Below are 288358 nucleotides of genomic sequence, written 5' to 3' on the forward strand. Positions count from 1 at the left end.
AACATCATCCCAGGAGGCCGGACTGCAGGAAGGAGAGAGTGTTCTGGGTAAGTATGATTTAACTTTTTACGGAGTTGCGATTTTTGCGGCGCAATTGCTGCAAATCCGCTGCAAGTGTCGCAACTCTGGGCTTTGTTGCAGATTTTGCATCCCCATTAAATTCAAATGGGGAAAACCCGCAACAGAAAAGCAACGAAAACGCAGCATAGATTGACATTCTGAGGAATTAAATTCTGCACCGCAGGTCAATTCATTAACGTTTACGCTGCGTTTTTTTTCCCCGCAGCGCGGACAGGAGATTTTCGGAGTCTCATCCACTTTGCTACTACTGTAAATGCTGCGGAATTTCCGCACACAATTCCGTTGCAGAAATTCCACAGCGTTTACGCTGCTCGGGAACCCGGGCCTAAGAAAGCTCTTCCTGGCGCTGAGTCGTCGCAGTCTGACAAGAATCATGTGACAGCCGTGCCGTGTATTCTATAGGCTCCGTATACGGGACCTCGGCCCTCGTTCTCACAAGTCACAGGCTGAAGCTGCAGCCGTCTCCACGTCACGTGGGACCACAAGATAAAACGTCCGGATTTCTGCTGTGTCATTCGCTGACTCACTGGAAACAAAAAAGTGCGAGATCATTATAACGGGAAGATCTGCACCGCGATAGGGAACAGCGTACATTAACCCCTTAAAGGAGCATTCCAAGAATGGACAATTATCCCCCAACCACAGGAGAAGTGATAGTGGTCTGATGGCGGGGGGCCGCACCGCTGTAGTGTTCAGCCGTGTCCGTCAGTCCCAGAGACATTGACCGCCTCTCGATTTAAGCTCCTCCTCCATACAGTGGTAATCCCTGCGGCGGGGCACCCAGCAATCAGACACTTATCCCCTATCCGGTCATTATTTCCCATTTTCAATTTTTCTTTCTACGTAGCTGTATGAAGACTTTTTTTTTTTGCGGGGCGAGTTGTATGTTATAACGGCGCCATTTTGGAGAACAGATGACTCAGCAATTAAAAAATAAAATAGACAGCCATGTTTTTTTTTTACGTTGTTCGCAACGTGTGGTAAATAACAGGTAAACTTTATTCCAATTGTGACTATATCAAATGTGTCGAACCGCAGGAGGCCCGGGTGTTGTGTCTGTAATGGGGGGGGGGGGGGGGGGGGGGGGAGTAAAAAAATGCACCTGTATTAAAGAGGTTTTCTAGTCCCATAAAATTTGATGGCCTCTACTCAGGATAGGCCATCAATATGTGATCGGTCGGGGACCGGCTCCAGGCACCACCACCGATCAGCTGTTATGAAGGGGCTGTGAACCGTCGACACACTTGTAGCGTTCCCTCCGCTACGCCGCATGAAGACGAGACAGGCGGTGATCCCTCCGCTACACCGTATGAAGACGTGACAGGCGGTGATCCCTCCGCTACACTGTATGAAGACGTGACAGGCGGTGATCCCTCCGCTACACCGTATGAAGACGTGACAGGCGGTGATCCCTCCGCTACACCGTATGAAGACGTGACAGGCGGTGATCCCTCCGCTACACTGTATGAAGACGAGACAGGCGGTGATCCCTCCGCTACACCGTATGAAGACGTGACAGGCGGTGATCCCTCCGCTACACCGTATGAAGACGTGACAGGCGGTGATCCCTCCGCTACACCGTATGAAGACGTGACAGGCGGTGATCCCTCCGCTACACTGTATGAAGACGAGACAGGCGGTGATCCCTCCGCTACACCGCATGAAGACGTGACGCGCGGTGATCCCTCCGCTACGCCGCATGAAGACATGACAGGCGGTGATCCCTCCGCTACACTGTATGAAGACGTGACGCGCGGTGATCCCTCCGCTACGCCGTATGAAGACGTGACGACCGTCTGCAACGGTCAACAGCGCACACGTAACAAGAAGTCATGCAAAGAAAAGGCCGTAGGCCAATCAGAATGTTACACAACGTTGCGCAATTCTGTTTGTTTTATTAGCCACACGTTGGCCTTATTTGTATGTTTTGATAATGATCACTGCGGATTAGGTCACGTTCACACACGGGTATAAAGCCTGCTTTGCACATGGTGCTGGATTATCAGACAGTTCCGGAAACCGATAGAACAAATTACTTTACATATATATTTATAGGAAAATTATTTTAGTTCAGAAGATCGGTTAAGAAATCCCCAAAAATAAATACAATCTAAATACGGTGAACCCAATAAACCAGAAATTTTGGCAAATTGCTTCAATCTGCACCAATCATTCCAACAACCCGGCATTTTGCTTCCAACGTCCACGTAAATGACGACCCCGCGCACGTAGAAGTCGCGTACAGCCCGGGAACCATTATTAATGGTCACCTGACCTGTTATAACCATTATATAAGGAGTCTCCCCTCCCCCACTGTTCATTATATCATGTAACAAACTATTGCACAACTGATACTTTGTTCCTGTTGCTATGACAACACAGTAAGTGACAGCTCACCTGTAAGTCCTGTACGGAGATCTCCATGGTGGTCAGGTAGAAGTAGAGGACTCCGCTGCTCTGGCCCCGGGGCCCGTCACTAACTGAGAAAACATTGGAGAAGGGCTGTCCCTTGACCGGGTCATGGCTGGAGATGGTGGCCAGAGCGCCCCAATCACACATGTGAGCCACATACCGGGCGACCCGGGCCGTCTCATTACGAGGGGGGATATCGGCTGCTCCCAGCGACAGAACGAGAAGGAGAACTGCAGCAACCCCCCAACTCACGACCATACCACCACGCATCATCCTGACCGACTGGGAGGAGGAAGTGAAAGCACGAGAACCACACCGCCCTTGGGGAGGAGCCCGGGTATCGTCCGACCAATAGGATGGAAGAAAAGTGCAACGCAGTAAATACATAACGCATGGAGGGGGGCGCGTTGATATAAACAACTAACGTCCCGCCCTGTGGGAGGAGTAGGTTATATAAAAACCAATGGAATGGAGGGGCACTGCCAATCAGAAAAGAGGACGGAGTGAGTGGGTGTGAACCTCGGAGTGTAAAGCAACGTGTTGTGGGCGTGACCTTAGCGTATAGGGTTCTCTTATTGGTTTATAGCACAAGTTTGACAGCTTCCAATCAGGTTACAGCAATATCAGCTCGGAATTGGGTGATGACAGAACTGAAAACCTAAAGTTTTCTATTTTTATTTACTGACAAAAATCATCCAAAAACCAAAACAATAATAACTTTATTTATAAAATAGTGAGGCGTACATTTTAGGGGTGGAGACAGACAGCAGAGGGCCCCTGTGTAAGAACAGTACATAGCCCCTGGTACAGCGCAGCGCAGGGAGATCGGACTACTTTAACCCCTTGGATGCAGCGACCAATGGCCGCCTCGCCAGGCAGGATCGGGATGTCTATTCACAATCCCGACACTTTGTTAACGTTTCTGTGGTAGTTACAGCAGAGGAAGCGTAATCTCGTGAGGTCACGCTGTAAATGACAGGTTACAGCGAGATTAAGCTTGCTCTGCTGTACGTACCACAGAAACGTTAACAAAGTGTCGGGATTGTGAATAGACATCTGGTCCTGGCTGGAAGGAATGTCTATTCACTGTCTAAACACTCCAGTAACGTTAATGTGTCAGTATTAGGGTATGTTCACACGAGGTCATTACGTCCGTAATTGACGGACGTATTTCGGCTGCAAGTCCCGGACCGAACACAGTGCAGGGAGCCGGGCTCCTAGCATCATAGTTATGTACGACGCTAGGAGTCCCTGCCTCTCTGCAGGACAACTGTCCCGTACTGTAAACATGATTACAGTACGGGACAGTAGTTCCACGGAGAGGCAGGGACTCCTAGCGTCGTACATAACTATGATGCTAGGAGCCCGGCTCCCTGCACTGTGTTCGGTCCGGGACTTGCGGCCGAAATACGTTCCGTCCTTTACGGACGTAATGACCTCGTGTGAACATACCCTTGCACAGCACATGGTGATCTAGCAGGATCCCTATGCGCTGAGTAAATGAATGGAGAGGAGTGCATGATGCTGATTGGTCACTGATTGGTCAGCGTCATACACTCCTCTGTACAACGCCCACTTGGTCTAAAGTAAAACACGCCCAGTTGGCTATTAAGAAACTCATTAGCATAAATCTAAAATCGCTAATAAAGTGGGGAAAATAGATCGTTTTTCTAAATAAAAAGCATTACTGTCACCTACATTACAGCGCCGATCACATTATATAGGAGACAGGGCACTTCTAATGTGGTGACAGAGTCTCTTTAAGTTTCCCTGTCAGTCCTCCAGTGATTGTTTTGCATGAAATTCATGCGCTCAGATGGTGTTGGGCCCTTTATCTCCTGGGCTCCTCTGCAGCTGCACGTACGCAGACCTCCTAAGGCCTCGTTCACACAGAGTTTTTTGCAGGAGGAAAATTCTGCCTCAAAATTCCGTTTGGGATTTTGAGGCAGATTTTCCTCTGCATTCACTTTTCGCTCGCACCCATTGAGTGCCACGGCCAAAAATGCAGCAAAATCCGCTTTCTCTGCCTCCCATTGATGTCAATGGGAGGTCGGAGGCGTAAAAGTCCGAAGATAGGGCATGACGCTTCATGTTACCGCGAGACGGTTTTTCCGCTTGCGTTAAAAAAACGCGTCTGCCTCCCATTGAAATCAATGGGAGGCATTTTCGGCCGTTTTTTGGCGCGTTTTCCGACGCGGTTTCCACATCAAAAAAACGTTGTAAAAAAACTCAGTGTGATCTAGCACTAACTGTCCCGGGGGGCGCCGCATGTTTCACTGTCCAACTATATGTCCTCAGAAAGCAGATACAGCAGAGGGGCAGGAGCCGTCAGTTCAATGCTCCCCCATTCACCCTCTGACCCCTGCCGTCAGCGGCTTGGTGTAGGTCGGCGCGATGACATCATTGCGACTGCTGCGTCCAGCCGCCGACTACGCAGATCACAGGAGCCCTGCAGAATGTTCTATTCTGTTCATTGTGGGAACGGCGCTAAGTAAATATACATGTTATGATTTAAAGGGGAACTATTTCCGTCTGGGGAGGCACTGAGGGGGCATCCTTACTGTGAGGGGGCACCTAGGGGGCTACTTTTTTATGTGGGGGCACTATTACTTTGTGAAAGGGACTATTACCGTATAGGGGCAGTATCACAGTGTGGCAGCACTAATCACTTCTTGAGCCGTTTTTCATTGGGTCAATAGACCCAAAAACGGCCGTAAAATACCCAAAAATCAGAGGCTGTTTTCTCTTGAAAACAGCTCCACATTTTACAGCCGTTTTTTGTTTTGCGTGTGAACATAGCCTAATAAAGATGGCACTCCGATTTCAAATGCTGGTCATACACTTTAGATAGCGGTCGGTCAGCTATTCCGGCCGAGTTCGCACCATTTTAGACGAGCAAAATTTTGGGCAAACACAGATATACCCTTCATCAATCTATATATGGCAACACATGAACTCCGACTACAACTCTCACCATACAAACGTATCATTCCTGCCGCCGCTGCTCTGTACCGCTGATCTTGAGGTACAATGTTGTGCATTCTATGAAGTGGCCATGTGGTGGCAGCAGCGCTCTGTGTATGGATTTCTGCCTGTGGCGCATTGTATGGGTATGTTCACACGGCGGGGGTCCGTAACGGCTGAAATTACGGGGATGTTTCAGCCTGAAAACATCCCCGTAATTTCAGCCGTACCGGCATGTGCAGGCGCTTGAACGCCGCGTCAATTACGGCCGTAATTAGCGCTGCTATTCATTGGAGTCAATGAATAGCGGCTCCAATTACGGCCAAAGAAGTGACAGGTCACTTCTTCTACGCGGGCGTCTATTTACGCGCCGTCATTTGACAGCGGCGCGTAAATATACGCCTCGTGTGAACAGACAAACGTCTGCCCATTGCTTTCAATGGGCAGATGTTTGTCAGCACTATTGAGGCGCTATTTTCAGACGTAATTCGGGGCAAAAACGCCCGATTTACGTCCGTAAATAGGCCGTGTGAACATACCCTATAAGTTCTGCAACTTTCTAATATACTTTGGGTTTTAATTCCTCAACATTTCTGTTTGCTGTCAGTGAATGAGAATGTTATGTTATGAATGTACATACAGATCATGAAAACCTGCACAGGCCTAATGCTTCTCACAGCTGAGGGCTTGTATACAATTGGTTGTGTGATAAATACATCAGCACAAATCTCTCCTAGTTTGTTACAATGTGTCAGTGAAGATAAAATGTATCAGTCTGTTTGGATCACAGAGGATTGTCTAGACTGGATCTAAATAAATTAAAGTGAAACCCAGTGCAAGGTAGTTTAAGAAGTCTTACATCTGCATTATCTAGAGTGACCACTAAGGGGCAGCATTTTTCTAACTAGTCTCTGCTAACATTTTGGGCTTTGAATCTGCACCAAAAATAAGCAACAAATTCAAAACATCTGAACAGGACCTTATTATTCCAAATTACAGTCCATATATATTTATTTGAGGGTGAGATATAGGAAAGAATGGGCAGGAAAAAAGAAAAAAAAAATCGACTTTTTTTTGCATTCTGTTCAGTCAATGGTGTTTACCCCAGGAAATAAGCTCTTGCCGCCGCCGCAGCCATTTAATTTTTCGTGTTTTTTTTTTCATTTTCCCCTCTGTCTATCGGCTTAGATGCCGCGGTCACTATTCACAGCAGCATCTAAGCCGCTAAATGTCCGAGATTGGAGTTATTTTTGATCCCGGCCGTCAGTGCGAGATCGCCCAACCCCCCCCCCCCCCCCCCGCTCCAGACTATGACGTAAATGTACATCAAATGTTGGGAAAGGGGTTGAAAAGGTTTAAAAAATATAAAATAAAATTCCTGAAAGCTGCTCACATACACGCACATACTCCCCTTTTAAATTCCAGACCCTCCAGTGCTGACAGTCACAAGTTCCCCATCTGTCTCTGATTATATCGAGGTAGAAATTGGATGGCCGGGGAGCGGGGGGGGGGGGGGGAGTGGGGTAATTGAATCATCTGATATCGCTGTGGGAAGTTACGGCTGGCCAATCAGATTAATCGGAAGAAGCCCTTTGTTAGTGGAATGGCTTATACCCTTATAGAGGTGTGGGCTTTTTTATTTTTTCATGTATTTTTTATTTTTACATTTATTATTTATATTATTTTTTTTTCATGTTATGGGCTCAGGATGGCAGGAAACACGTGATCCGTGTGTTCCCTGCATGTCCCCATATGTGGGTCAGTGAGCAGTGGTAACAGCCCATAAGATCAATGACATTGATTGAGCCTTTTTTGTATGCCCTCTAGTCTCTTCTGCCACAGGGAAACCCCATGACATCATCAATGATGTCACGGATTTCCCAGGCAAATGCCCAAATGCAGGAACAGGGGCATCTACATTTTGGAATACGGTGCTCGATATGACACTGTGTTATGGGCTGTTACAGGTAGAGATTGTCTCAGTTCATGATACTGTCTGCTGAGCTGGTGTATCTAAGCCATTTAAGCTTTGACCATTGAGCAGAGCTGAGCTGAGTCGCTTCGTTTCTGTATGGCTTTTTCCGGAAAGCTGATGTAGCGGTGTACGGGCTCATAGACTTTCTATTGAGCCCGTACTCCGCTACATTGATTTCCGGAAACGTCAAATAGAAATGAAGCGGCTCAGCGCCCACACAAGCACTTCTGCCACGTCCTTTTAGAAATTGCTGGGGGTCTCAGTGCTCGGACCCCACCAATCAAAACTTCTGACATGTCACTATGACATGTTAGAAGTTTGTTGAACGTTTAGTTACCCTTTAAGGGTCAGGCCTCTGCATGGAGGGTGAGTGGGAGAGCAGGCAGAGGGACCAGGAAGGGACTGTGGGGACCCTATGTCTACTATCTGAGGAAGGGGGGAAGGCAGCTAAGAAAGCTGGATGTATTTTTCTTTTTTACTGAAAGCCCAAGTCGTGCTCTCTATCACCCTGTGTGCAAAAAAAGTGCAGAGGTGCCAACCAAAAAAGTGCACAAAGAATGCGGTATATCAAAGTCTTTCTCCTAAAGGAGAGAGGCCCCGCATAGCAATTCCACGATCCTCTGAATCATAGGCACAAAGGATTGAGGATCGATGGTCCCCCCTTGCCGAAACTCAGGGAGACCCAACAGCACTCCAAGGCTTCCACCTAGGAGCCTGCATTAAGTTTGCACCTCCTCAGAAAAAGGGAGGCTGGGGTTGCAGGGGAAGACGTAACCATATGGCCACACGAATTCCCCCTAGACCTTGGGAAGGTCCCAAAACGGTAACACATCCTAGAAGAAAGCTGGATGTTGCTGTAAGCCAGGTATGCCATGAAGCTGAGCTAGACATGTTCTTGCACAGCCAATATAGACTCTTGTAAGGTACCAATCCTCCTTGCGGAGATCCAGCTCGTAGAGAGTCTTAAGGGCAATGCTTCCTGGGAAAGGGTATGCAAAATAGCTTACCTCAAGGAGGACGAAAACTGTCACTCTAGTGCCACCTATAGGTGACTACCAGGAAGCATTGCCCTTAAGACTCCTCCCTACTAGCTGGAGAATCTGTACCTTCCAAGAGCTGCATCATAGCCATCTCACTCCCAACCAGAACCCTACTCTGTACTGATGAGGAGCAACAACTCTGAAACAGTGCTGTCTACAGATGGTGTCTCTTGTTTGGCTATTAACCCGAGTCATGTATCAAGGCTCTGTAAAGAGTTGGACGTTGACTTACAGGGTAGTCAATTCTAGGAGAGACGTTTTCTTTCTTCTGGAGGAGAACTTGTAAGAGGGTTAACCTCTTGCAAATGTTGTGGTATAGTCACGGCAATGGCTTGCTTTTTCCCTACTTGTGCCATCCGGAGTGCAGCAGCAGGTTTTATCCCGCGAGGGAGCCACGCTGAGTAGTGGAGACCGGGTGGTCATGAGAATGACGCCAGGAGGTGTTGTGCGCCATGACAAACAGCATCCTACACAGAGAAGTGGAGAGGCCCTCCTGGTGTTTTGGGGGCTGTCCTGGCACGGGGCGACGCTAGCCAGCGTTGTTGCATATGCAGGAGGGTGGGAAGTCTTGGAAAGGAGATAAATAGTAGAAGTTGGCAGGAACGGCAGTTCACGGGAGCGGGAATGCATCAGGGTAGAGAGAAATCCTGTTGTTCCAATGTAAAGAGACCTTGCGACCTAGTGTCATCCCTAGTGATCTGAGGATTGGACCTACTCCCCACTATTGTAGGAGAGAGATCTCACTCACTTGAGTCGCTTCTGTTTGTCCTAAGTCCCCCCCCCCCCCCCAACAAGCTATTTTCCATGCTGAGGAAAGAAGTAGGAAGACAGAAGAAAGACCATTCCTGTAAGTTCCTGCTAGAACCAGCAAGATGGTGAAAGCCGGAGAGATGTAGAGTAAGGAAAAGTCCTGGGCAACTAGGTGACATCATGAGTGTCTGACCACCACTGGCGCCTGGATAGCAAGGAACCTACATGAGTGTGAGGAGGTGACCAGCCCGATGGAAAAAGCTGCGCTAAGAGCTAAAGTGGCAAAAAAACCTCAGGTACCATCTGCAGAGCGCAATACAGTCCTCAATCCAAATGTGACAAAAAAGCCATTTTATAAAGATTAAGCACTGTCTTTTTGCAGGTCGTCAGGTGGTCTTTGGTGGTGACTTTAGAATGATAGTCAGACCACAAGACCAGATAGAGGTGCCAAAGACAAGTTGGCTTATAATAGCATCATGTTATATCTCATAGTTAAGGAGGCATGCCTGGGAGATACTCATGTAAAGCGTTCTCCAGGACACTCCGGGTTCACTTATTTTAGAGGACAGTGCTGGTCTAGGATGGGTACTCTTTTTCTTTAAGGAGACCAACAACTTTTCTGCCCCCTTTGGAGGAGAAGGTGGAGGTCTCCGACCAGTGTTTAATTATTTTTCCTTAAATATTGCAGAGGTTACCCGGAGGAACAGAGGTCTTTGGAGTTTGAATTGAACACCCCTGGATGATACGGAAGTAAGACGATCCTTTGAGGGTTTTTTAAGGCACATGTATCGCTCAAGGTTCCTTCGATAACTCTCCAATCTCAGAATGGTCCAATGGTCCTATCCAATCTTCTGAGTAGAAAGTAGTCGAGCGAAGATCTCCAGATTGAAATCCTTACTGAAGAGGGGTCAGTACGATAGGCACGCAATCTTGGTTCTTGAGAGGGACTATGGGAAATATCGCTTGCCCAATCCTTACAGTAACGATAGGATGTCAGTGGTGAGTAAAGTGGTCTAGGGTCTGAGAGACAGTTCGGGGTCCTAGATGAGGCCCCGACCAGGGAGCTCATGAGATCATATTACTCGGATATCTTGAGGAGGAAGGAGCTGAACTGGAACCAGATGAGAAAGTTTCTGGCTGAGGCCATTCCTGAGCATGTAGTAGATATCTCTCTTGGCGTTTTGACAGGAAGAGGAAGTAAAACTGGCAATTGATGGACTTTGCTTAAAGAAATCGCACAGTCCAGATGGCGTAACATCTGACCTTTAAGGACAATTTGGTTCCCCTCTTGACTGAGGTAATAAATAAGTCTGTTTCCTGAGGTACTCTGTCAAAGTCAATGAGGAGGTCTGCCATGATTATCGTGTCAAAGCGGAAAGATCCATCTCTGAAAATTGGCGTCCATCGCACTTCTCAATTTAGACAAAAAAATGCTGTTTAACAGTTTGGCGTAATTTGCTCCATAGCATCTTCATCCCCTAGAGCAATGCTCAGTTCTCGGCCGTAGGACCTTAAGGGCTGTCTTTGGGGTTCATGAGGCAGTGGAACAGATAAAACTGGGGAGATACCTGCAGAAGTGGGATCAAGCAAAGGACTTTGATTGGTTTGATTTTGAGTACCTCTGGTCGGTCCTTTTTAGATGTGGTGTGTCTGGGGGGGGGATAGTAGATTGGCTTTCGACTCTGTACCAAGGGGTTAAGAGAGCGTTCTTGTTGTGAATGGTTGGGTTTGTCGTGCTTTAGATGTTTCTTCTGGTGTCCATCTGGGTTGTCCTTTGAGCCCACTGCTGTACGTGTCCGCAATCAATTCTTTCCTTAGTAGGATTGAGCATGGTAGGAGTTAAGATGACTCAGGCATCAGGGGTGGCTCTAAAGGCGGTAGGGTATGTGGAAGATATCACCGTCCTGGTGCACTCGGGATAGAGGAGACTGGGTGGGTGATATCAGAAGTTCAGCGCTATTCAGAGGCATCTGGATCCAAGGTCAACTGGAGCTAGTGTGAAAGCCTCTTGATGGGAGGTGGAGATCCTGGTTTTCATTTCCCGAATCTCTTCCCAGAGGCTCGAGAGAAGGCAAAGATTTTAGTTATCGAATTTGCCCCAGTTGAGAAAATTGGGAGCGCAGACTAAAAGATACCGCCCAAAAGGTCAAGCAATGCAAGGGTCAGGATTTAAACCTGAGATAAAGTTTTAAATCCTGGATCAGAGTTTTCTTGGTCCCGCTCTTGTTGTATCTCAGCATTATCTGTCTTTCACCAGAACCCCTCCCGTGTGGATCCACAGCCTGTTCTTCTAGATGTTAGAGGGGAAAAGGTTGAACCTAGTCAAGAAGGATGTTACCTATCGGCAGAGGAGACTCACAGGTTTGGATATGATCAACCCTGTTATATTCATCTAAAAAGCACCTCAAACCTTTGGATGGAGAGGGCGTCTTTGTGAATATACTCATGTAACGAATGGTTTCTGCCCTTCTTCTAGGACTGGGAGAAAGGAGGGCGAGTGGAGGACCTTAGAACACCACACGGGCATCTGCCGACTCATGCTGCCTTGTTTTTTAAGGTAATCTGCAGATGGGGGTCTGGAAATGGGGGGGATTGGGACTCGGCCAATGACAATCCTTAATCCGAGGACCCAGTTGACCCATTTCCAGAACCTCTGGCCTTGATGTTCTTGATGGCCCAAGCAATGTTCTAAGGGTTCAGTAAGAATCCCACTGAATTTCTGGTATATTGCTGGTTTCATGGTAAACTGTATTTAAGGGGTATTCTGAAGAACAGGGGATCTGATGAGAGGGGTTGTCCTGGGGAGGATTGTAGCGACTTTCTGGAAGGCATGAAGTACTTCTTGCTTCATTGCCCATTGAATACAGTCTCCATTGGTTTTCCTAAGATTGGCTGTTTGGGCCTTCAAGAAATGGAGGAGGTTTGACTTTTGCAGGTTATTCCTAGTTAGGCTCGTGGTCATGTATTACCGGAACGCCAGGTGTTTAGTGATGACGCGGAACAAGATCCTTCCGTCCGTAGAGACGTGGGCAACATCTTGGGTGATTTGGTGAGGGTCTGGTCTCTGGGGTACACAAGAGTGGGTGCTGCTCACGCCTCTGTTATTGAGGGGTCTACCTTTAGAGAGCCTCCTATATATAGACATTAGGATCTTCTATGGACATTATGAATATTGGATGGATTTTTTTGTTTTGTTTTGACCTGGTTTTATCTTTTTTATATTCCTGTCTGTAAGGCCGCATTCACACGAGCGTGAAAAACGTGCGTGAATCTTGTCCGTTATGCATCAGTGCGCTTTGCGAGGGGCATGCGTTATTCACACACTCGCAAAGCACATCTTTTTTTTATTTTATTATTTTCAATTGAATTGATGTGTAAATCACGCACAGCACACGGACGAGTTTTATGCTAGTCTGAATGAGCCCAAAATCTTACTATTCTAATAAAAAAAAATTCTAAGCCTATCATGTGTGATACTGTCTGCTGAGCTGTGTATCTAAGCCTATCATGTGTGATACTGTCTGCTGAGCTGTGTATCTTAGCCTATCGTGTGTAATATAGTCTGCTAAGCTTGTGTATCTAATCCTATCCTGTGTGATACTGTCTGCTGAGCTAGTATATCAAATCCTATCATGTGTGATACTGTCTGCTGAGCCGCTGTATCTAATCCTATCCTGTGTGATACTGTCTGCTCAGCTGGTGTATCTAATCCTATCCTGTGTGATACTGTCTGCTGAACCGCTGTATCTAATCCTATTGTGTGTGATACCGTCTGCTGAGCCGGTGTATCTAATCCTATCATGTGTGATACTGTCTGCTGAGCCGCCGTATCTAAGCCTATCATGTGTGATACTGTCTGCTGAGCCACTGTATCTAATCCTATCATGTGTGATACTGTCTGATGAGCCACTGTATCTAATCCTATCATGTGTGATACTGTCTGCTGAGCCACTGTATCTAATCCTATCTTGTGTGATACTGTCTGCTGAGACACTGTATCTAATCCTATCATGTGTGATACTGTCTGCTGAGACACTGTATCTAATCCTATCATGTGTGATACTGTCTGCTGAGCCACTGTATCTAATCCTATCATGTGTGATACTGTCTGCTGAGCCACTGTATCTAATCCTATCATGTGTGATACTGTCTCCTGAGCTGGTGTATCTAATCCTATCATGTGTGATACTGTCTGCTGAAGTGTGTATCTAATCCAATCATGTGTGATATTGTCTGCTGAGCCGCTGTTTCTAATCCTATCATGTGTGATACTGTCTGCTGAGCCACTGCATCTAATCCTATCATGTGTGATACTGTCTGCTGATCTGTGTATCTAATCCTATCATGTGTGATACTGTCTCCTGAGCTGGTGTATCTAATCCTATCATGTGTGATACTGTCTGCTGAGCCGCTGTTTCTAATCCTATCATGTGTGATACTGTCTGCTGAGCCGCTGCATCTAATCCTATCATGTGTGATACTGTCTGCTGAGCTGCTGTATCTAATCCTATCATGTGTGATACTGTCTGCTGACCTGGTGTATCTAATCCTATCATGTGTGATAATGTCTGCTGAGACACTGTATCTAATCCTATCATGTGTGATAATGTCTGCTGAGACACTGTATCTAATCCTATCATGCGTGATACTGTCTGCTGAGCCGCTGTTTCTAATCCTATCATGTGTGATACTGGCTCCTGGGTTGGTGTATCTAAGCCTCTCTTCTGTGATATTTTCTCCTGTCATTGTATCTAAGCGTATTATGTGTGATACTTTCTGCTGAGCTGTGTATCTAAGCCTATCCTGTGTAATACATTCTGCTGAGGTGTGTATCTAAGCCTATTATGTGTGATACTGTTTTGAGCTTCTCTATCTAAGCATATCATGTGATATACTTTTTATTGAGCCTGTGTATCTAATCCTATCATATGTGATACTGTTTGCTGAGCTGGTGTATCCAAGCCTTTCATCTGTGGTACTGTCTGCTAAGCTGTGTATCTAATCCTATCATGTGTGATACTGTCTGCTGAGCTGTGTATCTAATCCTCTCTTGTGTGATACTGTCTGATGGGCTGTGTATCTAAGCCTCTCATGTGTGATACTGTCTGCTGAGCTCGTGTATCTAATACTATCCTGTGTGATACTCTCTGCTGAGCTGTGTATCTAATCCTATCATGTGTGATACTGTCTGCTGAGCTGTGTATCTAATCCTATCATGTGTGATACCGTCTGCTGAGCTGGTGTATCTAATACTATCCTGTGTGATACTGTCTGCTGAGCTGGTGTATCTAATCCTCTCATATGTGATACTGTCTGCTGAGCTGTGTATCTAAGCCTCTCATGTGTGATACTGTCTGCTGGGCTGGTGTATCTAATCCTATCATGTGTGATACTGTCTGCTGAGCCATGTATCTAATCCTATCATGTGTGATACTGTCTGATGAGCTGTGTATCTAAGCCTCGCATGCGTGATACTGTCTGATGAGCTGTGTATCTAAGCCTCTCATGTGTGATACTGTCTGCTGTGCTGGTGTATCTAATCCTATTATTTGTGATACTGTCTGCTGAGCTGGTGTATTTAAGCCTCGCATGTGTGATACTGTCTGATGAGCTGTGTATCTAAGCCTCTCATGTGTGATACTGTCTGCTGTGCTGGTGTATCTAATCCTATTTGTGATACTGTCTGCTGAGCTGGTGTATCTAAGCCTCGCATGTGTGATACTGTCTGCTGAGCTGTGTATCTAATCCTCTCATGTGTGATACTGTCTGCTGAGCTGGTGTATCTAATCCTCTCATGTGTGATACTGTCTGCTGAGCTGTGTATCTAATCCTATCATGTGTGATACTGTCTGCTGAGCTGTGTATCTAATCCTATCATGTGTGATACTGTCTGCTGAGCTGTGTATCTAAGACTCTCATGTGTGATACTGTCTGCTGAGCTGGTGTATCTAAGCCTCATGTGTGATGCTGTCTGCTGAGCTGGTGTATTTAATCCTATTATTTGTGATACTGTCTGCTGAGTCGGTGTAACTAAGCCTCTCATGTGTGATACTGTCTGCTGAGCTGGTGTATCTAAGCCTCTCATGTGTGATACTGTCTGCTGAGCTGGTGTATCTAATCCTATTATTTGTGATACTTGATCCCTCTGTTGGTGTGATGCAGCGTCCCCGCGGGTTTTGTGCTGTGGTTACTTCCTCACATCTGGTCATTTTTGGGTGAGGTTTACCGAACATTCAATACAATTACACAAAAACAGGATGTTACTAATCCCACAGAACAAGAAACGCGCTAATATTGTAATGCAGCCGATAAAATCCAGAGACCGACATCTGGGCGGGAAGTCAAACAAACAGGAAAAAAATGAAAAAATACAATTTGTCCTGAGATGTAAATATTGTGAAGATGTGAACCCTACGCCACGGGGATCGGCATCACAGGGTGCGAATATAAGCACCCGCCTGGGGCGACACGTATAGATCCATAGCGCCACTTCCAGTAGATGGATTGATGCAGCGCTCGGCACTGGTTAATAGAAGGGGATCCTGGGTGGCCATATTACTGTTTTTTAATATATTTTAATAGGCCATTTTCTCAGGGGGCATCATATATGAGAGAATCCCCATATTGTGTCTTATACTCACATCTCACTGCTGCCCCCTGCTGGTCCAGTGTCTTCTGCAATAGATCATGCTCTGCTGTAGTGCATTGCGGTAGATGTCGTTTTCTAGTTTCATAATCAATTCCTTTATTAATATGCAGCCCTTACGTCCTGATTTGTGGACTGTGGTTGCTAAAAAAGTCAGTTTATTAAAATATACTGCAAAGACATGTGATATATTCATCTATGTATCAGACATTTACACAAACCCTATTTATTACTTTTGCAGCTTCTTTAACTCCTTAACCCCTTCAGGACTGAGCCTGTTTTGGCCTTCAGGACCCAGCCAATTTTTTCAAATCTGACATGTGTCACTTTATGTGGTAATAACTTGGGAATGCTTTTACCTATCCAAGCGATTCTGAGATTGTTTTCTCGTGACATGTTGTACTTTATGTTATGGAAAAAAATGTTGCCGCTAATTTTGGTATTTATTTCTGAAAAACACCACAATTTAGCAAAAATTAGCATTTTTCTAAATTTAAACGTACCTGCTTGTAAAACAGATAGTAATACCACACAAAATAGTTACTGGTTAACATCCCCCATATGTCTACTTTAGATTTGCTTCGTTTTTTGAACATCCTTTTATTTTTCTAGGACGTTACAAGGCTTAGAACTTTAGCAGCAATTTCTCATATTTTAAAGAAAATTTCAAAAGGCTATTTTTTCAGGGACCAGTTCAGTTCTGAAGTGGCTTTGAGGGCCTTATATATTAGAAAATCCACATAAGTCACACCATTTTGAAAACTGCACCCCTCAAATTATTCAAAACAGCATTCACAAAGTGTATTAACCCATTAGGCGTTTCACAGGAATTAAAGCAACGTAGAGGTGAAATTTACAAATGTTATTTTTTTTGCCGAAATTCATTTCTAATACATTTTTTTTTGTACCACAGAAGGTTTTACCCAAGAAACACAACTCAATATTTATTGCCCAGATTCTGCAGATTTTAGAAATATCCCACATGTGGTCCTAGTGCGGTAATGGACTGAAACACCGGCCTCAGAAGCAAAGAAGCACCTGGAGGATTTTGGGCCTCCTTTTTTTTAGAATATATTTTAGGCTCCATGTCAGGTTTGAAGAGGTCTTGTGGTGTGGAAACCCCCCAAAAGTGACCCATTTTGGAAACTACACCCCTCAAGGAATTTATCTAGGTGTATAGTTAGCATTTTGACCGCACAGGTTTTTCGCTAAATTTATCAGAATTAGTCTGTAAAAATGAAAATCTACTTTTTTCTGAAAAAACATAGAATTTTTTATATTTACAAGAGATAATAAAGAAAATGCACCCCAACATTTGTAAAGCAATGTCTCCTGATTACGGCAATATCCCATGTGTGGTAATAAACTGCTGATTGGACCCCCAGCAAGGCTCAGAAGGGAAGGAGCGCCATTTGGATTTTGGAGCACGGAGTTTGCTGGATTGGTTTTCGGTGCCATGACGCGTTTGCAACGCCCTGGAGAGACCAAAACAGTGGAAACCCCCCAAAAGTGACCCCATTTTGGAACTATACCTCTCAAGGAATTTATCTAGGGGTATAGTTAGCATTTTGACCACACAGTTTTTTTGCAGAATTTAGTGGAATTAGGCAGTGAAAATTAAAATCAACTTTTTTTCTGAAAAAGCATAGAAATTTTACATTTTTACAAGGAATAAAGGAAAAAAAGAACCACAACATTTGTAAAGCATTTTCTCCTGATTACGGCAATACCCCATATGTGTAATAAACTGCTGATTGGACCCACGGCAGCGCTCAGAAGGGAAGGAGCGCCATTTGGATTTTGGAGCACGGATTTTGCTGGATTGTTTTTCGGTGCCATGCTGCCTTTGCAACGCCCCGGAGAGACCAAAACAGTGGAAGCCCCCCAAGTTACCCCATTTTGGAAACACCCCTCAAGGAATTTTTCTAGGGGTATAGTGAGCATTTAGACTCCACGGGTCTTTTGCAGAGTTTATTAGAATTAGGCGGAGAAAATTAATATCACAATTTTTTTCCACTAAAATGTTGAATTTTCTCATTTTCACAAGGGATAAAGGAGAAATAAACAACCAATTTTTCTAAAGCAATTTCTCCCGGGTACGGAAATACCCCACATGGGGTCATACATTTTTTTCATTAGAAATGAATTAACCCTTTCAGGACTGATCCATTTTTTGCTTTCTTATTTTCGTTTTTCACTCCCCGCCTTCCAAGAGCCATAACATTTTTCTTTTTCCGTCAGTAGAGTGATGTGACGGCTTATTTCTTGCGGGAGGAATTGTAGTTTCTATTGATACCATTTAAAGTGAAATAAAAAGTACTGGGAAACTGAAAAAAATAGGAAAATATAGGAATATAGGAAAAAAATCGGATTCAATTTTTTGGGGTTTCCGTTTTTACAGCTTTTGCCGTGCGGTAAAAACGAAAACTACAGCGATTTTGGCAGTTTAAATTATTTAAGTTTTTTACGGTGTTCACCGTGCGAGTTAAATAATGGTATATTGTAATAGTTCGGCCTTTTACGGACGTAGCGATATCAATTCTGTTTATTTTTTTACATTACTTTTGAAGAAAAATGGGAAAAGGTTTTTTTTTTTTAACTTTAAACTTTTTTCTTTCTCACTACTAATAACTTTAATTCTTCTACACATTTTATTAGTCCCCTTAGGGGACTTGAACCAGCGATCATTGGATCGCTGGTACAATATACTGCAACACTAATGTATTGCAGTATATTGTTGTTCTTACAGGCTTCTGTAACCACACGATCGCTGTTCCTGTTCATTAGTCCTGGGTGTCAGCTGTAATACACAGCTGACACCCACAGCGTATGGAGCGGGCTCAGCACGTGAGCCGGCTCCATACATCACCCCCGCACCATGACGTGCAATTAAGTCATAGTGCGCAAAGGGGTTAATGCACAGCGGATGGTGTGAATATTGCAATTTTGCACTGATGTGCCATTTTAGTGCATAATATGTTGTGCCCAGTTTGTGCCAATGAAGACAAATACCTCATAAAACGTTAAACGGGTTCTCCCGAGTATGGTGATGCCATATATGTGGGCGCAAACTGCTGTTTGGGCACGCTGCAGGGCTCAGAAGGGAGGGAGCGCCATTTTGCTTTTTGAGCGCAGATTTTTCTTGGTATTTTTTCTGTTTTGGGTTTTGCTGGTATTTCAGTTTATAATGTGGGGGCACATGTGGGCTGGGCAGAGTACATTAGGGCAAATAAGAGGGTATAATAATGCGGTAAATAAATAATAATTCACAGATGTGTGGCTGATGTCGCACTGATAAATGGCGCCCAATATTATCCGCTTTTAGAAAACACTGCACATTTTGCATCGCCATATTCCTGGGAGCCAGAACGTCTTTATTTTTTCACCACCGGAGCTGCGTGAGGGCTTATTTGTTGCGGGACAATCTGTACTTTTCATTGGTACCATTTTGGGTACATGCGATTTTTTGATCACTTTTTATTACATTTTTTTGCAAGCCGGGTGACCAAAAACCTGCAATTCTGACAATGTTTTTTCGTTTATTTTTTGCGGCGTTCACCGTGCACTATAAATGACCATTATATTTTATTCTGCGGGTCGGTACGATTACGGTGATACCAGAGGTATATAGGTTTTTTTTATGTTTTGCAGCGTTTGCGCAATAAAATCACTTTTTTAGAAAATAATTTATTTTCTGTCACCGTATTCTGAGAGCCGTAACTTTTTTATTTTTCAGTCAAAAAAGCTGTGTAAGAGCTTGTTTTTTGCGGGACGGGTTGTAGTTTTTATCGGTATTATTTTCGGGTACATGCGACTTTTTGATCACTTTTTATTCTCTATTTTGGGAGGGGTGGTGACCAAAAAATAGCGATTCTGGTGTAGTTTTTTATTGATTTTTTTTGGGGTGTTCATCGTGCGGGAAAAATAACATAATAGTTTTATAGTTGCGGTCGTTACGAACGCGGTGATACCAGATATGTCTACTTTTTTTAACGTGTTCATTTTTTTCCTATAATGAAAGACTTATTATAGGAAAAAAATGAAGTGTTTGTTTATAGAACTTATAACTTTTATTTTTACACTTTTTTTAAAACATTTTTATTATCTTTTTTTTACATTTTTTCACTTGTCCCACTAGGTGACATTTAGACTTGCAGCTCTGATCGCTGCTAGAGTACATTACACTACACACGTAGTGTAATGTGTTCTAACTGTCATTGTGACGTGACTGTCACACTGACAGGAAGCAGAGGAGGAACGGCCGGAGGCTGCTCCTCCGAGGTTTCCGTACATGGCAACCCGGAGGTCATTGTCTGACCTCCGATTGCCATGACAAGCATCGGTAGCCCCCACGATCACTTCGTGGGGGCTGCCTATGTGCTTCAAACCACTTAAATGCGGCGACGGTAATCCGTCGCCGCATTTATGGGGGTTAATTGCCAAAATCAGCGGCGATAGTCCGCTGACCGGCAAGGCTGGAGTGTCAGCTGTCCTCCCGGTTCCCGGACACTGTCCGTTAGGACAGTGTGCGCCGGGAACTACTCCGCAATAGTACGTCTGGATGCGGGAACTAACCCCTCTGCAGGACGTACTATTGCGGAGCAGTGCGTGCAGAGGTTAAGGACAAATCCAATATTGGCGTTGAGGACAGAACAATTTTTTATTTTCTTCCTCTTTGCGTCCCGGCGCGCATCCATTTTTTATTTTTCGTTCGACGTAGCTGTATGAGACTCTGTTTTTTGTGCGACGGGTTGTACTTTATGTAGGTGCCATTTTTTGGTACATTTATATTATCGTTTAATTTATATAAATTTATAGAAATTTTTATTTTGGCAAAATTTTTAAAAAAAATGCAGTTTTCATTTATTTATTTGTTAGAGCATACACCGATCATCATAAATGACACAATTAATATATTGCACAGGTTGGTATGATACCAAATATGTGTATAATATTTGATGTTTTGAATGTTATATTTAATAAAGTTTATTTATTGTAAAAAAAAAAGTGCATTGTGTGTATTTTTTACAGTTTTTTTTATACATTTTTTAAATAAATTTTACACTTTTTTTTTCCCCATAAGGGATTTAGATTTTTTTACTTTATTGTACTGGCATATATCTAAGCATACCTAAGCGAGCCCTAACAACAGGAAATATGGTCAGACAGCCCTGGGGTGTCTACCCATATAAGGCATGTCCCTCGATCACGTCAAAGGGATTCCCTGTAACACGATCAAAGTGGGTTCCCCCTTCTCATTTTCCCTTTCAATGCCGCGATCAGCTGTGATTCAAGGGGTTAACGGTGCAGATCAGAGGTTTCTCTGATCTTCACCATTAGAGCGGGGCCGCAACTGTGTAAACAGCAGTTTCCCCGCTCCCGATCACACATGCACACTTGCTGTGCCTGTGTGATCAGAACAAAGTGTATGAATGTCATGATGTGGCAAGCCGCTCATGAAGAGCATACACATTGTCGTCAACCAGTTAAAGAATAAAATTTTGGCTGTCTGCAGCCACCACTAGGGGGAGCTGTCTGCTATATGGATTTATACAGCTAATATTAAACTTATTGTGAGCTGTAAAAATCTGTAAGGAGACAGCTCCCTCTAGTGGTGGCTACAGGTAAACAGAACAGACCCCTTCCTGACCTAGGAGGAATGTATCTATGAATAAAAATTATACATACGAGGGGAAAGCTGGGTGACAACCTCCATGGGCAATGTAACGGCTGCCATTAGTGGTGTCACCCACAATCTGTTGCCCTATAGGAGATCACGATCATTCAGAAATTGTGGAACAGAATAGTAAAAGACTTCACACAAGAGATCGTCATGGGTCACCTCTTTTGTCACGTTCCACTTGGGTGCTGATATTGTTTATGTCATTTGCGGAATATAAACCAATATAATATGCCAAGTATCTCCTAATACTGGTGATGTCACAGCAAAACCCCAGCCTAGAAAAAAAAAAGTCACATAATCCAGCTTCCAGATGTTCCGATATAAAATATATATGTGGACGCACGTATCAGATGTATAAATGAAGCCGCATCCCATCCCTGGAAGAACTTGTAGGGAGAGGAGACAGCTTTGGTGGAGTATCCTACTGAGAGAGCCTGGAATGATGTGGATTACTCTGTATAAAAGGAATCTACCCCATGTTGAAAAAAATATAACTACTATAATACTGCCCCTATATACAAGAATATAACTACTATAATACTGCTCCTATATACAAGAATATAACTACTATAATACTGCCCCCTATATACAAGAATATAACTACTATAATACTGTTCCTATATACAAGAATATAACTACTATAATACTGTCCCCTATATACAAGAATGTAACTATTATAATACTGCCCCTATATACAAGAATATAACTACTATAATACTTCTCCTATATACAAGAATATAACGACTATAACACTGCTCTCTATATACAAGAATATAACTACTATAATACTGCCTCCTATATACAAGAATATAACTACTATAATACTGCCCCTATATACAAGAATATAACTAGTATAATACTGCACCCTATATACAAGAATATAACTACTATAATACTGCCCCTATATACAAGAATATAACTACTATAATACTACCCCCTATATACAAGAATATAACTACTATAATACTGCTCCTATATACAAGAATATAACTACTATAATACTGCCCCTATATACAAGAATATAACTACTATAATACTGCCCCTATATACAAGAATATAACTACTATAATACTGCCCCGTATATCCAAGAATATAACTACTATAATACTGCTCCTATATACAAGAATATAACTACTATAATACTGCTCCTATATACAAGAATATAACTACTATAATACTGCCCCTATATACAAGAATATAACTACTATAATACTGCTCCTACATACAAGAATATAACTACTATAATACTGCTCCTATATACAAGAATATAACTACTATAATACTGCCCCCTATATACAAGAATATAACTATTATAATACTGCCTCTACATACAAGAATATAACTACTATACTACTGCTCCTATATACAAGAATATAACTACTATAATACTGCCTCTATATACAAGAATATAACTACTATAATACTGCCCCCTATATACAAGAATATAACTATTATAATACTGCCTCTACATACAAGAATATAACTACTATATTACTGCCCTCTATATACAAGAATATAAGTACTATAATACTGCCTCTATATACAAGAATATAACTACTATAATACTGCCCCCTATATACAAGAATATAACTACTATAATACTGCCCCTATATACAAGAATATAACAACTATAATACTGTCCCCTATATACAAGAATATAACGACTATAACACTGCTCTCTATATACAATAATATAACTACTATAATACTGCCTCCTATATACAAGAATATAACTACTATAATACTGCCCCTATATACAAGAATATAACTACTATAATACTGCCTCCTATATACAAGAATATAACTACTATAATACTGCTCCTATATACAAGAATATAACTACTATAATACTGTCCCCTATATACAAGAATATAACTACTATAATACTGCCCCTATATACAAGAATATAACTACTATAATACTGCCTCCTATATACAAGAATATAACTACTATAATACTGCTCCTATATACAAGAATATAACTACTATAATACTGACCCTATATACAAGAATATAACTACTATAATACTGCCTCTATATACAAGAATATAACTACTATAATACTGTCCCCTATATACAAGAATATAACTACTATAATACTGCCCCTATATACAAGAATATAACTACTATAATACTGCTCCTATATACAAGAATATAACTATTATAATACTGCCCCCTATATACAAGAATATAACTACTATAATACTGCCCCCTATATACAAGAATATAACTACTATAACACTGCCACCTATACACAAGAATATAACTACTATAATACTGCCCCCTATATACAAGAATATAACTACTATAATACTGCACCTATATACAAGAATATAACAACTATAATACTGTCCCCTATATACAAGAATATAACGACTATAACACTGCTCTCTATATACAAGAATATAACTACTATAATACTGCCTCCTATATACAAGAATATAACACTATAATACTGCCCCTATATACAAGAATATAACTACTATAATACTGCCCCCTATATACAAGAATATAACTACTATAATACTGCCCCTATATACAGGAATATAACTACTATAATACTGCCCCCTATATACAAGAATATAACTAATATAATACCGCTCCTATATACAAGAATATAACTACTATAACACTGCCACCTATATACAAGAATATAACTACTATAATACTGCTCCTATATACAAGAATATAACTACTATAATACTGACCCTATATACAAGAATATAACTACTATAATACTGCCTCTATATACAAGAATATAACTACTATAATACTGCCCCTATATACAAGAATATAACTACTATAATACTGCCCCTATATACAAGAATATAACTACTATAATACTGCCCCCTATATACAAGAATATAACTACTATAATACTGCTCCTATATACAAGAATATAACTATTATAATACTGCCCCCTATATACAAGAATATAACTACTATAATACTGCCCCCTATATACAAGAATATAACTACTATAACACTGCCACCTATACACAAGAATATAACTACTATAATACTGCTCCTATATACAAGAATATAACTACTATAAGGCTGGATTCACACGAGCACATTACGTCCGAAATGGACGGACGTTTTTCGTCCGCAAGTCCCGGACCGAACACACTGCAGGGAGCCTGGCTCCTAGCATCATACTTATGTACGACGCTAGGAGTCCCTGCCTCGCTGCCGGACAACTGTCCCATACTGTAATCATGTTTTCAGTACGGGAAAGTAGTTCCACGGGGAGGCAGGGACTCCTAGCATCGTACATAGGTATGATGCTAGGAGCCCGGCTCCCTGCAGTGTGTTCGGTACGGGACTTGCGGCCGAAATACGTCCGTCCATTAAGGACGTAATGTGCTCGTGTGAATCCAGCCTAATACTGCCCCCTATATACAAGAATATAACTACTATAATACTGCTTCTATATACAAGAATATGACTACTATAATACTGCACCTATACACAAGAATATAACTACTATAATACTGCCCCCTATACACAAGAATATAACTACTATAATACTGCCCCTATGTACAAGAATATAACTACTATAATACTGCTCCTGTGTACAAGAATATAACTACTATAATACTGCCCCCTATGTACAAGAATATAACTACTATAATACTGCCTCCTATATACAAGAATATAACTACTATAATACTGCCCCCTATGTACAAGAATATAACTACTATAATACTGCCCCCTATATACAAGAATATAACTACTATAATACTGCTCCTATATACAGGAATATAACTACTATAATACTGCCCCTATATACAAGAATATAACTACTATAATACTGCTCCTATATACAAGAATATAACTACTATAATACTGCACCTATATACAAGAATATAACTACTATAATACTGCTCCTATATACAAGAATATAACTACTATAATACTGCCCCTATATGCAAGACTATAACTACTATAATACTGCCTCCTATATACAAGAATATAACTACTATAATACTGTCCCTATACACAAGAATATAACTGTAAAGGATCTGCCAGGCACAGCTTCTGTGTCAACGCCCATAGGTAATCAGTCTGCACCTGCTTCTATGTCTGTGAGACTGACTCCATCTTCCACCACTCAGCATGGCAGGCTTAGGAGTGGGAGAGCCTATCACAGCCTGGCCAGACGGAGCTAGCTCCCGCCCTCTGTCTATTTATACCTGCCTTTCCTGTTCCTCCTTGCTTGTGATTCTTCTCGTTTGGTTTCCTGGCCCTGCTGCAACTTCTGAACTATTTGACCCTGCTTCATATTGACCCTGGCTTACTGACTACTCTCCTCCTGCTCTGCGTTTGGTACCTCGTACACTCCTGGTTTGACTCGGCTTGTTCACTACTCTCCTGCTCTGCGTTTGGTACCTCGTACACTCCTGGTTTGACTCGGCTCGTTCACCACTCTTGTTGCTCACGGTGTTGCCGTGGGCAACTGCCCCATTTCCCTTCGCTTCTGTGTACCCTTGTCTGTTTGTCTGTCGTGCACTTACTGAGCGTAGGGACCGTCGCCCAGTTGTACCCCGTCGCCTAGGGCGGGTTGTTGCAAGTAGGCAGGGACTGAGTGGCGGGTAGATTAGGGCTCACTTGTCTGTTTCCCTACCCCCATCATTACATAATCACAAGCCCTATACCTAGTCTACCCTGGTCCCTCACACTACTATGGACCCCCTTGAGACCCTGGCTCAGCAAATGCAGGGTCTCTCCCTACAGGTCCAGGCCCTGGCTCAGAGGGTCAACCAGCCTGACGCTACCATAGTAGTGCCCCTCACCTCACCTCTTGAACCCCACCTCAAGTTGCCTGACCGGTTCTCAGGGGACCGGAAGACTTTTCTCTCCTTTCGGGAGAGTTGTAGGCTCTATTTTCGCTTAAAGCCCCACTCCTCAGGTTCTGAGAGCCAGCGGGTGGGTATAATTATGTCCCGGCTCCAGGAAGGGCCCCAAGAATGGGCCTTCTCCTTGGCTCCTGACGCCCCTGAACTTTCCTCCGTTGATCTTTTATTTTCTGCTCTCGAACTCATTTATGACGAGACTGACAGGACTGCCTTTGCCGAGAGTCAGCTGGTGACCTTACGTCAGGGTAAGAGACCTGTTGAGGAGTATTGTTCTGACTTTAGGAAGTGGTGCGTAGCTTCTCGGTGGAATGACCCTGCCTTAAGGTGCCAGTTTAGGTTGGGTCTGTCGAATTCCCTGAAAGACCTGCTAGTTAGCTATCCCTCTTCTGACTCCCTAGACCAGGTTATGGCTTTAGCGGTACGACTTGACCGACGTTTCAGGGAACGACAACTTGAACGTTTTTGTGTTTTCCCCTCTGACTCCCCCATGATGCCTCCCGAGGTCCCGTTGCTTTGCTCTTCCACGGAAGACTCGGAGATACCTATGCAACTCGGGGCCTCCTTGTCCCCCCAACAACGTAGAGAGTTCCGCAGGAAGAATGGTCTCTGCTTCTATTGTGGGGATTACAAGCATCAAGTGAACACCTGTCCTAGGCGTAAGAATAAGCAGCCGGAAAACTTCCGCGCCTAAGTGATCATCGGGGAGGTCATTTGGGCGCACAGGTATTTCCCATAAATATGAAAAGTAATAAAATCTTGCTTCCCTTTCAGGTCTCTTTTGGTGGTAGGTCTACTACCGGCAGTGCCTTCGTGGATTCAGGGTCTTCTGCTAATATCATGTCTGTGGAATTTGCTATGTCTCTAGCTATGTCTTTGATTGATTTGCCTAAATCTGTCCCGGTAGTGGGTATCGACTCCACTCCTCTTGCTAATGGTTATTTTACACAGCATACCCCTGTTTTTGAACTCCTTGTTGGCTCCATGCATTTGGAGCAGTGCTCTGTACTGTTGATGCAGGGATTATCGTCCGATTTGGTTTTAGGCCTTCCCTGGTTGCAGTTGCATAATCCCACGTTTGACTGGAATACTGGGGAGCTAACCAAATGGGGTAATGAATGTTGTACGTCATGTTTTTCTGTTAATTCTATTTCTCCCCCTGAGGAGGTGAACACGCTACCTGAGTTTGTTCAGGACTTCGCTGATGTTTACTCTAAGGAGGCCTCCGAAGTGTTACCTCCTCATAGAGAATACGATTGCGCTATCGATTTGGTACCAGGAGCTAAGCTCCCTAAGGGTAGGATATTTAATCTCTCTTGTCCCGAACGTGAAGCCATGAGAGAGTATATCCAGGAATGCCTGGCCAAGGGTTACATTCGCCCCTCTACTTCTCCGGTAGGTGCTGGCTTCTTCTTCGTAGGGAAGAAGGATGGTGGTCTTAGGCCATGCATATAACTACTATAATACTACCCCTTATGTGCAAGGATATAACTACTATAATACTGCCCCTATATACAAGAATATAACTACTATAATACTGCCCCTATATACAAGAATATCACTACTATAATACTGCCCCCTATATACAAGAATATAACTACTATAATACTGCCCCTATATACAAGAATATAACTACTATAATACTGCTCCTATATACAAGAATATAACTACTATAATACTGCCCTCTATATACAAGAATATAACTACTATAATACTGCCCCCTATATACAAGAATATAACTACTATATTACTGTGCCCTATATACAAGAATATAACTATTATAATACTGCCCCCTGTATACAAGAATATAACTACTATAATACTGCCCCTTATGTATAAGAATATAACTACTATAATACTGCTCCTATATACAAGAATATAACTACTATAATACTGCCCCTATGTACAGGAATATAACTACTATAATACTGCCCCTATATACAAGAATATAACTACTATAATACTGCCTCCTATATACAAGAATAAAACTACTATAACACTGCCCCATATATACAAGATTATAACTACTATAATACTGCCCCTATATACAAGAATATAACTACTATAATACTGCCTCCTATGTACAAGAATATAACTACTATAATACTGCCTCCTATATACAAGAATATAACTACTATAATACTGCCCCCTATATACAAGAATATAACTACTATAATACCGCTCCTATATACAAGAATATAACTACTATAAAACTGCCACCTATATACAAGAATATAACTACTATAATACTGCTCCTATATACAAGAATATAACTACTATTATACTGCCCCCTATATACAAGAATATAACTACTATAATACTGCCCCCTATATACAAGAATATAACTACTATAATACTGCCCCTATATACAAGAATATAACTACTATAATACTGCCTCCTATATACAAGAATATAACTACTATAATACTGCCCCTATATACAAGACTATAACTACTATAATACTGCTCCTATATACAAGAATATAACTACTATAATACTGCTCCTATATACAAGAATATAACTACTATAATACTGCCCCTATATACAAGAATATAACTACTATAATACTGCCCCTATATACAAGAATATAACTACTATAATACTACCCCTTATATGCAAGGATATAACTACTATAAGGGCATGCCCCCACGTGGCGGAATTCCTCCGCAACTGTCCGCATCAATGCCGCACCTAATCCGGGTTGCGGATTACGGCTGCGCATCTGCCCAAATGTGCAGTAAATTGATGCGGACTAGCTGCTGCGGACTGCGGGAAAAGTGCTTCCCTTCTCTCTATCAGTGCAGGATAGAGAGAAGGGACAGCACTTTCCCTAGTGAAAGTAAACGAATTTCATACTTACCGGCCGTTGTCTTGGTGACGCGTCCCTCTTTCGGCATCCAGCCCTACCTCCCTGGATGACGCGGCAGTCCATGTGACCACTGCAGCCTGTGATTGGCTGCAGCCGTCACTAAGACTGAAACGTCATCCTGGGAAGCCGGACTGGAGACAGAAGCAGGGAGTTCTCGGTAAGTATGAACTTCTATTTTTTTGACAGGTTGCTGTATATTGAGATCGTAGTCACTGTCCAGGGTGCAGAAACAGTTACTGCCGATCGCTTAACTCTTTCAGCACCCTGGACAGTGACTATTTACTGACGTCTCCTAGCAACGCTCCCGTAATTACGGGAGCCCCATTGACTTCCTCAGTCTGGCTGTAGACCTAGAAATACATGGGTCCAGCCAGAATGAAGAAATGTCATGGCAAAAAAGCAAGACGCATCCGCAGCACACATAACATGTGCATGACAGCTGCGGACTTCATTGCGGAATTTAGAATCTCCATTGAAGTCAATGGAGAAATTCCGCCATGAGTCCGCCACTGCTCCGCAACAGACAGAGCATGCTGCGGACACCAAATTCCGCTCCGCAGCCTATGCTCTGCAGCGGAATTTTACGCCTCGTCTAAACGAACACTTCTAAATAGAAGTGGAAGGCAATGGAGAAACGGCTCCGCTGCGGATTAACGCTGCGGAGTGTCCGCAGCGGAATTTAAGTGAAATTCCGCCACGTGTGAACCCAGCCTAATACTGCCCCTATATACAAGAATATAACTACTATAATACTGCCCCTATATACAAGAATATCACTACTATAATACTGCCCCCTATATACAAGAATATAACTACTATAATACTGCCCCCTATATACAAGAATATAACTACTATAATACTGCCCCCTATATACAAGAATATAACTACTATAATACTGCCCCCTATATACAAGAATATAACTACTATAATACTGCCCCTATATACAAGAATATATCTACTATAATACTGCTCCTATATACAAGAATATAACTACTATAATACTGCCCCTATATACAAGAATATAACTACTATAATACTGTCCCCTATCTACAAGAATATAACTACTATAATACTGCCCCCTATATACAAGAATATAACTACTATAATACTGCCCCCTATATACAAGAATATAACTACTATAATACTGCTCCTATATACAAGAATATAACTACTATAATACTACCCCCTATATACAAGAATATAACTACTATAATACTGCCTCCTATATACAAGACTATAACTACTATAATACTGCCCCCTATATACAAGAATATAACTACTATAATACTGCTCCTATATACAAGAATATAACTACTATAATACTGCCCCTATATACAAGAATATAACTACTATAATACTGCCCCTATATTCAAGAATAAAGCTACTATTATACTGCCCTCTATATACAAGAATATAACTACTATAATACTGCTCCTATATACAAGAATATAACTACTATAATACTGCCCCTATATACAAGAATATAACTACTATAATACTACCCCCTATATACAAGAATATAACTACTATAATACTGCTCCTATATACAAGAATATAACTACTATAATACAGCTCCCTATATACAAGAATATAACTACTATAATACTGCCCCCTATATACAAGAATATAACTACTATAATACTACCCCCTATATACAAGAATATAACTACTATAATACTACCCCTGTATACAAGAATATAACTACTATAATACTGCCCCCTATATACAAGAATATAACTACTATAATACTGGCCCTATATACAAGAATATAACTACTATAATACTACACCTATACACAAGAATATTACTACTATAATACTGCTCTATATACAAGAATATAACTACTAATACTACTGCCCCTATATACAAGAATATAACTACTATAATACTGCCCCTATATACAAGAATATAACTACTATAATACTGCCCCCTATATACAAGAATATAACTACTATAATACTGGCCCTATATACAAGAATATAACTACTATAATACTACACCTATACACAAGAATATTACTACTATAATACTGCTCTATATACAAGAATATAACTACTAATACTACTGCCCCTATATACAAGAATATAACTACTATAATACTGCCCCCTATATACAAGAATATAACTACTATAATACTGCCCCCTATATACAAGAATATAACTACTATAATACTGCCCCTATATACAAGAATATAACTACTATAATACTGCCCCTATATACAAGAATATAACTACTATAATAGAATGATGTATATTTATTGATTAGTAATTATTATATATATATTGATGTTATAGTCGGAATCACTCTTGAACATTGTGAGTTGCTCTTTGATACTTTTCTCCCGGTCTCCAGTATCTTGGTCTCGGTCTCTGGATGACTTGGTTGATGATTTTACGTCTTGCAGTCGATATCATCTGAGTGTTCAATATTGAAGGGGTCCAGGATAAATTTTCTGCAGACAATCAAATGATGGCCATGTTAAATCTATGACAGCAGCAGGAGAGGAGTGTGCTGATCTTGTGAAAGGTCATAGAGTGAGAATTACAACGTGGAAGGAACAGTGTCTTCTAGCGAGTATTTCAGGAAAGTAGTGTGCTTGTTTTGTGGGGGGCAGTGACCTGTCCACTCATGTGATGATGATAGTGAGGACAGGACTACTTGTGACAGGGGTAGTGTCATGATGTGGGGCGGGGGATGGAGAGAAGTGGGAGGTCACAGACAGTGGTAGGAGCATGGCCCCAGCAGTACAGAGTATTTCAGGAGAGGAATGTGCTGATCTTGTGGGTGGCAGTGACCTGTCCACTCATGATGTTGTTACTGAGGACAGAGCTGCATGTGACAGGGGCAATGTCACGATGTGAGGAGGGGAATGGAGACAAGTGATATACAAGATAGACATTAGGAGAGGCAGGGATCCCAGCAGCACAGAGTATTTTTCTTTCAGATGTTCATACACATTAGGTGAGTTTCTAATGAAAAGGATGGAATGGCTATGGATTTGGTTTTGGCTGAGCCTGGAGGTGCTGTCCTCAGGTGTCTGTCTCACATCCCTCCCTGTCACTTTAGTAAACTGATTAATAATTCTATATTACAGACGACTCCTTCTTCACAAGATAATTCTTCAGGCCTTCTGCAGCCGATGTGGTTTCACTTCCTGAGTACACGGTTTGGTGAGTGCACTGAAACCTTCACATCGGAAAACAGGCCTGATAACATCACACTATAGCTCTAAGCAATGTCTATTCAACAATAATGACACATATCATGCATATAATCAGATACAGTATATCATCACACATATCATCTCACGTATCATCACACATGTCATCCATATCATCACATACAGTATATCATCTCACATATCATCACACATTATCCACAGCATCTCACATATCCTCTCACATATTATCCATATCATCTCACATATCATCCATATAATTACATACAGTATATCATCTTACATATCACCCATATCACACATATCATCCATATCATCACACATATTCATATAATCTCACATATCATTCATATCATCTTACAAATCACCCATATTATTTCACATATCATCCATATAATCACATACAGTATATCATCTTACATATCACCCATATCATCTCACATATCATCCATATTATCTCACATATCACCCATATCATCTCACATATCATCCATATTATCTCACATATCACCCATATCATCTCACATATTATCCATATTATCATCACACATATCATCCATATCATCACATACAGTATATAATCTCACATATTATCCATATCATCACACATATTACCCATATCATCTCACATATCATCCATATCATCTCACATATCATCAATATCATCACACATTATCCACATCATCTCACATATCCATATAATTACATACAGTATATCATCTTACATATCACCCATATCATCACACATGTCATCCATATCATCACACATATCATCCATATCATCTTACATATCATCCGTGTCATCTCATATATCATCTGACATATTACCTATATCATCTCACATATCCATATAATCTCACATATCACCCATATCATCTCACATATAACCCATGTCATCACACATATCATCCATATCATCTTACATATCATCCATATCATCACACATATTCTGTCATCTCACATATTACCCATATCATCTCACATATCATCCATATCATCTCACATATTACCCATATCATCTCACATATCATCCATATTATCTCACATATTATCCATATCATCACACATATTACGCATATCATCTCACATATATCCCATGTCATCTCACATATCATCCATGTCATCTCACATATCATCCATGTCATCTCACATATTATCCATATCATCTCACATATTATCGATATAATTACATACAGTATATCATCTTACATATCACCCATATCATCACACATCATCCATGTCATCTCACATATCATCCATATCCTCACACATATCATCCATATCATCTCACATATCATCCATGTCATCTCACATATCATCCATATCACTCACATATCAACCCATATCACCTAACATATAACCCATGTCATCTCACATATAACCCATGTCATCTCACATATCATCCATGTCATCTCACATATTATCCATATCATCTCACATATCATCCATGTCATCTCACATATTACCCATGTCATCTCACATATTACCCATGTCATCTCACATATCATCCATATCCTCACACATATCATCCATATCATCTCACATATCATCCATGTCATCTCACATATCATCCATATCATCTCACATATCAACCCATATCACCTAACATATAACCCATGTCATCTCACATATTACCCATGTCATCTCACATATCATCCATGTAATCTCACATATTATCCATATCATCTCACATATCATCCATGTCATCTCACATATCATCCATATCATCACACATTATCCACATCATCTCACATATCATCGATATAATTACATACAGTATATCATCTTACATATCACCCATATCATCACACATATCATCCATGTCATCTCACATATCATCCATATCATCTCACATATCATCCATGTCATCTCACATATCATCCATATCATCTCACATATCATCCATATCTTCTCACATATCATCCATGTCATCTCACATATCATCCATATAATCTCACATATCACCCATATCCTCACACATATCATCCATGTCATCTCACATATCATCCATGTCATCTCACATATCATCTCACATATCATACATATCATCTCACATATTATCCATGTCATCTCACATATCATCCATATCATTACACATTATCCACATCATCTCACATATCATCGATATAATTACATACAGTATATCATCTTACATATCACCCATATCATCACACATATCATCCATGTCATCTCACATATCATCCATATCATCTCACATATCATCCATGTCATCTCACATATCATCCATATCCTCACACATATCATCCATATCATCTCACATATCATCCATGTCATCTCACATATCATCCATATCATCTCACATATCAACCCATATCACCTAACATATAACCCATGTCATCTCACATATTACCCATGTCATCTCACATATCATCCATGTCATCTCACATATTATCCATATCATCTCACATATCATCCATGTCATTTCACATATCATCCATATCATCTCACATATCAACCCATATCACCTAACATATAACCCATGTCATCTCACATATTATCCATATCATCTCACATATCATCCATGTCATCTCACATATCATCCATATCATCACACATTATCCACATCATCTCACATATCATCGATATAATTACATACAGTATATCATCTTACATATCACCCATATCATCACACATATCATCCATGTCATCTCACATATCATCCATATCATCTCACATATCATCCATGTCATCTCACATATCATCCATATCATCTCACATATCATCCATGTCATCTCACATATCATCCATATCATCTCACATATCAACCCATATCACCTAACATATAACCCATGTCATCTCACATATTACCCATGTCATCTCACATATCATCCATGTCATCTCACATATTATCCATATCATCTCACATATCATCCATGTCATCTCACATATCATCCATATCATCTCACATATCAACCCATATCACCTAACATATAACCCATGTCATCTCACATATTATCCATATCATCTCACATATCATCCATGTCATCTCACATATCATCCATATCATCACACATTATCCACATCATCTCACATATCATCGATATAATTACATACAGTATATCATCTTACATATCACCCATATCATCACACATATGATCCATGTCATCTCACATATCATCCATATCATCTCACATATCATCCATGTCATCTCACATATCATCCATATCATCTCACATATCATCCATATCTTCTCACATATCATCCATGTCATCTCACATATCATCCATATAATCTCACATATCACCCATATCCTCACACATATCATCCATGTCATCTCACATATCATCCATGTCATCTCACATATCATCTCACATATCATACATATCATCTCACATATTATCCATGTCATCTCACATATCATCCATATCATTACACATTATCCACATCATCTCACATATCATCGATATAATTACATACAGTATATCATCTTACATATCACCCATATCATCACACATATCATCCATATTATCTCACATATCACCCATATCATCTCACATATCATCCATATTATCTCACATATCATCCATATCATCTCACATATCATCCATGTCATCTCACATATCATCCATATCATCTCACATATCATCCATGTCATCTCACATATCATCTCACATATCATACATATCATCTCACATATTATCCATGTCATCTCACATATCATCCATATCATTACACATTATCCACATCATCTCACATATCATCGATATAATTACATACAGTATATCATCTTACATATCACCCATATCATCACACATATCATCCATGTCATCTCACATATCATCCATATCATCTCACATATCATCCATGTCATCTCACATATCATCCATATCCTCACACATATCATCCATATCATCTCACATATCATCCATGTCATCTCACATATCATCCATATCATCTCACATATCAACCCATATCACCTAACATATAACCCATGTCATCTCACATATTACCCATGTCATCTCACATATCATCCATGTCATCTCACATATTATCCATATCATCTCACATATCATCCATGTCATCTCACATATCATCCATATCATCTCACATATCAACCCATATCACCTAACATATAACCCATGTCATCTCACATATTATCCATATCATCTCACATATCATCCATGTCATCTCACATATCATCCATATCATCACACATTATCCACATCATCTCACATATCATCGATATAATTACATACAGTATATCATCTTACATATCACCCATATCATCACACATATGATCCATGTCATCTCACATATCATCCATATCATCTCACATATCATCCATGTCATCTCACATATCATCCATATCATCTCACATATCATCCATATCTTCTCACATATCATCCATGTCATCTCACATATCATCCATATAATCTCACATATCACCCATATCCTCACACATATCATCCATGTCATCTCACATATCATCCATGTCATCTCACATATCATCTCACATATCATACATATCATCTCACATATTATCCATGTCATCTCACATATCATCCATATCATTACACATTATCCACATCATCTCACATATCATCGATATAATTACATACAGTATATCATCTTGCATATCACCCATATCATCACACATATCATCCATATTATCTCACATATCACCCATATCATCTCACATATCATCCATATTATCTCACATATCATCCATATCATCTCACATATCATCCATGTCATCTCACATATCATCCATATCATCTCACATATCATCCATATTATCTCACATATCACCCATATCCTCACACATATCATCCATGTCATCTCACATATCATCCATGTCATCTCACATATCATCCATATCCTCAGACATATCATCCATGTCATCTCACATATCATCCATGTCATCTCACATATTATCCATATCATCTCACATATCATCCATGTCATCTAAAGTGGGATGAACTGGCCTGAGGGTCGCAGCGCTTTACTTTCTTACAAGGGTCGGGAACAGTGGAGGGGCAAAAAGGCATCATGGCGTCCTGTCCAGGGACATAGTGACGTGAGCCAGCACCACCGGTGGTCCCATTTTCGATATGGGGTCCCCCTTCTCCACTTTATTCACCTGTATATACTTATGTATAACTTTATAACGATTTGTTAATGTATTCATTTCGTTATTAATTAAATTTATTTTTTAATTATGTTTTTTTAATATGAAAGGTACAAATGAGACCACTGAAGACGTCTTACTTCTCGCTTCCAGTGAGGTCACCTGGCCCTGCGTACACGTAAGCGCTGCGAGGTGTCGCCCTGATGACGGTGCTCGGCCTGTGGGAATGCGACATATAATAATAACCTGCGAAGGCTGAAATCTGTCACAGTTGTCTGAACAGATGACTAAGATGGGACGTTACAATGAGCGATGCATTGTTCACTTTGCACGACCCCTATCCGTATTCCCTATAACAGCGGTAATGTGGTAATTTACGGAGAACACAAATAAAAGTTTTATTTTAGGTTCACACCTCATGAATAGTTTTTAAAAAATCACGAAAAATATCAAACACCAAAAACATTTTAATAACCTAACAATTAAAAAGTTATTACCGTTAAACCATCACGTCTATTAAAAATTTAAAAAAAGACAATTGAAGCAAAATATTCTCTGGTCATTAGGGGGTTAAACCGTCAGGGGAATTTTTTCAAAAATTTTTATGTACAGGATTAAAAAAAAAAAAATAATGTATTTATTTATAATTTTTTTAAATTGAATATAAAATGTTTACCACATTTTAACCTCACTTGCGCCATTTTTTTTTTATACGCCATTTTTTTTTTTTGAAAGCCTAAGTATATTCCGATACATAAAACGGTACTGTATTATATAAGAGCGCGGCGGAGGCGGCGGCGGCGTGTATCAGATCGCTATATACTCGCTGATGCTTCTCTTGTATCGTCATCCCATCCTGTGCTCTGCGACTTCTCACCGTCACGTGTCGTCCTCTATGACTTACGACTTCACCACTATTTTTCGTACATCCTGTGTAAGGAGAGGGGGGGGGGGGGGTATGTAAAAAAAAAATGAATTGAGAGGAAATAGATGATGACGCGGTGAAAATAAAGGTCAGTATTGTTGCCCATGACAACCAGCGGCGGTTGCTATGGGAGACGCCGCCTCCTCTCTTCTGTGGTGAGCCCCCGTGGTGTCCCCATGTATGGGCAGGTCAGCTTCGCCCTCGCCCCTCTCTGCTCCGCTTTGCACTCAGTATCTGTTTAGATTTGTGTCTAAATTTAACCACTGATTGCTTCCCCTCCCCTCCTTCCTCCTCTCTCTCCAGTTTTGCAGGACTAGTCACTGGGCAGGGTCCTCGCTCTGGTATCTCGCAGCCCTGGGACTCAGCGGTGAAGTGACAGGAGGCGAGAACGGAAATTGCAAGAACAAACTTCAAGACAGTTACTTCGTGACAACGCAGGACGGTTTTGGACGTTTCTCGGCGCAGCAGAGTCCGGTCCCCTCCTGTGATATAGGAAATGGAGGTAATTTCTCGCGCGCTTCGGGAGTTTGCACTTTGTTTCTTGCTGTCACTGGGTCTGCGGAACGCGTGGGACCCGGCGGCTATCACCATGCGGCGCATGCATCACCTTTAGAATGGTGGTTGAGGGCAGGAAGAACGATGTCAGGGTTTAACCGTTCACATTTTACTATATTGGCTGTCCTTCTCTGTAGATGTAGCAGAGCTGAACTTGTTCTTAATCTCGTTAGGGCTGTGTTACTTGTACGGTGACCTGCAGCCTTATATTAAATCACAGGTAACACATTGTGTTGTGTCAAATTAACTTTGTTCTGCTACATATGACAAACTTGACTCTGCTACATGTGTGTGCCACAGGGAATTTCATGTTAAACAATCTATCAGTCTCCAGATTACTAGTGGGGACGTTCTGTTACGGTCTGTCTTTTTTAGGGTCCTAGGACATACTAATTGTTGGGAACCTAGAAAAATGACACACTGACACTTGGGGTACAGGATAATGATACACTGACACTTGGGGTACAGGATAATGATACACTGACACTTGGGGTACAGGATAATGACACACTGACACTTGGGGTACAGGATAATGACACACTGACACTTGGGGTACAGGATAATGATACACTGACACTTGGGGTACAGGATAATGATACACTGACACTTGGGGTACAGGATAATGATACACTGACACTTGGGGTACAGGATAATGATACACTGACACTTGGGGTACAGGATAATGACACTGACACTTGGGATACAGGATAATGATACACTGACACTGGGGGTACAGGATAATGCCACTGACACTTGGGGTACAAGATAATGACACTGACACTTGGGATACAGGATAATGATACACTGACACTGGGGGGACAGGACGATGACACTGACACTTGGGGTACAGGATAGTGATACACTGACATTTGAGGTACAAGATAATGATACACTGACACTTGGGGTGCAGGATAATGATACTGACACTTGGGGTGCAGGATAATGATATACTGACACTTGGGGCACAAGATAATGACACTGACACTTGGGGTACAGGATAATGACACTGACACTTGGGGTACAGGATAATGACACTGACACTTGGGGTACAGGATAATGATACACTGACACTTGGGGTACAGGATAATGATACACTGACACTTGGGATACAGGATAATGATAAACTGACACTGGGGGGACAGGACAATGACACTGACACTTGGGGTACAGGGTAATGATACACTGACACTTGGGGTACAGGATGATGATACACTGACACTTGGGGTGCCGGATAATGATAGAATGACACTTGGGTTACATGATAATGATACACTGACACTTGGGGTACAGGATAATGATACACTGACTCTTAGGGTACAGGATAATGATACACTGACACTTGGGGTACAGGATAATGATACACTGACACTTGGTGTACAGGATAATGCCACTGACACTTGGGGTACAAGATAATGACACTGACACTTGGGGTACAGGATAACGATACACTGACACTTGGGGTACAGGATAATGATACACTGACTCTTAGGGTACAGGATAATGATACACTGACACTTGGGGTACAGGATAATGATACACTGACACTTGGGGTACAGGATAATGCCACTGACACTTGGGGTACAAGATAATGACACTGACACTTGGGGTACAGGATAACGATACACTGACACTTGGGGTACAGGATAATGACACTGACACTTGGGGTACAGGATAATGACACTGACACTTGGGGTACAGGATAATGACACTGACACTTGGGGTACAGGATAATGACACTGACACTTGGGGTACAGGATAATGACACTGACACTTGGGGTACAGGATAATGATACACTGACACTTGGGGTACAGGATAATGATACACTGACACTTGGGGTACAGGATAATGCCACTGACACTTGGGGTACAAGATAATGACACTGACACTTGGGGTACAGGATAACGATACACTGACACTTGGGGTACAGGATAATGACACTGACACTTGGGGTACAGGATAATGATACACTGACACTTGGGGTACAGGATAATGATACACTGACACTTGGGGTACAGGATAATGACACTGACACTTGGGATACAGGATAATGATACACTGACACTGGGGGTACAGGATAATGCCACTGACACTTGGGGTACAAGATAATGACACTGACACTTGGGATACAGGATAATGATACACTGACACTGGGGGGACAGGACGATGACACTGACACTTGGGGTACAGGATAGTGATACACTGACATTTGAGGTACAAGATAATGATACACTGACACTTGGGGTGCAGGATAATGATACTGACACTTGGGGTGCAGGATAATGATATACTGACACTTGGGGCACAAGATAATGACACTGACACTTGGGGTACAGGATAATGACACTGACACTTGGGGTACAGGATAATGACACTGACACTTGGGGTACAGGATAATGATACACTGACACTTGGGGTACAGGATAATGATACACTGACACTTGGGATACAGGATAATGATAAACTGACACTGGGGGGACAGGACAATGACACTGACACTTGGGGTACAGGGTAATGATACACTGACACTTGGGGTACAGGATGATGATACACTGACACTTGGGGTGCCGGATAATGATAGAATGACACTTGGGTTACATGATAATGATACACTGACACTTGGGGTACAGGATAATGATACACTGACTCTTAGGGTACAGGATAATGATACACTGACACTTGGGGTACAGGATAATGATACACTGACACTTGGTGTACAGGATAATGCCACTGACACTTGGGGTACAAGATAATGACACTGACACTTGGGGTACAGGATAACGATACACTGACACTTGGGGTACAGGATAATGATACACTGACTCTTAGGGTACAGGATAATGATACACTGACACTTGGGGTACAGGATAATGATACACTGACACTTGGGGTACAGGATAATGCCACTGACACTTGGGGTACAAGATAATGACACTGACACTTGGGGTACAGGATAACGATACACTGACACTTGGGGTACAGGATAATGACACTGACACTTGGGGTACAGGATAATGACACTGACACTTGGGGTACAGGATAATGACACTGACACTTGGGGTACAGGATAATGACACTGACACTTGGGGTACAGGATAATGACACTGACACTTGGGGTACAGGATAATGATACACTGACACTTGGGGTACAGGATAATGATACACTGACACTTGGGGTACAGGATAATGCCACTGACACTTGGGGTACAAGATAATGACACTGACACTTGGGGTACAGGATAACGATACACTGACACTTGGGGTACAGGATAATGACACTGACACTTGGGGTACAGGATAATGACACTGACACTTGGGGTACAGGATAATGACACTGACACTTGGGGTACAGGATAATGACACTGACACTTGGGGTACAGGATAATGACACTGACACCTGGGGTAGAGTTGTATATACACACACACACACACACACACACACACACACACACACACACACACGTGGTGGGACTGTTCTAATACTGGTCTCACTAATGAGGAGTTCAGGTGTAGACTTGCTGTGACTTGTGGTTCTACACGATATCAGTCACATGATCTCACATCTCGTCTCGCTGCCCTGAATCCCGGGTTCTGAATACTGCATATAGTGTTCCGCGTATGAGATGATGATGGTAAAGTGACAGCGCCCTGCAGTCTGATAGTCGTTATATCACAGGTACGGGGACTGACATATCTATTGTGGGACTAGTCAATTATTCTCCTTCCATTTCCTTTACAATATAGATTTTTTTGTTATTTGAATTTTTAAATGATTTTTTTTAAATGGCCTCGTTTCCGTCTCCACGTTCCACAACATTGAGTCTGACAGTCTGTGGAAATCATAAAAATCTCACAACGCGTTTCAGTAAAACAATAGTCCAATAGAGAAGAGCTCACCCTGTGTAAATAAATGGGGGGGGGGTGTCACATGACTGGTGTAGCGAGCGTCACATGACTATCTGTAGAATCAGACAGGTAAATCCCAAACATGTGATCGCCGCATGACTCATTTCTTTGTTGTCGGTGCGGCATGTGACGCATTCTGACATCTCAGGCCGAAAACCTAAAGGTTTGATATAATAAATATTGTAAAAACAATCTTTTCTATTTTCCACTATTTGAATGTATGAGGTTAAAAATATAAGTGCACGGAGCAGTTGCTATAATTGGAACTTGTGGATGGGATTGATAGTAAGTTGTCATTTTTTGCTAACGATACAAAACGTTGTAGGATACGTAAAACTAAGCTTGATTTTAAAATATTACAGAAAGACCTCGATAAGCTGCAGCGTGGGCAAAAACATGGCAGATGAAATATAATGTTGATAAATGTAAAGTAATGCACCTAGGACCCAATAATAGTATTAACTCATATACATTAAATGGGATAAAACTGGTGATAACGGAACAAGAGAAGGACCGGGGTATTCTGCTAACAAATAAGCTAAGCAGCAGCACTCAATGTCAGGCAGCAGCTGCAAAAGCAGATAGGATTTTAGGGTGTTTAGAAACAGAGATAAAAACCCGGAATTCAAATGTAATATCACCCCTCTATAAATGTAATATTACCCGTCTATAAATGTAATATTACCCCTCTATAAATGTAATATTACCCCTCTATAAATCCCTGGTAAGGCCACATCTTGAATATGGAATTCAGTTTTGGGCTCCACATTGTAAAAAGGACATAGGAGAACTGGAGAGGGTTCAAAGGCGGGCGACTAGATTATTAAATGGAATGGGAGGTGTCGCTTACAGTGAAAGACTAGAGACTTGGGTTTGTTCAGCTTGGAAAAAAAAGACGCCTTAGAGGTGATCTTACTAACATGTATAAATACATATGTGGTCATTACAGAGAACTAGCACATGATCTGTTCCTTCCAAGGACTCTACAAAGGTTCTACACATTCATTGCTTGGGGTAGAAAGACGTTTCAGACATCAATATAGGAAAGGGTTCTTTACAGTAAGGGTATGTTCACACGTAGTGTTTTGAGCCTGAAAAATCGGAAGCAAAACGCCTCCAAACATCTGCCTATTGATTTCAATGGGAAAAACAGGGTTCTGTTCCGAAAGGCAGTTTTTTCCGTGGCCATCTTTCAAAACGGCCGCGTAAAAAAGCGGCCACGAAAAAGAAGTGCATGTCACTTCTTCAGCCGTTTTTTGAGCTGTTTTTCATAGACTCTATAGAAAAATAGCTCTAAAAACGGCCGTAAAAACGTTGAACGATGAACGAAGCGTTTGCCTGATAATTGGCCCGTATAAAAGGGCCTTTAAAGTACTCAAAGTACAGAATGCCCGACGCCACGAGGTAGTGATGGCAGATACTATGTCAGCATTTAAAAAAGGGCCTTCCCAAAAATGTCTGTTATCATTTGTTGCTACCTGAAAACCGTCAGCAAGCTGATGTTTACAGATCACTCTGCAGTTTTGCAGCATCTGGGGTAATAAATCTTAAAACACAAACTCCAGCTGCTACAGAACCTCCTTGACAAGGGGGAGCTTTAGTGAACCAATCAGTGATTCCATCAATAGTGATCCTTCCAACAGAAGTTCTCCGGCAGTTGGAGTGTGTATGATTAAGTATTACCCTAGCAGCTGCAGAACCTCTTTAGGAAGGAGATGGGTAATGTTTGTTTAAATCCTCTTTGATTGATGGATTTAACTAAATAGAAACCAGTTCTGTGATGGAGAAGATGAGGAACCACCAGGGAAGAGAATGAGGCCTCCTGAGGAACCTGATCAGCAGAACACACATTGGAACGCTGGACACTTCAGACAAGAGCATCGCGCTGGTTCTATATAATCAGGATGTTCTAAATTCACTGATTATACTGGTATTATATTTGTCTATCAAATTTGTTTATTGATGCCCTGTGGCCTCCACCGTCCTACCTCCAGAAGAAAAGAGGTGGCCACAAATGCTTTTGGCTCTCTCTTTTGAAGTTTAAGGGGGGTCGCTGGCCTGGCTATCTTCAAAGTTCTTATAGACTTCAGTGGAAAGGGCCATGTGCATGTATATATGCAGGTGTGGATTTGATATTTCTGGGGCCCAAACTAAAGTTTTGTCTGGTGCCCTAATCAAAAAAACCTGTAGAGTCTCACACAGTGCCCCCTGTAGGGAGTGTCACAGACAGTGCCCCCTGTAGAGAGTGTCACACACAGTGACCCTTGTGGAGTGCCACACACAGTGACCCTTGTGGAGTGCCACACACAGTGACCCCTGTAGACTGCCACACACAGTGCCCATCTACAGATTGTTATACACAAACCCCCCTGTAGAATGTGCCACACACAGCGCCCCTGTAGAGATTGTCACACACAAAGCCCCGTGTAGAAAGCGCCACACACAGTGTCCCCTGTAGAGATTGCCACACACAGTGCCCCCTGTAGAGATTATCACACACTGTGGCCTCTGTAGAGCGCCACATACACAGTGGCTCCTGTAGAGTGCCACACACAAAGCCCCCTGTAGATATTGTCAAACACAAAGCCCCCTGTAGATAGTGCCATACACAGTGTCCCCTGTAGAGAGTGCCACACACAGAGCCCACTCTAGAGAGTGCCACAAACAATGCCCCCTGTAGATAGTGCCACACACCGTGACCCCTGTAGATAGTGCCACACACAGTGCCCATGTCCTCTAGGGCCCCACGCAATTGCATGGTGGGAAAGACTGCCACTGCATATATTTGGCTGCATTAGAGCGTCAGGTGGTTTCTGGGTGGAAGGGCCTTTACCAACCTTAAACTAGCTCAATTCATAACCAATACTCCCTAAATGAGTACTGAAGGATGATCACAAAAGTAGTGAAAGTAATGGCGCCTGCTTTGGCTTAGCGTTCGTAAACACAAGAGGATCCATGACATTGAGAACAAAGACTCTGCTGACCCACGGAGCTGGTGTTGCCCTCATGGCTGCCATAGATGCCAAGATAATTCAACTCTAATGATAACGGGTATTCATTGCGGTAAACAGTGTGTTTATGGCAACAGGACAACGAACAAAAATCTGCCCCATCCACAAACAATATCATAACAAAATTATTAGTAGGACAAATTCTCCCTGAAGATGTAAGTTGTCGTGACCTTGTGTTCTCCATTGGGCCATTGCAGTCATTGTAAGTGCCAGGAACATAAATCTTAAAGCTGCTTGGCCCCAATACAAAATCTATACCGGGGCCGACCAGCCATTTGTAGTACCAGTGACCTTCTAAAAAAAAAAAAATACACCAAGAGGCCATTGTTAGTAGTGCTTTTTCTATTTTACTATAGACTTTCAACTGACATGTGGTGGCAAAGTTTTTGCAAAAAAATAAAAATCTGAAAAAAAACCTCCAGTAAAACAACCACAAAACGCTATATATATGTACATATATATATATATATATATATATATATATATATATATATATACAACCACCCGGAGTCTGATCTTCCCATTAAACGTGCTTCTGAATTTAGTAGTCCTGAAGGCTGAAGTTTCTGCAAAAGGGGTATAGCTATAGGGGGTGCAGATATAGCAGTCCCACCTGGGCTCTGGCGCCTGATGAGGTCCAAAGGCCCCTCTGTCACATAAGAAGACAGCAGTATTATAGGTTTCACATGGTAGGTGATTTAGCATAAGGGCCCCGGAACCTTACATTACACCTGGTCGATGACAGGTGTTGTGGATGGGCGTCTGCTGACCACACATGATGATATGTCCGGAGGCCTCGAGGTGGTGTCTTGTATACACAGTCCATGGGTTTCATTGCTCGGTCTGACATCATGTTTTCCTTCCTCATCACGGGCCGGAGAGAATGACTGCAGTGTACTCATGAGATCATCCTCCTGGCGTTATGCGATCATCTGGGAGCAGGATGGATTCTGTCTTGTAGATGTTTATTTAAGTAAACTATAGGACTCCATCAAAACAGGTACATGACACTGGCCGGGAACAGGAGTCACTTAGAAAAACAGTGAAACTTTTTTTCCACTGACGTCTTGAGTCGTCCATTTCTGCCAAGTTCTTGAAACTTTTATTAAGCTATAACTTTGTTATTTCTGGTTCTGGGAAAGTTGGTTGACGAACAATATGGCTGCTATTACAGCTGCTTGTTGCGGAGTTTGTCTAGGGCCCTCAAGGGCAAATCTGCCTAGTTGTGCATCTTCTGCATGAACAATAATGGGGGTGATATTAACAGGAGTAACTTGAAGCTCCTGGACTCCAATGCAAAATCTGTAACAGTGCCCCCAACTTTAGTTATTTATATCACTAAAAGGGTTTAATAAAGTTTACCCCCCCCCCCCTTCTCTTGTCACAAAAATGAGCACTGCTATGTTCCTGTGCTATGAAAACACACTGACAGCTCCGGAACCAGGGCCGGATAGAATGCTATACTGTGTCATAATAAACATGCTATATGAATGCTATACAGTGCCCTAATAACCATATAGTACCCAAATTATACCCCCATACAGTGCCTAAATAATTGTGCCATACAGTGGACACATAAAATTACTGTACAGTGCTTACATGGTTGTGCCCTATAGTATCCAAATAATACCGCCTACATAATAATATGGTGCCTACATAATAATGTTATGATGAACACATAAAGTCTTAAAATAACAGTGCTAAATAGTGCTTAAAATGCCAACATACAGTACTTACATAATAGTGCCATAGAGTGAACACATAATATGACTATATTTTATCATATAGTACCCAAATAAGAATACTAGATAGTGCCTACATAATAGTGAGAGTGTCATGCAGTGGACACATAACGGTAATATACAGTGCACAAATAACAGTGCCATATAGTACCCAAATAATGCCACCATACAGTGCGACAAAAATGGTGCAGTACTATAAAGTGCCATAAAGTACTCAAATAATACTGCTATATAGTGCCTACCTAATAGTGCTATAGAGTGAACACATAATAGTACTATAAAGTGGCATAAAGTACTCAAATAATACGGCTATATGGTGCCTACCTAATAGTGCCATAGAGTGAACACATAACAATAATATACAGCGCCCAAATAATACCATATAGTACCCAAATAATGGCACAATACAGTGATAGAAAAATGGTGCAGTACTACAGTATAAATTCCCATAAAGTACCCAAATAATACTGCTATATAATGCTTACGTAATAGTGCTAGAGTGAACACATAATAGTACTATAAAGTGCCACAAACGACCCAAATAATACTGCTATATAGTGCCCAGAGTGTCATGCAGTGAACACAACAGTACTATACAGTGCCCAAATAACAATGCCATAGTACCCAAATAATACCACCATACAGTATTTGCAAAACAGTGCAGTACTATACAATGCCATAGAGTACCTAAATAATACTGCTGTATAGGCCTACATAATAGTGCCACACGGTGAACATACAATAATAATACACAGTGTGAAAATCAATGTGTCATATAGTACCCAAATAGCACATAAAACCACAGCATGTACAGTCCACGATGAGGCACCAGAAGGAAGTGTAGTGCAGGCAGCACAGGTACAGGTGTTGATTAACTCTTTATTATTAGGTTATTATGCTGCCCTGGGTGAGGTGCGGACCTCACCTTATAGATGGTGCCCCCCTACGCTTCTGGGTATGCAGGGTGATAATGAAGATGTATATATATTGCATCTACTCATCCAGCCCATTGACATGTGTATCAGACGCGACTCTACCGACTTAGCTGAATTCCACCACTACACAATGACAAATCCATGACTTGGCACCTTGTGGCTATAGGGCAGCCAGCCGCCAGCTATTAATAAACCCCGGAGACGTGATCCCCCGCTTATCTGCTGTAATATCTGCCTCGCTTATTACAACTTATAAAACATCTTCAACACCAGAACTTTTACTGCAGCTGATACCTATTTATTTCCAGAGCATTAAAAATGGATCCCAGTAAATCCCGGGGAGGTGTTTATGGCCTGATTAATGAGGTCGTTTTTATATTCAGTCAATTATTATCATATCCTGGGAGCATCAATGGGGTGAGGGGTCTGTAGGAAAACAAGAAACGGTTAGTAGAGCCGTAGTGAGTATGACCCTATATGGTGAGCGTCCATACAGTGTATTGGGGTCATTTGTCTATGTCGTTCTCATTTCCTGCATTACTGGGTAACCCCACAGCGTCTTATCTATGACAAGAGCCTGTATTCTAGAAGATATTTATGGCAGTGCGTATCATGTTGAGGATGTGAATTTGGCCACTTTTATATGACCCCAATAGGTTAGAGAAATCTGCTGAAATATATTTCCACCCATCGTGTAGACGCTGCCAGAGATTAGTCTTAGATGTCAGGGCATTTTCTGCTAATCACAATCCAAGTCATTCCAAAAACGTTTATTGGTGATGACTGAGGCCTGTGGGTATTACATGATTTACTAAAGGGGATGTCCCATCAGGAAAATCCCAGTCTATGTGCCCTATTAGATTTCATAGAGGGGCCCCTTAGATAAGACAACCCCCTTCAATGTGTTTATAATTCCTTCAATCTAAAACAAATAACCATCTCATGATTTTCTAGATTCCCAAACCTGCACTGAACCTCCACCTGGCCGGGATTGATGGTTGTAGATCTGATTCCAAGTCTTTCAATGCTCCGGTGGTGGCTTTCTGTTCTCCAAATATTTTGCCTTTAGGGCATGACCACACGTGGCGGATTTCCTCCGCAACTGTCCGCATCAATGCCGCACAGAATCTGCGTCACAGATTCTGCTGCGGATCTGCACAAAATGTGCAGTACATTGATGCGGACTAGCTGCTGCGGACTGCGGGAAAAGTGCTTCCCTTCTCCCTATCAGTGCAGGATAGAGAGAAGGGACAGCACTTTCCCTAGTGAAAGTAAACGAATTTCATACTTACCGGCCGTTGTCTTGGTGACGCGTCCCTCTTTCGGCATCCAGCCCGACCTCCCTGGATGACGCACCAGTCCATGTGACCGCTGCAGCCTGTGCTTGGCCTGTGATTGGCTGCAGCCGTCACTTAGACTGAAACGTCATCCTGGGAGGCCGGACTGGAGACAGACGCAGGGAGTTCTCGGTAAGTATGAACTTATATGTTTTTTTACAGATACATGTATATTGAGATCGGTAGTCACTGTCCCGGGTGCAGAAACAGTTACTGCCGATCGCTTAACTCTTTCAGCACCCTGGACAGTGACTATTTACAGACGTCTCCTAGCAACGCTCCCGTCATTACGGGAGCCCCATTGACTTCCTCAGTCTGGCTGTAGACCTAGAAATACATAGGTCCAGCCAGAATGAAGAAATGTCATGGTAGTAAAACCAATACGCTCCGCAGCACACATAAGATCTGCGGACTTCATTGCGGAATTTTGACTCTCCATTGAAGTCAATGGAGAAATTCCGCCATGAGTCCGCCACTGCTCCGCAACAGACAGAGCATGCTGCGGACACCAAATTCCGCTCCGCAACCTATGCTCCGCAGCGGAATTTTACGCCTCGTCTAAACGAACACTGCTAAATTAAAGTGTAAGTCAATGGACAAACGGCTCCGCTGCGGATTAACGCTGCGGAGTGTCCGCAGCGGAATTTAAGTGAAATTCCGCCACGTGTGAACCCAGCCTTAGACTAATCAGTATTATAGTAGTTATATTCTTGTATATAGGAGCAGTATTATAGTAGTTATATTCTTGTGTATAGGTGGCAGTATTATAGTAGTTATATTCTTGTATATAGGGAGCAGTATTATAGTAGTTATATTCCTGTATATAGGGGCAGTATTATAGTAGTTATATTCTTGTATATAGGGAGCAGTATTATAGTAGTTATATTCTTGTATATAGGGGCAGTATTATAGTAGATATATTCTTGTATATAGGAGCAGTATTATAGTAGTTATATTCTTGTATATAGGGGCAGTAATATAGTAGTTATATTCTTGTATATAGGGGCAGTATTATAGTAGTTATATTCTTGTATATAGGGGCAGTATTATAGTAGTTATATTCTTGTATATAGGGACAGTATTATAGTAGTTATATTCTTGTATATAGGGGCAGTATTATAGTAGTTATATTCTTGTATATAGGGGCAGTATTATAGTAGTTATATTCTTGTATATAGGGGGCAGTATTATAGTAGTTATATTCTTGTATATAGGGGGCAGTATTATAGTAGTTATATTCTTGTATATAGGGGCAGTATTATAGTAGTTATATTCTTGTATATAGGGGCAGTATTATAGTAGTTATATTCTTGTATATAGGGGCAGTATTATAGTAGTTATATTCTTGTATATAGGGGCAGTATTATAGTAGTTATATTCTTGTATATAGGAGCAGTATTATAGTAGTTATATTCTTGTATATAGGGGCAGTATTATAGTAGTTATAGTCTTGTATATAGGGGCAGTATTATAGTAGTTATATTCTTGTATATAGGGGCAGTATTATAGCAGTTATATTCTTGTATATAGGAGCAGTATTATAGTGGTTATATTATTGTATATAGGGGCAGTATTATAGTAGTTATATTCTTGTGTATAGGTGGCAGTATTATAGTAGTTATATTCTTGTATATAGGGAGCAGTATTATAGTAGTTATATTCCTGTATATAGGAGCAGTATTATAGTAGTTATATTCTTGTATATAGGGGCAGTAATATAGTAGTTATATTCTTGTATATAGGGGCAGTATTATAGTAGTTATATTCTTGTATATAGGGGGCAGTATTATAGTAGTTATATTCTTGTATATAGGGGCAGTATTATAGTAGTTATATTCTTGTATATAGGGGCAGTATTATAGTAGTTATATTCTTGTATATAGGGGCAGTATTATAGTAGTTATATTCTTGTATATAGGGGGCAGTATTATAGTAGTTATATTCTTGTATATAGGGGGCAGTATTATAGTAGTTATATTCTTGTATATAGGGGCAGTATTATAGTAGTTATATTCTTGTATATAGGGGCAGTATTATAGTAGTTATATTCTTGTATATAGGGGCAGTATTATAGTAGTTATATTCTTGTATATAGGGGCAGTATTATAGTAGTTATATTCTTGTATATAGGGGCAGTATTATAGTAGTTATAGTCTTGTATATAGGGGCAGTATTATAGTAGTTATATTCTTGTATATAGGAGGCAGTATTATAGTAGTTATATTCTTGTATATAGGGGCAGTATTATAGTAGTTATATTCTTGTATATAGGGGGCAGTATTATAGTAGTTATATTCTTGTATATAGGGGGCAGTATTATAGTAGTTATATTCTTGTATATAGGGGCAGTATTATAGTAGTTATATTCTTGTATATAGGAGCAGTATTATAGTAGTTATATTCTTGTATATAGGGGCAGTATTATAGTAGTTATAGTCTTGTATATAGGGGCAGTATTATAGTAGTTATATTCTTGTATATAGGAGGCAGTATTATAGTAGTTATATTCTTGTATATAGGGGCAGTATTATAGTAGTTATATTCTTGTATATAGGGGACAGTATTAGGGCATGGCCACACGTGGCGGATTTCGTCCGCAACTGTCCGCATAATGCCGCACCTAATCCGGGTTGCGGATTACGGCTGCGGATCTGCCCAAAATGTGCAGAAAATTGATGCGGACTAGCTGCTGCGGACTGCGGGAAAAGTGCTTCCCTTCTCCCTATCAGTTCAGGATAGAGAGAAGGGACAGCACTTTCCCTAGTGAAAGTAAACGAATTTCATACTTACCGGCCGTTGTCTTGGTGACGCGTCCCTCTTTCGGCATCCAGCCCGACCTCCCTGGATGACGCGCCAGTCCATGTGACCGCTGCAGCCTGTGCTTGGCCTGTGATTGGCTGCAGCCGTCACTTAGACTGAAACGTCATCCTGGGAGGCCGGACTGGAGACAGAAGCAGGGAGTTCTCGGTAAGTATGAACTTCTATTTTTTTTACAGGTTGCTGTATATTGTGATCGGTAGTCACTGTCCCGGGTGCAGAAACAGTTACTGCCGATCGCTTAACTCTTTCAGCACCCTGGACAGTGACTATTTACAGACGTCTCCTAGCAACGCTCCCGTCATTACGGGAGCCCCATTGACTTCCTCAGTCTGGCTGTAGACCTAGAAATACATAGGTCCAGCCAGAATGAAGAAATGTCCAGTTAAAAAAGCAAGACGCATCCGCAGCACACATAACATGTGCATGACAGCTGCGGACTTCATTGCGGAAATTAGAATCTCCATTGAAGTCAATGGAGAAATTCCGCCATGAGTCCGCCACTGCTCCGCAACAGACAGAGCATGCTGCGGACACCAAATTCCGCTCCGCAGCCTATGCTCCGCAGCGGAATTTTACGCATCGTCTAAACGAACACTTCTAAATAGAAGTGGAAGTCAATGCAAACGGCTCCGCTGCGGATTAACGCTGCGGAGTGTCCGCAGCGGAATTCTAGTGAAATTCCGCCACGTGTGAACCCAGCCTTATGGTAGTTATATTCTTGTATATAGGGGGCAGTATTATAGTAGTTATATTCTTGTATATAGGAGCAGTATTATAGTAGTTATATTCTTGTATATAAGGAGCAGTATTATAGTAGTTATATTCTTGTATATAGGGGGCAGTATTATAGTAGTTATGTTCTTGTATATAAGGAGCAGTATTATAGTAGTTATATTCTTGTATATAGGAGGCATTATTATAGTAGTGATATTCTTGCATATAGGAGCAGTATTATAGTAGTTATATTCTTGTATATAGGGGCAGTAATATAGTAGTTATATTCTTGTATATAGGGGCAGTATTATAGTAGTTATATTCTTGTATATAGGGGGCAGTATTATAGTAGTTATATTCTTGTATATAGGGGCAGTATTATAGTAGTTATATTCTTGTATATAGGGGCAGTATTATAGTAGTTATATTCTTGTATATAGGGTCAGTATTATAGTAGTTATATTCTTGTATATGGGGGCAGTATTATGGCATGTTCACACGTGGCAGAATTCTGCAGACACTCTCCGCATCAATGCCGCACATAATCTGCGTTGCAGATTCCGTTGCGCCTTTGCCTAAAATGTGCAGTAAATTGCTGCGGATTAGCCGTTGCGTAGTCAGGTGAAGAGTACTTCCTGCTCTCTTTTAAAACATTCCGTCTCAGTCTGGCTATAGACTTCGAAACACATAGGTCCAGCCAGAGTGAAGAAATATCCTGTTCGTAAAACCAATCCGCAACGCAACACACATAACAGCTGTGGATTTCATTGCGTAATTTTTCAACTCCATTGAAGTCAATGGAGAAATTCCGCCACAAGTACGCATCAAGTCCGCAACAGAAGCTGCATGCTGCGGACACCAAATTCCGCACTGCAGCCTATGGTCCGCAGCGGAGTTGTCCGCAACGTCTGCACGAAGACAAAAAGGTGTGGAAACCAATGGACAGACTGTCTGCTCCGGATTTCCAGTGCGGACTGTCCGCAGCGGAATTCCACAGCAATTCCGCCACATGTGAACGTGCCCTTAGTAGTCTATACTGGTTTTGGTAAGATGCTTACACTTAGTTTCCCGGTACATAGGCTGAATGGGCTTGAACGTGGCAACCACTGTTGTGAGCCACTTTTCTCTTCCCTTTCCTTTCTCCTCTTGGTACTGTAGTTCATAGAAAGCACATTGCTCACTCAGGAGGGGGAATCGTTTATGTAGTAAAAGTTTCTCAAAGTTTATACATGTCCGCATCAGTTGCGACTGAAATTGTTCTCAACGGGTTCTGTCTGCCGGTGTGTAATGTACAGTATATATGAGCTCATCCGTTCCATATATACAGTGATGTTTATTGGGAGAAATATCATGTTCCTGTTTGCACATTTCCTTTTCTGTATTGCAATAAATGGGTGATCTTGGTGTGTCAGGAACTTGAGAAACTCAAGTGCTGTTCTCGATTGTCACACATATAAGGCTGGGTTCACACGTGGCGGAATTTCACTTGAATTCCGCTGCGGACACTCCGCAGCGTTAATCCGCAGCGGAGCCGTTTCTCCATTGACTTCCACTTCTATTTAGAAGTGTTCGTTTAGACGATGCGTAAAAGTCGGCTGCGGGGCGTAGGCTGCGGAGCGGAATTTGGTGTCCGCAGCATGCTCTGTCTGTTGCGGACCAGTGGCGGACTGGTTACGGACTCATGGCGGAATTTCTCCATTGACTTCAATGGAGAGTCAAAATTCCGCAATGAAGTCCGCAGATGTCATGCACATGTTATGTGTGCTGCGGATGCGTCTTGCTTTTTTGACATGACATTTCTTCATTCTGGCTGGACCTATGTATTTCTAGGTCTACAGCCAGACTGAGGAAGTCAATGGGGCTCCCGGAATTACGGGAGCGTTGCTAGGCGACGTCAGTAAATAGTCACTGTCCAGGGTGCTGAAAGAGTTAAGCGATCGGCAGTAACTGTTTCTGCCCCCTGGACAGTGACTACCGATCCCAATATACAGCAACCTGTCAAAAAAATAGAAGTTCATACTTACCGAGAACTCCCTGCTTCTGTCTACAGTCCGGCTTCCCAGGATGACGTTTCAGTCTAAGTGACGGCTGCAGCCAATCACAGGCCAATCACAGGCTGCAGCCAATCACAGGCCAATCACAGGCTGCAGCCAATCACAGGCCAATCACAGGCTGCAGCCAATCACAGGCCAATCACAGGCTGCAGCGGTCACATGGACTGCCTCGTCATCCAGGGAGGTCGGGCTGGATGCCGAAAGAGGGACGCGTCACCAAGACAACGGCCGGTAAGTATGAAATTCGTTTACTTTCACTAGGGAAAGTGCTGTCCCTTCTCTCTATCCTGCACTGATAGAGAGAAGGGAAGCACTTTTCCCGCAATCCGCAGCAGCTAGTCCGCATCAATTTACTGCACATTTTGGGCAGATCCGCCGCAGAATCTGCAACGCAGATTCTGTGCGGCATTGATGCGGACAGCTGCGGAGGAAAACCGCCACGTGGGGCCATGCCCTTATGGTTAGAAACAGTAACGCATGACTGCAGGATCAGACTACACACAGGATTTGTTTGCAGTCTGTAGCCATGACGAAGCATAAATATGCATAGGAGCTGTATACACAAAACAGTAGGAGATTTTTATTCAGGATTATATGCAAAGTTGCTTCATTTATTATTTTAGATTGATTGGACCAATACAAAAAATGGTTGCGAAGGTCTAGATTCCCTAAAAATGGTCACGTCTTATATCCCATAGGGGTGATGATACATATATTTGTTAACATCGTAGAAACTCTAAAATAAGTCTTCACGTGTATGTACACCAAGTTCGTGAAACCAAGAGCTTCGAAATATGCCTGTGGACAGGGCCAGATTATAGCATTGGCAAATAGGGCAATTGCCCCAAAGCCTTCAAAAGCTAAGAGTCTCCTCTTCCCGGCACCCAACACAGCCTATATTTACGTCTTGGCGCCAATTCTGGGATTATTTATTAATATATAGCATTATATAGTAATGTTACTATGGCCCTATTGTGTATGCATTATATAGCAGTATTATATGGCCACTGTATGGTATTATTCACCTACTATTGGAGCAAAACTACTCTCTATCCGGCCCTGCCCTAGCGCTTTGTTCTCTGTCATCTTGGACAAAGTTCAGACTGACCAGCTCAGAAGCACAATGTCCTCGGAAGCTGTTGTAACTATTGGCAGGTGTATTTCCTTTGGGCACAAGATGAGATAACATTACAGTAATTTCATAGGAGGATGACATTTTTTTTTTAATATGATGTTCGAGTTACAGACTCTGCTGTCCTTTCTACTCCTGTCTTTGGATATACTTTTGCACAGATATATGGTGAATTATTTGGTTCACTCTGTGGTTGGGTGGCAAACTCACCCCCTGCTAAGTCATGGACTTTAGATTAACTGCGATAATACTGCCCCTGTATACAAGAATATAACTACTATAATACTGACCCCTACATACAAGAATATAACTACTATAATACTGCCCCCTATGTACAAGAATATAACTACTATAATACTGCCCCTATATACAAGAATAGAACTACTATAATACTGACCCCTACATACAAGAATATAACTACTATAATACTGCCCCCTATGTACAAGAATATAACTACTATAATACTGCCCCTGTATACAAGAATATAACTACTATAATACTGACCCCTACATACAAGAATATAACTACTATAATACTGCCCCCTATGTACAAGAATATAACTACTGTAATACTGCTCCTATATACAAGAATATAACTACTATAATACTGCCCCTATATACAAGAATATAACTACTATAATACTGCTCCTATATACAAGAATATAACTACTATAATACTGACCCCTACATACAAGAATATAACTGCTATAATACTGCTCCTATATACAAGAATATAACTACTATAATACTGCTCCGTATATACAAGAATATAACTACTATAATACTGCCCCCTATATACAAGAATATAACTACTATAATACTGCCCCTATATACAAGAATATAACTACTATAATACTGCCCCCTATATACAAGAATATAACTACTATAATACTGCCCCTAAATATAAGAATATAACTACTATAATACTGCTCCTATATACAAGAATATAACTACTATAATACTGCCCCTATATACAAGAATATAACTACTATAACACTGCTCCTATATACAAGAATATAACTACTATAATACTGCCCCTTATATACAAGAATATAACTACTATAACACTGCTCCTATATACAAGAATATAACTACTATAATACTGCCTCCTATATACAAGAATATAACTACTATAATACTGACCCCTGCATACAAGAATATAACTACTATAATACTGACCCCTACATACAAGAATATAACTACTACAATACTGCCCCCTATGTACAAGAATATAACTACTATAAGGGCGGGTTCACACGTGGCGGAATTTCACTTAAATTCCGCTGCGGACACTCCGCAGCGTTAATCCGCAGCGGTGCCGTTTGTCCATTGACTTACACTTTAATTTAGCAGTGTTCGTTTAGACGAGGCGTAAAATTCCGCTGCGGAGCATAGGTTGCGGAGCGGAATTTGGTGTCCGCAGCATGCTCTGTCTGTTGCGGAGCAGTGGCGGACTCATGGCGGAATTTCTCCATTGACTTCAATGGAGAGTCAAAATTCCGCAATGAAGTCCGCAGATCTTATGTGTGCTGCGGAGCGTATTGGTTTTACTACCATGACATTTCTTCATTCTGGCTGGACCTATGTATTTCTAGGTCTACAGCCAGACTGAGGAAGTCAATGGGGCTCCCGTAATGACGGGAGCGTTGCTAGGAGACGTCAGTAAATAGTCACTGTCCAGGGTGCTGAAAGAGTTAAGCGATCGGCAGTAACTGTTTCTGCACCCGGGACAGTGACTACCGATCTCAATATACATGTATCTGTAAAAAAACATATAAGTTCATACTTACCGAGAACTCCCTGCGTCTGTCTCCAGTCCGGCCTCCCAGGATGACGTTTCAGTGTAAGTGACGGCTGCAGCCAATCACAGGCCAAGCACAGGCTGCAGCGGTCACATGGACTGGCGCGTCATCCAGGGAGGTCGGGCTGGATGCCGAAAGAGGGACGCGTCACCAAGACAACGGCCGGTAAGTATGAAATTCTTTTACTTTCACTAGGGAAAGTGCTGTCCCTTCTCTCTATCCTGCACTGATAGGGAGAAGGGAAGCACTTTTCCCGCAGTCCGCAGCAGCTAGTCCGCATCAATTTTCTGCACATTTTGTGCAGATCCGCAGCAGAATCTGCGACGCAGATTCTGTGCGGCATTGATGCGGACAGTTGCGGAGGAAATCCGCCACGTGTGGTCATGCCCTAATACTGCCCCCTATATACAAGAATATAACTACTATAATACTGCCCCTATATACAAGAATATAACTACTATAATACTGCCCCCTATATACAAGAATATAACTACTATAATACTGCCCCTAAATATAAGAATATAACTACTATAATACTGCTCCTATATACAAGAATATAACTACTATAATACTGCCCTCTATATACAAGAATATAACTACTATAATACTGCCCCTATATACAAGAATATAACTACTATAACACTGCTCCTATATACAAGAATATAACTACTATAATACTGCCCCTTATATACAAGAATATAACTACTATAACACTGCTCCTATATACAAGAATATAACTACTATAATACTGCCTCCTATATACAAGAATATAACTACTATAATACTGACCCCTGCATACAAGAATATAACTACTATAATACTGACCCCTACATACAAGAATATAACTACTACAATACTGCCCCCTATGTACAAGAATATAACTACTATAATACTGCCCCTATATACAAGAATATAACTACTATAATACTTCCCCTATATACAAGAATATAACTACTATAATACTGCCCCTTATATACAAGAATATAACTACTATAATACTGCTCCCTATATATAAGAATATAACTGCTATAATACTGCTCCTATATGCAAGAATATAACTACTATAATACTGCTCCTATATACAAGAATATAACTACTATAATACTGCCCCTATATACAAGAATATAACTACTATAATACTGCCCCCTATATACAGGAATATAATACTGCCCCTATATACAAGAATATAACTACTATAATACTGCCCCTATATACAAGAATATAACTACTACAATACTACCCCCTATATACAAGAATATAACTACTATAATACTGCCCCTATATACAAGAATATAACTACTACAATACTACCCCCTATATACAAGAATATAACTACTATAATACTGCCCCAATATACAAGAATATAACTACTATAATACTGCCCTCTATATACAAGAATATAACTACTATAATACTGCCCCTATATACAAGAATATAACTACTATAATACTGCCCTCTATATACAAGAATATAACTACTATAATACTGCCCCCTATGTACAAGAATATAACTACTATAATACTGCTCCTATATACAAGAATATAACTACTATAATACTGCCCCCTATATACAAGAATATAACTACTATAATACTGCCCCTATGTACAAGAATATAACTACTATAATACTGCCCTCTATATACATAAATATAACTACTATAATACTGCCCCTATATACAAGAATATAACTACTATAATACTGCTCCTATATACAAGAATATAACTACTATAATACTGCCCCCTATATACAAGAATATAACTACTATAATAATGCCTTCTATATACAAGAATATAACTACTATAATACTGCTCCTTATATACAAGAATATAACTACGATAATACTGCCCCTATATATAAGAATATAACTACTATAATACTGCCCCTTATATACAAGAATATAACTACTATAATACTGCTCCCTATATATAAGAATATAACTGCTATAATACTGCTCCTATATGCAAGAATATAACTACTATAATACTGCTCCTATATACAAGAATATAACTACTATAATACTGCCCCTATATACAAGAATATAACTACTATAATACTGCCCCCTATATACAAGAATATAATACTGCCCCTATATACAAGAATATAACTACTATAATACTGCCCCTATATACAAGAATGTAACTACTACAATACTACCCCCTATATACAAGAATATAACTACTATAATACTGCCCCTATATACAAGAATATAACTACTATAATACTGCCCTCTATATACAAGAATATAACTACTATAATACTGCCCTCTATATACAAGAATATAACTACTATAATACTGCTCCTATATACAAGAATATAACTACTATAATACTGCCCCCTATATACAAGAATATAACTCCTAAAATACTGCCCCTATGTACAAGAATATAACTACTATAATACTGCCCTCTATATACATAAATATAACTTCTATAATACTGCCCCCTATATACAAGAGTATAACTACTATAATACTGCTCCAATATACAATAATATAACTACTATAATACTGCCCCTATATACAAGAATATAACTACTATAATACTGCTCCTATATACAAGAATATAACTACTATAATACTGCCCCTATATACAAGAATATAACTATTATAATAATGCCTTCTATATACAAGAATATAACTACTATAATACTGCTCCTTATATACAAGAATATAACTACGGTAATACTGCCCCCATATATAAGAATATAACTACTATAATACTGCCCCTATGTACAAGAATATAACTACTATAATACTGCCCCTATATACAAGAATATAACTACTACAATACTGCTCCTATATACAAGAATATAACTACTACAATACTGCTCCTATATACAAGAATATAACTACTACAATACTGCCCCCTATATACAAGAATATAACTACTATAATACTGCCCCCTATATACAAGAATATAACTACTATATTACTGCCCCCTATGTACAAGAATATAACTACTATAATACTGCTCCCTATATACAAGAATATAACTACTATAATACTGTCCCTGTATATAAAAATATAACTACTATAATACTGCCCCTATATACAAGAATATAACTACTATAATACTGCCCCTATATACAAGAATATAACTACTATAATGCTGCCCCTATATACAAGAACATAACTACTATAATACTGCCCCTATATACAAGAATATAACTACTATAATACTGCCCCTATATACAAGAACATAACTACTATTATACTGCCCCTATATACAAGAATATAACTACTATAATACTGCTCCCATATACAAGAATATAACTACTATAATACTGCACCTACATATAAGAATATAACTGCTATAATACTGCTCCTATATACAAGAATATAACTACTATAATACTGCCTCTATATACAAGAATATAACTACTATAATACTGCCCCCTATATACAAGAATATAATACTGCCCCTATATTCAAGAATATAACTACTATAATACTGCCCCTATATACAAGAATATAACTACTATAATACTGCCCCCTATATACAAGAATATATAACTACTATAATACTGCCCCTATATACAAGAATATAACTACTACAATACTACCCCCTATATACAAGAATATAACTACTATAATACTGCCCCAATATACAAGAATATAACTACTATAATACTGCCCTCTATATACAAGAATATAACTACTATAAATACTGCCCCTATATACAAGAATATAACTACTACAATACTGCCCTCTATATACAAGAATATAACTACTATAATACTGCCCCCTATGTACAAGAATATAACTACTATAATACTGCTCCTATATACAAGAATATAACTACTATAATACTGCCCCCTATATACAAGAATATAACTACTATAATACTGCCCCTATGTACAAGAATATAACTACTATAATACTGCCCCTATATACAAGAATATAACTACTATAATACTGCTCCTATATACAAGAATATAACTACTATAATACTGCCCCCTATATACAAGAATATAACTACTATAATAATGCCTTCTATATACAAGAATATAACTACTATAATACTGCTCCTTATATACAAGAATATAACTACGATAATACTGCCCCTATATATAAGAATATAACTACTATAATACTGCCCCTATGTACAAGAATATAACTACTATAATACTGCCCCTATATACAAGAATATAACTACTACAATACTGCTCCTATATACAAGAATATAACTACTACAATACTGCTCCTATATACAAGAATATAACTACTACAATACTGCCCCCTATATACAAGAATATAACTACTATAATACTGCCCCCTATATACAAGAATATAACTACTATATTACTGCCCCCTATGTACAAGAATGAAACTACTATAATACTGCTCCCTATATACAAGAATATAACTACTATAATACTGTCCCTGTGTATAAAAATATAACTACTATAATACTGCCCCTATATACAAGAATATAACTACTATAAGGGCATGACCACACGTGGCGGATTTCCTCCGCAACTGTCCGCATCAATGCCGCACAGAATCTGCGTTGCAGATTCTGCTGCGGATCTGCACAAAATGTGCAGAAAATTGATGCGGACTGGCCGCTGCGGACTGCAGGAAAAGTGCTTCCCTTCTCCCTATTCAGTGCAGGATAGAGAGAAGGGACAGCACTTTCCCTAGTGAAAGTAAACGAATTTCATACTTACCGGCCGTTGTCTTGGTGACGCGTCCCTCTTTCGGCATCCAGCCCAACCTCCCTGGATGACGCGCCAGTCCATGTGACCGCTGCAGCCTGTGCTTGGCCTGTGATTGGCTGCAGCCGTCACTTAGACTGAAACGTCATCCTGGGAGGCCGGACTGGAGACAGAAGCAGGGAGTTCTCGGTAAGTATGAACTTATATTTTTTTTACAGGTTGCTGTATATTGTGATCGGTAGTCACTGTCCAGGGTGCAGAAACAGTTACTGCCGATCGCTTAACTCTTTCAGCACCCTGGACAGTGACTATTTACAGACGTCTCCTAGCAACGCTCCCGTTATTACGGGAGCCCCATTGACTTCCTCAGTCTGGCTGTAGACCTAGAAATACATAGGTCCAGCCAGAATGAAGAAATGTCATGGCAAAAAAGCAAGACGCATCCGCAGCACACATAACATGTGCATGACAGCTGCGGACTTCATTGCGGAACTTAGAATCTCCATTGAAGTCAATGGAGAAATTCCGCCATGAGTCCGCCACTGCTCCGCAACAGACAGAGCATGCTGCGGACACCAAATTCCGCTCCGCAGCCTATGCTCCGCAGCGGAATGTTACGCATCGTCTAAACGAACACTTCTAAATAGAAGTGGAAGTCAATGCAGAAACGGCTCCGCTGCGGATTAACGCTGCGGAGTGTCCGCAGCGGAATTTAAGTGAAATTCCGCCACGTGTGAACCCAGCCTAATACTGCTCCTATATACAAGAATATAACTACTATAATACTGCTCCTATATACAAGAATATAACTACTATAATACTGCTCCCTATATACAAGAATATAACTACTATAATACTGCTCCCTATATACAAGAATATAACTACTATAATACTGCCCCTATATACAAGAATATAACTACTATAATACTGCTCCTATGTACAAGAATATAACCACTATAATACTGCCTCTATATACAAGAATATAACGACTATAATACTGCCCCCTATATACAAGAATATAACTACTATAATACTGCTCCTATATACAAGAATATAACTACTATAATACTGCCCCCTATGTACAAGAATATAACTACTATAATACGGCCCCCTATATACAAGAATATAACTACTATAATACTACACCTATACACAAGAATATAACTACTATAATACTGCCCCTTTGTACAAGAATATAACTACTATAATACTGCCCCTTTGTACAAGAATATAACTACTATAATACTGCTCCTATATACAAGAATATAACTACTATAATACTGCCCCCTATATGCAAGAATATAACTACTATAATACTACACCTATACACAAGAATATAACTACTATAATACTGCTCCTATATACAAGAATATAACTACTATAATACTGCCCCTATATACAAGAATATAACTACTATAATACTGCCCCTATTTACAAGAATATAACTACTATAATACTGACCCTATATACAAGAATATAACTACTATAATACTGCCCCCTATATACAAGAATATAACTACTATAATACTGCCCCTATATACAAGAATATAACTACTATAATACTGCCCCCTATATACAAGAATATAACTACTATAATACTGCCCCTATATACAAGAATATAACTACTATAATACTGCTCCTATATACAAGAATATAACTACTATAATACTGCCCCCTATATACAAGAATATAACTACTATAATACTGCCCCTATATACAAGAATATAACTACTATAATACTGCCCCTATATACAAGAATATAACTACTATAATACTGCTCCTATATATAAGAATATAACTACTATAATACTGCCCCTATATACAAGAATATAACTACTATAATACTGCCCCTATATACAAGAATATAACTACTATAATACTGCCCCTATATACAATTATATAATTACTATAATACTGCCCCTATATACAAGAATATAACTACTATAATACTGCTCCTATATACAAGAATATAACTACTATAATACTACACCTATACACAAGAATATAATTACTATAATACTGCCCTCTATATAGAAGAATATAACTACTATAAGGGCATGACCACACGTGGCGGATTTCCTCCGCAACTGTCCGCATCAATGCCGCACAGAATCTGCGTTGCAGATTCTGCTGCGGATCTGCACAAAATGTGCAGTAAATTGATGCGGACTAGCTGCTGCGGACTGCGGGAAAAGTGCTTCCCTTCTCCCTATCAGTGCAGGATAGAGAGAAGGGACAGCACTTTCCCTAGTGAAAGTAAACGAATTTCATACTTACCGGCCGTTGTCTTGGTGACGCGTCCCTCTTTCGGCATCCAGCCCAACCTCCCTGGATGACGCGCCAGTCCATGTGACCGCTGCAGCCTGTGCTTGGCCTGTGATTGGCTGCAGCCGTCACTTAGACTGAAACGTCATCCTGGGAGGCCGGACTGGAGACAGAAGCAGGGAGTTCTCGGTAAGTATGAACTTATATTTTTTTACAGGTTGCTGTATATTGTGATCGGTAGTCACTGTCCAGGGTGCAGAAACAGTTACTGCCGATCGCTTAACTCTTTCAGCACCCTGGACAGTGACTATTTACAGACGTCTCCTAGCAACGCTCCCGTTATTACGGGAGCCCCATTGACTTCCTCAGTCTGGCTGTAGACCTAGAAATACATAGGTCCAGCCAGAATGAAGAAATGTCATGGCAAAAAAGCAAGACGCATCCGCAGCACACATAACATGTGCATGACAGCTGCGGACTTCATTGCGGAACTTAGAATCTCCATTGAAGTCAATGGAGAAATTCCGCCATGAGTCCGCCACTGCTCCGCAACAGACAGAGCATGCTGCGGACACCAAATTCCGCTCCGCAGCCTATGCTCCGCAGCGGAATGTTACGCATCGTCTAAACGAACACTTCTAAATAGAAGTGGAAGTCAATGCAGAAACGGCTCCGCTGCGGATTAACGCTGCGGAGTGTCCGCAGCGGAATTTAAGTGAAATTCCGCCACGTGTGAACCCAGCCTAATACTGCTCCTATATACAAGAATATAACTACTATAATACTGCTCCTATATACAAGAATATAACTACTATAATACTGCTCCCTATATACAAGAATATAACTACTATAATACTGCTCCCTATATACAAGAATATAACTACTATAATACTGCCCCTATATACAAGAATATAACTACTATAATACTACCCCTTATATGCAAGAATATAACTACTATAATACTGCCCCTATATACAGGAATATAACTACTATAATACTGCTCCTATATACAAGAATATAACTACTATAATAATGCCCCTATATACAGGAATATAACTACTATAATACTGCCCCCTATGTACAAGAATATAACTACTATAATACTGCCCCCTATATACAAGAATATTACTACTATAATACTGCCTCCTATATACAAGAATATAACTACTATAATACTGCCCCTATATACAAGAATATAACTACTCTAATACTGTCCTCTATATACAAGAATATAACTACTATAATACTGCTCCTATATACAAGAATATAACTACTATAATACTGCCCCTATGAATAATAATATAAAGAAATGCTGTTCTACCTAAAGAAGACTATAGATTTGAGTTTTTAGGGGAATTTCAGTTTTAGTCTGAATGTCTTAGACAGATGGTGGATGTCACTCCTGTTCCTGGGCTTGTCACTCAGTGTAATTGGCGGTCAGTGCTCGGTATTGTAGGACATCAGTTTCTGCTCAGTGTTATGAAGCACTGGTTTATTATGTGGTGCTGGAGCTCGGCCCTGTCTGTTCTATGACATCTTGCAGCTGCAGACACACAACAGACGCCCTTTAAGCATTTTATTCTCTTCATTGGGAAGTTACAGACACATTCTTGCTTGGTGTTCAACATTTACTTCAGACACTACAAGGATAAGAAAAGTAACAGCGCCTTATTAAAACGCCTTCCCGCACCTTAATATAATAGGACATCAAGGTAATTACAAAAGCGCTGCCACTGTGCGCCTCCCACCTATTTACCATCTGGATCACAGCTGTAATGTTCAGCCGCAATCCCGTCGTAACATCCGACATTGCGCCAATCCCTATAGTTAACTCCTCCAGTGCCAGTCATAACTGACCCCCCTTTAACCAGTGATGGAGACATTCTTGTTCACATTCAGAATCCGAGAACCTGTCCCTGACCTTATACTTCTCACAGTTGAGGGTTTGTTACAATTGTATCCACTCTAAACAATCCTCTGTGGACTCCAGACTGATACATATTGCTTGCACTGATACATTGTAGCAAACTATCAAGACTAGAGAGAGATTTGCGCCAATGATTTGTTTACCTTACAGAGTTTTACTACTCACTTGGGATGAGGTAATGTTTGGGTCTTCTGCCATAACAATAGTCACTATGGACCATCACAGAAGCCCCCCCGCAGAGTTGGTTTACCCATTTCCTAGAAGGTTTTCTCGGGTTCCTGGACCATATGTGACAATATCATGGCCAAAAATTAACAACCCCTGTCGAATAAAAATTTGTCTGTCCACGTCAATGTCTAACGTTAGTTCCAATCATGGTGACCTGGAATCATCTACAAATTCAACATTATGGGGTCAAAGTCAACCAAAATATAATGTATACTCTTTGGGGAGGACCCCAAACCAAAGTTAAATTAGGATCCCACCTCCTGGTGCACCCTCAACTACAACCTACTGGTAATGTCAAGATGGCTATAGACATTTTTGGATCCACAACCAAATAATCTCTATGGGGACATCCCGAACGGTTGGGTATGAACCTGCCTGATTATTCGTTTCCCATGTGTTGACCTAGACGCCTGACAACATGCCCACTAAGCTCCCGTAACAGGAGATTTTAATGAGTCGAGGAAGACCCATCAACTCTCTTAGGTCTATTACCAACTTTTTGAAGCCCTCTACCATGACTGTACAACCAGGGATAAGCCGGAGCGGGGACTGGGGTCTAAATGCCCTTTTGATTTTGTGCTCTGTAATGTTCTCTTGGTTCAAGAGCAATTTGTTGACCCCCCACCATCCCCGCTGGCACCATAGAAGTAGCATTTGTTATTCTATAATAATCACCCCCTGTATTTTTCCATTCCCACCTCTGGCCCATACAAAAAATTCCTTAATTATCAAAAGTGAACGGTTGTGACCTTTTTCAGCAGTTTTTCCACCCTGGCGGCTGCACCTGCTTAGTACAGACTGTTCACAGTACGGAAGGTCTGGTCTGAGCCACTTTCTATTTTAAGACCTCTTTTGAACAAAATAAAAAGACACATAAACTGATCCCCGAGTGTCGATCTCTCTGCGGCTGCCGCCATGTCTTGTGTTTGATAATGCGCTCACTTCCCGCTTCTGCTCCAGATGTTTCCTGTTAAAGGTCCAGGCTACGGGGAGCTGACACAATTAATCCTGACACTGGGCCTAGACAGGTTCATTAAAGGGTTATTTTCATCTTTTATCACTAGGATATGCCATCACTTTATGAGTGGTAGGGGTCCAACCACTGAGACTCCTGCCGCTCCTAAAAATGAAGGGGCTGCATTGCTGATTCATCCCCTTCTAAGTTTTCCCTGCACACTGGCGCTCCTGCCCAAACGGCTGTACAAATACAAACAGTGAAGGGGACGCAGCGCTAAATCAGCATTGTGGCCGCTTTATTCTTTGGATCATTTGTGGCCCCAGATGTTCGACCCCCACCGATCATATGGTGATGCCAAATAATTGCGATATACTATTACTTTATAAGATTGTAATAATCCTTTAAATGGGTTGTTCCGGCACAGGGAGGTTTTTCATACTGATGACCTATCCACAGTATATGATCAGTGGGGGTCCGACAAATGGACCCTGCACCGATCAGCTTTTCCGGCTGCCTCCGGGGCCTCCAGGGCACCGGATGTTTTTCAGTGGCCGATGTCGGAAGCAGATGACTTCACCGTATAGCAGCCGTGCTGCAGTACTGAAGCTCTGCTCCTATTCAAGTAATACAGTGTATGGCGCCATCTGCCTGCGACACCGGCCACTGCATAACATCCAGTGAGTGGAGGTAGCCGGAACAGCTTATCGGTGCAGGGTCCATATGTCAGACCCCCACCGATCATATACTGATGACCTATCCTGTGGATAGGTCATCAGTATGAAAAACCATCCCGTGCCCGGACAACCCCTTTAACCCTGATTAAGGCACAAGACATACCAGGTCTGAGGTATGAAGGGTGCCCATTACCAATCAAGGCCCACGTCCCAATTCTCGAATGCAGGTTACAACATGAAAGCTGAACTCTGATTGGCTGCTATGAATGCAACTGAATGCAGCTCTGGAGGTGACTGGATCAGAGCAAAAGTTACCCAAAAGCAGAAAAGCAAAGCAAAGGATTTACAAAGTAACTCAACAAAGCAACAGGGTCCTGAATCCTGCACCATAAAAAAGGAATCTAGGGGCTATTTTTTATTTTTCGTCCGCAAATTGATGCATTGGCTTGGCATAGGCCACCTGTATTCCGTGATTGGAAATATCACTATGTGCTGCGGCCCTTGCTGGGAACCTTAGGAAGCAATTAAAGTAAAGAGGTGAAGCTCCTGGACCCCAATACAAAATCTGTAACCGGACCCCCAATTACCATGGTCATTAATAGTACTGGCCTCTTCATATTGGGGCGGAGACCTTTTGGGGTGCAACCGCCACCTCTGCACCCTCTATAGTTACCCCTTGTATACAAGACTATATATTAGGTGATTTCCTAACATCATCATTAAAGTGTCTCAATCATCTGTACGGTAAATATCACCGACTGTCATCCGCCATAGGAGTTCCTATAATGCACATTAATGGTGGGGCGCTGTCGGTGCCGCTGTACGTTCGCCTGTCCCCGGTCACCTATACAATCGCTGCATTCCCTTTCTAGCATGCCCCCCCCCCCCCCCATAGTACTGAATGCAGTCACTGTCTCTTTAAGCACGCCAGGCATTGCAAACAGCAGGGGGGGGGGGATTCAGTGAAGCACTCTGGGAATGTCATTCCCTATAAGACATCATGTGACATCTTATTAGACAGACCGTCTGTGCTGATACCACTCACGGCGGTTACCAGGGTCTCATTCATTCTTCTTAAAAGGGGCTCAGCTTGGCAGGGTCCATGTCTTCCATCCGCCGGCCTGTGACCCTGATTACCCGCGCTCTATCTACCCGTCTGGAGGAGCTCGGGGCGTTGTGCCATGCTCCGTGTGATTGTGACCCCTAGCCGGGATCCCCCTCCTTGGGTGTTCGCTCTCCCATTGTAGGGATCTGACATGACCGGTATTGACCAGCTGTTCGTCACATGACGTTCCTCCCAGTAATCTTCAGGGGACCCGCAGACATTTGTCCCTCGCGTCGCAGAACATCGGACTCCCCGGGCATCTTGACTATTCCGTGAGTTGCTGGAACTCGGGGTATGCATTGGTTCGGGGCAAAGATGGGTGGATCTGTGATCGGATGTGTAGATGATGTACGTGAGGCTGGAACAGGTGCAGTCTCCCTGGATCGGAGCAGGCTGGCTGTTGATTTGATATCGCAGATGTAGCAGAGCTGAATTTGTCAATGAACCGATTCTTTTTTATTTATTTTTTTATGCATCGGCATAACTCAGGTATATCTGCAGTCCTATGGAAATGTAGAGTGATATGACCAAGTGCTGTGCTAAATGACACACTCAGCTCTGCTACATCTGTTATGATGGTCGTATTTACTTGTAGGAGACCATGTGATCATGATTATTCTCTGCATATACCATCTTCACCAGTCACCAACAACTGCAACATACCGGTATAGCTCCATTTTATGTTTTTTATTATTATTATTTTTATGCATTTAAGATTTTTTTTGCAAATTATATATCAAAATATCGGTGTGATCATTTTTTATTTTTTTTTGTTATCGGATACATTAGTACGGCTAGCGCTAAAGCTGGACATAGATATTAGAAATCCGCCATTATATATATATGGTCATTCGTTGGCCAGCACCCTTAGGGTGTGTTCACATGTGATGTTTTTGCAGCATTTCCACTGCAGATTTTTGCAAAAATAGCCAAAAAAATTAAAACCTTAGACAAAAATGCATCAAAAACTGTGGCGGAAAAGGCCCAAAAACGACAGGTGTAATCATACCCATACAGATGTTTATGAGAATGTACACTGTAATATCGCCTGACCTGTGACACTTCATGTATAATTACAGGGGTTATCTCTAGACAACCCTTTTTGACTTTCATGACCCATCAATGAGGTCCAACCGGTTATATGGGGGTCCAACCTCTGTGATCCCCACCATTGCTAAGAATCCATTGGTTAATTGGTGTCTATTGGTTAATAAAGCCATATGCAGCTACATACAGATCTCCCCCTAGTGGTGAAAACAGGCAGTTGAGATTTTTACAATGACATGTCTTAGAAAATAGATGATCCGAGCTCTGTACTAAAGCAACGGTGCGTCCGAGCCTTATCAAGTATATTAGGAAAAGGCTCCAAATCATTTAAGCTGTTGATGTCCAACAAAATAAAATTGAAGGGTAAGCCCCCTTTAAGAGGTATAGCCAAACAAAACGGGAAGAGGCTCTGTCACCAGATTTTGCAACCCCTATCTGCTATTGCAGCAGATAGGCGCTGCAATGTAGATTACAGTAACGTTTTTATTTTTAAAAAACGAGCATTTTTGGCCAAGTTATGACCATTTTTGTAATTATGCAAATGAGGCTTGCAAAAGTCCAAGTGGGCGTGTTTAAAAGTAAAAGTCCAAGTGGGCGTGTATTAGGTGCGTACATCGGGGCGTTTTTAATACTTTTACTAGCTGGGCGCTCTGATGAGAAGTAACATCCTCTTCTCTTCAGAACGCCCAGCTTCTGACAGTGCAGATCTGTGACGTCACTCACAGGTCCTGCATCGTGACGGCCACATCGGCAGCAGAGGCTACAGTTGATTCTGCAGCAGCATCAGCGTTTGCAGGTAAGATCGACTTACCTGCAAACGCTGATGCTGCTGCAGAACTACCCGAAAGCACCAAGTTCGGTCGCTTGTAAACATTTTTCCTGCCATTCTGCTGCTTCCTTTTTCTAAGGGGTGGGGCTATTTTCCTCTTGCCCAAATGATTGGGGTCCTCTAGTTAAAGGGGTTGTCCAGGATTAGAAACACATGGCTGCTTTCTTCACACCTGTCCATGTGTTGTGACTGGTATTGCAGCTCAGCTCTATTGATGTGAATGAGGCAGAGATGTAATACCACACACAACCTGTGGAGAGGTGTGGCGCTGTTTTTAGAAAAAAGCCGCCATGTTATTTCCAATCCTGTACAACCTCTTTATTATCATACAAATGCCCTAAACTAAAAAAAAACCTTGTTCTCCTCTTTTTAGCAAGAGTAGATTTATATGGTTCTGGGTGGAGTTCGGGTGGATCTGGCTCATGGTCTATAAATTTTGTTTGCAGAATGAGAACTGTTTTTTTTTTTGTTTTTTTTGTGGCTCTTGAAGAGACCTGATGAGCTGTCAAATACAAAATGATATAATAACCACTTATTTTAGGCAATCTTGTGTCATCTTTGCAACATCCCAGGATGAATTGCAACACGGCCGCAATATTTCATAATAGCTTAACTGTTGTTGTATCCAAAAATCGCTCTCAGTATCTCATCCAGTAAAAGAAAAAAAAATAATGGGCCGATGGATGGTTTACTCTGAAAGGCTCGTGGCTGGGTGATGTCACTGGTAGGTGGCCCATCGCGGACCCGCACCCTGTAATGGAGTCAAGGGCCCCTACTGAGGTCTACATAATGTGGTGGGTTGATAATCACTGATCTAGACATAGACGTAAAAGTCGGAAAATCATTGACATGGGCCCAAGGGATGTAGAGCGATCTGGGTCCCCGACAATAATGGTCAGGGGCCCCTTTCCAATCACCATAGATGTAATGAATTTGAGTCGGGGTAACACATTGCATTTGATAAGCATTTATCAAAATGTTTCCGCTCAGGGGCAATGGGGGTCAATCTGGCCCTCACACTATCACTAGCTCACCTAATAGATACCCTAAACCCTAAATCTAGTCTGTTCCATGCTACCAGTCATGACCGGAGGGTCTTTTTTACGTTGTCCTCCAGCAGGTTCGCTGGAGGGTAAATTTTTTTTAAAAAATTGTAAGGTACAGCAGAACGGAAACGTGGGCATTTCCTCTGGTGAGACTTGGTCTTACACGTGCACCTTCTCACGAGGATCCTACGAAGCCGCCGCTCACTGACAGATGCGTAGCTGCTGCTACTGAGGCCTGGATTGTGTTACCGTTCTGGCGTTGTGGAGACCTCCAGCACATGGACGTCTGATCCTCAAAACTTCCTGATTATTTTGTTTTACAAGTCTTGCAAGGAAACACTTGGCAGCCTGCAAGACGTTCTCATCTGAGGCAATGACCACAAGGGCGATGATGCAACACTCTCCCACCACAAGACAGTCAGCGGATCGACGTCCCATCACCCTTCCCTATGAGCGCAGAGTCCATGACTAGAACCAGGAAATGTTTTTGGGACTTTTTCAGTATGAATTATGATATCTGGCAGAAACTGAATAGTAGCATAAAGATATCTCCAAGACAGATATCAAACACCCGTCTCCGCCAAAACTCCTTCTCTGAAGACACGCACGCAATGAACTTATAATGTTTCGTTTTTGGGTTGTTTTTTGTTCCTGCATATTTTTCCCCTTTTTTTTTTCTTTTTTTTTATCATCGTGAAGTTATATGGCTATTTACAACGATCAGAGTTCAGTGTATGCTCCTTTAATGACCCAACAGCAAAAAATAGTTGCCCACTGGTCAGATCTGGGGCAAATTGACCCATGTATGGGCAACTTAAAGGGAATGTGTCGCTAGAAAACGTTTTTTTTTTATTTTCGTTAAACAGTTAGTGTATAAATGATTAAACATTCTTCTAATTTTTTTAATTTTTTCACGAGTCAGGAAATATTATAAATTAGATTCTAATTTATAACATTTCCCAGTGCTGGTCACTAGATGGAGCAATTCCCAAAATTGCAGCATTGGCATGTGGTAAAGCAACCACATTGCTTTATGCTGCAAAATTTGAGAATACACACTCGCTCTAGTGAGCTCTCAGAACCCCCCCCCTCCTTTATCCTGGCTAGTGCCGGGAGAAACGAGGGGATTGAACGGTCTAACCTCCTACACTGTGTGTCGCCATTTTTTGAGCTAACACACAGTATAGTAGGCTTACATACAGTGTTAATCAAAAACGAAAACACGAACAAACACAGACATAACTTACCTGCTCCTGCCGCCGCCGCTCCCTCCGGTCCGTCCGCTCCGTCTGCTCCCTCCGCTCCAAGTGCTTGCATCAGAACACAAGTCCGGAAGCCGCGACCGGAAGTAGTAATCTTACTGTCCGGCCGCGGCTTCCGGTCCACAAGAAAATGGCGCCGGACGTCGCTCGGCCGAAGACCTTCAATTTTGACTGTGTGGGAGCGGCGCATGCGCCGTTCCCACACAGACGGCGCACAGCATAGTGGATGGAACGGGCCCCGTTCGCTTTCACTATGGGGCTGTATGTGCCGTATTCCATGTCTGTATGTGTCGTTAATCGACACATACAGAGATGGAAAAAAAATGGCAGCCCCCATAGGGAAGAAAAAGTTAAAAAATAAAAAAAAGTAAAACACAAACACACAAATAAAACATTTTTTAATAAAATACTAAAAGCAAATTGATATAAAAAAAAAATTATTCCGCGACACTCGTCCTTTAAAGGGGCTGTCTCATCAGGACAACCCTATTTCAGATTGAAACCGGTGCGGATTCAGTAACCCCAGTGACTACCCGAGGAGGGAAGCCTAGACATCTACTCTGGTTAATAAGGTTAGGAACCCACCTCTATTAACCCCTTCCCCTCGCTAATATGCCTATTTACGTCGGGAAAGCCAAGCGGGCGCCATAGCAGAGCACCGTATGGACCCAGTGGCAATGCTTGCGATCATTTAACCCCTCAGATGTGACCACCGGCATCAGAGGGGTTTTTACTGCACCTTTCATTTCGGGCCCGTTAGGGTATGTCCACGCGGGCTATTTTCTGCCATTTTTCAGGCCGTAAACGTCCTGAAAAACAGCTGAAAAATTGAAAGCAGAACGCCTACAAACCTCTGCCCATTGATTTCAATGGGAAATACGGAGTTCTGTTCCGACGGGGCGTTTTTTACATCTCATTTTCAAATAACGGCAAGTAAAAAGATGCCCCGTAAAAAGAAGTGCATGTCACTTCTTGAGCCGTCTTCCATTGACTCAATAGAAAAACAGCTCCAAAAAGCCGCAAAAAACGTGAGTTTGATTAAAAAACGGCTGAAAATCAGGAGTTGTTTTCCCTTGAAACCAGCTCAGTATTTTCAGTCATATTTTGTTAACCGTGTGAACATAGCCTTAGGGTTCAGTGCATATAGGGAAACATGCCAGTGTAGCATAGGAAGGCAGTCTGCTGTGCAGCAGATAGAACTTTCTGTGACTATATTTGTACACATCTCTACACGCACTCAAGTGGTAGTCACCCAAACAGGAAGTCAGGTGAAATTTCTAACATCGTACATAAAAGACCGACAGAAAACATTAACAGGAGGAGAGATAAGATAAAAATGGATTCTCTATGGAATGTGATACTGACTACAATCTGTGTATGCAGCTACTTTCATGGGGTTAGACTTTAATACGTCTGAGAATCTCCAGCTGGCGTCTCAGTTCCTCTTTCCACATAATCAGAGTCTAGTTAAAAAAAAATTCTGTCTGTCACCCACTAATCTTGAAATCCTAAAGTGCCAGCAGCATCCACAATTACATACTTATTATACTCATTTAATCTGATGGTTCAGAATTCAGAAATGGTTAAGATCCAGCGTAGGAGAAGGCATCTTATACAGTCTGCTAAGCAGAAGGATCATTTACAATTCACCTGTGAAAAACTTCCAAGGGAGGGCAATTGCCAGTATTACCTGTGATCTGTGTGGAGGAAGTGCAGGGGAGACACAAATGGTGTCTTCCCTGCACTTCAACTCTCCAGAATTGTCTACCGCTGTGTCAGGCCAGTCAGGGAAGAAACAGTAGAGACATCACTGGTATCCAGGGAAAACCCTAAGGGTATGTTCACACGGCAGCGTCCATTACGGCTGAAATTACGAAGCTGTTTTCAGGAGAAAACAGCTCCGGAATTTCAGACGTAATGGCATGTTGCAGCCGTTTTTCCCTGCGTCCATTACGGACGTCATTGGAGCTGTTTTTCCATGGTATCAATGGAAAACGGCTCCAATTACGTCTCAAGAAGTGACATGCACTTCTTTGACGCGGGCGTCTTTTTTACGCCCCGCCTTTTGACAGCGGGGCGTAAAAAAAATGACCGTCTGAACAGAACATCGTAAGACCCATTCAAATGAATGGGCAGATGTTTGCCGACGCTATTGAGGCGCATTTTCGGACGTAATTCGGGGCTAAAACGCCCGAATTACGTCCGTAAATAGTGTGTGTGAACATACCCTTAGGCAGAAGCATTGCTTTTACATGCTCAGCTCTCCAGTGGGTTTCGATGATCTAACAACACTGCAGTGTTAGGCTGTGTTCACACTGGTGTTTGGAGGTCACTTTTAACAGCAAGAATAATGCAACATGCAGTGCTATTCTAGCTGTCAAAATGACAGAAATCTTGACAAAACCCCATTATAAGTAAATGGGGTCAGTCGGGTGACGTCTGGATCCATCCTATCCACAGGATATATCATAAATGTCAGATAGATGCGAGTCCCGCCTCTGAGACCGACACCTATCTCTAAAACGAGGCCCCTTAAACCCTGTTCTACCTTATTCTGCTCTCGCTGCCTCCCAGCGAGGCGCGTAACTAGGAAACACTGAAACCCAAAGCAAACTTTTTACTGGGCCCCCCTTCCCTGGGTGCCACACAAAGCCTGCCATTGTAGAAAGTGCCATACAGCCCCCTTGGAGATAGTGCCATACAGCCCCCCCCTGTAGATAGTGCTATACAGCCCCCCTGTAGACAGTGCTATACGGCTCCCCTGTAGACAGTGCTATACAGCTCCCCTGTAGACAGTGCTATACAGCTCCCCTGTAGACAGTGCTATACAGCCCCCCTGTAGACAGTGCTATACAGCCCCCCTGTAGACAGTGCTATATAGCCCCCCTGTAGACAGTGCTATACAGCTCCCCTGTAGACACTGCAATACAGCCCCCCTTGTAGACACTGCTATACAGCCCCCCTTGTAGACACTGCTATACAGCCCCCCTGTAGACAGTGCTATACAGCCCCCCTGTAGACAGTGCTATACTGCCCCCCCTGCAGACAGTGCTATACTGCCCCCCCTGCAGACAGTGCTATACAGCCCCCCCTGCAGACAGTGCTATACTGCGCCCCCTGTAGACAGTGCCATACAGCCCCCCCTGTAGACACTGCTATACAGCCCCCCTGTAGACAGTGCTATACAGCCCCCCCCTGTAGACAGTGTTATACAGCGCCCCCTGTGGACAGGGCTACACTGTCTCCCCATACAGTGCTATACAGCCCTCCCTGTAGACCAGGGGTCTCAAGCACGCGGGCCGCATGCGGACCCTGGGGCTGTCATCTGCAGCCCGCGGAACACAGAGTCGCTAGTATCGGCTCTGCTCCGAGACTCTGGAATTCCCTGACATCGCTGTCCACATATGAACAGCGATGTCTGGGGCTTCCCCAGAGTCGGAGTCCCGGGCAGAGCGCTAGTACAGGCTCTGCTCCGGGACTCTGTGGAATTCCCTGACATTCCCTGACATCGCTGTCAACATATGGACAGTGTGTCAGGGTCTTCCCCACAGCGGAGTCCCGGGCAGAGCGATAGTGGCTCTGCTCTGGGACGCTGTGGAATTCCCTGACATCGCTGCCCATATATGGACAGTGTGTCAGGGTCTTCCCCAGAGCGGAGTCCCGGGCAGAGCGCTAGTATCGGCTCTGCTCCGGGACTCTGTGGAATTCCCTGACATCGCTGCCCATATATGGACAGTGTGTCAGGGTCTTACCCAGAGCGGAGTCCCGGGCAGAGCGCTATTATCGGCTCTGCTCTGGGACTCTGGGGAAGCCTCTGACATCGCTGTCCATACATCGACAATGATGTCAGGGGCTTCCCCAGAGCAGGAGTCCCAGTGATGTCCAGAGCACAGCTGGAGTCCCAGGAAGAGCCTACTAGCGCTCTGCCCGGGACGCCAGCTCTGGGGTTGCCCCTGACATCTCTGTCTATATATGGACAGTGTCAGGAGCAGAGCTGGAATCCCAGGCAGACTGCCAGAAGCGGCTCTGCTCCGGGACTCCAGCTCTCGGCAAGCCCCTGACATCACTGTGGTAGCATCTGCGGAGGGCACTGTGGCAGCATCTGCGAAGGGCACTGTGGCAGCATCTGCGGAGGGCACTGTGGCAGCATCTGCGGAGGGCACTGTGGCAGCATATACGGAGGGCACTGTGGCAGCATATACGGAGGGCACTGTGGCAGCATCTACAGAGAGCACTGTGGCAGCATCTACAGAGGGCACTGTGGCAGCATTTACAGAGAGCACTGTGGCAGCATCTACAGAGGGCACTGTGGCAGCATTTACAGAGGGCATTGCGGCAGCATCCACAGAGGGCAGTATGGTATTATCTACAGAGGGCAGTGTGGCATTATCTACAGAGAGCACAGCGGCAGCATCTACAGAGGGCACTGCGGCAGCATCCACCGAGGGCACCGTGGCACTATCTAAAAAGGGGCTGTCCAATCTTGACATGTGTGTCTGCTAACTGAGCTGCCGGACTGCATTTAGCGACACTAAGGGTATGTTCACACGGCAGCCTAATTTCAGACGTAATTCCATGTACTCGCGTTTTGCGAGGCGTCAATTACGGCCGTAATTTGGAGCTGTTCTTGATTGGATTCAATGAAAAACGGCTCCAATTACGTCCCAAGAAGTGTCCTGCACTTCTTTGACGAGGCAGTCATTTTACGCGCCGTCTTTTGACAGCGACGCGTAAAATTACAGGTCGTCGGCACAGTAAGTCGACGTATTGAAGCCGTATTTTCAGGCGTAATTCGAGGCGTAATACGCCTCGTTTACGCCTGAAAATAGGTCGTGTGAACCCAGCCTTAAACTGGAAAGCTGGATTGTTGAAATAAGCACGTGGAGAAATATCTCAAATTTTAAACCTAACGGTATTATTATAGTAATGTAGTATTATTATTCTAGTAATATAGTGTTATAGTAGTTCAAATAACTAATTGATTAACAATAATTTTGTATTGTATCACGTTTTAAAGTAATACGGCCTGTCAACTTCCCATTTTTTCTATATGCGGCCCACTTACCCGGCCGAGTTTGAGACTGCTGTTGACAGTGCTTTACAGCCCTCCCTGTAGACAGTGCTATACAGTCCCCCCTGTAGACAGTGCTATACAGCCCCCCCTGTAGACAGTGCTATACAGCCCTCCCTGTAGATAGTGCTATACTTTCAAGTATCACAAAGAGGGACAACCGATGCGGCGCACAGTGTGTCGCGGCAATCTTTTTTCTTTAAGCCACGCCTCTAATTCCAACCCAATCGTCGCCCATACACACCACAGTATCATGCTCCCATAGTGCCTCCCACACAATATAATACCAAATAGCTGCCCCCACACAGTATAATGCCCTCTTGCTGCCACCATACAGTATAATGCCCCCATAGCTGCCACTATACAGTATACTGACCCATAAATGCCCCATACAGAATAATGCCCAGACAGATGCCCCAAACAGTATAATGCCCACAGATGCCCCCATACAGTATAATGCCCACACAGATGCCCCAAACAGTATAATGCCCACAAATGCCCCGATACATTATAATGCCCACACAGATGCCCCCATGCAGTATAATGGCCAAACAAATTTCCCCATACAGCATAATGAGCCATAGCTGCCCCATGCAGCATTATGCCCCATATCTGCCCCATACAGTGCTATGCCCCATACAGTATAATGCCCCATAGCTGCCCCATACAGCTTAATGCCCCAAAGCAGCCCCCATACAGCATAATACCCCCTTAGCTGCCCCTAGTGCCACTGCCCTTGTAGATAGTGACACAGTGCCCATGTAGATATCGCCACCCCCCAGCTGTAGATTGCGCCATTGGGGCTTTCTCTAGGAGCGGAGTCCCGAGCCAGAGCATAGGTCCGGTATTCTGCTCCTAAAGTGAAGCCTTGTTGTCACTGTTTCTATGAGAGGAATCCCCAGCGAGGTCATCGGCAACGGGGATTCCGCTCTAGGAGTAGCCACTGACGTCACTGTCCATATATGGACAGTGACATCAGGGCTTCACCGAGCACAGCGCTTAAAGTAGCGCTGTGCCCGGGGAGTCCCCGGCGAGCGGAGGAGCTCCCTCTTCTCCTCCACTGTGAACTAATTCTGAAGCAGGGAGCTGATGGTTCCCTGCTTCAGAATTGAGTTAGACAGTGGAACATACCCCCTGCCGCCCGGGACAGCGGGACACCACCCAGATGGTTGGGAGGTATGTGTAGCCTATGGCAGAGCAGGGAGATACCTCCCTGCTCTGTTATAGTGTTCAATAAGATCTGCGTCCGAAGGATGTAACTATTGAATGTGACGTCGCTACCGCTGTAGCAGCCATAGCGGCTGCTAGCGCAGCCTCCGGACACAGGGGGCAGCACAGGCCCCCTCATGCCGCAGGCCCCGTAGCAGCCACTATGGCTGTTACAGCGGTAGTTATGCCCCTGCTCTCGGTCACTTCCTGACTTTATAGTCGGGAGTTATGAAAACAGCGAGGCTCGCTGAGCTACGCTGTTTCAGTAAGTCCCATAGTAGTGAATGGCAGTTACGGAAGCAGCGTTGCAATCGAGCTACACTGTTTATCTGTAACTACTATTCAGTTCTATGGGACTTACGGAAACAGGGTAGCTAAGCGAGCTACGCTGTTTCCTTCTTTATAGTCGGAATTCACCAGCTTCAGCCGAAACACAGAGTGGCAGAAAGGGGTTTAGGGGGCCCCGTTCTAAAGATAGGTGCAGGTCCCAGAGATGGGACTCGCATCTATCTGACATTTATGACATATCCTGTGGATATGTCATAAATGTCCCTGGTGGGATAACCCCTTTAATGAAAACCATGACGCAAATGTGAACAGAGCCTTACATTTATAGATTCACAGTTCTAACCAACCAGGGTAACTGTAAGGCAACTGGCTGCAGCAGGACCCCTTCCTCACTTCCTTTGTCTGCAATAGGAGACCAGGCACACTAAACTCCACCTCCAAGCAAAGCCCCATCCGCTCAGCCAGCCAAAAATGGAATGCAATGTTCCTTTAATAGGCGTCTCTTACTCCTGGGCGGTATAAACCTGGTTAATGGGGACATGTAATGAATTCTATTCCCAAACAGCTTATTCACACACTGTTGTCTTCTATGAGCCTGAGTCCCTGGCTGCTTTTAGACGATTACCGAGTGATCAGCCACTCGAGGGCTTAGTGAGTAAACCCTTAAATCTCCGATCACTGACATTATAGACTTATACTTGATAGGACATTGCCAGCCTTGATTTAAAACTGGAGACAAGAATTCTCTGAGTAAGCTTTATTGATACAATTATTTAAAGGGGTTGTCCCCAGACCATATTCAATATTAGGGGTTATGGACATTATAGAAGGTGGTCCCCACTAAGGAGCCCCCTCTATGAGCCAGAGCAGAGGAAAGCTCTCTCTCTGGCAGACGTGACCAGTCCATGGACAGCCATTCACTTGCAAGGTCAGCATGTAATACAACATTTCTCCTGTAGTGGCCACTGCAGAGCTGAATAAAACTCCAGCTATATCAGCAGTTCGGTGGGTGGTGTGGGGGGGGGGGGGGTTATGAAGCCGGACCCACTTCAATGGGGCAGGTTACTGTGACAAAGCTGTTGTCTTGATGAGACAGCCCCTTCAAAGGGTAGCTCCAACCTTAAAATGATTAGCTTTTTTATTTTCTAGTTAATTTTTGGCACCGCTGTCCATCCTTTGTAGATTTTAATTATTCAATTATGAGATCCATCTATCCAGATATGAACTGTACCAAATCAACTATTATAAGTGACACCAAAATAACTAGAAGGTTGTCATAGCCCTGCCTTTGTTACTAGTGTAACAACAGCCCTAGGATTGGGCTATAGTAGGGCCAGCAGGGGGCGGTGTGAACCCTCCTTGTCGCCAAGGGATTTGACTTGGGCTATTCCAGAAAGCGGAGTTACTAAGGGTAACCCCCGGTCTTCACTCCTTAACCCCTGTACAGGGATGATGAGGACTTTGCTGCGGGGTAACCCCAGGCCGCTACACCCGGAGTAGTATAGTGAATGTAGCAATAGGTCAGGGCAGGTGGCAGGCACGGATGGTCAAAAACAGGCAGATTGTCGGTAAACAGAATTGCATTGTCAGCGATGTTCTTATATACTTCTATTACCAGACTGGCTGTCAATACGAGCAAGAGTGATAGGGGGATGTAGACAAGCAGAAATCTCAAATAATGGGCGAACTAGGGGGTTTCCAAGGTCCTGCAAAACCCCCTCTGGGCCTGCCACCACTAGGGGGAGATCACTGCATATGAATGTATTATTGAGTTCATGCTGTGAGCTCCCCCTAGTGGTCGCTACAGGAAGACGGAATTGGATCAAGTTGGGCTATGGATATGTGAAGGGAACCAGGGGATTTGAACTCTTTATTAAAAAAAAAAAAACAACAGAGCCCTGACCTTTATAAGAATTCGGGGCCTATTTATTAACTAAATTAAAGGTACACTGCCCGAGACCACCACTAACCCTCGCACCATCCTAAACAAAATATAATATAATTACAATAAATGGTTAAGCACCATAGACCTCCAGGGATACTAGAAATTAACCCATAAGCACCATGTTTAATATATATCAATATTAACCCCTTCTTCACCAGGGGTATTAGGTATTAGCCACTCAACCACTCTAGACCACCAGGAGTATAACAGGTACGTCACCATGTAAAAGTGGATGATGTCATTAATGTGGAACGTTGGCAACGTTCTGTCTCCATTGTGGGCACCAAGGCTCTGGGAACCCGCCTTTAAAATAAGGGTTTCCCCTGAGGCTTATATTCTGTCAATGGCAGAAGTAGAGGGGCGGTCATGATTGTCAACACAAATGTACAGGCGCCATATTGTGCTGGCGGCACCAAGGAGAGCAGCCATTGGTATATTAATTGCCCTGCGCCTGCACTCGCCTCTCACCCTGAACAGTGTTGGAGATGGGTACGTTGGGCTAACCCTCAATCATCAATATGGTCTAAGAGGTTATTTGCAAGTCAACCCATAAAAATAGAGCCTGGCAGAATGTGATTGGCTCCAAAATTTGCTCCAAATAGGGTTTTCATCTGCAGGAACTTTGGGTTTTCTTATAATTGGCTGTGTTCACATAACATTTGGACTTTCTGTTTGGCGCATACATTGGGAAAAACTCTGAATGTGTGTGCCGAACATAAAGCCCCTGTCTGGCGCAGTCCATTGTACACCATACAGTGGCATACCTCATCCATAGGCTCCCAAGATAAAAAAAAGTCTATAGACCCGTTCAGCAAATAACCGCCAAACATATACACCAAACGTGTTGTGCACATAGCCTTAGGGGCTCTTTATTTTATTCGGACCTGGGCCTACTGGGTCTACTAGTTATTTTGCAGCCACCGCTAGGGAGAGCTCAATGCATACTGTAAATTCAGCTCAATAATAATAATACAGTTTGCAGTGAGCTCCCCCTACTGGTGGCTGAAGGCAGACAGATATTATAATTTATCTCTATTTCTATTACGGAGATTTGTCCGAAAAATGGAGCTCTGACTTCTATAATAAATAATTAAGAAAAATTCAACACAAAATGTTGGACCTAAAAATTACATGATGATAAAAGGTGGACATCCCTTTGAAATCACATCTATAAGAGACTCATAGACCAGTTTTTAGTATGCAATATGCAAATTATTCCACCAGAGACAGTTTTGGCCAATTGGATGTATAGCGAGGGGGTCACCTAATTGGCCAATGACACATTAATTTGCCTATTACGCCCTAAAGTTTGAAGATGTACCTTTGGAGGATTGAGGGCCGGTTAGTGGGTGCAGATGTGACCCTTATATTCTGTTATTTAGGGCATTTCGCTCCAACATTACAGGGTCTGCCTGGAGATAGAGCACTAAGCACTGTGTACAGATGAATCAAGGAGGATTGTGTAATTCCCGTTACGTAATGACTTTTGTCAAATCATCAAACGTCTGCGTGTTCCATAACCCAGAGATTATTCCTTTATCTGACGCAATGCGATAAGTTTCAAAGTGGAGGGAGGAAAGTGAATTTGGCACCGACTCAGCCTAAGAGGGTTGGGAGGCAGATGAGATGTCACACAGGGTGTGAATACTGCCCAGATCAAGCTGTGACCTAATACTGCAGATTATACTCCATGTTATTATACCCAGACCCATAAATATCCACCGTGTTTTATAACTATTATATCAAGTCCATCTATAATTAATAAAACTGATGACAGACACAGATTTATCCAATCACAAAGTACACTCTATTAGATATTAGATCAATTCTTGTGCATAGGGGGCAGTATTATAGTAGTTATATTCTTCTATATAGGGAGCAGTATTATAGTAGTTATATTCTTGTATATAGGGGGCAGTATTATAGTAGTTATATTCTTGTATACATGGGGCAGTATTATAGTAGTTATATTCTTGTATATAGGGGGCAATATTATAGTAGTTATATTCTTGTATATAGGAGCAGTATTATAGTAGTTATATTCTTGTATATAGGGGCAGTATTATAGTAGTTATATTCTTGTATATAGGGGCAGTATTATAGTAGTTATATTCTTCTATAGAGAAGGTAGTATTATAGTAGTTATATTCTTGTATATAGGGGCAGTATTATAATAGTTATATTCTTGTATATAGGGGGCAGTATTATAGTAGTTATGAACTTGTATATAGGGGGCAGTATTATAGTAGTTATATTCTTGTATATAGGGAGCAGTATTATAGTAGTTATATTCTTGTATATAGGAGGCAGTATTATAGTATTTATATTCTTCTATATAGGGGCAGTATTATAGTAGTTATATTCTTGTATATAGGAGGCAGTATTATAGTAGTTATATTATTGTATATAGGGAGCAGTATTATAGTAGTTATATTCTTGTATATAGGAGGCAGTATTATAGTAGTTATATTCTTGTATATAGGGAGCAGTATTATAGTAGTTATATTCTTGTATATAGGGGCAGTATTATAGTAGTTATATTCTTCTATATAGGGGCAGTATTATAGTAGTTATATTCTTGTATATAGGGAGCAGTATTATAGTAGTTATATTCTTGTATATAGGAGGCAGTATTATAGTAGTTATATTCTTGTATATAGGAGGCAGTATTATAGTAGTTATATTCTTGTATATAGGGGCAGTATTATAGTAGTTATATTCTTGTATATAGGGGGCAGTATCATAGTAGTTATATTCTTGTATATAGGAGGCAGTATTATAGTAGTTATATTCTTGTATATAGGAGCAGTATTATAGTAGTTATATTCTTGTATATAGGAGGCAGTATTATAGTAGTTATATTCTTGTACATAGGGGGCAGTATTATAGTAGTTATATTCTTGTATATAGGGGGCAGTATTATAGTAGTTATATTCTTGTATATAGGAGGCAGTATTATAGTAGTTATATTCTTGTATATAGGAGCAGTATTATAGTAGTTATATTCTTGTATATAGGGGCAGTATTATAGTAGTTATATTCTTCTATATAGGGGCAGTAATATAGTAGTTATATTCTTGTATATAGGGGCAGTATTATAGTAGATATATTCTTGTATATAGGGGGCAGTATTATAGTAGTTATATTCTTGTATATAAGGGGCAGTATTATAGTAGTTATATTCTTCTATATAGGGAGCAGTATTATAGTAGTTATATTCTTGTATATAGGGGCAGTATTATAGTAGTTATATTCTTGTATATAGGGGCAGTATTATAGTAGTTAGATTCTTCTATATAGGGGCAGTATTATAGTAGTTATATTCTTGTATATAGGAGGCAGTATTATAGTAGTTATATTCTTGTATATAGGGAGCAGTATTATAGTAGTTATATTCTTGTATATAGGAGGCAGTATTATAGTAGTTATATTCTTGTATATAGGGAGCAGTATTATAGTAGTTATATTCTTGTATATAGGGGCAGTATTATAGTAGTTATATTCTTGTATATAGGAGGCAGTATTATAGTAGTTATATTCTTGTATATAGGAGCAGTATTATAGTAGTTATATTCTTGTATATAGGGGCAGTATTATAGTAGTTATATTCTTGTATATAGGGGCAGTGTTATAGTTGTTATATTCCAGTACATAGGGGCAGTATTATAGTAGTTATATTCTTGTACGTAGGGGCACTATTATAGTAGTTATATTCTTGGCGATAGGGAGCAGTATTATAGTAATTATATTCTTGTATATAGGGAGCAGTATTATAGTAGTTATAGTCTTGTACATAGGGGCAGTATTATAGTAGTTATATTCTTGTATATAGGGGCAGTGTTATAGCAGTTATATTCTTGTATATAGGGGCAGTATTATAGTAGTTATATTCTTGTACGTAGGGGCACTATTATAGTAGTTATATTCTCTTATATAGGGGAAGTATTATATTCAGTACCGCTGGTACTGACAAACATAGTAGAGTAGAAGTCATCCTATGTGTCTTGCCTCCTTCTGTCTTACAAGGAATGTAAAAGGGGAGCCAGAAATGTATTCAGAGCAGTTGTTACTTCCCTTCCCCCACACTTCCTGGCAGTTCATACAAATGACTCAGCAGGGGGCAGTAATGAGCACAGGAGAAAGCTCTGCCCTGAGGCATGATGGGAGCGACATTCAGAATAACATTTGGTGTATTTAGCACTACCTATTTTGAATGTCTTTACAATAAAACTTTACTGCATCATCGATATGTTTATTATTTGTGACTGGAGATATTCATTCCATTTCGGGCCTTTTGTTCATACATATAATGACTCTGGGCAGTCTCATGGCCCCTACACGTCATGTGTTTAACGTATGAGAATCTGTTGTGTTGTAAAATTCACTGCACTAAAAATTAACCAGAAGTCGTCGCCGTCACAAGCAACAAGAATTTTGAGAGTTTCCCACGAGAAGTTTTTCTTACTACCATTAAAGAAAAAGTAGCAAGAGATAAGTTTTTCAGTGTCTGTTTCCTTGTTGGGATAAAGTCAGAATGGAATCTCCTGCGGGAAATAACAGACCCTTGATGACGCCTCTTGACATTTCTGCCGGACATAGGAGGCAGACGAGAACAGTGAAGGGTTAACAGACTTATCAGATGTAGACCAAGAGCTGCCTGGCTCGAGAGTAGAATAGATGATTAAAGGGGTTGTGCAGGATCTGTCGAGATTAAAGGGTTTGCTTCTTTTTCCAGAAACAGCGCCACTCTTATCCATGGGTTAGTTCTGGTATTGCAGCTCAACTCCATTCAAATGAGTAAGGCTTGACTGCAATGCCAGACACAACCCATGAATAAGATCGGCACTGCTTCTGGGGGGGAAAAAAACAGACCCGTTAAAACAAGATTAAAAATGGCGCAGGTCATACTGGTGTAGAGGATCCTCACAGGGGATTGTCTAGACTTGATTTAATTGTATCAAACCCTCAGCTGTGAGAAGTATTAGGTCTGTACAGGTTTTCAGCCTCTGGATTTAAACAAGAATTTCCCATTCCGTAAAAGCAAGCAGACCTCTTGAAAATGGTGGGGAACTGGTATTCAAACTTTATTAGAAAGTTGCAGAACTTTTCATGATATGATGATTTAGTTTTGCGCTAGTTTTTCATAACTACCGGCATTTAATGTTGTTTTTCTTTTTTTTTCTTCTTTTTTTTTAGGGGAAATCAGCAGAAAGTGGCGCAGTTGAGGAGTCCGCACCACCGTCTGTGGCCAAGCTCGCCGGCTTATTTGGTGACACCTTGAGCAGTGCTAGGAAAGAGGTGATTACCAGGCAGGACCTAGGTTCCCTGTGAGATACCACCATAATATGATGTGATATGAAGTTGGCCGGAGATAAAACATTTCTATAGGCAGGATCCAATTTTGGTGGCCTCCACCAAGAATCTAATGTCTATGGGGGCTGCCAGACTGTTCCCCAACAAGTATCTGATAGGTTGGACTTGTTTCGCCCCTTAGATATTTGACGCCAGAGATATCGGATGGCCATTTACCTCTACCTGGACCTTCAGCTGTGTCAGGGGTGATACTTGTCAGCCAAAAATTGTCCTACTGGGAGCTAGACCACAATGTTTTAGGTCATGTGCACATGGGTACATCACTATGGTGCCAATGGAACCTCAGTACCACGCCTTTGAGATTGCATAATTACCTGGCTGGAACGAATGTCTTATAGGTCAGAAATTAATGTTTTGTTTCGCTCCTTGGAAGTTCTTGAGTTTTGAAGGGATCTTGAAGGACATTTTCCTGTTTCTCTCCTCACAGCTGACCTCAGGAAGGAATTCAGTTGGCCATTTTTGTTCTTCATGGTCAAGATACGTGAATCTGAAGATGTCTACCAGCTTCTTACCCCTCCTCCTTTATTGGAGTTAATGGGAGTAGCAGGGGTGATGTCTTCTAGAAGTCATATCATGTGTATGGCCAACTTGAAGGTCTAAGATTGGCTTTCTCGGCGCATATGTCAAACGTAGTTTACAAGTGATATGTGAACAGAGCCCAAGGAATTTTACAGTTCTACACCATAGAAACCTCCCAAGGGGTTATGGTCCTTCCCGGTCGTATTCCCAGGTCACAGTCCCCAGAGTAGTCCCCGACTGGCACTGGATACGCAGCGGGAACGCCTGGAGCGGGAGCAGGTGCAAAGTCAGAACAAAGCCAAGGGTCGATAATGATGCAACAATCCAGAGGAGAAGACGGAGAGGAGCCAGGGGTCAATAACAAGAAGATCGACCTATAAGTGTCAGGCGACAAAACCAGAAGGAGTGAGAAGATGGTGTAATCTAGAGACAAGTCTAAGGTCAAGGTCGGGGTCGAAACTTAAGATAAGAAATTTACCTTTGATATACAGGCAGTGGTTTCATGCAGAATCTCTTTTTAAATCTGCCACCAGGTGTGACATCACCAGAGCAGGCTGGTTGTCATGGAGGCCCAACTTGGCTGGCGCTGGATCGGGACTGCCAACCATCAAAGAAAAGCGGGAGTAAGAGCAATCTTGGGTTTCAGAATGATTTCTTGCCCATTTTCAATTATTGGTAGTCACCTGCATCGGCCAATAAATGAGATGGCATTTCCAGCACCAGGATCCCACAACAATCAGATTGTCATAAAAGTAATTTATCGGGACAATCCTATAACATTTTTGACTTGCTATCACAAGAGCTTTACAAAGTTTCCATAACTTCTTCTCATTAGCCCCTTCTTGTAATTGTCTGGGGTCCCAACATCTGGACTTCCACCGATCAGACTGCGTATAACATCTCTAATCACGTTCCCATAAAGTAATTATTGGCAAAATATGTTAAGCTTTATTTTTGCTGGACATTATTCCATAATGTTGTGTCTTTTCTTTCTAAGGTTCCGCCACATAAGGTCACCAGAAGGAAACCACCATGTTCTCTGCCGCTGCCTAAGCCCGAGGTTACTAATAATGGGGATGAGGTGAGTTTCAGTGAAGTAGAAGAAGGTCCTATCTGGTACCCATCAAATCATCAGCCATGAAGTGAGGTTACCCATCACCTTAAGGCTATGTTCACACGGAGTATTTTGCCGAGTTTTTTGACGCGGAAACCGCGTCGCAAAATTCGGCAAAAACGGCCCGAGAACGCCTCCCATTGATTTCAATGGGAGGCGTCGGCGTCTTTTTCCCGCAAGCAGTAAAACTGCCTCGCGGGAAAAAGAAGCGACATGCCCTATCTTCGGGCGCTTCCGCCTCTGACCTCCCATTGACTTCAATGGGAGGCAGAGAAAGCGCATTTCGCGCTGTTTTATGCCCGCGGCGCTCAATGGCCGCGGCCGAAAAACGGCGCGAAAATCGGCGTGCAGGGAGAGGAAAATCTGCCTCAAAGTTCCAAACGGAATTTTGAGGCAGATATTCCTCCCCCAAAATACTCCGTGTGAACATAGCCTAAATAATCAGCGGGAAGCAGAGGGATCATTTATTCCTTTTTTTAACAGCTCCACACAGCTCTTATAGACATCAGTTTAGTGCAGTTCATGTAAGAGTTTCATACCCCCCAAAACCTTTACATTGTGGTCTATACTATCGATAAAGACCCCAAATGTCACACTCTGATCGGATTGGCTCAGAGTGTACAGCACTAATGCCATCATACAGAGACAGATCTAGATAGATAGAGCACACAAGAAAATGGTGACAGCACACTGCGAACACCAATGTCACCTAAGCCGCTAAATATAAATAAATATGCATTACTGCGAAATTTACTTACAATAAAGGGGTTCTTAGCGCACATTTTGATCAAATTGTGTGGTCCCACCTGCCGCGACAAGGCGACCTCTATAGGTGGGAACCTACTCCGCACATACACCCAGAACTGGGACTAAGCCTACATATATCTGTGGATGTCCCAGTTCTGGGTGTATGCACAGCGTAGGTTCCCACCTCAGAGGTCGCCTTGTCGTGGCAGGTGGGCTCACAAAATTTGATTAAAATGTCCGCTAAGAACCCCCCTATTGTAAGTAGATTTAGCAGTAATGCATATTTATTTATATTTAGTGGCTTAGGTGACATTGGTGTTCGCAGTGTGCTGTCGCCATTTTCTTGTATGCTGTATAAACCATTTGCACCGGATGCGTCACCATTAAAATCAATAGTGATGCAAACGGAAACCTATGGTTTCTGTTTGTTTCAGTTTGGATTCCATTCATGGGTTTCCCTGACGGAAAGCTCTGATGGAACCCATGAACGGAGTCCTGACACAGATGTGAAAGAAACTTTAGCTAAAATATATGTTAAAACTCACTCTTGTCCTACTAGTTAAATTCATTGGTTTGAAATAAGTAATTTAGTTCTTTCTGCTCCTGTTTTCTTATAGAAACTGTCTCCCCCACAGTCACAGATTCCTAAAGTCAAGGTGAAAAGCTCCCCTCTTATTGAGAAACTTCAGGTGAGTAACAGTGGAGAATATATAATGATGCATGCTTTCTATAAAGGAGCTGCACGGACCATGCTGGTATAACCTGGGTATCTTCTGTATATAATTATATATGTACAGCTGGTATAAGTTATACATCTTCCTGTATATAGTGATATGGAGCATGCTGGTATAATCTGGGCATCTTCTGTATATAATTATATATGTATAGCTGGTATAAGTTATACATCTTCTTGTATATAGTGATATGGAGCATGCTGGTATAACCTGGGTATCTTCTGTATATAATTATATATGTACAGCTGGTATAAGTTATATATCTCCCTGTATATAGTGATATGGAGCATGCTGGTATAACCTGGGTATCTTCTGTATATAATTATATATGTACAGCTGGTATAAGTTATACATCTTCTTGTATACAGTGATATGGAGCATGCTGGTATAACCTGGGTATCTTCTGTATATAATTATATATGTACAGCTGGTATAAGTTATACATCTTCCTGTATATAGTGATATGGAGCATGCTGGTATAATCTGGGCATCTTCTGTATATAATTATATATGTATAGCTGGTATAAGTTATACATCTTCTTGTATATAGTGATATGGAGCATGCTGGTATAACCTGGGTATCTTCTGTATATAATTATATATGTACAGCTGGTATAAGTTATATATCTCCCTGTATATAGTGATATGGAGCATGCTGGTATAACCTGGGTATCTTCTGTATATAATTATATATGTACAGCTGGTATAAGTTATACATCTTCCTGTATATAGTGATATGGGGCATGCTGGTATAACCTGGGTATCTTCTGTATATAATTATATATGTACAGCTGGTATAAGTTATACATCTTCTTGTATATAGTGATATGGAGCATGCTGGTATAACCTGGGTATCTTCTGTATATAATTATATATATATATATGTACAGCTGGTATAAGTTATACATCTTCTTGTATATAGTGATATGGAGCATGGTGGTATAACCTGGGTATCTTCTGTATATAATTATATATATAAAGCTTGTATAAGTTATACCTCTTCTTGTATATAGTGATATGGAGCATGCTGGTATAATCTGGGTATCTTCTGTATATAATTATATATCTACAGCTGGTATAAGTTATACATCTTCTTGTATATAATGACATGGAGCATGCTGGTATAACCTGGGTATATTCTGTATATAATTATATATGTACAGCTGGTATAAGTTATACATCTTCTTGTATATAGTGATATGGAGCATGCTGGTATAACCTGGGTATCTTCTGTATATAATTATATATGTACAGCTGGTATAAGTTATACATCTTCTTGTATATAGTGATATGGAGCATGCTGGTATAACCTGGGTATCATCTGTATATAATTATATATGTACAGCTGGTATAAGTTATACATCTTCTTGTATATAGTGATATGGAACATGCTGGTATAACCTGGGTATCTTCTGTATATAATTATATATGTACAGCTGGTATAAGTTATACATCTTCTTGTATATAGTGATATGGAGCATGCTGGTATAACCTGGGTATCTTCTGTATATAATTATATAGGTACAGCTGGTATAAGTTATACATCTTCTTGTATATAGTGATATGGAACATGCTGGTATAACATGGGTATCTTCTGTATATAATTATATATGTACAGCTGGTATAAGTTATACATCTTCTTGTATATAGTGATATGGAGCATGCTGGTATAACCTGGGTATCTTCTGTATATAATTATATATGTACAGCTGGTATAAGTTATACATCTTCTTGTATATAGTGATATGGAGCATGCTGGTATAACCTGGGTATCTTCTGTATATAATTATATATGTACAGCTGGTATAAGTTATACATCTTGTATATAGTAATATGGAGCATGCTGGTATAACCTGGGTATCTTCTGTATATAATTATATATGTATAGCTGGTATAAGTTATACATCTTCTTGTATATAGTGATATGGAGCATGCTGGTATAACCTGGGTATCTTCTGTATATAATTATATATGTATAGCTGGTATAAGTTATACATCTTCTTGTATATAGTGATATAGAGCATGCTGGTATAACCTGGATATCTTCTGTATATAATTCTATATGTACAGCTGGTATAAGTTATACATCTTCTTGTATATCGTGATATGGAGCATGCTGGTGTAACCTGGGTCTATCCTGTATATAATTATATATGTACAGCTGGTATAAGTTATACATCTTCTTGTATATAGTGATATGGAGCATGCTGGTATAACCTGGATATCTTCTGTATATAATTCTATATGTACAGCTGGTATAAGTTATACATCTTCTTGTATATAGTGATATGGAACATGCTGGTATAACCTGGGTATCTTCTGTGTATAATTATATATGTACAGCTGGTATAAGTTATACATCTTCTTGTATATAGTGATATGGAGCATGCTGGTATAACCTGGGTATCTTCTGTATATAATTATATATGTACAGCTGGTGTAAGTTATACATCTTCTTGTATATAGTTATATGGACCATGCCGGTATAATCTGGGTATCTTCTGTATATAATTATATATGTACAGCTGGTGTAAGTTATACATCTTCTTGTATATAGTTATATGGACCATGCCGGTATAACCTGGGTATCTTCTGTATATAATTATATATGTACAGCTGGTATAAGTTATACATCTTCTTGTGTATAGTGATATGGAGCATGCTGATATAACCCGGGTATCTTCTATATATAATTATATATGTACAGCTGGTATAAGTTATACATCTTCTTGTATATAGTGATATGGAGCATGCTGGTATAACCTGGGTATGTTCTGTATATAATTATATATGTACAGCTGGTATAAGTTATACATCTTCTTGTATATAGTGATATGGAGCATGCTGATATAACCTGTGCATCTTCTGTATATAATTATATATGTACAGCTGGTTACACATCTTCTTGTATATAGTGATATGGAGCATGCTGGTGTAACCTGGATATCTTCTGTATATAATTATATATGTACAGCTGGTATAAGTTATACATCTTCTTGTATATAGTGATATGGAGCATGCTGGTATAACCTGGGTATCTTCTGTATATAATTATATATGTACAGCTGGTATAAGTTATATATCTTGTATATAGTGATATGGAGCATGCTGGTATAACCTGGGTATCTTCTGTATATAATTATATATGTACAGCTGGTATAAGTTATACATCTTCTTGTATATAGTGATATGGAGCATGCTGGTATAACCTGGGTATCTTCTGTATATAATTATGTATGTACAGCTGGTATAAATTATACATCTTCTTGTATATAGTGATATGGAGCAGGCTGGTATAACCTGGGTATATTCTGTATATAATTATATATGTACACCTGGTATAAGTTATAAATTTTATTGTATATAGTGATATGGAGCATGCTGATATAACCTAGGTATCTTCTGTATATAGTTATATATGTACAGCTGGTTACACATCGTCTTGTATATAGTGATATGGAGCATGCTGGTGTAACCTGGATATCTTCAGTATATAATTATATATGTACAGCTGGTATAAGTTATACATCTTGTATATAGTGATGTGGAGCATGCTGGTGTAACCTGGGTATCTTCTGTATATAATTATATATGTACAGCTGGTATAAGTTAAACATCTTCTTGTATATAGTGATATGGAGCATGCTGGTATAACCTGGGTATCTTCTGTATATAATTATATATGTACAGCTGGTATAGGTTATACATCTTCCTGTATATAGTGATATGGAGCATGCTGGTATAACCTGGGTATCTTCTGTATATAATTATATATGTACAGCTGGTATAAGTTATACATCTTCTTGTATATAGTGATATGGAGCATGCTGGTATAACCTGGGTATCTTCTGTATATAATTATATATGTACAGCTGGTATAAGTTATATATCTTGTATATAGTGATATGGAGCATGCTGGTATAACCTGGGTATCTTCTGTATATAATTATATATGTACAGCTGGTATAAGTTATACATCTTCTTGTATATAGTGATATGGAGCATGCTGGTATAACTTGGGTATCTTCTGTATATAATTATGTATGTACAGCTGGTATAAATTATACATCTTCTTGTATATAGTGATATGGAGCAGGCTGGTATAACCTGGGTATATTCTGTATATAATTATATATGTACACCTGGTATAAGTTATAAATTTTATTGTATATAGTGATATGGAGCATGCTGATATAACCTAGGTATCTTCTGTATATAGTTATATATGTACAGCTGGTTACACATCGTCTTGTATATAGTGATATGGAGCATGCTGGTGTAACCTGGATATCTTCAGTATATAATTATATATGTACAGCTGGTATAAGTTATACATCTTGTATATAGTGATGTGGAGCATGCTGGTGTAACCTGGGTATCTTCTGTATATAATTATATATGTACAGCTGGTATAAGTTAAACATCTTCTTGTATATAGTGATATGGAGCATGCTGGTATAACCTGGGTATCTTCTGTATATAATTATATATGTACAGCTGGTATAGGTTATACATCTTCCTGTATATAGTGATATGGAGCATGCTGGTATAACCTGGGTATCTTCTGTATATAATTATATATGTACAGCTGGTATAAGTTATACATCTTCTTGTATATAGTGATATGGAGCATGCTGGTATAACCTGGGTATCTTCTGTATATAATTATATATGTACAGCTGGTATAAGTTATACATCTTCTTGTATATAGTGATATGGAGCATGCTGATATAACCTAGGTATCTTCTGTATATAGTTATATATGTACAGCTGGTTACACATCGTCTTGTATATAGTGATATGGAGCATGCTGGTGTAACCTGGATATCTTCAGTATATAATTATATATGTACAGCTGGTATAAGTTATACATCTTGTATATAGTGATATGGAGCATGCTGGTGTAACCTGGGTATCTTCTGTATATAATTATATATGTACAGCTGGTGTAAGTTATACATCTTCTTGTATATAGTTATATGGACCATGCCGGTATAACCTGGGTATCTTCTGTATATAATTATATATGTACAGCTGGTATAAGTTATACATCTTCTTGTGTATAGTGATATGGAGCATGCTGATATAACCCGGGTATCTTCTATATATAATTATATATGTACAGCTGGTATAAGTTATACATCTTCTTGTATATAGTGATATGGAGCATGCTGGTATAACCTGGGCATCTTCTGTATATAATTATATATGTACAGCTGGTATAAGTTAAACATCTTCTTGTATATAGTGATATGGAGCATGCTGGTATAACCTGGGTATCTTCTGTATATAATTATATATGTACAGCTGGTATAAGTTATACATCTTCTTGTATATAGTGATATGGAGCATGCTGGTATAACCTGGGTATCTTCTGTATATAATTATATATGTACAGCTGGTATAGGTTATACATCTTCCTGTATATAGTGATATGGAGCATGCTGGTATAACCTGGGTATCTTCTGTATATAATTATATATGTACAGCTGGTATAAGATATACATCTTCCTGTATATAGTGATATGGAGCATGCTGGTATAACCTGGGTATCTCCTGTATATAATTATATATGTACAGCTGGTATAAGTTATACATCTTCTTGTATATAGTGATATGGAGCATGCTGGTATAACCTGGGCATCTTCTGTATATAATTGTATATGTACAGCTGGTATAAGTTATACATCTTCTTGTATATAGTGATATGGAGCATGCTGGTATAACCTGGGTATCTTCTGTATATAATTATATATGTACAGCTGGTATAAGTTATACATCTTCTTGTATATAGTGATATGGAGCATGCTGGTATAACCTGGGTATCTTCTGTATATAATTATATATGTACAGCTGGTATAAGTTACACATCTTCTTGTATATAGTGATATGGAGCATGCTGGTATAACCTGGGTATATTCTGTATATAATTATATATGTACAGCTGGTATAAGTTATACATCTTCTTGTATATAGTGATATGGAGCATGCTGGTATAACCTGGGTATCTTCTGTATATAATTGTATATGTACAGCTGGTATAAGTTACACATCTTCTTGTATATAGTGATATGGAGCATGCTGGTATAACCTGGGCATATAGTGATATGGACCTCAATAGGCTTCATTAGTACAGGATGACACCCCGGTTGCTCTTTGGTTTACCTGTGTCTGTAATCTGCAGCACAAGCTTATCATGATTTTGTACTGTTTCCAGGCTAACCTGGCCTTTACTCCTGCATCACTTCTCCCAGGACCTCCAAAGAGTCCTGTAGTAAAAGCCATGGCCTCACCATGGGGCACCCCTCCATCGACACCCAGTAGCCCTGGTGTCCAGCCACATTCCAGCAACACAGAAGAAACACCAATCAGTTTCGAAGAACCACCAGAGGGCAGTCATCTCCAAAGCTTCACCAAGGTAACGTCTGCACATTGATTGTAAAATAAATCGTAATCGACATAAGGAATTATGTAAGGCTATGGCTACGACTACGCTATTCTATCCAGAGGAATCCTGTAAAATAACGTATACATTTTTCAACATGGTAGCCCATGGGTGACAGATGCCACTATATCGCATTTGTCACAGGCATACATCATGGGCTATGCAATAACTTAACATGACGTATACGTTAAACGGATGAATTATAGCCTGTGGGTGATGGATATGACTATTAGGCATCCGTTATAGCCTCCGTTTTACATATACGTCAAACGCAGTGTGAAAAGATCCGAAGCAGGTAAATAATATCGGTCCTTTATACTTTCTCCCCCTTTATGATTCACTCCTGGTTGTGGCTTTAAAAACTGCATTAAAAAAAAACTCCAACAAAACACATACCTCCCAGCTTTCAAGTATCCGAAAGAGAGACAACCGATGCGGCGCGCAGCAAATTTTTTTTCTTTTAAGCCTTGCCTCTATTTCCACCCAATCCCCCCCCCCCATACACGCCCGGTTCAGCCCACACCGTATCATGCTCCCATAGTGCCCCCATAGCTGCCCCATACTGCTTAATGCCCCATACAGCATAATGCCCACATAGCTGCCCCATACAGTATAATGCTCCCCTAGCTGACCTTATACAGTATAATGCTCCTAAAGCTGCCCCTAGTGCCAGTGCCCTTGTAGATAGTGTCACAGTGCCCATGTAGATAGTGCCCTTATATAGTGCCACAGTGTCCATGTTGATAGTGCCACACCCCCCTTGAAGATAGCGCTACCCGCTCTATACATAGCGCCATTGGGACTCCCTCTAGGAGTAGAATACCCAGCCAGAGCATAGGCCGGGGATTCGGCTCCTAGAGGGAAGCCCTGATGTTGCTGTCCATATATGGACAGTGACGTCAGTGGCTACTGATTGAGTGGAATAGCCGTTGCCGACTCTTGCTGGGGATTTTGCTCCAGGAGGAGCCCCTGATGTCATAATCCATATATGGACAGTGACCTCAGGGGTTTCCTCTAGGAGCGGAATCCGCGGCCAGATCATCGGCAACGGGGATTCCGCTCATCCAGTATCCACTGAGGTCAAGGGCTTTCCCGAGCACAGCGCTTAAAGTAGCGCTGTGCCCGGGGAGTCCTCGGCGAGCGGAGGAGCTCCCTCTGCTCCTTCGCTCTGAACTAATTCTGAAGCAGGGAGCTCACGGTTCCATGCTTCAGAATTGGATTCAACTGTATCTGCGTCCTGAGGATGTAGATACAGTTGACAGTGGGAATCTGCCCGGAATCCGGGACTGTCCCACTGAATCCGGGATGGTTGGGAGGTGTGCAAAACCTGCAACCCAAGCCTTAGCGAGCGATTTCCAAGCGATTTTCATGTTACTCTATGGATGATGGAGCAGCTATTACTTTTTAAAGGGTAACTAAAGTTTAAAAAAACTTCTGATGTGTCAGAGTGACATGTCATAAGTTTTTGATCTGTGGGGGTCCGAGCACTGAGACCCCCACCGATCGCTAAGATGAAGCGGAAGAAGCATTCGGGAGAGCGCTGAGCTGCTTAGTTTCTGATTGGCTTTCCTCGGAGCGGTGTACAGGGTCAATAGAAAGTCTATGAGTCTTCACACCAACTGCTCAGCATTCGAGTAAAGCAGATCAGAAACTAAGCAGCTCAGCGCTCACCCGAGCTCTTCTGCCACCTCGTTTTAGTAACCGGTGCCGGACCCCAACCAATCAAAACTTCTGACATGCCACTATAAAATGTCAGAAGTTTTTTGAAAGTTTTGTTACTCTTTAAAATAGCTTAAAAAAATCCCTGAAAGGAGCAATTTAAAAAAGTCATCGCTATCGACTTGCTTGACTGGAGTGAATTTGAAGAGATTTTTGAGCTACTCAATGCATTTCTGGGCAGAGCAATATTTTGTTGTGAAGGATAAAAAGTCTTGGAGTAGCCCCAACCCTACAAGTTTCAAGAGAAGCTGGTAGATATGCCGTCAGGAAGATGATGGCTCCTTGGGGGGGGGGGGGGGGGGAACGGAGGTTTATTGTGCAAGAGAGGAGGGAGATGGTGCTGTGAGGGGGAGAGCTGTAGGCAGGAAGGGGGAGATGTAGTGCTGCAGGAGTTATGAAGGTAAAGATGTGGTGTAGGGGGACACATTATGCCTTGAGGGGAGATAATGGGGAGCAGAAGGGAGGGAAATCATGGCACAAGGCACAATTCAATTAACCCCTTCCCTTTTTAGCCACTTTTGACCTTCCTGACAGAGCCTCATTTTTCAAATCTGACATGTGTCACTTTATGTGGTAATAACTTCGGAATGCTTTCACCTATCCAAGCGATTTTGAGAATGTTTTCTCGTGAGACATTGGACTTTATGTTACTAGCAAAATTTGTTCAGTACATTCAGTATTTAATTGTGAAAAACACCAAAATTTCGCGAAAAATTGCAAAAATTTGCATTTTTCTCAATTTAAATGTATCTGCTTGTAAGACAGGCAGTTATAACACACAAAATTGTCGCTCATTAACATCCCCCATATGTCTACTTTAGATTGGCATCGTTTTTTGAACATCCTTTTATTTTTCTAGGATGTTACAAGGCTTAGAACATAAACAGCAATTTCTCACATTTTCAAGAAAATTTCAAAAGGCTATTTTTTCCGGGACCAGTTCAGTTGTGCAGTGGCTTTGAGGGCCTTATATATTAGGAACCCCCAATAAGTCACCCCATTTTAAAAATGTCACCCCTCAAAGTATTCAAAACAGCATTTAGAAAGTTTCTTAACCCTTTAGACATTTCACAGGAATTAAAGCAAACTAGAGGTGAAATTTACAAATTTCATTATATTTTTTTTTGCAGAAATTCATTTTTTATCCATTGTTTTGTAACACAGACAGTTTTACAAGAGAAACGCAACTCAATATTTATTGCCCAGGTTCTGCAGATTTAGGAAATATCCCACATGTGGCCCTAGTGTGCTAATGGACTGAAGCACCAGCCTCAGAAGCAATGGAGAATATATTTTTGCCACCATGTCAGGTTTGAAGGGCTCTTGTGATGCCAAAACAGTGGAAACCCCAACAAGTGACCCCATTTTGGAAACTACACCCCTTGAGGAAATTGTCTAGGGATATAGTGAGCATTTTGACCCCACAGATATTTTGCAGAAATTATTGGAAGTAGGCCGAGAAAATGAAAATCTACATTTTTTTCAAAGAAAATGTAGGCTTAGCTAATTTTTTTCTAATTTCCATAAGGACTAAAGGACAAAAAGCAACATTTGTAGAGCAATTTCTCCCGAGTAAAACAATACCTCACATGCGTTCATAATTGGCTGTTTGGACACACGGCAGGGCTTAGAAGGGAAAGAGCGCCATTTGGCTTTTGGAGCTCAAATTTAGCAGGAATTGTTTGCGGAGGCCATGTCGCATTTACAAAGCCCCTGAGGGGACAAAACAGTGAAAATGCCCAAAAAACTACTCCATTTAGGAAACTACAAATAATGGAAAAAAAGAACCCAACATTTGTAAAGCAGTACCCCATATGTGGTCATAAACTGCTGTTCGGGCACACGGTAGGGCTTAGGACGGAAGGAGCGCCATTTGGCTTTTGGAGAGCAGATTTTGCTGGATTGGTTTCTTGGCACCATGTCACTTTTGCAAAGCCCCTAAGGTACTAGTACAGTGGAAACTACCCAAAAGTGACTCCATTCATCAAACCACACCCCTTGAGGAATGAATCTAGGTGTGTAGTGAGCATTTTGACCCCACAGGTGTTTCATAGACTTTATTAGAATTGGGCAGTGAAAATAAAAAAAATCCCTTTTCTTCAATAAGACGTATCTTTAGCTAATAAATTTTCATTTTCTCAACAAATAAAGGAAAAAAAGAACCCCAACATTTGTAAAGCAATTTCGCCAGAGTACGGCAATACCCCATTTGTGGTCATGAACTGCTGTCAGCTTGTGCCACCATAACTAGACAACTCTCTAATTATTATGCGGTGTTTCCCGGTTTTAGAAACACCCTACATGTGGCCCTAATCTTTTGTCTGGACATTCAACAGGGCTCAGGAGTGAAAGAGTACCATGCGAAGTAGAGGCCTAATTCGGCGACTTGCAAAGTATTGGTTCACAATGGCAGGGCTCTGATGTGAAATAATAAAAGAAACCCCCCAGAAGTGACCCCATTTTGGAAACTGCACCTCTCAAGGCATTTATTAAGGGGTGTAGTCAACATTTTCACACCACAGGTCTTTTCCATAAATGATTGCGCTGCGGATGGTGCAAAGTAAAAATTTAAATTTTTCCCCAGATATGCCATTTCAGTGGCAAATATGTTGTGCCCAGCTTGTGCCACTGGGGACACACACACCAAAAATTGTTAAAAGGGTTCTCCTGGGTATGGCGATGCCATATATGCGGAAGGAAACTGCTGTTTGGGCACGCTGTAGGGCTCAGAGGGGAGGGAGCAACATTTGGCTTTTGGAGCGTGGATTTTGCTTTGTAGTAGTTTTGTTTGAGTTTTACTGGTATTTCAGTTTATAATGTGGGGGGCAAATGTAAACTGGGCAGAGTACATCAGGGGCATAGTCATATAATAATGGGGTAAAATAATCCATAGATGTGTGTTACGCTGTGACACAATCCTTCATGCACAGGCCGGTGTCGCACTAATAAATGTCCTTCCTTATCCCCCTTTTGGTCCACACTCAGCACCTTTTGCAGTTTGGGGAATTTTGCTGGGACGTGTTGTCCTGGTATAATACGGGCACCGTCGCTTCCAGCAGATATGTTTGGGCCCTCCCTTTCCTGGTTCCCTAATTTTAGGGCCTTGATAATTCGCCTCTTGAAACAGAAGAAGTGTTCCCCTCGGGCTGCACAACTGCATATTTTTTATTTCCTGACTTATTGGAACCTTAACTAATTTATTTTTTCATAGACGTAGTGGTATGAGGGCTTTTTTTTGCGGTACGAGCTGTAGTTTTTATTGGTACCATTTTGGTGTACATGCGACTTTTTGATCACTTTTTATCCTATTTTTTGGGAGGCAAGGTGACCAAAAAACAGCAATTCTGACATAGTTTTGTAAGTTGTTTTTTTTACATGTTAACTTTATTCTGCGGTTCAGTCTGATTCTGGCGATACCTAATTTATAGAACTTTTTTATGTTTTACAACTTTTTGCAGAATAAAGTTACTTTTGCAAAAAGAATGTATTTTTACTGTCGCCATGTTGTGAGAGCCATAACTTTTTAATTTTTTCGTCGACGGAGCTGTATGAGGGCTTGTTTTTTGCGAGACGAGCTATAGTTTTTATAGGCACCATTTTTGGATACGTGCGACTTTTTGATCACTTTTTATTCCAATTGTTGTAGGGCACAGTGAACAAATAAAACTAAATTCTGGCATTGTTTTTTACGGGGTTTTTTTTTACACCGCTCACCACGTGGAATAAATAACATAATATTTTTATAGTTCAGGCCGTTAAGGATGTGGCGATACCAAATATATATGGTTTAATTTTTTTTTAAGTAATAAAGCACTTGATAAGGGAAAAAAGTGTGATTATGTTTTATGTTATTACTTGAAACTTTTATTATATGTTTTACAACCTTTTTTTTTCACTTTTTTTACACTTTTCTTTAGTCCCACTAGGGGACTTGAAGGTCCAACTGTCATGTTATTTTTCTAATACATTGCACTACCTATGTAGTGTAATGTATTAGATTTGTCAGTCATTCACTGACAGCAAGACGATTAGGCTTCGCCACCGGGCGGGGCATAATCTGCGTCCATACTGGCAGAGCAGGAGGCCATTGTTAGGCCTCCTGTTGCCATAGCAGCAGTCGGCAGCACTGCTATAGCATGCAGGGCTGCCGATCTGCTACCAACCAAAAAGATGCAGCTATCGCTGCATCTAAGGGGTTAATGGAAGGAATCGGAGCTGGCTCCGGTTCCTGCCGTTACAGGTGGATGTCAGCTATACCATACAGCTGACATTCACCGCTGATGACGCCGGCTCAGCTCCTGAGCCGGCGCCATCTTGCTGCCTCCGGACGGGGCCTGAAAGTCTTCCGTACTAGGCACACCTTTGCAGCCAATTTCATTGCTGGGGTGCCGATGAGCTGCAAACACCTTATCACTTTTGACCGCTGCATTTAAGGGATTAATGACGGGGATCGGAGCAAACTTCGGTCCTCGACATTACCCCGGGTTGTCAGCTATAACATGTAGCCGACACCCGGGGATGAGGGCGCCGACTCAGCTTCTGAGCTGGTGCCCACCATTTGTCTCAAAATGCGGGAAGCACTGACTTTCCATGACTTATCCATACGAAAAATGTCTGGAAGGGGTTAAACTAAAATTAACTAATAAATAAGACACGAAAAGAGATATGTGGATAAAAAAGGGCGCAATGTTTTATTACGGGTTACCAAAGATTAAATCAATACTAATAAATACTTAAAAAGCCATTATAATAAAAACCACATATAATAAATAAATCATTTTAAGAAATCAGTCCACCCAGCAAAAACACTAATAAAAGATTGCGACAAAGGAGAAATTGATCAAATTGGGGAGAGGGGTTTGGCAACCGGAACGCTGGAAATGGCACTGGACCCCCCGAAACCAGTGCCTTGTAAAGGAAAATCTTCCCGCCAAATATTTTAAACGGCCAATTAAATTCAAATCCTGGTGAAGGGCAGATTAGAAAACATATTAAATTTTCCCGCCGTTATATGCAGCTACCAATCAGATTAGAAGAATCTTCCAGAAGCTGCCAGAAACTTCAGGTAAGTACCAACTGAAATATAAAGCGGGAAATAGGGGGTGGGACAGAACACCAGACCAAACCACCTAAAATACAAATAATTTATTAACACAAATTAATAATTAAAATAATAAATTAAATGTGCCTGTACCATTATGTGTCCCCCAAGCAATACTACTCTGGGGGGCTCCTGTCAGGTGGAGATTGTGATGTGTAGGGGGAGAAGTGGAGCCACAGGGGGAGAGAGGGGGAAGATGTGGTGTAAGGGGGAGGGAGGAGATGATGCTGTGGGGGGAGATGTGGTACAGCAGGTGGTGAGAGGGGAGATGGGGTGCTGCAGGGGGAGAGAGGGGGAAGATGTGGTATAAGGGGAGAGGGAGGAGATGATGCTGTGGGGGGGGGGAGATGTGGTACAGCAGGTGGTGAGGGGGGATGTGGTGTAAGGGGAGAGGGAGGAAATGATGCTGTGGGGGGGAGATGTGGTGAGGGGGGATGTGGTGTAAAAGGGGAGAGGGAGGAGATGATGCTGTGAGGGGGGTGATGTGGTACAGCTGGTGCTGAGAGGGAAGATGTGGTGCTGCAGGGGGAGAAAGGGGGAAGATGTGGTGTAATGGGGAGGGAAATGATACTGTGGGGGGAGAGATGTGGTAGAGCGGTGGGGAGAGGGTAAAGATGTGGTGTAAGGGAGAGGGGGGATATCATGCTGTGAGGGGGGAGAGGTGGTGCTGGAGAGGGGGGAAGATGTGGTGTAAGGGGGAGGGAGAAGATGATGTGGAGGGGGAGATGTGGTACAGACAGTAGGTGGAGAGAGAGGAAAGATGTGGTGTAAGGGGGAGGGATAAGATGATGTGGAGGGGGAGATGTGTTACAGACCGTAGGTGGAGAGAGGGGGAAGATGTGCTGTAAGGGGGAGGGAGGAGATCATTCTGTGCAGGGGGGAGATATGGTGCTGCAGGGGGAGAGAGGGGGAAAGATTTGGTGTAAGGGGGAAGGATGAGATTATTATGCTGTGAGGAGGGAGATGTAGTAAAGGGGGAAGATGTGGTTTGAGGGGGAGGGAGGAGATGATGCTGTGAGGATGTGGTGCAGCAGGTTGGGAGAGGGGGAAGGTGTGGTGTTGTAAAGGGGGAGACATGGCGCTGCAGATGGGTGTGTGTGTGTGTGGGTGGCCACCATAAAAAATCCTGCACAGGGCACCAGCTAACATAAAGACGACCCTGACCGTATTGTTGCTGCAATGTGATCGGGATGAACTTAAACTTTGGTTGTTCAAAGGATGACAGTATGGAGTCTCAGTGTTTGCCTGGTGGCCTTCCCAAGTACTGTGACTATGGATTGCTAAATATTCAAACAATACAGATGTCGGGTTCTGCTCAATGTAAAGTGTGAATTCTGGAACATAAATGCTCAAATATTTACACTCCTGATGGTTTCCACTCGGCTAACATTATTCCTGATGTGCGCATGGGAACCAGAGGACACAGTCATGGGGATCACCAAATTATTCGGAGATGCAGCAGCATAAACCTCTCTCCTGTACTAAACTCCAGGCTGACACTGTAACAACGCCAACAGCTGTGTGAGCAGGACAAGGACAGGATGGGTTTTCATAATGATTTAATTCACTGATAAGCAAGCAGAGGTAGTGAGGAATTGAAACACCAATACTATCTTCTGACAGTTAGGGCGTCCGTTACGGCTGAAATTACGGGGATGTTTCAGCCTGAAAACATCCCCGTAATTTCAGCCGTACCGGTATGTGCAGGCGCTTGAACGCCGCGTCCATTACGGGCGTAATTAGCGCTGCTATTCATTGGAGTCAATGAATAACGGCTCCAATTACGCCCCGAGAAGTGACAGGTCACTTCTTTGACGCGGGCGTCTATTTACGCGCCGTCATTTGACAGCGGCGCGTAAATATACGCCTCGTGTGAACAGACAAACGTCTGCCCATTGCTTTCAATGGGCAGATGTTTGTCAGCGCTAATGAGGCGCTATTTTCGGACGTAATTCGGGGCAAAAACGCCCGAATTACGTCCGTAAATAGGCCGTGTGAACATACCCTAACTGTGCAGAAAACTGTCCATTTACCAGAGGTTTTCCCTACAGATACATTTATAGTATATCAAAAGGATAGGCCATGAACGTCTGATGGATAGGGGTTCTGAGGGCTGGGACCCCCACTAGTTGCTAAAACTCGAAGGATCAGCTGACTGAAGGGACGCGGTAACAAACGTCACAGCCTATTCAATGTTTACCAGGCACAGCGCCGTACACATCCGTGAATGACACTGAACCTCCAGGGATGTACCCACTATCCACTTTTACTGCCCAAGACCCCCACAGTTTATAGCGTTATACGCTGCTGTCATCATATAGGTGTGGTTTCTGTGTACTGTATGGCGCCATTATAAATGTATGTGTACTGTATGGCCACATTATATACATGCACTGTCTAGTAGTATTATTTATGCTGTATATAAGGGCCCTGACTGTGTGCGTGTGCATGTGCATGTGTGCGCACACTGCATATTCAGGACCATACCCATACCCCTGGACAAAATCCTGTGCGCACCCCTCACATTTTTCCCATGCTACCTATAAGCGCCGCAGCCCCCTCATTTTGGCGATCATACATTTATGGCCCATCCCATTAAAACCTCTTTTACATTCTTCAACTTTCATTTCATTTGATTTCCTCCGCAATTCTGCTTGCTGTCTGTGAATGGAATCTGTTTATAATCATAAGGCTGAAACTCATCCTAGCCTACTCCTGCTAACACAGCTGACGGGGTTGTAACAATGTGTCAGTGTGGGCAAATTCTATTAGCATGGAGTCCAGGACAGAGAGAGATTTATGTTGTCTCGTGAAATGCCGTCCAAGTGAAATGCAAATTTGCGCAACTTTTTCTTCCTCATTTTTATCTGTAGAAAGTGATATTTTGTCTCTTGACAGTTGCTAAAACAAAGGGGCTGTGGTGTTTATTTGGTCTCCTGGGAAGATATGAGGTCAGCCTTATAATAATGGGTTGCAAGGGAACTACTAGAGCAGCAGTACCGGCAGTGTGCTTTATACATCCATGTGCTGTGAGCTCCCCCTTGTGGTGGGGGGAAGCAGCCAGAATTATATCAGCTAACAGTTTGGGATTTATTTATTTATCCATAGAAAGTTATATTTTGCTTCTTTTGAAGCCTTTGTATCATATGATTCCAGTTGCTTTTTTTTCTTGTAGGGAAACGTCCAAGTTGATGTGCGGTCACGGTAATGCTGCAATTTTTCAACTCATGGGTATTGCTGCAGAGCCGTATGGTCACACAGAGTTTTTTGCAGGCAGAAAATTCTGCCTGGAAAAATCAGCTCCGTTTTTTTTAAGACTTTTTTTTCTTATTACTTCAACAGACAAAGGGAAAAACCGCGAGCGTTTTTTTCTGAAAAAAAATATAATAATATAATAGTAATAATAATAATAATAATATAATAATAAAATAATAATATAATAATAATAATATAATAATAATAATAAAATAATAGTAATATAATAATAAAATAATAATAATATAATAATGATGCTCTTCTCTCCAGGTCCGCACAAGAGGCTCCATAAAGCGGAGACCTCCCAGCCGAATGTTTAGAAAATCCCAATCCGATATGGACTTTGACGTTGAAACGTACAACCAAACCGCTGAAGAAAATGGAGATAAATCAGACGAGGGCGACGCTGCTCTGAGGGCCAAGGAAGACGGAGACGCATCACCAGTGGCGAAAAATTCACCGTCTGACTCTGCGGACAAGAAATCCGAGAAACGAAAGAATAACCAGGAAGATTCTGACAAACAGGAGGAGGCAGCGGACGAGGAGCAGAAAGAGCGTGAGCGGAGGGAGGAATCCGACAAAGAAGAGGAAAAACCGGACACAAGTGAGAGCGGGACGCCGGTGACGGAGCAGGAGACGCTGAACATAGAGGAGAAGAGTGAAGATACGGGAGAGGGGCAAGACAAGGAGGAGGGAAATGAGCAAAACAAATCTGATGGGGATGTAAGTAGATAATGGCAGTCTGTATACTCTGCCCCCTGGTGGAAACAGATTGTACTAACATCCACATATCATTTTAGAGCACATCTGCCAGAAGAAAGGCCGTTTAGTGGACATTAAAAATGTGGAAACCTTTTATTAATATCTTATTCCTATGCTGAGAAATGATCACTCAAAGTTACAGGCTCAAAGCCTGAGGCTGCACTACTGATGTGAACACGCCCATCATTCTGTCAGGTGCAGGGTTGTCATGGGGACCGTGTGCAGATCCTAATAACCAAATACATCAATATCAATATCCTCCCTAGCTTTAATAACGGCATTATGTGTGAATGTTGATGTCGATGGTGATTTAGATCCACACAAGGTCTCTATGGCATTCCTGCACTTGACATAAATCAGAAGGTAACAAGTTGTCAGAGTTTCTCAGTAGTGCAGCCTCAGGCTTTGGGCCTGTAACTAAAAAAGTTCATATATCAGCATCGAAGGAAGATATAAAAAAAAAAAAAATTCACATTTTTAATGTAGTACGATGAACTTTTTCTGGAAGGTCTCTTTGAGGAAATGTTCCATATACTCCAGATAATAAAAACAGATATTAGATCAGAACCTCTCCGTGTTGTCCAGAGCATAAAACTACTACAAAGATCATCTCGAGGACTGATGGCGTCCCCGAACTACTAATTTGAGCACTGTGAAATGCTTCGTTTTGCTTTTTGGTGTCACTACAGGGAAAGTTATCATATACCCAGCTGTTGCCGACTGACTATAGCAGTTGGTCACTGGATTCCCAGCAGCAGAATCGCCGGCGATCATCTAGATGCTGGAAGACCTACAGCATAGAAAGCAGTTTTCCAAATTGGACATCCCCTTCAAAACCCACAGCAGTCCCCCTCCTCCAAACATCTTATCACTGGGGTCTTGTAGCTGGGATCTCCTGATAATGGCAGGGTAAATACTTTTACACTGCAGCTCGGCTTGTTCTGATAGGCTACTGTGTATAAGCACAAGCCCACCACCAGCTCAGCAGATAGCTGACACTTTTCTGAGAAAGGTGCGCAGTTCGGCTAGAAGTGGACCTCGTAGCCTAACTAGGATACTGTATGTGGCGTTGTATGACCTTGTATGACTTTGCATCCTGTACGTCCATCGCGCTGTAGGAGATACGTAATGCCATCGAATCGGACATTTGAAGATAATGGCGGCGAGGAGCCTTCCAATAGAGATTCCAGTATATTAGATAGAGCAGGTTATCCCATGGGGCGCCATATAATGCGCCATTGGGGCACCCCACAAGGCTGGGTTCACACACCCTATTTACGGACGTAATTCTGGCGTTTTAACCTCGAATTACGTCCGAAAATACGGCTCCAATGCGCCGGCAAACATCTGCCCATTCATTTGAATGGGCTTTACGATGTTCTGTGCCGACGGTAAAAAAGACGACCCCCGTCAAAGAAGTGCCTGTCGCTTCTTGGGACGTAATTGGAGCCGTTTTCCATTGACTCCATAGGAAAACAGCTCCAATTACGTCCGTAATGGACGCTGCGAAAAACGGCTGCACTTGCCTTTACGTCTGAAATTCCGGAGCGGTTTTCTCCTGAAAACAGCTCCGTAATTTCAGGCGTATCGGACGTGTAGGTGTGAACATACCCTAAGCTTGTCAGAGGGGGACCTACAATAGAGGTCCAGTTGCCAAACTTTACAACCCCTTTTACCGTATGTTATAATCGAAATTAAATATTTCCTTCTTGTAGGATAAACCTGAAAAGTGAAGTAAAACGACCGACGGAAAATCACAATCTTGACCGGCGGAGCTGGACAGCTGCCATGTTTGCGCATAGAAGATCCAGAGATCTGATCCTGGACGACGTCCCTCCTGGTCGCAGCGCAGCCGACATCAGCGCGACCTGGAGAGTTTCTACAGATATATAAGAACCGTAACAATCTTGTCAATGTGCAGGGTAACAGTCAACACGCTGTGTACAGTATATATGTAATATAAATATCATTCTATAGGACGGGGGTCTGCCACCTGTGGCCCTCCAGCTGTTGTGGAACTACCAGTCCCAGTATGTCCTGACCGCTGAAGGCTGGGAGTTGTAGTTTTACATTTTTGAGTAGTGTTAGAATCCCCATTCATATATTTATGTCGTCATTAACGTTTATAGATATTTTACATACAAATTAAACCATGTGCCTCATCAGAGTGTTTATTCGGAGCTTATTGAAGATAAAAAGTGCTTAAAAAGTCCTTGAGATATTCGTTTCTGCGAAAACTGGGTAACAAGCAAAATGGCCGCCATTTCTGCTCTTACAAGGGCCGGCTGCCCTATACTTATTTATGCAACTATATCCCTTGCTCTGGTATACGTTAATTTGATGTTATGGACTCTGGGAAAGCTGGGTGACAACTAACATGGCCGCCAGGACAGCTCAGTGGTTGTCACCCAGCTTTCTCCTGATGTTATGTTTGATGCTTAACTTGGCAGATGTCATTCAGGAGTCTGGGAAAGTTGGATGACAGTACGTATGAGAGCTGTAATGGCAGCCAAGCTTCTGATATCTGGATACACAGTGACTTTTCTGTCATCGCAGGTCACATGTGGTCTTTCTACCTATAAGGAATAGCAAAAATCTGCCGATTTCATGCATGTCGTGTGCGACTTCTATTATTCCCTATGGGTACAAATATTTTAGTATGATTAACGATGATTAGACACGGGCTTCATGTATTAAAACTGTCCTGGAGACACAAAATGGCCGTGTTTCCCATAGCAACCAATCAGAGCTCAGCTTTCATTGTCTATACAGAGCACTGCAAAATGAAACATGAACTCTGATTGGTTGCTATGGGCAATGTCCATGTGAACTGAGTGTTAGAGAAGATGATTGGCTTGCAGGGAGTTGCATATATATACACACCCTTCATCTTATCACAGGCAGACACTTTGGGGTCAGAACCATTTTTCATGACAAGGTCGTCTGTCTGTTCTGTAAACCAGGCACTAAAAATGTATATTAAAAAAAATCCTATTATGATATGACATTTATTTGTATATCAATCGATATATGATTTTCAATATATTGTATATAGATCGCTTTACTTAAAGGGACGCTCCACCGCTGACTCTATAGAAAGCAAATCGAATAAAATCCAGCATCTCCGTCATATATTTATTACTTTTTATGGTTTTTCACTTATTTTTCACTTCAGATTTACCCTATGTAGTCTAAAAGATCAGGTGCTAACTGGAAACCATCAACAAGTTGCTGTTGATAGATCTTCTCTAAGCATTATTCCCCCCGCTTATTATATCCTCTATGAATACTCACAACAGATTTAAAAAAACTGTGAGCAGGGGCAAATGTAGGGTATGTTCACACGGGACATACAAGCTGCGGAATTCAGCACAGAATAGGAGCATAAATTGACTTGCGGTCCGGATTATAACTCCGCTGCATGTCAATTTATGTTTCTGAATGGCTAAGCATTTGTCGCAGAGTCGAAGCCTTCTTTTTTTGGTTCACTCTACATACCAAATAGAAGCAATAGATCAGTTACCCTGCTTGTTGATGGTTTCCAGTTATCAAAAGATTTTTTTATAGTAGAAAAGGTAATGAAATATATTATACAAATACTCACATTTCCATATAGTGGCGCTTCGCTGTAAATTCTGTATTTTGTGATGAGACGTCCGAGGGACGGTCACCGCGTCCTTGTTCCTCTGTGTTGTTCAAATGTCTCAGGTAAATCTACATATGTCATTTATTTTTTTAGAAGAAAATATATTACTGGGATGACCCGACCGGTTTACTGTTCTCTGTGCATCATTTACAATATATTATTCTCTGACTATTATAGGATTATTAGGAGGGGCCCCTATTCCAAGGGGCCACTTAGTTCCATATGTAGTGGCGATTGGCCTTTGACCAGTGGTAGAAGTTTATGGCCACTAGTGCTGCTCCCGGTGATGTCTGCGACTACACACCCCAGGCAGCTCTACATTTCAGTCGCGCTAAAAAACGGTGGTCATGTGACCGGGTTACTTGTGGAAATCCCTTGTACGTCACTGCCAGGTACGCATGGTGCTAGAATTTTGATATGCAACAAACTCATGACAAGCCAAATTTGCCTGCAGTACGCACTTGGGGAAAAAAATGGCGTGCCACCGTGCCACACACATATCCCAGTATACTATATCGCGGTCAATGAATAAGGTTGCCGTACCTGACAACATTAAATTCCCATTCGTGGGACATTTTCGCGTTTCGAGGTGTTCAGATACATATACAAAAAGACCTGAGTGATTTGAGACAGACTGGTTGCTAGGGACTTGCTGCCTGACAACCCATATACAAGACTGAGGTTATAAGGTCCATAGCAACCGGACTGTCCTAAGCTGGATTGTCACTGTGTTGAAAATGAGATTGAGGACGAGCAGCTTGGCAGCAGTCACATCATAAATACCTCCTAACCTTCCCGTTTTTTTAGGAATTTTACAGACCTCTAAGGGCATTATGGAAATGTGCCCCAAGGGTGGCATTTCTGGGAGATTTTGTGGGCGGATTGGGACATCCTGCCATGCGCCTTGTCGGGTGCGCCTTATTAATCCGATTTTTTGGCACTTTAACAAAAATCTGTGGGGATCCCTTTCAAGTCTACAAAATGGCTGCCTCCTCCGGTTCTTTCACTCATTTGACTTTTATTTAGGCCCAGACCGTGACAAACCCACTTAACCCCCATTTTATGACCCATAGCTCCCAGCTGCCATGTTTTCCATGGGGTTGTCTTGCAAACTGGACCTCAAATGGTCCACAAATTTGGCGTTTCTGTAATCGTGGCCGTTCCTTGGCGGATCAGGGGTGTGGCACAAAATGGGGATTCAAATGTTGGCAAGTACGGTATGTTATCTTATAATTGGGCCCAAAAAAAACGTAAACCGCCATAGGATCCTCTTCTGTCACCCGGTCGTGTAGGAGACGTTTTATTTTCTTTGCCTGTTTTATGTTTATTTTCTCTGCTGTTGCCTCTTAGATTTCTACGTTAGCTGTTAATATCATGAAATGTGTGACGCGAGGAAGACGACCGCCATGTGCTGATCTGTGTACAACGTGTCCCCGACTGTAAATGAAAAATAAAAGCATATTCTTTATAAGACCCGGCCTCCTCTGTCATTCATTCCTATCATTGGCCTCCATGACGACTAGGCCTCAGTGGAAGGTTATACCATGGACGCCAACTTGTGCGAAGTGACATCAAGGAGATTCCAGGAAGCTGTATTGTGTCAGGCCCCGCCCAGTTATATAGGACATGCCCCCGTCTGAGGCATCGGAATCAAAAGTAGTGCTTATGACCCCCTTCATCACACCCCAAAATGAATACAGACCCCAGACCAAACTCCCTAGATGAATACAGACCCCTAAACTAATACAGACCCCTAAAATAAATAGACCCAGACCAGACCCTCTAAATAAAGTAGAGCCTTATGCACCTCTAAGGCAGCCATATTATGACTCCCTGCAAAATGGAGCCAAGTGCATGGGCCCTGATTGTGACCCGCAGCCGATGTGAGTCTCACTAGGGTTGTCTGATCTTTATGGAATCTTGGCTGATGACATCACCACCGATTCCATAGTAACAACAGGCCACTCCCCTTTGTTAAACATCACTGCTGAAAACGGTAAGAATTAGCATTTTCTCTGATCTATGATGTAATAGACAAAAATCAGGCTTTCCCCCATAGACAGCTTCTGCTGCTCTGTCCATCCTCCATGCTTAACACTGCAGTTCTGCTCCTTTATAATGGCTGTGGTGTATAAGCTCAGACTCAGCAGGCAGACAGTGCACAGAGAGGTGATTTCCACTGCAGCACGGACAGAATAATGATAAACTACAAGGATTATCAGACGACTGGCGCACATAGTCCTGGTACGCCATTGGCAGCGATCTTTCATGCCAGCAACCAATATCGACCGTCTGTCTTGTACTTTTTTTGCCAGTCGTAACTTACATTAATTGGTCACTTTCGCTGGGGCACTGTAGGGTTTGCTGGGAGCACTGGCGTTGGCACTGGGTGAACCGTGGCTGTTATTGGGGGCATTGTAGCTGGCACTTGGGGCATTGTGGCTGACACTGGCGGCTTTGTGGGTATTACTCGGAGTACTATCACTGGGACTAGCAAAAGCATGGCTGGCATTAAGGACACTGTGACTGCCATTTGGGGCATTGTATCTGACACTTCAGTTATTGTGGCTGGGGGCACTGTGGGTGGCACTATAAGTAACACTGGAGGCTCTGTGGGTGTTACTGGGAGCACCATCGCTGGTACAAGCAAAGCTGTGGCTGACATTGGGGGAACTGTAACTGGCACTGTGGCTGAGGGAAATGTCGGGAGCCCTGAAGTTGACAATGGGAGCACTGTGGATGGTATAGGGGCATTGTGACTGGCACTGGGGGCACTGCGGCTTGTTGGGAGTGATATTGCCTCTGGCTGGGGGCAATGTGACTGACATTGGAGGCACTGTAGCTGACTGGGTGCCCTGAGGCTGACAATGGGGGCACCGTGATGACTGTTACTGGGGGCACTGTGTCTGGCAGTGGCACTGTTATGGGGCACTGGTAAACTTGACTTGGGAGGTATACTGCTGTGGACAGTTCCCTTTTACATCCACTAGAGGGAGTGTTTCACCATGATTTCTCTATCACTCCATATAATATACGGTCAATACTACAAATGAATGAATCGCAGCCCCTGCAGCCTGGCCGGGAGACCCCCTACAACGCACATCTTTCTGGGGGAATCATCTGCGCTCGCTGACTGGCTTTATTCTCCTGCCCTCCATGTTTCTACACCCGTCACTACAAGGATCGTGATGATGACCGTAGCGTCTTGGTGCCCCCCAGCTGTATTGATTGTCCGTCCTTGTAGTCCGGGATATCGACTTCGCACAAATTCGCGCCTATTTACTAAAATAAGAGGGGAATGCGATGTATTTGTGGGGTTCAAGAGGAGCAACATGGTGGACGGAGGAGGAAGTGAGCAGATCGGGATGTGACGAGTTAAAGAGCTGAAGACGGAGATCAGACATAGCGAGTGGCTCGTTGGTCTAGGGGTATGATTCTCGCTTCGGGTGCGAGAGGTCCCGGGTTCAAATCCCGGACGAGCCCAGTTTTAATTTTGTCTTTTCAACTTCTTATATTTCTACGCCTCACCATACAATCCGAGAAGCAAAGTGTTTTTGAAAACATTTATTAACATTCGCAATGTTAATAAAAATGTATTAATTCAAAATAAAAAAAAAGTCATCTAATAGGTTCCTTATATTTGAAAGTCGTCATAATTAATCAAATGATTTGAAATTCTAAATGCAAAAAAAACTGGGCTCGTCCGGGATTTGAACCCGGGACCTCTCGCACCCTAAGCGAGAATCATACCCCTAGACCAACGAGCCTCCACACGTCTAGCTCGTATGTGGCTCTGAAAAGTTGTATTTTGGAAAAAAAAAAAGAATTTTGATAAAAATTTCTATAATTTTCTTAACCCTTTACTGATCAGCTTATTCTGGGTTTTCATTACATTTTTACATAACGTTTTTTGATTTTTCTGTAGACATAGTTGTATGAGGGCTTGTTTTTTTCAATTTGCACTGGCATACTGGATATCAGCTTCTGTACCAAATCCTGACTAATGACTCAATCTGAGCCCGTACTCCGATACATTTATTTCCGGAAAAAGCCAAAAAGACACGAAGCAGCTGAGTGCTCACACTAGGGCTTCAGCTACTTCATTCTAGCGATTGGTGGGGGTCTCAGTGCTCGGACCCCCACCAATCAAAACTTCTGACACGTCACTATGACATGTGAGAAGTTTGTCAAACGTTTAGCTAGACTTTAAATGTAAAGCCCTTTTGAAGCAAAGCAATGATGCATGACTGCATGTGTTTCCTTGGAGGTAACCATGGTTAACAGAAGAAGACAATGATTTCAAGCACCATCCCCCTTTTAAAGCAACCATGACAGAGCAATATCAGCTGCCTTGTCCTCGTTAACACTTTCTCCTGAGCTAACCAGACGATCACTGAACTGATGTCAGCAGGTTATATTCTGAAAACAAAAATTTGTATCAGTCTCAAAACTTTTGGACATAGTATGTTATAACAGAGAATGTAGGGGAGACATTGCAGATTATTAATAGGTTTATTATATCCTAATTAAGGCTTTTGGCCATTTTTTTTTATCATCTATTAAAAAGTAGGGCTCGTCCGGGATTTGAACCCGGGACCTCTCGCACCCAAAGCGAGAATCATACCCCTAGACCAACGAGCCAACTTGCATACATCAGGTCTGTATTGTAAATACCACATGTACGTACATTCTCTTCCTATTGAGTCGTTGTCATGACTACGCCATTTCCGCAGGTTCCACAACGCTACGGAACTATACATCACCTCACGATTCGCCCATCCTGCCCTGAACCAATCAACAGCGGCTCTGCTCCGAGCCAATCAGACAAGGCTTCCTTCAAGCGTGATAGACAAAGCTCAGGACCTAAATCATTTCCTTTTCCGTTGGCGCCGTTTTGATTGGCTATCTCTGAACTCGTGGGTGTGGTCTGATGTGGACTGTGAAGTAGTCACGCTGAAATATCTGATTTATGGGACTCTAAAGTGCCATTGTTATTGTGTATTTTGGACTATTTCCTGTTATTTAGTGCCGCTTATCCCGTATGGACTTTGCTGTGGTTAAAATATTTCTTAAAGGGGGTTTCCTACCATAAAAAAGTGTAACGGTCTAACTCGCGATTCCTCTAGTTTTTTGGGTTTCGTTTTTACAGCGGTCACGTGCGGTAAATTGACATGATCACTTTGTTCTGCGGGTCAATACAATTACGGCGATACCAAATGATATATTTTTTTATGTTTTATGAATTGTTAGAAATAAGATTTGTTTTGTGTCGCCATATTCTGAGAGCCATAACTTTTTTATTTTCTTGGTGATGGAGCGGTATGTGGGCTTGTTTTTTGCGGGGCGAGCTTTAGTTTCTATTGGTATCATTTTGGGCTACATGCGACTTTTTGATCACTTTTTATACCATTTTTCGTCTACTTCTTCCCTAAGCGCACCTCTTGCCAATCGGTGACTATTCTGGGGACTAGGTCCTGGAAATCCAACCAGTGAAGTCCATACCTCTTTGTGGGAGTAAAGGGTGAAGAACGAGGAGTTTCCTTACACTCCGCACCTCAGTTTGGCCCGCGCCAAACCCACTGTGGCTTAGAGGATCCACATTTCCAATGCGAGATCTAACAAAATGACAATGTGTAAAGAATCTTGGGCCCACCAGAATAGATGATTCACCCTCCATCTATATAAAACATGTCGACTTTTCATTTAATCAAAGTCCCTGAAGTTTTTGAATCATCCGACAAGAAATAGGCCCTAGCGGCAAGTCATTGGCCCCCAAAGATCTCAAAATGGCGTTGACTTCTGCTGAGTCTTTAAGGCCCATTATTATGTTAGAGCCTGGGCCCACAGGAGGATCCTCTGGTGGGCCAGTCCAACCCTGGCTATAGACCATAGATGACAAAACCCCAGAGAAGTCCTTAACTAGGGAGCAGCACAGGCTAGTCCCAACCCGCTCCCTCTATGGGTGGTGAGAACCCATGCATGACTCCCCTCTCCATAAATTTGACGAGGGGACAACACAGGTGACTCCTAAAGCCCTACAGATGGTGAGAACCCTACACCCTTCTCCATAGGCAGTGTAAAGTTACAACAAGGAAGGGTGGATATGTTTTGAGGCTGATGCCACCATTTTTTTTGCTACAACTGATGGGAAGAAGGGGTTGTCCTGTCCCAGGATAGGGGGTGAGATGGCATAAATTGGCACCAAAATGTTGCTTATGAATAATGGTAAACATTTTAAAGAGTGGGCAACCAGTGGGTCCAGTTCCAAAACATGGCTCCCCTCTCCAATGACACTGCTGTGTTAGCAAATAAGGGGTGCATGGTCATGTTACCTACCTGTCCTACAAGGGTGCTAAAGAGTGGTGCACTGAGTAGATGGGCTGCGGAGCCCCCTTTACTTCATGTATGCTACTATATGTATTTTTTAAATGAAAGGGAATGTGTCGGGAATGAAACCTTTTTTTTAAGTAAGTTACTTATTTCTATTATATTTTTACGTTTTTTGATGTTTGTTTTTTTTTCTTCCACATGGTGGAAAGTATTAAAAAATAAATAATAATTTGACATGTTTTCCTATGTTGGCCACCAGAGGGAGCACTTCCCAGAATTACAGCAAGGTGAATAAGGCAAAGCAACCTGACTCACAGCTGCTGTAAATGTGGGAGGGAATCTCACCCCCCCCCCCCCACCTACAAGCCAGAAAAAGGTGTCTTCAAATTGCTAAGCAGTGTCCGGCTGCCATTTTGGGTGTGATTCTGCAGCTGGCAGAAGCTATAGGACACACCAAAAGGCTAAGGGTATGTTCACACGCTTACTAAACAAAGGGAAAACAGCTCCTGATTTTCAGCCATTTTTTAATCAAACTCGTGTTTTTGGCGTAGTTTTTTATGGCCGTTTTTGGAGATGTTTTATAATCCTACAGATTAAAAAAATGTGCGCCGTCTCCATACTGCGGCTTGCACATTGTAACGGCCCTGATTTGAGACCTTATTTGCCCATCGACCTCTGTATTTTAAAATTTTTTATTTTGCAGAACTTGTTCCCAGAGAACAAAGTGTTTGTTTTTTATTCAATGCCAAGTTTATTCTGGCCCTTCTCCCGCTCTGATTGCGACATAGTATCCGATAATCCTTCCTGCATGAACCAACCGGGACATGAGTGGGAAGAACGATGGAGCGTGTCCCGGCCTGCAGTGGTTTTGTCTTTACTCCATGTCCCTCTAAAGAAAAGTAATTTTATTTCCACAGAGGAGGTTCCGTACTCGCTGACAGAAATATTCTTTGAAAAATGAAGTATGTGCTCCCCTAAATCATGCATTGTATAAAAGAGAAACTCCACTTAATATTGTTTCTTTGATATTTTTTAAAAGGGGTTTTCAGGGATTGTAATACTTGTACCATTCCATGATTGTTAGAAGAGTCCATCAAAAATAAGCCCCAACGCTAGAAAATACAGTGATCGGCGATCATCTGCGAACCTGGAAGCAAGTGTTCAATTCCCCTGCAGTGCTCCCACAGGAGAAATGAAGCATTACACAGATCCTTTTGAAATCAATATCTGTAGATTCTCTCCGTTCTGGCTAATGAAAGGAATTGACACTTCACAAAAAAATCGGTATGGTCTGTGATTACAACACCGCCGGCCCGCCGACTGTCATCCACACTTGCGGACCATGCTCACATTAAAAAGTATAGGTACACAGAGCGACATGTCCTATTTTTTTAGGGTAATTTCGACGGCTCGGACAGTTACCCGTATATATACGGGAAAGTGTCCATGGACCATAGAAATGAATGGATCAGTATTTTTATCTGCAATTACGGTCGTGTGCATAAGGCCTTTATGTGAAGTCCAGCTCTCGAGAGTTGATTTTGCCGGGGGAAGATCTATACTCTGAAAACATGTTCTAACAAAGTCCTATTCACACAGCTGATGGGCTCGTTACTACGTGTGAGTGAAGGTAAAAGCTAGCAGCCTGCGCTCCAGGGCAAGTGAGAGGTTTGTTCTGCTCCGGTGTTTAGCTCACAAAGGATTGCCTACACCAATGTATTGTAACAAACCCGCAGCTGTGTGAGCAGGATGGGTAAGCTAGCAAATATCTTCGATAATGGTGAAGGATAGAAATATGTGGGCCTCATATTCCAAAACCATTTAACAGTAAAAATGTCCTTGTTGTCCATAGCAACCAATCAGGGCTCAGCTTTCATTCAGGCGCAGAGCGCAGAAAACCTGCATTTAAGGTGAGCTGGAGGATCCCTCCCACAGTTTCTGTTTGCTCAGCTTTCATTTCCCTACACAGTGACGTAACTACCGCTGTAGCAGCCAAAGCGCCTGCTATGGGGCCTGGGGTATGAGGGGGCCCGTGCTGCCCCTCGTCACGGGCCCGCTATGGCTGTTATAGCGGTAGCGACACCACATTCAATAGTATCTGCGTCCTTAGGACGCATATACTATTGAACGCTATGGCAGAGCGGGGAGGTATCTCCTAGGCTACAGGCCGTTCGGACTGCAGCCTATAAGGCACACGTACCGGATCCATGTGGAGGCCGGCCCTACGCAAAGATCTCGTCGGCGTTGATGCCTTTGAGCAGCTCTGTTCATCGCGGGAACGAGGCCTAGGTGAGTATAAAAATTGTATGTTTTAATTGTTTGGGGGGAGCTATCTACAGGGAGGGGCTGTATGGTGCTATCCAGGGGCGTAACTAGGAAAGACTGGCCCCATAGCAAACTTTTGACTGGGGCCCCCCTTCCGCTGGGTATCACACAACCCTCCCCCCTTGTAGATAGTGCCTCCCTATAGATTCCACCACACAGCGCCCCTATAGACAGCACCATACACAGCCCCCTGTAGATAGCGCCAAACACAGCCCCCTGTAGATAGCGCCATACACAGCCCCCTGTAGATAACGTCTTACAGACCCAAATCCCCCCTGTAGATAATGCCATACAGCCCCCTCTGTAGATAACGCCATACAGACCCCCCTGTAGATAATGCCATACAACCCCCCTTGTAGATAACGCCATACAGACCACCCTGTAGATAACGCCATACAGACCACCCTGTAGATAACGCCATACAGACCCCCCTGTAGATAACTACATACAGACCACCCTGTAGATAATGTCATACAGACACCCCCCTGTAGATAACGCCATACAGTCCCCCCTGTAGATAATGCCATACAGACACCCCCCTGTAGATAACGCCATACAGACCCCCTGTAGATAACGCCATACAGACCCCCCTGTAGATAATGCCATACAGACACCCCCCTGTAGATAACGCCATACAGACCCCCTGTAGATAACGCCATACAGACCCCCCTGTAGATAACGCTATCTAAAAGGGGGAGGTGGGGGACACTATCTACAGGGGGCTTTATGGCACTATCTACAAGGGGGAGGTGGGGGCACTATTTACAGGGGAGCTGAATGACACTATCTACAAGGGGTGCTGTATAGCACTGTCTACAAGGGGGAGGGGGGACTCTACAGGGGGGGCTGTATAGCACTGTCTACAGGGGGTCTGTATGGCAGAATCTACAGGGGGCACTATCTACAAGGGGGGGCTGTGGGACACCCAGGGGAGGACGGGCCCAGTCTTTCCTAGTTACGCCCCTGTACCAACATATACCACAGGATATGCCATAAATGTCTGATTTTCAATGAAAAACGGCTCCAAGAACATCCCAATAAATGACATTCACTTATTTTTCGCGAGCGTCTGTTTACGTGCCGTTTTTGGAAAACAAGGCGTAAGAAAAACGCCCCGTCGGAACAAAACGCCCTTATTTCTCATTGAAATCAATGGGCAGATGTTTGTAGGCATTCTGCTTCCGATTTTTCTGCCGAAACTAGCCTATGTAAACATACCCTTACAAAGAGTTACAAGCGCCAACACCTCTCCATTGACGTCTATGAGGAGCACTGCTTCTGTGATGAGGTGACCCGTAGCCATTCTACCTAGAGGTGGGACCTACGCTTATCACACATTAATGGTATATAGGAATACCTCTTTTACATAAGGCCCCATGCACACAACCGTAAAAAACCTCCGTTTTTGCGGACAGCAATTGGTGTCTGCAGAAACGGAGCCATTCACTTTCATTGAACACTGACACCTTTCCGTAGCACTACGGAAGGGTGTCAGTGCCGTGGAAATGTTCCGGGAATTATGGAACATGTCCGTTCTTTCGCATTTTGCGGGCCATGCTCCCATACTTTGTATGGGAGCACGGCCCGAAAATGCGGCTGTCAGTCAGCGGCCGGCCGTGCCCGCAATCACGGGCCGTGATTGCGGGCACGGTCGTGTGCATGGGGCCTAAGGCTATGTTCACACGGGGTCTTTTGCCGAGTTTTTTGACGCGGAAACCGCGTCGCAAAACTCGGCAGAAACGGCCCGAGAACGCCTCCCATTGATTTCAATGGGAGGCGTCGGCGTCTTTTTCCCGCGAGCAGTAAAACTGCCTCGCGGGAAAAAGAAGCGACATGCCCTATCTTCGGGCGCTTCCGCCTCCGACCTCCCATTGACTTCAATGGGAGGCAGGAGAAAGCGTGTTTTCTGCCCGCGGCGCTCAATGGCCGCGGGCGAAAAACGGCGCGATCATTGCTATTCACACGGAGTATTTTGGGGGAGGAATATCTGCCTCAAAATTCCGTTTGGAGCTTTGAGGCAGATATTCCTCCCCCAAAATACTCCGTGTGAACATAGCCTAACACTGGAAAACCCTTTTCAGGGACAATAAATAATAATTAGCATATTAATATTTTTCTCCTTTCTTTATCATCTAATTGTTTATTATAATAATAATAATATTAATAATGAGGAGAAGAAGACGAAACAAATTATAATAAAAATGCTAAATATAAAATATTTATTATTCTAAAATACAAAAAGTGGGCTCGTCCGGGATTTGAACCCGGGACCTCTCGCACCCTAAGCGAGAATCATACCCCTAGACCAACGAGCCGATGTGCTGAAATTCTGCTGCTGCTGATAATTTGACCCTACAAGAAGCGCACTATGACTCCTCCTCCTGCTCGCTCAAGTCCCCAGGGACACAATCTATACTCCGTCCTGTTGCCTAAAAGCGGACCAATCACCAGGGCCCCTCCTACCAGCCAATCAGGCCAAGCTCTTGTCTTCAGAACGGTGATGAATATCGCTGAGAGCCAATAGAATGCGTTTATTAAATAAAAACTTTTTTAAAACTTACCCTTTAAAAAATTATAATGATTAATTATTTAGATAGTTGATATATATATATTTTTTTATATAACAAACCCTTATGTGATGTTAACCCCTGGAGGACCAGGTCAATTGAGTCCTTGAAGATCTGTAGAGTTTTTCATTGTTTTTTCTCTGCAGTAAAAATTCAGGGTGTTTTGTTGATGTCAGGAACATCTGCTCACTAATCTCATGGTTTTGCTGGTGTCATTGGCTGCACGTAACTAGAATGAGGAGAAACATTTTTATGTTTTTTCAGAACTTCAGAGTTGTGAAATCGCATACTTGAGAGATCTGTAAGTTATCCATAGCGTTAAGCGGTAGCAGGTTTGAGGCTCTGGCTCAACAGCAAACATAGAATGGGCTCTGGCGCCCACAGAGAAATGGAGTAATTAAAAAATTTAATTAAAGTTAATGTCCAATCTTAATTTTGTAAAAAACGTAAAAGTAGTTGGTGCTCTAGTATTCACACAGAGCTCCAAATCCCATTCACACAGTAAATAGTAAAAATCTAACAGCCTGCAGCCACCACTAGGGGGAGCTCACAGCATAGGGATTTTTACAGCAACTATTCAACTCAAAGGAAGGTTTAAAAGTCTCTGCGCAGTGAGCTCCCCCTAGTGGTGGCTTCAGGTAAACGCTATTACTGTGAGAAGGGAAGTAGGAGATGCTGTTTTTGATGGTCTGCCTCTCTCAAAGGAACGCTACTGAGTGGCTGGTCAAGGCCTGATAGGATCCCGTTTTTTGCTATGGGTCCCTGGGTGATCATTTCTTTCAAATAGTTGTATGAGACAGATGGACATAGCCTTTAAATGGTTAATAAGTTTTGCATTATTTATGCTGCCGCATACACGCACTGAATGGATTTGCTATTAGGAAATATTTCTTATGGTGGATGGTCCATGAGACGTGGCACGTTTAGCTTTTTGCACAATTCACCATTCTTTGTGATTGGGCAGTATGACTTAGCGGCTAAGAGCTATAACTTTTTTATTTTTTCATTGACATTGCTGAGTGAGGTCTTGTTTTTTTTGAGAGGTCCCTGCCCATAAGAGCTCACACTCTCCAGCAAGGATACTCAACTACTTTTAGCAAAGGTCCACTTACCGGGGTCTGTGCCCAACACAGTGCACCCTGTAGATAATGTCACATCCCCCTGCATAGTACAACACATAATTCCCTTTGTAGATAGTGCCAAATAGTACCCCCTGTAGATAGTGCCACAGTGCTCCCTGTAGATAGTGCCACACACCCCTGTAGATAGTGCCACACAGTGCCCCTGAAAATAGTGCCACACAGTGTCCCCTGTAGATGGTGCCACACACCACCCTGTAAATAGTGCCTCACAGATCCCCCTGTAAATAGTCCCACACCCCCTGTAGATAGTACTACACAGTTCCCCCTGTCAATGACACCACACTTCTCCTTGAATGTAGTGCCAAACACCCCCTGTAGATAGTGCAAGTGCCCCCTGTAAATAGTGCGACACACCACAATGTAGATAGTGCCACACATCCCATCACCTTGTAGATAGTGCCACAATGCCCCCTGTAGCAAGTGCCCCCATTAAGAAACAGTGCCCCCCAAGAAAATAAAACAAACTTGCACTCACCTTGCCCTGTTCCCACAAACAGAGCTGCACAGCCTCCTCAGCCACGTTTGGCCTGCAGCCTATGAGATGCCGAGACGGTACACTTACGTAGGCCAGCCTACACAGATTTCCTGTCCCAGCATCTTATAGGCTGCAGACCTAACGTCGTTTGTAGCCTACTAAATGGTGGAGCAGAGAGCTGATAGCTCCCTGCTTCAACATAGTATTCAATTATATATGCGTTCTGAGGACACAGATACATTTGAATGTGACAGTTGCATGGAGCACCGAGTCAAAAATCTAGGGCTACTGCCTCGTATGCCCGATGCCAGCGGCGCCACTGCTCTGAACAACTGGTGCCCGACAGTTGAGGACCCCTGCTTTATAGGATAGAGGGCCCTGTCCAAAAGAGCTAACACTCTACAGGAGAGAGGTCCCTACCTATAGGAGCGTACAATCTAGAGGACAGAGGTACTTTCACTCTATGGTTATGTAGTGTCAGTTATGTCGGTACACTTAAAATTAGGAATGTTAGAGGAAAGTCTGATGGTTCGTGGGCAGTGAGTGCCAAGGAATGGGTGCAGCACGGGAGAAGTCCTGCAGATGGGAATGAGAATATGTAGTAAGCGAGGATGAGATGAGTGAAGAGCGTGAGTAGGTTGGTAGATGGAGAGCGGAGATGTAAGAAGGTGCAGCATTGTGGAGAGCTTTGGAGACTAGGAGTAGAGTTGTGACTACAATTCTGCAAGAAACGGGTAACCAGTGTAATGAGCGATAGAGAGCAGCGGCGTCAGTATAACCACTGGACAGAAACATCACCCTGTCTCAGAGACACTCAGGAGAACTGTCCAGGGACGATGGATATAGTTGGGCGTCATCAGCATGAAGATGGAGCTGGAAATCAAAGCCACTGATATAACCGTTAAGTGAATACCTAATATGTGTATTTTTTTAAACATTTTATAATTTTTATTTAAAGAGGATTTCCCATCATGTCATTCTTAAAAAAATATATTTGTCATTTATAATATTTAAAAAATCTGGATGTTTCATGCACTTGGAAATAAAAAAAATACCCCATATCCCACACTTTTTTCCCCGTTGCTAGTAGTTCCGTCCTCCAGTAGTTCACTGTCATTGAGGACGAGCATTCGCGTTGTACATCTCAAGTTCCCATTCTCCCCATGCTATTTCTTCATAGCGCAGCCAAATCACGCAAGCGCGGTGCTGCCGTCCTCCGGCCATAAGCTTCCATTATAAATAAGCGTATATACTATGCGAGATAACTTATATAATGTGATCGTCCGTGGCTAGAGAAGGAGGAGTATGAGAGGGAGCCCAGATTCCCTGCAGGCGGAGCTCTGTCCTGACATTGCTGCTTCTATTCTGCGCTCCTTCTCGGCCTCTCCCCGGCTATCAGATGTATAACATACAGTGGCGTAACTACCGCCGTAGCAGCAGTAGCGGCTGCTACGGGGCCCGCGGCATGAGGGGGCCCGTGTCGCCCGCCGGCACAAGCCCCCACCATGGCCGGAGGCTCCGCTAGCAGCCGCTATGGCTGCTACAGCGGGACGCCACTGAACACTACGGCAGAGCAGGGAGGTATCTCCCCGCTCTGCCATTAACTGGTTCCCGATCGCTGGCTGTATTTTTACGGCCAGCGGTCAGGGTCCTTAAAACCCGAGCCATAGACTTTCTACGGCTCGGGTTTTAACTTGCTGCCCGCGCGATCGGGCAGCTGAATGTCGGGTCTCCGGCTGTCAGTGACTGCCGGGGACCCTGAGGAGAGGATAGAAGCAGCTTTCGCTGCTTCTGTCTTCTCTGATGACTTGTACACAGCGCTGAATGCGCGCTGTGTACAGGAATAGAGACAGCAGCAGCGGCGCTGTCTCTATTCCTCCCGGTGATCATGTGACTGGTCACATGATCGCCGGGTGTCGTTAGTGGCAGACTGCTGCTTACTAGACCCAGCACAGCCCTATTAGTGACAATAGTCACTATGAGAGGGCTGATTTCCCCTGTAACTGGGGCTGCTGTGCTTCTCCAGTTACAGTGGAAAAGATGGTGTAAAAGAAAGAAAAAATATATATAAAGTTCCCCAAAGGTCTTCTTTGACCTTTGGGGGACAGACCATAGTAATAAAAAAATAGTAAAGTGCAAAAAAAATGTACATAATAAATACACATAAAATACCCACCCCAAATAAAAAACGTTCCCCCCCCCCAATCATTGTTGTAACGCTAGCGCTGACCCAATTACCCTAATATAGACATGTAATATATTAAAATTTACGGTAGACAATGACGATCACAAATAAAAGGTCTATTTTAGGGTAAAACTATGTTATTACCAAAAAAAAATAAATAGCTGAAACTTAAAAAAGCTTATTTTTTTACTAATATTTTCAAACTTTATGAATAAAAATTCTAAAATAGCAAAAAAGGTGTGTATAAAAAAACGCTAAAAAAACAAAACCTGCATTGTCTACGGAAAAAAAACATCGCAAAAATCACGTCATTAGCCCAACAAATAAAAAAGTTATAGCCATTTAACTAACGCGTGCTAAAAATGGCTAAACGGTGTCTGGTCCTGAAGGCCCAAAATAGAGCAAAAGACATGTATCCCCCCCCCCCCCTCTCCACAGGACACGTATCCCCTCTCCACAGGACATGTATCCCCTCTCCACAGGACATGTATCCCCTCTCCACAGGATCTCCACAGGACAGGGGATACATGTGTGATCGCTGGCATTGATAGGGAGAACGGGGGACTGAAAGTCCCCTGAAGTTCTCCATCACAAACCTCGGACTTCCAGGGTCTGTGTCGGCAGCTCAGTAGAAATGAATGGAGCGGCGGTCGTGCTTGTGCGCATGCGTGACCAGCGCTCCTTTCATTTTTATTGAGCTGCGCAGACGCCGGAAGTCAGAGGTTAGTCATGGAGAAGTTCAGGGGACTTTCAGTCCCCCGTTCTCCCTATCGCTGCCAGCGATCACTCATGTATCCCCTGTCCTGTGGAGATCCTGTGGAGAGGGGATACATGTCTTTTGTAGGACACACTGTAGGTCGCATTTTTTTGGGAGGGGGGACGCTGTATGGTGTTCCCTTCAGGGGGGGAACGCTGTATGGCGTTCCCTACAGGGGGGGGAACGCTGTATGGCGTTCCCTACAGGGGGGGAGCTGTATGGCGTTCCCTACAGGGGGGGCTGTATGGCGTTATCTACAGGGGGGGTCTGTATGGCGTTCCCTACAGGGGGGGTTGTATGGCGTTCTCTGCAGGGGGGCTGTATGGCGTTCTCTGCAGGGGGGCTGTATGGCGTTATCTACAGGGGGACTGTATGGCGTTATCTACAGGGGGACTGTATGGCGTTATCTACAGGGGGACTGTATGGCGTTATCTACAGGGGGACTGTATGGCGTTATCTACAGGGGGACTGTATGGCGTTATCTACAGGGGGACTGTATGGCGTTATCTGCAGGGGGGGTCTGTATGGCGTTATCTACAGGGGGGCTGTATGGCGTTATCTACAGGGGGGCTGTATGCCGTTATCTACAGGGGGGCTGTATGGCGTTATCTACAGGGGGCTGTATGGCGTTATCTACAGGGGGGCTGTATGGCGTTTTCTACAGGGGGCTGTATGGCGTTTTCTACAGGGGGGCTGTATGGCGTCATCTACAGGGGGATGTATGGCGTTATCTACGGGGGGGGGGGTTGTGTGACACCCAGGGGAGGGGGGGCCCCAGTCAAAAGTTTGCTATGGGGCCCAGTCTTTCCTAGTTACGCCCCTGATAACATATATATGAGCTCTGGATATACTGTTCAGCTCTATGAAGGATTAGTGTACAGTACAATTGGCTTGTTGATATTTGCCATCAGCCGCGTGTGCTCCACGTGTCGTGTCCAGGAAGCAGATTGTTTGTGAAGTTTTCTGTTGACGTCCTGAACTGCTCCCAGGAGGAGGGGGTGTACTGCAAGTGACACAACATCTGTCAGCAGAAAAAAATAATAAAAAACAACGGACACTTTGTAGCGATTTTTACCAATTTTGCGCACGTTCATAGGCTTAAAGGTGTATTACAATTTTTTGATGTAAATAAAGCTTAATGGCTGTCTAATGAAAAGTTCTGTAACTTTCTAATATCCTTTATTTAAATTCCTTATCATTTTTTTTTTTTTAATTTTTTTTTTTTTTTTTTAAAACATTTTTATTGAAGAAAAATCAAAGGTTCATACAAAGAACTAGTACAAAATACAGTTATACATAAAGAAAGAAAAAAAAAACATGGTCAAAAACATTAAAGCACATATTGTCTGCCTAATACATTTTGACAGTTCCTTAGAAAGATCATGAATGAAATCACATAGATAATCACGACACTTCAGTAAAGCATGCCTGGGAAGTCCGGAATGAGCTATCCACCCGAATAACAACAAACATCATCAATCAGTTTGCTTCAAGATTCCCAATGAGCCCTTCAAATCCTCTGTGTGATACCACCTGGAGAATCGAATTCTTGACATAGTTTCTCTGATCTCATCTGAAGTAAGGTGAGTAATAATAAATGGTTTCCATTTTGCAAAAAATTTTGTTACTTTTGTACTGCTATGTCTCTCAGTGTCAAGCCTATCCGAATATAAGTAGAGTTTCTAAATTCCTTATCATTTTGAAGAGCTCTGCTTGCTGTCATGTCAAATTGACACAGGTGGGTGGATTTAGCCTCTGTATGTAAATAATGAATGTATGATGAGGGGCTTAAGGAAGAGAAATTGGCCCAATAATGCATTCTATAACACTAGTGATAAATATTCCTCATTGTATTTTAATTCATCACAATTTTCAAGCACTCTGCTTGCTGTAAATAAATGGGAACATTGTTGTGTATATGCAGAGGTGGAAAACTCATCCTGAACTTACACGCTACATGACAAGAGATGGCTCTAAAACATTTAACAAGCCCTGCAAATATTTAAGTTGGACATGATCAAGATGGGTTTTAAAGGGGTTGTCCCAAAATGAATGAAAAAAAAAAGAAAACCAGACATAATATAGTACATGACAATCTCTTGCTAACAAAGCTAGAACTAACCTTGTATATTACATGGATCCAGATAGCTCCCCATTCATTGCTCCAATTGCTCTGCTAGAATTTCTTAAGGCTGGCAGCTCGGGGGCATGTCCTGTCTACTGCAGCTCCTCTCCCTCCATGTCATAGCTTGTAAATGTAGATCATTCTGTTTCACTGCATCTGCCTCCCCTCTAGGAGAAGCTTTACAAATGCCCCCATTACATGTCTTTTTAGATGGAGAGCCCAACCCTATATAACTGAAGAAGAGGGAGAGCCCAGCCCTATTTAATGGAAGAAGAGGGAGAGCCCAGCACTATATTACTAAAGAAAAGTGAGAGCCTAGTCCTATATAACTGAAGAAGACTGAGAGCCCAGTCCTATATAACTGAAGAAGAGGGAGAGCCCATTTCTATATAACTGAAGAAGAGGGAGAGCCCAGTCCTATATAACTGAAGTAGAGGGAGAGCCCAGTTTTATATAACTGAAGAAGAGGGAGAGCCTAGTCCTATATAACTGAAGAAGACTGAGAGCCCAGTCCTATATAACTGAAGAAGAGGGAGAGCCCAGTCCTATATAACTGAAGAAGAGGGAGAGCCCAGTCCTATATAACTGAAGAAGAGGGAGAGCCCAGTTCTATATAACTGAAGAAGAGGGAGAGCCCAGTCCTATATAATTGAAGAGGGAGAGCCCAGTCCTCTATAACTGAAGAAGTGGGAGAGCTCAGCCCTATATAACTGAAGAAGAGGGAAAGCCCAGTTCTATATAACTGAAGAAGAGGGAGAGCCCCGTCCTATATAACTGAAGGAGAGCCCAGTCCTAAATAACTGAAGAGGGAGAGCCCAGCCGTATATAACTGAAGAAGAGGGAGAGCCCAGTCCTATATAACTGAAGAAGAGGGAGAGCCCTGTCCTGTATAACTGAAGGAGAGCCCAGTCCTAAATAACTGAAGAGGGAGAGCCCAGTCCTATATAACTGAAGAAGAGGGAGAGCCCAGTCCTATATAACTGAAGAAGTGGGAGAGCCTGCAGCTTACACACAGGGAGAGGATGAGCAGGAGAGGGGAGAACTCCAACTGTATGTAAGAAGTGCTGTATGCCGGCTCTCTTTTCATCTACACTGCTGGCTCTCCCGTGTGTTTCTTACTGTGTGAGTCGCCATCCACACTACAAGCTGTGTTTCTAAATAAAAGCTTCTCCTCTACTTCTTTACTGACAAGCAGGGTAGACATTTTCTATTGGCTGGTGGCAGTCGGAGAGTGGAACTGAGCATGTGCATCCCCCCGCATTCAGCTCAGTGGGACATGCACATTAATAAACAAATTGAACACCAGGGGGCGCCATTATAATGAAGTAAAGGGAATATCTCGCAACTAGGGTTTTTTAAGCATAAGGTAAATTACAAAACTAATTTTTATTGCTGAATTATATTTCAATAACATTTAATACTGGGACAACCCCTTTAAGTCTCTGGACACTCTGCCCCTTGGTATGCCATTACTCTGCCCCCTAGTATGCCATCATTCTTTCCCTCTCCCATTTCACTTACCTGCTCCTGTGTTGTTTCTTTTCTTCTGCTGCCCCTGCTGGCTGTTGCATGACGCGCTCTCTGACTCTTCCCTAGTAACACGTTCAAGGGAAGGCTTCCAAAGCCATTAATTCACCACTCAGCCAATCACAGCGCGGATACCGCTCTGTGACTTGCTGGGTGGTGAGGCTTCCCCCATGTGATGTCCAAACCAGGAAGCGGGCTCAGAGAGCCCAATCTCAGAAATATTTAATGGAGTGCACTTAGTGAGGATGAGTATCTCAGTGGAGGGGCCCCACCATGCAAGTGGATTTGGGGGGCCACTGACCCCATCCCTCTGCCCTAGCTACGCCTCTGGTCAGAGATTTCTAGTTAAGAAAATCTCACTAAAGGAATATAGTTGTTTTTTTTTGTGTATGTGCCCCTTTAAAATAAATCTCCAGACAGAACTGTGAACCCCCCCCCCCATGTCTTCAGTATATTTCCCATATGAATAGACATCTTTATGTATACAGAGTCGATAAAGTAATAAATATCAGTCATTTTATCTTCCCTCCCAGCATTCCCTGCACAGCGCTGATCTCACCCTCAAAAGACAGATGGGAGGAGACTATGACAGGACTTTCAGTGTAACATGACTCTTACGGGAGTGGTTAGTGGGCGGAGCTTGGCTCATTTTTAAAAAAAAATTTTTAGCACAGGGTTTATTGAACCTCTGCTGAGACATCTGAGGAAATGACTGGAAGTGACCTGAGTACATGAAGACAAAGAGGATGAAGAAGAAATAATGACACGATGCAATCCACATCCCAAACATGTGAAAAGACGTAAAAAGTTTCTAAAAAGAGGAAATTAATGTCTGGCATGTGACATTAGCCATTGTTTGACCTGTCTGCTAAGTATCCTGCCCTCAAATAACAGGTACCAATCCCCCCAAATTCCTCGAAAGTACCAAGCTTCCCGCCGCTGTCACTACACTTAAAGTGTAGCTAAACGTTTGACAAACTTCTGAAATGTCATAGTAACATGTCAGAAGTTTGGATTGGTCGGGGTCCGAGCACTGAGACCCCCACCAATTGCTAGAACGAAGCAGCTGAAGGTCTCGTATGAGCGCTCAGCCGCTTCGTGTCTGTTTGGCTTTTTCCGGAAGGCCGATGTATCAGAGTACGGGCTCATAGACTTTCTATTGAGTCCGGACACGATACATTTATTTCCGGAAATAGCCAAACAGACACGAACGAAGCGGCGGAGCGCCCACACGAGGACTTCAGCTGCTTCGTTCTAGCGATTGGTGGGAGTCTCGGTGCTCGGACCCCCACCAATCCAAACTTCTGACATGTCACTATGACAGGTCAGAAGTTTGTCAAACGTTTAGCTGCGCTTTAACCTTTTAATTGACTTCTTATTTTTCTATCTTGTCCATGTCAATAAGATGAAATCTTGTCTTGGCCTTAAAGGGGTATTCCAGCTAAAGACATCGGGAAAAAGGGACGTCTACTGTATCCATTATGCATTACAGTCAAGTTCGGGCAGCGGCTCCTGACCTAACGCTGTACTGGAATGGGTGGTCTTCAGCAGTTGGACCTCCACGGATTGGATATTGATTGCACATCTAATCAATATGCCATCAATGGTTATAGCAGAAAAACCTACACCAGGTAAATATTCACTATTCACTAATTATTATTAGTCAATGACAAACTGATGCACACCGCCATGTTTTATTTTGATCACATGCACAACATGGTCAATTATTATCCATTTTGGGACAGTGCTCTCCTAATAGAAGTCAATGAAAACACATACAGCGTCGTATCTTTATCCATGTATTTGTGACTGTGACACGGGACAAAATATAGCTGTAAAACTCATTTATCAAAGCTTTCTATCACATTTCTACTTGATACGGTGCACCAGTGTTTTTATATATCCCACATTGTGTTACTTATCCTGTACTGATCCTGAGTTACATCCTGTATTGTACTCCAGAGCTGCACTCACTATTCTGCTGGTGGAGTCACTGTGTACATACATTACATTACTTATCCTGCACTGATCCTGAGTTACATCCTGTATTATACTCCAGAGCTGCACTCACTATTCTGCTGGTGGAGTCACTGTGTACATACATTATATTACTTATCCTGTACTGATCCTGAGTTACATCCTGTATTATACTCCAGAGCTGCACTCACTATTCTGCTGGTGGAGTCACTGTGTGCATACATTACATTATAAAACAAGGGGGAGGAAACCTCCAGCTCACCAGCTCGCCGCCTGGCAGTCCTGCTTCGCCCGGATCTCCGCAACGGTCCACGGTAGGCAATAGTACAAAAGGAAAAATTTGATCCAGCGCTGCAATGGTGTGATTTAAAAAGGAACGTATTCCCAATTTTATTGATATCCAGAAAACTTGTTTAAAAATTCGATAACAGGCTTGGCGTCAAAGCAGTATTAGGTAGGTGTATTCAGCCTACGCGTTTCGAGCACGGCTGGTGCTCTTAATCATGGCATTTATTCACTCACTGGGACACGAGAGTATGGGTTTATATATTTGGTTTTAGATGGGTGGAGCTGAAAAGCCTTACCAGGTGGTTAATCAAGGTCACCCTATGTGACATAGGGTGACCTTGATTAACCACCTGGTAAGGCTTTTCAGCTCCACCCATCTAAAACCAAATATATAAACCCATACTCTCGTGTCCCAGTGAGTGAATGAATGCCATGATTAAGAGCACCAGCCGTGCTCGAAACGCGTAGGCTGAATACACCTACCTAATACTGCCTTGACGCCAAGCCTGTTATCGAATTTTTAAACAAGTTTTCTGGATATCAATAAAATTGGGAATACGTTCCTTTTTAAATCACACCATTGCAGCGCTGGATCAAATTTTTCCTTTTACACATACATTACATTACTTATCCTGTACTGATCCTGAGTTACAGCCTGTATTATACTCCAGAGCTGCACTCACTATTCTGCTGGTGGAGTCACTGCGTACATACATTACATATCCTGTACTGATCCTGAGTTACATCCTGTATTATACTCCAGAGCTGCACTCACTATTCTGCTGGTGGAGTCACTCTGTACATACATTACATTACTTATCCTGTACTGATCCTGAGTTACAGCCTGTATTATACTCCAGAGCTGCACTCACTATTCTGCTGGTGGAGTCACTGCGTAAATACATTACATATCCTGTACTGATCCTGAGTTACATCCTGTATTATACTCCAGAGCTGCACTCACTATTCTGCTGGTGGAGTCACTGTGTACATACATTACTTATCCTGTACTGATCCTGAGTTACATCCTGTATTATACTCCAGAGCTGCACTCACTATTCTGCTGGTGGAGTCACTGCGTACATACATTACATATCCTGTACTGATCCTGAGTTACATCCTGTATTATACTCCAGAGCTGCACTCATTATTCTGCTGGTGGAGTCACTGTGTACATACATTACATTACTTATCCTGTACTGATCCTGAGTTACAGCCTGTATTATACTCCAGAGCTGCACTCACTATTCTGCTGGTGGAGTCACTGCGTACATACATTACATATCCTGTACTGATCCTGAGTTACATCCTGTATTATACTCCAGAGCTGCACTCACTATTCTGCTGGTGGAGTCACTCTGTACATACATTACATTACTTATCCTGTACTGATCCTGAGTTACAGCCTGTATTATACTCCAGAGCTGCACTCACTATTCTGCTGGTGGAGTCACTGCGTAAATACATTACATATCCTGTACTGATCCTGAGTTACATCCTGTATTATACTCCAGAGCTGCACTCACTATTCTGCTGGTGGAGTCACTGTGTACATACATTACTTATCCTGTACTGATCCTGAGTTACATCCTGTATTATACTCCAGAGCTGCACTCACTATTCTGCTGGTGGAGTCACTGCGTACATACATTACATATCCTGTACTGATCCTGAGTTACATCCTGTATTATACTCCAGAGCTGCACTCATTATTCTGCTGGTGGAGTCACTGTGTACATACATTACATTACTTATCCTGAACTGATCCTGAGTTACAGCCTGTATTATACTCCAGAGCTGCACTCACTATTCTGCTGGTGGAGTCACTGCATACATACATTACATATCCTGTACTGATCCTGAGTTACATCCTGTATTATACTCCAGAGCTGCACTCACTATTCTGCTGGTGGAGTCACTGTGTACATACATTACATTACTTATCCTGTACTGATCCTGAGTTACATCCTGTATTATACTCCAGAGCTGCACTCACTATTCTGCTGGTGGAGTCACTGTGTACATACATTACATTACTTATCCTGTACTGATCCTGAGTTACATCCTGTATTATACTCCAGAGCTGCACTCACTATTCTGCTGGTAGAGTCACTGTGTACATACATTACTTATCCTGTACTGATCCTGAGTTACATCCTGTATTATACTCCAGAGCTGTACTCACTATTCTGCTGGTGGAGTCACTGCGTACATACATTACATATCCTGTACTGATCCTGAGTTACATCCTGTATTATACTCCAGAGCTGCACTCACTATTCTGCTGGTGGAGTCACTGTGTACATACATTACATTACTTATCCTGTACTGATCCTGAGTTACAGCCTTTATTATACTCCAGAGCTGCACTCACTATTCTGCTGGTGGAGTCACTGCGTACATACATTACATATCCTGTACTGATCCTGAGTTACATCCTGTATTATACTCCAGAGCTGCACTCACTATTCTGCTGGTGGAGTCACTGTGTACATACATTACATTACTTATCCTGTACTGATCCTGAGTTACATCCTGTATTATACTCCAGAGCTGCACTCACTATTCTGCTGGTGGAGTCACTGTGTACATACATTACATTACTTATCCTGTACTGATCCTGAGTTACATCCTGTATTATACTCCAGAGCTGCACTCACTATTCTGCTGGTAGAGTCACTGTGTACATACATTACATTACTTATCCTGTACTGATCCTGAGTTATATCCTGTATTATACTCCAGAGCTGCACTCACTATTCTGCTGGTGGAGTCACTGTGTACATACATTACTTATCCTGTACTGATCCTGAGTTACATCCTGTATTATACTCCAGAGCTGCACTCCCTATTCTGCTGGTGGAGTCACTGTGTACATACATTACATTACATATCCTGTACTGATCCTGAGTTACATCCTGTATTATACTCCAGAGCTGCACTCACTATTCTGCTGGTGGAGTCACTGTGTACATACATTACATTACTTATCCTGTACTGATCCTGAGTTACAGCCTTTATTATACTCCAGAGCTGCACTCACTATTCTGCTGGTGGAGTCACTGCGTACATACATTACATATCCTGTACTGATCCTGAGTTACATCCTGTATTATACTCCAGAGCTGCACTCACTATTCTGCTGGTGGAGTCACTGTGTACATACATTACATTACTTATCCTGTACTGATCCTGAGTTACATCCTGTATTATACTCCAGAGCTGCACTCACTATTCTGCTGGTGGAGTCACTGTGTACATACATTACATTACTTATCCTGTACTGATCCTGAGTTACATCCTGTATTATACTCCAGAGCTGCACTCACTATTCTGCTGGTAGAGTCACTGTGTACATACATTACATTACTTATCCTGTACTGATCCTGAGTTATATCCTGTATTATACTCCAGAGCTGCACTCACTATTCTGCTGGTGGAGTCACTGTGTACATACATTACTTATCCTGTACTGATCCGGAGTTACATCTTATATTATACTCCAGAGCTGCACTCACTATTCTGCTGGTGGAGTCAGTGTGTACATACATTACATTACTTATCCTGTACTGATCCTGAGTTACATCCTGTATTATACTCCAGAGCTGCACTCACTATTCTGCTGGTGGAGTCACTGTGTACATACATCAATTACTTATCCTGTACTGATCCTGAGTTACATCCTGTATTATACTCCAGAGCTGCACTCACTATTCTGCTGGTGGAGTCAGTGTGTACATACATTACATTACTTATCCTGTACTGATCCTGAGTTACATCCTATATTATACTCCAGAGCTGCACTCACTATTCTGCTGGTGGAGTCACTGTGTACACACATTACATTACTTATCCTGTACTGATCCTGAGTTACATCCTGTATTATACTCCAGAGCTGCACTCCCTATTCTGCTGGTGGAGTCACTGTGTACATACATTACATATCCTGTACTGATCCTGAGTTACATCCTGTATTATACTCCAGAGCTGCACTCACCATTCTGCTGGTGGAGTCACTGTGTACATACATTACATTACTTATCCTGTACTGATCCTGAGTTACATCCTGTATTATACTCCAGAGCTGCACTCACTATTCTGCTGGTAGAGTCACTGTGTACATACATTACTTATCCTCTACTGATCCTGAGTTACAGCCTGTATTATACTTCGGAATTGCATTCATAATTATGCAGGCTTCAGAGCTGAAATCCTCTAGCATTTCCACTAGTAAATTTGTGCTTGCTCTGTTGATTTGCATTCTGGTAAGTGCAGTTTCTACACCAAGCCATGTACATTGATCTGATATAGTTAATACTTACTGCCCCCCCCCCCCCTCCCTGATTTATAGGACCTCAGCTAAGATGTTAGGAGGTGTTTGATGACAAGCCTTATAATGCAGGCTGTAACTCAGGACCCGAATAACTTGAATCTCCTGGGTCCTAATTTAAAATTTCTTGGGCTCTGTTCACACCTATAAGGTAAACCTTGGTTGGATCCATCGCACAGTGGACAAGACTGGCAGCCGTCGGACTCGAAACTGAGCCATCAACGCAGATGTGGCCTATCCAACCTTACCTACCATATGCCATTTAAAATACTTGTGTCTTCTTATTATGGGCACCCTCAGGCACCAGGGCCAGGGGTCTCTACACCTCCTATAGCTACACCCTGGTTTATGCGCTATATAGAAACTGTAAAATTGTGCCCTTTGAAACAAATACAAACAAGACACTTAAATTTACTTCTCATAAAGATATGAGTAATTGAATGGTTGAACCTTGAATAATAACACAATGGTGGTATTGATGATAAATTATTGTTTGTATTGTGTCATGCATTCATAATTATAATTATTATGTTTTCTTACTATTATTGATAATAGCAAAATAATAACAAAATATTAAAGAAAAAAAAAATGGTCTCGTTCAGGATTTGAACCCGAGACCTTCCGCACGAATCAATCTGATTGTCAATAATAAAAAATCACAGCACGTCTCGCCCCGCCCCCGTCGTCTATAACCCCTCCTTACCGATGTCCATAAAACGAACAAATCAACGCTTCCCATCCTCCAGCCAATCAAACGCGGCTCTGGTCTTCTCTTAACGAGCACCCCTCAGAGCCAATAGAAATTATTTATGCTAAACAGAGGGGCGGTTTTCGGGCCAATGGATAGCCCGCTCAGTGTGAGAAGGGCGGGACTGTGGCATTGGCAGTGAAGTGGCCGTCCTGAGGTAATGGCTGCTGCTCGGGTGTCGGTTTCTGGGCGCGGGCTGTGCCTTCTGCTGACGGCGGTGCTGTGTTCGGGTGAGTGATACTCTGTGCCCGCTCCCTGATGGGCGTCGTAGTCCTGGTTATGGCGGAGGCTGCGGCTGGCACTATGGGCTGTGGTAATATGGCCACCTTTGTGAGGCTTTCTGTCGGTGGCACGTATCTTCATTGTGAATTGGGTTTCTGTGTGGGGAAGGTCTGAGTGGGTTTCATACTTATGTGTTGTCATTGTGTAATATGTGTGGCCCCTGACCGCATTGTGGCCCCTGTGTTTACCTCACTATACATTTACATGATAACTTTAGTCACATGTAGTCGGTGTAGTGAGAAGAAGGTTGTCAAGGCGCAGGTTTTTTGTGGCGTCTATCGAATGTGGCAGTTCCCCGGTCACCAAGAAGGTTTTGGTGGCGTTAAATAGACGTCTTCCGAAATGACCGGCGATAATTACGTTTATATCCTATCGCCAGAAAGACTCGCGTCACGCAAAAGCCGTAAAATAAAACCTTTCCCTCTCCTTGAAGGGGTGTCCATTTTTTAAAAATTTTTATTGTGTAATAAGTTCTGAAACTTTTCGTATTTCTCACCATTTTCAAGATCTCTGCTTGCTTTAGGTGAATGAGAAGATTTTTGTTAACATCCTGAGGCTGAAAATGCCATGAAGACCTAATACGGCTGAAGGTTCGTTACACTTGTATCCAGTCTAGATAACCCTCTGTGTGAGGTAAATGCATCTGCGGCACAAATCTCACTCCTGGTTTTCTAATTTTGTTACAATGTATCAGTGCAGGCTGTTTACCTCACAGAGGATTGTCTAGACTGGACACAATTGTAACAAACCCTCAACTGTGAGAAGAAACATGTCACGGATTTGCTAACACTTTGATTTCTGCCGTGGATTCGCCTCATGCAATGGGAGGGGGAGGGCTAATTTGCGTTGTTTTTTTCCGTGCAGAATCCGCCAAGAAATCGCCGGTGATTTTATTTTTTTTACCTTTCTGCAGCATGTAAACGGAGTTATAAACCCACCATTCACATGCATCGGAGGGTATGTTACTGGGTTTCATTAGGATTTCGGTGCAGAATCTGCATCAAATATGGAACATGTGAACAGTGCCTTAGGTCCGTACACGTTTTCAGCCTAAACAAGTCACTGACAGTAATCAGAGATATTGAAAAACCCCTTTAGGCTGATTTCACGCGTCACGGTAAAATCACTTTATTTTGGGCTGTGACTTGCAAATCGACCGTAACGTCTGACCACGACCTTAAGGCTGTGTTCACACGGGGTGGATACGCTGCGTAAAAGCACGAAGCGAATCCGCCCTGTGTGCTGCAGGAAATTCTGGGCCAAAAAGCGCACCAAACTGTGGCGCCCGGAAAACTGCAGCTCGGCCGGCCTCTTGCGGTGACGTTTCATCCCAGTAGATCGCTGCAGCCTCTTATTGGCTGCAGCGGCAGTCACATGGGATGAAGCGTCTTCCCAGTAGACTGGCGCTCTGACGTCATCCAGGCCGGCATCTTGGGATGATGTTTTATCCCATGTGACCGCCGCTGCAGCCTGTGATTGGCTGAGGCGGTCACATGGGATGAAACGTCAACTCATGAGGCCGCGCTGGTTGGAGGAACACAGACTTCTGGGTAAGTATGAGTTAGTTTTTTTTTCGTTGCGAACCCACCGCAAAAAAACGCAACGACTGCTATTTATTATGGATTTTACCTCCCTATTGAGTTCAAGTGGGAAAACCCGCAACAAATAAGCAGCGTTACGCAATAAAATTCCGCACCGCAAGTCCATTTCTGAGCGTTATTTACTCAGCGTGTGGATAAGATGTGTTTTTATCTCATCCGCTTTGCTGCTACTGTATTTGGTGTGGATTTTCCGCAACTAATTCTGTTGCGGGAAAACCGCAGTATTTAGGCAATGTGTGAACTGACCCTAAAGGGGAAGTACTCCTAAAAGTAACTCTATCATGTGGCTATGGTACAGCAGAGGATAATTTTTGTGGTCTTTCCCTTTAAGATTACTGCGCTATCCCCCTGTATCTTGTGGCCATGCTTGCGGCGGGTGATTTCCTTACCTATGTTCCCATCATGCCCTGGTACACGTATGTTTTGAATGGCCCTCAGTCCGCTCTATTACCTCCTAGTTTACTGGTTAACACGACCATCCAGATCTGGTCACATGATGGGACTCTGACAGTGAAAGGTTTTTTTCTTTGTAAAAGTAGTAATATAATTTAAAAAAAAACCCATAAGTAACTTTGGTATCGCTGTAATCTTATTGACCCGCAGAATAAAGTTCAGTTGTCGTTTTTACCGCATGGCAAAACCAAAAAAAAAACAATGTAGGGATCAGTTTTTTCCAATTTCAGCCCACAAATATATATTTTTTTCAGTTTCCCAGTACATTATATGGTACTTTAAATAGTGGCGTTAGAAACTACAACTCCTCCCGCAAATAATAAACCCTCACAACGCTCTATTGATGGGAAAAATAAAAAAGTTATGGCTCTTGGAACGCGGGGAGTGGAAAACGAAAAAATGAAAATTGTCTCGGTCCTTAAAGGGTTAAAAAGAGCATTTCCAGCGCCAAGGTCTGCTTCACCCACTCGTCCTCTGGGTATTGAGGTCACTTTTATTGAGACATCACATGACCATCATGGCACGGCCCTGTGACTGTCTGCTATGGACAAACCCTTTTTTTTTTGTATGAGGCCCCCCCCGATGATAAGCTGATCACATGTTGTTCTGCTGCTGCTCCCCAATGATCAGGTGTTATCTGCGTGGGAACCTGGCAGTAAGTGTTCAATTTCCCTGGAGCGCCACTAGAGGGGGAAATGCAGCATTACACGTTAATGAAATCAATGGTCTGTCCTCTGGTAATGCACAGACATCCTGGGATCCCGCTCTTTCAACTCTGTGTTCCCTAAACGATTTTATGATCCGTAAAGGGGTTTTCCCATTACAGACACTTATGGCATTTCCATACGATATTCCATTAATTCCTGATGTGTGTGTGTCCCCTTTGAGTGCTACACCTAAATGGAGAATAGGGGCCAAAGGACGATTCCCAGCATCCTTATTCTCCATTGAGTTCAGGAGTCCACTATGTCTGTGGTGCTAAACACAATCTCTTCTGACAGATAGAAATCTGCACAATCTGTTGGAGCAATGTGGTTTTATCCCATTTTCATAGTGGGACAAATGTGTGTGTATGATAACCTTTAAAGGGCCACTAACCCCATAGTCAACAGAGGAGCAGCTGATAGAACTTCTATCTATGGATGTAAGCATATCTGGACATTCTCAGCACTGGAGATAAGTCATCAAGTAGTGGGGGCAGGGATCTTCAGTGCTTCCTGGAACTTTTTCAGTTAAAGAGGCTCTGTCACCAGATTTTGCAAGCCCTATCTGCTATTGCAGCAGATCGGCGCTGCAATGTAGATAAGAGTAACGTTTTTATTTTTAAAAAACGAGCATTTTTGGCCAAGTTATGACCATTTTTGTATTTATGCAAATGAGGCTTGCAAAAGTCCAAGTGGGCGTGTATTATGTGCGTACATCGGGGCGTTTTTACTACTTTTACTAGCTGGGCGTTCTGACGAGAAGTATCATCCACTTCTCTTCAGAACGCCCAGCTTCTGGCAGTGCAGACACAGCCGTGTTCTCCAGAGATCACGCTGTGACGTCACTCACAGGTCCTGCATCGTGTCGGACGAGCGAGGACACATCGGCACCAGAGGCTACAGTTGATTCTGCAGCAGCATCGGCGTTTGCAGGTAAGTCGATGTAGCTACTTACCTGCAAACGCTGATGCTGCTGCAGAATCAACTGTAGCCTCTGGTGCCGATGTGGCCGACACGATGCAGGACCTGGGGCAGGAACTGAGTGACGTCACAGCGTGATCTCTCGAGAACACGCTGTGTCTGCACTGCCAGAAGCTGGGCGTTCTGAAGAGAAGTGGATGATACTTCTCGTCAGAACGCCCAGCTAGTAAAAGAAGTAAACACGCCCCGATGTACGCACATAATACACGCCCACTTGGACTTTTACTGTAAACACGCCCAGTTGTACTTTTGCAAGCCTCATTTGCATAAATACAAAAATGGTCATAACTTGGCCAAAAATGCTCGTTTTTTAAAAATAAAAACGTTACTGTAATCTACATTGCAGCGCCGATCTGCTGCAATAGCAGATAGGGGTTGCAAAATCTGGTGACAGAGCCTCTTTAAAGCGTCTCTGTCACCACATTATAATTGGCCTATATTGTACATGAATTGATCGGCGCTGTAATGTAGATTACAGCCGTGGGTTTTTATTTAGAAAAACGATCATTTTTGACAGTTATGACCTTTTTTAGCTTTATGCTAATGAGTTTCTTAATGCCCAACTGGGCGTATTTTACTTTTTGACCAAGTGGGCGTTGTACAGAGGAATGTATGACGCTGACCAATCAGTGACCAATCAGCGTCATACAATTCATTAATTTACACAGCACATAGTGATCTTACTAGATCACTATGTGCATCCACAGACACACACATTAACGTTACTCAAGTGTCCTGACAATGAATAGAGACCACCTCCAGCCAGGACGCGATGTCTATTCACAATCCTGACACTTCGCTAACGTTTGTGGTTGAAGTGTCAGGATTGTGAATAGACATCTCGTCCTGGCTGGAGGTGGTCTCTATTCATTGTCAGGACACTTGAGTAACGTTAATGTGTGTGTCTGTGGCTGCACATAGTGATCTAGTAAGATAACTATGGGCTGAGTACATGAATGGAGAAGTGTATGATGCTGATTGGTCACTGATTGGTCAGCGTCATACACTCCTCTGTACAACGCCCACTTGGTCAAAGTAAAACACGCCCAGTTGGTCATCAAGAAACTCATCAGCATAAAGCTAAAAAAGGTCATAACTGTCAAAAATGATTGTTTTTCTAAATAACAAACACTGCTGTAATCTACATTACAGCGCCGATCACATTATGTAGGAGACAGGGCACTTATAATGTGGTGACAGAGTCTCTTTAAGAAATTCAAAGTCAGGCTCTCCCCAGCCTGAAATAGCTGATAACAGGGGACAATAGATTACATCCAGCTGCGCAATAAATGTATTCTAAGGGGGTTTTACACTGGACGCACAGTGTATTATCACAGTGTGTAAAATATATGGGAGGCCCCAGAGTATCTCAGGGGGTCTCTGGCCTCAGCTACACAATTAGTTTCCAGCGATTTAGATAGTCGTAAAGTCAGGGGCAAAATATAACATGGACAAAAGGAGCAGTTACCCCGGGGTCTCCATCATGTAAGGGCAGCTCGAAACATTTTCCCTGGGGTCTCAATGCAAACACAGCACTAGCTGTGGTAATACTGAGGCACTACATATAATTTCACTCAATGGCACCATGATGTGGACGCTGTATGGCACCATTATGTAGTATTGTAAATCTACAAAAGAACCTTAAACAGCAGAACAAGGGAGTCCCCACTATATCCTAGAACAACCTACAAGCACAGGGAACATAACACCCAAAATAGAAGTAATATGCATCTACCACGTATCAAAAAATAGAAATGTTTATTAATAATAATTAACAATACATGGTATCACAAATATACAGATGAAAAAGAAATGTAGAACGGGTCATATACGAAGAGCGGCATCAGTGGTATAGATGTAATAATACCCAGAGGTAAACAGAACAACCCATCTGAAACCAACAGTGTCCCATACTCCAGATCACCATGAAATGCAAAGCATGACTGACTAAGCAGCAATGGCCAGAAAGTCAAACATAAACCTTATAGGTACATGGAGAAGATGATAAATATACATCAAGTAAGACCCCAAAACAGCAATGAAAATTATAAAACAGAATGTAAGCTGAAAAGTCATCACCAGAATATCATTATGGATGAACTTTACCTAAAGACATGGTAGAGGGAGGAGGGCACGTAGGGAGATGTGACACAAGAAACGCGTTTCGCCCAAGACCGGCTTCGACAGGAGCCTCCTGCTTAGTCAGTCATGCTTTGCATTTCATGGTGATCTGGAGTATGGGACACTGTTGGTTTCAGATGGGTTGTTCTGTTTACCTCTGGGTATTATTACATCTATACCACTGATGCCGCTCTTCATATATGACCCGTTCTACATTTTTTTTTTTCATCTGTATATTTATGTGATACCATGTATTTATTATTAATAAAGATTTCTATCTTTTGATACGTGGTATATGCGGATAATCGAGCAGGTTACAGTGAAGTTGTTTTTTGTTCTCCCTCTTGGGGTTTTTGAGCCTCTGGCTGTGTAACTATAGGACATTGTTCTTTGTTGCCTAATGCGTTTCCCCTTTTGATGACTCGGGTGTTTGTTTTTTTTTCCTGCTGGTTGAACCGTCCACTCCTGGATGAGTTTAGGATCTCCTGAACATCGTCCAAAGAGGAGCGAAAGCGGGGAAATTCCCCCTCACCAGCAAATCTCCTATAATGGAACTGTATTAGCCCCATATGAGACAATGCAGTTTGTAATCCTTCAGGCATCCCTGACACTTATAAGATGTAAACTTAGGGCATATTTGCACATGCAGGTCTCGCCACAGTACCCAAAAAAACGCATGTGTAGATCCACCCTTTATAGGACTATATTGTCATTGGATAACAATGTTTCTATGTGATTCACAATGGTATAACATTACCTCTAGTTTGTGAAAACTTAAGAACAGAATAAAATATTTTATTGGACAAATTCTATGACCCTTCATAGAGGAGGACCTGTCATCTTTCAGTTTATCCGAGGATAAACCTTTTGTATTTGTATAGTACTGAAGACACTCTAGAGTACCAGTCGGCAGCTAATCTCTACTCTCTAAACCTCCTACAAGACTTTAATATGAGTTTGACTATTCTGCGTCTACTGACTGGGAGAGGACTAGGGAAGAAGCCGGGTAGGCCAAGTGCTTCTTCTACAGAGCCTGTAGGGGCGATCTATCAAAAATGGTGCAAAGGAAAAGTAGAGTAGTTGCCCATAACAACCAATCAGATTGCTGCCTTGATTTTCCAAAGGGCCTTTGAAAATCAAGGTGGAATCTGATTGGTTGACATGGACAACTACTCCAGTTTTCCTTTGCACCAGTGTGTTCATATGGTGGCAGCAAGAATACCACAAAGATAAAATATGCATTTTTTTGTTTTTTTTTTAGGGTAAATAAACTTTTTAAAAACTTTTGACATGTCCGAAGCTTTGATCGCTGGGGCCCGAGTAGAGACCCCGACCAATCGTTAAAAAAAAAAAAAAAAGCATCAGAAGCGCTCAGGTGAGCGCTGTGCCGCTTCATTTCTGATCGTCTTTCCTTCTACATGGTTTTTGAAAGTAAGGCCTCATTTACACGAGCGTAATATACGCGTGTGCTTTTCACGCGTGTCGTACGCACCTATATTACTCTATGGGGGCATGCAGACAGTCCGTGAGTTTTGCTCAGCGTGAGTGCGCTGAAAAAAACTCCCGACATGTTTTATAAATCTGCGTTTTTCGCGCATCACGCACCCATTGAAGTCAATGGGTGCGTGAAAACCACGAAGGTCGCACGGAAGCACTTCCGTGCGAACTGCGTGATTCGCGCAAGAGCTGTCAAACTGAATGTAAACAGAAAAGCACCACGTGCTTTTCTGTTTACAAACATCCGAACGGAGTGTCTTACAGATGGCCGAACTTGTTTTGACCGAACCCGGCAGGAGACAGTCACTGTGCAGGGTGCTGAAAGAGTTAAACTGGTTCAGCACCCTGGACAGTGACTTCCGATTCCAATATACGTGAACGTGTAAAAAAAAAAAAAAAGTTCTGACTTACCGATAACTCCCGGCTTCTTCCTCCAGTCTGACCTCCCGGGATGACCATTCAGTCCAAGTGACAGCTGCAGCCAATCACAAGCCAAGCACAGGCTGCAGTGGTCACATGGACTGCCGCGTCATCAGGGGAGGTGGGGCCAGATGTCAAGAGAGGCGCGTCACCAAGGACGCGTCACCAAGGCAACGGCCGGGAAGTTCTCGGTAAGTACGAACCTCTTTTTTTTTTTTTTTTTTTTTTTAAACGGGTTACTCGATATGGTGATCGGAATTCACTGTCGAGGGTGCTGAAAGAGTTACTGCCGATCAGTTAACTCTTTCAGCACCATGGACAGTGACTGACGTCGGCTAGCCTCATCTCTATGATGGCGGCTGCTCAAAAATCACGCAGCCGCGCATCATACACGGAGCTGTCAAGTGCCTTTTGCGCACGCAAAACGCTGCGTTTTTTACACGCGCAAAACGCACACGCTCGTGTAAATCAGGCCTAATACTGCTGGGTCTTTAGTCATTTTAGTTGACGCTTGCATGGGCTCTTTAAGAATGAGGCTTTTACACTGTGCAGGAAGATTAATGGACAGGCTTGACGGGACCGTACATCTTATCTCGTGACGTAGTTTAGTGCGGTTTCACTCAGATTACGGTTAGTCTCAGTTTGTTCTTCTGCGTAGTCAGTGGGACTGCAACATCTGACTCTGGTAATTGACCTCGGCTTCGACAAACCATTAATAGCATGGGCGTTTATAATTGTCCTGGATAGCAGACCTTATCTGCACAGCGGTCTGGAGCTCAAATGGTTTAGAGAAGTGCATGATATGGTACGGCAGTGATCTCCTAATCTGTGGTTCTCTAGGGCGACATTGTGTGTCTTCCCCTGTATATATGTACTGTTAGCCCATGCGCCATTCAGCTTTATTAGTTCTCTCATCCTTCCTTTTTCGGTGTCGGTCAGGCGAGTCGCTGCAGCTCCTCTGAACACTCTGTAGCGTTCCTGCTTGTCAGAGTTTCCCCGGCGCCAGGCTAGGAGAGGAGCGCAACGTCCGCACACTGAGTCCAGCGCTGACGCAACAGTGCCCTCCAGCTGAGTGGACTGGTTTGGTGCCAAGGAGCGAGTTAGACGGCCTGAAAAGTACAGGACACTACAGCGCAGCCTTCCCTGCAGTCCAACGACTCTGAACAAATACCATAATAACCCTCAGCGATCCAGTCTGCGGCAATGTGCCATCCATTCCACCACCCCCCCCCATCGGACATAGAAAAAAAAAACACATTCGCGCTCCTCTTCTCTGCACTGGCTCTCTCGTCACTCCAGCGCCGTCGTGGCCTTATTTGCGACTCAGCACATTATCAGTACTGCGTCGCATACAACGTCCTGACGCTGCACGGTGTCGTTACGGTGTATGAGCAGCGCTGAAGTGATGAGAGAACAGGAGGGGAGAGTATCTGTGTATGTCCGATGAGGGGGTAGTCTAATTGGGTAGGGGGCCTAGCACAGGCCTCTCCCTTACTACACCCCATAGAGTGAAATCTACGGATAGGAGCTGGCGTAGATTTCCTCTATAATTGACGCCAGTTTTCTGGCGTGAATTATAAATTTGTCAGGCTTCGGTGGCCACGCCGCCTTTCCACAAAGTGGCAAGAGTGGAGGAAATTACCAAAGGTCGCCCATTTACATCTCTTCTTAGCCAGAAAACTAGTGTGAAAATGTTCATAAATTACCCCCCTTAGGCCAAATGCATACGATACGTATTACATGCGGATTTGACACGAATATTTAATAAATCTGCAGCGTAATACAGCACCAGCAAGTGAATTAAAGGAATTTTTTCATACGCAAATTGACCTTGCGGTGCGTCTTTGAAAATCCGCAGCACATCAATTTATCTTGTGTTTCCGCTTGCGCATTGTATCTGACATTTTATTAAAAAAAAAAAATATTCTGCAGCGATTCCGCAGAAACTAGTAGAAATTCTCCTGAGGAAAAACCGCACCACTTCTTGCGTTTTTTGCTGCAGAAAGTGGTGCGGATTTTGCGGCGTTTTTCTCACTGCAGGGAGATGGTGACATCTCCTGAAAAACGCAGTAATTCAGTCCACTTTCCGCAGCCGGAATTGACATGCTGCGGTACCGACACCGCAGGTCAATTTCTGCTCGTAAAGATTACGCAGCGTGTGGATGAGATTCACCCACTTTGCTGCTACTGAATTCTGCACATTTTCCGTCTGCAATTCTGGAAAGAAAATACCCAGCAATTACGCTACGTGTGGACAAGCCCAAAGGGAGAGAACGGAAAGGTGATCATACGTTTTAAACGGACAGGCAGTAATACACTGCAATACAAAAGTATTGCAGTGTATTATAATCGCATATTAAAGTCCCCTAATGGGACTAGTAAAGTAAAAAAAAAAGTTTAATAAAAGTTAATTTTAAAAAAATGTGAAAAAAAAATGAAAAACCCACCTTTTCCCCTTACCAAATGCTTTACTATTATAAAACCAAAATAAAGTAAAAAAGTTACACATATTTGGTATCGCCGCGTCCGTAACGACCCCGACTATAAATCTATTACATTATTTATCCCGCACGGTGAACGCCATAAAAAATGTAATGAAAAACTATGGAAAAACTGCTGTTTTCAGTGAATCCTGACTGTGATAAAAAGTGATCAAAAAGTCGCATCTACTCCAAAATGGTACCATTAAAAACTACAAGTCTTCCCGCCCAAAAAAATGCCCTCATACAACTGCATTGGCGGAACAATAAAAAAGTTATGGCTCTTCAAATATGGAGACACAAAAACAAATAATTTTGAAAAATATGCGTTTTTACTGTGTAAAAGTAGTAAAGCATACAAAAACTATACAAATTTGGTATCGTTGCAATCGTAACAAACCCGCTGAATAAAGATATTGTGTTATTTATATCACACGGTAAACGGCGTAGATTTAAGACACGAAAAAGTGTGGCGAAATTTCAGGGTTTTTTCTATCCCCCCCCCCCCCCCAAAATAAAGTTAATAAAAGGTAATCAATAAATAATATGTACCTCAAAATGGTGCTATTAAAAAATACAACTTGTCCCGCAGAAAACAAGACCTTATACAGCTATGTCGACGCAAAAATAAAGGTTATAGCTCTTGGAATGCGACGATGGAAAAACTTAAAAAATGGCTTGGTCATTAAGGTTTAAAATAGGCTGGTCATTAAGGGGTTAAATTCCCATGGAAGTAAATAAACAACAAGCTATTCGTTTAATAAATAAATACAATATTAATAATATATAATGCTTGATATTTTTATTTTGGCGTTGGAGTCAGCACATTTCTACCGACTCCATCATTAACTGCTCCCGACCCCACGGCCCTGTGATTCACCACCCTGCTCTTTCTGCCAGCGGTGACTAATCTGGAGATGCTGAGTTACTCATAGTTTTTTTTTTTTTTTTTTTTTCTTTTTATGTTTATTCAATATTTCATCTAATAATTTGTTGAACGCTTAGATGTCAGAGGATAAGTATGTAATGAGTTACCACAGGACAGCGTTCAGAAGTCCACAGTCAAGTCCAGTCAATAAAAGTCTGCTTTTTGGAAGTCTTTTTACAGTTTTACGTATGCAATTAAAGGGGTTGTTCGCTTTGGACAGTCCCTTTTTGTTGGAAGGGTCCCTTAGACGAAAAACTGATCGCAGGGTGTCCTGCTGCTGGGACCCCAACGATCGGCTGCAATCTATGGGGGATTCTGACAGCAAGTGTTCAATGCCTCTGCAGCGCCGCCACAGGAAATATTAAGTAATAAGATATTCTCATTGAAATCAATAGTCTGTCTGTGCGATGGACAGATATGTTGGGTCCTCCAAAGTGAGACACTCTTTGTAGCTTCTCTTCACTATGGTTAATGGATGGGGGTTTCTAAGTTTTCTAAATAAAGTGCTTTAAGAAAATAAATAGTTGAGTTGCTTATCTTGTAGTGATCCAAAGTAACCGCCTGTATTGGGGTCTATTCACACAGCATTTTTACGGAAAACGGCAAAAATGGAGCTATGACTCGACCTTGTGATTTATACCCTAAGGCCTAATTTCTACGACCATGTTCAGTCCGTGATATACGGTCCGCATGTCTGCCGCATATCCTGGATCGAACACCGTTCAGGGAACAGGGCTCGTAGCATCATAGTTATGTCTTGCGTACGGGACAGTAGTGAGGCAGTGACTCACAGCATCATACATGTTTCAGTATGGGACAGTATTTCCGCGGGGAGGCAGGGAAACCTAGCGTCATACATGACTATGACGCTAGGAGCCCGGCTCCCTGAACTGTGTTCGGTCTGGGGAATGCAGCTGACATGCGTACTGTATATCACAGAGCGAACACAGTTGTGTGAATAAGGCTTTATACTCCAGAGCTGCAGTCACGATTTTGTAGACTTCAGAGCCACAATCGTACTCCCTACCATCTGTCCCTTACTTCTCGCGAAGCTACCAAATATGTTAGGAAGAATTTTTTAGGGCCAGATAGAAGAGATCATGACGGCACGATCAGACTATACCGGGTTTGTTTGTAGGCTATTTGCAAAGTGGCTTCATTTTAGAATGTAGATTTAAAGAGACAGCCTTTAAAGGGCTCATACAGGATTAGAAAAAACGTGGCTGCTTTCTTCCAGAAACAACTCCACAACTGTCCATGGGTTGTCTCTGGTATCTCCGCTCCTTAGAAGTAAATGGAGTTGTGCTGCAATACCACACACAGCCTGTGAAAAGTTGTGGCACTGTTTTCTTGAAGAAAGCAGAACTACTTTTTTTTTATTTTTTTAAACTCTGAACAACCCTTTAAAACATCACCGCTCTGCCCTTCTGCATTGCCCTGTGTGTCTATCTGCCCACATGCCAGCTAATAGCAGTGTATGAGACCTAGTATATGATTCACCAATGAGAACTTCACTAGAACAGCCTGGGGACAGGCGCTTTGGTATTTCATAGAGGCATTCAGTAAAAGCAAAATGTTTTTTTTTTTTTTTTTTTTTTTACAATGAGACCCTTTGGGCAATGTATGCCACTGTATGCATATAAATAGGCATACTTCAATTAATACTTTTGATGGAAGGCTGTGACGTGAACAGAACCTTGTTGGTACCTGCACTGAGGTCTACTGATGGATGATAATCTGCGATTTGCCCACCACTGGTTTGCGTAGAAACTGCAGCGTGGAGCTCTAATGTTCTGGGTAAGCACAGAGCATAAAGCCAATGACCGTTGTCACTAGTAGGAACTTTGGTGGTACCAGACGTCTCCTGCTGTCAGCCCCTGGTGCACAGGGCCTGCCAAAATGGACTGGTAACAGAAAAAATACATTTAGTAAGTTACAGTATTGTGTAATCTATTTTTTATTTTATTTTTACTGTTTCGAGCAATGCCATGAAGGAAAAGCATGCAGATTAGCTCTCCTTCAAAAGGAAGAAAGGCCTAGCGCCACCTATAAGTGACTACCCTGTAAATCAATGTCCAACTGATTCGAAACATGACGTGGGATAATAGCCAAACCAGAGACCCCATCTGTAGACAGAGTTGTTGCTCCTCATCAGTACAGAGCGGGGTACTGGTTGGCTGAATGAAATGTCTTTGGTAGGTGTGGACTCTCATAGGTGGCACTACAGAGACCGTTTGTTTTCTTCTGAAACAGAGCTTATTTGCATGCATTTTTTCCCAAGAAGCCTTGCTCTTAAGACTCTCTCCCTACCATCTGGATCTCCACAAGGAGTTTCAGTGCCCTCCAGTAGTAGAAACCGCAGCACTGTGATGTGGAGTGATTAATACATTACACAGTGAAGATTTGGGAGCAAAGCCTCCAGGTGCAGTGTTTGTCACTTGATCTGCACATTTATTTTGGAGGTTGCAAAACTTTGTCAGCGGCTGAACATGACCAGGATGATGCGAAGCAGAAGACTTGTGAAACCGCATGTCGGAGAGCGCAATATCCCCTTACCGTGTGTTTTTTCCCTGTCTTAACCTCTGAACTCTTTCCCCCCCCCCCCCTCCTTTAAAGTTAGCAAATTGCACCCAGGATTTAGGGCCTAGTTTCGGTTGTATTTCTAAACATTATTATAAATAGAGCGGTTTTAGATTTTTTTTTTTTTATATATATATATATATATATATTTTATTTATTGCTGGCTGCATTCAGAGGACTGGAAACCTGTGGGTTTGGGTGTGCTCACATCACCGTTCGTGTCCGCCGAGGGGTTCTGTCGGAGGTTTAAGTCGGGTTAACCCCTCAGCGGAAAGTGAAACGGAAACCTTAGCTTACGTTTCCCTCACCATTGAACTGACTGTTGTGACAGGGTTCCGTTGTTTTGGATGGAATCCATAGCGCAGTCGACCAATTGGGATGGTGGAGTATTCAAACTAGGGCTGGAGGGAGGTCAATGTAGAAAATTAAAGGGGTAGCCAGGTTAGAGAGGGGTCATACTATATTGTTGGGGAGAGAAATAGACCGTGGGGAGAGGACTAGACAACAGGATAAGGAGACCAGCAATGAAAATAAAAATGCCCAAATGTCAATCACATTTCTGATGCCAACCGTGGCAATTCGAAATGCAAGTTAAAGTGTGTGTTCACAAATGTCATAAAAAATTGTGCAGTACCGTGTTCGCCAGAAACAATATGCAATGTTAAATACTTTTGTGTCATAAAAGACAAAAGTCTAGTAGGTATGATACCTTTATTGGCTTTCCATAAAAATTATATATGTGGCTTTCAGAGCACACAGGCCCCTTCTAAAGGCTAGTTTACAAATAAATGACTTGGAAAAAAGCGCAACATTTAAGGTGTTACACAAAGACAATTAGTCCACAAATGCCAGAAGTCTAGCAGGCAAAATGGGGGAGCTTGAGGCCTTGGTACTGGAGGAACATATAGATATAGTTGGTGTTGCTGACACTTGGCCGGACTCTTCACGTGACAGGGCTGTAAATCTACAGGGTTTTACACGGCTTCAGAAAGACAGGACAAATAGGAAAGGTGGTGATGTATGTGAGAAGTGATCTGAAGGTGGTGTATGTCTGTATGTGAGAAGTGATATGAAGGCGGTGTAAGGCCTCATGCACATGAACGTGCTTTTGCGGCCGCAATTCCCCCGAAAATCCACGGGAGAATTGCGGCCCCATTCGTTCCGATGGGGCTATACACACGGCCGTGGTTTCCACGGTCCGTGCATGGCACAGGAGCCCGCACCACAGAAAGAACGGACATGTCTTATTACGGCCGTGTTCTGCGGTCCGGGCTCATTGAAAATAATGGCCGCGGCCATGTGCACGGCCCGCGATTTGCAGGCGGCTGTCACTCCGTGGCCGGCCGACCCCAAAATCACGTCCGTGCACATGGCTACGGTCGTGTGCATGAGGCCTATGTCTGTATGTGAGAAGTGATATGAAGGTGAGTGTGAAAGAGACAATAGTGGGTGAAGATTGTGGGGAGGCTGAAACCTTGTGGGTGGAATTACAAAGGGAGGGGAACACTTGAAAAATTATTTTTGGTGTAATCTATAGACCCCCCCCCCCCCCCCAACATAACGGAGGAGATGGAAGGTCAGCTATATAAACAGATGGAGCGGGCTGCACAGGCGGGTACTGTAGTGATAATGGGAGATGTTAATTACCGGGATATTAATTGGTGTCATGGTTTGGCTTCTACTGCAAAGGGGAGACCTTTCCTCAACCTGTTGCAGGATACATTTATGGACCAGTTTGTGGAAGACCCGACTAGAGGTGAAGCTCTGTTGGATCTGGTCATTTCTAATAATGCAGATCTTGTTGGGAATGTCAATGTTCATGAAAACCTCGGTAACCGTGATCATAATATAGTTACATTTTACATATACTGTAAAAAACAAACACCGGCTGGAAGGGAAAAAAACCACTTAATTTTAAGAAGGCCAATTTCCCCAGGATGAAGGCCGCAATTCAGGATCTAGACTGGGAAGAACTAATGTCAAATAATGGTACAAATGATAAATGGGAGAACTTAAAATCCACTTTGTATAGTGTAAAACTTATTCCTATAGGTAACAAGTATAAACGACTAAAATTATACCCCACATGGCTTACACCTTCTGTAAAAAGGGCATTTGAAAAATACAAATCTGAGGGTACAGCTGTAGCATTTGTAAAATATAAAGAGCGTAATAAAATCTGTAAAAATGTAATAAAATTTGCAAAAATACAAAATGAAAGGCAGGTGGCCAAGGATAGTAAAACAAATCCCAAAAGATTCTTAAATGAAAAAAACCCAAGGTCTGAACATGTAGTACCCCTAGATAGTGGTAATGGGGAGTTGGTCACAGGGGATCAAGAGAAGGCAGAGTTACTAAATGAGTTCTTCTGCTCTGTATATACAATCGAAGAAAGAGCAGCTGATGTAGCCAGTGCTGTTAATATATCAGTTGATATACTGAATTGGCTGAATGTAAATATGGTCCAAGCTAAATTAAATAATATAAACGTACACGAGGCCCCGGGACCAGCTGGGTTACACCTTAGAGTTCTTAAGGAGCTTAGTTCAGTTATTCCCCCTCTTCCTAATATTTAGAGATTCTCTAGTGACTGGTATAGTGCCAAGGGACTGGTGCAGGGCAAATGTGGTGCCTATTTTTCAAAAAGGGCTCTAGGTCTTCCCCGGGTAATTATAGACCAGTAAGCTTAACATCCATTGTGGGGAAAATGTTTGAGGGACTATATACAGGATTATATGACAATAAATAGGATTATAAGTGACAGCCAGCACGGTTTTACGAAGGACAGAAGTTGTCAAACCAACCTGATCTGTTTTTATGAAGAGGTGAGCAGAAGCCTAGACAGAGGGGCCGCTGTGGATTTAGTGTTTATATGAGGGGTGAGGAGAAGCCTAGACAGAGGGGCCGCTGTGGATATAGTGTTTATATGAGGGGTGAGGAGAAGCCTAGACAGAGGGGCCGCTGTGGATATAGTGTTTATATGAGGGGTGAGGAGAAGCCTAGACAGAGGGGCCGCTGTGGATATAGTGTTTATATGAGGGGTGAGGAGAAGCCTAGACAGAGGGGCCGCTGTGGATATAGTGTTTATATGAGGGGTGAGGAGAAGCCTAGACACAGGGGCCGCTGTGGATATAGTGTTTATATGAGGGGTGAGGAGAAGCCTAGACAGAGGGGCCGCTGTGGATATAGTGTTTTTCGACTTTGCAAAGGCATTTGGCACTGTCCCTCATAGACGTCTAATGGGTAAATGAAGGACTATAGGTTTAGAAAGTATAGTTTGTAATTGGATTAAGAATTGGCTCAAGGACCGTATCCAGAGTTGTGGTCAATGATTCCTGCACTGAACGGTCCCCGGTTATAAGTGGTGACCCCAGGGTTCAGTGCTGGGACCACTATTATTCAACTTATTTATTAGTGATATAGAGGATGGGATTAATATCACTATTTCTATTTTTGCAGATGACACAGCTGTGTAGTAATGTTCAGTCTATGGAAGATGTTAATAAATTACAAGCTCATCTGAACACACTAAGTGTTTGGGCGTCCACTTGGCAAATTAGGTTTCATGTAGATAAATGTGAAGTTATGCACCTGGGTACCAACAACCTGTATGCATCATATGTCCTAGGGGGAGCTACACTGGGGGAGTCACTTGTTGAGAAGGATCTGGGTGTAATAATCTGCAGCATCATATGTCCTAGGGGGAGCTACACTGGGGGAGTCACTTGTTGAGAAGGATCTGGGTGTACTTGCAGATCATAGACTAAGGCCTAGTGCCCACTTCCATTTTTTTCCTTCAGGGTGCTAGCCGTTTTTTTGACGGCTAGCACCCTGACCCATTCATTTCAATGGGGCCATGCAAACTTCAATTTTTTTTGACGGTCCCGTTGTACCGTTACGCCAAAATTAGAGCATGTCCTACTTTTGTCCGAGATTCCGTGACCGTGTGGCTCATACAAGTCAATGGGGCCGTCAAAAAAAACTGAAGGCACACGGAAGGCATCCGTGTGTGACGGAGCCGTTGCCTAGCAACGGCCGGGCGGGCAGAGGTACACAGAGACAGATATCGCACTGCACTAATCTGCAGCCCCTTCTCTCTATCAGCACTGATAGAGAAAAGAGGCTGCTGATCAGTGCTGGAACGCAGCGATAGAAAGAAAAATAAGTTCATACTTACCCCGGCCGTTGTCTTGGTGACGCGTCCCTCTTCTGACATCCAGTCCGACTTCCCTGGATGACGCAGCGGTCACATGGTCTGAAACGTCATCTCAGGAGGCCGGACTAGAGGAGGAAGAAGCAGGCAAGCAGGGAGTTCTGGGTAAGTAGTAACTTATTTTTTTTATTTTTTTTTGTCTTTTTTAATGAACCATTAATCTGTATTGCTAGCGCTGCGCATGGTATTCCCTGTCCAGCGGTAGTCTCTGTCCAGGGGGCTGAAAGCGTTAAAGGGGCTGCACTGATCTGCAGTAACTCTTTCAGCACCCTGGACAGTGAATAGCATGTGCGGCACTCACAATATCTTCTATATTGTGTGAATGGGTTTGTTTCCTCTCGGAAACTGAAACACAGAAGTGTATACAGAGTACACACGGATCATGTGCATGAGGCCTAAATAACAGCACAATGTCAATCAGCTGCTTCAAAGACCAGCAAGATATTGTCGTGTGTTAAAAGAGGCATGGACTCGCGGGACAGGGATGTAATATTACCACTGTACAAAGCATTAGTGAGGCCTCATCTAGAATATGCAGTGCAGTTCTGGGCTCCAGTTTATAGAAAGGAGGAAAAAAAATACAAAGAAAAACAACTAAACTAATAAGGGGTGCAGAGAATCTAAGTTGTGAGGAAAGATTAATAGGCTTAATTCTATTTCGCCTTGAAAAGAGACGACTAAGGGGGCACATGACTAACTTATATAAATATATGAATGGCACATAAAAAAATATGGCGGAAACCTGTTCCATGTAAAACCCCCTGAAAAGGGCGCGCTCCCTCCGTCTGGAGAAAAAGCTTCAATCTGCAGAGGTGACAAGTCACAGCAGGGACAGTAGATGGCTTTAAAAAAGGCTCAGATAATTTCCTAGAATGAAAAAATATCAGCTCCTCTGTCCATTTGTAGAAATTTCTTTTCCCTTTTCCAATCCCTTTGGTTGAACTTGATGGACATGTGTATTTTTTTTTTTTTCAACCGTACGAACTATGTAACTATGTAAAATCCTCCTAAACCTGGACATGCACGCTAGATCAAAGTGACTGATTTGTGGCAGGTTTCCCACCAGACTCGGTGCTGATACACGTGTAATATGTGAAGTTGCGCATCGTTGGTCTGGCTGATCCCACGCATATCGTGGATTTATAGTTATGAAATATTAGTAGATTTTCCACGAGCTCCGTCCTGACACTGCTGCAGCAAGTCTGCGCTCCTTCTCTGCCTCCCCCCACCCGCTGTCAGATGTGTAGTATTGTGTTTATGTGAGTGCTGGATATACTCCTACCTATGCCAGAAAGGATTAGTGTACATCTAAATGGTTGTTTTTTCGTGCAGTCGGCCTGTTGTGTGCAGTGAGTCAGCCGCGTGTGCTCCGTGTGTCGTGTCCAGGAAGCAGATTGTGGAGTTTTCTGCTGGCGTCCTGCAGTGCTCCCAGGAGGAGGGGGATGTGACACAACATCTGTCAGCAAAAAAGTTTACATTCACTATAAAGAGGAAACTAGTAGATAACTTTAAAAAAAAACAAAAAAAAAACTCTAAGGGTGCAGTCACACATGGTGTATTTTAGAATGCAAGACTAGGGGAAAAATATTCCAAATATTTTTCTTATTGGACATTGTACAGTTTTCCGCATATTTTTACGTTGCGGAAATACAAGATAAATGTCACGTATGACTGCTTCATAAGAAAAGTGCCAGGCATCTGGCCTGTGATCCTTTGAATTAAACAAGAGGGGAGATTGCAGGGACGATGCAGTTTTATGAAGCCCGAGTGACAGATTTGAAGCTGCTACAAATGACTGCCTGGTTTCCATTGCATCTCCATAGATTAAACACTTTTTTGCTCTGGCGCCCACACCTTAGTAGGGCATCTACAGATGCATCCCATCGATGACCCATTTTGAACCCCTTTTTTACATAACACGTTTTATTATTATTTCACCTTGGCAAGTAAAGTCAAATGTTTTATTTAACTCGCACCTCATGATCCTTAAAGGGGTTGTCCAGTTTAGATAAACACTTTCATGTACCCGTTTAGGGAGGGATCCTCATCTCTTGACTATAGTGGGGAGCGGTTACATAGAGCGTATCTAATGCTGGAGGACCAGTCCTGTATTACACAGACAACCCATTGATAGGAATGGCCACTGTGTAATGCTTCATTTACCCTGTGGTGGCGCTGCAGAGAAATTTAACACCTACTGCCAAGTTTCCCCACATACTTCAGCTGATCGCTGGGAGTCCCAACTGGAGGACACTTTGTGATCTGCTTATTGTCAAGGGACCCTTCAAACAAGTAGGGATTGTCCAAAGTCTTTTAAAAGGCAGTATTCGTGGGCTGTGTCTGGTCAGGTGCTCTGGAGTACTTCAAGCTTCGGAAATTCCACCTCCGTGGTTTCAAAGGATGTTGAGTTGATAGAATTATTTTTTTTGTAAAACATTGTTTTTCCATTCATAGATTTCTGTCAAGCATTTTTCATTGCGGATTTATCACTTGTCCTGTTTTAATGAGTCGTTTTTTTCCCAGTGCATTATGCAGGGGCTCTGGATGTCTATGGACCAAACGAATTATTCGTTGAGAACGGCACACATGCGAAACTACCTTGTACTTTCAAGTCTACAGAGGTGACGAGCAGCACAACATCGATAAAGTGGACGTACACGGAAGAAGGGTCTAGTTCAGCAGGCATTGTGGTAAGATGAGATGAGAGCAGAATGTGACTAGTACAGTTGCTTGGTTTATCCGTGTATTTCTGTGCCTGACAACACATGCTAGTTCGCAGTCGGCCAAATGCTCTTTTGGCCTACAGCTTTTCTTGCCAAATCTCCCATACGCATGCACGTTCGGCCGAGCGAGCAGCTATTCTGAATAGGGAGAGGGGAGTAGGCCACTGCCACATCTGTTGGGAGCTTATCTCCCCTGAGACCAAAAGGGTTGGGCATGGCGAAATCCATCCTGATCTGTCATAAGGGGAGAGTCTGTAGACCCCCCCCCCCATACACGTTAGATGGTCGACCGATCCTGCCGAAATTAGAATGTTCGGCCGGCGGTTATCTGATGGGTATGCAGGTGGCAACAGATCCTGTAGGCCAACTGCTAAGCAGCAACATTCTTTAACCCCCTTCAGGACACAGTCCATTTTTTTCAAATCTGACGTTACTTTGTGATAACTTGGGAATGCTTTTACCTATCCAAGCGATTCTGAGATTGTTTTCTCGTGACATGTTGTACTCTATGTTAGTGAAAAAATTTGGTCGTTAATTTCGGTATTTATTTCTGAAAAACACCAACATTTTAAAAAAATTTGCAAAAATTAGCATTTTTCTAAAGTTTAACGTATCTGCTTGTAAAACAGATAGAAATACCACACAAAATAGTTACTGGTTAACATTTCCCATATGTCTACTTTTATATTGGCATCGTTTTTTGAACGTGCTTTTATTTTTCTGGGACGTTACAAGGCTTAGAACTTTAGCAACAATTACTCATATTTTAAAGAAAATTTCAAAAGGCCATTTTTTCAGGGACCAGTTCAGTTCTGAAGTGGCTTTGAGGGCGTTGTATATTAGAAAATCCACATAAGTCACCCCATTTTGAAATCTCCACCCCTCAAGGTATTCAAATCATCATTCACAGTGTTTTAACCCTTCAGGCGTTTCACAGGAATTTAAAGCAAAGTAGAGGTGACATGTACAATTTATTTTTTTGGGCGAAATTCATTTCTAATGCATTTATTTTTTTTTTTTTTGTAACACAGAAGGTTTTACCCGAGAAATGCAACTCAATATTTTATTGCCCAGATTCTGCAGTTTTTAGAAATATCCCACATGTGACCCTAGTGCTCTAATGGACTGAAACACCGGCCTCAGTTGCAAAGGAGCACCCAGTGGATTTTGGGCCTCCTTTATTTATTTTTTTTTTTTTTTTGGAATATATTTTAGGCACCATGTCAGGTTTGAAGAGGTCTTGTGATGCCAAAACAGTGGAAACCCCCCCAAAAGTGACCCCATTTTGAAAACTACACTCCAGGAATTTATCTAGGGGTATAGTGAGCATTTTCACCACACAGGTTTTTCGCTAAATATATTGGAATTAGTCTGTAAAAATTAAAATCTGCTTTTCTGAAAAACATAGAAATGTAACATTTTTACCAGGTATAATGAAGACAATGCACCCCAACATTTGTAAAGCAATGTCGACCGATTACGGCAATACCCCATATGTGGTAATAAACTGCTGATTGGACCCACAGCAGGGCTCAGAAGGGAAGGAGCGCCATTTGGATTTTGGAGCACGGATTTTGCTGGATTGGTTTTCGGTGCCATGTCGCGTTTGCACGCCCTGGAGGGACCAAAACAGTGGAAACCCCCCAAAAGTTACCCCGTTTTGGAAACCACACCCCTCAAAGAATTTATCTAGGGGTATAGTGAGCATTTTTACCACACAGGTTTTTTTCGCTAAATATATTGGAATTAGGCCGCGAAAATGAATATCACAACTTTTTTTCCACTAAAATGTTGTTTTCTCATTTTCTCAAGGGATAAAGGAGAAAAAAACTGCCAATTTTTGTAAAGCAATTTCTCACGAGTACGGAAATACCCCACATGTGGTCATACGTTTTTTTCATTCTAAATGAATTAACCCTTTTAGGACTGAACCATTTTTTGCTATTTGTTTTTAACTCCCCGCCTTCCAAGAGCCATAACATTTTTATTTTTCCGTCAGTGTTGAGGGCTTATTTCTTGCGGTAGGAATTGCAGTTTCTATTGACACCATTTAAAGAGGCTCTGTCACCAGATTTTGCAACCCCTATCTCCTATTGCAGCAGATAGGCGCTGCAATGTAGATAAGAGTAACGTTTTTATTTTTAAAAAACGAGCATTTTTGGCCAAGTTATGAGCATTTTTGTATTTATGCAAATGAGGCTTGCAAAAGTCCAAGTGGGCGTGTTTAAAGTAAAAGTCCAACTGGGCGTGTATTATGTGCGTACATCGGGGCGTGTTTACTACTTTTACTAGCTGGGCGTTCTGACGAGAAGTATCATCCACTTCTCTTCAGAACGCCCAGCTTCTGGCAGTGCAGACACATTGTGTTCTCGAGAGATCACGCTGTGACGTCACTCACAGGTCCTGCATCGTGTCGGACGAGCGAGGACACATCGGCACCAGAGGCTACAGTTGATTCTGCAGCAGCATCGGCGTTTGCAGGTAAGTCGATGTAGCTACTTACCTACAAACGCTGATGCTGCTGCAGAATCAACTGTAGCCTCTGGTGCCGATGTGGCCGACACAATGCAGGACCTGGGGCAGGAAGTGAGTGATGTCACAGCGTGATCTCTCGAGGACACGCTGTGTGTCTGCACTGCCAGAAGCTGGGTGGTAACGAACAGAAGTGGATGATGCTGATTCGTCAGCATCATACACTCCCATTCCTAACGCCCAGCTAGTAAAAGAAGTAAAAACGCCCCGATGTACGCACATAATACACGCCCACTTGGACTTTTACTTTTAAACACGCCCACTTGGACTTTTGCAAGCCTCATTTTCATAAATACAAAAATGGTCATAACTTGGCCAAAAATGCTCGTTTTTTAAAAATAAAAACGTTACTGTAATCTACATTGCAGCGCCGATCTGCTGCAATAGGAGATAGGGGCTGCAAAATCTGGTGACAGAGCCTCTTTAAAGTACTATAAAATGCACTGGGAAACTAACAAAAAAAATTATGTGCGGGCTGATATATGAAAAAAAATCTGATTCCATTTTTTGGGGTTTTCGTTTTTACAGCTTTCGCCGTGCGGTAGAAACGAAAACTTTTACCTTATTCTGCGGCTCAATACAATTACAGTGATACCAAATTTTATAAAAAAAAAATGTTTTCTTTTATTTATTTTTTTATATTATACTACTTTTACAAAGAAAAATCTAATTGTTAAAATAAAAATAGTTTTGTTACGGCTCTCAGAATGTGGTGAAACTTTTTTTTTCGGTTGATTGAGCAGTGGGAGGTCTTATTTTTTTGTGGGACGAGCTATCGTTTTTGTTGGTACCATTTTTTTGGTACATAAAAAGTGATCAAAAATTTGTATTACATTTTTTTTCGAGAGCTAAGGTAACAAAAAAAACAGCGATTTTGGCGGTTTAAATTATGACATTTTTTTACGGTGTTCACTGTGCGATTTTAATAATGGTATATTGTAATAGTTCAGCCTTTTACGGACGTAGCAATACCAATTTTGTTTAATTTTCTACATGACTTTAGAAGAAAAATGGGAAAAGTTTTTTTGTTTGTTTTTTAACTTTAAACTTTTTTCTTTCTCACTACTAATAACTTTAATTCTTCTACACATTTTATTAGTCCCCTTAGGGGACTTGAACCAGCAATCATTGGATCGCTGGTACAATATACTGCAATACTAATGTATTGCAGTATATTGTTATTTTTACAGGCTTCTGTGACCACACGATCGCTGTTCCTGTCCATTAGTCCTGGGTGTCAGCTGTAATACACAGTCGACACCCGCAGCGCATGGAGCGTGCTCAGCACGTGAGCCCGCTCCATACATTAAACGCCGCACCATGACGAGCAATTAAGTCATAGTGCACAAAGGGGTTAATGCACAGCGGATGGTGTGAATATTGCAATTTTCCACTGGTATGCCATTTTAGTGCATAATATGTTGTGCCCAGTTTGTGCCAATGAAGACAAATACCTCATAAAACGTTAAACGGGTTCTCCCGTGCCATATATGTGGGTGCAAACTGCTGTTAGGGCACGCTGCAGGGCTCAGAAGGGAGGGAGCGCCATTTTGCTTTTGGAGCGCAGATTTTGCTTGGTGGTTGTTCTGTTTGGGGTTTTACTGGTATTTCAGTTTATAATGTGGGGGGGCATATGTGAGCTGGGCAGAGTACATTAGGGCAAATAAGAAGGTATAATAATGCGGTAAATAAATATTTCATAGATGTGTGGCCGGTGTCTCACTGATAAATGGCGCCCGATTTTGGAACACTACATTTTGCATCGCCATATTCTGAGAGCCAGAACTTTTATATTTTTTCACCACCGGAGCTGTGTGAGGGCTTATTTGTTGCGGGACAATCTGTAGTTTTCATTGGTACCATTTTGGGTACATGCGATGAAATTTATTTTTTCCTTTTTTGATCACTTTTTTATCAAAAATTTTTGCAAGCCGGGTGACCGAAAACAAGCAAGTCTGACAATGTTCTTCAGTTTTTGTTTTTTTTTAGCGGCGTTCACCCATGCCTATAAATGACATTTTACTTTATTCTGCGGGTCGATACGATTACGGCGATACCAGATGTATATTGTTTTTGTTTTTTTTTAATGTTTTGCAGAGTTTGCGCAGTAAAATCACTTTATCAAATTTATTTTCTGTCCCCGCATTCTGAGAGCCATAACTTTTTTTTTTTTTTTTTTTTTTAGTCAAAGCTGTGTGAGGGCTAGTTTTTCGCGGGACGGGTTGTACTTTTTATTGGTACTATTTTCGGGTACATGCGACTTTTTGATCACTTTTTATTCTTTTTTGGGACGGGTGGTGACCAAAAAATAGCGATTCTGGTGTTCATCGTGCGGGAAAAATAACATTATAGTCCTATAGTTGGGGTCGTAACGAACTCGGTGATACCAAATATGTGTTTTTGTTTTTTTTAACGTGTTCATTTTTTTTCCTATAATTGTTTTATTATAGGAAAAAAAAACAAATTTTTTTTTGTTTATGTAACTTATAACCTTTTATTTTGACACTTTTTTTTTAAAAAATATTTTTATAACTTTTTTTTACTTGTCCCATTAGGGGACATTTAGACTTGCAGCGTAATGTATTCTAACTGTCATTGTGACGTGACAGCCGCTTTGACAGGAAGCCTCGGAGGACCGGCCTCCGGCTGCTCCTCCGAGGCTTCCGTACATGGCAACCCGGGGGCCATTGTCTGGCCTCCGCTTGCCATGACCAGCTTTGGCAGCCCCCACAATCACTTCATGGGGGGACTGCCGATGTGCTTCAAACCCCTTAAATGCGGCGATCACAATCTGTTTCTGCATTTATGGGTTTAATTGCCTAAATGAGCGGCGATGGTCCGCTCACTGGCAAGACTGGAGTGTCGGCTGTCGGGGACAGCTGACCTCCTGGTTCCCGGACACTGTGTGCGCCGGGAACCGCTCCACTACTGTACGTCCTGATGCGGGAAGCAAGCCCTCTGCAGGACGTACCGTTGCAGCGCAGCGCGTGAAGAGGTTAAGGGGTATTCCCTTCTTAGGCCCCATTCACATGACCGTATTTTCATCTATCCGTAAATACGGTCCGTAGTGCATCCATATTTGATCCATAAAAAAGAGGGAGGCTGCAAATGATGTCGCTAACATGTTGCATAGCAACGCTTCCATAAATACGGACTGTTTACGGATGCACATCCTTAGCTGTCCGTATTTACGGAAGCGCCCATAGGCTTCTATGGGAGTGTACATGCCATAATTACGGACAAGAATAGGACAGGTTCTATAAAAAAAAATTAGCGCGGACACCCATCCGTAAAAATACAGAAAGGTGTCCGTGGCCAATAGAAATGAATGGGTCCGTAATTAAGGATGAAATATACAGTCGTGGATGGGGCCTGAGACGTCTATGGCATATGCCAGCTGAGGAACCAACACCTATCCTACCCCATCCCAGCCTGGTAAGATGGCCACTGGCATCCAGATGAAGACTCCATGGCAAGGTGGCTGGTATTACGAAAACAGCTGACCTACACGGGTTCCGTAACTCCAATAGAAGTTAAACTGCGTAGATAAATGTGCTACGCTGTTTGTATAACTTCCATTCACTGCTATGGGAGTTGGGACGGAGCTCGGAGTTTCCGGTACCATGGCCACCTCTACATGAACCCCATCTGGATGCGGTGACCAGCTGCCATCTGGGGCTCTCGTTAAGTGCAGGGATCCGCACCGATCCGGCATTTATGGCGCTAATCCTCCCTCCTCATGGAGTCTCCGCACAAGAACCATAATTTATCAGATAGAATCCGTCTGGACACCTTATGGACTTTGGCACTTTAAATGATATCAAAATTGTACTTATTTGCTTATATCTGATGTGAAACTAATCTTTTGATAAAGAAACAAAATTTTGGCAAAGAGAATCAAAGTTGCAACATGCTTATTTCTATGAGTTGTATTGCTATCGTGAGGCATCGGAGGGGTCTCACTCAGCACGCTTTAGGGTATGTTCACACGGCCAAATTTCAGACGTATACGAGGCGTATTATGCCTCGTTTTACGTCTGAAAATATGGCTACAATACGTCGGCAAACATCTGCCCATTCATTTGAATGGGTTTGCCGACGTACTGTGCAGACGACCTGTTATTTACGAGTCGTCGTTTGACAGCTGTCAAACGACGACCCGTAAATTTACTGCCTCGGCAAAGAAGTGCAGGGCACTTCTTTGCCACGTAATTTGAGCCGTTCTTCATTGAAATCAATGAAGCACGGCTCAAGGTTTACGAGCGTCTCAGACGCCTCGTAAATTACGAGGAGGAGCTTTTACGTGTGAAACGAGGCAGCTGTTAACAGTCTGTCTTTTCACACGTAACTGCCTCTCAGCGTGTGAACATACCCTTAAAGAGGCTCTGTCACCACATTAGAAGTGCCCTGTCTCCTACATAAGGAGATCGGCGCTGTAATGTAGGTGACAGTAATGCTTTTTATTTAAAAAAAAACGATCTGTTTTCACCACTTTATTAGCGATTTTAGATTTATGCTAATGAGTTTCTTAATGCCCAAGTGGCCGTATTTTTACTTTAGACCGAGTGGGCGTTGTACAGAGGAGTGTATGACGCTGACCAATCAGCATCATGCACTCCTCTCCATTCATTTCCTCAGCGCATAGGGATCCTGCTAGATCACTATGTTCTGCCTTATACTGAAGTGTTTAGACAGTAAATAGACATTCCACGGGATGTCTATTCACAATCTCTGCACTTCGTTACTCTGTCTGTGGTAGTTACAGCAGAGCAAGCGTAATCTCGCGAGATTACGCGGTAAATGACAGGTTACAGCGAGATTACGCTTTGCTCTGCTGTAACTACCACAGAAACCGTAACGAAGTGCCGGGATTGTGAATAGACATCCCGTGGAATGTCTATTCACTGTCAACACTTCAGTATTGATAATGTGTTAGTATAAGACAGCACATAAGGATCTAGCAGGATCCCTATGCGCTGAGTAAATGAATGGAGAGGAGTGCATGATGCTGATTGGTCACTGATTGGTCAGCGTCATACACTCCCCTGTACAACGCCCACTTGGTCTAAAGTAAAAACACGCCCACTTGGGCATTAAGCAACTCATTAGCATAAATCTAAAATTGCTAATAAAGTGGTAAAAATTATTATTTTTTTTAAAAATAGCATTACTGTCACCTACATTACAGCGCCGTTCTCCTTATATAGGAGACAGGGCACTTATAATGTGGTGACCGAGTCTCTTTAACCCAGATGTCCGCTATTCTACATTGGTTCAAATCTACAACGATATGCCATAAATGTCTGAGCTATGAATACCTCTCTAATGCATCTGTGACTGCAGTATAAGACATGAGATTACTCCCACTCATAAATACTCTGCTTTATGCATCTTGTAATATATTGGCGCTATTTGGTTTTGTTTCTCTAGAAATTGAGAAATGATCTGGAAGTAGATTCTTTGTACTGTAGTTCCTAATTTTTTTTAGGAACGCCCACGACAATGCAACAACATCGTAACTAGCGTAAGGACTGACGTCAGTCACCCTATGTATATACATGTCCCTGGAGGCTCTCTGCTCTGCAGATATGGGACATGAAGTGGTGAATATGGGGACAGTGATGTTACTTTTGTAATTAATAGAATTTTTGATACTCATCCCATTGAAGAACATTACACTGAGCCTCTTCCTAGCCTGAAATGGCTGAAAACCGGAAACAAAAGATCGCAATTCAACTGCACAGTAAATGGATGGAACAAATGTTGTCAAATTAAACTTATTCAATGTTCGAAGTATTGATTTGTTTGAATTCTGGTTTTTCATGCCGGTGTCCCGTCTTTTCCTTTTTAGATTTTCTATTTCATCAATGGGAAGCAGTACCCCGGGCAGCAGCCGCACTTTAAAGATCGGATCACCTGGGCCGGAGACATCAACGATAAGGATGTGTCTATTAAGATAGACAAGATTACGTTTAAGGACAATGGGACCTACAGCTGTATTGTCATGAATCCTCCGGATATTACGAGTACCCCAAAACAGATCAAGCTGCGGGTTGTGGAGAAGGGTGAGTGATATTAATGTTGTTCTCTATTTGTCTGTGTGAAGGGAAGCAGGAGACTTGGAGCTCTGTATCAGACTGACAGATCTCTGACCTCTATAAAGATATATTATGAAATTACAGCTCATGGATGTTATAGAGGGAGGTCCCCTCCATGTGCCTGAAAGTAATGGCTGCCAAATAAATGTATGCCTGGACAAGGCTTCCCCCGGTGATGACGACTGATGGTCAGGGCTGAGGGTAGCCAGCTTCATTTTGAAAAGGGATTGTCTTTGTGAGGCAGCCCCTTTACAGCTCTCTGCCGCATGGGAGCATCGTTATGCAGAGAAAATGCTGAATCTTCCTGATTCCGGACGTCTATCCTTCAAGTCCAAGCCCGCTGCGATGTTCTCCCTATGTCCCAAAAGCCGTACACCTCAGAAACCCCTTTACGCCTGAATGTCTCATCACGCTTTTTTTTTCCCCTTATAGTAGAGGGACAACTTCTTTCCTTTCAGGCAATATGGCAGGGTTAGACAGGTGGTGTGGACAGGACACAATATAATTCATTACCCCTCCTCAGGTCGGTTCCTTTTGTCAGCCCTGCCTCAATCCCCAGATTGTACTTCTGGTTTTTCCAAGCATTTCACTCCCTTTTCCTTCAGGAAGTAGTTGTTCCCATCCCACAGTCTGAACGTTCCCAAGGTCTCTACTTTGACCCATTCTTTTTTGACTGTAAAGAGGTAAGTCAGATCCGTCTTGGACCTGAAGGAGTTGAATTGCTTAGTACGCACTTGAAGGTTCCGGATAGAACCCTGCGGTCCATAGTCTCAATGCCCTCCTCCAACATCTCAATCGACAAAGCCCAACAGCGTTTCCTTCGATTCGCTGTTGGTACTTAACGTTTCCAATTTGTCTCGCTCCCCTGTGGGCTTGCTACTGCTCCCAGGGTCTTGACCAAGTCCCTGGTGACTCTTGGTGCTTATCTGCGCCCTGGAATTCGCTGTCTCTCCTTCCCTGGAGGATTTCTTGGTGAGGACAATGTGTGGCTTGAGGAGGAAGCTTTGATACAGGTTTTCGGGAGTTGAGGGCCATCTTTCTAGCCCTCCCACGTTGGATCCCCCTCTTCCGCGATCATCCGGTCAGGGTGCAGACTGACCACTCCACGGCAGTCGCCTATCTGAAACCTGAAGATGTCAGCAGGAGCCGGGTGGCAATGAAGGAGTCCCCGGACGCTTCACTGGATGCTGGAGAAAAACAATTTTTAAAGGCCACACTGCCATAACGTTCTTTTTTTTTTTTTTTTTTTGTTTTATTTTTTTATTGCAATGCTCTGCACAATAAGGCACTTCAGGGTTTCGTTCCCCATTTTCAAGATTTAATATGGACTCTGAGGAAGGGGAATGAATCCCTGAAATGTGTTATTGTGCAGAGCATTGCTATTTACAGGGGGGGTCAGAGACAGGAGTCCCCGGCCAGAGATCTCGCGATGCTCTGGCCGGAGACTCCACAGTTGAAACCCCGACACCACTGTCCATGTAAGGATGGTAATGTCAAGGGCTTCCCCAGGCTCCTCACTCAATGTAGCGCTGTGTGCGGGGAATCCTCGACCAGGATCAGTTTTTACCGGCCGTTACAAGGATTGTTTCCTAAAAACGGCCGGTAAAATCTGATCGGTCACAAAGATTTTCTAAAGCAGTGGTCTCCAACCTGTGGCTCCCCAGCTGTTTCCAAACTACAAATCCCCTTGGCCGTCAGGTTATGCCAGGAGTTGTAGTTTTTGCAATACAATGTATGTTTAGGGAGAATTAACATCTGCACACCGGCCCAAGGTGAGCTGTACCCCTGCTGGGGATGTGGTACTTGTTGTATGCACCTTGTTCTTATAGCTGGGTGCATGGATGCTACTATGTAAACCAAGCCAGCCATAGTGATCGGGTTGAGAAGAATTGCTGAGGAAACTTTTTAAAGTGAACCTAAACTTTTTTTTAACAAGACTCAATGACATGTGAGAAGTTTTAAATAGTGGGGAGTTTAGGCCCCCACCGATCTCTAGAAGCACTCGGGTGAGCGATGTGGCGCTTCGTTTTTGATCAGCCGCTTTCCTCGGCAAGCTAAGCGAGCAGTGTAAAACTCGTAAATTTTCAATTGAGCTCGTACACCTCCGAGAAAAGACGATCAGAAACAAAGCGGTGCAGCACTCATTCCAGCACTTCTTTTTAGCGATCGGTGGGGATTTCAGTGCTCGGATCCCCACCCATCAAAACTTCTGACAAGTTTGAGGTTTTTTAAAAAAAAAAAAAAGCTTAGTTGCCCTTTAAAACCTCTGGTACCAGGTCTTAATGGGGCCCTGATTATTGTCCATAGTGTATTGTTTTGTGCCAGTTACCACCTGTTAATCATGGGCAACAATTTCTTCAAGGATTTGGCTCTTGTCTTCCAGATAATCTCCCATTGTCCAACGTACCGTTCTTGGTTGGTATAATTTGCGCAGCTATTGGGGGCATCCTTCTGATCGCCATCATTGTATTTGCAGTGGTGATCACCAAAAAGAAAAGGTCTAAAAAGAATTACACCGGGTAAGTTCCTATCTATGACTTGCTACTTTTATAGTATATAGTAGGGTCCCAGATTCCCCTATACGAATGAAGCGGTCGCCGAGCATGCACCGTACCGATCCATTCACGGTCTATGGGACCGCCGAGCGCTGTACTTTTATCTCCGGCAGCCCCATAGACAGTGAATAAGACAGTACTGCGCGTCCTCGGCCGCCGCTCCTTTCATATAGGGGACGAGGGGAGGCTCGTGATTGGTGGGGATCCTTGCAGCTGGACCTCCACCAATATGACATTTGTCATCTATCCTGTGAATAGGTGATAAATCTTTATGGAGATGACCTTTTTATTTATTGATTTTGTGAAGTCACAATTCGCTTCTTCTACATTATACAAGGTTTTCCCTTCCTATGATGACATGTGATGTGGCCGGGATGTGAACACTGTTTTGAATGCCTCCTTTAGGGGTAAAGATGAGTCGTTCTCCCGGCACGGCTTTGCTACAGGATATTTAAGTGGGTTTGCATGTTTCTTTTGTGCTGTCAGATGTGCCTATTTAATGGTTTGTGTGTGTTTTTTTTTTAACTGACGTAAAAGCAGTGAAGGGGGGGCAGCCAGTAAAAAAAAAAAAGTTCGAAAAATTTGTGTAGCACGTAAATCTGCAGCTCGTTTTTTGGGCAGAATATCCACTACGGAAAACTGGTTAAAAAAAAATAAAATTAAAATGAACCTGTTCTGTCAAGACGACTCGTCCCTCTGTTGTCTGGTTTCCTGGGATGACGCTGCAGTCCATATGACCGCTACAGCATTGATTGCCCGCAGCAGTCGCATGGGAGACTGGCCTGGACGAAGGCCAGAAGAAAGCGTCGCGACGACAACGCCGGGTGCTAAGCATAAACCTTTTTTATTTATTTTGACCCCAAAAAGTTTTTTTGTTTTTGGAGACTAATTTTGCGGCGGAATCTTTCTTTTCCGCCACTTGAATTGCAACATTTTGCTATTTTGTTGTGAGTTTTACCTCCCATTAAATTAAGAGGACCCGCAACAGAAAAGCTGCAATTACAAAGCATAAATTGACATACTGGGGAGAAAAAACGCACCGCAGGTCAATTTTATGAAAGCTTTTTTGCGGCAGATTTTTTTTTTTTTGTATGCGGTGCGTGCATGAGAATTCCTTAAATCTCAACCACACTGCTGCTACTTTAATACGCTGTGGATTTCTCACAATGAAATCCATTGCGGGAAATCCAGCGTTAACGCTACTTGTGAACATACCGTCAATGGGGCGTTTTCTCTGCACAGCTCCACTCCCGTCCAGGTGATGTGAATGAGTTGTGGTACCTGCCCAGAAACTGGCCGGGAATGGCAATTTCCTGGGGAAAAAACTTCAGAAGGAGCCACGGTCCTCCACGTCTGATCCCACCGATTAAACCCCCACTAATTAGAAAGTGATGGCCTATTCTAGAGACATGCCATTACTTTCTTAGGTGGGAAAACACATTTAAGTTCTGGAGACACGTTCTCTGACCCCGAAAAAAGACAAAACATCACTTGGGTACTGGCCCTAAAGGGGTTGTCTCGCTAAGACCAGCTTTTTCCATATGCCCCGTTAGGGCATCTAAACATCATAGAAGAAATCCCCTGCTTTACGTGTAAAAAAACGCAGCGAAAAATGCTCCGTCGGAACAGAACGCCGTTTTCCCATTGAAATCAATGGGCAGATGTTTGGAGGCGTTCTGCTTCCGATTTTTCGGGCGTTTACGGCCCGAAAATAGGCCGTGTGAACAGACCCCTACGTTTCCCCTGCAGAGCCCATAATGTCTGGCTGGCAGCAGATCGATGGGGGTTTCTGAATCTGGGCCAGCTTCAACTGCAAAAAGGTTTGTCTGAATGAGACACTTGCTAGGGTTGGACGGAGTTGTCACCTATAGGTGGCGATAGAGGGAATTTTTTTTTTTTTTTGGTCTTGCCTACATTCCGCAAAGAGGAGAGTAGTCACCCAACCGCGCTGCTAATAGTGTGAGCCCGGATGTGACGGGTGTATAGGGACATCCGCTTAGGATTACAGCGTAGTGCAGGTTGTACAGTGTTCGGAAACCCTCGCAGGTCACATTGCTCCGGGCTATTATGATTCGGATTCACTGGCCACAATGCCGATCGGTCACCAGCTATAGGGGGGATTTCTTCACTGCTACCGGGTTGATAGATTTAGGTGGAAGCTAAAGATCTGCAGTGAAATGTGGTGGAAATTGCATGTATTTCTCTCGGTGACTTGCATGGCTCAATGATTCCGGGGTCTCTTCTTCCCTTTCTCTATATAAACCACTAAACAAATCTGATCTTCAGTTACGCTGGATTGTGCATGAGCTCAGGACTCTCCTCTTCCATCTCCTTCATCTCCACACAACGCCAGTCTCTTGCTCTCCCTTGCAGACCCCATATACGATGCAGACGATGGATTAAGGCCTTATTACTGGTGTATGTGACTCATCCGCTGCATTTTTCTCATGGTAACAACTCTGGAGGCTGGTACTTCATATATATATATATTCTGTGTTTGCTTAACCGTTAACCGCTTCCTGTCTCTGGCGTGCTGCGCTTTTATCTGAACGCGTCTTCTCCCTACCGGGTAAACACCTGAAATAAACCTGGTGCTGGAAACTGAGGGAAGTTGTTCTCGGCTTCTGGCTGAAGTCCATGTCTATGTAATGCAAAGGTTAGGCAGCGGTTGCAAAGAAATTTTCTCAAGAAAAATCCTGCCACCCCCTAGTAGAATTCATAAAATCACACACCATACAGATAAAGTACAATTAATCCTCAGGATATATGGCACGTATATTCGGTGGGGGACAGACGCTGGGGCCCCGATAATTGTCCAACACTTGTGTATGGCGATCCACATTGAAGTCCATGATGAGCGATGGCCAAAATAAAGAATGTATGTGTCTTAAAGGGTTTTCCATATCTGCTTTCTACCATAAAACAGCGCCACATCTGTCCACAGGTTGTGTGGTGTATTGCGGCGCTTTTTCTAGAAGAAACAAGTCCTGTTTCTCTAATTCTGGTACAACCACTTTAACGTGTTATGATATGTAATAGTCCGTTCTCCAGGAACTAATACAAGGGTTGCCGAGGGGAATGAGCGATGTAAGGCTCGGTGCACGCTACGTTTTGGCCCTATGTTTTAGAGTGTACGTTAAAGGTGTCTATAGGGCTCCATTAGCCCAATGGTGGTCAAAAGAGTGCCTTTTTGACCTCCATCATATATATACATGAGTCTATGGTTGACGTAGCAGGTATACGTTTAACATATACATCGGCTTATGAATAGCTTTTTCATGACATGTACGTTAAACAGATACAATTATAGTCTATAGGCGTTAAACGGATTTCTAGCAGTGGGATCTGTCACGCAGAGACTATAATGGTATCTGTTTAATGTACGTCATGAACAGGGTCAGTACATCCGACACAGCCTACGTTTAACATACACATCGGGAGCTTTCCTCGGTGTATACGTTCATCGTAGGCCAAAAACGTGATGTACACAGAGCCTGACGTTATTGCGGCAATGTAAAGGGAGAAGGTTTGTGTGAAGCACGGAAGCCAGCGCTAAAGGATGGTGAATCTACCGGGCATATAGTCGTCTTTCCCGCACCAGACGTCCTATGTATATATTTTGTAGCGACCCTTCACTTCTGACATTTCACAGGCCACATCTACATACAATGACGACGCTTTGCTTTATTTCCTTATCTTTTGTACGCTCCAGTCACATCCAGAGCTGCTTACATCCTTCTGCTGGTTATCCTTGCACCTGTCACTATGTATTTGTCGTCTAATCTCCCACAATGCACTGCAGGCTGGAAACAAGAATTTGTATTTGTATCTTTGGTTGTGACTGGAGTAGAAGACCAGATGATATCCAGATCAGTACAAGAGTTACAAAGCAAAGAAACTCAAGAACTTAGATTTATCATTTTAAAAACACAAATCAAATTTATTTTAATGACCTAATAAAAGCAAAAACATATAAAAAAAAAAATTGTGACACCTTCCCTTTTAAGCCCTCATGCACACGGGCGTGCCCGTAATCGCTACCTCTGATTGCGGGCACAGCCGGCCGCGGTTTCGGCCCGTGGTCAATAAAAATTAATGGGTCCGTAATTGCGGCCGAATTCTACTGTGGTGTGCACGGGGCCTAGAGGTGGGGTTTTTGCTTCAGTCACTGTTTGTTTTATCATTCTTCATGAGCTTTACCAGGGACCCAGGCGTCCCTGTGCTTTAGTCCTGGTCTATGCCGCTGGTCTGTGCTATGTAGTGCTTACGTTGTCCTCCACATCCGGTGCTGAAATTCTTCCCCGTGTTATGTTTACCCCCCAGTCCTGTTAGACGCCAGTTTTTGTGATTTGTGTTTGTTCATTATACATTCCTCGTTGTTTCATCATTTGTTTTACATTTGTGTTTTTTTTTCCTTCCCTTCTTTCCTAAATTCCCTCCCTATTTGTTTTATTTATTTTTTTCCCCCTCCTCTCTTTCCGTCCTCGTTCCTTACATTCTGCCATCCTTTTTATTGTCCGGCTCCATTCGCACCTGTTGAATTGTATACGTTTTACTGCTCCTTCACTTGCTAGCAGCGGCGACGGTGGCCAGACAGAAAGTTTGATGTCTCCTGTTAAGCAGCCGCCGCACAGGTCTCCCTCTGATATTGAGGCTTTGGTAATGGGCGTCCCCTCTGGAACCGTGCAGGTAAATGCTCAGTGTCCTATGTCCTTCAGTGTTCTCTCATAAAGGAAACTCACTTATACGTCTGTCTGCAGCTTTAACTATATTGCTTCAGCTTTGGGGATATCTTGCTATTGATGTTTTAAAGGGATTGTCCACAGTGGACAACCCCCTTTTGCGTGAGGAAGTCCACCAGAGTACAACTGATGTAAGCCGGGTGTCGCTATTGGACCCCCAAGGCAATCCGTCTGTTGTCAATGGGGGAAACTGTTCTTTAACTGGTCGGTAGTGAAGCATTACAAGGTGAAATGATCATTTGTGCAATGCATGGGGGCCGGTAGAGTAATAGATGAGGAGGTGGATGGTCCTTTATTACCTCCCATATGCCTTAAAGTGAATCTCCACCTTTTAACAGCATGCTGTTGTTTTTCGGGTACGAAATGCTGCGTGGATTAATTTCCTAATATATCTCTCTAGCGGTTAGAGCTCTGTTTTTCTGATACATGGCTCCAAATTCCCTATATAGCCACAGAGTTATATGGTTAATATTTGCTACCTGCAGTCACCACTAGGGGCAGCTTTTTGCATACTGTTATACATTGAACTCGTTTATGAAAAACAGTATACAGGAAGCTCCTAGGTTCCCTCTAGTGGCGGCTGCGGGTAGCCAAACTTTTATTATTTAACGGTGATACACAGATCCAAACCCCCTTTATAGCCAGAGTTCGGACCGCTATAAAGATATATTAAGAAATTAATCTGCACTGTATATTGTACCTATTCTTAGGTGTGCTCAATCAAGGGTAGACATTGACATTAAGGCTAGGGCACCACGGGGAAATTAAAACTTTACAGATTGCGGACAAAATTAAGAATCAAAAGATTTATAAACTTGAGATTGCGTGCGAGTCTTGGTAATTTCACAATTTTACCATGACTCAAGGGTGACCAAGTGTCACTCTGGAGCCCTAATCTAAAAGAAAATGGCTATCCCTCCCATTTAAAGGGGTCCTCCACTTTGGATAATCTCTGCTTTTTAGAAGGGTTCCTTGACAATAAGCTAATCATCATAAAGGCTCCCCCTGCTGAGACCCCCAGCGATCAGCTGTAGTCTGTGGGGGAAAGTCTGTAAGTGATCAATTTCCCTGCAGCGCCACCACAGTGGAAATGGGTCATTACACCGTGTCCATTCATGTGAATATTGTTTGTGTAGGACAGGACCGGTCCTCCAGAGCGAGGGAGACGCTCAATATAACCAAAGAGATGAGGATCCTGAACATGGGACCCCCCCCCCCTCTATTATCTCAGAATTCACTAATAGGATGTATATGTTTTCTAAGCAAATAACCCAGTAAAGCCCTCCAGTTTACAGCAGTTCTCTGGTCACTTTTGGGTTAAATGTATGCATTGTTTCCTGGGACTTGTGCTGTTTACTTCATAAAGGCGTAGAGTACCCTTCTCCGCAACAGTCATTTCATCTCCGACACCCCCAGAGCTGTTCATCACCCGCGTCATTGCCACAGACGCGGAACCTGCCCAGTTACCAATCCAGCAGCCCATGACGTTGGTGTGATCCAAAGATACGGGAACATGAATCTGTTTCCAGTTCAGTAAGACCCACGTGTCCTCGGGCCGTGTAGAGGCCGACATGAGCCCCGCATGTGGAAGACATTAATCCCATGTGTGTAGGGGCTCGTGCTGAACATGTCGCCTTCTATACTGAGGTCACTGAGCGGTTTAAAGGGACGTAAAAATGAAGAAAAAGCTTCACTGCAATATTTAACATCCTTTCCCCAAGATCCTGAAGCAAAATCTGGCAGAGGACGTGTCTCTGTTCCTCCTGATCCCGTCTATTTATCCCAGTGACTGGCAGATGGGGTGTGCCTAAAAAAGGGGGGGGTGTGGATTTACGTGCCTGGTCTCCCACTGCAGACCGGGTTAAGGGCGGAGGGTCTTGCTGCATTAAGTTTCATGCACACGACCACATTACAGCTCTACACCAACCTAAGAGCTGTACGGAAACGGAATACGGCGCCAATATTTGGGCCCCGTCTACCAGATTAATCGACCTTGGTATTAGAGAATTGAAGTCTATTGTCTGTTCCTCGATATGAGGTACTCCGGGGATGAATTCCGGGTTTTTGTAAGATCCGGGAAACACTGGGGTCGGGGGGGGGGCCCACATTCTCGCATAGGAGACAGAGCTGGGGCCCCTCTATTAGACATTTATGGTTTATCCCGAGAATGTCATAGCTGGAGCTTTCCTTTTAAGGTCTATGCCAACTATTACCTACTGCTTCATTGACTATTTCCATGTAGGAGGCCGGTGACCATCACGCCTGAAAATTGTAAACGTATAAATTCTTTATTTTCTGTGTCCCATGATGCATCACTTCCAGCAAGCATTTTCAAAATCCTTCACACTATGGGTGGGGCTAAGATGTCACATGACTGACCAGTGCGTAGGGAAAAATCCTAAAAAGGTGGAGTCTGGCATCGGTCTACTGGCGTGGGAAAATATTTGTCAGCCGTGAGTTGCTATGTTGTATCAACTATACTGTAGCGGAATAAAGGAAACCTGAGGCCCTATTCACACTCAGTTTTTTGGTTTTTTTTTATGCGGAAACAGCGCCAAAAAACGGCCAAAAATGCCTCCCATTGATTCCAATGGGAGGCGGATGCTTTTTTTTTTTTTCTTACCGCGAGCCATGCCCTATCTTCGGGCGTTTACGTCAATGGGAGGCAGAGAAAGCGTATTTCGCCCGTGGCACTCAATGGGCGTGAGAGAAAAACGCTGTGAAAATCGCGGCAAACGGCGTGCAGGCAGAGGAAAATCTGCCTCAAAATTCCAAACGGAATTTTGAGGCAGAATTTTCCTCCTGCAAAAAACTGTGTGAACGAGGCCTAAATCTTTTAAGGAGCACATATTAATACTCTGGTTATTTTTGACGGGATATTTCCTTTCCATTCATCTGATGGTTTAGTGGTTTACCAGGGTTCCTCTTTCCAGGATAAGAGTCCCCCAGTTACAGCGGGCAATAACGTGTATGTAGCGTCCAATCCGATGAAGGGTGTGCAGCATCAGATTACTGAAATAACCCCGTCTTCTTCTATTTCCTTAGGGACCAGTAATCTACGCTCAGCTGGATCATTCGGGGCCGGCCGGCTGCCAGATCAACAAATCCGAAACCGTGGTCTACGCTCATATCCGGAAAGACTGCTGACTTTCCTGCCTTGGATATATAGATGTATATTCGATAAGCAACTTTTTTTTTTTTTCCTCCTCTCCATGGGACTTTACGCGACACAAAGCGATTGTCGCTCACACTCCGTGTGCGCCACCCAGGACCAATGCATGTGACTATTGAGATGTGTATCGTGTATGTAACGTACAGCAGGGTTTATGGTGGAGCAAGGTTCACGGGACCCTCGAATGTACAGTTCTAGGTGCCTTCACCTACGTCACTTGTGGACCCTGCAGCAGTGAGTTATTTGTATCACAACATTTTTATTGTGTTTTGTTGGGTTTACGCACATGTCTAAGGATTATAGCCCATCCCCCCCCCCCCACCCCTTCCGTCGCTTCACCCTGCCAATAATGTGCCATAGAGCATGAACTTTCATGGCAACCGAACCATACATATCCTTGTATAATATAAGAGCTGAAGGGTGTCCTGCACCTGCATTACTATATACATTCCTCTCCGATGATCTGATGCTTGTATACTGCCCCGCGCTTCTGCAGTAAGGCCTGATCTATACTCTGCTGGTGCTGCCCAAGTGTCTCAGAGGGCCACGTGTCTTATAGCAGAGGTTGTTTGCAAGATTAACACTATTAATGTGCCATGTATTGCACTTACAGATGTAGCAGAGCTGAGAGTGTTTGATATGTCTGGGCTGTGGTCCTACATAAGATCGCTGGTTAAGTAGTTGCATTATATGTGCACATAGGCGCCTCCCAATAGTGCCAGTCTCATGAGGCATGTCAGCACACTGTGGTTATCTTAGAACTCTGAATTGTGCCGTTCCTCTGTTGTTCCTCCTGGAAATTTATGAATGGAGAACTGGACCTTTAACATTTCTCTTGCCAATACAGTGTGTCCCTACGCAGTCGGACACTATTAGCACTGATTTAACTAGGTCAGACTGTATAGGGACACGCTGTAGACAAGAGGTGACTTACAATTTCAACCCTGCTACATCTGTGTAAGGATCAGTTGGATGAGCTGTGATCTAAACCCTGACATGAATGATCCGTGCAGTTAATCTCTTGAATGAAGCACTCCAGATAACATCTGCTTTTTCAGCCCTTTGGTAAAGACTCCTTTCTGTTGTGTTTCAAGGGTCACAGTGGCCAAAGTTTATTTCCATATATATATTTTTCTCCAGTTCTTGTTTTATATTAATTTATTTTGTATTATACTTTATTTCTTGGAGGCAAGCTTTAATTAATGGAACTGCCCACCATGCTCTACACAGAATTAAAGAAAAAAAGAACTAGATGGGCAGTGATGTCACTAATCCTCCATACATGACTCCGCCCCCTCACTCTGACATCACCAGCCTTTCTCAGTTGTCCTTTTGGCTGCTCTCTACATTCCCATACACCGTGGTACTAATCTTTTGCTTACCAGTAATGAAGAATATTGTTCAGTTTCACTGTAGGCTGTAAAGCAAGATTATTATTTTGTACCCCGTCTGCTGTGTTGCTGCTTTTGACCACTAGATGTCAGCACAAATGTCATAATTTATTTTTTCAAGAATGGACATGACACTAATAACCCGACACCTGCTAAGCCTCATCCCCAACACTAGAAGGACCAAACTTGTTTCCTATCTCGGATGATGTCAGCGATGACGCAGCGTATACAGCTGTTAATCAGGGCTTGGTTAGAAACTACAGAAAAATATATATCTGACCAGTGTACATATTGTCTTTTACTCTAGTCACATCCAATTCTGCTGACAGACATGCCCTTTACAATTCCTAGTGGAGTATTACCCACAATGCATCACAACAGACCAATGAGCTGTACAGATGATGAACAAACGGGGGGTGCTGGTGAGATCATATAGCCTGTAACTGCAAAACGGTAGAATCCTGAATGCAGCTTTGGGTGTGATTGGAGTATAACTCAAGATTATGACAATATGTAAATGGCCCTGTGCTTTTATTAACCCTCTGTCTCTATTAACCTATGAAACACTCTAAAATAATGTAAAAAAAGGAAATCTTTGTAAATAATTTTATTTAACTTCACCCTGGGACCGGTGCTGCATGCCTCAGCGTGTTTTTCGCCATATTTTTATAATATATTTAATAGAAGAAACAAAATGGAAAAGGAAAACGGTTCTAAAAAGTGTTTTTAAGAGGCCGGAAGTATTGGGGGAGGGGGTGCGTGATGAGAATATTCGCTTTAAACCCCAAAAGGAATATAGACCCGGCGTTGAAGACCTGTTGTCCCCGCATAGAAGAGGTGGCCGGTTGGTTTAGACTGACCCAGTGCGTAGAGGACGGGCGATGAATAGAATGTTTCTACTGCCGCCTTATGAGGGATTGGGATTTTTGTTTCTTATAGGTGCATTACAAAGGGGTTTTCCTCTGTCACTTGCGGCTGGGGGTCACAAATGGATATGTGTAATACAGCCGTACCCACCTATAGAATGTAGCGGCAGTATGGATGTATCCAGTGCCGACATGGCGGTTTACTTGGAAGCAGCAATAGTGGTGTATCTCTTTAAGAAAATAAGCTGCCCATGTACAAAAAGTGCAAACACCTCCCCTCCCCCCTAATTCTTTGTGTTTGGTTATATTTTGCTACAGTATATAATTATAGGCCATAAAGTTGCAGGACCGTTAATCACTACGTCGATGTCTGGCTCTAGAGCGCCTCGTGTGGCACGATAATCCAGATGTCCACTTTTTAAACACCAGTTTACATCAACACAATCTGCATAAAGTTACAACCTGTGTTATACTCCAGAGCTGCATTCAAAATTCTCTAGGCTTCAGAGCTGAAATCCCTGGCAATTTTATACATTCTTAGAAATGTTGTTTAGGAAAAATTCTCCCTGCAGTTCAGCTGTTGTCTGTCAAGCAGCGAAAGAAAAGGGAACAGACACTCCATTAATACTTAAGAACATTCCTGGCGAATATTGGCCCTTGTCAAACATTTTCCTGTTTTTGTTTTTTTTTGGTGTTTTTTGTGTTTTTTTTTTTTCTTTTTCATATATTTTTCTTTACTGAATCGTAAACTGGAATTTTTTTATTTTTCATGTCTTGGATTGCGTTCAGATGTTGTCTGCGGGACGTTGCTAGGACCGGAGGTGGTTTCCCAAACCTGTTCCTTCTATTCTTAATGAGGGACCCCCCCCCCCCTCCCCCGGTCCATAATGACGTGTAGATTTCATATCAATGCAATTGTCAACATATATATTTTCTGTAATTTTTACAGTTAATTATACTGGAATAAACTTATTTTGAAAAATTGATTTCATTGTAACTGTAAATTTATCTTGTACAACGTTTTATATCGGGGTAATCCACATGGGGGACGGTTTACATTTACCGCTTTACAGATCCCCTATTTTTGACAAGGGCATCATGTTGGGGGTCTCACGGCCAGTGTAGTACAGATATCCATTAAGTATATTAAGTCTTGACAAACTTTTACTTTTTTGATACAGTAACAATTGTGTCCCTTAGCCCAATTCTGTACGCCCTACCAGGGAATTCTGAGTTGCTAGAGTGTGGGGGGGGGGTCCTCTGTTCATGATCCTCATCTCTTGTCTGGGGTGGAGGGTGGATATAAAGAGCGTCGCTCTCTAGAGGACCCGTCCTGTATTACACAGACATCACATTGATATGAATGGACACTTGTAATACTTCGATTCTCCTGTGGCGGCGCTGCAGGGAAAGGAAACACTTTCTGCCAGAGTTCTGCACGGATTACAGCTGATCGCTGGAGGTCCCAGCAGAGGGGAACTGTGGTCTGCTTATTGTCAAGGGACCCTTCTAAAAAGTAGGGATTGTCCAAAATCTCTTTAAAGGTAAAGCTTGTAAAAAAAAATAATGTATATATTTAGTTACACTTCTCATTGGTGACCAGATGGGGGGCTGGAGACATTATTTATTTGCACTTTGAGCAATCAAGGAGAGGACGATTTCGGCCAGGACCCAGTGCTGCTGTGGAGATTATATATATATATATATAATTAGGTTATTGTCTGTGACTTTTTTTTTAGAAAGGGTGGGGGGATCTGGCAGGATAATGTGGAATTCAGGACCGCTGTATAATATCTTGTAAAAATCATCCCCCCCCCCCCCCTTCTGGAATAAGACGTGGCATCGGACCGCTATAAATCTCGCCAGGTGGCGTAACAAGAAGAATGTGAAGAATGTCAGAGATCCGTTATGTAATCATCTTATCTCATGTGAGCTAGGACTCCTCCATATCCCCCCGGCCTGGAAGCTCTCACACTGTACAGGACCGCAGCCCCCCACCCACCGATGATTTCACAACAACGCTGCCCAGAAATGTAACAGATGAAAGATTTATTATGGGCAAAATTGTAATAATGTAACAAAAAAATAATATATATATATCGCTGTGAAAAGGTATTTACCCCCTTTCCGATTTCTTCTATATTTGTCACACTTCAATGTTTCAGATCATCAAGAAGTAACAATTGGGTTGAATGTCTCTAGCCACATCCAGACATGACCACTGCCGGACCCGCTGCGTCTAAACATCACTTATAGGCCGAGGTCACACGGGGCGGATACGCTGGGTAAAGTGACACTGTGTATCCGCTGGGAATTCCAGGCGGAAAACGGCACCAAACTGTTGTGGAGTTCTCCGCCCGGAATGTCCGCTGCGGAAAACCGTATTTAACACGCCTGCTGTCAGACTGGCCGCCTGCGATGACGTTTTATCCCAGTACACCGCTGCAGCCTGTGCAGCCTCATCCCAGGAGGCCGGCCCGGATGAAGAAACACAGAATTCTGGGTAAGTATAAGCTTATTTTTTTTTTCTTCTGAGTTGCGTTTGATTCCACTGCGGAAAACGCAAAAACTGCTTTTTGTTGCGGGTTTTACCTCCCCATTAAATTCAACAGGGAAAATGCGCAACAAATAAGCAGCAATTCCCAAAATCCGATTGTCATGCTGCCGAATAAATATTTTTGAGCGTTTTTTCCCGCTCAGTATTTACGCGGCGCGTGGATGCGACTTGTTTAATCTCACCCACTTTGCTGCTGTTGTATTAGGGCTTATTCACACGAACGTTGTCTGTGATGGCCGTCACAGGGCGCATGTATTTCGATGGGGCTGTTCACACGCCCGTTGTTTTAACTATTTTCTTCCGTTTTAACGGATCCCTTCATAGACTTAGAGGCTCTGTCACCAGATTTTGCAACCCCTATCTGCTATTGCAGCAGATCGGCGCTGCAATGTAGATAAGAGTAACGTTTTTATTTTTTTTTAAACGAGCATTTTTGGCCAAGTTATGACCATTTTTGTATTTATGCAAATGAGGATTGCAAAAGTCCAAGTGGGTGTGTTTAAAAGTCCAAGTGGGCGTGTATTATGTGCGTACATCGGGGCGTGTTTACTACTTTTACTAGCTGGGCGTTCTGACGAGACGTATCATCCACTTCTCTTCAGAACGCCCAGCTTCTGGCAGTGCAGATCTGCGACGTCACTCACAGGTCCTGCATCGTGTCGGCACCAGAGGCTACAGTTGATTCTGCAGCAGCATCAGCGTTTGCAGGTAAGTCGATGTAGCTACTTACCTGCAAACGCCGATGCTGCTGCAGAATCAACTGTAGCCTCTGGTGCCGATGTGGCCGTCACGATGCAGGACCTGTGGCAGTAAGTGAGTGACGTCGCAGATCTGCACTGCCAGAAGCTGGGCGTTCTGAAGAGAAGTGGATGATACTGATTCGTCAGCATCATACACTCCCATTCACAACGCCCAGCTAGTAAAAGTAGTAAACACGCCCCGATGTACGCACATAATACACACCCAGTTGGACTTTTACTTTAAACACGCCCACTTGGACTTTTGCAAGCCTCATTTGCATAAATACAAAAATGGTCATAACTTGGCCAAAAATGCTCGTTTTTTAAAAATAAAACCGTTACTGTAATCTACATTGCAGCGCCGATCTGCTGCAATAGCAGATAGGGGCTGCAAAATCTGGTGACAAAGCCTCTAAGTCTGAAGGATCAATGAAAACAACTCCTGCGCGGATGCACCTCGGACGTAAAAAAATGGCCGTTTTTCACATCCGTTTGCGCTCATTTGTGTGAATCTGCCCTTATGATTTAACCCCTTAGTGACCAGCCCATTTTAGACCCCAATGACCAAGCTAAATTTATTCGTTTTTCTATAGTCGCATTCAAAGAGCTATAAAGTTTTTATATTTTCGTTTACATAGCTGTATGAGGACTTGTTTTTTGCGGGATTAGTTGTGCTTTTTAATGGCACCATTTTTGGGTACATAAAATTTTTATATTAACTTTTATTAACCTTTTTGGGGTGGATTATAAAAAAAAACTGAAATTCCGCCATTGTTCTATGCGTTTTTAAATTGACGCCGTTCACTGTGCGACGTAAATAACATGTTACCTTTATTCTATGGGTCGGTACGATTACGCCGATACCACATATGTAGAGGTTTTTTATGTTTTACGACTTTTGCACAATAAAAACACTTTTGAACTAAAATTATTTGTTTTTGCCTCGTCGCTTTCCAAGAGCCGTAATTTTTTTATTTTTCCATCAATGCAGTGATTTTTTGGGCTTGTTTTCTGCGGGACGAGACGTAGTTTTGAATGGTACCATTTTGGGGTGCATGGGACTTATTGATTCATTTTTATTATGACTTTTTTGGGGGGCAATGGAAAAAAATTGCAATTTCGCCATGGTTTTTTGCGTTTTTTTTTTACGGTGTTCACTTTGCGGTTTAAATTACATATTAACTTTATTAATGGAGTCATTACGGTCGCGGCGATACCACATATGTGTACTTTTTTTTTTTTTTTTTTTACACTTTTACTAAATAAAACCACTTTTTATGGAAAAAAATGGATTTATTTATTTTTTTACTGTACTTTTTATTAATAATCTTTATTTCACTTTGATGACTGATTTTATTAGTCCCACTCGGGGACTTTACTGTGCGATCTTCCGATCGCTGCTATAATGCTCTGGTATACTTCGTATACCAGAGCATTATTGCCTGTCAGTGTAAATCTGACAGGCAATCTGTTAGGACGTGCCTCCGGCGCGTCCTAACAGGCATATGTCCAGGGCAGACCTGGGGGCTTTTATCAAGCCCCCGGCTGCCATGACACCCCATCGGAGACCCGCGATTTCATTCGCGGGCCGCTGATGGGTGACAGAGGGAGCGCACTAAAGTTAAATGCCGCGGTCGCTATTGACGGCGGCATTTAACAGGTTAAACGGCCGCGATCGAAGTAAACTTCGATCGCGGGCGTTGGAGCAGGAGCTCAGCTGTCATCAGACAGCAGAGCCCCGGCTCCTGCCTGCACGGGAGACCCGTGCAGGACTTAGATTAGGCTGACGTGAAAAGGCGTCAGCCTAGCCTAAAGCCCATTAGTGAATCACGTTAAAAGGCGTATTAGTGGTCACTAAGGGGTTAACTAATGTCATCCACACGCTGCGGAGAAATTCAGTCTGCAGCGTATTTATTATTGCCACGGAAAGTGAACTGATCTGCGGTTTTTTTCCATATAGAAATCGATGTGGAACAACAATTCTGCCGCAAACGCCAACGTACTGCGTAAATAAAAAAAAAACTAATATATTCCGCAGTAAAAAAAAAAATGCATGAAATGGTGCGTTGGCTAGTTGAAGTGTAAATGCTGCGGACTCATCCAGGAGGTCACAAAAGAACCCAGAAGAACATTTAAAGAACTGCCGGCGTCTCTTTCCACAATACGGCTGCGTTCACATCTGCGTCGGGGCTCCGTTCCTGGGTTCCATCGGAGCTTTTCGTCACGGGAACCCATGAACGGAATCTAAACTGAAACAAACGGAAACCACAGGTCCGTCAAAACGACAGAAGCCTTACACAACGGTGACAAACGGAAACCATTTGTACCGGATCCGTCACCATTGAAATCAATGGTGATGCAAACTGAAACCTATGGTTTCAGTTTGGATTCCGTTCATGGGTTCCCCTGACGGAACCCATGAACGGAGTCTGGACGCAGATGTGAATGAAGCTGAAGCAAGACCTGACAGATTCTATGGGAGAGTTGCAATGTGCCCGCCACTGCTGTCCAAATACTCGCCTCACATTTGGCAAAAAACAGAACTTTTAGAATATTCTGTGGACTGATGAGTGGACGTTATAGAAGACACGGGCCTCGTTACATCCGGCTAAAGCGATCACCGCATTCCCCCATAACGACATCATACCAGCAGTCAAACATGATGGGGGTTGTAGTGGGATGATCTGGGGCTTCTTTACTTCTGCAGGACCTGGACGACTTGTCATAACTGATGGAATATGAATTCTGCAGATAATCCTGAGGGACGATGTCTGCCCGTCATATCGTGATCTAAAGCGCAGTTGGTTTATGTAGCGGGACAATGTTTAGAAGAACACAAGCAGATCCTCCTCTGAATGGCGCCAAAGAGACAAAACGAAGGTTATGGAGCGGCCGAGTCACAGTCCTGACTGGAATCCATTAAGCGGCTGTGACGAGACCTGAGACGCACTCGAAAACCTTCCAATGTAGCTGAACTGAAACAACTCGGTAAAGAAGAGGCCAAAATCCCTCCACAACGATGTTAAAAACTCATCGCAAATGTTGGATTGGAGTTGTTACTGCCGAGGGGGAACAACCAGTTATTAGGTTTAGGGGGCAATTACTTTTTCACATAGGGGGTATAGGTTTTGAATAAGTCCTCATCCTTTGTAAAATCATCATCCATCAGCATCATCCATCATCGTCATCATCAATCATCCATCTTCATCATCAATCATCATCCATCTTCATCATCAATCATCCATCATCATCCATCATCAATCATCCATCTTCATCATCAATCATCCATCGCCTTTGAGCACCGGGGCTTGGGTGCAGCTGCTAGCTCTGCACTTGCTATACTCCCACCCCTGGAACTTTCTCATCTGGCCCCCACCCGTGCTGTGCTCTATTATTTTAGCCCCCCCCCCCCTCCCCCCGGTGCTGTGCTCTATTGATCTGGCCTGTTGCTTATAGCATGTAAATGATAATCGCTCCCACACCGTCCTCCCTGAATAATACAAATTCTGCATTTGGAACAACTTTTCATGAGAAAATCAGCTACATTGTTAGGGTATGTTCACACACTAGCTCAAAAACGTCTGAAAATACGGAGCTGTATTCAAGGGAAAACAGCTCCTGATTTTCAGACGTTTTTTAAGCCACTTGCGATTTTCATGGCGTTTTTGGCGACATTTTTTATGGCCGTTTTTGGAGCTGTTTTCCGTAGAGTCTATGAAAATCGGCTCCAAAATGTCCCAAGAAGTGACCTGCACTTCTTTTTCACAGCTGTTTTTTTACGCGGCCGTTTTTCATAACAAACGGCCCTTCCGATTTTTCCGGTGTTTACGGCCCGAAAAACGGCCAAAAATACAAAAGTATCACATGACTGCAGGATCAGACTACACAGGGTTTGCAGGTGGTAACCATTGAGACACATGGTTCTGCATAGGAGCTGTAGACCCAAAACGGTAGAATTTTGCTCTATATACAGGGGCGTAGCTAGGGGGGTGGCGGGCGGGGCATCAGGCGCAACTTAGAGGGGGGCGCCAGCGCCACCTCCTCCTGCACTATAATTGTACCTGTGTCTATAGGACACAGGTACAATTAGAAGCAATGAATGACCGGGCACGTTCCGTGCCTGGCTATTCAGCCCATTTCCACGAGTGAAACGACTGGTACCTTTTGTACCAGTGACGCTTCCGTCGATGAAAGGCGCTGACTTACTGACAGGGAAAGTCATCCTGCCCAGCCAATCAGCGCCTTTCATAGACGCCGCGTTCAACCCCCAGGAGACCTGCGCAGAAGAGAGCAGGTCTCCATGGCTGCCGGACGGTGTGGGAGCGGGAATAAGGTGAGTTCGAATTTTTTATTTTTTTTAAAGTTTCTTTAAATTGTAATAAAAGTGTGTGGCTGTATCTACAAGGGGGCCTTTATCTACGGGGGAACTTTATCTACACGGAGGACTTTATCTACACGGGGGGGGGGGAAGGGCCTTTATCTACAAGGGGGACTTTACGGGGGGGGGGCTTTATCTACGGAAGGGGGACTTTATCTACATGGGGAGGGGGGCTTTATCTACTGGGGGCGTCTATCTACAGGGGTTTTATATACTGGGATGGGCTATCTATGGAGCACCATATACAGGGGTGGGCTATAGCTACAGGGGGGAGCTATATAGTATATAGCCCCCCTGTAGATATAGCCCACCCCTGTATATAGCCCCCCTGGAGATATAGCCCACCCCTGTATATAGCCCCCCTGGAGATATAGCCCACCCCTGTATATAGCCCCCCTGGAGATATAGCCCACCCCTGTAGATATAGCCCACCCCTGTATATAGTGCTCCATAGATCGCCCTCCCCTGTAGATATAGCCCCCGTGTAGATATAGCCCACCCCTGTAAATAGTCCCCCTGTAGATATAGCCCATCCCTGTATATAGTATCCCACAAATAGCTCCCCCTATAGTGCTCCACAGAAAGCCCACCCCTCTATATAGCCCCCCCTGTACATATAGTCCACCCCTGTATATAGTGCTCCACAGATAGCCCACCCCTGTATATAGTATATACAGGGGTGGGCTATCTGTGGAGCACTATATACAGGGGTGGACTGTCTAGTGGAGCACTATATACAGGGGTGGACTATATGTACAGGGGGGCTATATATAGGGGTGGGCTATCTGTGAAACACTATATACAGGGTGGACTATATGTGGAGCACTATATACAGGGGTGGGCTATATCTGCAGGGGGCTACATGCAGGGATGGGCTAGATCTACATGGGGCTATATACAGGGTTGGGCTGTATGTGGAGCACTATATACAGGACTGGGCTATATCTACAGGGGGCTATATACAGGGGTGGGCTATCTGTAGAGCACTATAGGGGGAGTTATTTGTGGGACACTATATACAGGGGTGGGATATATGGGGGCACTATCTACAGGGGGCTCTATGGCAGGCACTATCTACAGGGGGCACAGTGTGTGTGGGGCATGGTGTATGGTACTATTATAATTAGAGGTGCAGTGTATGGCGCTATTATATTTAGTGGCGTAGTGTGTGGTATAATGATAACTTTATATTTATTTATAGGTGCAGAAATGTTGGAAAAGTGAGAAGCTGAAGACATCTGAGCCGCAAACTGCAGAAATGGGCTGTGACCGGGAGAAGTCATCATAGAGGTCTGGACCGGATGGAGAAAAAGAACTAGAATCTGAAACGTCAACGGTGAGTCACCTAATGTAAATGTTCATTCTGCCTCTAATCAGCACTGTAGTCACTGTATGATCTGCAGCGAGATGGTGGTATGATTGATAGGATTTATTTTTGTGAAACAGCAACTCCCAGCATATCCTTACCATTGTTCGGGCAATGCTGGGAGCTGTAGTTTTACGCCGTACAAACCTATACGGAAGGGGTTGCACTAAACTGAGCTGTATTTGTGCTGGTGTTGTATTTATGTACTGAGCTTTGTTCTGGTACTGTATTTGTGTACTGAGCTTTGTTCTGGTGCTGTATATATGTACTGAGCTTGGTTCTGGTGCTGTATATATGTAATAAGCTTGGTTCTGGTCCTGAATATATGTAATGAGCTTTGTTCTGGTACTGTATTTGTGTACTGAGCTTTGTTCTGGTGCTGTATATTTGTAATGAGCTTGTCTCTGGTGCTGTATATATGTACTGAGCTTGATTCTGGTGTTGTGTAGAGAACTATATTGCTTGTAAAATGTCCAAATGTTTTTATGCTCGAGTTACATGAAAAGAAATGACACGTCATTGATTGGTAGAGAAAACAAACACGGCGAGGGGAGGGAGAAGTCGGGAAAGAGGTGGGGGGGGGGGGGGCCGCCAAACTGAATCTTTGCCCCGGGTGCTGGAGAACCTAGCTACGCCTCTGCTATATATATATATATATAAAGTATCTTTGCAAATAGTCTTATTTAAAAATCAACCATTTTGCGTGTATGTGTCTACATGGTTACAGACTACATGTGCTGCTCCTTTTTTACCTTATTTATTATCTGTATTCTCAAGAAGAGGTGGTGGGCAGAGTGGAGTTACCCATGACTACAAAAGTGGTTGTTTGTAGTCTGTTACCATGGAGACACATGCCCCTGATTTTGCAGAATAGTCCTATTGTCCCACATTTTTCTAAGCCTGTACAACTCCTTTTGATGCTGTGGTCTTCAGTTGCTTTAAAAACGACAACTCCTACCTATAGCTGTCAGTGCATGCTGGGGGAAATGTTCTCTTAATGACTGGAGAGGGACAGGTTGGAGACTGCTAAGGTTTTTTTTTTTTCCCATAACTGATCTTTTGTGATGATCAGGAATAGTCATTTGATTATAGCTTTACATGTTTTTCAAGTAATGTATGTACACAGTGACTCCACCAGCAGAATAGTGAGTGCAGCTCTGGAGTATAATACAGGATATAACTCAGGATCAGTACAGGATAAGTAATGTAATGTATGTACACAATGACTCCACCAGCAGAATAGTGGGTGCAGCTCTGGAGTATAATACAGGATGTAACTCAGGATCAGTACAGGATAAGTAATGTAATGTATGTACACAGTGACTCCACCAGCAGAATAGTGAGTGCAGCTCTGGGGTATAATACAGGATGTAACTCAGGATCAGTACAGGATAAGTAATGTAATGTATGTACACAGTAACTCCACCAGCAGAATAGTGAGTGCAGCTCTGGAGTATAATACAGGATGTAACTCGGGATCAGTACAGGATAAGTAATATAATGTATGTACACAGTGACTCCACCAGCAGAATACTGAGTGCAGCTCTGGAGTATAATACAGGATATAACTCAGGATCAGTACAGGATAAGTAATGTCATGTATGTACACCGTGACACCACCAGCAGAATAGTGAGTACAGCTCTGGAGTATAATACAGGATGTAACTCAGGATCAGTACAGGATAAGTAATGTAATGTATGTACACAGTGACTCCACCAGCAGAATAGTGAGTGCAGCTCTGGAGTATAATACAGGATGTAACTCAGGATCAGTACAGGATAAGTAATATAATGTATATACACAGTGACTCCACCAGCAGAATAGTGAGTGCAGCTCTGGAGTATAATACAGGATGTAACTCAGGATCAGTACAGGATAAGTAATATAATGTATGTACACAGTGACTCCACCAGCAGAATAGTGAGTGCAGCTCTGGAGTATAATACAGGATGTAACTCAGGATCAGTACAGGATAAGTATGCGTTGAAGTGGATTATTCCTTTCAAGAAGCTTTAACCGCCCAGTAATTGCTTAGTGTGATGGGGTCAGGAAGTGTTTTGGCTGCGATGAATACAAACAGCTGTAAACGTGGTCTTACACTACAATTCCTTTACAATAGCGCCTCCTAGTGTTCATCTATGAGAAATGCATGTGCCGGGCCTGTATGAAGCAGTATAATAGTAGTTCCCCAAATTTTTACCATCAAAGAATTTACCCCTAAATCAATGACACTTCTGATAGCAACAACTGGTACTGCGATATAAAGAACATATATCTGCAAAGGAACACAGTGCCCAATATAATATAATAACAATAGTGTAATAGTCACCCACCCAAGGCAGCAAAAGTCTCCAAACAGAACAGCCTGTCTCGCACCATGGGATCCGTACATGGATGGGAGACGTTATCTGTGGTTGATTATTCTATCCTTACACGCGAGGGCATAACTGGCATAATCAGCTGCTCTAGGCCGAGAATCACCCAGTGCCGTCTATTCTCATCATAAACTCCTGAAGAGATGGCGTGATAAAAAAAAATATACAAATGCTACGCCTGCGGTAAATAAGCCAATCTGTCACCAGGATAGTCCCTTGACAATAGTCCTTACAGGTGCCAATTCTGAACTAGAGGGCGCAAGTGCACTCCAAAGCAGTGGCGCACATAGAAGAGAGGGGGCGTTATAGTAAAGATCAAATTAAGCCTCCAGTCATGGTGCCGGGATTTGCCATCCAGGACAAAACGGCTTAGGCCTAACGCACACGACTGTAGTGATTTAACGGTCTGCAAATCCATGGATCCGTTGTCTGTATTTGCGGTCCATTTGTCTGTGTAGCATCAGTATTCACAGACCCGCGCAAAAAAAAAAAAAAAGGATGGTGGAACGCCCTGAGTAGGTCACATGATACGCAAATATGGTCAATAAAATGACACATCCTGAGTTTTTGTTGGTCGCGGCCCCAACACCAATACGTAAACATCACGGTCGCGTGCGTGGGGTCATATAACTTAATTGGTCCGTGTGCAGACGGATGAAAACCACAGCGGGTGCACGAGGCCTCATGGTTTGTTACCTTTTTAACGCCCATTCCATGACCCGATAATGCAGTTCCTATGGAGAGGGGAGTCCTGCACAGGTTCTTCCCACCAGGGAATGGGAGCAACTACGGCTGGGCCCCTCTACTCAAGAGTCCCATAGCAGCGGTCTGATTCTATGGATTATATGCCCTAGCTGCCTGAACAGACCCTTAAAGGGCACATACTGGGCACAATAAGTCCTCTAGTTAACGGGCCGTCCAGGATTAAAATAAATAAAGGTTTAAGTTTTTTTTTTTATTAAAGAAACAGCGCCACACTTGTGCATGGGCCATGACTGGTATCTGACATCAGTCCTATTTACTTCTGACTACAGGAGAGAGGAAAGAGCCGATGTTGGTGCAATAGAGGGAATGAGGTTACATTGTCCTAAAAAAACAACAAAAAAAACTAGTAGAAATGTAGAAAAAAAAAAAAAAGGGGGAGGGGGAAGAGATGGAGAAGGGGCACCCGGGAAGGCTCAACCTGTATAAAGACGAAAAATCTCATTAGAAGGGTGTTGTAGATTGGAAAATTCAGCCAAGGGGTTCAAATCTGTAAGAATTTATCATTGGTAAGAGATTGGAGGAAGTAGAGTTTCTCGTTAGTCCTGTATCAGGACACGTTCAGCTAAAGAAAAGTCCAGGAGGGAGATTTAGAGGCTTTTGCTATTGCTCGCCTTGCCGTTAAAAAGGTATGAACAATTAAAAGGATTGTTGAGGATTAGAAAAACATGGCTACTTTCTTTTGACAACAGCGCCACAACTGTCTTCAGGTTGTATGTGGTATTGCAGATCAGCCCCATTCACTTCAATGGAGCCGAGTTGCAATACCAGACACAACTCATGGACAGGTGTGGTGCTGTTTTTGAAAGAAGGCAGACATATTATTTTTCTAATCCTGTAAATCCTTTTAACAGACAGGATTTCCAAGGGATCCTTAAGAGGGGTTCTGCAGGGATTCCTTCAGACCAAAACGAAGCTCGTTCGCAGGACGAAATCCGGCGCTATTTTCATGTGGACCGGAAGACGCTGCCGGACAGTCAGATGGCGGCTTCCGGCCATATGTTCAGGCGCAAGGAATAGGAGCGTAGACCAGCGGAGGCGGCAGGAGCAGGTAATTTATGTTCGTGTATGTGATGTGTGTATTATGTTCATGTGATACTGTCTTCTGAGCCCTGTATCTAATCCTCCTACACTGTGCAGTCACTCTGAAAATGGCGGCACACAGTGTACGAGGTTTGAAGATTCAAACCCCTCCTCCTGGCACTAGCCAGCATAAGGGAGGGGGGGATTGTGTGAGGACACTAGAGCGAGTGTGTCTACCCCAAATTTGCAGCATAAATCAATGAGGTCGCTTTACCACATTGACCATGCTGCAATTTTGGGAACTGCTCCCTCTAGTGACCAGCACATGGAAATGTTATAAATTAGAATCTAATTTATAATATTCCTGACTTGTGAAAAAATTAAAACAATGTGTAATCAAATAATAATTGATTAACTGAAAAAAAAAAAAAAAAAATTAAACAATTCTAGCGACACATTCCCTTTAACACAAAGTTGCTTGATTGACCTTCGGGAGGGCTTCATTCTATATAAACTTTAAGATCAGGTATTGTAAGACACTGAGGAAGTGGCCGGGGATATTGACTGATATAGTGTAGTGATTTGGGCAGAAAGGTAATTTACATAGTATAGATTCTGCAGATCCACGAAATGTGACATATTTATGGCTAAGGAGTTGGAGTAATTGACTTTTAGTTCTGATGCTGGGCGGGAGATGGGCACACTTTGCATAAGGTTGGCAAGGGAAAAGGATGGGCTGTGGAAATATAGAGGAGAACGTCATCCACAAAGGCACTAACCTTGTGAGAGACCGAAGCCACTTCCAAACCTTTGATAGTTGGTGACGATACATAGATGACGTCTTTCTGATCTGGACGGGGGATACAGCTGAGTTACATTCGTTTTTAAAAAATTTTGAACAATCTGTGCCGAGATAAAATTTATGTTGACATCTCCTGATTCTTCTCTACAGTTCCCTGAATACTGCTGAGCAGGCCTCCTGGGATTGACGTCCTGGCATTGACGTTTCATCCCAGGACACCGCTGCAGCCTGTGATTAGCTGCAGCGGCAGTCATATGGGATAAAAATTCATTCCAGGAGGCCGGCCCCCTAACGTCATCCAGGCCGGCCTCCTGGAATGAAGTTTCATCCCATGTGAACGCCACTGGTCCCAGTTCCAACTGCATCCTTAGGATGCAGATACAGTTGAAATGAATGCTGGAGCAAGAGTGACGGCTCCTTGCCCCAGCATTCACTCTGCCGTGAGCGGCTCGGCACCGGCACGTTGTGACGTCATCACGCCTATCTGCGCCAAGTCACTCATAACACAGACCGGAGAAGAAGGCTCCTCCAGCCGTCATGGGGACAGGCATAGGTAATTGTTATTTTTTTATTAGGCACATATGGGGGCATTCTCCTGGGTATGGGAGGGGGGGCAGATATGGTGGCAGCTATGGGAGCATTTTACTGTATGGGGCAGCTAAGGGGGCATTATACTATGGGGGCAGCTATGGGGAGCATTATACTGTGGGGGGGTTATACTGTGACGAGGGCAGCTATATGGAGTATTATACTATGGGGGCATTATACTGTGTGGGGCAAGTTATGGGGGGCATTATACTGTGAAGGCATCCATGGGGACTGTTGGGCAAGGTGGCTGTGCATAGGCCAGGCAGGGGTCTGGTGGTATTGGGGAGGGCCCAAGCTGAATTCTTGCCCCAGGGCCCATGAGCCTTTAGCTACGCCCCTGCTGCTATTTGTTGTGGATTTTACCTCCCCATCGAATTCAGTGGGGAAAACCTGCAACAAATAAGCGTTTACGCAAAGACAATTGTCATGATGCGGAATAAACTTCTGCACCGCAGGGCAATTTATGAGTGCTTTTCCACTCAGTATTTACGCAGCGTGTGGAGGAGACTTGTTTTATCTCAGCCACTTTGCTGCTACTGCATTATGCTGCGGATTTTCCACAACATCATACAGGTATTATAATACAGGTTTACTGATCTACTACTGACCATTTACTGATCGACTAATGACCATTTACTGATCGACTAATGACCATTTACTGATCGACTAATGACCATTTACTGATCGACTAATGACCATTTACTGATCGACTAATGACCATTTACTGATCTACTACTGACCATTTACTGATCTACTACTGACCATTTACCGATCTACTACTGACCATTTACCGATCTACTACTGACCATTTACCGATCTACTAATGACCATTTACTGACCTACCACTGACCATTTACCGATCTACTACTGACCATTTACCGATCTACTACTGACCATTTACCGATCTACTACTGACCATTTACCGATCTAATGACCATTTACCGATCTACTAATGACCATTTACTGACCTACTACTGACCATTTACTGATCGACTAATGACCATTTACTGATCTAATGACCATTTACTGATCTAATGACCATTTACTGACCTACCACTGACCATTTACCGATCTACCACTGACCATTTACCGATCTACTACTGACCATTTACCGATCTACTACTGACCATTTACCGATCTACTACTGACCATTTACTGATCTAATGACCATTTACTGATCTAATGACCATTTACCGATCTACTAATGACCATTTACCGATCTACTAATGACCATTTACCGATCTACTAATGACCATTTACTGACCTACTACTGACCATTTACTGATCGACTAATGACCATTTACTGATCTAATGACCATTTACTGATCTACTACTGACCATTTACCGATCTACTAATGACCATTTACGGATCTACTACTGACCATTTACCGATCTACTAATGACCATTTACTGATCTAATGACCATTTACTGACCTACCACTGACCATTTACCGATCTACTACTGACCATTTACCGACCTACCACTGACCATTTACTGACCTACTACTGACCATTTACTGATCTACTACTGACCATTTAGGCCCCATGCACACGACCATGCCCGCAATCACGGCCCGCGATTGCGGGCACGGCCGGCCACTGACTGACAGCCGCATTTTCGGGCCGTGCTCCCATACAAAGTATGGGAGCACAGCCCGCAAAATGCGAAAGACCGGACATGTTCCATAATTCCCGGAACATTTCCACGGCACTGACACCCTTCCGTAGTGCTACGGAAAGGTGTCAGTATTCAATGAAAGTGAATGGCTCCGTTTTTGCGGACCACAATTGCTGTCCGCAAAAACGGAGGTTTTTTGCTGTCATGTGCATGGGGGCCTTACTGACCTACTAATGACCATTTACTGATCTAATAACCATTAATTCATCCACCTCTGATGAGTAACTGATCCACGTGCTGGTAACCCCATATCCATTTTGAAGATTGGATTCGCCAGTCAGTATTTTTCTTCCAATGGTCTCAATCGTGAATTTGATTTGTTTTGCAAGTAACGATTACACTGACAATAATTTATATCCTTTCTTATTGTACATAAATAATATGTGAATACATTAACCACCAATCATTGCTTAGTCACGGAAAACATTGACAGACATCTGAGGGGCTCACGCACAATTCAACGACCTGATCAGCCCAGATTTCTTACCTCCGAGGCTCCCATCAATGAGACGTTGGAGCATAGGTTGGTTCCCTCCCCCGTCCTCTTCTATTTCCTTACTCTCCGTCACTTACCACGGACCTGTAACCTCTTTTCTAGAAAGTCTCTGTTCACACTTGCGTCACGTTTTCTGTTTATAATGGAAACCACGACGTATAGCCGGACCTGTTGCACGTCGGATACCACTGGCGCCCGGCTGACCCCATTGACTTACAATAGAGCTCCCAGGTTCCGCAGAGGCGTCTGTCATTTTGACATGACAAAATAGCGCTATTTTTCCCATCAAATATGACGAAAACGGCAACAGAGCTTCTAACGCAGACGTGAACAGAGCCTGGCCGACGCCGATCAATGCTGAATCCTTGAAGCGTCGATCAATGGTGTTACATATGCTAATGAACTTATGTTGCTCCTCCCACTTCTTCATTGGCCATTCATAAACCCTGAGAGAGCCAACGTGATAATTCACAACATGCACAGATACTGCCGAGCGTCCGAGAGATGGGTACTTAGTGGGCACAACCCAGTTCACTGGCACCCTAGTTGAAAGAGGAACATCCCAGTGACAACCTTTAAATCAAAGCTGAAGTGGACAATCCCTTGAAGTTGGAGAAACCTTCTGTCAGCCCCATCCTCAGAGAAGACAACACAATTATGAAAATGAATAATTTTTTTTTTATTATTTTCTTTTCAATACTATTAAGCTCTGCGATAACACAGGCAAGTGGCACTGAAATCTGCTGAACACTGGGAGGGCCTCCAGGGGGCGCTAATAACACCTCAAGTTTGATGCCCCTTCTCACAGAATACATGGGAGCGGTAATGCTCTCTTTGGGACCTGCACGTCTATATCCGCTGTATAGAGAATTCCTGCATTTTCATTCCAAGCACATTTTTGGTTTTCCCGGTGACCGCTCTTCCCGACAAGTGAACACAAGAAAAAAAACAAAAAAAAAAAAATTGTATACAAAATATAAAATATCTTAAATATTTATAAACATTGGCAGAAAAAAAATAGAAGTGTATGAAAATATTTTTTCTGATATTTTTTTTTTTTCTTCGCTCTTCTTCAGTCGCGCTCTTCCCCGGTCTGTCCAATGGGTGGACGAGCTCCTTGGCGTCAGTGGGGTTTGAGTCCATAGCTGTTGAGGGGGTGCAAATAAGCTTTCCCCAATACTATTCTGTCCCGTAGGAGTTTAAACAAGACGTAATAGTTGCAGAAGAGGATGAGCGCCATGGAGAGGGTGTGGTTCCATTTCTCGGCGCGGAGCAGGGAGTACAGCTGATACATCACCAGGCTGCCCTCCAGCACCACAAGGACATTCAGTAGTCGTAACGGCCGGTGGAACAGGAACTGCCGGACATAAGAGAATCACAATCAGAAAGACCACAATCACCATGGGCGGTGTCCACCCTGTAAGAACATCTTCCTATTGGCCCGAAACCCTCCTAATTTTTTTCATCATATTCTCCCCCTTGAGGACGCAGCTCATTTAGGCCTTTAGGATGCAGCATATTTTAAAAAAAATTTCCTCATTGAATGCTTTTTTCTTTTTCGTTAACTTTTTAATGAGGTTTTGGGTTTTTTGGGTTTTAGTGGTGTATTTTCTTTTGTATAATTTTTCAAGTACATAAAATTTTGCGTTGAACTTCTGTAATTTTTTTCAGCCGAAAGTGCACAAAATGTAAATCCGAAATTTTTTTTTGCATTCTTCGATCACCTTAAAATGTTTTGTTTTTTCTAATTTATTGTACAGGTTGTAGCGATTAAGGGAATATATAATAAAGCTATTGTTATGTTTTCTATTTAATAAGAAAAAAAATTCTGTTTATTCTTTGTTGTTTGTTTTTCCCAAACTATTTTTATAAAAATTTTTATTTTTTTTAAATACCTTAGGTCTGTCCTATCAGGGATTCAGGGGGCCTTTCTTAGGCCTAGGGCTGTCCCGTAAAAACATCAGCCCAGCCGATCCCAAAGAGCCCCCCCTCTGACCCCCTTGTGATACCACGATCGTTATTGATCATGGCATCACAAAAATTAAATGGCCAGGATCAGAGGTTTTCTCCAATTCCAGCCGTTGCCACCACGGGTGATAGAGTGGGTACAAATGTTGTGCCCCCGCGATTACAGCGTTATAATTGAACAACCTCCCAGCGCAGTACATTTATGGAGCGTGGGGCCAAAGGGTTAAAATTTGAAGTGGTTGTCATCACAGCACCACGACATGACTGCAAAAGCGAATACCTAAAAGTGATGTCACTATTGATGACACGTCACCACGATTAACTGCTATGGTCATGTGATGTGGCACATTTCCAGTTGATTATTTTATTAGGGGGTAAGGAAACCCCTTTAATCTTTCTTACAACCTCAGTTCATATTTTGGCCCTTGGTTGGATTCAATGCCAGGACCCCCAGCGCTGCGAGATCCACCATGCAGGATACAACGGTGAAGATTTATCACATCTAGTGCAAAATAGAAGTAGAGCGGATGCCCATCGCAACCAATCAGATTCCAGATCTCATGTAAACGCCACAGACAAGGTCTAAACACAGAGGTTTATTTCATAGGGCGAGAATAATTTCTCAGCACCCCATAGTCTGGTCTAATGGCTGAAATCCGACACGAGGTCCGTTTTACTGATACAGAGCTCCAAATCCGCTTCTTTTAGTCTCACTAGGATGCGGCTGTAGGCACCACCTGGGGGAGCTAACTTAAAACAGATTTATTAAATCCGTATACAGTCAGCGCCCTCTAGTGGTGGCTGCAGGCAGACAGAATTTTAATATTTAACTCTATGACTACGTAGGGGATTGAGAGCCCTGACCCTAATAAAGATGATTTTTTTTGGTCAGCCTTGAGGGTATATAGATGGTAAGCGGACCACCGAAGTCTGTGTTTGGAGGAAACTACCTCAGACAGTCGTTACTGGAACTAAACAGCAACTAACGTGAATGGGCAGGGTGGATTCACTTACATAAAATCTGGCGTGTGAGACATCTGAAGGCACTGCTACATTATACGGCCCCACAGCTTTGTATAAACTCCGACTGTGTCGTACGAGGACGCCCTGCGGCCACACTGTGTTGTCTGACCAGCTGTGGACAGAGAGGACGTGTTAAGATACAAATATACCAACCTCCCCCGCACGGACATGTAAAATACACACATGGAACGGCGGTCCACTCACATATGTTGCGGTGCGTTGCTGTACGACCCAGGCTCTAATTTCTGCCACCGGCCGAGATGGGAGGCGGACCTGTGCAGCAAGTCGCAATATCTGGGCGGCAGCAGCTGCGTGGTCAGCATGACAAAGGCATTGATCCACACCATGATGAGGTGCTCACACGACCAGCGCATGTCGTAATACTGAGTGCTCTGCAAGAAAAGACAAGGGGTTAAAGGAGAACTCCACCTCTACAACCTTCCGGTTACCAGAGAGCAGTGCATTATGGGAGTTCAGATGACACAGCTATAGCTCAGCATTTAGGTCACATGTCTGACATTCGGGTGGAGCTAAAATGCTGTCCGTTTCCACGGGCAACCAGCAGAATTTAGGAGTAAAGTCTAAATTCTTTAATCTGGCATCCGATTTTCCAGAACGTCTGATAATCCAGCACAGAGCTGCTATATAATACGGTATTTCACAGGACTAGGAGATTAGGCCGAGAGAACCACTAGGTTTAGCAGCAGATTTTTCTTTAACATAGTTCAAAAAGTTTTATATACTTCTTTATGACTGACTGGTGATGGATACAAGAAGATCTGATAATCCGGCATTCTACAGGTCCACGGGTGCCGGATTAAAGGAATGGCTGTGTTTACGAGTATCTGAGGCAGAAGCAATTTGGGACTATTGGGATTTAAAATGTAGGCGCACTCATCATAGGAAGTTCTTGCTGCAGCTTGGGTGGTGTTTGGAGGATGCAGAGATCAGTATCTAAATAATACAGGGACTTACTTTTACGAAGCACAGCGGCAGAAAGGCCACGTAGTAGGCACTGAATAAAGAGTTGAACAGGACCTCCTTGATCCTACGGTTGAAGTCCGCTTTTAAGCACTCCACTTCGTTGCGTATGAGGTCCGGAGACAGCGGACAGCTGTGGGAGGGGATGGAAGGGGCTGAGTTAAACTGTTCCCTCAAAGACTCGCGCAGGAGAGAGAGGAAGTCTTTGGGTCTGACCAGGTTGGCTACGCCATTAGCACCGTCCTCCACTAACGAGTCCTGAACGAGGTATCCGCAGTCTGTGGGCAAAGGCTGGGATCGGCTGTCTTGGTGAAAGCAGCAGAGAGGTACATACACACCGAAGCTGCGAGGGAAACAAAAAAAAAATAATTTAAAAAAATGTCTGAGACATCTTCAAATCTACAAGGAGATGGAGGAAGGCGTCACACAATCATTTACTGCATTCAATGGGAGATGTAAAAATCTGTATGCATTGAGCTCCCCCTAGTGGTGGCTGCAGGCAGACGGAATGTTATCATTTCACTGTAAACATCTGCAGGGGATTTGGAGCAGCGTTACAGAAAAATCAAGCGCCAGATCATGGATTACTCCACTCCCTCTGCCGTCTCTTCTTCTTGATACGGTAGAAGAGGAGGAAGCAGATGGAAAGAAGTGACGCAAACACTGGATGGGACTACACACAGGGTTTGTTTGTAGTCTGTAACCATGGAGACACATAGGTCTGCATATGAGCTGTAAACACAAAATGGTGATTTGTTTAAACAAGACTATTTGCAAAGTTCGTTCATGTTTTCATTTAGGAGCAAAGTAAGAAAAAAGTTAAAGAACAACCCAGAGATGATACTTACGGATAGCCCAGGAAGAGCAGGTTCAGAACCGAATGGTTTCGGAACATGTTGACAAGGGTCCAGCAAAAAACCCACCCGCATAGCGTAAGCAGAACCAGGCGGGCGGTGATCAGAGCGCCATACCGGACCATAGAGGCCGATCCTACCTGAGAAGCCTAATGGGGAGACGTACAAGGGATCAGTCATTGGATACATTTCACATTGGACAGGTAACGGCTGACCAATCAAAAACTTGGAGAACACTTACCTGTGAAACGAGGGCCCAGACCAGGCGCCGGGCTAACATCACTGTGATAAAAGCTGCCAGGTGATAGTCAATGAGGTGGAAATTCTGCAAGAGAAAGAGCCAGCATCATTTATCCGGACCACAAAACCTCCATACCCATAAGACTGCGTAATTTTCTCACAGCTGAGGGTTTGTTACAATTATATCCAGTCTAGACATTCCTGTCAGCTAAACACATCAGTTGCAAAAATCTCTTTTCTATCCTGATAGTTTGTTACAATGTAGCAGTGCAGGTAAAATGTATTAGTCGGGGTCCAGGTTGTTTAGCTCACTGAGGATTGTCTAGACTGGATAGAATTGCGGCAAAACCTCAGCTGTGAGTAGTATTAGGTTTATTTGGGTTTTCAGCCTTTGGACGTTAATTAATGGTCCTATTTGCAAGTGAAAATGTGGAGGAATTGAAAAACAAAAGTATATTAGAAAGTTGTAGAACTTTTCAACGTGCAATAAAAAAATCTGGGACTCACCAAAGAAGTGCAGGAGGCCGGGTGATTGTACGGATACCACCAAACCGTCTTGTATATGTTTATGTACTGGATGAAGAGCGACACCAGCAGGTAGATGAAGAAGAGGAACTCGAAGAGAAGACTCCCGTCCAGCGGCAGGTCAGGAATACGGCAGTGACGCACCGGCTCCGGGGTGATCAGGGCAGTTATCGGAGGGGCGGATAAGCCAACGGCACTGCCATTCCTACACGGGAGATATAAAAACATTTGTGGTACAAGTAGAATTCCAATATAAATATTAGTGTCGGCAAGAAAAAAAAAAAAAAACGGGAAAAGAGCGATACCGAGGAAGCGGCAAAAAAAAGTTAGACAGAGAGAGAATGAGCAAAAAGTGAGAGATTGACCAAGTGAGCAGAAAAAGCAAGAATAAGGGTCAGTTCACACGGCGGATTTCACGGAAAATTTATTCCGGCCGTCGAATGGAGGATTATTCCTCCTCCCATTGACTTCAATGGGAAGTTCGGGTGGAATTTGCCCGAAAATCAGTGAGGAAAAAGAAGCATTGAAATGAATGGGAGGCGGAAACTTGTGGTGGGTTCCACAGCAAAAATTCCCCCATGTGAACAGGGCCTTAGCAGCCAAGGCGGTGTGCGAGTAAGCAAGTGTGGAAAAAGAACAATCGTGGGACAAAAATAAATAAAAACCGTGCAAGTGTATAGAAAACTAAGAATAAATAATCAAAAAAAGCGAGGAAGTGTAGAGGAAGCGAGCGGAAAAGAGCGGAAAAAGTGAGCAAGAACAATAAACAAGCAAAAGAGCGGGACAGGCAATAAAAGCGCAAAGGACAACGAGTAGAGAAAAAAATAAAAAATAGCGAGTGGAAAGAGGTCAACAATAAGGAAACATGCACGAGCGCACAAGACCAGAGTGGAAAAGACAGACCGTGAGCAAATAAAAGTAGAAAAGAGCCCAAGAAAGAAATAATTTACAACCAAAGTGAAAAAACAAACAGGAAAAAAAATGGAGACAAGTGTGAACATAAGAGAAAAAGCGAGCGAAAGAGCGGAAATAGTGAGCGTGAGACACAATCAAACACAGCAAGAACGAGAAAGCAAAAAGTGTGCAAAAGCAAGCAAAAGTAATGCTACAGAAAGCAACAGCGAGTGTAAGAGAGCAACACAAAGAGTGAGCGAGCAAAAAACAAACAAGAGGTAACCAAGTAGTAACAGAAAAGTGTGAGAAGCGAAGCAAGAGTGTAAAAACCAACAAACAAAGGAGCGAAAACAAAAAGGACAAAGGGGAGCGAGAAGGAGCAGAAGATGAAATAGCTAAAAGGACAGGGAGCAGGAAGGAGCACAAGCAGCAAATAAAATGTGCAACAACAAAAACAGTAAAGCCGGGTTCACACGTTGCGTAGATACTGCAGATTTCTCACTGCGGAAAATCGGCAGCATAATACAGCGGCAGCAGAGTGGATGATATTTGAACAAATCTCCTCCGCACGCTGCGTAAAAGACCGGCTGAAAAAACATTCAAAAATTGACCTGCGGAATCGCTTCTTTTTTGTTGCAGATTTTCCCCATTGTATTCAATGAGGAGGTAAAACCCGCAACAAATAGCAGATGTTGAGATTTTCGCGGTGGAAAAGCAGCGATTCCGCCACAAAAACCGCAACTCAGAATAAACAAAGCTAAATTACTTACCCAGAATTCTGTGATTCTGAGTCCAGCCTGGTCTCCGTTGATAACGTTTCATGCCATGTGATTGCTGCAGCCAATCACAGGCTGCAGCTGGCGTGAAACGTCATCCCAGGAGGCCGGGCTGCAGGACAGAGGGGCGAGTCGCCATGGCTATGGGTTTTTTTCTTTTTACCTATCGGACACAACCGGCCGAAAAACAGCACCACAATGTGGTGCAGTTTTTCAGCTGGAATTCCCTGCGGCGTCCAGGGCGATGCGCTGTGTGCTTTTACGCTGTATATCCGCCCCGTGTGAACATAGCCTAAGCGCGAACAAGTGAGCTAGCAGAAATAAGCCAGAGGAAAGTAGGGAAAACAAGCAAAATATTTCTCAAAAAAATAAAAAAATTACGCCCAAAAAAAAACAAAACAAAAAAAAAAAAAATCTACAAAAAGAAATAATGTATTCATTTTCGGAATGTTGCCCTCTTCTGCTTTCTATTTGTAACCTTCCCCCGTAGCCCCCTGCTCCAGTCTGCGAGCGATTCCTTACACCATCCTTATGTTAGATGTGCTCCATAGGTCATGACTCTATAGAAGTAACACCAAGGGGTTTAGAAAAAAGAAAAAGTTCTGATTTGTGGCTTCTCCGTAGTACGGGATCCACCATGGACCGATCTACTGACCCGAGAAGGATCCCTGGGAATGAGAGCCATCCAACAAGCCAAATCCACCCTACTCCGGTAAGGAAGCTTCATATTTTAGAGCACCTCAATTTAAAAGCAGTTGTGTCATGAAGACCACCCCTTTCCACGTGCCCTATAGGGCATATAAACATCATAGAGGGGTCCCCTGCTCAGGACCCCCTACATGAGCGATTGCCACTCAAAAAGAGTGCACCAAGCCAGTCCATGTATTACATGATCAGCCATTCAATTGAATAGCCGGCATGTAATACTACATTTGCCCTGTAGTGGTCACTGTAGGGAAACACAGGCTGCAGCCTCCATAATAACATCTGATTGCTGGAAAATTCAGAAGCCAAAACGGGCGGCGATCGGCCGATTGCCGGACCAGATTCAATTTAAAAAGAGCTTGAATCCCTATTCTATATCTTAACATTACATCGGAACATTGTGGAGAGGCGGCTTTGATGCACAGCGGCGCCATCTAGTGTCACCTGGACACTGTTCTCCTAAAATAACATTTCTTCAAGGCTCTGACCTGTTTCTCAGCCCTGTGCCATTGCCACAAGTCCCGCCAACCAAAGTCTGCAGAGAGGGCAAAGCGGAACGGCTCAATTGCTGCCGGCTAGGACCCCTTCTTCCGCCGGGCATGACAAGGTACCAGTACACATCCAACAGTCAGCTCCGCTCCGAGGCCTACAATACAGCGAACGGGAATTTTCAGCTCTGTAGAAGAAAAAAAAAACGGGAAAATAAATATAAGGGCCGAGCAATTAATATTTTATGATTATAAAAACACCAACATATCGACCGCCCCCAGACAATAGGTTTCTTAAAGGGCCACTAACCATTGTAAAAGCTTGTAAAGGTGCCGCAGTGGATAACAGAGAACAATAGGTGTCATTCACTCTAACAGAAAATGTAGGAGGTGATCGACTTTAGGTGTAGGTCCCCTATATAGTCAAATCACAGGAATTACATGAATAAGCCAATAAAATAAGTGTCACGATAGTAAATCTTTAATAAATCCCTTCTACTGTTTCTTTATGTTGCATTTTGAAGGCAGTCCTCACTTGAATTGCCCCTTTCTCCCTTGACAGCAGGAGAAAGATGCTTTACGGTCAATGGAATCTTGAATTTAAGATGGGCAGTGACATCACCAGCCCCCCACACATAACCCCGCCCCCTCACTCTCCTCTGTGTCTACACTCTTGAGGTAGTACAATAATCCATAGATCAATCGGTCAATGATGAAAAACCGCATTCAATTTTACTGTAGGCTGTAAAATGAGATGCCTTTTTTGAGACCAGTTTGCAATTTAGCCCGTTTGGCCACTAGATGTCAGCAAAGGTAAAAAAAACAAAAACGGAATAATTTGTATTTACACGGCAAATACTGTCCCTATCTGATGGTAGGGTCCCTCTAATTGGTCATTTAGCTGAGCGTTGTATCATTCAGACCCATATTCCACACGGTGCAGCACTGTTTGTTTAGGACTTTCTAGGATTATGCTGTTCTACACCGCAGCTCCTGGCATGAAAGCAGCGAATCCTGGCTCATATTCTTGGCACGAGGACATTGAAATACATCACCGCTTCCTGGAGAGGAGTGGATGGTTTGCTTTTCTTTCCATTACAGCGGAAAACGGTCATACTACAATGCAATAGGAGGAAAAACTGAAACCAGACCAAGGAGGGGTCCTCAGCTCAACTTAGACCGTTCTGTGCTTCTTATGTCTTTACCGCACCTTCCTGTAGGGATCACCGTGACCAGGACAATATCTAAGTAACTAATTACAGCCATAATTTGGCAGAATGATTGGAAAACGAGACAGCAGCTTTATAGGACAGGAGGATAAATTCCACGTCTTCACTTTATTTTCCAGCATTTTTGTCTCCGGCTGCAGCTATGCAGTCTATTCTAATCAAAGTAAGAGGAGAAGCTAGCTACTTCCTCCCTCATGCCACGAAAAATAAATACACTTCCCAAAAAAAACATAACTTAAAGCTCCTGGGCCCCAATGCAAACTCTCTAACAGACCCCACCAACTACTAGATGTCACTTATACTACCAGTATCCTTATATGGGGAAAAGGGACCTAATGGGACCCCTCAGGCTCCAGGTGTGACTTAAACCTCCGCACTTATGGTTACGCCGCTGTTCCCACCTATACATTCTTTTCTTTATGTTATTTTTCCTACAGAAGTCACTGGCCTGTACATCTATCGATCTTTATTGAAACCTACGTAGGTGGAGAAGTTAGCTACTTCCTCTATCACTCATTGATCTACACTTCCCAACCTCATATTTCAATTAAAACAAGGGAAAACGAAGAAAAAAAACCAAAACACAACAACTTTACAGGCTATACATGTAGGTGGATACTCTGGTCTGTCCGACACATCCTTGCTGGAAAAATAAACCTTTGGTCACTGCTCACGTGTTACACTTCACAGGTGTAGATTCAATCAAGCGTGCCTGCACCGAGAGAGGGACTGGAGAGGGGGGATTCACTTACTGAATATTTGGGAATAGCCAGAGAGAGGGAACGCTAAGACCTTTTGAGTGACATGAAAAGCAGCCCCAAAAAGTTTATATGGCTGACATAGCTAGCTGTCAGACAGCTACTTCCTGTCCCAGAAACTAAAGACAGCAGAAGTCTCTGCTACACAAAGAGCATAGGTTAGAATAGAAAGGGGAGCACAGTTTGACTAGAGGCATGATTTAAGACTGTTATTTTACAAATGCCCTATAGTTCCTGAGAAGTGACCCCCAATGTTATTCACTTAACCCCAATGCGGTCATGTGCTGCTCTCTTGTCCTCCATCTTCTACTGTCTGCAGTCTAGCAAGATGATGAAGCAGGGCAAGTAAAGGAATACATGACTGATGGGTCTGACTACACAGGGTTTGTTTGTAGTCTGTAACCATGGAGGCACATGGGTCTGCATGGGAGCTGTAGACACACAATGGCAGGTTTTTTTTGTTTTTTTATGAAGACTATAAGCAAAGTTGCAAATGCATTGGAGCAATTAAACGGATCAAGATAACGTAACGATCTTCTCGTGGTTTGGTTGGATCTATTGTTTTCTCTGATCAGCCAAAGGCGGACTACAATATTCTTTAATGGGAGGAGTGACAGTAAGTGCATAAAACTCCCTGCGCCCATGATCACTACTTTATACCTCATATGTCCAGTGCTGAGAACCGCCAGAGACATTAACATCCATATACAGATATCAGTCTCGGTTATTATAGCACTGCTGCACAATATAGGTCAGTGTCACTTTAAGACGAAAGGAAGCAAATCTGTCAATACAATATCCATTTATTGGTGTAACCGCCCATAGGACAGTGCAATTTTGACTCGGAAGGATCATCAGTCAAAAATGGTTCCGTAAATGAACCAACCTGCAGATGTCCGGACACGCTGGGAGTTGTAGTTTTACAACAGCTGGAGAGCCATTATAGATTCCCTATATGTTCAAATCCCATAATTATCATTATATAAATGTTACTATAACAATGTGTCCCCTCAGACTCCAGGTACGGTCAGCTAAGCTGTTAGGGATGTGTGTTGGTCTGTTCCGGATTGCAACCAGCAGAATTGTGAATACAGCTCTGGAGTATAATGTGCTGCTTGTTCGTCTCTTTCCGTATCTCTCATAGGCTTCAAAGGAGAGGGTCGAGAACTGGCAAATGGGAGTCGTAGGACCCTTATTCCCCTGATGGGTGAGAGTCCCGGCGTTATATATGCCTGATGAATAAATAACCTTAAAAAAAACCAAAAAAAACACCAAGCCAAAACGAAGATTAGTTTGGAATTGAACCCACTTGTCGCGGAGATCATGTTTATCAAATATAATCCATAATAATTGGATAATTCCCCTTTAAGTCATGGGAAACGGTAAATATATGAGGTCTATGAAGCGACTCCCAGGGCAAATACCGGTTGTGATGCGTCACCCCGAAAAGAAATAAGACGCCCTCTGTATGATATTCCCAGCACCAGCCCTGTGTATATACTGCAGATCCATATACATATATACAATAATCCGAAACACAAATATACACAATGATTTGCCAAACGGCAGCCATACGTAAAATCGCGAAACGGAAATCTGCAGCTCATCTCCACAACAGACTTCTAAACGGATCCCGCTGACGGCGGTGACAAAAGTTTGGACTGACCATTTGAGCCAATACGCCTTTTTACGGCGGTCATTAAGGGCCTTATTCTACAGCGCCGAATTTCTGCGGCGCTGTAGAATAACGGATGCATGAGAAATCGCCAAACATGGCCAGGCACTTACAAGGGAAGGCAGACATTGCCTTCCCGATCGCTCCATACACAGCGCTCATTGGCTGTGTAAGCAACGGAGGCAACAGAACTGCCGATACCTCGATTGGTCCAGGTGATAATGTGATCGCCGGTTGACAGGTCACATGACCTAACTAGTCCCAGGACAGCCCTGACAGCGACAGCCACTGCGGCAACTCTAGTTATAGGATAAATAAGTAAAAAGAAATTTTTTTTTTATATATACAAAATTATATAAACAATCAAGTAATACAAATAAATAATACATAAAAAAAAAAACAATTGGAAAAAATAAAATTAAAATAAGAATTCTTTTTGTAAAAGTCAGAAAGTTCTGGAAACGTCCCTTTAAACAAAACCGGAGCATGAAAAAAAAATACGAAAGCCTTAAATAAATGTATGGGGGAGGGGGAATAGTACCGTGTGCGATAAGCAGCCCGTAAAACGTACCCCCCCTCCCCCATCCCCTCTAACGTGACGCTCCTCATCTGCCGGCGGTGGAGCGGCTGGTGACCACGTCTCCTCCCAGTTCCCGTCAGGTGAAGGGTTGTCATAGGGACCTTGTGTGGATTCAAATCACATCCTCCCCGGCTTCAATAGTGACATCTGTATAAGAAACGTGCCGTTACCTGGAAACTATCAACAAGCAGGCTAAGCTGCTGCTGACAGATCTTATTATGGTTCGTGTGAACAGCCAAGACAGGCAGCGCCGCTCGAAAATGTGAAAATATGCGGATGCTCATTAACACATAAACCGCCAAATACTAATTATGTAATGTTATATGTATGTGGCGGTAGCGTATGCCAACACAGTGGTAACTCGGGACACCCCCCCCCCCCCCCATGAGTCAGAACATATAGCAGACGTTGCTATTTTTTGCGGTGATTCCGCACCAAAATCTGCCTTGTGTGAACGCAGCCTAAAGGGGTTTTCCCCATCTTGGACACTCATGCCATGAATATCTGAAAGATGCGTGTCCCACCTATCCCTAGAACATGGCCCCCTTACCCTCGTTCTAACTTCTCACACTCCCGCTGCTCTCCGGCCACTGCCTAACGAGATGGTCGAGAGTACGGAAACCGCCGAGCAGGCTCAGCTACGCGGTTTCGCAACCACCATAGAAGTGAGCAAGAGATACAGAAACCGCGTAGAATGGCGAGCTACGCCGTTCCTTGAACTCAGGAGCTATGGAAACAGCGCGGGATCGGCATCTATCAGACATGTTATCCTAGATGGGATACTCAATGATGTAACGTGTAATCACCGGCGTCCAGCTCGTAATATCTTCCTTCTACGCCGTGATGTGCACACTTGAAGTTACAGGCCCAAAGCCTGAGGCTGCACTACTGAGAGATTCAGAGGAGAAGGAGTCTCCCGATTACTGGCAGTGTCGTCATGGAAACCTTGTGTGGATCCATATCAATATCTACATCCGGCCCGGCTCGAATAGTGACAGTAATGTGTGCGTAGGTGTGAACATTGATGTGGATGGTGATTTGGATCTCCATGACAACCCTGACAGATGCCAACGATCCCCATTACTAATCGGACAGTCACTTCTGAATTCTGATTGGTCACAATCATCACTATAATCCGATCGCCTGAAAAATTGTAGCGAGTTGACGCGGCCAATTAAGCGGAGAAATTCCGTCAACGTGCGATGTTAGGATGAGTGGCCATACTCGTGACATTATCTCTGGTCAGTGACGCCCCCCCCCCCCACGTCTAATTCTTTAAGGATAATTACCGCTGGTTTGTCCGGATTATCACACGTTGTGAAATCTTAGCGATCCGTCCTGCCGCCTGCTTTCGAGGCGTCTCCAGCCAGCGATCGTCTCAACCAAGCCGCTGTTCTTATCTAGGATTTTCCCATCATGCACTCCACTATTTTGCAGAATCGTCCTGAGCATCCCGGTTCATGAATAGAATGCAAGAAATACAGTAAAGACTGACACACAGGAAAAGCATGAAAAAAAAGAGCTAAAGTAAGGGGTAGTCCTACATAATGCATTACTCCGGGAGCGTGGACAGCTGGGTGACAACTCTGGGCATTTTTTTTTTTTTAGTTGCATATTACCCAGATTTTTTTTTGGACCGAGATTAAGAGGACTGAGAAATGGCTGAAGAGAATATTAATAGGATGACAACTTTTACTCTAGGAGGGAATCGCCCTTTAAGCAACACAAAATAACGTTTCTCTGAACGGTTGTCGCCTCCCCCAGGCGGGTACGGAAAGACACGGGATGTTTACTTTGGTTACATGACTACAGGGACGGCTTAGGTTCAGTATTTACTTACCTGATGCACAGGGCACCGTGCCACGTTCGAGAAACCCAGGGCACGGCAATTGGAATGAAATCACCAGTTCATGGCGTTTAAAGGGCAAGTAACCAACAAAACGTAACCCGGCCACGACCAAGATAACACCGTTGTAATCCCGCGGTCACGCGATGCAGCCGCAGGTCCAGGCCTAGTCCGATGAAAATGCCCATTCATGCAACGGGAATTACCAATGATTGGGCGACCTCAACCTCTTAGCGACAATTCGATGTAACGGCGGCTGTCAGCTGTATATTACAGCCGACACCTCGCACTAACGTCCGGGATCGGAAATCACTCCGATTTTGGTAATTTAACCACCTGGATGCCGTTGTCGCTCACGATCGCGACATCTAAGTCATTAGAAAAAAAAGGGGTAAGCCCCCTCTGTCACTCCATTGGTTACCCAGCGACGGGATTACGGTATGCCGATGACTGTGACGGGAGCCTGGGGGGGTCTAATGGAGGGGGCCAGAGGGAGGTTTTAATAGGAGCCTGAAAAAAAACAAAAAACAATATACTGCAATACATGAGTATTGCAGTGTGTGGTCCCAGCGATCCAAGGATCGCTGGTTCGAGTCCCCATGGAGGCCAATATATGTACAAGAAAGAAAATATCAGAAATAATGTTAAAAAATAAATAAAAAATTATTGATATCGCTGTGTCCGTAAAAGTCAGAACTATTACAATATAACGATATTTATCCGGCAGGGTAAAAGACTTAAAAAAAAACTAAAAATAAAAAAAAATATATTTCTGTCTTTTGGGCACCTTAGCTCCTAAACAATTAAAACAACAGCTCGCCCCCCAAAAAATAAGCCCCCACACCACTCCAAATCCATTTCTTTCAAAAAGTTACAGCTCTCAGAATAAGGCGACAAAACATTATGCTTTTATTTGATTTTTTTACAAATAGTTTTTCCTTTGTAAAACATCAAAAAACGGTGCAAATTTTGATATCGCTGTAATCGTATTGAACCGCATAATACAGTTAACATGTCATTTTTACCGCACGAGGAACGCCATAAAAACGAAACACAAAAAAAAAAATAAAAAAAATGGAGGACTCGCAGTTTCTTTTCTATTCCACAAAGATTATTTGATTGTTTTCTAGTACATTATATGGCACTGTATGCGGTGCCGTTAAAAACGACACCCTGTCCTGCAAAAAATAAGTCCTTATACGGCGATGTCGGCGCGTTTCGGAAGATGGTGAGAAATAAAAAAGGGGTTAAAGGGATTGTCCACGGATAACGCACCAGCGAATACACAACCCCGTCTTTACATTGTGCCCATCGTTTGCATAATGCAGAGGGCAGAAGCACTGGTGGCATCTCAGCAATACGGTCAACCGGTCCGCAGTACGAGTGACCACCTCTGACCTCCATAAGAATGTGGGCGGTCACCTCTGACCTCCATAAGAATGTGGGCGGTCACCTCTGACCTCCATAAGAATGTGGGCGGTCACCTCTGACCTCCATAAGAATGTGGGCGGTCACCTCTGAGCTCCATAAGAATGTGGGCGGTCACCTCTGAGCTCCATAAGAATGTGGGCGGTCACCTCTGAGCTCCATAAGAATGTGGGCGGTCACCTCTGACCTCCATAAGAATGTGGGCGGTCACCTCTGACCTCCATAAGAATGCGGGCGGTCACCTCTGACCTCCATAAGAATGTGGGCGGTCACCTCTGCCAGCAGGACGTGGCACTCAGGATCATAGGCACCACCTACCAAACTGGCAGAGATTATACATTGGGCGGTCTGAAGGACTTACTAATAGATTATTACAACGACCAACGCCATTTTTCTTTTTAATGGCGTTTCCCTTCAACTCCCCCCTCCTACTGCGCTCTGGTCATAGGACCCTTTCTGGGGGCCACTCCTCCAGCCCAGAAATACAAGTTCTGTAGTAAACGACCAGGTCAGTTCTCTGGGTCTGTCACATTACAACTGATCTGTTCAAACCTGATTATTCTGCACTATTTTTAAGATTTCCGCTTGCTGTCAGTGAATGGAAAGTTCACCAAAGTTTGTCTTGGCCGGTCTTTGTAACACACAGTATATTACAAAAGTAGAGAACTCCTCCGTCGTGTATTGTGCGGATCTCGAGTTACGTTGTGTCTATACACTAGTCGCCTCAAGAGCTGCATTCGAATGAATACATTAGGGGGGGGGGGGGGGGATGGGACTGATCAGAATGCAATTTCCTAACAGAATCTTTGTGGGGGGCTGGGATTACAGGCGTGCCAGTAGGAAGCACCGATTCCCTGAACATTTAGGGGAAACAGGTGTAAAATTCAACAAAGATTAAATAGATGTCGATACTACAACTCCCATCAGGACCCAACAACATGATGGGAGGAGGAACATGGGCACTTGCAAATTGCTACATGGAGGATGTACAAAATATTTAAAGGTTAAGTCAGGGCTCAGGGACATTTCAAGGCCTCAAACTGTTTTCGGGTAAATTCACACGTGCCGCCGTTGTATCGCCGGTTGTTTCTTGTTCCGGGCACGCCGCGAGGAAAGAAAAACTGGGGCAGAACTTTCAGCATTGCTCATTCTGAGCCTCCCAGTTCATGAATAGAATGCAAGAACTACAGTAAATACTGACACAAATGCAGGCATTGCAGGGGAGAAAGTAACATCCTGTAAATGTGATTTAGAGGGCATTCAGGGTCTGTGGAAAGCTGGGTGACAATCTCTATAGGTCTAAGGCGGTTGTCACTCAGCATCTTATCTATGTCAAGCACCGAGATTGGCTGGATACAGTATGAAAACGTCTTACACAAGACAATGAATGGGTCAGTATTTAATCCGCAATTACGGATCCGTAATTCCGGATAAAAATTACGGTCATGTGCATGGGGCCTTAGAGTTATCCCCCAATCACAGGGTAGGTGATAACATGCTGATCGTGGGGGTCCGACCGCTGGGGCCTCCACCAATCACGAGAACAGGGAGACCTTTCCTCCGAATGAACGGAGCAGCAGGTCACGCACACATTGCGCTCGATTTATGGTCTATGGAACTGCCGAAAATGATAGAGTACAGCGCTCCGCAATCTCCGGCAGTGCCGCTCAGTTCATTCAGAGGGACGGGACCCCCACCGATCAGCATGTGATCACTTATGCTGCAATTAGGAGATAGCAAAAAAAAAAACTTTAAGCCGGTGTCTCCCCCGCTGCCATTAAACCTACAGAGCAACAGGGCATGCTGGGTCTTGTAGTTTCACAAGAAACACCCAGACGAGGGGCAAATGTAAGATATTTAAAGGGGGTTTTCCAAAGGAATACTTTTTAAACCAAGATATTTTGGCCACGCTCCCGCTGCCCTCTGGTTTTCACGCTACGCGTATTGGTCTTCATGTATCCACACTCCGTGCCCCCTGTAGATCATGCCACACTCCGTGCCCCCTGTAGATCGTGCCACTCTCCGTGCCCCCTGTAGATCGTGCCACACTCCGTGCCCCCTGTAGATCGTGCCACAGATATAGATAGTGCCACACACTGAAATCTGTAGAAAATGCCACAGATGAAGATAGTACCACCGTGCCCCCTGTAGATAGTGTCCCACGCCACCAGCATACTCCCCTGTCCCCGTTCCGACGCCGTCCTCCAGTGATGCGGGCCTGGTCTCTTCCAACCAGGCCTGATGCAGCAGAACGACACAGGCGGCGCAATGACGTAGTAGTGTGAAGTGCGAGCCAGCTGTTATGAAACTACAACTCCCAGCATGGAGCGCTTAAGCCTACCACGTAAGAGATATATATATTTATTTTGTAATCTGCGGCTCTCTTGCGGTCAAGGAACTATAAGGCTATGTTCACACACTAGATTAAAAACGTCTGGAAATACGGAGCAGTTTTCAAGGGAAAACAGCTCCTGATTTTCAGACGTTTTTTAAGCCACTCGCGATTTTCGCGGCGTTTTTCAAAACGGCCGAATAAAAACATGGCCCATCGGAAAACAGAACAGCGTTTTTTTCCATTGCAACCAATGGGCAGATGTTTGGAGGTGTCCTGCTTCCGATTTTTCGGTCGTTTACGGCCCAAAAAATGCCGTGTGAACATACGCTCTCACCACGCACTGACAGCTTGCAGCCGAAGCTATAGTCTAAATAGTATGGTAACAGTTTTTGGATATATATGTACTCTGTAATCTAGCACTGTTAAACTACAACTCCCAGCATGCCTTGCCAGGCTGCAGTAGATGTTATGGTGTATATTAGGTTCTGTTCACATCTAGTCAGGGATATAACCCGGGAGGATGTCCCGCCGTATTCTTCTGTATGACCTACGTCCGCCATTAATTCCCATGGTAAAAAATGTATGCCGCGCGATATACGTTTTTATTTAGCGTGCCCCACTGCAGATAAAAGTCTGGTGCATACGAGGGCACGTCCGGGAATACTCCCAGTATATACCTGCGACATTCCTGAAAACGAGACGTGAGCAGAGCCTTACGAGTATATGGTGTGCATATATATATATATATATATATATATATAGACGTGTATGTATATACATCCAGCTGTTCTGAGACTACAACTCCCAGCATGCCCTGCCAGCCTGCAGGAGATGTATACTATATAACAGGTATACTATGTGCGTATATATAATATATATATGCTCAGCAGCCGGGGCATGCTGGGAGTTGTAGTTTCAGAAAAGCTGGAGGGCCACAGTTTACCGGCCACAATGTAGAGAACCATGAACTGGGGACTAAACGAGGAAGATAAAAAAAACAAAACTTTATTTGTCTGTGTAGGAGGAAATGAGAAGTCACCTCTGAGTCTCACATTCAGGGACTCCCAACCATTACCCTCGACCCCCCCATTATCAGAATCCCCCATTATGAATGAACGTGATCCTATCCAGTATGGTGGTAAGGGGCGGGATCAAATCCACGTTCAATCCCCTCAGCCGCTACAGGACATCATCTACGGATCCCGTCATTTGAGCAGCGAATCAGGTCCCGGAAGCTTCACCTTGTCTATAACTGGAGCGTTCCAACACGTAAAGGGGAGGAGGGCGACGACTGCGACGGTAAATCTGGACGGGGGAGCTGCGGTTTGTGCAATTCTCTAATGTAAATATACGGAGGTCCCCCCTGGGATGTAACTTTCTAATATGCTTTGTGCTTCAGTCCCTCGGCATACCAGCTTGCTGTCAGTGAATGGGAATATTCTAGTTTACATCCAGAGGCTGATAACCTGCACCGACCTGATCTTTCTCACAGCTGAGGGTTTGTTACAATTGTATCCAGTCTAGACAATGCTCATCATCAGTACAAATATCTCCTCTCCTGTCCTGCAGGTTTGTTACAATGTATCAGTGCAGGTAAAGCGTATCACTCTAGTATATTTAGCTCATAGGCCGTGACTGTTATGCTGTATATATATAAAAAGTACTCTGCATCCTACGGAACAACAACTCCCAGCATGCACATATTATAGTTTGCAGATATATATGGGCAGATGTGATGATATATGCGCTCTGTAACCCAATATATATATGTAGTCTACAACCCAGGACTCTCCAGATGTTGTGAAACTACAACTCCCAGCATGCCCTGACAGACATATGGCTGTCAGGGCATGCTGGGGGTTGTAGTTTCACATCAGCTGAAGAGCTACAGGTTGCGGAGCACTGGCTAGATGCACATGCGGAGAGCACAGTTGCAGTGGTGTGTAGTGACACATTTCAGCAGAGATGCGGGCTGTTACTCACACATGTAAGGGCAGCGGCAGCTCAGTCATCAGTCGAGGCTCGTCTCTGGCACAGGGCTGTCGGCTGCATGTTGAGCCCATGCAGGGTGAACGTCGTGGGGGAGGGTTGCAGGGGAGCGGGACACCCCTCTTCCTGCAGCCTCAGTCTCCCCAGTTTTCTTCTTCCCTTTACTCTCCGCAGCTGCCCAGGAGAGACGTGGCAGAGCGAATCGATGGCGTCATCACCGGGCGACGCTTGGCGCATGCTCAGTGCACAGGAAAAGTGCCGTCGCTGCGGTGCAGGGGGAATTCCGGCGGCCATGTTGGTGGGGGCACAGCTGGATGTATGACAAACCGAAAGAGAGGCAGAGGGGGAGTATATATATATAAATCTACAAACACGGGCATTCAGTCTAGGTGAACTCTTCAATGAATATATATATATATATATATATATATATATATATATATATATATTTTTTTTTTTTTTTTTAAATGAAATTTAGTCCAATAAAATTTAAATGTAAAATATTTATTTTAAATGAAATTTAAAACAATGTGTAATTAAAGAAAAAAAAAGCTGTGGTGTCATCTATACAAAGAGAAATACTATTGTTAGAGGAGAAATAAATATACCATTTATTTTTTTGCTATAAGACTCATCCTCAAAGGGTTTTTCTAGAATTGTAAAATCTGGCCTGAAAATGGAAAAATAACGAACTCTGCGCGGTATTTACCTCACCGATTCTGTTCCGGTTCCCAGACGCCGGTCGTGTGCATTCCTCTCCGCTCCTTTCGTCCCTCTGTGAGTTCTTAGGGGCAGTCTATAGCCATGACACGTCAGGTGACCACTGTAGCCAATCGCAGGGGAGTCAGTAAAGACGTAATGTCACCACTCACCACCGCGGTCACCTGATGTATCAGGACAATGGACGCCTGAAGAATATACTAAAGTAATCCTAAGGCATTGCAAATACATTTATAATAATAAATACTGTAATAATAAAAATAGAGGGGGGGGGTAAGGTGAGATTTAGTTCTACCTGAGGAGTGGACAGATTGGCGGGAAAAAGGTGGACGGTGGTTGGAGGATTGTGTAAGGGGGAGTGGGATATTTAGGAAGAGTCCAGGCGTTTTGGGCCCAGTGTTTTGGTTCCCACATAGAATAAACGCTGCGGAATTTCCAGAACGGAATTCCGTGTGGAAATTCTGCAGCATTTAGTATCAGCACAGTGCATGAGATTTTGAAAATCTGAACTGCGCTATTGATTCCGTCGGAAAACCGAAAACCTGCCGGAATGGTGACGAACGGAAACCATTAGCGATATTTCCGTCACCATTGATATCAATGGTAACTGAAACGGAAGCTGTGGTTTCACTTTCCGTTGCGGGGTTCACCCGACGCAAACCTCCGACGGAACCCCGGAACGGAAAGCGAACGGTGATGTGAACAGGCCCTAACAAACAATCACGCGACACGTCAGTTTCTTTTATGTGGATGGGGTTTGGCCACAGCTCTTGAATTTATTTATTTTTTCTCCACTTCTTGTGGTAAAAACATGTCAACTTGTAAGGGGGTCGAACACCGTACTTCCCCTTACGTAAAAGAACTGAGTGTATGTTTTTTATTAAAGAGGCTCTGTCACCAGATTTTGCAGCCCCTATCTCCTATTGCAGCAGATCGGCGCTGCAATGTAGATTACAGTAACGTTTTTATTTTTAAAAAACGAGCATTTTTGGCCAAGTTATGACCATTTTTGTATTTATGCAAATGAGGCTTGCAAAAGTACAACTGGGCGTGTTTACAGTAAAAGTACAACTGGGCGTGTATTATGTGCGTACATCGGGGCGTGTTTACTACTTTTACTAGCTGGGCGTTGTGTATAGAAGTATCATCCACTTCTCTTCACAACGCCCAGCTTCTGGCAGTGCAGACACAGCCGTGTTCTCAAGAGATCACGCTGTGACGTCACTCACAGGTCCTGCATCGTGTCAGACGAGCGAGGACACATCGGCACCAGAGGCTACAGATGATTCTGCAGCAGCATCAGCGTTTGCAGGTAAGTCGATGTAGCTACTTACCTGCAAATGCTGATGCTGCTGCAGAATCAACTGTAGCCTCTGGTGCCGACACGATGCAGGACCTGTGAGTGACGTCACAGATCTGCACTGTCACAAGCTGGGCGTTCTGAAGGGAAGTGGATGATACTTCTCGTCAGAACGCCCAGCTAGTAAAAGTAGTAAACACGCCCCGATGTACGCACATAATACACGCCCAGTTGTACTTTTACTGTAAACACGCCCAGTTGTACTTTTGCAAGCCTCATTTGCATAAATACAAAAATGGTCATAACTTGGCCAAAAATGCTCGTTTTTTAAAAATAAAAACGTTACTCTTATCTACATTGCAGCGCCTATCTGCTGCAATAGCAGATAGGGGTTGCAAAATCTGGTGACAGAGCCGTCTGTTCCATTGTCTATTTGTTTTGCCTTGTATGTATTACATGTGTATCTGCAGTAATAATTTACTTTGGCCACTAGATGGCTCCATACTGGCAGGAAGAGATAGAATGGAGGAAGTTACATGGAGTGCAGTGTGACTGGAGACAGACTGAGAGGGGCTGCTGAGTGTGTGAGCGAGGAGGCCCAAACACTGACCATGGAGTAAGCGGGTGAGCTGCAATATACACACGTGGCAGGGGCTCGAGTGAGGGACCTGAAAACCCTGAGTACTGAGCGGTGCTGAACAAACTAGGGCCGAGTGATGACATGGAGATTCAAGACAGTTTATGGAACATATGGAGCGGTGAGCAGTAAGGACTTGTCCTCCCCTTTTGATAGCCAAGGACTGTTCTCCTGAGGACACCAGTAAAGTAAGTGACCACAATAGATGGCCACTCGGATCACAGATAAGGGTGTGTGTGCAGTGCCTAGATATGCCAGGTGGGGCGGGAGCCACCAAGGACTTTAAACACTCGGATTGCTAAGCGGGGCATAAGCCGCGGAGTACTGCTCGAACTGTATGCCAAGCGGGGCGGGAGCCGCTGAATAGGCCTCAGTGCTGGATTGACATGCGGGGCACAAGCCGTCAAGGGCTGGTAATGACCAGGTTGTCATAATCACCATCAGCCAATGTATATAGTTGCATTTATTAAGAGACGGTGTTATTGCATTTGTAACGTTCAATAATTCTGCCTCTCCAAGAGAGTTCATCTCCAGTAAAGTGTGAACATTAAATCAACTGTGTTTGCGACATTCTTGTACCTATATAAAGGGGGCTGCAATTTCTCCTGGTGTGGATTATTGAGTTGCAAACCAGACCTGATAAGCTAGCCACGTGCAGTTGTGGTCCCCCCATGTACCCTCTAACAAACTGACCGACAGAGTCGTAACGCCTGTCGCCCCATAGCCCACAATTTAACTAAAGAACCGCCACAAGGAGAGCTTGTACTCCTACACTGCCCTCAGACCCCCAGTAAGTAGAAACAAAGCCTTCTCAATACTATCTCGCAACCCTGATAAGAAAATGTCAAGGCCAATTTCATTAAGGTGAACCCCATCCGGCTTCATCAGCCGGCTAATGTCCCCCACCAGCTAAATATGGCGAATTACAACCCCACCCCGATTACTTACAAAACGCACCATCCTAGTGTTCACCACCCTACGGGCCCTTTCCACTGCGCCTGCATCCCTAGCCGCCTGACAAACAGCCCTCGGGACCACCGCCGACCATACAAGTATCACCTCCGGAAAGAAACCACTCAATCGTTCAACATCAGTTTTCATCAAAGTCAGCAATTCAGCCATTAGAACAAAACACAAGTCATTCCCCCCTCCCCCCCCCCCCCCCACACATGCAAAACTAGTACCACAGACACTCGAACATCCCTGCTAAGGGAAACAATCTCCGGGAGGACCTGACACCTGCGTAAGCCACGCACACCCCTCCAGTGCACGTCCGCTGCTTGAAAACCCAATCTTCGTCCTCCAGGCCGACATTCAGCACGCTGGCCAGCCCAAAAAACGTACGAGTTTTCCACATAGCAGGTCGCCCTGAAACAGAAATGGGAAAAAGTGACTTTACAACAACTCAGGGCGAACATACCCCGCATAGCACCGAGAACGCCAATGTCCGATGCGCATAACATCCCCCTCGAAAAACCCAGCTCGCGCCGCCTCCGTTGCCGTGCCTATGCAAAAGGAATGGGTGCCATAATCACCCAGCGGCACACCCACTGCGGTCAGACCGTTCGTAAGAATTGTAGCAAATTAGTACCTAGTAAGCGGGGAGCTGTCAGCATGCAACAAGAATTGAGGCCCGATCGCGCGAAAGGGGAAACTAATGACCGGACAAGGACCACTAACCACAGAATTCAACAAAATCCAAGATCCCCTCCCAAACTGGTCCGTCTTAGAGTGGAAAATACGTAAGCGGACAAATTCCGTACCCAAAACCACATCACCTTGACCCAACGCACCCGGCCTGGACTTCGCCAGGGATATTAATTCGCCAATGTGCAGACCTCCAAAGAAGGCTAAGCTAAACTAGAAGAACACAGGCAAGGCAGGCTTTCAAGTTAACTAGCCAATAAGGTGACAGAAATGGGCCTCCTGCAGTCCGTGCGTACATATTATTTCTTCCAACCCTTAAGAGCTTTCCTAATAACAAAATGTTTGCTCACATCCTCCCAAGCCTGCAATTGTAAATGGAAAGCTATCCCAGACAAACGCCGCTGCTCAACCGCCGCCGACACACCCGAGTCAGCCAGACGACGCACACTGGCAGGATATAGATAGACATCTCGCAAACCCACGCACTGCAGCGACTCTGCCTATGCCTTACCATATGCAGCCCAGGTTGAAGGGACCACGGAATTTATCACAAGCGGCATCAATCGCCTGTGATCAGCTCCCATAGCCGATCCGGGCAAGGGTAACCCTCCAGGTCCGCTTCCGGCAAGAGGTCTCGAAACACCTGAAATTAGAAACGGGATAAAGCATCAGCAACAGTATTTCAAAGTCCAGGCACATGACGAGCTCTAAACCAAATATTAAATTCCAAGTGGCGAAGAAGGCTCAAGACTGGAAAAGAGGAAGAGAAGATCGCTGATTAATACATAAAACCACGCTCATGTTATCCAACCAAAATACCACCCGCTTATTAGCTAACAGCTCCCCCCACAACTCTACCGCCACCACTATAAGGAAGAGTTCCAGCAATGTGAGGTTATTATACAGCCTGCTGGTCTGCCATACCAGGGGCCAAGGGTCTGCACACCAATGTGAACCCAGTATGGCACCGAAACCCACGGACCCAGCGGCATCAGTGAACAAGTGAATGTCCGCATTAGAGACCTCCGGCTCTTGATACGTAAATCCGTTGTATTTTGCCAATAATTGACTCCATATCATCAAATCGGATTGTAACACCTGTATTATACAAATGACCTGGAGACCTCGCCCCACGAGTGGCCAATGACAACCGTATGGAAAAAACTCGTCCAAAGGCATGACGCAGCAAGCGAAAAAAAGGCAACCCCAATAAGGATTGTTTGACGAGGGGTCTGTGGACCCACTGGGCCGTACCACCTTGGCGGTAAGGCAGCTGGCCAACAGGGCGCAGGTGAAAGTCTATAGTTCGTATAGGTACCTGTGGCAGCTCAGACAGCAGCAAGGCAGGCTCGACTAGGACTAGGCAGCAGGTAGACGTCAGGCGAGGTGAAGCAGGTCAGACGTGGAATGCAGCATGACACGAATTTGGCACAGCACAGTGCTCGACCAGGATGGTATGGAATGCAAGGAACAGGAACAAGAACTGGAACAGGTACAGGAAACAGGAAACACACTAGGAGGCCATCACATAGACAAACTAGGAAACATCAACAACGCTCAGGCATAGAAGCAGGGGGCTGGACTCCTCTCATAGTCCAGGGTACTCATAGGTCAAAGTTCATCAAGAAGTCCGGTACGCGCGCTGCCCCTTTAAGAGTGGGCATGAGCGTGCGCGCGCACCCTACGGGATCCGGCTGAGGTGAGTGGAAGCGAGCGCTGGCGTCTCGTGAGGAGGAGGCTGGGACCAGCGCTTGCCGACTCGTGGCTGCGGCTGTCAAGAGGGGATTGGAGCTGACAGCCTGCAGCCACGGACATTACAGTATCCCCCCTCTTATGCCCTCCTCTTCTTGGGACCAGAGCGAGAGAGAAATCTCTTCAGAAGAGTAGGAGCATTGAGGTTCTCCACTGGCTCTCAAGACCTTTCTTCAGGACCAAACCCCCTCCAATCCACCAAATAAAAGGTCTTTCCTCTCACTTTTTTGGTGTCCAGGATCTCCTGAACCTCAAAGGTGTCTGAAGGGTCGATGGAGGCAACCACAGGGCTAGGAGTCTTGGTGTAGCGGTTCAGAACCACTAGCTTCAGGAGGGAGACATGGAAGGAGTTGGGGATTTTGAGGGTAGGAGGCAGCCGAAGCTTATAGGTGACAGGGTTGATCTGCTGTAGGATCTCGAAGGGTCCGAGGAACCTGGGAGCAAATTTGCATGATGGCACCCTTAGTCAGATATTCCTGGAAGACAGCCAGACCCTCGTGCCAGGAAGAAACTGAGGAGGTTCTCTTCTCCTTGTGTCAGCCTTCCGTTTCATGCGGTCGACTGCCATTAGGATGAAGGATCGAGTCTTCTGCCAGATCTGTAGGAAGTCTCTAAAGGTGGAGTCAGTCGCTGGAACCTCGGAAGTATCGGGCACCGGGAGAGGAATTCGTGGGTGCTGGCCGTAAACAATGAAGAACGGCGTATTGCTTGTGGACTCGCTGGTGTGATTATTGTAGGAGAATTCTGCCCATGGGAGCAACTGCACCCAGTCATCATGCTGCTTGGAAATGAAGTGGCGTAGGTTGTTCTCCAAGATCTGATTGATCATCTCGACCTGACCATTGGACTGAGGATGGTAGGCTGATGAAAAGTCCAATTTCACACCGAGGAGTCCGCAGAGTCCGAACAGACACAATATGCTGCGGCAAGCCGTGCAGGCGAAAGATGTGTTGGATGAACAGCTTGGCTAGCTGAGGAGCAGAAGGAAGACTGGTCTGAGGAACTAAGTGGGCCATCTTCGAAAATCGGTCCACCACCACCCAGACAGTACTGCATCCAGCAGAGAGAGGCAGGTCCGTAATAAAGTCCATAGCTATATGCTGCCAGGAAGCATTGGGCACAGGCAATGGCTGGAGCAGACCAGCAGGTCTGGAGTTAGCGGCCTTGTTGGCTGCACATACAGAACAGGAAGAAACAAAGTCCATAATGTCCTTGGGCAGCGTGGGCCACGTGAAATGACGAGCAATCAGATCCCGGGTCTTACGGACCCCCACGTGACCTGCCAGTCCAGAGGAGTGTCCCCAGCGGAGGATTCTTCCACGATCAGCCAGGCGCACAAAAGTCCTCCCTGGAGGAATGTCCCCAACTTGCAGGGGATTGACAGAGATAATGCAAGACGGATCAATAATATTCTGTGGACTCTCCAAGGTGTCTTCCATCTCGAAAGACCTGGACAAGGCATCGGCCCTCACATTCTTGTCGGCCGGGCGATAATGGAGCTCAAACTGGAACCTTGTAAAGAACAGCGACCACCTGGCCTGACGAGGGTTCAGCCGTTGGGCCGTCTGGAGGTAGGTCAGATTCTTGTGGTCTATAAAAATCAGGATCGGATGAGCTGTGCCCTCTAGTAGATGTCTCCATTCTTCCAGGGCCAATTTGATGGCCAGTAACTCCCGATCCCCAATCAAATAGTTGCGTTCTGCGGAAGAGAAGAGCTTAGAAAAATATCCACATACCCTTGACTTGCCCTTGGGACCTCTCTGGAACCGGAGTGCACAAGCACCGACAGAGGATGCGTCCACCTCCAAAGAGAACTGTAGAGAGACATCCGGATGATGGAGGATAAAGGCTGACGTGAAGGCACTCTTCAGGCTATTGAATGCGGACTCTGCCTCGGGAGCCAACACCTTGGCGTTCATACCCTTTTTAGTAAGGTTAGAGATGGGAGAAGTCAGTGAGGAGAAGTTTGGAATAAACTGCCTGTAAAAATTAGCGAATCCCAAAAAGCGCTGTATGGCCCTCAAGCCTTGAGGACGTGGCCGCTCCAGGATGGACTTTACCTTCTCAGGATCCATATCGAGACCTTGATTCGAGACGATGTAGCCCAGGAAGGGTAGAGCATCTTTGCCAAACACGCACTTCTCCAACGTGGCGTACAGACGATTCTCCATTAACCGTAGCAGAACTTGACGGACATGTCTCTGGTGCGTCATAGGATCTGGAGAAAAAATCAAGATGTCATCAAGGTAGACTACTACACAAACATAGAGGAGGTCACGGAAAATGTCATTCACAAACTCCTGGAAGACCGCGGGAGCATTATACAGGCCGAAGGGCATTACGAGATACTCATAGTGTCCATCACAGGTGTTAAATGCAGTCTTCCATTCATCGCCCTGACGAATATGGATTAGGTTGTAAGCCCCACGCAGGTCTAGTGTAGAAAAAATCTTGGCACCACGTATACGATCAAACAGTTCAGAGATCAATGGCAAGGGATATTTATTCTTCACCGTGATCTGGTTGAGACCTCGGTAGTTGATACAAGGACGAAGAGAGCCATCTTTCTTTTTGAAAAAGAAGAACCCGGCTCCTGCTGGGGAGGAAGACTTTCGTATGAAGCCCCTCTGCAAGTTCTCTTTCACATAGGCGGACATGGACATAGTCTCTGGCAAGGAGAGAGGATATACCCTACCAAGGGGAAGGGATGCACCAGGGATCCGCTCAATAGGGCAGTCATATGCCCGATGTGGAGGCAATGTCTCCGCCTCCCTCTTGCTGAAGACGTCTGAAAATGCAGCATAATGATTCGGCAATCCTGCGAATAACTGAGGCAGCGAAGGCTGAGCCGACCGAATCTGCACCAGGCAACGACCTTGACACTCAGGGCCCCACTGGACAACCTCTCCAGAATTCCAGTCTAGGACTGGGGCATGAAGTCGGAGCCAAGGCAGGCCCAGCAACACCGGGTTAACAGCTTTGGATAGCACATAGAAAAGCAGAAGTTCATAGTGAAGGGCTCCCACTTGGAGCCTCAGCGGCTTGGTCACAACTATAACTGGGTCTGGCAGAGGTAGTCCATTAACTGAAGCCACTGTCAACGGGTTCTCCAGAGGGGTGGTGGGTAATTGCAGAAGGTCCACCAGGTCTCTACAGATGAAATTAGCAGCGGATCCAGAGTCCAGATACGCAGAGACCTGATGCGTTTTCTCGCCGAACACTATGGTCACAGGTATGGACAATCTAGACGGAAGTCCATTCTTATCCAAGGTTGTCACTCCTAGCAATTCTAGATTTTGGGATCTTTGGGGACACAGGTGCACGAGATGGCCACCGAGGCCGCAATTAAAGAGGCTCTGTCACCAGATTTTGCAGCCCCTATCTGCTATTGCAGCAGATCGGCGCTGCAATGTAGATTACAGTAACGTTTTTATTTTTAAAAAACGAGCATTTTTGGCCAAGTTATGACCATTTTTGTAGTTATGCAAATGAGGCTTGCAAAAGTCCAAGTGGGTGTGTTTAAAAGTAAAAGTCCAAGTGGGCGTGTATTATGTGCGTACATCGGGGCGTTTTTAATACTTTTACTAGCTGGGCGTTCTGAGGAGAAGTATCATCCACTTCTCTTCAGAACGCCCAGCTTCTGCCAGATCACGCTGTGTCGTCACTCACAGGTCCTGCATCGTGTCAGACGAGCGAGGACACATCGGCACCAGAGGCTTCAGTTGATTCTGCAGCAGCATCGGCGTTAGCAGGTAAGTCCATGTAGCTACTTACCTGCAAACGCTGATGCTGCTGCAGAATCAACTGTAGCCTCTGGTGCCGATGTGTCCTCGCTCGTCTGACACGATGCAGGACCTGTGAGTGACGTCACAGCGTGATCTGCCAGAAGCTGGGCGTTCTGAAGAGAAGTGGATGATACTTCTCCTCAGAACGCCCAGCTAGTAAAAGTATTAAAAACGCCCCGATGTACGCACATAATACACGCCCACTTGGACTTTTACTTTTAAACACACCCACTTGGACTTTTGCAAGCCTCATTTGCATAACTACAAAAATGGTCATAACTTGGCCAAAAATGCTCGTTTTTTAAAAATAAAAACGTTACTGTAATCTACATTGCAGCGCCGATCTGCTGCAATAGCAGATAGGGGTTGCAAAATCTGGTGACAGAGCCTCTTTAAGACAGACGTGCGTCTGCGTTGTCTCTCCTGGGTGGATAACTTACACTGGCCCATTATTACCGACTCCTTAGGAGGATCGACATCTGAGGACAGCAGGGGTTGCTGCAAAGTAGGGGCCAGACTGGGAAGGACTCCCTCACGTCGAGCCTCTTGGAAGCGTTCTCGGATCCGTATATCAATCCGGGCGGACAGAAGGACGAGGTCATCCAGGGTAGACGGCAGATCCTGAGCGGCAAGTTCGTCCTTAATTCTAGAAGCCAGTCCATGCCAGAATGCAGCCACCAGAGCCTCATTGTTCCATAACGTCTCTCCCGCCAGGGTGCGGAAGTGGATGGCGTACTCACTCACGGAGGTGTCTCCTTGGCGTAGGTTAATCAAGGAGGCCGCTGCAGATGAGACCCGTCCAGGCTCCTCAAACACCATGCGAAAAGTCGAGAGGAAGGCTTGGAAGTCACGGGTCTCTGGTCCTTGTCTCTCCCAGATAGGGTTCGCCCATGCAAGAGCCTTGCCGGTGAGGAGAGAGATGATGAAAGTGACCCCTGCGCCATCAGACGAAAATGTCCTATTATACAGGCTGAAGTGGATCTGGCACTCATTCAAAAATCCACGACAGGTACTTACTTCTCCATCATAGCGGTCAGGAAGTGGCAAAGAAACACGCGGGTCAACATTGCCAAGAGGTGTAGTAGGAGGAACAGCAGCTTGTGCCTCCTGCCGACATGCAAGAATGTTCAACGCCTGGAGGAGTTGGTCCTGTCGAGACCGGAGGTCCAGCATATCCGCTCGCATCTCCTGTGATGTCGTCATGGTCTTGCCTTGGTGGTAAGGCAGCTGGCCAACAGGGCGCAGGTGAAAGTCTATAGTTCGTATAGGTACCTGTGGCAGCTCAGACAGCAGCACGGCAGGCTCGGCTGGGACTAGGCAGCAGGTAGACGTCAGGCGAGGTGAAGCAGGTCAGACGTGGAATGCAGCATGACACGACTTTGGCACAGCACAGTGCTCGACCAGGATGGTATGGAATGCAAGGAACAAGAACTGGAACAGGTACAGGAAACAGGAAACACACTGGGAGGCCATCACATCGACAAACTAGGAAACATCAAAAACGCTCAGGCTTAGAAGCAGGGGGCTGGACCCCTCTTATAGTCCACGGTACTTACGGGTCAATGTTCATCAAGAAGTCCGGTACGCGCGCTGCCCCTTTAAGAGCGGGCTTGAGCGTGCGCGCGCACCCTACGGGATCCGGCTGAGGTGAGTGGCAGCGAGCGCTGGCATCTCCTGAGGAGGAGGCTGGGGCCAGCGCTTGCCGACTCGTGGCTGTGGCTGTCAGGAGGGGATTGGAGCTGACAGCCCGCAGCCACGGACATTACAGATTGCATCTGATGGAGTGTAACCTTTCGCACTGCACAAAAACCATTAATTTCGCACTGCACAAAAAACAAAAACGGAAGATCATCTGTACCGTGTCCATTTCAATGCCCAAGAAGGACAATGAAGTGGACGGGCCCTCAATCCTTTCTGCAGATAAGGGTACCGCAAACCGCTGCATGAAGAAACAAAAGGCATCCAACAAAAAACCGCAATGGGAACTATCAGCCGGGCCGATGAACCAGTCTCATACCGAACCACCCACTCCAAAAAGGAGCTGAATAATTGAAAGAAATGACACGAGATGGAACAGCCCATGGGCAGCCAAATGTCATAAATAGTCATCACCAATCATACACCCCAATAAATGGAAACAGTCGGGGTGAACCGGCAATAATCGAAAGGCCGATTCAATGTCGGACTTCGCTAGCAACGCCCCAGGGGAGCAGGCCCTGACCAGACGGATTGCCTTATTAAAGGACACATAAGAAACTGATGCTTCGTCTTTGGAAATCCCGTCATTAACGGAACCACCCTTGGGGAAAGACAAGTGATGGATTAATCTAAACTTGCCCGGTTCTTTCTTAGGAACAACTCCCAAGGGGGACACCCAGAGGTTGAAAAATGGGGGATGCTGGAAAGGGCCTGCCATACGCCCCAAACGAACCTCTTTGGAAATTTTATCCCTAAGCACCTGCGGGTTGTCTCGGGCTGATTTAAGGTTACCGGAGCTAAGAGGGGACCAGATAAGGGTGAAAGGAAGAAACCAAACTAAAACCCAAAACGGTGTGTCGCCGCATGTTCCAATCTAGGATACAACGCGAGCCAAGGCTCCATCGCGGGGACGCTCACCAGAGGCCTTGGCGTCCGCCAGACCTTGGGGCTTAGCGGGATGCTTTTGTGGCCGAGCGCACTTAACTGCGGCATGAGTGCCCTCACAAGTGGAACACTCATGCTTGAGGCGACAGAGACCTTAGAACCTGCAGTGCCCCTCGTTGAAGAGTCAGCAGGTGCCTGGTCTTTTAACCGCCATTGGGCCCCCCGAGGCTGCTGCTGGCCCAGTGGCGCCCCCTGAAAAGGGGTGTGGCCGCTGAGACATCAACAACCTGAGAAAAAAGGAAGAGAGATCCTCCTATTATTTTCTTTGAGATATCAGTTCTTGCCCAGGTGTACACCACCAGTATGAATCACCCAATATTTAGTGACATCAACAACCTCAACCACACATCAGTGGCCTTAACCGCCCAACCAACAGATGGGTGAAGCGCCAACAAAATTCTTCGTCATATCGCCACCACACCGAACTGCCGTGAGTCTTAAATGCATTATAAATCACATCAACATAAACATACAATTCGGAACACCGTTCTGGATGCTGTTGACCCATAGTACAACCAAGGACGGAAAAGGCTTGCAGCGAATTACTCATTGTCTTTGTGACTTTGAGCCGTTTATCTAATGGCCGTTCCATATGCCTCTCCTTATCCACTGAAGTCTGATCTACAGAGACTAGTGACCATATATCTATATAAGCATTTTCCCATATTTTCTGGTTAATTTCCTTACTAACATGAGCACCCAGCGGGCTAACCCCGCAAAAGAAGCCCTCCTTATAAACCCCAGCCGGGACTAATGGGGCAGGAGAGGGGGTAGGGGGAAGAACCGTAGGGGCCAGTTTATCAACTAAACTTTTCAAAAACCCAACACATCAATACCCACCTCTCAAGAACCAGCAAAGGAAGGGGACCACCAAGAAGCAGGTGGTTCAATCAATGGCGTGCTCTCCGGCAAAACCGGCGTAGTAGGATGGAGAGGTTGAACCCCCAACTGGCTGTAAACCAACGGACTCTGAGGCTCCCACCTCACACGGCGTCTGCGGATCTGACTACTGGAGCTCGAGGAGCTGTAGAAAGAGCGTTCCGCTGAAGGAGACCTCAATCTCAAGGATCTTGACCGTGCAGATCGACCAGAACTCCCCGAGACCCTTGACCGGCGTCGGGACTGGCTATGAAAGAGTTTTGGTCGGCCATGGCGAGTAAGCTACGAACTCAACGAGCGCGCCTGTGGGGGAACACGAGCTGAACGGCCGGTAACCAGGTAATATTTAGGCCTGGGTAACCTTGCAGGTCGGCTGGATTGCTGGAGACGACTGGTGGCTCATCGGTATATGGAGGTGGGGGTAGGCGTGACTCGGCTAATTACGGGGTTTCGCGATTGGTTGGGGCCTCCTTTGATATGCCCATGTTAAATAATGTTAATAATGGTGGCTACAGATGTGAATTTGTTGGGGTAGCCGTTTGGTCTTGGGGTATGTTCACACGCTTACTAAAAAACGTTTTTACGTTATAACTCTCGTTTTTCGCTGCGCTTTTTTTACAGCCGTTTTTGGAGCTGTTTTCTATAGAGTCAATGAAAAACGGCTCTAAAAACGGCTGAAGAAGTGACCTGCGCTTCTTTTTCGCTGGCTTTTTTTTTACGCGACTGTTTTTCAAAACAGCCACGTAAAAAAACGGCCCGTCGGAACAGAACGCCGTTTTTCCCATTGCAATCAATGGGCAGATGTTTGGAGGCGTTCTGCTTCCGGTTTTTCGGCCGTTTACGCCCCGAAAAACGGCCGAAAATAAGCTGTGTGAAAATACCCTGAGGCTGGCCATAAATATTAGCCTATGTTCACACAGAGTTTTTTGCAGACGGAATTTCTGTCTCAAAATTTTGTTTGGAAGTCTGAGGCAGATTTTCCTCTCCCTGCACGCCGTTTTTCGCTGCGTTTTTCGCCCGGGGCCATTGAGTCGCGGGCATAAAACACCGCAAAATACTATTTTTCTGCCTCCCATTGATGTCAATGGGAGATCAGAGGCATAAACGCCCGAAGATAGGGCATGTCCCTTCTTTCTTCCGCGAGGCGGTTTGACTAGTTTCTCAGCGCGGTTTCCGAGTCAAAAAAACTCAGTGTGAACATAGCCTTAGATAGCTGTCAGCAGAACGCTCCTTCAACAAACATCTATTCCCTCCGATTCCCCATACATGCTGGACATGAATTCTGAATGGGCATGGGGGGGGGGGGGGGGGGATGGTCAGCTGCCGACAAACACCTCTGGCAGCTCCTTATCTCCCCTGAGAACAAGAGGAGCGGGCATGTTGAAATCCAACTGCCCGATCCTTATCTCCCCGACATCTGCAGTGTTTTAAGAAGAAAGTGGAAGGAGTCAACAGCAACACAGAGTATTTCAGGAGAGGCTGATCTTCACTGGTGAGGACAGGGCTGCATGTGAGCAGGGACTGGGGTGTAAAGTAGTGACATCATATCCTGTTGTATGTCGCACATCACTGTGCAACCCTTTTAAGGCTATGTTCACACGGGGTATTTTGCAGGAGGAATATCTGCCTCAAAATTCCGTTTGGAAGTTTGAGGCAGATATTCCTCTCCCTGCACGCCGATTTTCGCGGCGATTTTCGCGCTGTTTTTCGCCCGCGGCCATTGAGCGCCGCGGGCATAAAACAGCGCGAAATACGCTTTCTCTGCCTCCCATTGAAGTCAATGGGAGGTCAGAAGCGGAAGCGCCCGAAGATAGGGCATGTCGCTTCTTTTTTCCGCGAGGCAGTTTTACTGCTCGCGGGAAAAAGACGCCGACGCCTCCCATTGAAATCAATGGGAGGCGTTCTCGGGCCGTTTTTGCCGAGTTTTGCGACGCGGTTTCCGCGTCAAAAAACTCGGCAAAATACTCCGTGTGAACATAGCGGTGAAGTGACATGTAGTGAAACATGTCACGTATATAATCACTTGTTCACAAATGCAGAAGCCAAAAACCACAAACTTCTAAAAAACAGTGCCACCTTCTGGTCAAATTACAAAAGTGCAGACAAACCAAAAGTTTTACTGAAGCAGCAACTCCTAGTGGCCAAGTTACAATATGCGGCAATTATGGAGATTTTTGTTGTGTCCCAGTCCAGTCTTCTTTATTAGCTGACAGTTTCAGTGTAGAGGAGATTTGGAGAGTTGTGCTGTCTATGGAAATTCGACCACGTGAGGGTTGTATGTTTAAATTGCATCGTTTTAGGGTACATATAATTTATTGATTGATTTTTATTGGGGGTTAATGAAAAAAAAAAAGAAATATCGCCATTGTTTTTTTTTTCATCTTAAAACTATGCAGTTTACCGCATGTTATAAATAACATAATATCTTTATTCTGCGGGTCATTACAATTACGGCTATACCAAACATATAGTTCTTTTTATGTTTTACTACTTTTAGGCCTAGTTCACACAGTTTTTTGGCGCTGTTATTGAAGCGGAGACCGTGTTGGAAACCATGCCAAAAAATGTCCAAAATTGCCTCCCATTGATGTCAATGGGAGACGGAGGAGTTTTTTTCCCGCGAGTGGAAAAAAAAGCTAGTGGGGAAAAAAAGCGTTGTGTCCTCTCTTCAGGTGTCTCCTTCTCTGACCTCCCATTGACATCAATGGGAGGCAGAGAAAGTGGTTTTCGCAACGTTTTTTGCCTGCTGCGCTCAATGGCCGCAGCCAAAAAACACAGCGAGAAACGCAGCAATTGTTCTGCCGGCAGGTCAAATTCTGCCTGCAAAAAACTGCCTTACTTGTAGTTTTTATTGGTACCATTTTGGGGTGCAGACAGTTTTTTGATCAGATTATTGATTTTTTTGTCAGGATGAAGAGAAAACGGCAATTCTGGCATTACTTTTTTTATTTTATTTTTCTATGGGGTTCTCCATGCAGGTTAAATACCATAATAGTTTCATAGTTGGGGTCATTACGGATGTGGCGAAACCATTTATGTGAAGCATTTTACATTTTTTCCATAATAAAGCATTTTGTAAGGGGACAAAGTGGGTTTTTAATTATTTTTTTTGCTTGGGATTTTTCATTTATTACTAAATTTATGAAACTATTTTTTTGTCTCACTTGGGGACTGTACAATTTGATCGCTTTTATAATACACTGCAATAATTCTGTATTATGCCTGCCAATGCAAAACTGACTCTGACATGACCTAATAGGCATAGACTGAAGGCAGACCTGGGGGCCTTTGTTAGGCCCCATGATGCCATAGAAACCATCACGCCACGGGGGATGCCAATGAGGTGACAAAGGGAGCCCCCATCTGAAACCACTTAGATGCCGCGTTCTCTGTTGACCGCGGCATCTACGGGGTTAAACGGGTGGGATCGAAGTTACCTTCGATCCCACCTGTTAGAGCAGAATCTTTAGACACCCCGACACGTGCTCTAGGCCAGGGGTCTCAAGCACGCGGCCCGCGGGCCGCATGCGGCCCCTGGGGCTGTCATCTGCGGCCCGCGGGACACGGAGCCGCTAGTATCGGCTCTGCTCCGAGACTCTGGAATTCCCTGACATCGCTGTCCACATATGAACAGCGATGTCTGGGGCTTCCCCAGAGCCGGAGTCCCGGGCAGAGCGCTAGTATAGGCTCTGCTCCGGGACTCTGTGGAATTCCCTGACATCGCAGCCCATATATAAACAGTGTGTCAGCGTCTTCCCCAGAGCCGGAGTCCCGAGCAGAGCGCTGGTGTCGGCTCTGCTCCGGGACTCTGTGGAATTCCCTGACATCGCTGCCCATATGTGGACAGTGTGTCAGGATCTTCCCCAGAGTGGAGTCCCGGGCAGAGCTCTATTATCGGCTTTGCTCCGGGACTCTGGGGAAGCCTCTGACATCGCTGTCCATACATCGACAATGATGTCAGGGGCTTCCCCAGAGCAGGAGTCCCAGTGATGTCAGGAGCCCAGCTGGAGTCCCAGGAAGAGCCTACTAGTGCTCTGCCCGGGACTCCAGCTCTGGGGTTGCCCCTGACATCTCTGTCTATATATGGACAGTGATGTCAGGAGCAGAGCTGGAATCCCAGGCAGAGTGCCAGAAGCGGCTCTGCTCCGGGACGCCAGCTCTAGGCAAGCCCCTGACGGCACTGTGGCAGCATCTGCGGAGGGCACTGCGGCAGCATCTGCGGAGGGCACTGCGGCAGCATCAACGGAGGGCACACTGCGGCAGCATCAACGGAGGGCACACTGCGGCAGCATCAACGGAGGGCACACTGCGGCAGCATCTACGGAGGGCACACTGCGGCAGCATCAACGGAGGGCACACTGCGGCAGCATCTACGGAGGGCACACTGCGGCAGCATCTACGGAGGGCACACTGCGGCAGCATCTACGGAGGGCACACTGCGGCAGCATCTACGGAGGGCTCACTGCGGCAGCATCTACGGAGGGCACACTGCGGCAGCATCTACGGAGGGCACACTGCGGCAGCATCTACGGAGGGCACACTGCGGCAGCATCTACGGAGGACTCTGCGGCAGCATCTACGGAGGACTCTGCGGCAGCATCTACGGAGGACTCTGCGGCAGCATCTGCATTTAGCGACACTTAAACTGGAAAGCTGGATTGTTGAAATAAGCACGTGGAGAAATATCTCAAATTTTAAACCTAGCGCTATTATTATAGTAATGTAGTGTTATTATTCTAGTAATATAGTGTTATAGTAGTTCAAATAACTAATTGATTAACAATAATTTTGTATTTATCAAATTTGAAAGTAATGCAGCCTGTCAACTTCCCATTTTTTCTATATGCGGCCCACTTACCCGGCCGAGTTTGAGACCCCTGCTCTAGGCGGTGCCAGGCACCAGCACTGAGCTTGTGACACAGCACCGTGATAAGGTGTATGGGCGGTATCATGATATTTTCCTCTGTTTCTGGGGGGTCCATGGGGGGAGCCCTCAGCTGTTTTTGTAACTCCCATAGAGAACCTGCTATCTCCATCCTCTTATCTCCTCTCCCTTTTGCTTGATGAGTCTCCTGTTCTTCCATTAGGTGAGGTCCGACCTATCAGACATTTATAACATATATTACGGATATTCCATAAATATACAGTACTGTGCAAAAGTTTTAGGCAGGTGTGGAAAAATTAGGCAAAGTAAGAATGTTTTCAAAAATAGAAGTGTTAATAGTATTTTTATTTTTTTTAGCAATTAACAAAATACAAAGTGAATGAAAAGAAGAGAAATGTAAATCAAATCAATATTTGGTGTGACCACCCTTTACCTCCAAAACAGCATCAATTCTTCTAGGTATACTTGCACAAAATCATGGATTTTGTAGGATTATAGTCAGGTGGATGATTAACCAATTATACCAAACCGGTGATAATGATCATTTTCATATGTAGGTTGAAACAGTCATTAACTGTAACATAAACAGCTGTGTAGTAGGCTTAAAACTGGGTGAGGAACAGCCAAACTCTGCTACAAAGGTGAGGTTGTGGAAGACAAATAATGAGTGTCTGCAGGCAGTAGTGAAGATGGTGGAGGGTCCTGGAGAGTGGTATAATAGTTTCTGCAGGCAACAGTGAAGCATGGTGGAGGGTCCCAGAGAGCGGTAAAATAATGAAGGACAGCAGTGAAGCATGGTGGAGGGTCCTGAAGAGCGGTACAATAATGAGGGTCTGCAGGCAGCAGTGAAGCATGGTGGAGGGTCCTGAAGAGCGGTATAATAGTGTCTGCAGGCAGCAGTGACGTATGGTTGAGGGTCCTGGAGAGTTGTACAATAATGAGTGTCTGCAGGCAGCAGTGAAGCATGGTGTAGGGTCCTGGAGAGCGGTACAATAATGAGGGTCTGCAGGCAGCAGTGAAGCATGGTGGAGAGTACTGGAGAGCGGTACAATAATGAGTGTCTGCAGGCAGCAGTGAAGATGGTGGAGGGTCCTGGAGAGCGATATAATAGTGTCTGCAGGCAGCAGTGAAGCATGGTGGAGGGTCCTGGAGAGCGGTACAATAATGAGTGTCTGGAGGCAGCAGTGAAGCATAGTGGAGGGTCCTGGAGAGCGGTACAATAATGAGTGTCTGCAGGCAGCAGTGAAGCATGGTGGAGGGTCCTGGAGAGCGGTACAATAATGAGTGTCTGCAGGCAGCAGTGAAGCATGGTGGAGGGTCCTGGAGAGTATTCTTACTTTGCAGCATTTTTCCACAACTGCCTAAAGCTTTTGCACAGTGCTGTATATGATCGCAATACCCCTTTAATGTCGGTGTAGGAGATTTAGAGCTTTGTATCAGAAAAAAATATGCTCCAATCATTATAAAGATTATTATGAAGTTAAAGGGGTTGTCCATGCACCGGGCAATTTCTCATACTGATGACCTATCCACAGGATCGGTCATCAGTATATGATTGGTGGTGGTCCGACACCCGGACTCCGCACCGAACAGCTGCCTCCAGCACCGGAAGTTTTGAAGTGGTCGGTACCGGAAGCAGAAGGGTCCGGTCACAGTATAGCGGGCATGCTGCAACATTGCACCTATGCGAGGGAATAGGAGCAGAGCAGCAGCAACCCAACACGGCCGCTATACTGTGTATATTTCCTCCAATTCGGTGATGGGCGGCGGGTTTAGAACTCCTGACGCTGCCACCACCATGACGCCTTCATCTCTTCTTCATTATATTAGACTGTAATAGATGTCAGGTTCACCTGGAGACCCCCCCACCACTATGCATATCATCTATTTGTTTACATTTGGCGAAACTCAACCGCCCGGAACCGCAGATCCAAGAAAACTGTCTACAGCAAATAAACAGTACCAGGACGATCTGAGAGGTACTTGGGCAGATGAAGAATACAACGTAGACTACATATCATATTTGGAAGTGCTAGATACCAACCCGGGCCCTACATGCCCCCCAAAATTAGTGGCATAACTACCGCTGTAGCAGCCATAGCGCCCCCCATGCCCGGATTCGCCACGAATTGAACACTATGACAGAGCAGGGAGGTATTTTCCTGCTCTACCATGGGCTTGTAGGTGGGTGCTGTTGTAGTGGGCAATAGATACGACACCACTGTTGGGGTAACTTTTTACTGTAGACAATCAGAATCGGATCCCTTCCTTGTGGTTAAAACATTTAACTTCAGATAACAAATGTCTTCGTAAATGGGCGCCGGAACACGGCCATGATGTAACCACTGGCGGAACGTTGGGACGTTGAAGTGCACGGCTCAATGTCTGTTCCGCCTTCCTCGTGTGGCGAAGCCTCTGGTGCACTGTCACAACTATGGGATTTATGATTCCTTGTCCTCGATTAGGGGAAAAACAAGTCCAGTACCTGTGCTCCTCAGTGTCGTCTCCCTCGTCCTTGGGGCCGCTTCCAAGGTCTGGCTGCTGCACCACTGGACTGCTGGACCACTGCACGGCTGGGCGACTTCTGCACGGCTGGACCACTGCACAGCTGGACCAGTGCACGGCTGGACTGCTGGACCACTGAACGGCTGAACCTCTACATGGCTGGACCGCTGCACGGGTGGACCGCTACACGGCTGGACTGCTGGACCACTGCACGGCTGGACCACTACACGGCTGGACTGCTGGACCACTGCACGGCTGAGCTTCTACATGGCACATGGCTGAACCGCTGCACGGCTGGACCGCTGCACGGGTGGACCTCTGCATGGCTGGACCTCTGCACGGTTGGACCTCTGCATGGCTGGACGGCTGGACCACTGCATGGCTGGACCACTGCATGGCTGGACCTCTGCACGGCTGGACCTCTGCACGGCTGGACTGCTGGACCACTAGTGCTGTTGGCTGCTAGGCGGCTAGCGCTGGTGGATGCTGGACAGCTAGTGCTGGTGGCTGCTGGGCGGCTAGTGCTGGTGGCTGCTGGGTTGGGGCTGGGTACTCACTGCGGCCTCTTCCTTGGACTAACTTGTCCTGCACGGGTCTTCTCTTCCCACTCTGTCTCTCACTTTTTCCCCCTCTCCGATGCTGCCTTTTCTTCTTTCCTCCTCACACACGCACACACACAGATCTCTCCTCTTTTTCCAGCTTCCGCTCCTTCGCGCCCTTCTTCACACACCCTGCCTCTCCCTATGTCCTTCCCACTCCTTCTCCCCTCCTGTGCCTCCCGCGGCTTCCTCCTCCTGCGCATGCGCACAAGGCACCCGGCAGTCATCTCCCGTTGTCGTGACAACGACGACGCTCGTCCGCAAGCATCCGACTTCCGGTGTGTCTGGTTACTGCGCTGTCTTCTCAGCGTTCCAGTGCCGGCCGTGATGACCCCCCCTTACAGGCTACTGTACACAGTGGCGTAGCTCTAGGGGTTGCAACTGTCGCAATTGTGACCGGGTCCCTAAGCCTGGGGGGCCCTGCTTCCTGAATGCTGGAGCAACAGCTCCATGCTCCGGCATTAACTCTGCCGTGAGCGGCTCAGCGCAGGCAGGCACGATGTAGTGACGTCATCGCCTGACTGCGCCGAGTCACTCACAGCGCAGACCGGAGGAGAGGGATCCGCCACCCGTCGTGGGAACGGGGATAGGTAAGTAATTATGTTATTATTTTTCTATTCGGCACTATGGGGCATTATACTGGGTATGGAAGGGGGGCTGATATGGTGGCATCTATAGGAGCATTTTACTATATGAGGGGCTGTATAGCACTGTCTACAGGGGGGGGGCTGTATAGCACTGTCTACAGGGAGGGATGTATAGCACTGTCTACAGGGAGGGCTGTATAGCACTGTCTACAGGGGGGGCTGTATAGCACTGTCTACAGGTGGTTCTGTATAGCACTGTCTACAGGGAGGGCTGTATAGCACTGTCTACAGGGAGGGATGTATAGCACTGTCTACAGGGGGGCTGTATAGCACTGTCTACAAGGGGGCTGTATAGCACTGTCTACAGGGGGTCTGTATAGCACTGTCTACAGGGAGGCTGTATACAGGGCCGCCATCAGGAATTTCAGGGCCCCCTACAGCTAAATTTTCTGGGCCCCCCTACCGTGGCACCGCCTGTTAACGGTACTCCGTCCAGCACTATATCATGGTACCCAGGGCCGCCATCAGGGGGGGTATTAGGGGTACTGATGTGAGAGGCCCGGCCAAACCTAATTGAAAGGGGGGCCCGGCAACTGCCGCGACTTGCCTTTGGTAGAAAAAAAACAGGCCCCTGCAATGGGGCCCGTTTTTTTCACCAAAAGAATGTCGTGAGCTGCGGGCCCCCCTTTCAATTAGGTTTGGCCGGGCCTCTTACATCAGTACCCCTAATACCCCCCCTGATGGCGGCCCTGGGTAGCATGGGGGTCGTCATGGGGGCCGTCAAACACTGCCGCCCGTGCGACCGATCGCGCGCACCCGCAAACTCCCGCGCATACGCACCCGCGACCGCCTGGAACCGCGCACCGAATTTTGAGGCAGATTTTGACCTGCCCACACTATCTTGCCGCGTTTTTTGCCCGCGGCGATTGAGGACAGCAGACAAAAAACGCAGCGAATAATGCATTTTCTGCCTCCCATTGATTTCGATGGCAGGTCAGAGGCGGAACCGCGGCAAGAAAGGACGCGCTGCTTTTTCTTTTTTCCGCGACTGGCTCCCATTGATTTCAGATTAAATCAATGGGAGGCGGTTTTGGAAGTTGTTTGGTGCTGATTCTGACGCAGTGTCCGAGTCAATATCAAGGCCCAAAAACTCTGTGAACTGGGCCTTATTGTTAGGGCTTATTCAGACGAACGTGTAATACGTCCGTGCAACGCGCGTGATTTTCACACGGACCTATGTTACTCTATGGGGTCATGCAGACTGTCAGTGATTTTCACGCGCCTCGCACGGACCTATGTTACTCTATGGGGCCGTGCAGACTGTCAGTGATTTTCACGCGCCTCGCACGGACCTATGTTACTCTATGGGGCCGTGCAGACTGTCAGTGATTTTCACGCAGCGTGTGTCCGTGTGTCCGCTGCGTAAAACTCACGACATGTCCGATATTTGTGCATTGTTCGCGCATCACGCATCCATAACCGCTCCGTGTGTCAGCAGCGAATGATGCGCGGCTGGGTGATTTTCGCGCAGCCGCCATCATTATGACACTCTGTATGTTTGTAGCACGCGGTGCTTTTCTGTTTTCATTCATAGTTTATACGGCTGCAGAAGTGCTGGGCGTGATTTTCACGCACCCATTGACTTCAATGGGTGCGTGATGCGCGAACAATGCACAAATATCGGACATGTCGTGAGTTTTACGCAGCGGACACACGGACTCACGCTGCATGAAAATCACTGACAGTCTGCACGGCCCCATAGAGTAACATAGGTCCGTGCGAGGCGCGTGAAAATCACGCACGTTGCACGGACGTATTACACGTTCGTTTGAATAAGCCCTAACAATAAGGCCCAGTTCACAGAGTTTTTGGGCCTTGATATTGACTCGGACACTGCGTCAGAATCAGCACCAAACAACTTCCAAAACCGCCTTCCATTGATTTAATCTGAAATCAATGGGAGCCAGTCGCGGAAAAAAGAAAAAGCAGCACGTCCATTCTTGCCGCGGTTCCGCCTCTGACCTCCCATGGAAATCAATGGGAGGCCGAAAATGCATTTTTCGCTGCGTTTTTTGTCTGCTGTCCTCAATCGCAGCGAGCAAAAAACGCAGCAAAAAAACGCGGCAAGATAGTGTGGGCAGGTCAAAATCTGCCTCAAAATTCTTTAAGGAATTTTGAGGCAGATTTTTTCGGCCTGCAAAATACTCTGTGTGAACAGGGCCATACATGATCAGCACTTTGAGACACTTTACTCACCATGTCAGAAGAGCTGCTCCCACTCCAGTCCTCTTCAGGCGATGTCTTCGGTCCAGATGTCGTCCTTCACCTCCAGGCTCCAGAAAATGGCGGGGATCGTAGAACTGCCGCCGCGCAACAACTAGACTCCTCCCCCTCTCCTTACGCAGCCACGCTCTGGAGGAGGAGGCGGAGTCGGACGAGGAGGACGAGGAGTCGGAGGCGGACGAGGAGGACGAGTCGGAGGCGGGCCAGCAGGTAAGTAGACTGCGCCGCTGTCCAGTGTGGCTGTCCTTCCCCCTAGATCTTGTGTTGCGGGCGCACCGCCTCCCTCTCGGCGGCGCGCCTGGTCGTTCGCGCGTGGGCGCGCGCGCTTGCGGTCGTTTGCGCGCAAGTGGGCGGTGTTTCGCGGCGGTGATGAGAGGGGGGCCCGCAGCTCACGGCGGTGTTTCACGAGAGGGGGGCCCGCAGCTCACGACATTGTTTTGGTGAAAAAAACAGGCCCCATTGCAGGGGCCTGTTTTTTTCTACCAAAGGCAAGTCGCGGCAGTTGCCGGGCCCCCCTTTCAATTAAGTTTGGCCGGGCCCCCTACACTACTACCCCTAATACCCCCCTGATGGCGGCCCTGGCTGTATAGCCCTGTCTACAGGGGGGCTGTATAGCCGTGTCCACAAGAGGGCTGTATAGCACTGTCTACAGGGGGGGCTGTATAGCACGGTCTACAGGGAGGGCTGTATAGCACTGTCTTACAGGGGGGGCTGTATAGCACTGTCTACAGGGGGGGCTGTATAGCACTTAGCACTGTCTACAGGGGGGTTGTGTAGCGCTGTCTACAGGGGGCACTGTATAACACTGTCTTACAGGGGGGGCTGTATAGCACTGTCTATAGGAAGGGCTGTATAGCACTGTCTACAGGGGGGGCTGTATAGCACTGTCTACAGGGGGGCTGTATAGCACTGTCTACAGGGGGGGCTGTATAACACTGTCTACAGGGGGGGCTGTATAGCACTGTCTACAGGGGGGGGCTGTATAGCATCGTCTACAGGGGGGGCTGTATAGCACCATCTACAGGGGGGGCTGTATAGCACTGTCTACAGGGGGGGCTGTATAGCACTGTCTACAGGGGGGGCTGTATAGCACTGTCTACAGAGGGGGCTGTATAGCACTGTCTACTGGGGGGGCTGTATAACACTGTCTACAGGGGGGGCTGTATAGTACTGTCTACAGGGGGTTCTGTATAGCACTGTCTACAGGGGGGGCTGTATAGTACGGTCTACAGGGGGGGCTGTATAGCACTGTCTACAGGGGGGGCTGTATAGCACTGTCTACAGGGAGGGCTGTATAGCACAGTCTACAGGGGGGGCTGTATAGCACCGTCTACAGGGGGGGCTGTATAGCACTGTCTACAGGGGGGCTTTATGGCACTATCTACAGGGGGGGCTGTATAGCAATGTCTACAGGAGGGGGCTGTATAGCACTATTTACAGGGGGGGGCTGTATAGCACTGTCTACAGGGGGGCTGTATCTACAAGTGCAGGCTGTGTGTGGCACCCAGGGGAGGGGGCCCCAGTCAGAAGTTTGCTATGGGGCCCAGTATTTCATAGTTACGCCCCTGCCCAAAATGCCCACATATTAGTGCCTGTCACAGTGCCCCAATAATAGGGTCTTCCAGAGTGGTCACATAGTAGATCTCTGCTGCTCCTAGAACACTTCCTGCCACAGTACCCACATAATAGTGCACGCCATAGTGTCCATATAGTATAGCATGCGAGTGCCCATAGCCTCTATATAATATAGCATGTCATAGTCCCCACATAATATAGCATGCCACAGTGCCCACATAATATAGCATGCCACAGTGCCCACATAATATAGCATGCCATAGTGCCCACATAATATAGCATGCCATAGTGCCGACATAATATAGCATGCCACAGTGCCCACATAATTGTGCACGCCATAGCCATATAATATAGTTACATAGTGCCCACATAATAGTGCCTGCCTTAGTGCCCACATAAATGTACATGCTACCGTTCCCACATACCTCCTAAAACATTGTCATAAGACTTCATTTTCCACGTATTAGTGCCTACCCAAAATCTGATATGCAACGATGCCTCACTGTGCCCCTATAATACCGCCGACTACAGTTCCCACATAATAGCGCCCATCACCGTACTCATTTTATACCACCTGAGTCCCTGTAGTGTCTGTCATGTTCCCCATCATATTTCCTGCAGGAAAATGTAAATTGAGACCTCAGAAAGAAAGAAACAGCGGTGCAGGGGGCACAAGAATTGGGGGATACAGGACGATCATTTAGAGGGGGCAACCAATGTTCAGCCTTCAGAAAAATGTGGACTACTGGTTGATATGGGTGATGAGGCCTCTTTACCTCTGCGCCTCCATACATTGGGTATGGAGATTCCACATTATCACTCGCTGTTGGTGCAGCCTGCTGGACGGCAGCCGTCTGACCTCATTTGCTGCTGTCACCTAGCAACAAAAGTGAATTATATGAATGGATATATAAGGAGGATAAATAATTACACTGGGTCATCATTTATTTTAAACATCTTTGCAGTTGCTAATAACATCCAGAAGGTGGCACTCACACACTGTTACATTACAGATCTGTACAAGAATCCACACGAGGGCCACACGTTTATCTGTCACTTTCTGTATGAAAAAAATATCACGTCATGTTCCATTGGATGTCATAATATGGAGGTACTCTTCCCTGAGAGCAAAGAGGAGAATACCTCTGTAATAATAGTGCTCCGATAATAAAGACAGCCATAGTGCCTCCATAATAAAGACACTGATAGAGCCCCCATAATAAAGACAACCATAGTGCCTCCATAATCAACAAACAGCCATAGTGCCTCCATAATAAAAACAACCATAGTGCCTCCATAATAAAGACACAGATAGTGCCTCCATAATAAAAACAGCCACAGTGCTCTGATAATAAAGACAGCCATAGTGCCTCCATAATAAAAACAGCCATAGTGCCTCCATAATAAAGACAGCCATGGTGCCCCATAATAAAGAATATAATATTAATACTTGAATTCTTACTAGTGTGAGCTGTTATACCAGGTGGGCACCACCATTAAGTTGAAATGAGTTAAAGGGGGTAGCGGAGGGGGTTGGGAAAAGAAGGTTTAACATTAAAATTTAACTTTTATTAACCCCTTAACGACGAGCAACGGATATATCCGTCACAAGCAGGTGTTATTTCCTGCATAGGGACGGATATATCCGTCGCTCTGATCGCGTCGGTACTGCCAGTGTACCCACGTGATCAGCGGCAGGAGCACGCTTGTTATACACAGTCTGGCTCCTGCCGGAACTGCCGGAATTCGAGCGCCCTCCGATCCCGGCAGTTTAACCCATTAGATGCCGCTGTCAATAGCGACAGCGGCATCTAATGTGTTTGACAGAGGGAGGGAGCTCCCTCTGTCACCCCATCTGTGCCCCCGCAAAGAAATCGCGGGGCGCAGTTTGGATTCCATGGCAGCCGGGGGCCTAACAAAGGCCCTCCAGGTCTGCCTTCAGCAAATGCCTGTTAGGCCATTAATATATTGCCTGTATACTAAGTATAGGAAAGCCTTATATAAGCGATCAGCAGATCGCATGGTGAAGTCCCCTGGTGGCGCAAAAAAAAAAAAGGAAAATAGTTAAATAAAGTTTATGGAAAAAATAAATAAAAAGAGATTACAGATAAAATAAAACTACTTTTTTCCCCAAAAAGTGGTTTTATTTAGTAAAAGTATAAAAATAAATAAAACACATACACATATAAGGTGTCGCCGCGATCGTAACAAATCATACAATAAAGTTAACACATTAATTAAACCGCCGGGTGAACGGCATCCAAAAAAAACGCAAAAAACAACTGCAAAATGCATTTTTTTTTCTCCCATTACCCCCATGAAAAATAAAATAAAAGTTAATCAAGAAGTCCCATGTCCCCCAAAATGCTACAAAGAAAAACTACACCTTGTTCCGCAAAAAACAAGCCCACATACGGCGACATCGACGGAAAAAGAAAAAAGTTTTGGCTCTTGGAATGCGGAGATGTAAAAACAAGTTGTTTATTTTGCAAACATAGGAAAACATAAAACCTTTACATATTTGGTATCCCCATAATCGTGCCGACCCATAAAATAAAGGTAACATGTCATCCCCGGCAACGCGATACCAGGACTAAATCAGATGTGAAAAACATCAGGTATGGAGGATTTAAAAGGAGGAAAAATAGTAGTAAATGGGGTGAATATAATGTGCCTATAAAAACATAAATGTGGCTACTGGAATAGAATGGAAGTGATAAAATACCCGATAGTTATGGGGCAATCAGCAATAAAAGAAAATGTGCAATCAACTGACATCATAAACATGACACAATTTTATGATAAGGCAATAAAGAAGAAGCACGGAGTCATCCCATGTAAATACAACAAAGTGCCAAGTGCAATTATAAAAAACAACAACAACTACTGCATAGACAATAATACACGTGGTGCCAAGATAACAATACAATGTAGCATAGGACAATAATACACGTGGTGCCAAGATAACAATACAATGTAGCATAGGACAATAATACACGTGGTGCCAAGATAACAATACAATGTAGCATAGGACAATAATACACGTGGTGCCAAGATAACAATACAATGTAGCATAGGACAATAATACACGTGGTGCCAAGATAACAATACAATGTAGCATAGGACAATAATACACGTGGTGCCAAGATAACAATACAATGTAGCATAGGACAATAATACACGTGGTGCCAAAATAACAATACAATGTAGTATAGGACAATAATACACGTGGTGCCAAGGTAACAATACAATGTAGCATAGGACAATAATACACGTGGTGCCAAAATAACAATACAATGTAGCATAGGACAATAATACACGTGGTGCCAAGATAACAATACAATGTAGTATAGGACAATAATACACGTGGTGCCAAGATAACAATACAATGTAGCATAGGACAATAATACACGTGGTGCCAAGATAACAATACACTGTAGCATAGGACAATAATACACTTGGTGCCAAGATAACAATACAATGTAGCATAGGACAATAATACACGTGGTGCCAAGATAACAATACAATGTAGCATAGGACAATAATACACATGGTGCCAAAATAACAATACAATGTAGTATAGGACAATAAAAATATATAAACATACATGACATTTATTTTACATCCTATCATTTTCTTTCTAAGGGGGAGTTTTTACAAGTTTTTTGACGCAGAAACCGCGCCGCAAAACGCGCCAAAAAACGTCCGAAAATGCCTCCCATTGATTTCAATGGGAGGCGGAGGTGTTTTTTTCCCGCGAGCGTTTACGCCTCTGACCTCCCAATGATTGGCTGCAGCAGTGGTCACATGGGATGAGACGTCATCCAGGCCGGCCTCCTGGGACGATGTTTCATCCCGTGTGACCGCCGCTGGTCCCAGTTCCTTAGGATGCAGATACAGATGAATTGAATGCTGGAGCAAGAGTGACGACTCCTTGCCCCAGCATTCACTCCGCCGTGAGCGGCTCGATTTTGTTACGTTATCGCGTCTGTCTGCGCCGAGTCACTCCTAGCACAGACCGGAGGAAAAGGATCCTGCACTGGTCGTGGGAACGGGGATAGGTAAGTAATTATGTCATTATTTTTTATTAGGCACATATGGGGGTATTATACTGTGTATGGTAAGGGAGAGGGGGCTGATATGGTGGCCGTGTGAAGGAATAAATTCTAAATTCCATGTTTTGCATTTTGTGTCAGTATACACTGCACAGTATGATATTCATTTTTTGTTTTTCAGTTTGCCTTGTAATAATCTGCAGATGCTCTGCAGATTACTTAGTTTTTTCTTGCCAGTAAAACAGTTTATACAAGTAACATTTAGTGGCCATCGCTGCAGCATTAGGTAAGAAGCTTTTATTCTTACAACTTTGCTCTGCACCTTCTCTGTCCTACGCTGTGAGTCCGGGGACGAGCGGGAGACATAAGGTAAGAGGGACTTAAATGCTGGCCGGTCCATGAATCCTTGTTCCCTCAGGAAAAGCGCCTGATTTCTATAACGGTCGTGTGAATGTGTTTTGGGTAAAGAATGAGTTTTGATCAGGCCTCACTCATGCTAGGATTGTTGTTTTTGATTGGTATTTTTTGGGCGCTTTGTTACTATATTGGATTTGGTCTGGGTGTGGGTGAGTGTCAGAGACCCCGGTCCGCAGTTTAAAGCTCTGGCCAGAGTAGTGTGTGGGTCACTGTAGAAAATAGATAGTAAGTGATTATCTATCAGCCTGCCCTATCCCAGTAGACAAGGTCATGCTGGGACACTGACACCCCAGAAGAAGACATCGGGAGTTTCTCCGGTTGATATAGTAAAACAAAGGGAAAAAACCTGAGGAGATTTATGAATGGGGTAGGTATGCCACAAGGAGGGAAACTAGACCCTGATGAATGGGGTGAGGTATGTAGAACCCATAGAGGATGGTTGAAAGATAAAAAATTTACGGAGCAAGCGAATGCCCAAGGAAGTACAGAGAGAAGGGGCGAGGGAAATCGAATGTGGAGGAAAGTTCTATTATGAATGTTATGATGACGGGAACAGAGAAAATAAAATTTCTGTAGCGGTAGTGGCTCCATACTAACCCCAGAATCAGAATCAAGGGGGGCAAGGGACCCCGAAAACAGATAATTTGTTACAATTGTGATAAGCCTGGACATATTTACAGAAATTGTAATGCCCCAAAGAGACGTAGAGACCCCAATTGGCAGCCACGAGCTCGGTCAAAGGAAGGTGCTGAAGAACAACCTCCTCGTCAGCTTGCGGGCAGGCATCGCCCGAATGAGGAGGATTATGGGTATCAATCATGAGAAATTGCCAATCCAGGAGCTGGCACAATAGCTTCAATCCTGCCCATTAAATTAGGACCTGTCCCGTTAGTATCTCTACCCATAGAAGGGCAGAGACTAATTCCTTTTCTCATTGATACTGGAGCAGCCACAACAGTAGTAAGTGCCAGTCAAATACCCACTCAGTTATCTCTGGTGAAACACAACCATGTGTGGGGGTAGAGGGGAAAGTAGTCCAGAGCCCCGTCACCACAAAGCCACTTGTCCTCTCGTTTGGTCCTCACAAATCTGTAGTCACTCGCATTGTCACTAGTGAAACCCCCCCTGTAAATTTATTAGGAGCAGATTTGTTACAGAGGCTCAGGGCCGGTATAGAATATCCAGAAGATGGGACAGGGCAGCTGACAGGACACCGGGGAGAGGAAGAATTATGTCTTATTGCCTCGTGAGATCTTAACCCTTGGGATGAACGGCCGTCGTCTCAAGTGCTGTCTGTCCCCATCAGAAGTGGAGACGCTCCTTAGCGTGATACCAGTCAGCCTATGGGCAGGTGGTCCTACGGATGTAGGAGATCTTCCAGTCCCACCAGTGACTGTAAGGCTGGGTTCACACGAGCATGTTCGGTCCGTAAAGGACGGTACGTATTTCGGCCGCAAGTCCCGGACCTAACACAATGCAGGGAGTCGGGCACCTAGCATCATAGTTATGTACGATGTTAGGAGTCCCTGCCTTGCTGCGGGACAACTGCCCGGTACTGTAATCATGTTTTCAGTACAGGACAGAAGTTCCACGGAGAGGCAGGGACTCCTAGCGTCGTACAGAACTATGATGCTAGGAGCCCGGCTCCCTGCAGTGTGTTCGCTCTGGGACTTGCGGCCGAAATACGTTCCGTCCTTTACGGACCGAACATGCTCGTGTGAACCCAGCCTAAGTCTCAAACCCGGCCACCCACTCCCACAGAAGAAACAATACCCTATGAGCATGGCTCAGACAGAAGCCATTTCTGCTAGTGTTCAGGATTTTCTGCGGGCAGGAATCCTCACTGAAATAGTGTCCCCATGTAATACCCCATTGTACCCAGTCAATGCGCCGTTCCCACACAGACGGCGTACACCATAGTGGATGGAACGGCTCCCGTTCACATTCTCAATGGGGCTGTATGTGCCGTATTCCATCTCTGTATGTGGTGTTAATCGACACATACAGAGATGAAAAAAAAAATGGCAGCCCCCATAGGGAAGAAAAAGTTAGAAAAAATAAAAAAGTAAAACACAAATAAATAAAATTTATTTCAACCCCTTAAAGGAACAGTGTCATCACAAATTATTTTTTTATATGTTAAAGATGTTAGTGCTTTATTAAAAACGTTTATATTCATTTGTGTGTTTGTGTTTTACTTTTTCTTATTTTTACACTTTTTCTTCCCTATGGGGGCTGCCATTTTTTGTTCCATTTCTGTATGTGTCGATTAACGACACATACAGACATGGAATACGGCAGCCACAGTCCCATAGGGACTGCGAACGGCTCCCGTCCCATTGACTTCAGTGTACGGCGTCTGTGTGGGAACTGCGCATGCGCCGCTCCCACACAGTCCAATTCGAAATTGGCACCGTCCGGCGCCATTTTCCTGTGGACCGGAAGTCGCGGCTGGACAGTAATATTACTACTTCCGGTCGCGGCTTCCGGATTTGTGCACTTGGACCAGCGGCAGCAAACGGAGCGGACGGGCCGGAGGGAGCCGCGGCGGCAGGAGCAGGTAAGAGATTTCAATGTGTGTTTGTGTGTGTTTACTACTGTATGTAAACCTACTACACTGTGTGTTAGCTCAAAAAATGGCGACACACAGTGTAGGAGGTTACACCGTTCAAACCCCTCGTTTATCCCGGCACTAGCCAGGATAAAGGAGGGGGGGATGCTGAGAGCTCACTAGAGCGAGGGCTTTTTACCCAATTTTGCAATGCTGCAATTTTGGGAATAGCTCCATCTAGTGACCAAAAATGGGTAGTATTATAAATTAGAATTAATTTATAATATTTCCTGACTCGTGAAAAAAATAAAAATTTTTTTAACAATGTTTAATCACCCACACACTAAATGTTTAATTTAAAAAAAAAAAACATGTTTTTCTGGCAACACATTCCCTTTAAGGACACGGACAATTTTGGCCTTGAGGACAGAGCAATTTTTTTTACATTTCCCTCTTTGCATCCCGACGCTCATAACGCTTTTCTTTTTTGTACGACGTAGTTGTATGAGACTTTGTTTTTTGCGAGACGAGTTGTACTTTATGTAGGTACCATTTTTTGGTACAAATACATTATCGTTTAATTTCTATAAATTTTTAATTCGATTAAAATGCAGAAAAAAAGCAGTTGCGCAGCAGTTTTAATATATTTTTTTTTACACTATACACCGATCATCATAAATAATGGTATACATTTGTTGTACAGGTTGTTACGGTCGTGGCGATACCAAATATGTCTATATTATTTCATGTTTTGGGACTTATTTATTATAAAAAATGAGTATTTCTGTGTATTTTATTTACTTTTTATTTATTTATTTACCATTATTTTTTTTTTACATTCATTTAACTTTTTTTTTTAATCCCATAAAGGGATTTATCATTTTGATTTTGATTTTGTAACTGTAATGTACTGGCATAGATCTATATGCCAGTACATTAGCCTGTTACTGATCGTACACAGGCAGTTGTTAGGGCATACCTCAGTATGCCCTAACAACAGGAAATATGTTCAGACAGCTATGGGGTCCATCACTGGACCCTGGGCTGTCTGGCCATACGAGTTGTGGGTTTTGATCGCGTCACAGTTATTTTCTGTGACGCGATCAATGTGCAGTCCCCTCTCTTTGACAGCTGATCGCGGCGTTCAAAGGGTTAACAGCGGAGAGAAGATGTTTCTCTCCTCTCCGCTGTCAGAGCGGGGCCGTGGCTGTGTATTACAGCAGTTGCCCCGCTCTCGATCGCACACACAGAGACGGCAGAGACTGCTGTTACACAGGACGAGTGTGCTCGTCCTAATGCGCAAAGTGCTCGCCGCTCAGGACGAGCATACTCGTCCTGTGTCGGCAACCAGTTAATAACACACTAAAAGCAAATATCTATAAAAAAAAAATTTTTTTCGCTACACCTGTCCTTTAAAGCTGAACCTTTTTCTCTCACAGAAGAGGCACGGGACAATTTTTATTCTCTTAAAATAGCCATAAAACAGCCCCTGCATGGGAACTCCAGATTATGCCAAACCCTTCAGGCTTTATTGTACTGAATTACACGGACATGCCAGCGCTGTCCTTACACAGACACATGGTCATCACCGTCCTGTTGCCTACCACTCAGTCAGACTGGACCCGGTAGCCAGAGGAGCCCCATCTTGTGTCAGGGCAATAGTAGCAGTACAGGCCGTCCTGGACAAGGCAGCGAATCTTGTACTCCACCCCCTGTGACTATTTATGCCCCCCATGATATTTCACCATCCAGAGATGTACCACCCTGAACCCAGCAGAGATGTACCACCCTGAACCCAGCAGAGATGTACCACCCTGAACCCAGCAGAGATGTACCACCCTGAACCCAGCAGAGATGTACCACCCTGAACCCAGCAGAGATGTACCACCCTGAACCCAGCAGAGATGTACCACCCTGAACCCAGCAGAGATGTACCACCCTGAACCCAGCAGAGATGTACCACCCTGAACCCAGCTACCTTACTGCCTCTGGAGCAAGGGGGAGAAGATACAGGTATTTGGTCTAAATTTCTTCCTCCTATGGAAGATCATGATTGCATGGCCCTTATGGCCCGGGAGACTGTGGGCTTCTCACATGTCAAGGATTCACCATTACATAACCCTGACTTTATTCTCTTTGTAGATGGTTCAAGGTACTTTGAGGATGGTAATTTCTATACAGGATATGCAGTAGTAGATACACAAGTAGTACACAAAGCCGAGGCGCTACCATCACACATGTCAGCACAGGAAGCGGAGGCGCTACCATCACACGTCAGCACAGGAAGCGGAGGCACTACCATCACACATGTCAGCACAGGAAGCGGAGGCGCTACCATCACACATGTCAGCACAGGAAGCGGAGGCGCTACCATCACACGTCAGCACAGGAAGCGGAGGCACTACCATCACACATGTCAGCACAGGAAGCGGAGGCGCTACCATCACACATGTCAGCACAGGAAGCGGAGGCGCTACCATCACACATGTCAGCACAGGAAGCGGAGTTGAGAGCTCTCGCAGAAGCCTGTAGGTTAATAAAAGATAAGACCGCTAACATATATACGGACTCGTATGCTTTTGGGATTGCTCATGATTATGGCCCAATATGGAAAGCTGGAGCGTTCCTCACGTCAGCAGGCACACCTATCAAAAACTCAGACCTGGTAAAAGTCTTAATGGGAGCCCTAATGGAACCTACTCAGGTAGCCATTATAAAAATAAAAGCGTACTCTAAGGTAAACAGCATGGGAACAAAGGGTGATGACTTAGCAGATAGAGCAGCAAAAGAAGCAGCAAAAACATCTGCCCCCCCGCCCCGGGCTACCACAATGACTGTACTACCCCCGGAGGATGTGCTGCCGCAATGACTGTACTACCCCTGGAGGATGTGCGTGACTTTGTTAACCCTAAAATCTTACAAGTTCTACAGAAACAAGCCAGCCCAGAGGAACAGCGGACATGGCAGGAAAAAGGTGCTATCCAAGGAGGAGATGGGTTATGGACTTTGAAAGACAGGCTCTGCCTACCCAGAACGTTACACCCTATGATGGCCCAGGTAACTCACGGTAAGACATCAGTCAAAAACAGCCATGAGTGACCTGGTAAATAGACCTTGGTTCGCCCCTGGTTTCAGCTTGATGGCCTCAAAATACACCCAGCGATGTATGATATGCGCTCACAATAATGTGGGAAGAACTGTAACAGTACCTCAGAAACAGACCCCAAGACCTCTGTATCCTTTTCAGAGACTACAGATCGATTCCATCCAATTACCAAAGGTGGGAGTTTATGAATACGTACTTGTGTGCTATGACTCGTTTTCAGGTTGGCCAGAAGCTTTCCCAGTGGCCAAAGCGGCTGCAATATCCACTGCCAAGAAAATAATGGCTGAAGTGGTGTGCCGGCATGGAGTACCCGAGGAATTGTGTGTAACAGAGACTGTCACTTCACAGGAGAAGTAATGACTCCGATCATGACAGCTTTGGGAATAGATCAAGCCTTCCATACACCAGACCATCCACAAAGTAGTGGGAAGGTCGTGAGGTTAAATGGGACCCTAAAATTTAAAATCCAAAAAGGCAATGGTGGGAACCAGGAAACCATGGACTGAATGTTTACCATTAGCCCTCTTTTCGGTGAGATATACATCCAACAAAAGGACTGTAATGCATCGGGGTAGGGAGACGACAGGTGAGCCCTAATCTACCCGCAACTCAGTCCCTGCCTACTTGCACGGCCCGTCCTAAGGGACGGCGTACAACTGGGCGACGGTCCCTATGCTCAGTAAGTGCAAGACAGACAACACAAGACAAGGGCACACAGAAGCAAAGGGGAAGTAGGGGCAGTTGCCCACGGGAAAACCGTGAGCAACAGGCAGTGGTGAACGAGCCGAATCAAACCAGGAGAGTACGTAGTAGCAAACAGAGCAGGAGAATAGTCAGGCAAGCCAGGGTCAAAAAGTTACAGTGGTCAATCAGGTAAATAGCGGGAATAGCAGAGCCAGGAAACAAGAGAATCACATGCAAGGAACATGCTGCAAGTGAGGGTATAAATAGACCAAGGGCGGGAGCAAGAACCTTCAGGCCAGGCTGTGATAGGTTCTCCCTCTCCTCCGCCTGCAAGCCTGAGTGGTAACAGATCGCGTCACTCTAGCAGACCTCGGAGCTGATGAAGGCTGATTAACCCCAGGCGTCGACACAGAACCTGTGTCTGGCAAACCCTTTACAAGAACAGGGTTGAGTCCCTATGATGTTTTATTTGGCTCGGTTCCTAGGCTAGGATGTTATTTTCCACAGTTGCTCCAGATGCAGTATGGTAGGTTCCCCGATTAAAACAAGCTTTACATGGGCACCTCACTAAAATACATTCTCCAGTTTTCTTTTCCATTCCAGATCCAGACAATTGTGAAGGCTTCATAAGCTTCAGCCTGGAGAGTGGGTGGTGACCCCAGATACGATGGTCCTTTCCAGGTGTTGCTAACTACGAGGACCTCGGATAAACTTGAAGGAAAACCCAACTGGATTCATGCCAGCCACTGTAAAAAAGTTCTACATCCCGAGGAGAAGGACACGGAAGAACTCGAAAATGATGAAATTGTTTATTTACTTACAAGTATTGCCTGGCATATGCTGGTTATGGACGGCTGCCTACGCTCCTGCTCATTCGACTAAACAAATAATAACTAACAAACCAGAAACTCTAACACCCGTCAGTAAAACCGCTGCCTTTTCAGGATGTATGTATAATATTACACACATACAGTGGAACAACCAAACCATTGTGTTTCTTCCTAATCTAGAAGAAACTATTAGTACAGTATGAGTACCAGAACCTTTACCCTACCAAAATTTTATTTTGCCCTTAGGGAAATATTACTAGAGTCTGACAAGGTGAGGAAAATGATGACATCACACAATGTGACTTTACAAACGGTGAAAATGGCAGCCACTATTACTGGCGACCATTTAACACACTTGGCATCGCAACTTCAGGATGTCCCTACACATCATTGGTCTGACATCTTTACAGGGTTCTCACTCACGGCCCCCACAATATTAAGTTACCTGTTTCAACCACTTATATGTTTAAGGATTTTGTTTGTGATACTAACACGTTTTAATTGTTATGCTTTTTGTAAAATAAGGACGGGGCTTTTGGTAAAAGGCCTCTATTATATCATGAAAGATTGTTGTGAGATATTAGGTCACTGATCAATGGTGAATAAGGTGAAGAAAACCACTTCCGTAAGCCCTGCCTTCGCTGAAGGAAGTAGCCAAAGTTCCATTTATGGGTAATTCAGTAACTTAATTTATCACAAAAGGTGGGGTTTATAAAGAAATAAATTCAAAATTCCATGTTTTGTATTTTGTGTCAGTATACACTGCACAGTATTGATTTACTGTGTTGTGTGTGACAAAGTGGGGGGCCATTGTATGTGATATATGTATTGATTGCTTGCTTGCTACAAAGTTTGCAAAAGTGACATTATTTAAAACCATTTTTCCTTTGCAGTTTCCTGAGTAGCTGAGTAAGGGGGAGGGGTTAGCTGGTCCCAGGTGCTATAAATCAGGCCTCACTACTCTGTAGAGCCTGCTCTGTGGCTTGAACAACAAGTGGTTTGTATATCAAGTGGAGTTCCAAAAACCGGAGTTAAAGTCCCAGTAAGTGCTCTTCTACTTCTTTATCTTTTTTATTAACACCTGTTCGCTGTTTTTTTTGTAACTTGGATAATGGACAGCAAGATTGGAGGTTTTCTTCAGTGCACAGTTTGCCATATGTATGCACGACTGGAGCCGGAGTTCCAGGGTGAATATCTCTGTGGCAGATGTGAGCATGTTGTTCACCTGGAAGCTCGTATTAGAGATCTGGAGGAGCAGAATGCAACACTGAGGAGGATAGACAATTTTGAACGGAGCTTGCTGCTCACAGAGCATGCAGTTAGTGGGTTACAACTGGAGGGTGAAGACATGGGTGAGCAGGATCAGGTAAGTAGCTGGGTTAATGTAGTTAGGGGCAGTAGAAAGGGGTCAAAGACAAGGAAGGCCGATCCGGTTTCTGACATTCCAGGCAAAATTGCCAAGTTGGGTGATGATGCGAGGGTGTCAGTCTCAGAAATGGCAGCCCTAGTGGATACTGATCTCCCTAACAGCCGGGAGAACAGCCCAGCTAGTAGTCGGCGGGATGGTAATGCAGGTAAGCCAAGACAATTGATAGTCGTAGGGGATTCTATAATCAGGAAGACGGATAGAATAATTTGTCGCCAAGACCACCTCAACCGAATGGTTTGCTGTCTCCCTGGTGCCAGGGTTCGGCATGTGGTGGAACGGGTGGACAAATTGCTGGGAGGGGCTGGTGATGATCCAGCTGTCGTGGTCCATGTCGGTACCAACGACAGAATAAATGGTAGGTGGAGGAGCCTTAAGAATAATTTTAAAGAACTAGGCTACAAGCTGAAGGGAAGGACCTCCAAAGTAGTATTCTCAGGAATACTGCCTGTGCCATGCGCATCACAGGAAAGACAGCGGGAGCTCAGGGAGTTAAATGCATGGCTGAAGTCTTGGTGTAGAGGAGAAGGATTTGGGTTCCTAGAGCACTGGGCTGACTTTTCATTGGGGTACAAACTGTATTCTGCAGATGATTTGCACCTAAATGGAAGGGGGTCCGCTGTGCTGGGGGAGAGAATTCTAGCTGGGGTGGCGGAGTATTTAAACTAGGGCTGAGGAGGGAGGTCAATGTAGAAAAAAAAGGGGTAGCCAGGTTAGAGAGGGGTCAGACTATATTGGTGGGGGGAGGACTAGACAACAAGATAAGGAGATCCTTTCGTTACAAAACATCAGTGTAAATAAAAAGGCCCGATTAATGCCAAATCACATTTCTGATAATAAAAGTGAAAAACTGACAGGCAAGTTAAAGTGTATGTTCACAAATGCCAGAAGTCTAGCAAGCAAAATGGGGGAGCTGGAGGCCTTGATACTGGAAGAAAATATAGATATAGTTGGTGTTGCTGAAACATGGCTGGACTCTTCACATGACTGGGCTGTAAATCTACAGGGTTTTACACTTTTTCGTAAAGACAGGACAAATAGGAAAGGTGGTGGTGTATGTCTGTATGTGAGAAGTGATATGAAGGCGAGTGTGAAAGAGACAATAGTGGGTGAAGACTGTGAGGAGGTTGAAACCTTGTGGGTGGAACTAGAAAGGGAGGTAAACACTGAAAAAAATACTTTTGGTGTAATCTATAGACCCCCCAATATAACTGAGGAGATGGAAGTTCAGCTATATAAACAGATGGAGCGGGCTGCACAGGCGGGTACTGTAGTGATAATGGGAGATTTTAATTTCCGGGATATCAATTGGTGTCATGGTTCGGCTTCAACTGCAAAGGGGAGACATTTCCTCAACCTGTTGCAGGAAAATTTTATGGGCCAGTTTGTGGAAGACCCGACTAGAGGTGAAGCTCTGTTGGATCTGGTCATTTCTAATAATGCAGATCTTGTTGGGAATGTCAATGTTCGTGAAAACCTCGGTAACAGTGATCACAATATAGTTACATTTTACATATACTGTAAAAAACAAACGCAGGCTGGGAGGGCAAAAACATTTAATTTTAAGAAAGCCAATTTCCCCAGGATGAGGGCGGCAATTCAGGATATAGACTGGGAAGAACTAATGTCAAATAATGGTACAAATGATAAATGGGAGATTTTCAAATCTACTTTGAGTTATTATAGTGCAAAATTTATTCCTACAGGTAATAAGTATAAACGACTCAAATTAAACCCCACATGGCTTACACATTCTGTGAAAGGGGCAATACATGACAAAAAAAGGGCATTTAAAAAATACAAATCTGAGGGTACAGCTGTAGCCTTTGTAAAATATAAAGAGCTTAATAAAATCTGTAAAAATGTAATAAAATTAGCAAAAATACAAAATGAAAGGCAGGTGGCCAAGGATAGTAAAACAAATCCCAAAAAATTCTTCAAGCATATAAATGCAAAAAAGCCAAGGTCTGAACATGTAGGACCCCTAGATAATGGTAATGGGGAGTTGATCACAGGGGATCAAGAGAAGGCAGAGTTACTAAATGGGTTCTTTAGCTCTGTATATACAACAGAAGAAAGAGCAGCTGATGTAGCCGCTGCCAGTGCTGTTAATATATCAGTTGATATACTGAATTGGATGAATGTAGAGATGGTCCAAGCTAAATTAAATAAAATAAATGTGCACAAGGCTCCGGGACCAGATGGGTTACACCCTAGAATTCTTAAAGAGCTTAGTTCAGTTATTTCTGTCCCCCTTTTCATAATATTCAGAGAATCTCTAGTGACTGGTATAGTGCCAAGGGACTGGCGCAGGGCAAATGTGGTGCCTATTTTCAAAAAGGGCTCTAGGTCTTCCCCGGGTAATTATAGACCAGTAAGCTTAACATCCATCGTGGGGAAAATGTTTGAGGGGCTATTGAGGGACTATATACAGGATTATGTGACAATAAATAGCATTATAAGTGACAGCCAGCACGGTTTTACTAAGGACAGAAGTTGTCAAACTAACCTAATCTGTTTTTATGAAGAGGTGAGCAGAAGTCTAGACAGAGGGGCCGCTGTGGATTTAGTGTTTTTGTCCCCCATAGACGCCTAATGGGTAAATTAAGGACTATAGGTTTAGAAAATATAGTTTGTAATTGTATTGAGAATTGGCTCAAGGACCGTATCCAGAGAGTTGTGGTCAATGATTCCTACTCTGAATGGTCCCCGGTTATAAGTGGTGACCCCAGGGTTCAGTGCTGGGACCCCTATTATTCAACTTATTTATTAATGATATAGAGGATGGGATTAATAGCACTATTTCTATTTTTGCAGATGACACCAAGCTATGTAATATAGTTCAGACTATGGAAGATGTTCATGAATTACAGGCAGATTTAAACAAACTAAGTGTTTGGGCGTCCACTTGGCAGATGAAGTTTAATGTAGATAAATGTAAAGTTATGCATCTGGGTACCAACAACCTGCATGCATCATATGTCCTAGGGGGAGCTACACTGGCGGATTCACTTGTTGAGAAGGATCTGGGTGTAATAATCTGCAGCATCATATGTCCTAGGGGGAGCTACACTGGCGGATTCACTTGTTGAGAAGGATCTGGGTGTAATAATCTGTAGCATCATATGTCCTAGGGGGAGCTACACTGGGGAGTCACTTGTTGAGAAGGATCTGGGTGTAATAATCTGCAGCATCATATGTCCTAGGGGGCGCAACACTGGCGGATTCACTTGTTGAGAAGGATCTGGGTGTACTTGTAAATCATAAACTCAATAACAGCATGCAGTGTCAATCAGCTGCTTCAAAGGCCAGCAGGATATTGTCGTGTATTAAAAGAGGCATGGACTCGCGGGACAGGGATGTAATAATGCCACTTTACAAAGCATTAGTGAGGCCTCATCTAGAATATGCAGTTCAGTTCTGGGCTCCAGTTCATAGAAAGGATGCCCTGGAGTTGGAAAAAATACAAAGAAGAGCAACGAAGCTAATAAGGGGCATGGAGAATCTAAGTTATGAGGAAAGATTGAAAGAATTAAACCTATTTAGCCTTGAAAAAAGACGACTAAGGGGGGACATGATTAACTTATATAAATATATTAATGGCACATACAAAAAATATGGTGAAATCCTGTTCCTTGTAAAACCCCCTCAAAAAACAAGGGGGCACTCCCTCCGTCTGGAGAAAAAAAGGTTCAAGCTGCAGAGGCGACAAGGCTTCTTTACAGTGAGAACTGTGAATTTATGGAATAGCCTACCGCAGGAGCTGGTCACAGCAGGGACAGTAGATGGCTTTAAAAAAGGGTTAGATAATTTCCTAGAACAAAAAAATATTAGCTCCTATGTGTAGAAATTTTTCCTTCCCTTTTCCCTTCCCTTGGTTGAACTTGATGGACATGTGTCTTTTTTCAGCCGTACTAACTATGTAACTATGTAACTATGTCTTTCAGTTTGCCTTGTAATAATCTGCCGATGCTCTGCAGATTACTTAGTTATTTTTTATTTTCAGTAAAACAGTTCATACAAGTAACATTTAGTGATCACATGCTTAGTACAAGGGAATTCACTCTTTTCTGTATTTATCAAGGTCAGAGGGAGGGATTCTCCCTTTTCTGATAACGCTCGGAGTTATGCTCTTTGTTCTATGTGCCTTATAAATATGCGCTGTATATGATGATAAATTGGAGTCTTTCCTTTTGAGAATTTGGTCTCAGGGTAATTGACGTATACACCGCGTTCCAAATTATTATGCAAATGTTATTTTTCGCTGATTTTCCTAAATAGTCGATGCAAATGACAGTCAGTATAATCTTCCAGCCATGAACCGTTGGAGTATAATGCGAATTTTATTGAACAAATCTCCTAATGATAACAAATTTTTATTTTAGAAGTAAAAAACTCTAAATGCTTCACATTATTATGCACAACAGAGACCAAAACATTGTAAAGGTTGTAAAGAAAACTAAAATGGTAATTAGTTGAATTTGCAGCATCAGGAGGTCATATTTACAGAAATCAAAAGCTCTTTCAATCAAAAAAAACCTTAGCAGGCCAAGTTACATGTTAACATAGGACCCCTTCTCTGATATCACCTTCACAATTCTTGCATCCATTGAATTTGTGAGTATTTGGACAGTTTCTGCTTGAATATCTTTGCAGGATGTCAGAATAGCCTCCCAGAGCTTCTGTTTTGATGTGAACTGCCTCCCACCCTCATAGATATTTTGCTTGAGGATGCTCCAAAGGTTCTCAATAGGGTTGAGGTCAGGGGAACATGGGGGCCACACCATGAGTTTCTCTCCTTTTATGCCCATAGCAGCCAATGACACAGAGGTATTCTTTGCAGCATGAGATGGTGCATTGTCATGCATGAGGATAATTTTCCTACGGAAGGCACGGTTCTTCTTTTTGTACCACGGAAGAAAGTCGTCAGTCATAAACTCCTCGTACTTTGCAGAGGTCATTTTCACACCGTCAGGGACACTAAAGGGGCTTACCAGCTCTCTCCCCATGATTCCAGCCCAAAACATGACTCCGCCACCTCCTTGCCGACGTCGCAGCCTTGTTGGGACATGGGGGCCATTCACCAACCATCCACTACTCCATCCATCTGGACCATCCAGGGTTGCACGGCATTCATCTGTAAAAAACACGGTTTGAAAATTAGTCTTCATGTATTTCTGAGCCCACTGCAACCGTTTCTGCTTGTGAGCATTGTTTAGGGGTGGCTGAATAATAGCTTTATGCACACTTGCAAACCTCTGGAGGATCCTACACCTTGAGGTTCGCGGGACTCCAGAGGCACCAGCGGCTTCATATACCTGTTTGCTGCTTTGCAATGGCATTTTAGCAGCTGCTCTCCTAATCCTATTAATTTGTCTGGCAGAAACCTTCCTCATTATGCCTTTATCTGAACGAACCCGTCTGTGCTCTGAATCAGCCACAACTCTTTTCACAGTACGATGATCACGCCTAAGTTTTCTTGAAATATCCAATGTTTTCATACCTTGTCCAAGGTATTGCACTATTTCACGCTTTTCGGGAGCAGAGAGATCCTTTTTCTTTCCCATATTGCTTGAAACCTGTGGCCTGCTTAATAATGTGGAACGTCCTTCTTAAGTAGTTTTCCTTTGATTGGGCACACCTGGCAAACTAATTATCACAGGTGTCTGAGATGGATTACAATGATCCAAAGAGCCCTAAGACACAATACTATCCATGAGTTTCATTGAAACACTAATAATTAAATATTTATGACACTTAAATCCAATGTGCAGAATAATTTGGAACACGGTGTAGTAAGTACGCGGATGTTATTGGACCTGAATTATTACAGATGTATCGGGCAGCCTTTACTGAAGGTCATCTTCTGACTTCCCTGTACGAAGCCACGATTATTGTCCTATTGAAGCGGACAATTATGTCGGACGTTGAAAACACACTCCCTAGAGCGATCGAGCTGGTAACTCATTTTGGCACCTTCTCCGGTCTTTTGATTAACCGGTCCAAGTCAGCGTTGATGCCGTTGTGGAAGGTGACATGGCCAGTGGTGGACTGTAACTTACCAGTGGTAGAGATGTCCAAGTACTTAGGCGTAGAATATATATCCACTGGAGGACGTATTTTGGGATAGATTCCATTCATGGTGTACCCTCCCCTTGTCAGTAGCTGGTAGGGTGAACTTAATTAAATGGTCCTTTTGCCTAAATGCTTATATGCCCTGGAACATGCCAGTGGCCCTGTCCCTAAGAAGTTCTTTACCCCTCTGAACACTTTGATGTCCTCCTTTATATGGGGTAGAGGTAGGAAGAAGTTGGCTTTGTCAATTTTGCAATGTCGTAAAATTGATGGGGGTCTGGCACTACAGTTGAGATATCTGGCTACAAGGTTATCTGTAACTCAATCTCTGCCATTTTCTGAATATATTTTGGGAGAGGTGGTGGAATCAGGGGATTTGTGGTCGATTCTGGAACAGCCCACATTGTTTAAGGGGAGATTGTTGTTACTACACAAGTTGGCATGTCAAGTATGGAAGGTAGCTAAAGAACTTGATGGGATTGAGGATGCGCCTGTGTGAGACCCCTCTTTGGGATAACCCAATGTTCCCCCAGTTACAGCAGTTGGATGGTGCAGATGTTTGGAAATCTCACGATGTACTTACTTTACATGACATTTACAGGTACAGGATACCTCTGTCATTGACACAAATGCAGGAACATTATGGTTTAGATAGGATGCATTTTCATCGTAAGGCTGGATTCACACGAGCATGTTCGGTCCATAAAGGACGGAAGGTATTTCGGCCGCAAGTCCCAGACCGAACACACACTACAGGGAGCCAGGCTCCTAACATCATAGTTATGTACGACGCTAGGAGTCCCTGCCTCTCTGCAGGACAACTGTCCCGTACTGTAATCATGTTCTCAGTACGGGACAGTAGTTCCACGGAGAGGCAGGGACTCCTAGCGTCGTACATAACTATGATGTTAGGAGCCCGGCTCCCTGCACTGTGTTCGGTCCGGGACTTGCGGCCAAAATACGTCCGTCAATTACGGACGTAATGACCTCGTGTGAACATACCCTTACACAGCACATAGTGATCTAGCAGGATCCCTATGCGCTGAGTAAATGAATGGAGAGGAGTGTATGATGCTGATTGGTCACTGATTGGTCAGCGTCATACACTCCTCTGTACAACGCCCACTTGGTCTAAAGTAAAACACGCCCAGTTGGCTATTAAGAAACTCATTAGCATAAATCTAAAATCGCTAATAATTACGGACCGAACATTCTCGTGTGAATCCAGCCTTAGTTCGGTAAATTCCATCTGTTCCTCTATTGCTGATTTCCAGGGGATAAGTCCTATGTGTAATGTTTCTGTCTCCTACTCTGGTTCATTGTCATTTATAGTGACGGAGGAAGGCAGACGGGTTATGTAAACACTTCTTTGTATCATTTTGCTTTTAATTTCTTACTGCGCGCATTTCTTGTTTGATGACATTTATTAGGTGATGTGTATACTCGGGTATAAGCTTTGAGTTGAATAAAACCGGTTTTAAAAAAATAAACAGCTAAATGAATAAAAGAATTGCGTTTTAAAAATGTGCAAAAATAAAAAACAAATTTAAAAATACATATTGAATAAAATGAATGGATACTCCAAAACGTACAATTTGAAAATAAAAATATATGAATGTGTAATGTAATGGTCAAGTCTATAAAAAACACCATACTGTACACACACCCACACAACGCACGTGCGCATGCAGTCCACACACAACGTACGTGCGCATACAGTCCACACACAACGTACGTGCGCATACAGTCCACACACAACGCACGTGCACATACAGTCCACACACAATGCTCGTGCGCATACAGTCCACACACAACGCTCGTGCGCATACAGTCCACACACAACGCACGTGCACATACAGTCCACACACAACGCACGTACACATACAGTCCACACACAACGCACGTACACATACAGTCCACACACAACGCACGTGCGCACAGTCCACACACAACGCATGTGCGCATACAGTCCACACACAACGCACGTGCGCATACAGTCCACACACAACGCACGTGCGCATACAGTCCACACACACAACGCACGTGCGCATACAGTCCACACACAACGCACGTGCACATACAGTCCACACAGAACGCACGTGCACATACAGTCCACACACAACACACGTGCACATACAACGCACGTGCACATACAGTCCACACACACAACGCACGTGCACATACAGTCCACACACAACGCACGTGCACATACAGTCCACACACAACGCACGTGCACATACAGTCCACACACAACGCACGTGCACATACAGTCCACACACAACGCACGTGCACATACAGTCCACACACAACGCACGTGCGAATACAGTCCACACACAACGCACGTGCGAATACAGTCCACACACAACGCACGTGCGCATACAGTCCACACACAACGCACGTGCACATACAGTCCACACATAACGCACGTGCACATACAACGCACGTGCACATACAGTCCACACACAACGCACGTGCACATACAGTCCACACACACAACGCACGTGCACATACAGTCCACACAGAACGCACGTGCACATACAGTCCACACAGAACGCACGTGCACATACAACGCACGTGCACATACAGTCCACACACACAACGCACGTGCACATACAACGCACGTGCACATACAGTCCACACACACAACGCACGTGCACATACAGTCCACACACACAACGCACGTGCGCATACAGTCCACACACACAACGCACGTGCGCATACAGTCCACACACAACGCACGTGCACATACAGTCCACACACAACGCACGTGCACATACAGTCCACACACAACGCACGTGCACATACAGTCCACACACAACGCACGTGCACACACAACGCACGTGCACATACAGTCCACACACAACGCACGTGCACATACAGTCCACACACACAACGCACGTGCACATACAGTCCACACACACAACGCACGTGCACATACAGTCCACACAGAACGCACCTACACATACAGTCCACACACAACGCACGTGCACATACAGTCCACACACACAACGCACGTGCACATACAGTCCACACACAACGCACGTGCACATACAGTCCACACACAACGCACGTGCACATACAACGCACGTGCACATACAGTCCACACACAACGCACATGCACATACAGTCCACACACAACGCACGTGCACATACAACGCACGTGCACATACAACGCACGTGCACATACAACGCACGTGCACATACAACGCACGTGCACATACAGTCCACACACAACGCACGTACACATACAGTTCACATACAACGCACGTGCACATACAGTCCACACACAACGCACGTGCACATACAGTCCACACACAACGCACGTGCACATACAGTCCACATAGAACGCACGTGCACATACAGTCCACACACACAACGCACGTGCACATAGTCCACACACAACGCACGTGCACATACAGTCCACACACAACGCACGTGCACATACAGTCCACACACACAACGCACGTGCACATACAACACACGTGCACATACAACGCACGTGCACATACAGTCCATACACAACGCACGTGCGCATACAGTCCACACACACAACGCACGTGCGCATACAGTCCACACACACAACGCACGTGCGCATACAGTCCACACACACAACGCACGTGCGCATACAGTCCACACACACAACGCACGTGCGCATACAGTCCACACACAATGCACGTGCACATACAGTCCACATACAACGCACATGCACATACAGTCCACACAGAACGCACGTGCACATACAGTCCACACACAACGCACGTGCACATACAGTCCACACACAACGCACGTGCGCATACAGTCCACACACAATGCACATGCACATACAGTCCACATACAACGCACATGCACATACAGTCCACACAGAACGCACGTGCACATACAGTTCACACACAATGCACGTGCACATACAGTCCACACACAAAGCACATACACTCCACATACTCATTAATTCAACATAAAGCAAAACTCGACAAACATATATAAAGCAGAAGAGACACATTGTTTTTTTTCTCCAGTAATCTTTTTTTTTTTTTTAAAACAGAACACAATAAACAGAAAAAGAAATATAATATAATACAGTCCACACACAACGCACGTGCACATACAGTCCACACACACAACGCACGTGCGCATACAGTCCACACACACAACGCACGTGCGCATACAGTCCACACACACAACGCACGTGCGCATACAGTCCACATACACAACGCACGTGCACATACAGTCCACATACAACGCACCTACACATACAGTCCACACACAACGCACGTGCACATACAGTCCACACACAACGCACGTGCACATACAGTCCACACAGAACGCACGTGCACATACAGTCCACACACAATGCACGTGCACATACAGTCCACACACAACGCACGTGCACGTGCACATACAACGCACGTGCACATACAGTCCACACACAACGCACGTCCACATACATCGCACGTCCACATACAACGCACGTGCACATACAGTCCACACACAACGCACATGCACATACAGTCCACACACAACGCACGTGCACATACAACGCACGTGCACATACAACGCACGTGCACATACAGTCCACATACAACGCACGTGCACATACAGCCCACACACAACGCACGTACACATACAGTCCACACACAACGCACGTGCACATACAGTCCACACACAACGCACGTGCACATACAGTCCACATAGAACACACGTGCACATGCAGTCCACACACACAACGCACGTGCACATAGACCACACAGAACGCACGTGCACATACAGTCCACACACAACGCACGTGCACATACAACGCACGTGCACATACAGTCCACACAGAACGCACGTGCACATACAGTCCACACACACAACGCACGTGCACATACAACACACGTGCACATACAACGCACGTGCACATACAGTCCATACACAACGCACGTGCACATACAGTCCACACACACAACGCACGTGCGCATACAGTCCACACACACAACGCACGTGCGCATACAGTTCACACACACAACGCACGTGCGCATACAGTCCACACACAATGCACGTGCACATACAGTCCACATACAACGCACATGCACATACAGTCCACACAGAACGCACGTGCACATACAGTCCACACACAATGCACGTGCACATACAGTTCACACACAATGCACGTGCACATACAGTCCACACACAAAGCACATACACTCCACATACTCATTAATTCAACATAAAGCAAAACTCGACAAACATATATAAAGCAGAAGAGACACCTTTTTTTTTTTTTTTAAAACAGAACACAATAAACAGAAAAAGAAATATAATATAATCCAGTCCACACACAACGCACGTGCACATACAGTCCACACACACAACGCACGTTCGCATACAGTCCACACACACAACGCACGTGCGCATACAGTCCACACACACAACGCACGTGCGCATACAGTCCACACACACAACGCACGTGCGCATACAGTCCACACACAATGCACGTGCACATACAGTCCACATACAACGCACCTACACATACAGTCCACACACAACGCACGTGCACATACAGTCCACACACAATGCACGTGCACATACAGTCCACACACAACGCACGTGCACGTGCACATACAACGCACGTGCACATACAGTCCACACACAACGCACGTCCACATACAACGCACGTGCACATACAGTCCACACACAACGCACATGCACACACAACGCACGTGCACATACAACGCACGTGCACATACAACGCACGTGCACATACAACGCACGTGCACATACAGTCCACACACAACGCACGTGCACATACAGTCCACATAGAACGCACGTGCACATACAGTCCACACACACAACGCACGTGCACATAGTCCACACACAACGCACGTGCACATACAGTCCACACACAACGCACGTGCACATACAGTCCACACACACAACGCACGTGCACATACAACACACGTGCACATACAACGCACGTGCACATACAGTCCATACACAACGCACGTGCGCATACAGTCCACACACACAACGCACGTGCGCATACAGTCCACACACACAACGCACGTGCGCATACAGTCCACACACACAACGCACGTGCGCATACAGTCCACACACAATGCACGTGCACATACAGTCCACATACAACGCACATGCACATACAGTCCACACAGAACGCACGTGCACATACAGTCCACACACAACGCACGTGCACATACAGTCCACACACAACGCACGTGCGCATACAGTCCACACACAACGCACGTGCGCATACAGTCCACACACAATGCACATGCACATACAGTCCACATACAACGCACATGCACATACAGTCCACACAGAACGCACGTGCACATACAGTTCACACACAATGCACGTGCACATACAGTCCACACACAAAGCACATACACTCCACATACTCATTAATTCAACATAAAGCAAAACTCGACAAACATATATAAAGCAGAAGAGACACATTGTTTTTTTTTCTCCAGTAATCTTTTTTTTTTTTTTTAAAACAGAACACAATAAACAGAAAAAGAAATATAATATAATACAGTCCACACACAACGCACGTGCACATACAGTCCACACACACAACGCACGTGCGCATACAGTCCACACACACAACGCACGTGCGCATACAGTCCACACACACAACGCACGTGCGCATACAGTCCACATACACAACGCACGTGCACATACAGTCCACATACAACGCACCTACACATACAGTCCACACACAACGCACGTGCACATACAGTCCACACACAACGCACGTGCACATACAGTCCACACAGAACGCACGTGCACATACAGTCCACACACAATGCACGTGCACATACAGTCCACACACAACGCACGTGCACGTGCACATACAACGCACGTGCACATACAGTCCACACACAACGCACGTCCACATACATCGCACGTCCACATACAACGCACGTGCACATACAGTCCACACACAACGCACATGCACACACAACGCACGTGCACATACAACGCACGTGCACATACAACGCACGTGCACATACAACGCACGTGCACATACAACGCACGTGCACATACAGTCCACACACAACGCACGTACACATACAGTCCACACACAACGCACGTGCACATACAGTCCACACACAACGCACGTGCACATACAACGCACGTGCACATACAGTCCACACACAACGCACATGCACACACAACGCACGTGCACATACAACGCACGTGCACATACAACGCACGTGCACATACAACGCACGTGCACATACAACGCACGTGCACATACAGTCCACACACAACGCACGTACACATACAGTCCACACACAACGCACGTGCACATACAGTCCACACACAACGCACGTGCACATACAACGCACGTGCACATACAGTCCACACACAACGCACGTGCACACACAACGCACGTGCACATACAGTCCACACACACAACGCACGTGCACATACAGTCCACACACACAACGCACGTGCACATACAGTCCACACACACAACGCACGTGCACATACAGTCCACACACACAACGCACGTGCACATACAGTCCACACAGAACGCACCTACACATACAGTCCACACACAACGCACGTGCACATACAGTCCACACACACAACGCACGTGCACATACAGTCCACACACAACGCACGTGCACATACAGTCCACACACAACGCACGTGCACATACAACGCACGTGCACATACAACGCACGTGCACATACAGTCCACACACAACGCACATGCACATACAGTCCACACACAACGCACGTGCACATACAACGCACGTGCACATACAACGCACGTGCACATACAGTCCACATACAACGCACGTGCACATACAGCCCACACACAACGCACGTACACATACAGTCCACACACAACGCACGTGCACATACAGTCCACACACAACGCACGTGCACATACAGTCCACATAGAACACACGTGCACATGCAGTCCACACACACAACGCACGTGCACATAGTCCACACAGAACGCACGTGCACATACAGTCCACACACAACGCACGTGCACATACAACGCACGTGCACATACAGTCCACACAGAACGCACGTGCACATACAGTCCACACACACAACGCACGTGCACATACAACACACGTGCACATACAACGCACGTGCACATACAGTCCATACACAACGCACGTGCACATACAGTCCACACACACAACGCACGTGCGCATACAGTCCACACACACAACGCACGTGCGCATACAGTCGACACACACAACGCACGTGCGCATACAGTCCACACACAATGCACGTGCACATACAGTCCACATACAACGCACATGCACATACAGTCCACACAGAACGCACGTGCACATACAGTCCACACACAATGCACGTGCACATACAGTTCACACACAATGCACGTGCACATACAGTCCACACACAAAGCACATACACTCCACATACTCATTAATTCAACATAAAGCAAAACTCGACAAACATATATAAAGCAGAAGACACCTTTTTTTTTTTTTTTAAAACAGAACACAATAAACAGAAAAAGAAATATAATATAATCCAGTCCACACACAACGCACGTGCACATACAGTCCACACACAATGCACGTGCACATACAGTCCACACACAACGCACGTGCACGTGCACATACAGTCCACACACAACGCACGTCCACATACAACGCACGTGCACATACCGTCCACACACAACGCACATGCACACACAACGCACGTGCACATACAACGCACGTGCACATACAACGCACGTGCACATACAACACACGTGCACATACAGTCCACACACAACGCACGTACACATACAGTCCACACACAACGCACGTGCACATACAGTCCACACACAACGCACGTGCACATACAGTCCACACACAACGCACGTGCACATACAGTCCACACACAACGCATGTGCACATACAGTCCACACACACAACGCACGTGCACATACAGTCCACACAGAACGCACGTGCACATACAGTCCACACACAACGCACGTGCACATAGTCCACACACAACGCACGTGCACATACAGTCCACACACAACGCACGTGCACATACAGTCCACACACACAACACACGTGCACATACAGTCCACATACAACGCACGTGCACATACAACGCACGTGCACATACAGTCCACACACAACGCACGTGCACATACAGTCCACACACACAACACACGTGCACATACAGTCCACACACACAACGCACGTGCGCACACAGTCCACACACACAACGCACGTGCACATACAGTCCACACACACAACACACGTGCACATACAGTCCACACATACAACGCACGTGCGCACAGTCCACACACACAACGCACGTGCGCATACAGTCCACACACACAACGCACGTGCGCATACAGTCCACACACACAACGCACGTGCGCATACAGTCCACACACACAACGCACGTGCGTATACAGTCCACACAAAACGCACGTGCACATACAGTCCACACACAAAGCACATGCACTCCACATACTCATTAATTCAACATAAAGCAAAACTCGACAAACATATATAAAGCAGAAATGACACATTGTTTTTTTCTCCAGTAATCTTTTTTTTTTTTTTTTTTTAAACAGAACACAATAAACAGAAAAAGAAATATAATATTTTTTTTTTTACAATTGGACAAAGTCCTCTGATGAAGGGACAGAAGCAGAAGTAGCTGAAGGTTGCCCGCCATGTCCTTGCTGTCCGTATATGTATTGGCCACTTGAGTATTGGCTGGGTGCATTAGAAATGCCACGTTGCAAACAATATTGTGGCTGGGACTGTGGTTGATGGCCACGATAGTGGAACGCAAGTGGCGGTGCTTGGAGAAGCGGCCAGCTCCGATGGAACGCGATTGCATTACATAGTTCCACCGGAGCAGGATTGGTCATGAAAAAAATCTATGAGGCCCAGGGTGGCCATTTAACACCGGAGTTGTCGCTAAACAGGCATCCGTTTCACGTGCATTGCCACATTACGGCCAAAAAAAGGACACGGTCCATAATTTTTAGAGCAGGGACACCCATCTGTAAATAAAAGGAAAGGTGTCAGTAGCCAATAGAACTGTATGTGTCCGTAATTACGGGCGAAAAGTACGGTCGTGTGCACGGGGCCTTAGGGCATGTGCAGACACCGCTAAAAAATACAACGACATGTAAAATACACTAGCGTTTCTTGTGAAGCGCCTTTTAAAATACAGGCGTTTTTTTTTCTCGTTTTTATTGACGCATTTTGCATAATTGGGAGTCCCATTGACTATGATGACATTTGGCGCGCTTAACGTGCCAAAGACTTTACAAGACGCTTCTTTTCTTCTGAAAAGCGTTTTTTTTTTTAAACGCTCGCGTTTCCCATTGGTGTAAATGGAAGCTTAATCAAGTGTTTGACGTGTTTTTCGGTGCGTAAAATGCGTAAAAAACCCAGTCAAATACACGCCGTGTGAACCTGTCAACTGAAAAGTCATTCACCACAGGGTCTTCCCTCTTGACTTTCATCATCTTAGCCTTTTGGTGTGTCCTGTAGCTTCTGCCAAAAACACTCCCAAAGTGGGAGCTGGACACTGCTTAGCAATTTGAGGACACCTTTTCCTGGCTTGTATTAAAAAATAGGGAGGGGGGGGGGTGAGTCTCCATCCCACATTTACAGCAGCTGTAAGTCAGGCTGCTTTGCCTGGTTCACCTTGCTGTAATTCTGGAAAGTGCTCCATCTGGTGGCCAACATGGGAAAACATGTCAAATTATTATTTCATTAAAATTTTGTAAATATTTCCGGAACTCTCCTCAAAAGGATTTCTTTTTTTACCAGAACTCTACAGGCCACGTGGGAAGAACCCATTCCGTAACTAGATAACGCTCCCTCATTCAGATGCTTTTTGAGCTCCTTATTGGTCGGTAGGATTCCCCAAGGGCGATTTATCATTTGATTCATGTCATCCCATTGGTCATGGCGGGTGGTAATAAATGGAGTCTTATTGTTCTGTGCCGGTTCTTTCTCATAGACGATCAGGAGTTTTGATCGATCGGTACGTAGCGCGTAGTTATACGCCCTTGAGTAGTTGCGATCTGAGAGACAACGTTTTCGTTCTTTCGCACCGAAAGTTGAGCAGTTTCCTCTCAAGCGTAAGAATTCTTATTTCGGAAATTCCATTGACGGTTCTCCGGAGATGGGCGCTCCTGGCGTCTAGAATGCGATTGGTCGCCGTCTCTTTTCTATAGATCTCTGTAGGGATCTCATTTTTGCTGTCGTTCAGCTCTTGATAGATTTCCAGCGGTTTATTTTCGGAGACTTTCCATATGAAGACGATATCGTCAATATGTCGCCTCCAAATGGTCAGGCGCTCAAGGTACGGCTGGAATTCCTCTGCAAACATAATGTGTCGCTCCCACCGTCCCAAAAATAAATCGGCATAGGTTGGTGCACAGGCGGCACCCAGGGAGGTTCCCCGTGTTTGAAGAAAGAAACGGTCATCGAAAATGAAGTAGTTGGTGAAGTAGAAATGACAGAGCTCTGATAAAGGGGTTTCTATTTGGGCTTAGCTCTGCGTCTTCGGAGAGGAAACATTGTCCTGCGCTGCAGCCTGTCATGTGTTATATTTGTGTAGAGAATCTACGTCACAATCTTCTAGATCAGCTCCTTCTAGATCTTTCAGTATTTGCATCGGATCTCTAGTATATGGGGTTAAGTTCATCGCCTCGAAGCTCATTGTCCAGCCGTTTGCTACATTTTTCTGTCAGACATCCAAGGCCAGAGACAATTGGGTCTACCAGGTGGTGTGCCCCCATAATAAAGTCAACCATAGTGCCCCATAATAAAGACAGCCATGGTGCCCCCATAATAAAGACAGCCATAGTGCCCCCATAATAAAGACAGCCACGGTGCGCCCCATAATAAAGACAGCCACGGTGCCCCCATAATAAAGACAGCCACAGTGCCCCCATAATAAAGACAGCCACGGTGCCCCCATAATAAAGACAGCCACGGTGCCCCCATAATAAAGACAGCCACGGTGCCCCCATAATAAAGACAGCCACGGTGCCCCCATAATAAAGACAACCACGGTGCCCCCATAATAAAGACAACCACGGTGCCCCCATAATAAAGACAGCCACGGTGCCCCCATAATAAAGACAGCCACGGTGCCCCCATAATAAAGACAGCCACGGTGCCCCCATAATAAAGACAACCACGGTGCCCCCATAATAAAGACAGCCACGGTGCCCCCATAATAAAGACAGCCACGGTGCCCCCATAATAAAGACAACCACGGTGCCCCCATAATAAAGACAGCCACGGTGCCCCCATAATAAAGACAACCACGGTGCCCCCATAATAAAGACAGCCACGGTGCCCCCATAATAAAGACAGCCACGGTGCCCCCATAATAAAGACAGCCACGGTGCCCCCATAATAAAGACAACCATAGTGCCCCCATAATAAAGACAGCCACGGTGCCCCCATAATAAAGACAGCCACAGTGCCCCCATAATAAAGACAACCATAGTGCCCCCATAATAAAGACAGCCACAGTGCCCCCATAATAAAGACAACCACGGTGCCCCCATAATAAAGACAGCCACGGTGCCCCCATAATAAAGACAGCCACGGTGCCCCCATAATAAAGACAGCCACGGTGCCCCCATAATAAAGACAGCCACGGTGCCCCCATAATAAAGACAACCACGGTGCCCCCATAATAAAGACAGCCACGGTGCCCCCATAATAAAGACAACCACGGTGCCCCCATAATAAAGACAGCCACGGTGCCCCCATAATAAAGACAGCCACGGTGCCCCCATAATAAAGACAACCACGGTGCCCCCATAATAAAGACAGCCACGGTGCCCCCATAATAAAGACAACCACGGTGCCCCCATAATAAAGACAGCCACGGTGCCCCCATAATAAAGACAGCCACGGTGCCCCCATAATAAAGACAGCCACGGTGCCCCCATAATAAAGACAACCATAGTGCCCCCATAATAAAGACAGCCACGGTGCCCCCATAATAAAGACAGCCACAGTGCCCCCATAATAAAGACAACCATAGTGCCCCCATAATAAAGACAGCCACAGTGCCCCCATAATAAAGACAACCACGGTGCCCCCATAATAAAGACAGCCACGGTGCCCCCATAATAAAGACAGCCACGGTGCCCCCATAATAAAGACAGCCACGGTGCCCCCATAATAAAGACAGCCACGGTGCCCCCATAATAAAGACAACCACGGTGCCCCCATAATAAAGACAACCACGGTGCCCCCATAATAAAGACAGCCACGGTGCCCCCATAATAAAGACAACCACGGTGCCCCCATAATAAAGACAGCCACGGTGCCCCCATAATAAAGACAGCCACGGTGCCCCCATAATAAAGACAGCCACAGTGCCCCCATAATAAAGACAACCATAGTGCCCCCATAATAAAGACAGCCACGGTGCCCCCATAATAAAGACAACCACGGTGCCCCCATAATAAAGACAGCCACGGTGCCCCCATAATAAAGACAGCCACAGTGCCCCCATAATAAAGACAACCATAGTGCCCCCATAATAAAGACAGCCATGGTGCCCCCATAATAAAGACAACCATAGTGCCCCCATAATAAAGACAGCCATAGTGACCTCATAATAAGGACAGCCATAGTGCCCCCATAATAAAGACAGCCACAGTGCCCCCATAATAAAGACAGCCACAGTGCCCCCATAATAAAGACAACCATAGTGCCCCCATAATAAAGACAGCCACAGTGCCCCCATAATAAAGACAACCACAGTGCCCCTATAATAAAGACAGCCACGGTGCCCCCATAATAAAGACAACCATAGTGCCCCCATAATAAAGACAGCCATAGTGACCCCATAATAAAGACAACCATAGTGCCCCCATAATAAAGACAGCCATAGTGACCCCATAATAAAGACAGCCATAGTGACCCCATAATAAAGACAGCCATAGTGACCCCATAATAAAGACAGCCATAGTGCCCCCATAATAAAGACAGCCATAGTGCCCCCATAATAAAGACAACCATAGTTCACCCATAATAAAGACAACCATAGTGCCCCCATAATAAAGACAACCATAGTGCCCCCATAATAAAGACAACCATAGTGCCCCCATAATAAAGACAACCATAGTGCCCCCATAATAAAGACAACCATGGTGCCCCCATAATAAAGACAGCCATGGTGCCCCCATAATAAAGACAACCATAGTGACCCCATAATAAAGACAGCCATAGTGCCCCCATAATAAAGACAACCATAGTGCCCCCATAATAAAGACAACCATAGTGCCCCCATAATAAAGACAGCCACGGTGCCCCCATAATAAAGACAACCACGGTGCCCCCATAATAAAGACAGCCACGGTGCCCCCATAATAAAGACAGCCACGGTGCCCCCATAATAAAGACAGCCACAGTGCCCCCATAATAAAGACAACCATAGTGCCCCCATAATAAAGACAGCCACGGTGCCCCCATAATAAAGACAACCACGGTGCCCCCATAATAAAGACAGCCACGGTGCCCCCATAATAAAGACAGCCACAGTGCCCCCATAATAAAGACAACCATAGTGCCCCCATAATAAAGACAGCCATGGTGCCCCCATAATAAAGACAACCATAGTGCCCCCATAATAAAGACAGCCATAGTGACCTCATAATAAGGACAGCCATAGTGCCCCCATAATAAAGACAGCCACAGTGCCCCCATAATAAAGACAGCCACAGTGCCCCCATAATAAAGACAACCATAGTGCCCCCATAATAAAGACAGCCACAGTGCCCCCATAATAAAGACAACCACAGTGCCCCTATAATAAAGACAGCCACGGTGCCCCCATAATAAAGACAACCATAGTGCCCCCATAATAAAGACAGCCATAGTGACCCCATAATAAAGACAACCATAGTGCCCCCATAATAAAGACAGCCATAGTGACCCCATAATAAAGACAGCCATAGTGACCCCATAATAAAGACAGCCATAGTGACCCCATAATAAAGACAGCCATAGTGCCCCCATAATAAAGACAGCCATAGTGCCCCCATAATAAAGACAACCATAGTTCACCCATAATAAAGACAACCATAGTGCCCCCATAATAAAGACAACCATAGTGCCCCCATAATAAAGACAACCATAGTGCCCCCATAATAAAGACAACCATAGTGCCCCCATAATAAAGACAACCATGGTGCCCCCATAATAAAGACAGCCATGGTGCCCCCATAATAAAGACAACCATAGTGACCCCATAATAAAGACAGCCATAGTGCCCCCATAATAAAGACAACCATAGTGCCCCCATAATAAAGACAACCATAGTGCCCCCATAATAAAGACAACCATAGTGCCCCCATAATAAAGACAACCATAGTGCCCCCATAATAAGGACAGCCATATTGCCCCCATAATAAGGACAGCCATAGTGCCCCCATAATAAGGACAGCCATAGTGCCCCCATAATAAGGACAGCCATAGTGCCCCCATAATAAGGACAGCCATAGTGCCCCCATAATAAGGACAGCCATAGTGCCCCCATAATAAGGACAGCCATAGTGCCCACATAGTGATCTACAAATCCCAGAAAACCCAAATTAAAACAGGATTATATTGGTTCTACTTTTCAGAGCTAATGCTATACTTGTATCTTCTGGCAGCAATGTGAAGAAATACTGAAAATATCATCAGATAAGGGAAATTCATTCATTTGCCTGTAACAATCATGGCGGCGGCAGCTTTTTCCCAATAACGTGACGCTCTTTCTCTCTGCTCGGAGCCGTATACTGAGAGGACGTTGGGCGCTGTCGGCGCTCTCTTCTCGGGTCATCCGAGACTCTATGATGAATAACGGAACTGGAGAGATGGACACGTAGTGAATGTTCTGGGGAGACGGGTAAGGACCGTCACATATGACCGCATATCACTGCGCCCCCTGCGGCTATGGCTGTATTTATACCCTGCTTTTCTATTAATAGATATCTAACTCCACTAATATTTAGGTAATTCCTGCAAACTCAAGCTGGGAATAGTCCGGATGGACTTAGCAGTAATTATTAATGATATAACCGTAAATGGCGATAATGGTGACGTATCTGAATTGTTTACATCTTTATTACTATAGTAACACAATTACGTTTTTGCAACAGGGCAAGTGATTGTAACGGTCAGAATTAATTATTTTCCATGTCAACAGATATCTTGTCTGTCCCTGCACTTTACCGAGCTCCGCGGGACCCCTCACACCCAGTGGTTGGACCCTCGCAGATCAAACATTGGCGCCATATCCAAAGAGAGCCCATTTAATTAATCCAGAAGTGCCCACATGGTAGAATACATAGAACCCATGTAATAATATCGCCCAGGCCCTGTTCACATCTGCGTTGGGGTCCCGTTCTGACGTTCCGTCGCAGCTTTCCGTCAAAGCGGGACCCTGAACAAACACAAACTGATCACCATTGATTTCAATGGTGACGGATCCGGTGCCCGTGGTTTCCGTTTGTCTCTGTTGCGCACCGGACCCTTCCTTTTGCCGGAAGCAATAGCGTAGTCGACTACGGAACGCAGATGTGAACAGAGCCTAACCCTACAGGAGTCTATAATAACGCCACACAGTTACATCATAAAGACAACCGTGCCAATGCCGGAGGCAATGAAAATTACAACCCTAAGACACTTAATTCATACGTAACCTGAAAAGCAATCTGACAATAAAGTAGTTATATTCCTGTATATAGGGGCAGTATTATAGTAGTTATATTCTTGTATATAGGGGCAGTATTATATTAGTTATATTCTTGTATACAGGGAGCAGTATTATAGTAGTTATATTCTTGTATATAGGAGCAGTATTATAGTAGTTATATTCTTGTATATAGGGGCAGTATTATAGTAGTTATATTCTTGTATATAGGGGGCAGTATTATAGTAGTTATATTCTTGTATATAGGGGGCAGTATTATAGTAGTTATATTATTGTATATAGGGGGCAGTATTATAGTAGTTATATTCTTGTATATAGGGGCAGTATTATAGTAGTTATATTCTTGTATATAGGGGGCAGTATTATAATAGTTATATTCTTGTATATAGGGGCAGTATTATAGTAGTTATATTCTTGTATATGGAGCAGTATTATAGTAGTTATATTCTTGTATATAGAGAGCAGTGTTATAGTAGTTATATTCTTGTACATAGGGGCAGTATTATAGTAGTTATATTCTTGTATATAGGGGCAGTATTATAGTAGTTATATTCTTGTATATAGGGGCAGTATTATAGTAATTATATTCTTGTATATAGGAGGCAGTATTATAGTAGATATATTCTTGTATATAGGAGCAGTATTATAGTAGTTATATTCTTGTATATAGGAGGCAGTATTATAGTAGTTATATTCTTGTATATAGGGGCAGTATTATAGTAGTTATATTCTTGTATATAGGAGGCTGTATTATAGTAGTTATATTCTTGTATATAGGGGGCAGTATTATAGTAATTATATTCTTGTATATAGGGGCAGTATTATAGTAGTTATATTCTTGTATATAGGAGGCAGTATTATAGTAGTTATATTCTTGTACATAGGGGCAGTATTATAGTAGTTATATCCTTGTATATAGGGGGCAGTATTATGGTAGTTATATTCTTGTATATAGGAGCAGTATTATAGTAGTTATATTCTTGTATATAGGGGGCAGTATTATAGTAATTATATTCTTGTATATAGGGGCAGTATTATAGTAGTTATATTCTTGTATATAGGGGGCAGTATTATAGTAGTTATATTCTTGTATATAGGGGGCAGTATTATAGTAGTTATTTTCTTGTATATAGGAGGCAGTATTATAGTAGTTATATTCTTGTATATAGTGGCAGTATTATAGTAGTTATATTCTTGTATATAGGGGGCAGTATTATAGTAGTTATATTCTTGTATATAGGAGCAGTATTATAGTAGTTATATTCTTGTATATAGGAGCAGTATTATAGTAGATATATTCTTGTATATAGGGGCAGTATTATAGTAGTTATAGTCTTGTGTATAGGGGCAGTATTATAGTAGTTATATTCTTGTATATAGGAGGCAGTATTATAATACTTATATTCTTGTATATAGGGGGCAGTATTATAGTAGTTATATTCTTGTATATAGGAGCAGTATTATAGTAGTTGTATTCTTGTATATAGGGAGCAGTATTATAGTAGTTATATTCTTGTATATAGGGGCAGTATTATAGTAGATATATTCTTGTATATAGGGAGCAGTATTATAGTAGTTATATTCTTGTATATAGGAGCAGTATTATAGTAGTTATATTCTTGTATATAGGGGCAGTATTATAGTAGTTATATTCTTGTATATAGGGGGCAGTATTATAGTAGTTATATTCTTGTATATAGGGGGCAGTATTATAGTAGTTATATTCTTGTATATAGGAGCAGTATTATAGTAGTTATATTCTTGTATATAGGAGCAGTATTATAGTAGTTATATTCTTGTATATAGGGGCAGTATTATAGTAGATATGTTCTTGTATATAGGAGCAGTATTATAGTAGTTATATTCTTGTATATAGGGAGCAGTATTATAGTAGTTATATTCTTGTATATAGGGGCAGTATTATAGTAGTTATATTCTTGTATATACGAGCAGTATTATAGTAGTTATATTCTTGTATATAGGGGCAGTATTATAGTAGTTATATTCTTGTATATAGGGAGCAGTATTATAGTAGTTATATTCTTGTATATAGGGAGCAGTATTATAGTAGTTATATTCTTGTACATAGGGAGAAGTATTATAGTCGTTATATTCTTGTATATAGGAGCAGTATTATAGTAGTTATATTCTTGTATATAGGGGGCAGTATTATAGTAGTTATATTCTTGTATATAGGGGCAGTATTATAGTAGTTATATTCTTGTATATAGGGGCAGTATTATAGTAGTTATATTCTTGTATATAGGGAGCAGTATTATAGTAGTTATATTCTTGTATATAGGGGGCAGTATTATAGTAGTTATATTCTTGTATATAGGGGTAGTATTATAGTAGTTATATTCTTGTATATAGGAGCAGTATTATAGTAGTTATATTCTTGTATATAGGGGCAGTATTATAGTACTTATATTCTTGTATATAGGAGCAGTATTATAGTAGTTATATTCTTGTATATAGGGGCAGTATTATAGTAGTTATATTCTTGTATATAGGGGCAGTATTATAGTAGATATATTCTTGTATATAGGGACAGTATTATAGTAGTTATATTCTTGTATATAGGGGCAGTATTATAGTAGTTATATTCTTGTATATAGGGGCAGTATTATAGTAGTTATATTCTTGTATATAGGAGCAGTATTATAGTAGTTATATTCTTGTATATAGGGAGCAGTATTATAGTAGTTATATTCTTGTATATAGGGGGCAGTATTATAGTAGTTATATTCTTGTATATAGGAGCAGTATTATAGTAGTTATATTCTTGTATATAGGGGCAGTATTATAGTAGTTATATTCTTGTATATAGGGAGCAGTATTATAGTAGTTATATTCTTGTATATAGGGAGCAGTATTATAGTAGTTATATTCTTGTATATAGGAGGCAGTATTATAGTAGTTATATTCTTGTATATAGGGGCAGTATTATAGTAGTTATATTCTTGTATATAGTGGGCAGTATTATAGTAGTTACATTCTTGTATATAGGAGCAGTATTATAGTAGTTATATTCTTGTATATAGGAGCAGTATTATAGTAGTTATATTCTTGTATATAGGGAGCAGTATTATAGTAGTTATATTCTTGTATATAGGAGCAGTATTATAGTAGTTATAATCTTGTATATAGGGGCAGTATTATAGTAGTTATATTCTTGTATATAGGGGCAGTATTATAGTAGTTATATTCTTGTATATAGGAGCAGTATTATAGTAGTTATATTCTTGTATATAGGAGCAGTATTATAGTAGTTATATTCTATTATATAGGAGCAGTATTATAGTAGTTATATTCTTGTATATAGGAGCAGTATTATAGTGGTTATATTCTTGTATATAGGAGCAGTATTATAGTAGTTATATTCTTGTATATAGCGGCAGTATTATAGTAGTTATATTCTTGTATATAGGGGCAGTATTATAGTAGTTATATTCTTGTATATAGGAGCAGTATTATAGTAGTTATATTCTTGTATATAGGGGCAGTATTATAGTAGTTATATTCTTGTATATAGGGGCAGTATTATAGTAGTTATATTCTTGTATATAGGAGCAGTATTATAGTAGTTATATTCTTGTATATAGTGGCAGTATTATAGTAGTTATATTCTTGTATATAGGAGGCAGTATTATAGTAGTTATATTCTTGTATATAGGAGGGAGTATTATAGTAGTTATATCCTTGTATATAGGAGGCAGTATTATAGTAGTTATATTCTTGTATATAGGAGACAGTATTATAGTAGTTATATTCCTGTATATAGGAGCAGTATTATAGTAGTTATATTCTTGTATATAGGAGACAGTATTATAGTAGTTATATTCCTGTATATGGGAGCAGTATTATAGTAGTTATATTCCTGTATATAGGAGCAGTATTATAGTAGTTATATTCTTGTATATAGGAGGGAGTATTATAGTAGTTATATTCTTGTATATAGGAGGCAGTATTATAGTAGTTATATTCTTGTATATAGGAGACAGTATTATAGTAGTTATATTCCTGTATATATGAGCAGTATTATAGTAGTTATATTCTTGTATATAGGAGACAGTATTATAGTAGTTATATTCTTGTATATAGGAGCCGTATTATAGTAGTTATATTCTTGTATATAGGAGACAGTATTATAGTAGTTATATTCCTGTATATAGGAGCAGTATTATAGTAGTTATATTCTTGTATATAGGGGGCAGTATTATAGTAGTTATATTCTTGTATATAGGAGCTGTATTATATTAGTTATATTCCTGTATATAGGAGCCGTATTATAGTAGTTATAGTCTTGTATATAGGAGCAGTATTATAGTAGTTATATTCCTGTATATAGGAGCAGTATTATAGTAGTTATATTCCTGTATATAGGAGCAGTATTATAGTAGTTATATTCTTGTATATAGGGGGCAGTATTATAGTAGTTATATTCTTGTATATAGGGGGCAGTATTATAGTAGTTATATTCTTGTATATAGGGGGCATTATTATAGTAGTTATATTCTTGTATATAGGGGGCAGTATTATAGTAGTTATATTCTTGTATATAGGGGATAGTATTATAGTAGTTATATTCTTGTATATAGGGGGCAGTATTATAGTAGTTATATTCTTGTATATAGGGGTAGTATTATAGTAGTTATATTCTTGTATATAGGAGCAGTATTATAGTAGTTATATTCTTGTATATAGGGGCAGTATTATAGTACTTATATTCTTGTATATAGGAGCAGTATTATAGTAGTTATATTCTTGTATATAGGGGCAGTATTATAGTAGTTATATTCTTGTATATAGGGGCAGTATTATAGTAGATATATTCTTGTATATAGGGACAGTATTATAGTAGTTATATTCTTGTATATAGGGGCAGTATTATAGTAGTTATATTCTTGTATATAGGGGCAGTATTATAGTAGTTATATTCTTGTATATAGGAGCAGTATTATAGTAGTTATATTCTTGTATATAGGGAGCAGTATTATAGTAGTTATATTCTTGTATATAGGGGGCAGTATTATAGTAGTTATATTCTTGTATATAGGAGCAGTATTATAGTAGTTATATTCTTGTATATAGGGGCAGTATTATAGTAGTTATATTCTTGTATATAGGGAGCAGTATTATAGTAGTTATATTCTTGTATATAGGGAGCAGTATTATAGTAGTTATATTCTTGTATATAGGAGGCAGTATTATAGTAGTTATATTCTTGTATATAGGGGCAGTATTATAGTAGTTATATTCTTGTATATAGTGGGCAGTATTATAGTAGTTACATTCTTGTATATAGGAGCAGTATTATAGTAGTTATATTCTTGTATATAGGAGCAGTATTATAGTAGTTATATTCTTGTATATAGGGAGCAGTATTATAGTAGTTATATTCTTGTATATAGGAGCAGTATTATAGTAGTTATAATCTTGTATATAGGGGCAGTATTATAGTAGTTATATTCTTGTATATAGGGGCAGTATTATAGTAGTTATATTCTTGTATATAGGAGCAGTATTATAGTAGTTATATTCTTGTATATAGGAGCAGTATTATAGTAGTTATATTCTTGTATATAGGAGCAGTATTATAGTAGTTATATTCTTGTATATAGGAGCAGTATTATAGTGGTTATATTCTTGTATATAGGAGCAGTATTATAGTAGTTATATTCTTGTATATAGCGGCAGTATTATAGTAGTTATATTCTTGTATATAGGGGCAGTATTATAGTAGTTATATTCTTGTATATAGGAGCAGTATTATAGTAGTTATATTCTTGTATATAGGGGCAGTATTATAGTAGTTATATTCTTGTATATAGGGGCAGTATTATAGTAGTTATATTCTTGTATATAGGAGCAGTATTATAGTAGTTATATTCTTGTATATAGTGGCAGTATTATAGTAGTTATATTCTTGTATATAGGAGGCAGTATTATAGTAGTTATATTCTTGTATATAGGAGGGAGTATTATAGTAGTTATATCCTTGTATATAGGAGGCAGTATTATAGTAGTTATATTCTTGTATATAGGAGACAGTATTATAGTAGTTATATTCCTGTATATAGGAGCAGTATTATAGTAGTTATATTCTTGTATATAGGAGACAGTATTATAGTAGTTATATTCCTGTATATGGGAGCAGTATTATAGTAGTTATATTCCTGTATATAGGAGCAGTATTATAGTAGTTATATTCTTGTATATAGGAGGGAGTATTATAGTAGTTATATTCTTGTATATAGGAGGCAGTATTATAGTAGTTATATTCTTGTATATAGGAGACAGTATTATAGTAGTTATATTCCTGTATATATGAGCAGTATTATAGTAGTTATATTCTTGTATATAGGAGACAGTATTATAGTAGTTATATTCTTGTATATAGGAGCCGTATTATAGTAGTTATATTCTTGTATATAGGAGACAGTATTATAGTAGTTATATTCCTGTATATAGGAGCAGTATTATAGTAGTTATATTCTTGTATATAGGGGGCAGTATTATAGTAGTTATATTCTTGTATATAGGAGCAGTATTATATTAGTTATATTCCTGTATATAGGAGCCGTATTATAGTAGTTATAGTCTTGTATATAGGAGCAGTATTATAGTAGTTATATTCCTGTATATAGGAGCAGTATTATAGTAGTTATATTCCTGTATATAGGAGCAGTATTATAGTAGTTATATTCTTGTATATAGGGGGCAGTATTATAGTAGTTATATTCTTGTATATAGGGGGCAGTATTATAGTAGTTATATTCTTGTATATAGGGGGCATTATTATAGTAGTTATATTCTTGTATATAGGGGGCAGTATTATAGTAGTTATATTCTTGTATATAGGGGATAGTATTATAGTAGTTATATTCTTGTATATAGGGGGCAGTATTATAGTAGTTATATTCTTGTATATAGGGGCAGTATTACAGTAGTTATATTCTTGTATATAGGGGGCAGTATTATAGTAGTTATATTCTTGTATATAGGGGGCAGTATTATAGTAGTTATATTCTTGTATATATGGGCAGTATTATAGTAGTTATATTCTTGTATATAGGGGGCAGTATTATAGTAGTTATATTCTTGTATATAGGTGGCAGTATTATAGTAGTTATATTCTTGTATATAGGTGGCAGTATTAGGCTGGGTTCACACGTGGCGGAATTTCACTTAAATTCCGCTGCGGACACTCCGCAGCGTTAATCCGCAGCGGTGCCGTTTGTCCATTGACTTACACTTTAATTTAGCAGTGTTCGTTTAGACGAGGCGTAAAATTCCGCTGCGGAGCATAGGCTGCGGAGCGGAATTTGGTGTCCGCAGCATGCTCTGTCTGTTGCGGAGCAGTGGCGGACTCATGGCGGAATTTCTCCATTGACTTCAATGGAGAGTCAAAATTCCGCAATGAAGTCCGCAGATATTATGTGTGCTGCGGAGCGTATTGGTTTTACTACCATGACATTTCTTCATTCTGGCTGGACCTATGTATTTCTAGGTCTACAGCCAGACTGAGGAAGTCAATGGGGCTCCCGTAATGACGGGAGCGTTGCTAGGAGACGTCTGTAAATAGTCACTGTCCAGGGTGCTGAAAGAGTTAAGCGATCGGCAGTAACTGTTTCTGCACCCGGGACAGTGACTACCGATCCCAATATACAGCAACCTGTAAAAAAACATATAAGTTCATACTTACCGAGAACTCCCTGCGTCTGTCTACAGTCCGGCCTCCCAGGATGACGTTTCAGTGTAAGTGACGGCTGCAGCCAATCACAGGCCAAGCACAGGCTGCAGCGGTCACATGGACTGGCGCGTCATCCAGGGAGGTCGGGCTGGATGCCGAAAGAGGGACGCGTCACCAAGACAACGGCCGGTAAGTATGAAAATCGTTTACTTTCACTAGGGAAAGTGCTGTCCCTTCTCTCTATCCTGCACTGATAGGGAGAAGGGAAGCACTTTTCCCGCAGTCCGCAGCAGCTAGTCCGCATCAATGTACTGCACATTTTGTGCAGATCCGCAGCAGAATCTGCAACGCAGATTCTGTGCGGCATTGATGCGGACAGTTGCGGAGGAAATCCGCCACGTGTGGTCATGCCCTTTATAGTAGTTATATTCTTGTATATAGGGGCAGTA

The 288358-nt window shown here is 43.6% G+C and overlaps 5 protein-coding genes and 4 non-coding genes across 11 annotated transcripts in view; 4 read left to right on the forward strand and 5 right to left on the reverse strand.

Annotated features, from left to right (window-relative positions):
• Positions 1 to 2801, reverse strand: part of CREG1 (cellular repressor of E1A stimulated genes 1) — a 9993-nt gene extending 7192 nt beyond the window's left edge. The window contains exon 1 of the mRNA XM_075854667.1: positions 2479 to 2801. Coding sequence (XP_075710782.1) covers positions 2479 to 2766 — 288 coding nt within the window. The 5' untranslated portion in view covers positions 2767 to 2801. The remainder of the gene's footprint in view (positions 1 to 2478) is intronic.
• A 35996-nt stretch (positions 2802 to 38797) lies between these two features.
• RCSD1 (RCSD domain containing 1) lies at positions 38798 to 113870 on the forward strand. The gene is made up of 7 exons (XM_075854668.1): positions 38798 to 38969; positions 88179 to 88280; positions 89872 to 89955; positions 91353 to 91424; positions 97687 to 97887; positions 108260 to 108712; positions 110467 to 113870. The coding sequence occupies exons 1-7, from the start codon at positions 38964 to 38966 to the stop codon at positions 110482 to 110484; spliced, it is 936 nt and encodes a 311-aa protein (XP_075710783.1). The 5' UTR covers positions 38798 to 38963; the 3' UTR covers positions 110485 to 113870.
• A 1938-nt stretch (positions 113871 to 115808) lies between these two features.
• TRNAP-CGG (transfer RNA proline (anticodon CGG)) lies at positions 115809 to 115880 on the forward strand. The gene has a single exon. It is a non-coding gene; the product is annotated as a tRNA-Pro (tRNA).
• Positions 115881 to 116092: 212 nt separating this feature from the next.
• Positions 116093 to 116164, reverse strand: TRNAP-AGG (transfer RNA proline (anticodon AGG)). Its single transcript has one exon. It is a non-coding gene; the product is annotated as a tRNA-Pro (tRNA).
• An 802-nt stretch (positions 116165 to 116966) lies between these two features.
• On the reverse strand, positions 116967 to 117038 carry TRNAP-UGG (transfer RNA proline (anticodon UGG)). Its single transcript has one exon. It is a non-coding gene; the product is annotated as a tRNA-Pro (tRNA).
• A 6257-nt stretch (positions 117039 to 123295) lies between these two features.
• On the reverse strand, positions 123296 to 123367 carry TRNAP-AGG (transfer RNA proline (anticodon AGG)). The gene has a single exon. It is a non-coding gene; the product is annotated as a tRNA-Pro (tRNA).
• A 15900-nt stretch (positions 123368 to 139267) lies between these two features.
• MPZL1 (myelin protein zero like 1) lies at positions 139268 to 182498 on the forward strand. Of its 2 annotated transcripts, none has more exons than XM_075854670.1 (6): positions 139268 to 139403; positions 159957 to 160123; positions 168540 to 168753; positions 171170 to 171305; positions 175919 to 176030; positions 179129 to 182498. In XM_075854670.1, exons 1-6 carry the CDS (start codon positions 139334 to 139336, stop codon positions 179228 to 179230), a joined length of 801 nt encoding a protein of 266 aa, XP_075710785.1. In that variant the 5' UTR covers positions 139268 to 139333; the 3' UTR covers positions 179231 to 182498. The 2 variants fall into 2 exon arrangements, with proteins under 2 accessions (XP_075710785.1, XP_075710784.1); XM_075854669.1 differs by having other exon boundaries at positions 139269 to 139403; positions 175916 to 176030.
• Positions 182499 to 198933: 16435 nt separating this feature from the next.
• TMEM39A (transmembrane protein 39A) lies at positions 198934 to 218814 on the reverse strand. Its single transcript, XM_075854671.1, has 9 exons — positions 218567 to 218814; positions 206733 to 206920; positions 203852 to 204074; positions 203346 to 203429; positions 203099 to 203253; positions 202245 to 202593; positions 201474 to 201661; positions 201261 to 201381; positions 198934 to 199635 (listed from the first exon to the last, which is right to left on the reverse strand). Exons 2-9 carry the CDS (start codon positions 206843 to 206845, stop codon positions 199402 to 199404), a joined length of 1467 nt encoding a protein of 488 aa, XP_075710786.1. The 5' UTR covers positions 206846 to 206920; positions 218567 to 218814; the 3' UTR covers positions 198934 to 199401.
• A 60494-nt stretch (positions 218815 to 279308) lies between these two features.
• Positions 279309 to 288358, forward strand: part of B4GALT4 (beta-1,4-galactosyltransferase 4) — an 80366-nt gene continuing 71316 nt past the window's right edge. Inside the window, exon 1 of one of the 2 annotated variants that reach the window (XM_075854672.1) lies at positions 279309 to 279406. The gene's annotated coding sequence lies outside the window, so the exon portion shown is untranslated. Of the gene's footprint in view, positions 279407 to 279440; positions 279513 to 288358 lie in introns of those variants that run through there. The other variant, XM_075854676.1, reaches the window with a different exon arrangement.

This window comes from Rhinoderma darwinii, chromosome 2 (assembly GCF_050947455.1).
Source record: "Rhinoderma darwinii isolate aRhiDar2 chromosome 2, aRhiDar2.hap1, whole genome shotgun sequence".
In the NCBI taxonomy this organism is placed as follows: domain Eukaryota; kingdom Metazoa; phylum Chordata; class Amphibia; order Anura; family Rhinodermatidae; genus Rhinoderma; species Rhinoderma darwinii.

Bases quoted from the DNA above. Each gene is read 5' to 3' on its own strand.
- RCSD1 (XM_075854668.1), top strand. The intron at 89,956-91,352 runs GTGAGTTTCAGT...GTTTTCTTATAG, and splicing joins TTACTAATAATGGGGATGAG to AAACTGTCTCCCCCACAGTC. The intron at 97,888-108,259 runs GTAACGTCTGCA...TCTTCTCTCCAG, and splicing joins ATCTCCAAAGCTTCACCAAG to GTCCGCACAAGAGGCTCCAT.
- TMEM39A (XM_075854671.1), bottom strand. From the start codon at position 206,845: ATGCCCGGCGGAAGAAGGGGTCCTAGCCGGCAGCAATTGAGCCGTTCC. The intron at 202,594-203,098 runs GTAAGTATCATC...TTTCCCTCGCAG, and splicing joins CTGCTCTTCCTGGGCTATCC to CTTCGGTGTGTATGTACCTC. The intron at 201,662-202,244 runs GTAAGTCCCTGT...CTTTTCTTGCAG, and splicing joins TGCCGCTGTGCTTCGTAAAA to AGCACTCAGTATTACGACAT.
- MPZL1 (XM_075854669.1), top strand. From the start codon at position 139,334: ATGGCTGCTGCTCGGGTGTCGGTTTCTGGGCGCGGGCTGTGCCTTCTG. The intron at 160,124-168,539 runs GTAAGATGAGAT...TTTCCTTTTTAG, and splicing joins CTAGTTCAGCAGGCATTGTG to ATTTTCTATTTCATCAATGG. The intron at 176,031-179,128 runs GTAAATGCTCAG...CTATTTCCTTAG, and splicing joins TCCCCTCTGGAACCGTGCAG to GGACCAGTAATCTACGCTCA.